This window comes from Panicum virgatum, chromosome 9N, assembly GCF_016808335.1.
Source record: "Panicum virgatum strain AP13 chromosome 9N, P.virgatum_v5, whole genome shotgun sequence".
NCBI lineage: Eukaryota > Viridiplantae > Streptophyta > Magnoliopsida > Poales > Poaceae > Panicum > Panicum virgatum.
In genome coordinates this window covers 4,609,522-4,888,317 of record NC_053153.1, presented here as the reverse complement: position 1 = coordinate 4,888,317, position 278,796 = coordinate 4,609,522, and the positions used below count along the sequence as shown (strand labels likewise).

Here is a 278,796-nt window from a genome sequence, read left to right as displayed (position 1 = left end):
GCAGTCCTCAGCGTGGGATTTTGTTCACAGCGCTTAAGATGGACGCAACCCACCGATAGCCGCCAGCTAGGTGCAGATGGCGTGTCATATGGATCGCTGGAAGAAAGCGAGAGCATCCAGCGCCTCTGCGCTGCAAGCTCGCCGTGTGGCTTCCACGCCGTCGTGGCCGCGTATCCGGCCGTTCTACAGGCACGTCGGTCGTACGCCGCTGGCGGCAGAAGGGAGGCCCACGCGTCAGACCTGCGCGTCGTTCTTGTGAGCGGATCAAATCGTGTCCACCTCATTCGTCGCATCTTAGCCTCGCCTCGCTGCCGTCGCCTCGCACGCCGTCGCCTCCTCCATCTGGCAGTCGCAGCGCCGTCGCCGGCCCTTCGGCTCGATCCCGTGTCCCTCCTCCCCTGTTGGCACAGAAAGCCGGAGGACGCCCCCAACGCCGCAGCCGAGGGCACCCAGCCTGCGCCCCCCGAGGGATCCGCCGACGCCGCCCCGCCGGCCTCAGGCGCGAAGGCCGCGGAGGCGTTGCTCCCATCGCTCACCATCTGGCCATCGTGCGCCGCCTCGTGCAAATGCTCGCGGCGCCCAGCGTCCTCTCCCAGCGCTACGGAGCCGTCCCGGAGGCCGAGGCCGAGCGCGCCACCGCCGCCGTCCAGGCCGAGGCCTTCGCCGTCGCCTCTGAGTCCGCCGCCGGCGCGTCCCCAGTCTCCGTCAAGGAGGGGATAGAGGTCCTCCAGGCGTAGTACTCCAAGGAGGTCAGCCGCCGCCTCCTTGAGCTCGCCAAGTCCCGGTCCGCCGCCGCCGTCGCGCCGACCGCGGAGGCCAGCGCGCAGGGGACGGAGGAATCATCGGCGACCGTCTCCGGCGCCTGACCGTCGCCTATAGGTGACGGCTGACGGCGCCGACTCGTGCATGGGCGGCGGCGGCTGCGATGGCCTCCAAGGCGGCGCATTCGTGCAGCCATGGGGAGGGCCCTCCTATGCGCGAGCCAGCTGGCGCGGCGGCGCCTCCTCCGTTTTGATCCCGCCATACTTACCACGCCCGAGGACATCTAGCGCTTCCTGCCTCGACGTGGCGATGCTGACGACGCCAAAATGACATCCGCGAGGGCCATCATCAAGGTCGCTGAGGCATCCTGCCAGCTGCTGGCAGGCAGGAGGAAGTTGCCGCTGCCCTGCTTCCTGCTCTGTGCTTGCCGCACGTCAATCTGGCCACGCTTGCGGCTGGCCACGCCAGAGGTAGCACTTTGCCTTCCACCAGTGCTGCCACTCAAGGTATTTGATGAAATGCCAGTTCAAGTTCAAGCTAATAAATTCATTGCACCTTCTTCCAGTATGTACCATATCGCTGAACCAAAAGTATAGTGTAGATTGCTTTACTGAATAATCCTTTCCAAGGATCAAATTGTATTTTGTTTCAGGTGAACACATACCAATAGCGAATTGTAGAATTTGCTTTGCTTTTATCAGCGTTCACCCAGTCACCCATACTGCTATCGTTGGATCAGGTAGCTTAGATAAAAAAAAACTTCTCATTATCTCATAGTTTGTATTCTCATGCCCAGAACATGGATACCTCTGCAGTTTGTATTCATAACTTAATTCACTTCATGTATTTATCAGTTGATAAGAATTTACCATTCTGTTTACTTGTGTTCAACGGCACTGCAAAAAAGATTGGAGGAGTTGTTTCAAACCCTTGCACTCTTACAGGTCTCTTAAAGATGAATTTCATTCTATTTCCGTGACCATAAAAAAAAATTCCGTGAGCATTCTCTTTTGTCATTGCTCGGAAATTGGGAGATTGGTAAGAGGAATGAGCTGCTAGCTACTACAAGGCAAAATCTGTTCTTTCACATGAAGGCACACGATGTACAGATGAGAGATATAGGGTCATTCAGAATATGTTTCAACGTATCAAAAATACATGTTCAGGTTCGAAATGTACTATTGTTACTGCATAGATTTATATATTAATTTGGCTCAAGATCTATGCTAGGTTCTATGAATTCAAACTTACATGCGGACATGCTTGGTAAAATATGCTAATATATTAATCTTAGACTATATATAATCGAACACAAATATAATTGATCACTCATGCCAGTTCCTTCAATTTACATGTATAGGAAAGTTGAGTCTATATGCATTTACACTACTGTTTTTATGGTATGCCAACCCTGAATTTCTTGAGGCTGCTGCCCTGTAGGATGGGCATGTTCCATTTGGTTGCTTTCCACGGCCAACGCCTACTTACGCTCCCTTATAAATCATTGGTCTGACCTCTTTGGGACTTCTTTTCTACATTATCAGTTGTGTTGCGAGAGTAGCTAATCCAGCATGGTATGGTCCAATGCCACCACAAAATGATGTGATTTCCAAGTTGCAGACCTATCTAAACTTGACAACCCACATAGGTATCTGACATCTCTATACCTGAAGACCAATGAACAGGTGGGAGGTGTTTGCGTTTGCATGGCTTGGTCTCAAACTGCCTGATGTGGTTAACTTTTTGTGATGAAGACTCATACTGATCTACTGTGCTACCCGGTCCTTTCTCTACCACACCAATATGCCAGCAATTGCCCGAGGACACTTCTAATATGTAAATTGTATATCACATATAAAATATGTTGTCAGTATGTCTTGATTGCTATGACAGTCAGATCCGGTTCATGCTTTCACTGACTGCGATTTGCGCTACGCTATTACCAATTTGCTTCCTTGTCCGAGGCTGCAAGCCAACGTTAGAAGCACAAAAGCAGCCACTTCGGCAGCATATTGTGGTCTGCTGCGTTCCCCAACTGCTCGCGCAGCGAAGCGCGCCAATCATCCTAGTATACTACGAGAGGAATAAGAACGGCGAGGCCCAGGCCCAGCCGCGGCCAGTCGGTCTCGTCTCCAGCAGTGCCGTGCTGCCGGGTCAGATGCGGCGTAGACCAGTGACGCCGCGACGGCGATCCGTTCGGCGCGAGCAAGAGGAAGCCGCCGGGTCGTTTCGTTACGGGTAGGAGTTGTGTTGATCTGCCACGGCCGGGCACGGGGTCGTGTCCGTCAGTCCGTCACCGCGCCGCGGGGCGACGGGGGAAGCGGCGGTGGCGGTGAGTTCGGGCTCCGCATCTGGGGGCCGGGGGGCTCGCCGATGGGGCCGGTGGTGGTACGAGGGCACGCGACGCCGATGGGGCCGGTGGTGGTACGAGGGCACGCGACGCCGACGCGGGCGGGCAGGCGAGACGGCGAGCGATGAAAGGACACGAAACGAACCGCGCACCTTCATCTTGTCTCCTTTTTGCTTCTTCTTTCTAAAAAAAACTGCCCAGACCGGCTGCTTTTGCTCACTCTTTTTTCCATCTTGACCGACCGGCTTGTTCTTTCAGAGATCATCACTTGGCACCTGTTGCTAAATCTTGGCTCCGTATGTGCTCAGGAGCCATCAGCCCATCACTTGTCGGGTCGGGCTTGCACGTGCGATAGTGTTAACTCTTGGTTAGAGGAATTGGGATGGGCTGGCCACGTGAAGGCCGCATTAATCTGATGCAGTTAAATCTTGATCCAGTGGGTTACAATTTTTAACTCCTCGTTGATGACAAGACTTCATTCCTCCAGTGTGTGTAGCATGTGCACTTCTATTTGTTTGACCAAAGTACCAAGCTGAAAAAAAAAATTCAGACAGCGAGTTTGCCATGAGAAACGATCCATTGGTACAGTATTTTTGTATGGATATGAACAGAAACTGCACCACCAACACTCGTATTGTTACAGTTACAGCCGTCTCATTAGATACATCCTTTGGATATGTTACACAGGGGAAAACGTATTGAAGACTCGAGCAGGAGCACATGTGTTGTTCCTTCCCGTGACCTGGACGCAAGAGCTTCAGCGAACTTCTGAAGCATGGACCTAACAGAGATCATGAAGCATCGCTGGATCCCAGGAGCTCTGAAACAGATGAGGTTTTTCCTTCGGGCCTGAAGCAAGACAAATCTCGAAGCAGTCAGTCTACATTGCTGTATAGTAGAAGTTTTGCTGCACAACAGGAACATGATGAGCACATACCTGTCTTAACAAATAACTATTGTGCCAGTTCTTCCAAGGACATTCCCTCACTGAGAACCGGATCCTGATGCAGAGGTAGCAGAAGGCCCTGTTCCATTTCCATCCCTTGTATCGAGCCGTTCCATCATGCGAGATACTACAGCAATCCCAGCGTTGACCTCCCTCCTTACTTCAGAACCGATATCTGATATGGTGTTGCTCCGAGAAAACCACCTTTCCCTCCAGCCACTTGCACTCTTGGTTATAGAATCCCTGTACCTGCCATTGTTAAGAATGCCCACAGGTAAGATGCACATGCCCATGTTCCATTTGTCATGAGTTTTGAGGGTTTGGAGAGTACTTCATTGAAGCAGACTGCAGACGAGTTCTCAGTGTGTCAGAGAATGACGGTAAATCGGATGGTCCTGCTCTATCTTGATCAACAGGCGTAGATTGCATCCCAGAAATTCTGATCAATCATAACAAACAATTAGCACGAGCAAAGGCTCAATGATAGTGAGGAAAAGCACAAAAGCATAGTATCAACGGATGTAGAAAGTACCTGTTGTTTGATCTACCACTACTATCAGCAGGAGTAGAATAATAGAGCGGTGGATTGATAGCACCCTCTAAACCTCGAGTAGTGCATTCTTGTTCAACAAGAGTAGCTAAGGGGCGACCAGAAACTACAGCAGGGGCTTGTTCATAATCCGCATCTTGGCCTGAGGCTGTGTTGTGCTCGTCTGTTGACAGCACAAGAAATTGTGGGTGACTATTTGCTCCTGATCTGCTGTGGTGCCCATCTCTCCTATGATGCCGGTGTGACCTACGCACTGCAGCTGCAGCAGCCAAGTGCTGAATGATGCGTTCTTCGAGTTCTGCATCATCTGCACCTACAGGAATCTAAAAGTTGAAATGGTGATATTAGTAGAAGTACATGTGACAAGTGTACATTCAGAGCAAAACATTGACAGTTTACCGAAAGCATCCTCAAATGTGAACAAAGAAGCATGCCACACCTCAAAATCTCCCAGCATTGGGTGCCGAAAAAGAGCAGTACTATGTGAACGATTAGCTCGCATGTTCCTCTCTTGTTCAACAGCCTCCAGTAGCTCTTGACTGCAGTACTTCAAAAGTGTGGGTGAGAAATAGACAAGATCTATAGCTCAACAAATAAACATGATAGATGACAAAATTTCACCTCATAGGATCTTTCATGCTGATAGGCTGCCAACACATTGGACATTGGGAGCTTCTCTGGCACCTAGATTGTCATATGAATCAGAACACATTGAAAAACACATGAAATGAAACTGTATGCACGGCAACAATAATAGTAATTTTGGTATATATTGATTGGAGATTGACTTAGTTCAATTCAATCAACCTTACTCAACCAGAACGAAGCATACATGTATTGTTATTGCTTGCATTCTAAATCGACCATATGATGTTATTTTCTGCATTACTTCAATGTCAGAAATCACACACTACATTCAGTTCCACCTCATTTTCAAGGAAACTGTAGCACAAATCCCAAGAATCAGTGACCATAACAAGCTAAGAACGAAACCTCATGCTAAGATCTTCTCCAACAAAACTATGATTCTAGGATGGATGGCACAAACTCAATAAAAACGCTATCGAGCTACAAAATGACTTCCAACTCAGTCAACTAATCATGCAATGAAGCTTAAGCTAGTACCGAAAATCGCTGCAACAATCAACCATCCAGAAGAAAGAAAATGGCTGCATGGGCGTGGATCATGTGTTCTGCAACGTGTTATCATAAGTTCATGCTAAAAGTGAGTCAGGCATATTCATCAGGATTATTCGGTGTTCCCAACTCGTGTGGGCAAGTTCAATTCCATCCCATTTGGTAGACTAGTTGGTTCTGGTTTGTGTTTTTTATTTTGTGGGTGTGCTGGGGGGGGGGGCATGTGGCAATTTGCAAAAGGCTGTTTCCTGCTGAATTGTTCGTGTGCTAACGTGTGGGGAACCTTGACTGCAAACTATGTAAGAGGGTCCTGTTGCAACACATAATGGGACAGGGCCTTGTACCTGGAACTTAAAAAAAAAGACTATTACAGTCAAATTGATGAATGAAAGCGCTATTATGTCACATCAAAGAGAATCTTGATATTTAGAAATATTATATGAAGTCTAATTACAAAAGTAATTACAAAACCTTGGGCTAAACTACGAGACGAATCTAATGAGGTACATTAATCCATGATTAGTGAATGGTTATTGTAGCATCATTGTAGCAAATCATGGATTAATTAGGCTCATTAGATTCGTCTCGCGAATTAGCATCCATCTGTGCAAAAAGTTTTATAAACAGATTTTATTTGATACTCCTAAAGTTTACGTCATAAACTCACATCCAAATAGAAGCTGTTTGGTGTGGTCTTTTCTACTAAATAAGGCCATAGGGATGAAGCGCATAACACAGGGACTGATGTCATAATTTATGCCACAGAAGGCAACATGTTGCAGTGCAAACTGATCGAGAGAATGCAAATTGAGCTAATATAAGCTAGACCAGTCTAACCATGGCCGCACATGGGTCAAAAAGCATAACTGCATAAGGCTCATAACTTGCAGGCAAAAGGGGACAAAGGCAAGGCGTCGCGGGAACTTTAACATTGGAGCTAAGGAGCAAAGGACCATAACTTGCAGCAGGAAGAAAAAGGTAACACATACACATTAGAAAACATTACCATTCAAGAATGCACTGGAGATGGTAGTCATGCTTGCAATTCGTTACCTGCAAAGAATACATCAGCACCAGCAAACCTGAAACAATAAGCGCATCGATCACAAACAACCAAAGCTCAATTTCAACAGACCGTGGAGGGGTTGCTGTCGCAGAAGGCGTCGAGGCAGATGCTGCAGGCGTCGTCGCAGGCGTCCTGCACGCCGCCCTCCACGAACGCCGCCGCCGAGGACAGCTTGCTCTCCATCTTCGCCTTCTCGTCCATCCCCGCCGCGAGGGACCAAACGGACTTCGATTACCTCTTCTCAGAGAGATTCCTGCTCCTGCACACGCGCATTTCTGGTGAAATTCCTGTGGCTAAGGTAAACCAAGAGCTATCAATTGAAAACAAAACACCATCGAGAATCCCCCCAAATTCCACGCGACAGATTTGGCCGAAACGGCAGTAAATGCAGAAGAATCAAGCCAATCTGACCAAAACTGCACCCAAAAACTCCAGAAAACGGGGGATGGGAAACGAATGAGTGTATTCTCTCGGGAGGGTACCTGGCCCCGCTCGCTCAACGGACCGGCACCAAACGCCACGAAAACGATAGAGTTCCTGGTCCTGGTGGAATCGTTCCACTCCGTCGCCGAAGACGAGCCGGCAACGTCGCCCTCGCGCCTGCGCCGGGGGTGTGGGGGTGGGGGTGGTGGGCGATGGCGAGAGGAGACGAGACGGAGACGGGGGGGATTAAACGATTTCTCCTCCGCCCCCGTTCCCTTCGCCTCCCCTCGCGCCAATGACGGGTGGGGCAGACAACCCGTGGGCCAGCCTTATCTAGTGATGTTATTGCTGGGGGTTTGCTAAAATTGAGAGGCGTGCGCACGGGTCTCCCACCGAGGTGCGGGCCCGCGTTTATAATGGCAAGTGGGCCACCACCCGTGACTGTATGTAAGTGTCTTCGGTGATTGGTTGAGCACTAGTTGGGGTAAATTATTTTTGTTGAACAGTTCGTAAACATACACACGCCACATACTACGCACACTTCATGTGTACAAGCAGACCTACAACTACACATAAATATAAAATAGATCAGACCTACAACTACACATAAATATAAAATAGATCATGACTAAATTTTTTGGGGACAAGCCCCGGTGAGACACGAGCGCAGAGACTGAGGCTCGAACGCTCGCTGGCAGTGAGCCATCAGCCGCTCCCTACATTGGGCTATCAGCCCGTTCTCTACTTGGGGCAAATTATTGTGAGACCGTATAAAGGACGTCCAGCATCCATCGTCCATGGTTGATGCTTCCTGGTTGTTAAAAAGTGATTAAATTTTGTTTTACTCCGTAAACAACAAAGGGTCCATAGCTCAGTGGTAGAGCAATTGACTGCAGATCAATAGGTCACCGGTTCGAACCCGGTTGGGCCCTCGTTTCTTTTTCCCCGTTTTTATCTTTTTTCTTCCATTTTTAAAGCAAATATTATCCCTGGCCGTTGCATGCCCACTAATGTTTCAGTGTGCTACTTGCTTTCTTTTCTTTTTCTTTTTCTTTTTTATCTTTTTCGCTTTTTCAAATAATAATGAAATTGTGCATAATCAGCGGAACGAGAGTGGATGACACAAAATGAAGCATAAAACATTGAACCCCACGTATAGGAAAGAAATGCGGCTTCAATAATCATTCATCAGGTTCCAATAACGGAGAATCAAACACAGTAGAACTTGTTTAATTTGTCAGACTCCTACAGGCTACAACACAATCTTATATTCTTACAGGCACTAAGAACTACACTGCTATCGAACACGGATGTCCAAAAAGTAAAACATTAGTCTGGAATGCAGATGCAGGAACGGTCGGCACTGTTCCTGCAGTTCATCAGAATGGAAAGATAAAGGGGCAGAAAAAAGGACCTCACCTACTCTCATCTCATGCTTACAACGCAGATACATGGTGGAGAAAGTTTGGTTGCCACTACATGTGAACTAGAAAAGGAGGGAAATCAAAAGATGCCATGTTGAGCATCACGACCCTGCTGTTAATTATGTGAGGTCGATGCTTTCTGGCAAAAATTTTCGCTCCTGGGTTGCTTCAGCTACCCTGGAATTTTGATTGTGGCGCCATGGAACCTTGGAGATCAGAAATGCCTGCATGCATGCGACAAGCCTTTGGAGATATTCTGTTGCCAGGTCATTTTTTCCAAATTACTGAATGATAACTTTGCTCGGATGAGAAACATCTGCGACTGTAAAAAAAAAAGATAATACAAACAGTAAGCAGAAGAAACTAACTTAAATGCAATGATCCATCAGATACCCTAATGAAGAACAGTAACCATAGAAAACAAATAACATTGTCCCCTTCAAGGAAACTGAATATTATACTCTTTCGACTTGAAGGGATGTCTAATATTGTCAATCATAGAAAGGGAAAACTATGAAAAACAAACATCTATTACCTCCATTACCGAAGCTTCAGTGCTTCCCCAAGACCAAAATTCGCATTACTTTGATGTCCCTTTCTCCCAAGTGGATTATCTCCCTTTTGCATCATCGCAACAAACTCGTTGTAGTCAATCCTTCCATCCTACGAAAAAGGATGTATAAAATGAGACAAACTGTAATTGCCCATTTGAACAGGAACAACAAATATCCTCTGCTTACATTGTCCTGATCAATGTCCCCAATAATATCCTCAAGTCGTGTATCCCCTATACCAAACTCCTCACATGCCTTTTGGAGCTCATCTTGAGTTATGTAACCACTGCCATCTTTGTCGAAGTATGAGAAAGCTGCGAAAAGCTTATCCTCCTTTTCGACTTTGTTTATATGCAAAGTTGCAGCAATAAACTCTCCATAATCAATTGTTCCACTGTTGTCGATGTCCGCCTGATATTTTCATGAAATGTGCTTCAACTGAGTGGTAGTCCATAAATTGGAATGATGGTTAGAAAACTATTTTTCAGTACTATTTTAGTAAACTTCCTAAAATAAATCTCATACTCGGTAACACGGTTAAGCGATCCTCATAATGTGTTTTCTTTCCTCACCAAAGCACGGCACACAATTGAAGCTTATTTGATGTTCAAAACCATGCAAGATCAGAGAAAAATTAATGAATTTATTGTTAGCATTCTTCCGTGGCTAACATTTCGCGAATGAGATATAGTGACATCAAAGTGGTCTGCAGACCAAATTCGATTCAAAAAGTTGTATAGACAGGCAGCAGATAGGTGGTGATCATTATGGAATACTTACTGCTTCCATTAGAGCATTGATTTCTGAGTCCATCAAAGTAGCGCCAACTCTCTGCAAGCCAGTTTTTAGTTCCTCTAATGTGATATGACCACTGTTGTCAGTGTCAAGCATTTTGAACATTTCTTTTAATCCTGCAATTTCTTCATCAGATAAACTTTCAGCAATAACCTACAAAAACACAGAAAAGAAAACAATACATGAATAGCTTGATGTAGTGCACAACTAAATCATTTGTATCAGTACTCACCCTAAGTGCCATTTTCTTTAGTTTGTTCATTGCAGAAAATTGTTTCAACCGACTTAGAACAGCAGAATCAAGAGGCCTGTCAGGAGCAACTCCATCAACACAAACCCAAGGGTGACCTAGGAAAACCCAGGTCAGTTATTTTAGCCGATTTGGTTGATATGAGGGTAAAGAAACTAGGAAGGAATTGCATATAAAATTTTAGTTATCCCTCCTTACTACTTACATAGGGCTTCATGGGCAGTTAATCTCTTCTTTGGATCGCGAATAAGCATTTTCCTGACCAAATCCTTAGCGCTCTCTGAGATGCTAGGCCAGGGCTCTGACGAGAAGTCCAGGTCACCTTTCAACACTTGTTCAAATATCCCTTGTTCACTTTCTGCCCCAGAGATCAATAGAAAAATCGAATTAATGGCAACTGTCAATGCCACACAAAACTACAATGTAATCTTTCACCATGAAGGCTACATATAACCTCACCATCCCAGAATGGAGGGACCCCACTTAGAAGGATATATATTATGACACCTGCACTCCATACGTCAACGTCACGGCCATAGTGTTTTAGCAGAACCTCTGGTGCAACATAGTATGGGCTTCCAACAACATCCGTAAACATTTCGCCTGCAGAAAAAGTTATATTAGTCCAAATGGCGTTAGAATAATGCTATTTTGTATCGCGTGGTAAAAGTATCACAATAACATTCCTGGTCAAATCATCTTTCCTTATAAAACAGAAACAATCTGCTGCATACTCTTTTATATATGTAGATTATGTATTACAGTAGAAACCTGGTGTAGATCAATGTGAAAACGGATCTATTCTAAGTCATGAATATGATTGATTGGTGTTGAAGATGAGAACTTATGCCCACCCAGGAACCTCGTAAGTTTGGTGGGATGCTCGTTTGCAAATCATAGTCATATGTTTACCGAGCCTGAGGTCTCTGAGCCAAAATACTAATAAGAAAGTACCGACAACTTGTTGAATACTTTAATATGGTTCAGCTTTAGCAGCATAAGTTATCTCAATTTGTTGATTGGTAGAAATGATGCAACCATGCATGGTCTTTTGTTAGTAAATATACACACCACGTCACCAACATGTAACAATCGATCTACATTTTGTTGTCACTCTATGTATGATATGGTGGCCTTCTTGTTGCACGCAGCATGAGACTTCAGAGACCAGTGCTAGCTATCGGCTATCCCCACAAACGAATTCCCCATTCTGCAACAACCGTACCGCACATTGGCACCTCAGTTGCTAACTCGATAGTAATTACAGTAATAGAGGGTCACATTACTATAGCAAGGTCACGATTAGATAAAACGGCATTGCTAGCTAGAGAGTCCAGGAATGCCGTATATGTACCTGGCTTGAAGAAGATGGAGAGGCCAAAATCGATGGTCTTGAGGGGCGAGTCCTCCTTCTGGTTGACAAACAAGAAATTCTCCGGCTTAAGATCCCTATGCATCACGCCGAGCGAGTGGCACGCCTCGACGACGCCGACGATCACCCTGGTCAGCTGCGCCGCGGCCTTCTCGGAGTAATGCCCCCTCTGGATGATCCTGTCGAAGAGTTCCCCACCGGCGCAGAGCTCCATGACGAGCTGCACGGCGACGGCGTCCTCGTAGGCGCCGACGATGGAGACGACATTGGCGTGGCCCGCGAGGTGGTGCATGATCTGGATCTCGCGGCGCACGTCCTCGACATCCTCCTCCGTGAGCAGCTTCCGCTTGGCAATGGACTTGCAGGCGAATTCCCGGCCCGTGGCCTTCTCGACGCAGAGGTAGGTGGTGCCGAACTGCCCCTGCCCTAGCTTCTTCCCGATGGTGTAGAGGTCCTTGAGCCGGGCCGTGTTGACGTCGCGCTTGAGGACGGAGTCAGCGAGGAGGCCCGCGCTCTGGACGCGCTTGACCTTGGGCACGGGTTTCTTCGCCGGAGGGTAATCCTGCTGCTGGCCCTGCGGCTGGGCGGCGGCGGGCGGCGGCTGGTCGGAGGATCGGGATGAGTGGTGGGAAGAATGCTCCGAATCCGGGATGGTGACAGGCTCGGGCGCCTTGTCGGAGGCGGGGGAGGAGGGCGGCGGTAGGGCTGGGGGAGGCGGGTCCTCGCCGCGGGGCCGCCAGATGGTGACGTTGGCCAGGAAGCCGTTGCGGCCGGCGGCGCTGGGGCCGACGCAGGTATTGCCCATCTCCGCGGGGACGCTACGCGGACGGCGGCGGCGGCGGCGGCGGCGGCATTGGACGCGGGCGGCGAGGAGGCGGTTGCCGGTTGGGTGGTTCAGGTTGGATCGATCGGGGAAGCGAGGCGGAAGGGGAGGAACGGAACCGAGGAATGAAACGGAGCCGATGCGGGTCCCATGCGACGGGTTTCGTGTGGATGACATGTGGGCCCGCTACGTGTGGGTCCTGTTGTCAGTGACGGATCCGTGTTCCGGCGTTCGGAGGCGAGGGACACCGCGGGATGCGGATCCGGGGTCTTCGCGCCAAATCGGATGGCTGACGGCCGTTTTCCCATCAATTCCAGGCCGGATTTGGAGATAGGACGGGCCAATTCATTTTGGCTAATAATCTTACCAGTTGTATGAATTCATTCGAAGCTCTTTTGGCTGCTGAGTTATGCCAGAACTGAATTCGGTTTAGTATGTTGTTACTATGTGATACTCCCTCCATTTTGACTTTAGTTTTGTCCAAGCATTATTGTCAAAAGTAGGCATAATATTGAGCAATGTACCAAACTGGCCCAAATTTAAAATTCAAATTTAAATTTGAAAAAAATGAAAAATTCCTAAAAATACTTCAAGGTGCGACGAATTTAATGGTGTCAAATTTTCTCAAAAATTTGTTCGTTTAATATACTTTTTGGGCATTTAAAGTTAAACCAAAAAAGAAAAGGAAAAAATGAGACAGCCCATTAAGGCCCACTTGGTAAACCGGTCAAACCGGCCGGTATACCGTTCCAAATCGGTTACACATGCGATTTTGAATTTGGATTTGAATTCAAACTGGTCAAACCGGCCGGTATACCGGTCCAAACCGATTACACATGTGATTTTGAATTTGGATTTGAATTCAACCGGTTTCTACCGGTTTTTGGTCAAACCGGTCCGGTAAACCGCTACCGGATCGGTCGGGATTATTAACCCTGATCACATCCCAGGTACTGTGCCCTGTGTTAGCCGGCGACGTCTTTGCTGCTTAATCAATGTTGCCGCGACTCTGAACAAGCAATGGGGTGATGCCAGAGAGACGCTGCTAGCTGACTTCTTCGTTCAAAACGTTTGGCACATGGTCTTCCATGTTTACAGTCCCACGCATTATTCTCTCTTATTACTTTTGTTTTTATTCAAGTTACTACTTGGAATTCATTCTGTCGTCCCGAATCCGTTATTTGACCAACACTACTCCCTAGCTGCTTCAAAGCCTTCAACAGTAGTACGACTTCTTTGAAAGGCTGGAACCAAAGCTCTTCTACTAGTCATAAAAGGTAAGCCTTGCCATTTGTCAAAAGGGAGTGGGACATCTCAACCATTCTCAACTTCTGTTTCAGAGGTCCAACGCTCAAGTTGAACTCCAGATATGAACTTCATAAAAGTCACCCAAAATGACCACTAAGCCGTTACCGGCCTTGCTTTCCTTCCCCAGAACATGCACGAGAACTGCATATCATGCTGGTACGAGAATCGTGAAGACAATTAAACACAAACATACCATCAGTCACAATTAGGACTTCAAACTTCAAATAAACGGCTGGGCAAGATCATCCAGAACGCACCCGCAAAAGTCCACGGCATGATGCAAGGGTACTAGTGCTAATTGTACATGTACTACCAGGGAGTCAGAAGACTTATCTAGAGTTAACACACTCTCCTCGTCTCCAAGGGTTTGAACACCTCGAGCCAACTGTGGACGCGCCACGTACGCACTACTCGATTGACATGAAAAAATTGTCCTCAGTCAGCGTCAGCCTGCCGAAGAGGAAAAAACAAGGCGATCGCTAACCACCTCTAACCTGCCGCTCCTTGATCAATGATCAGCCGGTTTCCAAACTGAAATTCTGACTTTTTCACGGGAGCTGAAGCAGAAAGATGTCAACGGTCACCCGCCGTACTTGACCGGCGACATTTTGGACATCGTACTCACACTGTCACACATCCTACCGCCACTTGCATGCAAGCCACTCGCTGGCTCGCTCCATCCCCTCTCCTCTTCCTCTATAAAGCTAGCTCCGTGCTCCGTAGGACACATCATCGCCGTTGAGCAGGCTACCGACAGCGTCAGGGAGTAGTAGTAAGGAGGAGCTCGGTGCAGCTGCGATGACTATGACCGTGGCCATGCCGTCGTCGGAGGCGTCGTCGTCTCCTTCTAACAAGAGGGGCCTCCGGGGGCCGCGGCCGCAGCCGCTGAAGGTGACGGCGTCGCCGACGGCTTCGTCGTCGTCGTCCAAGCCGGCGTCCGGCTCCAAGAAGCCGGTGATCGTGTACGAGCACACGCCCAAGGTCGTCCACGCCAGGCCGCAGGAGTTCATGACCGTCGTGCAGCGGCTCACCGGCAAGCCCGCGCCCGCCACGTTGTCGTCGTCCTTGCCGCCGTACGTGCAAGGCTTCTCGCCGGCGGCGGCGGTGGCCGAGGAGGGCGGCGACCCGCTGCTGCTCACGCTCGGGCAGGGCCAGGCCGCGCCGCCGCCAGCACCGACGACGCTGCCGTCCCCCATGGCGGCCGGGCTGCTGCTGTCCCCGGGCTTCATCTTCTCCCCCAACACCATGCAGGCCATCCAGGAGCTCAGTCCCTTGTTCTAATCACAAGTTATTCCATAGAGTATTAGAGTGTACAATAATTTTTACCTTTTTCCGCGCTGTTCGTGCAAAATTTTTCACACGGGGGCAAATTTCACACGCACAGCGGCTTGCTTGCTTGTATCTGCTTTACATGATTGTACGCAGAAATGGGCAAAATTACGTGTAAATTTCGTCTTTCATGGGAGTTTCAGCTTCCTGATATGAATATCCTGACTAGTTCAGACATGTCAGGCGAGTAGACAGCAAGATATACACTAGTACAGAAGTTGTTCTGATCCTGAATCCAGTTATGTTTGATTTTTCCCAAAGTTCAAATGATTCTGCCATGGCATGACAGGAGGGAAATGACTTGCTCTCTCGAAAAACCTTCAGCATAAGCATCAGCATCGCTGCATCAATATCAGATAGGCAAGTTGCAGTTTTTCAAACGCTTATCCATCCATCTTCATTGTCTATGTTTGACTTCTTGAAACGGGTTACACAAAGGGTTCGCGCCGGCAACATATTCAGAACCATTCAATCATGCATAACACTTAAAAATCCTGACGGTTGAAACGTATCCTTCAATACATACAAAAACCAAAACCGAATTGGCTATGACATTCAATTATAAAAGGACACCGCCCAGGCGCCCATTACGGTTTGCGGATTGCAGTGCAAATTTCACGCTTTAAGAAGTAAACGATTAAGCAATAATAAGGAAACGTAGAAGATGACATAATTTAGTAGCAGCTGGTTCAAATAGAAAGGTAGAATATGACCAAACCCAATCTAACCCAAGAATTCGAGAGAAAGAATAGCGCACTATACACTAGCATCAAACAGCAACAAATAAAACGTCAGGTTCCACGAATTACTATGATTTACACAGTTACACTCTATGCAGAGCATGTCAGTTAGCTCCAGATCACAAGTCAATCCTAGGAGTCTGAATAACACACTATACGGCAAGCTCAAAGCTTCGGAACCAGAACGTACAGCTCCAATACTGTACGTGGCAAAAGGAAAACGAAACATAAAAAACTCAAATACACATGCACAACAAAGCTCAATTGTTTGAAGCTCGGAATTTACAATCATTTGGCTGTTGGATGGAGATCACAATTCATCGTTGTGGCCTCGGGAGACGTCGCCAGGGACTCAACATTGTGGATCTGTCAAGAAGCAGAAGAAGGCCAAGGAATGTAGTCGACAAACCGAAGGTAAACCTATGAAATATCCACAGAAGCAGTTCAGTTGTGCTTCATAGTGGAAATGACCATCATAGGCACTGCACAATAAAACCATCATATATAACCTACTTGGCTGTAGAACTCCTGTTTCTCCAAAACAGTATTGAGAAAACCCACTGCAGAAAAAAGAGATTAACAAGAGTTAGTTTTCTAAAGGATGAACCAAGGATGTGGAAAATTCAACTAGAAGATCAAATACAGCTGCATGTTTTGCACACACCACATTTTTTATACTATATTTGTAGTGTTGTTGTGTCAATTGCAGTGCTTATGCAACATGCCCTGGCATGTTGAAGAAAAAATATCTAACTAAAACAAATGGTCGACTAAAAACTACTGAAATGGCTGGAGTACCTCAAATGGCTGGAAGTGTTTACTAACCATACATATTTCAGAAGATTGGTAAATGAGTTCCTCTCAATTCATAAATTTTCTACCAAAAGGTGCATTGGCCGGTGAAAACGTTTTGGAAGAATGATTTTTTGTCTAGTAATTTGATTGTAGTGTGCAACGGATTTTACTGAACTGCACATCAAGCATGAGGTAAAACAAGATAAGTATTTCTGTTTATGTCATTCACAGCCCACACAACTCGAAGGGGGTTTTGGAATCATCAATGTGGACGATATATGAATTTGACCAAAAAAAACGTAATGATGTGTAAATCATCAAATGTTACTCACATGCTATAAATGCATACGGATCATATAAGGTGCGTGATACATATATCATATGCAACATGGGGTCTAATACTTCTAATATCAACTGCAGCAATTGATCTTAATTCAATTGCACAACATGCATATTGAAGTGGGGTACAATAATACGATCACTCACTTATTCCACAAACAAACAAAGTTAAAGTTTGCAAATATTAATGCTGATGCTTTATGAAATCTGGCCGAAAAAAGTACAAATGGAGATGAGGAGTAAAATGTCAACTGTTTAAATATAGTAATAACAGTTACTCGCTAGTGTACATATATCAAGGAACTCAAAAGGAAAATATATTTCTACAATGAAAGCTACTACTATACTTATCTAATAACAAAAACCATGCAAATGTAAAATTTCCTCTCAATACTTTGAAGCACTTTGAATTTTTCAGAAACGCTTCTATGTGTATCCTCAGACTATAAGTTTAATCATGGATGAAAAATCACTCAAATGAAACCAAAAGATGGACCATGGAGTCCCTCACTAGCGCTCCTACGAAAAAACACTAGTAATACCCTGATTTTGTGTTGTCATGCTAGTACTATCTTGCTGCTTTATGATAATAGATTATTTCATCCAAGCCACCACAAAAAATCGCCGAATCCTATGCCTCATTCCCAATGTTGCAATGTCAAGAATCTAGTTATTTCTCCCATCCAGCAAAGACTTGTCAACATTCCATTTCATCAAAGAAAGCAGGAAAAATCTTACTACCAAATCACTCCCTGCAATGTGACTGAGTTAGTCTCCAAATGTGCCAAACTTAGCACCTTCAACTAAAATACTTGGTGTTACTTGGAAAACAGCTTGAGAACAATGAGCAAATATGCCTAGCACATGTATACCTTGCAAATCCTGAGCACTGAGAAACTGCTCGCTGGGGCTGCTGGTTTCTTCACAATGGCTCTCCGCTCAGCAACCATCTCCCAGCACAGCCGCCGCGCCATCTCCCTGGCCATCACCAGCTGCGCTCTCTCCGCTCGCAGAGCCGCGATTTCCCTCCGCAGTGCCACCCTGTCCGCCTCCAGCGCCTCGACCCTCGCATACAACCCGCCTGAGTTCCCTTCCCCCATGTACTCCGCCACCACCACCGACCCAGCCGCCTTCGTCGTGCTCGCGCAGGTAGCAACATCCACCGTGTACACGAATTCCTTCTCCACGGGGGACGACGGCTCCTCTTCCTGCCCCTCTTCGCCGCCGCCGTCAACGACCACCATGGCTTTCAGCTCCATGGCAATGCTCAGGTCGCCGCCGTTCCTCTCCACCACGACCGCGTCCATGTTGAACTGCTCGGCCTCCTCGCCCTCCTCCTCCTCGTCGTCGGTGAAGGAGTCCGGGTCGATGCCGTGGGACTGGAGGCGGGAGTGGTAGGAGGCGGCGAGGTCAGAGAGCGAGGCGAGCTCCTCCTGGACCTCGCGCTCCCGGTCGGCGCGGCCCTCGGCGTAGCGCTTGAACTGGCGCGCCTCCATCTGCGCGGCGGCCTTCTCCCGCTGCAGGCGCTCGATCATGAGCATGGCCTCGCTGGCCGCCGTCTCCGCGGAGGCCCGCTCCGCGTCCAGGTCCTGCCGCAGGCCGCGCGCCGCCTCCTCCGCGGCCTCCTTCTCCCCCCGCAGCCGCGCCGCCGCGGCCTCCAGCTCCTCCACCCGCCGGATCAGCTCCTCCGCCGCTGGCTCCCCTCCCCCCGCCTTCGGCGACAGCTCCGGCGACCGCGCGGGCGGCCGCCGCTTCAGCGACCGCCGCGACGGCGAGGGGTCCGCGGCCGGATCCATGGAGGCATGTAGCACGCCGCCGCCGGGGTCACGCCGCGGATCCCACCGCCGCCGTGGGGAGCTAACGGCTGGCGCGGCGGTCGCGCGCGCGCACGGCACGGCACGGCGGCGAGGCAAACGGCGCGCCTGGCTCTCCCGCTGCGACTGTGAGAGGGCCAGAGGGTGGCGTCTGGTGGAAGCGACGTGAGCTACAGGCTGGAGCAGCTGGATTGGGAGACCACAATGAATTGAATATGATCCCGATCGAAATGTGATTGGGAGGGGCCATCCATCACTTACATTAGAATTAGCATTTTGGTGGTGAGCTTTCCACGTCGCCGTACGCCGTGACGCCGAACAAACCGTCCGTCCGTCCCCGGCGAAGCGAAGGGGAGCTACGGGAGGGGAGGGACATCGACTCCAAAGGCTCGGGTGTCTTTAGTTAGGTGAAAATTTTTGGTGTCTAATTATATATTAATTAGATTTAAAAGATTTATCTTATCACTTCTAGCTAAATTATGCAATTAATTATTTTTTTAAATTACATTAAATGTTCGATGCATGTCTAAAAAAATAATGTGACGAAGAATTTTGAATTTTTTTGAAAACTAAACAGGGCGAAGTGATGAGCCAGGCGAAAAGACGCTGCGCGGGGGGCCCAACGCTGGTGGGGAGGTATGATTTCTGATTCGGCGTCACGCTCGCACGATGTGGACGGCCACAAAGTCGTGCGGGGCGAAGAATTGGGTGCGAATTCCACGTCGCCGGCGGCAGGAAACAGTTGGTCAGTTGTGGCGCGGTGCGCCTGGCCCCGGAGTTCCTTTCGATTTCCGCGGCCGCCGGCCCGTGGAATTCGTCGAGAATCTTGCGAGATTGTAGTAGTTGTACGTATGCCCCCCCAGTACTTGGACGCTTGGGGAGTATTTTCGTGGCTACAGGAGAAGAAGGCGAAACTGTTCGGCAATCAAAGGCTAACAGTTCCGACCCCGTAAACGTAAAAACACAAAAACGCAAAATTTTGCGAAGAAATCTTGCTAATTTGAAGTACTAAATGAAGTCTATTTATAAAACTTTTTGCATGGATGGGCTGTAAATCACGAGACGAATCTAATGAACCTACTTAATCCATGATTTGCAACAGTGATGATACAGTAACCATCCGCTAATTATTATTTAATCATGGATTAATTAGCATCATTAGATTCGTCTCGCGATTTACAACCCATCTGTGCAAAAAGGTTTGTAAATAGACTTCATTTAGTACTTTAAATTGGCAAAATTCCTTCGCAAAATTTTTTTTTGTGTTTACATATAAGGGAACTAAACAGGGCCAAGATGGCGCTGGCGGCTCCGGGAACTGTAGCGTTCGTGTGGTCGCCGCGCCGGCCGATTCTGCTCGTCCTTCTTCCTCGCCCGGTCAATGGTTCGTCAGGGACAGCGGTCTAGGGCCATGTGATGTGGAGGTGAGTGTACGTTCGGTATTTCCGTCGATGAAATGGAAATGGGGAGCCTCGGTTTTAAAAAAAATGTGGTGTAGAGATGGTATGAACGTTGTAGAGTTCTTAAAATAAAAGGAGACGAACGTTGTAGCCGTCGTCAACGCTACGGCCTACGGGAATTAAAGTCGCGTTGTCGCGTTGACGACGGCTGTAATAAGAACAGTGCCAACGAATCGAAGAATACAGTGCCGCCGTACCAAACTTGGCTGCGGCTTCTGTGTCCCTGTATGTGTCTTCGTTTTTGTCTCTCCACTATTAATCTTGTTATTGGCCCGTGAATGAAAACGTTGTGGGGCCCAGCTCTTAAAGATGAGCCAATCAGTCATCTCCACGTGTGCGGAGACAAAAATGGAAACACACACGGGAACAGAGAAGCTGCAGCCACCAAATATGGCTTCTCTAGCTTTTGTTTCCTTCAAGCTCGGCGGCTACATGGGCCTCGTTTGGTTCCTCTCTAGAAGTTCCTAGAACGAATTTTGACCGTTAATTATGGTGTCAAACAAAGTCAGTGTCGGTGTTCTGACCGAGGGGTCCGGATCCCAACTAGTAAATGTTGTGTGTTTCCTCGTCCCAGATGTTGATGCAAGAGGCAACACAGTAACACACGGGTTTATCCTGGTTCCGGCCGCGGGGCCGTACGTCCAGCAAAGGGGGTGTGCGAGGGCACTGTATTATCTTGCACCCTGAGTGCTTGTAGTAGGGGGTACAAGCGTGGCGAGAGAGGGAGGGAGGCTCCCAAGTCTCTGCTAGAAAGAGCGTTGTGCGTAGCGAGTAGCGATGTTGGAGCTAGAAGCAAGTGTGTGCTCCGTGAGCGGTGTAATGCCTAGAAAGCTCACCGACCCCCTTAAGGGAAGCCCGCCTCCTCCTTTTATAGACTCAAGGAGGGACGGGTACATGTACAGGGGATCGCGGAAGTCGTCGTGTTCTTCTCGAGCTGTGGGGATACAACAGTCGAGTACTGTGGGAAGTACACTATGGGGTATGGCGTTGGGCGTGGTGGTCGTCCTTGTCCTCGCGGAGATTGCGACGACGTCCTGCCAACTCCAGCAGGCAGCGTGGTCCTCGCTGTAGGATGTTCAGTCCTCCAGACGTGGCGTTCCGTGGATCCTGCAGGTCAGGATCCTGCGTGCTCCAGTGGTGGCGGGGCACGCGGCGGTCCCGGACCCCCCTGGATAAAGTGCCGGTGTGCGCACTAAGGAGGTCCGAGGGTTGCGTGGAGATCCCGGACCCCTATAGGGGGCAGGTCCGGGACTCCGGCTGCGTGCGTTGTGCGTCCCTCTTGGAGGGGCACGTGGCGTCGCCGGACCCCTTCCCAAGCAGGAGGCGGGTCTGGGGCCATGCGTGTGATGTGGTGGAGTCCGAACGGCCGAAGTTGGCAGAATAGTACGAGAGCAGTGCCGAGCACGCTGCGTCCTGCGTCGTAGGTTCCATAGTGCTGCCACAGCGCCCGGGACGGCGGAGCAGCGACCGGAGTTGGCGGATGGGACTCCGGTCACAGCCACTGTGGGGAATGGCGGCCTGACGCCGTCTGTCCTGAGCACTGTGGAGGAGTTATTGGCATTCAATGCCTCCGTACGACGGGCGGGTGAGCGGCAGGGCCGTTTTGTCCCTTACGCCGAGGGGTGGCCTCGAGCGAGGCGGAAATGAGTTACCTGCTCGAGGGAGGTTCGCTGCCCTCGAGCGAGGCGGAGATGATCGGCCCGCTCGAAGGTAGATTCGCTACTCTCGAGCGATGCGGAGATGCGGGGCGCAGTCGAGGGTCCCGATGGGAGCCCTCGAGCGAGGCGGATGGGGCCGCATGCTGGGCTTCTTTGAGTCCTTTCATTTCTTCCAGATTGGAAGGAGGCTGTGGGCCCAGTCACCTTAACACGTGTTTGCGTTTTTTAGAGTGGTCTTAGTACCCCGATTAGGATGTCCCTAATCGTGGTACCCGACAGCCAGTTTACAAAACCAACTTCAGAACCCCGCACTAGAAACTTTCAAGAATTTAATGAAATCTTTGCACGCGCGATGTGGAGGATGATTACTATAGCATCACTGTAGCTAATCGTAAAATTAATTATCGTCATTAGATTCATCGCGAAAAGTTGCACTCATCTCTAAAGAGATTTTGCAAATAGACTTTATTTAACCTGTCATGCGCGCACTAGAATACCCATTCTAGGATTCTTAGAACGGGAACCAAACGGGCCTGATCATATTATCTTTTCTAATTTTGTAACAAAGCACTACAGATACACACATGATAAAAGGAATTTGTCCCAAGGCTGTGTTTAGATCCGTAAAATGGTGGTAAAAAGAGTCACATCGGACACTGTAGCACACTGTAACACTTTTCGTTTGTTTGTAGTAATTGTTGTCCTGCTATGACCTAACTAGGCTCAAAAGGTTCGTCTCGTCGTGTACATCAAAACTACAAAATTAGTTTTTTTATTTACCTACATTTAATGCTACATGCATGAGGCAAGAGATTTGATGTGATAGGTGAATAGTGAAGTTTGGAGAGAGAAATTTTGGAACTAAACACAGCCAAGTCACTGATCTGATCGCAGCGTTCACTACCATGACTCCACGAGAGAGAGTGCATCAAATTCTCACAAGAAAAATGCAAACATGACGACTGACGGACAAAGCCTTGACGACCTAATCCCGCGATGCGCCGCCGTAGACAAACCGTCTCACGACACGGATCAGCTCGTCCCCTGCGTCGCCCCACGGCTCCACGGGGAAGAACCCGAACCCGTGGTGCTGCCCCTGGAACTCGACGAGCTCCACCGGCTTGCCCATGGCCTCCAGCCTCGCGACGTAGCCCGCGGCGCGGTCGCGCAGCAGGTCGTGCTCCCCGACCACCACGAGCACCGGCGGGAGCGCCACGGCGTCGAGCGCGGGGCTCTCCGGCCCGAACGGGTTCAGCGCCGGGTGGTCCCTCACGGCCCCTGCCGGTAGCGACAGGCGGCAGAACTGGTCGTACACCGGCAGCGACACGAACGGGCCGGGCGGGGACTCCGCCTCGGAGCGGGTCCTCTCGACGCCGGCGAAGAATGGCCAGAGCAGCACGTACCCGGCGACCCGCGCGGGGGTGACGCCGAGGAGGCCGGACCCCAGAGCGACGGCGACGTGGTGGGCGATGTTCCCGCCTGCCGAGTCGCTGGCGAAGAACACCCTGCCAAAGTCCGCGCGCTCGGCGAGCCAGGGGTCGGAGGAGGAACCCGCGGGAGCCCCGGAGGCCTTCACTACTACAGAATAGACCTTCGTTCCGGGCCATTTGTCCCGGCAGCCTTTGGGCCCGGGACAATAGGTGGCTTTTGTCCCGAGTCCAACGGCTAGCCGGGTCAGCGGGGGGGGCAAGGCCTTTTGTCCCGGTTGGAGACACCAACCGGGACAAAATGGGGGCCTTTTATCCCGGTTGGTGGTTCCAACCGGGACAAAAGGCCCGCGTACCCTTTTGTTCCGGTTGGAACCACCAACCGGGACAAAAGGCCCCCATTTTGTCCCGGTTGGTGTCTCCAACCGTGACAAAAGGCCTTGGCCCCTTATCCCCTTCCCTCTCCCCCCGCCCGAGCCATTCAGCTCACTTGTTTCATGCTGTTCTCGGCTCGGGAGGGAGGAGTTCTTGCTCATTTCTTCACCACATTTGTGAAGATTTTTGATTCCCCGTCCATCCATCGGCGCTAAAGGTTTGGGGCTTGTTTTTCTCTTCTTCCTTGGCTTGTATAGCTCATTTTATACTTTAGAAATAGAGAAAATGTGTATCTAGCTCATTTCTTGGACATTTAGCTAGATTGCATATGTAGGTGTGATTTTCTTTTAGATTTAGATGAGTATGTGGATAGTAGAAATTTTTAGAATGAGTGTAGACACTTCATGTGATGTACTTGTATACATGACCATATTGTGGATAGTTGATTTTTGTATTCATGAATGAATTAATGAAATGAGTATATTAGAATTTTTTGTAATATGAATGAATTATTTATGAATGTATTTATTCAGTACTCTAGTGTACTCCTGAAACTGAAGGGTGTCAAAGTAATTAGAAGTTATAGAGAATTCTTTCAATTAATTAGAGATTTCTTTAGGATTAATGATACATTTCGTCTTTTTTATATGATTTCATTATTATTTGCAAGAGTTATTAATCTGATCATTGTAATTGTAATAGTAAATAATTTTTGCACTGTAATGGTAAGAAGTTGGTCCAGATGGTCCAGACGAAGCGAGGCCCAACAAAAAAACCGGAAGGGCGGTTCATTATAACGGAAGTTGGTCCAGATGGCGAACCGATCGCACCAGAAGCTGCCGCCAAAAAATTCATAAGACAATCCGGATGTATTGTCAGGGACCACATCCCGATCAGCTTCAGGCTCTGGAAAGCTTCCAATCCAAGCGAGGAACGGGATGCGGTACCCGAAAGAGAAAAAGAATGGTGCTGGCGGGAGCTTAAGGAAAACTTCACGGTTCCAGCTGAATCCGAAGAGATATGCAAGCGCTGGACCCTGAGTAAGATGGCCGAACTGCTGCGATCATTTAAGAAAATTTTGACGAAGAAATATATCAAGACCGGGACCACACCCATATTTACCGGCGAGCTCGAAAAGCTCAGGGGTCACTGGGATGCATTTGTGGAATACAAGTCTTCAGAGCTTGGGCTTCAGAAGGTGCAGAAGGCCAAAGCTACAAGCTTGCAGTACCCAAATGGGAGAAGATGGAGCATGATCTGCTTGACAGAGGCATCCAACCTGCGACCATGAACTGGCCTGAAAGGTCAAGGACCTGGTTTTATAGTCACGGGGGAAGCTTGGACCCATTGACTGGTGACTGCATCTATGGGCCAAACATCCAGCAAGCAGCCCAGAGACTACAGGAGGCCATACAAGCAGCGGCCGAGGGAGCATTCCAGTCGGATAGAGAGAGGGACGAGCTAACTTACGCCCTTGGGAATCCAGAGCATCCGGGCAGCACAAGATTCAAAGGCGTGGTTCCGTGGAAGTATGGGTTCAGGGATTACATTGATTCATATAGAAGCCGGCAAAGAAGAAAGAATGATGAGCAGGAGCACTTGCGAAGGCTAGAGGAACGGCTCATGTCACACGATCAAAGACTGGAGGAAGAGGTTCAACGCCAAGTGGCCGTAGCAATGAGCCAGCAACAGCAAGCGCAAACGGTGCCTCCAGAGCCTAGTGTCGCAGCCGATCACCTGTCTCAGCGGAAAAGCAGCTGCGCTTCCACAGACGTCGCCATCGCCGAGCCCACGGGGATCCAGGCCGCAGTTGAAGCGTCGGCCCCGCAGCGATTTCCAGTGGATGAGATCACCCACCGGACACCTTGTGACCTGCAGACTGCCGTTAAGAACTTAATGTTCACTGTTGCGTACGGTACCGCCATGCCAACCGAACCAAACAACGTGTACCACGGGCAGCAAATTCCGCCTAGATACACAAGAGTTGGCGTGGAGCAGGTGTGCCAGGGTTGGGAGACGCTCGAGCTTGATATTCCTGGAGGCGATGGGGAGAGGACACTAGCAGAAGCCATTCATGGCTACATTCTATGGGATAAGCGCTACATTGTCCTAAAGTCGGATGATCAAACACCAAGACCGGCATCTCAGCATGCCTCTCCAAGACCGGCATCTCCGCAAAACTCCCCAAGGGCAGCACTGTCTCGGCAAGGTTCACCGGCACATTCTCCATCACCATCATCTCATGCGCCGATGAACACTCAAGCGTCACCGTCGCCTCCATGGTCACCCCCTCCGTCGCCGGCAAAGAAGCAGAAACGGCCGCCGGCAAAGAAGGTAGCTGCACCGGCTAAGGAGCCTCCAAAGAAGAAGAAGGAAAAGGAGAAGAAAACTAAGGAGGCTCCTATTAAACCCTGGGACATGAGCCTTGAAGAATGCGATTGGATAACTCAAGAAAGAGTTAAAGAGCACTTCAAGCCGAAGCCGAAGCCGGAGCCCGAGAAAGTGATAAATCCGATAGATTTGAAATTTTTTAAGGGAATGTGCGAAGCAAATAAGAGAAAATTCATTCCGAGAGACCCCCCTTCAGACTACGAACGCACAATTATCAAAACTACTGAGAAAAAGAAGAGACAATCAAAGTCGTCGTCGTCCGACGTTCCACAGCTCGGAGCCCAAATGAAACAATCAATAGAGCATCTCGTAGTGGGACAGACGACGCAAGAACAAGACTTTGTTACATTTTTGAAAGAATCAAACCTGACAGCCGCTCAGATTGCAGGGGGAGAAGATATTCCAAAGGCCGATGTGGTCGTTAAATGGACGTTTGAGATGGGCAAAACTCTTGTACCCCCCGAAGTAGTGTCTGTGCTTCCAACGCAAATGTATAAGCTGCACCAGCACTACATGCGTGCGATGGCCGATTGCATCTTCATGCAGGGCGCAAAGATTAAAGATGACGATTTCTTACGGGGGGAGGCCATTATATGGATAAACTGGGAAGAAATTTACCAACTATTCCATCAGGACGCCCTCGACATCTCTATGGTCGGCTTGTGGGTTCTGTAAGTATTTTACTCTCCTTACGTATTGTTTTGCATGATCTCAATATACTGATCTCTTGATTTATTCGGTATCATGTAGAATGGAGATACATACTTGCAGAAGAAAGGGATACTCTCACCTCGGCTTCATCGACCCAATTACTTGTAATTGGAGGCTTCTACCCGACAATACCGATGAGATATTCCAAAACTTGTTCAAGTACATAAGCGTTCATCACAACAAGCAAATGATATTGTTTCCTTACAACTTTGCGTGAGTGATTCCTTCCGTCTAACTCTTTCTATTCTGTAATCGAATTGTTTAAACCTTAATTACCAAGAACTGCCTCCGTATAATCTTGCAGTGGACACTGGGTTCTAATTATCATAATTCCCGAGAAGAGCCTACTCGTGGTTATGGACTCATTGAGGAGACCTCCAGAACAATACGAAAATCTTCTTAACATGATGAAAAAGTAATTCTACCACTACTCCGTCGGTGACTGATAATTTGAATCACTTTGTTACTTGACTATAATTGTTCTAATCATGCACAGGGTTTGGAAAGAATTCGCTAAAAATCATCCAGGCAAATTTGACAAGGAATTGAAGATCAAGACAGATTTTCCGGTACGCACTTGGATGATTCGTTGCACGATTCATTAGTTTTATTATATATTCATGTAAATACCTGATAATTTCTTCTCTCTTAAAGTGTATGAGGCAGAAACCAGGCACTGTATTGTGCGCATACTATGTATGCGAGAACATCCATGGTCTGGTAGGTCCTCCAAAGGGCTGGACAGATTGGGAGGAGGAAGTAAGTAAAAAACTTGTTAATATTTGAACTCGTATTTTAATTAGTCGAAATTAATTATCCCCTTTTTCCATAGGTCGGGGAGATGCGCGATAAACTCATACAGGAGGAAAAGATTATGGCGATTCAAGAACAATTCTCCGGATTTATTATTGAGCAAGTCCTCGATCCAAAAAGCAAATTCTACTATGATGGAATATCTAATATTGACAATCATAGCAAATATGACAATATACGCGTATATATATAATTAAGAACGAATATAACTATGTAAATATATATGTGTGTCTATGTATTAAATTTCTATTTATGAGTATGTATGTATGTATTAAATTTCCAAAAGACGAATTCTACTATGTAATTAAGAACGAATATACCTATGCAAATATGATGAAGTATGTATGTATTATATATATAAGCACTCCAATAATATATGTGTATATATATATATATTTATATAATATTGGTCCTAGACATTTTCATATGTAAAGGAATTCACATGTATAGATATGTGTATACATATATATATATATAAGTGAATTAATTTATATATGAAAACTATCTAGGACAAATATTATATAAGTAACTATATATATATATGTATATATTAGTGGAGATCATACACACTGAATTCCAATACATAAGTTTAATTGAAATGCAAAAGTATAATTGAAATAGAAAAAGAATTGAGAAAAGAAAAACATGAAAAAAAGAGACATTTTGTCCCGGTTGGTAACACTAACCGGGACAAAAGGGTGCGCCAGCCACGTGGGCGCTGGCTGCACCTTTTGTCCCGGTTGCCAGACCCGGGACAAAAAGGCACTCCCTTTTGTCCCGGACTGGCGTTCCCGGTTGGGAAACCAGGACAAAGATCTTTGTAGTAGTGCTTGGCGCGGAGCCACGAGACGAGTGTCCGCGCGTCGTCGTGCGCTGCCGGGAGGCGGTTCTCGGGCGCAAGGCGGTAGCCAGCGGAGACGACGAGGGCCGGGAGCTCGGCAGCGGAGACGACGAGGGCCGGGAGCTCGGCAGCCAGGCGGAGGCAGCACGCGTGGAGGTTGGGATGGTCGAAGCTGCCGACGCAGAACCCGCCGCCGTGGAAGTACACGAGCACCGGGAGCTTCGTGGGAGCATATCTCCTTCAACGTTCGGCGCCGCCGCGGCAGAGGAAGCAGCAGCTGGCTTGTAAATGCGGAGCTTGAGGCCGCGGTTCGGGCTGTACACGACGTCCTTCCACTCCGCGGACAGGGTCGGCGGGAAGGAAGGGACCGGGAGGCCGTTGGCGTCCGACCGCCGGGTGACCGTCCCGTCGCTGAGGAGCTGGACCATGCCGGCGAAGTCCTCGAGGACTCGCACCGGTGCGCCGGCGGCGTGAGCGGCAGAAGCTGACGACATGGGTGGTGGTTTGCTAGAGAGCGGCTGGCGGCTGCTCTGTTGCGGATGACGACTTGAAACACGCATGTAGCAGGCAACATCTTATATAGGTTCACTCGTTGCTTGGCGCCTACGGATTTGGCTTGCTGATCTTCACTATACTATCTTTTTGTTGCCACCAACTCCGTTCCAAGTTCCATCCTTTGACTAGCTTCTATGATTCTTCACAATCACCAAATATACAGAGATATTCAGATGTCTAGGCCCTGTTTGGCAGGGCTCCAAACGCGGCTCCAGTAGGAGCCCTGCCAAACGGTGTGTCATGCAGCAGCTCCACGCGAGGGGCCGCCCATGGAGCCCCTCGCGGCTTCCACACGCGTGGAGGAGCCAGGAATTGGTGGCTCCGCGCGGCTCCGGCAACCCTTTGCCATCCCTACCCCCAGGTGGGGTCCGCTGGAGCGTGGCCTGAGGGGATGAGATGGCCGGCGGCGAGGGCCTGCGGAGTCGGGGGACGAGGTGGCCGGTAGCGAGCCAATGGGCGAGGCCAGGACAAGGTGGCCGGCGGCGAGCCTAGGCGCGCGGCCTGCGGGGTCGGGGAGGATGTGCCCGGCCGCGGCCGCGCAGAGGAGGTGGCTGGCGGCGGACGCGTGGAGGAGGAGGTGCCGGCCGCCGCTGCTTTGGGAAGAGGAAGAGGCGCGGGGCGCCGTGATTGGTGGAGGAGGAGGCGGCATGGGCCGCCGCGATGGGTGGAGGAGGAGGCGCGGGCTGTCGTGTTGAGAGGAGAAGGGGGCGCGGGGCACCGCCGCCGAGTGGAGGAGGCGCGGGGGGCCACTGCCGGCGAGTGGAGGAGGCCAAGCGGAGGAGGAGGCGGCAGGGCTGGGCGACGAGAGTCGTGAGGAAGGAGATGGCTACTGGATAAGACGAGAGGAGGAAAAAAGAAAAGGAAAAGAAAAAGGTAAGAAGAGAAAAAAAAAGAAAAGGAAAGGAGAAGAAAAAAAAGAGCAATTTAGACTTTTTACAATCTTAATCCAACATGTGAAACTGTTTTGCCAAATGTTTTCTAAAACGGCTCCAACTCCACTAGAGTCAGAGTTATTTTTGGAGGAGCCGGAGCACTGTCAAACAGACTCCTACTGTATCAGTTAGGCGACCAGACCAGTGGTAAGTTGTACGGGGTACCAAAAGGGCCCCCTTTTCATTAAAAAAAAGCCCTTCTTTTGGCGCGTTAGGAAAGGCCCGCTGCAGCGCACCACTCCAAATCGATCTCCACATGGGCCAGAAGCCCAGAAACGACGAGAGCTCCGGGATATCCTGCACGAAAATCGCGCGTCCCCCCGGCTCGACGCGCTACTCCGTGCGCCACGTGCTGCTGCCGGCCCGACCCAGCCAATCCCAAGCGCGCACCTGAACGGCTCCCGGGCCGCAGTCTCTTCGATCGTCGGGAACGGAAAGCCGCCGTGAAAGCGGGCGCCGCGGACGAGCACGACCAGCATCCAAGCATCTCCGACCTAGTGCGGTGGCCAGTGGCAACGGAAAAGCCTCACTCACCACTCCACACGCTGCTCGCTCGCCGCTGCCGCCAAGCCGACCCCGGCTCGTGCGGGCGGTCCGCCGCGCCTGGCCTGCGGAATGCCGCACGCCGTCCTGGCCCGCCTGCCCCCGGGCTCCGTCCGGCTCGTCATCGCCTTCGGGCTGCTGCTCCTCTTCTCGCTGCTCGTCCTCCGCCAACGCCTCGCGGGACCGCCGGCGAGAGCCGCCGCCGGTCGGCTCCCCTCCGCCGCACTCTTCCTCTCGCTGTCCCCGGGGGCCAACGCGAGCATCGCGGCCGACCTCCGCGCGCTCACCGCGGGGCCGCACCTCGCGGGGACGCCCGCGGCGGCCCCCGCCGCCGCGCACGTGCTCGGGCGGCTCCGCGCCGCGGGGCTCCAAACCCTAACGCGCGAGTACGAGCCGCTGCTCTCGTACCCCGGCCGCGCCTCCTCCCTCGCGCTGCTCCGGCCCGACAGGTCCCCGCTCGCGCGCCTGTCGCTGGAGGAGCCCGCGGACGTGGGGCGCCGCCTCGTGCCGCCCTACCACGCGTATGCGCCGTCCGGCGGGGCCGTCGCGGAGGCGGTGTTCGTCAACCTCGGCCGCGAGGAGGACTACGCCGCGCTCGAGAGGCTCGGGGTGGGCGTGCGCGGCCGCATCGCCGTGGCGCGGCGCGGGGGCGGGTACCGGGGCGGGGTGGTGGCGCGCGCAGCCGAGAAGGGCGCCGTCGCCGTGCTCATTGCGGGACGCGCGGACGGGGGCATAGAGAGAGGCGTCGTTCTGCTCGGCGGCCCCGGAGACCCGCTCACGCCCGGGTGGGCAGCCACCGGCGGGGCTGAGCGTTTGGGGTTCGACGATGAGGCAGTCAAGCGGCGCTTCCCGAAGATCCCCTCAATGCCGGTGTCGGCCGAAACGGCGGTAGCAATCATTCGAAGCCTTGGCGGCCCTTCCATACCGGCGGAATGGCAGGCCGGGCTCGCGGTGGACGCCGGTGGCGTTGGACCGGGCCCCACATTGGTCAACTTCACGTATCAGGTATGCCTTGCTTGTTGCTGTATGATTGAAGACGACAAGAGGACATGTATACGGACAAACAGGATGGACAGCTAGATCCAAAAGGCATTATGTAGATCGCTTTTCTCATACGTACGACACACTCTTCCAATGCTGTTACGAAGAATAGTCATACTGCATGTTTGATGTCTCGATTGGAATCTTTTGCAGGCAGTGAATTTGACTACTACACACTCTGTTCGTTTGGTTTATCAGCCAACTAGTCAGCAATATTTTTCTCTCACACCAAATTAGCACCAGCCAGGCAGCCACCAGCCGCCAGCGAGCCAGCAGTACTTTTCTTTCATAACAAATCAGCACCAGCCACAGCCAAGCGAACAGAGTGTATAGATAGCTTGTTATAAGCCCGTACTGGATTGTCTGTCTATATTTGTGTGCTTTCCACTTATGGAATTATCGATAGGTAATTGCGTCAAACTGCCTCACTAGCTAAAGTTAGGGAGAAAATTATTAATTGATTGGGTAACTTCAGTATCCAATTTCTTATCACCTTAAGACAATTGGTACTTTTTCATGGATCTCTAGAGTCTAGGCTTACCCTTATGGCCTTATAGTGTACCAAACAGCAGCTGTATTCTGGTTTGGTTTATCTCCATAAAGAGTTGTACCCAACAGTCCCGTGTACTGTACACAGTGGGCTCTGACCCACTCTGAGTCTGGTTCAATTTTATTAATAAATTAGGAGGAGGCAGTGATAATCGGTCTATTTGTAGTCAAGGCAGTAATGGAGATCCATAAGCAATAAAATTTGATGCTGGCTCATTGTCATGGCTATGTGGCCTTTTTTTTTCTTTTTTGTTAGCCTCAATGAAGCTCCACATTGGTGTCATGATTTTATGGATTTATGGTTTTATCTGTTATTAGATACCAAACTAAGTGATTGATTTTAGAATCATCAGATCCTAACTCCTGAACTAATCTTCTTATTTAGTTTGTGTATTGCATAAATTAATTAATCAGCATGCCAATACACATGGCCACGATGCCAGAAGATGAGGAATAGTTTGTGCTGTATAAATTATCAGATTTCCTGATGGTGTACCAACCGCTTCCTAGGACGAAGCCCTTCCCTGAATCAAATTAGAGCTATGAACAACTATTTAAATGCCACAGGTTTTGCAAGCTGTATTTTGTTTTTGGCCTTTGTTCTGTTGTTGACATGTTGCCACTTTACTCAATACCATGCCCTCATCACCTTGTACTTGAACCGTGTGACTTTTTAGCGGCATGAAAGTCCATAAATCTATGTGCTGTAGGTTTTTGCTGTTGTGAAGTACAATTTGTTATCTGAACAGTATTTTAAAATACAAGTTTTCATCATTGTTACCTATGGTATGGCATCTGCATAATTATGTTCTGTAGACTTTCATATTGTTGAAAGTTCTGTACTCATACTTTCTAGATAGATCAAACCATGATTGCTCTTATCTCTTTGCTTAAGGAGGACAGGAAGTTTGAAAAAATACACGACATTTTGGGTGTCATAAAAGGGTCTCAGGAACCTGACCGTTACGTGATACTTGGTAACCACAGAGATGCATGGACTTATGGAGCAGTTGACCCTAACAGTGGGACAGCTTCACTTCTTGACATTGCTCGGCGTCTCGGAATAATGCTGCAGTCAGGATGGAAACCGCGGAGGTCCATCATCCTTTGTAGCTGGGACGCTGAAGAGTTTGGGATGGTAAGTAGACATGGAAGAAACACGATAAGATGTTGCTGGATAAACATGAGGTATAGAACCAAAAGCAGACCTACATATACTCTTAGCATTAGACAATTAAGCCATGTTTATTGTTTAAACCACATATGACATTAAACGACTTTTGACAATACATAGCAGATGCTGGATAGCAGTATTGTAGTTTAATACTTTAATATGTTTTGCAATTCAATATTATCAGAATAAGAATTTCTGGATATTTTTCTGCCTTTGGTTCATCTATGGAATGCTTTTTTTCTGCTGTTAGATCAGGTCAGGTTTGTGTGCTATCTAGTTGTTAGCTTTACTTCTTGTTGCTCTTATTTTATCTCTATTTTGAAGGTTCCTTTTTCCAGATTGGATCAACTGAATGGGTCGAAGAGAACCTATCAGATCTGCATTCCAAAGCTGTAGCTTACTTGAATGTTGATTGTGCTGTGCAAGGTGTGGGGTTTTTTGCTGGCTCTACTCCTCAATTGGACAAACTCTTGGTTGATATTACAAGACAGGTATACTTTTTTATTGCACTCTTGTATGTTTCTGTTTTCTGAACTGGAAAGTGTTTTGACATTTCACGTAACTAGCTAGGGTCTGAAATCAGGTTGTAGCAAAATTATTTATTATTGGCAGAATGGTTTTATAAACCTAGCATCAAGCATCATCTAACCTCTTGTATATGTTTGAAACAACTTAGCTTGGGTCATTGAGCAATAGTAGTACTCAAAATTATAATAATTCTAGTGCAATTTTCTGCAGTACAGTTAAGCTTGACTTCCAGAATGAATACAGAGACTATATTTGAAACTTCTATTTTTCCAGGTAAAGGATCCAGACGTCATGGGAAAGATGGTTCATGATACATGGAATGAAATGAATGGCGGCATCAGTGTAAGAATTAAAAGTTTAAAATTTGTTCCGCATATGTAGAGATGTCCAGTTACACCACAGTTGCCCAATGTACAATATAGTTCCTTGATGCACCTTCTGTACTTATTTGATCAACCTTGTGTATTGTAATGTTAAAAATTACTCTACCACCATCACCGCCTCCAAAAAAGGAGACTGGCCTACAGCTTACTTTTTTTTTCAGTTTGTCACTAATTCATGACCTGCTTACACTAAATGCATAGAGTACGGCAGAGCATATTTGGTTCTGCACGCTCTTTAAATCCAATTTTGCCTATAACTCCCTTTTGCTTTCTCCCAGTTTTCTCATCACTCCCATATCTGCTTGGCTTAATGTTTGTTCTTTACAGAAAACGCTAAATCATTTCGAATGACTCATCTGTACTTGCCTTCTATTTGCTAAAGAATATCATTTCTGCAGATAGAAAGACTTGCCAGAACTGATTCTGACTTCGCTCCATTTCTACATCATGCTGGAATTCCCTCTGTAGACTTGTACTATGGAAAAGGTATGTCAAAACAGAACAGATACTTTGCAGAAAAGGAATAACATCCTGGAGATTTAACATGTTTAAACCTGCAGTTGCTAATGTAGATCAGTTTTGCTGGAACTTCCCTTGAGGATCCTATAATTTAACCATTTTTTTGTCTGAACTGTACATCCGGATTTAAGGCTATGTTGTTGTAACTGTACATCCGGATTTGAGGCTATGGGTGCCTATCATTTATTTCTTAATATTTTTTCAACGGCCCACCTTAAAGTTGGACACACAATTTCTCCTTTTGCTTTATTTTGTCCTATCCTGTTCATGTTCCTATAAAATCGCTGGTAATCGTCATCACTAACCAATAATGCTAATGCAGAATTTCCTGGTTACCATACTTCTCTCGACTCTTATAATTGGATGGAAAAGCATGGTGATCCATTGTTTCTTCGTCATTTGGCTAGTAAGTAACAACATAGTTTGTGAAAATGCCCTTTTTCAGCGCAGAAGGTTGCAGCACTTGTGATATTGTTGCTTGATATCATGATTGAGTGTACTGATACGGGTCAACAAGAAGAATGAACTTTGCAAATTGCCTATAAAGCTAGTTACATACTCAACAATTTTCGAAATTTTGGTGCGTCAAAATAATGTATTGCTAGCATTTGTTTAAATAATCCTTGGAGTGCTCATGTAGTTTTCCTGTTTCACCAGTCACAGAAATTTGGGGACTGTTAGCCCTTCGCTTGGCAGACGATCCCGTCCTACCTTTTGATTATCAGGTTTACGCTTCACAATTACAGGTACATTGACTCTAAGCATTCATATAATTTAGCTATTCACTCCCTTTTGTTAGTGGGTTATTTATGCGCACTTGATTTCCACCATTGCAAAGATGTATGAATTCGAGAATACCACCAAATACATGTGCAGCATCGTGGATGGTATATCCAACTTGTTAGATTTTTCATTTCCATTTTAGGACAAGGAGATTTCCATTTAAGTGAATTTATCCATGAGAGCTCAAATGTTGCATAAAACCACCACCAAACCGATTTCCTCTCAGTTACCTGTACAGCATATGTTATGAACTTATGGTCGGGTTTCATCTCTAGCCTACCCAACTTGCTTGGGAAAAAAGGCTATGTTGTTGTTGTTTGTTGTTTATTGAAATGTACAATTTCACAGGAGCATACAAATGCACTTTCTGCCCTGCTGAATAATAGTCAAGCAGTCAATTTGCTGAATGGATTCATCAGTGATCTTTCTGATGCAGCTATGGAAGTTCTGAAGGAGGCGAAGGTACTATTTACTGTGCTCCTGTTTCATGTATTCAGTAGTCCAATGCTTAAACAAATTCGCATCTTGGCTTGATTTGGATGTCAAGGGCGTCAAGGGGAAGGGTAGCCGGACCTCGGCTATGCAGGTCGTAGCCTCGCTCCATGGTTGGGGCGAGGTTTTGCCCCTAGCGCCCGGTTGTTAGAGAAGAGGAAGGATAGGATAATTGATCTTGCTTAATTCCCAAATGTCGAATTACAATGACTCTTATAGGCCGTGGCCTTAACAGACTCTTAACAAATCACTCCTAAATCAAAGAACCCCTTGATTGACTTTCCCTAAATCTAGCCACTTCCTAAACCGAGCCCTGCGCTGGCACCCGCCATGGTGACCGCGGCGCCCTCGTTGCTCTGGCTCTCCGCTGCGCGCCGCACATCCCGGGCCCTTCTCCTCCTGGAGTATGTGCGGCCCCACATGACATTGGATAATAGACTTTTTAGGCTACCAGAGTATATCACCTGGATGCCCGACACATTGAACTTGTAACGACGACTTATCATTTGAGTAGTGCCGTTCAATATTTCACAATCTGGTGCTTGATGACACAGTTTCTATTCCAATTTGTAATTGATATACGAAACTCTTGTGCTAATCAATCACGTGCTCCTTTGTTGGTTTGGAACCCAAATCCAGAAACTGCAGCAGGTAGATTTATACGATGAGCATGCTAGGATAAGGCGGCGAGTGTTGAATGATCGCCTCCTGCTTGCCGAAAGAAGCTTCTTGCAGGCGGAAGGGCTTAAAGAAAGAGGATGGTTCAAGCACCTGGTGAGCAACGCTTCTTCAAAATTGAAAAAGACTTTACTCTCCCTCTGCACTGTTTTCCTTCGGTGAAAGTTCAGGTCGACACTTTTTCCCAGCTGTACTCACCTCCGGAGGACTACGAAAGCAAGCTATCATTCTTCCCTGGGATCGCCGACGCCATCTCTCGGTCAGGCAACCTGAGTGCCCAAGAACGGGAGGCGGCAATTCGACATGAAGTGTGGAAAGTCTCCCGTGCAATTCAAAGGGCGGCGAGGGTTCTTAGAGGTGAATTCAGTAGGCAAAACGAACAGTCAAATTTTACTTCCATGGTGACTCCATGAGGTGTGCTTGTAAATAAAATGGTTGGTCTTACCCGTGTGTTTAGTTGGTGAAAAGTTTGGGTTTTGGTACGGTAGCATATTTCGTTGTTACTTGACAAATAATGTCCAATTATAAACTAACTAAGCTTAAAAAATTCAGCTCATGCTAATCAGTTAGACTGTGTAATTAGTTATTTTTTTCAACAGCATTGAATGCTCCATGCATGTGTCCGAAGATTCGATGTAACGAGTACTATGTAAAATTTTTTGGGAACTAAACAGGGCAGAGTGATGAAAGACATATTTGGTTTCGGTGGAAGAGCAACATTTTTCCTTTGCCAGGAGAAAGAGACCCGTTGTCACATCATATATACAACCATCACTGCGAGCGAACCTCTAGCCGAATTAGTAGGTGGCTTTAGCAGCTTTCCTCAGATCCTGAGTGAATTTTAAGCTAGAGTTAAAAAATCCCATGTTAGCGTGGCTAGGGTTAAAAATTCCCATGCAGCTGATTGCTTTCTCTTAATGAAATACGGTGTCACTCATCTAATTAGAGGCGGTAATGGATCATACGACTGCCCCCTTCATAATCTAATTCAATCTTTAACCATTCTTAGCTCAAAAAATAATATATAAAATATGGACTAAAGCTTTTTTTGGACTGATCTTTTAAAATTTATAGACTCTTTCCATTTGGATCACCTAGGACTAAATTTAATCCGGACTAAATTTTAGGTGATTAAATACTATATGTAACTGAACTTTAGTCCCTGCTTGAATGCATGGGCTAAGCTTTTGGTGGAAAATAATTTAAATCATATAAATAGGTGAAACTAAACTTTAGTCTCAATTAGGTGGGTTCTTTGAACTGATGGACTAGTTTCTGTTTTTTTTTCGCGACCGTGACTGAGCACGTTTTTCATTAAGAGTGACTAGTTTCTGTTTGATTCACTAGATTAAACTTTAGTCCTAAAGTTTAATCCATAGATTGAAATACGATCTACATTTTTAGGTTCTTTGCCACCCCTCCGTCTAAGACATAAACACATAAATTTCTCCATCTTTACCATGCGGCGTCAGTAGTCGGTCAGTCCTCTACCTTTCCCTTTGAAAAAAAAATAAAAAAAATGAGAAGACAGAGACCCAAATCCCGTGTAGCTTCTACGAGGGCTGTTTTTGACCCCCACAACACTAAGCCTAGACCTAATGTGCGCAGCAGTGGAGCAGCAAAATTTCAAGCTTATTTGGTAGTGTTTCGGCTCTTTCAAAAACTGTTTCAGTCTAGTTTTCTTAGTGGAGTAGTTAGCTCCAATTTTATCTGATTGGAAAATATTTGGCAAAACGGCTCCTCTTAACTATCGAATGTCTATAATACTCTTTTTCTTTCTATTTTCCTCTTTTCCTTTTTTTTACTGGGGGGATCGCCCCTAATTTCATTGCTTTTCGAAAGCAAAGAAATTACAGTTCGGTGTACCAGCGCGTTCCAGGTTTCGCAAACACAAAAAGAAAAAAGAAAAAACAAGCTACCACTTACTGAGCACCCAAACCAGCTCGAGTAGCACGACCAAAACAAGCGGTTCGGCAGCGGCCGCACGCAGAAGCAGGAAAAAAAAACACTTGAAGAGAATCGTGATCGACAAAAAGGGTCTCGGGAGGGATCTTCCAGTCCCGGCAAGAAGCGTCGATTCAGATCACTGCAGCAGCACCATCCCAGTTCCCAGTGTCCTCCGCTGCAGCTTGAGAATTTTTTTTATATTTTAACCTATTTTTCAATTTTATTTTTAAAAAAATAACCCACCCGGACATATATTTGTAAATCTAACCCTTTTGGTCGCGCCGGTCTGCGTGGCATGACAAAAACATGCTGTCGCGCCACATGTATTGGCGTGACAAGATATGCCACGTTGGCACGCTTCTGTGGCAGTACCGCCCTAATTAATCCGGCTCAAGTGCGCTAACCATCATCTTTAAGACAATCCCGGCTAACACGCACTTCAAACGGAGTAATTCGGCAGTGCTGTCGGGTAAAGTCCCGAAGAATCCACCTGAGCGTCGATCGAACCCAAAGCTTACATGTAACCCACACGAAGGTGAGTCCAGAGAGTACAATATTTCACAAATATATTACATTACAGAGTCTTACTTAATTATTACAACCCAAGTTCGAAGTCTTTGAAAGGTACTTGAAATTCGAAATGATAATAGTTCAGAGTTCACTGCAGCGGAAATAAAACGAGTTCTAAACGACGATACATGATGTCATGATGAAGCCCGTACATGACATCACTCGGCATTGCCATCGTTGGCCGGAGTCGTATCCCACTCCACCGACCAACCAGGGGGTAAGGTACACGGCCAAGTCAAGCTAGCAATCATGTCCTCAAAAGTATTACCTGAAATAAAATTGAGCCACAAGCAAGGCTGAGTATACTAATACTCCGCAAGGCTTACCCGACTAGGATATAACTAACCTTCTAACTAGACATGCAAGGCTTTTGGCTTGAGGGGTTTGTCTTTGCCGAAAAGCAGTAAGTCCTTATTTTCCGATTTTAGCTTTCAAGTTCTATTATGCTTAACCATTCTACATTAGCATCTATCCTAAAGCATACATGGTGGAAAGCAATTATTTTTCGTCATTCAACCATATTTCTCATCATCATTGTTCCACTTCTTACTCTATGTGGCAAAAGGGTTAAGCAGTCTCAATATCCGTGAGAGACGGACGATTCGAATCGAATTTGTTAACCTGGCCAGGCAGACCTAAACACACGCATGGGGAATGCAATCACCCACGCGACTTTTCCCCTTTTTCCCCGGGCATGAAACAGGCCCACCGTCCTAGGGTGCCCTGCACCCGTGCGTGACCATAGACCAGACAGTGGGGAGTATGTTCCACGGCCGGTTCCATCAGGTACTTAAGCTTACCGATTACCATATTCTCGGCATGTGGTTAGTACGTTCAAACGCTTAACCACCACTACCACACACCGCGGCCTTATCCATTTTGACTAAACAGACGGGGTATCACAAGTACAACAACCCCGCCCGTAAACCTTATATTGCAGTGTGTAGTAAGCATTCAACTCCTATGAGCTCGCGAGTGACAGGAAATCACCCGACTTCTACCGAACCATTAGCATAGCCAACTAGCGACCTACACATGCTAGTGTTCAAGCATAGGTACCTAGGATCATGCAACTAAGGTTCCAAACAATTCCTGTAACTTAAATGCACAATAAACAGAAATACAAATAGTTGCATGAAATAAAATAGGTAGGACATGCTCCGGGGCTTGCCTTCCTGAGCGTAACTAGCTGTGGGCTCTTCCGAAACTGGGTTCGGGTCTTCGGTAGCTTCAGTCAGATTTACTTGAGCTTCACGCTGCTCACTCTCGGACTCCGGCACCAACTCGTACGTACCGTCAGGGAGAGTAGTCGAATCTATATGAAATGCATACGCGTGAGTTATTTTAGTGATACGATTTAATCAATTCTTCACTAAAGAATTGTACTCCAACACAAACTCAAGATGATTTACAAAAGATTATGTTACATCATTTTGGACAACCATTTATAGAGTAATAATCATTGTACTGACTTCACAAAGTAACTCGGATGGGTTTTCTCTTTTATCCCTATGCAGCAAAAGAAGATTTTTCTTATTTATTACTAGGTTAAGCATGTCCTTATCATAAATAATGTTAAACAGAGATTCTGGGTTTGAAATTTTTATGTATGATACATCTCTAAATAACTTGCCTACTGTGAAATTTTCAGCCCATTTTATGCAGCCTATTAACCACGAAAAATAAAACAAACAGCTACTGCTGGAAACAAAAATGAATTTTGCAGGTCAAATTATACAAGTACTGGTAATGAAATTTTAACTGAGTGTTGTTTATATAAAGATGAGCCTGCCATAAATTTTTCACAATTAAACAAGCATTGTACAGGGCATGAAAAATAATACAATGTATAGTTGCATGGATCAAAACTAAATTCTACAGACGGTTATAGCAAGTTACAGGGCCTCATCTTTTACCAGAACGGTTACATACTCAAGATTAACCCCTAGAAAAATTATTAGAATTTTTCATGTACAGAAACTATTTTTCTTGATTTAGTGTAAATATCTATACTATTAATTAGTTGGACTGGTTCCACCTATCTAAAATTTCTCAAAAATTTTGTACAGTAACTAAATATCAAGTTAAAGTCACTGTAAAAGTTTGAGCTCATTAAACCAAGTTAAACAGTATGTACAAACAAACTAATTTAAACAAGGCATAAAGCAAGATTTAAATAAAACCGATAGCTAGGCATGTCAAAAGTCTATGAAACTTTTACACAATGTTATACATCTAACATGTACCCTACTGGCCAAAAATGGCTAACAACTCATGCTTGTAACTTGAGATCTAATATAAAGTATATTTTCTTTGTATTTTTAATTGAAGTAAAAACTATTGAGCAAATGAAAAAGTACATGTAACAAAAGTTGTAGATCTATTTTCAAGGAGTCCAGAACAGTTGAGTTTGCATTTTTCTGATTTTTCTACGATTTTTAAACGAATTTACAAGTTCACTGGAAAATCTAGAAAATACAAAAACACAGATTGCAAAGGGGTCCCTGGAATTCTCACAGAACCCCCTGGAAACCTAAAACTATTCGCGCAGGGATCCCTGGCCGGAGTTGGGGACAGAGGCGGCGGCGGTGGGGGTTTTCCCGGCGAGGAGGGGCTCGCCGGCGGCTGGGATGGGGCCCAGGGGAGAGAGCTCACCGAGCTCTACCTAAGGATGGGTGATGCGGTCGACGGGGGCGGCCGGAGCAGGGTCGGCGGCGGCGCCCAGGGAGCGGCGGCGGCGGCTGCAGCGGACGACGGCGCTCCGGTGTGGGAGGAGGGGCAAGAGCCGGCCGGGGAGCTTCACGGCGCCATGAGGAAGCTAGTTCGGGGGTTGATTGGAGGCGGGGAGGGGCGGAGCAAGGAGTTCCGCGGCGGGCGGCGGCCGGCGGCGGCTCTGCTCGCGACGGCGGCGCTCGGCGGCGATGGGGGTGGACGATGCTTGGCCGTGGAGCTTCACGGAGTCAAGGAGGTCCCGTTCCGGGGTTCAATTTGGGCCGAGGGGCACCGGGGGTAGGGGCTCCACGGTGAGCTCGAGCGGTGGCGGCAATGGCGTGGGCGGCGGCGTGTTCTGGCACTGGGGCGGCTTGGCTCGGCTTGGGAAGGGGAGGGGAGCTGAGTGCGAGGGTGGAACGCCCTTGGGCGAAGCAAAGGGGGAGGGAGAGCTCAGCAAGGAGGGGAGGGCGTAGAAGAAGGGCAGCGGCGGCGTGCGCGCGGCCTGGCGGTGGCGTGCTCGCCAGGCGGCCTTGAAGGCGGGTCAGGGCGCAGCGAGCGGGTTGGTGGCGTCGGCAGCGCACGGTAATGAAGTCCGGCCGCGGTCCGCGGCTTGGCAGGGCACGGCCGGCCCGTTTGGGCGCCACGGCGGCGAGGCGGCGCGTCGCCGTGCGCGTCAACGGGCTGGGCGCCAGCGGCGCGCGGCCAGGCAGCGGGCAGCGAGCGGGGGCAGGCAGCGGCTCAGCGCGGCAGCGAGGCCGCGGCAGCGGCACAGCGAGGCAGCGGGCGCACGCGCGCTCAAGTGCCTGCGCGCGCGCGCAGAGCAGAGAGGGAAGGTCAGCGGGGGGGGGGGGGGGGAGAGAGAGAGAGAGGAGAGAGGAAGAGAGTGGAGAGAGAAAGAAATTGTCAACGCCTTGACTTGATCCAAACTCAAGATTTTCAGTTGAAACTTGAAAAATTTTGAACACGAAAGTTGTCTATCTTGTCGAGCTCTACAACTTTCGTGTTGGGCAAAAGTTCGTTTGATCAAAGATGTGAGAGTTGACTTTTTGGTGTATTTAGATGGAACCCGGCTCTTAAGTAATTAACCGACTAGGGTTAACTGTGTCATTACATGTTAATTGCTTGTTTAATAGTGCTAAACACCTGAGGTGTTACAGCTTCGGAGCGCTCGGAAGGGGTCTGCCAGCTCATATTCCACGTATCAACCTTGTCACGCCACTTCCACCGGCGTGACAGTACAGCCTTGTCACGCCACCCCCGCTGGCGTGACAAGGTCTGACTTTAGAAAAATTATATCTTTTTCATACGAACTCGGATGGAGATAATTTTTATACGAAAATTATAGCTCTCAACGAGATCTACAACTTTGTAGTTTTGATTTTTTTTCATTTGAAGTCATTAAGACGGTTAAAAAATTGATTTAAATTTTTGACAGCATATTAAGCACTTTACCTTTATCGGATCATCTCTAACTTGACATGTTTATCATGGTTCTACAAATTAAGTTCTATATAATGTTTGATATATGAAATAATATGGACTAAATAATAATAGTTTGATAAGAGATACAATGAGAAATCAAACTATATCATCCTTGTGTATGAAATATAATGCAACACCCTAGATATTAATTATAGCTATAAGCTAGATCAAGTATTTTTTTTGAAAGATTAAGATCTTAAAATATGATAACAGTTTGAAAAATATACAAATGTGTAAGTTTTATACTAGTAATTAAGTGGTTTAAATGAAATGAGTACTTTGTTGTTCTCCATCTTATGGCCTTCTTTTCACTGTATCTCCTTTAGTCAGCGCAACGCTTATCGATTGTACTGCTTGGTTTGGCTAGCCAAGATCATCGCTCAAGGTGCCTCTATGATCCCACCACTCTAGATATATATATTATATTAATAAGCAAGTGTTGTTATAGAAAAAAAGAGCCACCATATTCGTCGAGAAGGTCTAGAAATTTATACATTAATCTAAAAAGGAGAATGATTTACACCATTAGATTTTACGAAGAACTAATGATCTAAACTGACTCAAGAAGCCATATCATATACAATTGAAAAATATCTAATTTCATAATTAAAGAATTAAAAAATTAAAATATAATTATAGAGTCCATGCCGAATACAAAAATTCGTCCGACTTTCCCACCCAATCAAGACTACGCCGTATGGCACGTCTAATGGGGATCAAAACAGGTTGATCCTGATAGATGGAAGTAAAATGATGGGGCACGATGATGGGGTCAAAACAACATAATATATGGATGCAAAAGAATGACACAATTATTGATTGTTTTATATGCTTATCTGTATATGGGCTTCTAACAACGTCAGGGACCGTAAGAAATTCGGCACAACGGTAGTAGAGAAGTCTCCATACAGCTGGTGGTGGCAAAACGGTAGTACATATGCACATGTAACTTCGGAGTTGATTTGTACAAAATAGATATAATGTATATGCATGTAATTTTGATAGGCAATGTGAAAATATGTATAATAAGACTTAGTGATATATAGTGGTTGAAGAACAAACTCTATGGGAACAAACAAAATAACCTGCTACAACAAAGTATTTATAATAAAAAAATAAAACGTAACAAAACTAGCCACGCTATTAGCATGGACCAACTCACAAGTTAAAGATATAATTAATAATACCTAGAGTGTTGCATTATATTCCGTACTCAATGATGATATAGTTTGATTTCTCATTGTATCTGTTATCGAACTATTATTATTTAGTCCATATTATTTCATATATCAAACATTATATAGAACTTAATTTGTAGAACAATGATAAACATGTCAAGTTAGAGATGATCCGATAGAGGTAAAGTGCTTAATATGCTGTCAAAAGTTTAAATCAATTATTTAAATATCTTAATGACTTCAAATGAAAAAACTCAAAACTACAAAGTTATAGATCTCGTTGAGAGCTACAATTTTTGTATAAAAATCATCTCCATCCGAGTTCGTATGAAAAAGATATGATTTTTCTAAAATCAGACCTTGTCACGCCAGCGGGGGTGGCGTGACAAGGCTGTACTGTCGCGCCGGTGAGAGTGGCGTGACAAGGTTGACACATGGAATATGAGATGGCAGACCCCTTCCGAGCGCTCCGAAGCGTGCCAACGTGGCACATCTTGTCACGCCAATGCATGTGGCGCGACAGCGTGTTTTTGTCACGCCACGCAGACCAGCGCGACAAAAGGGTTAGATCTGCAAATATATATCCGGGTGAGTTATTTTTAAAATAAAATTGAAAAATAGGTTAAAAATAAAAAAATATATTCGCAGCTTGATGAGGATGCAGACTCATCGCGAAGTCCTGAGGGCGCCCGCGCCAGGCCGCCAGCTTCCAGCTCCTCCATGTCCTCCGGCTTCTGAAGTTCTGCCCAAAACGAGATGAACGATGAAGCTAGACGGATGATGTCAGTGGAAGATCTAACCAATTTTTTTTCTCAAAATACGAATTATTTCTTGCTGTCCCCGCCTCCCGCTTCCCGCCGCTGGCTGTCCCCGCGTCCCGCTCCCGCCTCCGGCCGCCTCCGTCCCCCGCTCCCGACGCTTGGCCGCCTCCATCCCCCGCTCCCGATGCCTGCCGCCTCTCGCCTCCCTTCCCTGCCGGCGGCTGCCCCACGCAGCTCGCTGCCGGCCACCTCGCGGCACCATTTGCCCAGGGCGCGAAGGGCATGGATGGTAACGATCGAGAGGAGCCGCGGGGAGCTGGTTTTTTCAGCTCCTCCTCCACCAAGTAGCTCCAGTCAGCGAGATTTCCGCAGCTTCCCCGCCGGAGACGTTTTACGGATTGGCGTTTGGTAGGAGACCCTTCATCTTTCCCGGCATGGGTACCTAGCCGTTGAACACTTTCCATCTACGCTCGCCCGGCCTATACATAAACACAACATCTCTCCCCCCAACCAGCATCTTCGCTAGATCCTCGAAATCTCTCACCAAATCTTCTCCTCCTCTGCAAAGAAATCTCCCGCTAGATCATGTCGACGAGCTCGAACATGGAAGCTGCTGCTGCTGCTGCTGCCACCACCCCGGGCATCAAGCGGTGCGCCGCGTGCAAGAACCAGCGCAGGAGGTGCTCCCAGGACTGCATCCTGGCCCCCTACTTCCCGGCATCGGATCCCCAGAGGTACGCCTGCGTGCAGAGGGTCTTTGGCGCCAGCAACGTCGCAAGAATGCTCCAGGTACATTGATCGCTAAGAGCCTGAGACCAAGAATGCATGAGCATTTTCCTTAGCAACATTTCTTGTCTCGTGCAGAACCTCCCAATCCACGAGCGCGGCAAGGCAGCGGACACGATGGCGGTGGAGGCGCACCGGCGGGTGCAGGACCCGGTGTACGGCTGCGCGGGGATCGTCGGACGCCTCCAGGGGGAGATCACAGCCGTGCAGTGCGAGCTGGCCAGGACCCAGGCCCAGATCGCCGTGCATGCCGCGGCGGCGGGTCGCGCGCGGCCGGCGGTGGACGCCCCCCAGCTGAACGCGCCGGCGCAGGCCGCTCTGTCTCAGCAGCAGCAAGAGCAGGGCGATGCCATGGCGATGCAGCAGGACCCGTTCCAAGGGTTGGATGCCCTGCTCGTCGATGATTACCGCGCGGATGTTAATCTGGTTGATGATGAGATGAACACTGACTAGGCTGCAACTGAAATGATGCAGTGCTCCAGCTCAGAGGAACTGAAATACTATAGTCTTCATCAAGTCTAATAATATAATAATGTAATCTAAAAAAAGTCTAATAATATAAAGTACTCCCTGCTAATTTTGTACTCAGCTCTGCATGAATTACGTACCAGTGGGAGAATTCAAATACTCCCAACTTCCACTTGCGTTTAAATGGTTTTAAGATTTTTACAGCAAAGTTTAAGCACAATATCAAAACCTGTTCAGAAATCACTTAAAATATAATAAACCACTCCAGAAACCATGCGCAATAAACAAGAGAGACCAAAGCATAGGAAGCGAAGCTGGCTGCTTGGCACTTGGCAGCGGCGGCGGCTGCTGTCACCGGCGTCCCGACGCAATGCCTTCTGCGCCCGCCCGCCATCGAATCCACGCGCCTAGACTTCGCTTCTTCAGGGTTATCCCATGCGCCGCCGCTCGGTGGCTGCGCACAACGCCAAGCTTCCTCGCCAGAGTACACTGCTCGCTCGGCTCCATCGGCTCCGGCCACCATCCCGACGGCCCCTGGAAATTCTCGTGCATGACAATTGCAAGGTGCCCGTCCCTCCCCTTACTCAATCCATGTCCATGAATGCCATCATCTCTCTCGCCGGTCTGTACATGCGCTTGACTAATGACTGGTGTGCCGGCAGGAGGTGGCGCACGAGGTGCTCGACGCTTTGCCTGCAAGGAGCACCGAGTGTTCCCTGCCTATCTCGCTGCCCTACTGGCTTTCTCATGTGCAGTATTCTCTGTTCTTTCTCATACATCAGCGCAAAGACATGATCGCTACAGTTATTTCTTCTCCACATCAGGCATCACTGATGTATTTCTGACCCTTTAAAGCAATTTGTTTGAGGCAGGCTCAACAAACTTAATTTCGATTCCTTAGGTAAGGATTTCTGTTGCATTTAGCGAGACATGCCACTATTTTTTATTTTACACTAATTATCAACCACCCGCAGGGGCATGGAGCTTGCATTCTGCTGGATCTATGCTTTCGTGGTGGTTGGGCCGGCGTTCAAGCTCTCGAGGTACCGTTCGATGATGTCGAGGCCACAGAGCTCCTTGACGACAGGCATCGTCGCTGGCACATCCATCCGGAATGTGACGGTGGAGTTCGTGGGGCCGGTGCATACCGAGAACTCTTTCCTGGCAGCCCTGATGGCCTCCCTCATCGCGCAGTGCACCGAGGACGCGAGAAGGAGCGGTGGCTCGCCCGATGCTGGTAAGATCCAGTCCACAGTTTGTCAGTCGGCCATTTTTTGGTGAGCTCAAGTTGTAGTATTGTCGGTTCTAAATAGGCTGACAAGGTCTGCAAGAATGTTCATGGGGATGAAAAATTATGAGAAGAGGTTCACCTTTCGAAGAGAGGACACGCTTCTTGTCGCGGGCGCTGTTGATGAGCTCGACATTGAACTGCTTCGGGATGGTGTCAACTGTGGGGATCTTGTACGTCCATGTGCTGTCGTGAATGACCATGCCGTCGGAGTTCGTCATGTACTCCTCGTTTGTGAAGAAGCCCACTCCTTGGATGAATGCGCCTTCTACCTGAGTGAATCAAGGGCAGTGTTCAGAGCAGCACATTTCCATTGGCGACGTTTCTGCATGAGCAGCTTTTATTTGGCGCTAACCTGGCCAAGATCTACTGCTGGGTTCAGGCTCTGCCCACAGTCATACATGATGTCGCTCCGTAGGATTGTGGTTGCTCCTGTCAGGACATCAATCTCAACCTGTGACGAAATTTCCAATCATGTGTCAGCATTGAGCAAGAATGTAGCTGCAGCCTCCAATGGCTTTGGCTTCTTGATTGCATTTGCAGTGCTTTATTGCAATTGGGAGCAGGAATACCTCACTGATGCCAACTCCGTAGTTCAAGTAACTTTTGAACGTTGGATCAGGGGTCCAGTATGCATGCGCTGATAAGTTCACACTCGCCATACTTGCCTGCAAATGACGAACAAATGCCATGAACAATTGACACAGTCAAATAGTGAGTTGCTCACACTTAATAATTGCTACTGCTACCAATTGCAGTATATCGATGATGGAAAGGAGGGAAGCAGAAGATTCAAATTACTGTAATTCCTTGGCATCTTTTGCAATCAGGTTAACAGGAATTCTACCGTTGTTTTCATAAGGTTTATACTCACCTGAGCAACCAAGGCACTCCATTCCACTGTACCAGTCTTAGCCTCCAGACTCTCCTTTATGGGATTCAGTCTTTCAACAAGTTCAATGCACGATTGTCGAACAGCTTCACAGCTATTTTCAGAAGTGGTGCTCCCACCAGTGAATCCTCCCTGGATCATGCTCAGCGAGTCGGCCTGGATAACCCGCACCTTGTCAAGGAGGCATTCACCGCCATCAGGACACAGCTTTCCCAACCCAAATGCCGTCATCTGCTTCACTTTCGTCCACAAGCCTTGGCCTATCTCAATTCCTCCAACCTCGACAGCGATGGAACCATCATTCATGATGGACACCTTGCCTGGAGATGGACGGAGATTTACCTCGTACGTGATTGGCACACAAGAGATGCCGCGTTTCTTCCACTTGTTGTTGCTATTGAAGTATTCTACTATTGTAGCTCTAGATTGATAGTCTGGAGATGATGCTAGCTTATCGAACATGGAGACCAGGCTGTAGGTAGAAGCGTCACCTGCACTTTCTCCATAGAACACTGCAAGGCTGTCGAAGTCATGAAGGTTCCTCCTCCTGATGGTGTTTGTATCGACCGAGAGCGTCGAGGCAACATGCTCAATGATGGCTTCTGCAATGAAAGAGCCCTGGACATCTCCAGGAGCCCGCATTGTTGATTTGGATGTGACATTTGTCTTGCAGACCTTGATGTCAAAAGCAAGAGCACCCCAGTTGTACTTTTTGAAGCCACCTATGATAGTAGACAGCAGAAATGGACTCAAATCCAGTGTTATTCCAGCATTGAGAGCAAGATTGAGGTGTATGGCCGTGATTTTGCCATCTGACTTGAATCCAACTGAGTACTTAGCCTTAATAGGATGTCTCCCACCTGCTATTATCATGTCTGTCTTGCGATCAAGGTACATCTTAACAGGACGTTGCAGCTTGAATGCGGCAACAGCACATGCACATGCAACCTGACAAAGAGGAAATTCTTGGTCATCTCTAACACATTTGCATTTCAAATAGTCTTATGTTTAGACCATGAATATCAGCTGACTGTACATTTGTATTTGAAGATCTAAGATATTTAGCAAAGCAAAGCTCTAGTTACTAGTCAGGACTTACATGCATTGCTTTCATTGCCTTTCCACCAAAGCCTCCTCCGACTCTTCTGGTAATCACACGCACATTGTGAAATGGAATGCCAAGGCACCTTGCAACCACATTTTGTGTGATCTCAAGAAATTGCGTTGATGAATAGATGGTTATGCAGTTGTCTTCATCTGGAATAGCTAGTGCCACTTGTGTCTCCATGTAGAAGTAGTACTGGGATTCAAGATTTACCTGTGGCACGAAAAACAGTTGGTGTGCGTTTGTGGCCTCGCTGGAAACTAAGAGTATTTAGCTCTTGAACATAACAAAGTATGTACCTCTGCTGATAAAATTTTGTGATCAGCTCCAGACATCCCTTGGTTGTAATCACCAACTGGCTTTGGAGTTAAAAATGGGTGAGTTGAGAAGTAGCTACTGTGTTGGATGGCATCTTCTATGGTCAGAATTGGTGGCTGCAAATTTTCTGTGCTATACTCAACAACAGCTTGTTTTGCAGCTATATAAGCATAACTCTGTGTTTCAGCAATCTGAGTGATTGAAAAGCAATATGAAAAGGTAAGCTTGCCAGATCTTTAACATTCTGGGCACACACACATATTACTGTTTTGTGTATTTTAAAAACCTTACCACGACTCCAATGTTTTGTCCAGCAAATTCAGCAAGTTGGTCTGCAAAAAGTGCTTCATCTCCCATCCTTGGAAAGCTGGATCCTATGTTTTCTCCTCCGCTTGGAATATCCTTTGCAGTGATGACTGTGATAACCTTCTGTGAGGCCAAAGACGGTTTGAAGTTGATGCCCTTCACATAAGCACGGGGGTGTGTACTATATATAAATGCTCCATAGAGGCAATCCTTAGGAGCAGGGATATCATCAACATACAGAGCCTCTCCTGTATAAGAAAAAAAATGCTGAAATAAGAGGTTGCAAACTGAAATTCAAGCTATGGAAATCAAATTTATGGTAAATCAGTTTCTACATTGAAAAAATATTATGTACCCGAAGCTTGGAGTTCAGCCCCTGTTTTCCTGATCGGCTTGCCAACTGGCTTGTATTCATTACTGAAAACCATTTCTTGTCTTGAGTGTATTGGCAAATCATAACTGTCAGTATTACGATGTTCCTCCGGTGAGTACTCAGTGCTACCATTTGTAGTTCCATTAGTATATGACCCATTGGTAACATTAACCTTTACTGGTTCATTGAAGCTGCTGGTGAAGGATGATAAAAAAGTGAACAAGAAACTGACAGCCAAGCTGATTCTATACTCAGGATGTGTTACGTCTTTTGATGGTGTAACAGTCTCTTTAAGCATCTGAACTGCTTCTAGTATAACAGACGAGCTCACCAATTTTCCCTTCAAGAAATCCTCTACCCTCCTAGCTCTGATGGCATGATCAACTCCATAAGCCCCGAATGCCAAGCATATATCCTTAATGAGATGCTCACCTGAGGCTGCATCCACTGAAGTTCTTGCCAAGAAACCAGAATTGACATATGAGACAGCATTGCCAAATGGACGAGGCGCTGCTCGGAAAGTCTCAAAGGTGATGCCATCTGAACCCCAATCGGGGATAAATATGCTCAGCAACAGGGTCATAGAATCACATGGAGGCTGCTGCAAGAACTCCTCCAGAGTGAGGCACAGCCTTTTGGTAGCCACCTGGATAGTGACTGTAGTACCTGCAGCTAGTAGTATGGTTGCAATGTCCGATTCGAATGGCAACCTCTGTGCCATGATTATGTTTCCACCTATGGTTGCAGTGTTCCTAACAAACGGTGAAGCCACTTTGTTCAGGTGATTGGCAATCTTTCTGAAGACCAGATTTCCATCTGACAACACCTCAATGGCTTTAGAGATGGACACGACTGATCCAAGCTCAACTCCCTTGCTGTTTCTGTTGATGACTGAAAGCTCTGGGATTCCCTTAATGTCGATGTACTTTTCATACAGGTCCCGATCCTTGTACACTCCAGACCCAGTGTTTGAAGCCACAATCTTCACAGAATTTTCATCAAACCAATTGGAGTTGAACACCCTTTGAAGCTCTTCAATGCTCTTAGGGTGATACCAGCCACCATTGGAGACTGCCACTGGAGGACTACACGTGTTCTCCATCAAGCTCTTGATCTCGGATTTGAGGAACTCTGGGAAGGTGCAGATGGCGCCATTGTTGTAGCCTGGTAATTTGCTGACATCTGCAGGTTCGTCGCCCTTCTTCCAGAAGCAGTTGAGACCCAGGTCCTCAAGGTCGACGTCGGCCGCGAAGCTCTTGCAGGCGTCGACTATGGGCCTGTAGCCTGTGCATCGGCACAGGTTGCCAGACACGGCCTTCTCAGCCTCTGAGGTGGTGAGCTTGGAGAAGCCCGGGGGTGGGTCAGGACGGCTGGCCTCCTTGTCGACCTTGACCAGAGCGGAGAAGATGGACATGCACATGCCCGGGGTGCAGAAGCCGCACTGGGAGCCATGGAAGCCGGCGAGGCGCTGCTGCACGGGGTGGTAGCCATAGCTGGTGTTGCCGATGCCCTCGCTGGTGGTCACCGAGCAACGGTCCACGCTGCGGAGCAACGTGAGGCAGGAGCTCGCCGAGAACTCGGTCACCTCGTCGGTGGCTGGGTTGTACCTGGAGATGAGGACCACGCATGCTCCGCAGCCACCTGCCGTATTGGGAAATCGAAGAAGTGAAGCAGGTTAGCTCATTCTTTTTTTACTGAATGCACGAGAGAGGGCAAGAAAGCTTTGTTTGTATATCATTATTTACATCTAGGGGGAAAAAAAGAAGTGCAAAGAATGATACTTCACTTTTTCTAGGAAACAAGTGCAAGAGGTTAGCAAGACCAAGTGCAAAGAATGTTGCAGTTTCGTCAGGGCGTGGATGAACCTGGTGGGCATCGAAGCTTAGCTACACTGTCACTGAACTCTCAGAAAGGTTGCAGGTAGAGAATTTTTCCATTGTAAGGTGCCAGGTTCTGAAGTTAACATGGCCCAAGTGCGCCAAAAGGAGCACAGGAAACGGCGTGTAGGAGGAAACGACCGGAGAGGAACCAATTCGGAGTTTTTCAACGGGAAAGTCTTGAGTATTGACAATCATGTTCAGTGGAAGGAGTAGTTGTCAAACCTTTGTACTATGCACAAGAGGCTTTGGACAAGTGCTTTAATTTGTTCGTTAAACAAACCGGCCAAATAAAGCTTTTTTGCCTTCGAAAACAACTTGATGCATGGCCCGGCAAAGTATTGCATCTGTGTGCTGAACTCTAGTTCTTGACGAAAAGACAACGCTTCCGCCAATTTTTGTAATTATTTTTTATAGAAAAAACAATAATCTCCGTCGCCTCCCTACGGCTTTGGTTTAGTACGCAAATTTTTTTGGGGTTTGGCTATTGTAGCACTTTCGTTTTTATTTGGTAATTAGTGTCCAATTATGAACTAATTAGGCTCAAAATATTTCTCATCATTTTCAGCTAAACTGCACAATTAGTTATTTTTTAAAACTATATCTAATATTTTTTTTCTCGAACTATATTTAATGTTTTATGCATGTGTCCAAAAATCGTTGTGCCTAAAATTTTTGGGCATGTCCGTGGGATCGTGGCATGCTTGAAAACAACGAGGGGAACAAGAAATCCGTGGCTAAAACCTTTGTGAATGCACAGGGCGGCGTCGATCGGGCCGCTCGGTGTACGTGCGTACCTTCGCCGCAGCCGAGCTTGGGGCCCCTGACGGGCGTCCGGGTGCGCAGGAACTCGAGCAGCGTCGCCGACGGGTCCACGCCGGCGGCCTCGTACCGCTCGCCGTTCACCGCCACCACCACCGCCTTCCCCATCTGGTCTCCTCCTCCGCAGCCTCGATCGGCGACCACCGCCTCCTGTCCTTGCTCCTGCACTGCCACTGCACGCTACCTACATACAGGGTGCGCGAGCACAGACGACGCGGAGCACGCTCTGCTCTGCTCTGCCCTGCTCTCGCGGCTCCCGGTGGCGGCGTTTCTTTATAGAGGGGTTCGACGGGTGGTGACGCACGCGCTGACGCCGCCGTCCCTGCTGATGCACGCCGCACGCCCGCGTCCAATGCCATCTCGTTGCTTGCGCTCCCAGAGTCTTGGCATCTGGTCAGCAGATCAAGTACAGTAGTGGTCAAGCTGGGCATGCACCACGCATATGCCAAGGACGGCATCTCATTTTTTGGACCAGGCCACAACAAAGCAGGCATCTCATTTTTTGTAGCAGCATCTCATTTTTTGGACCAGGCGCCAACAAAGCAGCGAACGAGCGCCGAAGCTAGCAAGCAGCGCACGTGCAATGCCAGTGGTAGTAGCGAACGAGCATTTGACTTGCTCTAGTGTTACAGTCTGTCACTGCTAGTTCCGTGCTCTACTTTACCTTCTAATATGTTCTCTCTTTTTTTTAACGGGACAGCGGGTGTGTGGGTGAGTGAATGGACGGGGTGTTTCACATCCGTATGAATGTAGAACAGCTCAGATTTATAAGTAAATCTCAAATAAAACTCTAAATTTAGGTTTAAAGTAGAAATAAATAAAAGAAGACTGATTGACTGTCATTCTAAAACATATAATAATCTAAAAACTAATAGCTCTGTTCATATTCTTCATCGAATATAGCTATTATTTTAAACCATAAACAACATCTTCACTGATAGAATCCAATGGTGACACCCTGAAAAGATTGAAAAAATGAGAAAATTTGTAACTCTTGTGCTCAACTTATATAAAGTGGTTTTAAGAATGAACAAAAAAATATCAACAGGAAAACTTACATGCATGGTTAGTATTTTTTTTATGTCTACAAGGGTATTGTACTTTTTATTGCATGCGTGTGTCAGTAGGTAGTAGAATGTGCATTCACGTAGTGGTTTTGCATCTTCCTGTAGAAAAAAAAGACAAATCTATTTAAAATAAAATTTGAAATTATAAACTTTGTACACGCCACAGATAAGTTTGTTGTTTCCACAACTTGAAAATTAGAAACCGTGAACTTTGTAATGGAATTAGCCGCTAAAAAAAACGTTGAAAACTGCAAACTATGATCTTTGTACTAGCACACTAACCTTTGTACTACTACAGTAGTAAACTTTACAGTCGCATACCCAAAACTTTGAAATCCAATACTATGAACTTTGTTCTAGCTGAGTAATGAACTGTAATAGAATCGGCAGCTTCAAAAAAGTTGAAAATCAGAAAACTATGAATTTTGTACTAGCACACCAACAAACTTTGTACTACCATAGTAGTAGACTGCAGTGCCCCCCCCCCCAACTTTTAATTCCAAAACTATGAACTTTGTACTAGCTCAGTAATGAACTTCGTAACCTCCCCCATCCTCCTAAAAAACTTTCAATTCTGAAACTATGAACTTCATACTAGCACACTGATAAACTTCGTGATGTAGAACTTAAAAATATCGAAGTATGGTCTTTGTATATAAAAGCATATTATGACTGCTCATGAACTGTGAATGAAAAAAAAATCATGAAATAATTACATTCACTACTTTACGGCATGATTTACAAAAAAAAAGATATGGGTACCAAAAAGTGTACTCACTGGTTTGAACAGGTGCTGCTTCTCGCCATCGTGGCTTTGCATGAGCTTCATAAACAAATATACCACTATCACGAGGTGGAATAAAAAGGGCACAAAAAATTCAAAACTTTACTACTAGATAGGAAACTTTATACATGGATATTGAAACTTTTATTCAAAGCTTGCACACTAAATTCAAAACTTTTCTATTAACATATTTTCAAACTTTCTCTATTATAACATATACGGGTGACTCTAGTATAAGGGCATGCATATATCGTTATGAACTTATAAACTTAGAAAATCATGTGTAGAATTTTTTTTTCACAGCAATCAATATGCGTTGGTCTCACCTGGATGCTTGAGAAGTGTTGTGCTCCAAAGTCTTGTTTCAAAGCTTTAAATGAGCTTTGGTGTCACCTATACAAAATGATAGTTTGGTAAGCTTCTTGTTAATGTTGACACACCATGGTCATGTCTCACAAAAATGAATTTCATCATGGTTTAGTGAAAAACAAAAAAGTAACCCTACTGTGCAAATGCCTTAACAAATTGCCAAAAATACTAGCAACTCAAAGCATGAGTTTATTTTCTGATGGAGAGTGCTAGGCACAGCAAGGTAGGATCTTCAAAAATCTAAAAATACTATTCATAGACTGTTGGCAGAATCAAAAACAGCGAGGCACAACAAGGTAGTATCTTAAAAAATAAAAAAAAATTACATTCTGAATTCATAAACTTGCTAGCAGTCCATTTTGAACTTTATACTCACAAATCCAAAAATTTAGTTCGAACATTCTCAAATTTGTATTCTCGAGTCCAATACTTTGCACACTGAATTCAATAACTTTGTACAAAAAAAGCACATTTTAAAATTTATGATCCAACTATATAAAAAATTTATAGTCACTGATACAAAAGTTCGTACTAAAAAACTTGCTTTGTACCTCTAAAGACACATGCTAAAACTTTGAACCCACTACTTGAAAACTTTGAATGCGGATACTAAGTAACTTTCAAATCACGAATAGAAAACTTTTGGACAAAAAAAGAATTTCACAATATTCAGTCTGCAAGTAATGAGCAAAAACTTGGTTTGTCTCAACATTTGAAGGCACATGCTAAAACTTTGAACCCAGTACTTGAAAACTTTGAATGCGGATACTAAGTAACTATGAAATCGTCTATAGAAAACTTTCAAATCATGTATACTATCATATTATAAACTTTATACATCTGGATCAAAAACTTTGTAGTTCAAAATTTTGCAGTCATAGCTGCAGGAAATTTGTACTAGCACATTTCAAACTTTGCGCTCCTTAGGTCAAAAAATTTTATAAACAAATGTTAGAAACTTTTAACTACATTTCATATGAGGGGCAGTCAGGAACTTCAAACATATTGGTTTAGACTGTTATAAAAAGTTTGCACACTCAATTCAAGAACTTTCTACAAGCGCATTTTAAAATTTGTAGTCCTATATACAAAATTTATAGTCCTAGTAGATAAAAAATTTATAGTCATTGATACATAAGTTCATCTTCATAAACTTGCTTTGTCTCAACCTGTAAAGAATGATGTTTAAAACATTGAATCTACTATTTAAAAACTTTTTGAATGCAGATACTAAGAAACTTGCAAATCATGTATAGAAAACTTTGGACCAAAGAAAAAAGAATTTCAGAATCTTCAGACTGGAAGTAATGATCAAAACTTCCTTTGTCTGTACCTTTAAAAGACAAATGCTAAAACTTTCAACCCGTGAATATATCAAGCTCGTGAGATAGAACTTTGACCCTATCAATTCATAACTCTAACCTGGTACGACTAAAACCAGATTCATGTATTTTTTTTAGGGAGATGCTTTGGGCATATAATATTTAAAACAGTCAACTTTATGTTGATAATGGAATTTACAATGAAAAATGAAATTTCATTATCATGAGTCATAGTGGAGAAAAAGACCTTAAATGGTTCATGCATTGTCTATTTCAATCCTTAGAAAAAGTAACTTTGATCTATGTATGATTTTCAACGAGTTGGGCCTCTTATGTGGCATTAGTTTCAGTAGATCATAAGAACAGGATTTAGGGCTAATTTTTAGTGTAGATTGTAAAATATTGATAAACTAAAAATAAAGTTGTAATTGTGAAAGGTTAGTTTCGTACACTAATGCAAAAACTTTGCTGTGCCTGAACCCAAATCAACTCGACAGAATTTACTCAGCTACAATAAAAAGATCACAGTGAGAATGAGGAGAATACATTTGTGTAATTTCCTTAAGTTCCTAGTTTTTTCATCTCTGAATTTAGAAACTAGGGAGATCTATTGTATTGTAAGAGCAAGTTAGCTTGGTCTTCCATGCAGTTCCATATGATGAATTTATCTCAATATCCTACAACACCTAGTATTTGGACAAACGTAAATTGGAAAATGATGCAAATTCAGTAGGAGTATCTTCAAAAATCATTAACTAGCATGTGTTCTCAGTAGACATCAATGAAACTTTCATTAGTACTGGGTTACAAAGATTGTGGCCGATAACTACACTAGTGCTCTGGTTTTATGCGGGCAGATGCTGCAAAAAAACAGTGCGTTGTGGCCATATTGGGCATCAAAACTAGTAAGCAATATCTATGGTGGTGTGAAGTGCTGAATGAAAAGCAGAGCACAGGTAAAATTGCGATAGCTAACCTCAATAGGGGATTTAGTAATGGTCCCTAAAACACTGCACAGGTTCAACACAGACTGCCTGCGTCTCGATAACTGAATCACCATAGCTCCCAAAATATGGAACCTGGAAAAAAATTCTGCTGTCAGCAACGAACATAGAGGCACACGAACCCAAATAAAAAATGACGGCAGACGCTGAGCGCAATGAGTTCTCGAGCCTCGTCCTAGTTGTCAACTGATGTGAGCGCTGCGGAAGACAAACGCCATGGACAGGGGCGAGGCTAGATCAGAGAAGACCCTGGTGCCCGACTTCATCGTTTATACATTGGACTCAAAATTTCCAAGCAAAGCTTTAATAAACAACACTGTAATCTGATTTGAACCCTGGTGCCTGTGCAAAATGAACGTGGCTTCGCCCCTCGCCATGGATGTCGCTTCCATCTCTTCCCAAAAACGTGAGCGCACGAGGGAAGGAGCTCACCTTGACGAGGATGCAGCACCTTCGGTGCACCACTGGAGTGCAGGGCCCCGCGTGGAGTCGTGCCTCCCTTCGCAGCGCCTCCAGTCGCCGAGGATGAATCGCAGTCGAGCCCGCTCCGGAGCGCTCCCCTCGTTGAGGACGAATCGTCGGGCAGCGTGATCCCCTCCTGGATCCCCGGCGCGGCTCCCCCTCGTCGACGAAGAATCGCGGGCGGCGTGGATCCCCGCCTGGCTCCCGGCGCGGCTCCCCCAAGGCGAGGATGCAGGACGACGAGGATGACGGTGCGGCAATATTTGGGGGTAGGAGGAAATATCGGGAAGATGAAAGGGCGGTGGATAGAGAAGGTAGACTAATACGAGGCGTTCGCTCCAATGGGTCCCAACGCACGAGCGTCAACTAAGGAATTCGCTAAGAGTTTTTTTATCTATAGATAGCTAAAATCCTAATATATCTATTATGTAAAATAAAATAGCTAGTGAAAAATAGATGAAATCTAACAGTTTCTCCAAAATAAAAAAAATGACTAATGCTCAGTGCTACGAAAGATGTCCAGCTGCATTCTCTGAATAGAAAATGAAGATAAAAGACGATGTAGATAGAGTTTCGGTTGGATATGAGTTTTTTGTTTTTTTAACTAACTCACCAAAAATACAAAAGCTCTTGGAGATACTCTTAAAATCGGCAGAGGTCGGAAAAATTTTAAATGATGTATCATCTTGATATATCACTTTAAAATTAATAAAAATTCCAAAAAAAAGGTCCGCCACGCACACGATCGGAGCGTCAGGCGGAAATGAGGTGTGCCCGGGCGCACAGGGGCTCGCGTACGCCCCTGCCTCAGATGTGTGTGTGAGACAAAGATTTGACGGTGATCTCTGCCTCAAAAGCCGAGCTGAGCCGAGCCGGAAGCCATCCGTCTGATTCTCTCTTTTTTTTTTTCAACAAGGTATCCGTCTGATCCTCACTGGATAGACACGTGATGGACATCTGGGCCAGGAGCGCACGCTGAGACTCCGTGTGCCCGGGGCGCACACAATTTTCTTCCCGTCAGCAGGGCCGGTCCTGAGTTTTGAGGGGCCCAGGGCGAGACTAAAATAGGAGGCCCCTTTAAACATTAGCATACTAAACTATTTTATATTGGTTACAAATATAATTTTAGTTCATTATAAAATATTGTTATTGCTAATAGTTTGGAAAGAAATTTGAGCCTGAAATTAAAGAAAAAAATATAAAGGTTTGTCGTGGGGCTTCTAGGGGTACCCACAGCCGGGTGGCGGAGCGCACCCGCCTATTTCCAGTGAGGGAGTACTCGGGGAAGTACTAGGCGATGGGGCTGAATCTACGCTGAGACAAGGACTCAAAAACACACGATTTAGAGTGGTTCGGGCCGCCGGAGCGTAATACCCTACGTCCACTGGGAGATGTATTGTTTTTGGTGTGTATGAACATATCCTCTGCTGGCCTTGGCTCTTACCCAGCCTGAGGTTTTCTAGCGGCGCCCCCTCCTTTTATAGACCAAAGGGGGGAGCGGATACATTGGACGTTGGGGCCCCGACAGGTGGGCCCAATGCGACTGTGCAGCATACTGCGCAGAGTACTCAAACGACTACAGTAGTTGCGAATCTTTCCTCCGATATGCGTACTGCTGCTCCTCTGACTCAGGGGGGTCTTCTCTTGTCCCGTCAGCTAGGTGCCCGTTGGAGTAGCGTAGCTTGCGGCGTGACCTGCTGAGGCTATTATGTAGCGTCATAATGGGCGAAGCCGAGCCGTCGTATCCGACTGTTACGGCAGACTGGCAGACGCGGCATGGGCGGCGCCAGCGGCTCCACTGCCTTGGTAATATGCGATCAATAGTGTCCCCTGGTCAATCAAACGCCTCAGCTTCTGATATATTAATGCAAACATCCACCTACCGCAATGAATACAATGGTGGGTGAACGTCTGTATGGAAACCCAGACAGCCATATCTTGCAGATACGTGGCGTCTCCAGACCACCCGGATGTGGGGTGTCGATTCCTTCCCTTAGTGAGGGGTCCGGGCCCCCATGAGGGGTCCGGGACCCTGCGGGGGTCCGGTCTCCTTGGGAGGTCCGGAGCCCCGGCTGCATGCGCACGAATTCCTGCCTCCTCCGGGACACGTGGTGTCTCCGGACCTTTCCCAATCGTGGGAACGGGTCCGGACCGTTGCTGGGAGAACAGGACTTCGGACCACAGGGGTCCGGCTGCTTGGATGTAGTTAAAGATAACTACAAGACCCTTGCCTAGGCACAGCAAGAAGGGGTACCCCAGCCCTGGGGTACCGACAGTGGCCCCCGGGCCCACCTTGGGAGAGGTACGAACCCGCAAGTGGGGCCACTACCGTGACGTGTTTCTACGCAGCTTGATTGCGTTGGTGTGCTCATGGATAGAGCGGGTGTCCCGGACCCCTGAGGCCGGTACACCTGTTGCCAGGTTTAGGTACTAGAGTGCTCTCCATAGGGCGACGAAGGTGTAGGCTTAGGGTACGGAACCAAGCTAAGCGGCTACACAGACTTCGGATCGCTCAGGGAGCAAACACTGCTTCCCGGACCCAGCTTTTGTCGACCGTGGCGAGCGGTCTCCGCCGGAGCGAGCCACCGGAGTGGACTTGGAGCGACCGTGGCGAGCGGTCTCCGCCGAAGCGGGGCACCGGAGTGGACTTGGAACGACCGTGGCGAGCGGTCTCCGCCGGAGCGGGCCACCGGAGTGGACTTGGAGCGACCGTGGCGAGCGGTCTCCGCCGGAGCGGGCCACCGGAGTGGACTTGGAGCGACCGTGGCGAGCGGTCTCCGCCGGAGCGCGCCACCGGAGTGGACTTGGAGCGACCGTGGCGAGCGGTCTCCGCCGGAGCGGGCCACCGGAGTGGACTTGGAGCGTTGCTGACGATCCGATGAAGCATGTTACCGGACCTCACAGTAAGGTGCAAAGAAACCAAGCCTTATACTAGAAGGGAACCCGGGACCTCTAAAGACAGCAGACTCGGATACTAGAGCGCTTGTAACAGGGAAGTGAAGTACGTAAACTTAAGGTACATTACCAGGCTAAGCTACGCGGAGCTTCTCTTCCCCGGGATACGAGTGCCACTTTTCCAGAGCAGATCCTTAGGGGTCCGGACTGCCTTCCAGATAGAAGGGGTGTTCCCACCTGACCATAAGCTAGCAACTCAACTAGGTTTGTTAGTAACAAGGAAAACTCCGTTCAAGAGGAAAGAATAGTTAAACCAAGGCGAATAAATGTAATCAGGGTGGAGCCTAGGTAAAACTGAGAAAGAAAAACTCCTTTATTATTGTGGTTGTCACGGTATACATCAGAGGTCGGGATTACGAGGTCGGACCTCCACCGCTCCGGACCGCTTCCTGCCTGTTTGCGCGATAGGGCCAGAGGTCGGGTTTACAAGGTCGGACCTTGACCGCTCTGGACACGCACGTAGGCGCCACGTTATTACAAAGGAGGAACTCTCTTAGTCTTTTCTTAGGAGTAACCTACGGCTGCATGCTATACAGCGTGTTCTTCTTCGGAGGTGATGGTTCCCTGGATGTGCCTGAACTGCATCATCTAGCATCACCTCGGGAGCTCGGGGGACCCCTCCTTGCCTAAGAGCTGTCACATGCCTAGGTAGCATGAGACACATTCTTTGGCTTTGAATGGGAGAGGCCCCCTCCCCCTGCCGTCGCCGTTGCCGATGGAAACCAGACACCCTTGCGCAGCAGATGGACCGGTGCGACGCGTGGAGAAGTACGGTCGTTCGCCGGCTTGTCCTTGGTGCTAGCGCCAGGGGCCCCCGCGCGAGGTGGCGGGGGTCCTGTCTGCAGCAGCACCGAGCAACGCTGAGGTGGATCTCCGGTGCTGGAGACGGCAGGACGACACGGTCAACTTCCTCCGGGATGGCCGTCGGCTCCAGGCTCCATGTTGAGAGAAAGCCTTGAGCCGACGCCATGCCACCGGAGAGGAGGTGTGGCCGTTGCTTGAGAGAAAACCTTGAGTCGACGTAGGGGTAGCAGCGCCCAACGGCGCCCCCGCTGTGCGCTACCACACCGGCTCTGAGGTGTTGCCGTGGCGACGCACAACAGACGCCGCTGTCGTGCGCCGCCATACCGTGGGCGTTGGCGCCCCAGTGCCATGGCACGTGGAGTGAGTGCGGCCCTGGCTTCCTTCATCTTCTCGCTCGTCGTTGCAGAGGATGAACACGGCCCAGAAGCCCGAAGATCCAACCTGCGCCTGACCTCCCCACGGACGGCGCCAAAATGTCGTGGGGCATCTAGGGGTACCCACAGCCGGGTGGCGGAGCACCCGCCTATTTCCAGTGAGGGAGTACTCGGGGAAGTACTAGGCGATGGGGCTGAATCTACGCTGAGACAAGGACTCAAGAACACACGATTTAGAGTGGTTCGGGCCGCCGGAGCGTAATACCCTACGTCCACTGGGAGATGTATTGTTCTTGGTGCGTATGAATCTATCCTCTGCTGGCCTTGGCTCTTACCCAGCCTGAGGTTTTCTAGCGGCGCCCCCTCCTTTTATAGACCAAAGGGGGGGAGCGGATACATTGGACGTTGGGGCCCCGACAGGTGGGCCCAACGCGACTGTGCAGCATACTGCGCAGAGTACTCAAACGACTACAGTAGTTGCGAATCTTTCCTCCGATATGCGTACTGCTGCTCCTCTGACTCAGGGGGGTCTTCTCTTGTCCCGTCAGCTAGGTGCCCGTTGGAGTAGCGTAGCTTGCGGCGTGACCTGCTGAGGCTATTATGTAGCGTCATAATGGGCGAAGCCGAGCCGTCGTATCCGACTGTTACGGCAGACTGGCAGACGCGGCATGGGCGGCGCCAGCGGCTCCACTGCCTTGGTAATATGCGATCAATAGTGTCCCCTGGTCAATCAAACGCCTCAGCTTCTGATATATTAATGCAAACATCCACCTACCGCAATGAATGCAATGGTGGGTGAACGTCTGTATGGAAACCCAGACAGCCATATCTTGCAGATACGTGGCGTCTCCAGACCACCCGGATGTGGGGTGTCGATTCCTTCCCTTAGTGAGGGGTCCGGTTTCTATACAGGGGTCCGGGCCCCCATGAGGGGTCCGGGACCCTGCGGGGGTCCGGTCTCCTTGGGAGGTCCGGAGCCCCGGCTGCATGCGCACGAATTCCTGCCTCCTCCGGGACACGTGGTGTCTCCGGACCTTTCCCAATCGTGGGAACGGGTCCGGACCGTTGCTGGGAGAACAGGACTTCGGACCACAGGGGTCCGGCTGCTTGGATGTAGTTAAAGATAACTACAAGACCCTTGCCTAGGCACAGCAAGAAGGGGTACCCCAGCCCTGGGGTACCGACAAGGTTGAAAATCAGAGCACATCTACACATGACCATAAGTGGCATATAAGCTTTGAAAGCCATCGATCTTGCATTACGCTGTCGGCTTGCTAATATTGGGCTGGTGTTATTTGTTATGTTAGCAATGCACTTGAATTTCATCCGTTGAAGCACTGGAAGCCTGACTGCTGAGCTTTTACTAGAATCATTACTAGTTGCATAACCATCACGGGGCCCCTTGGGACTTGGGGGCCCTGGGCGGTTGCCCCGGATGGCAACACTACAGGGCCGGCACTGCACGTCAGGCAGGACGCAGCGAAAGAAAAGCCCCGTTTGGTTTCTAGAAGTACCTAGAAATAGTACTGTTTATCGCGCACACAATTTTCTGCCGTCAGGCAGGACGCAGTGAAAGAAAGGACCCGTTTGGGGGCTGTTCGGCTGGTTTGATGAACAGTGCTCGGCTAGCATATTACGGTTTATTTTCTTTCACAGAATACTATTCATTCTACCAGCCGAACACTATTCATTCTACCAGCCGAACATACTTTTGGTTTTCTAGAAGTACGTACTGTTAAACACTTTGACCGTTAGTTAGAATTATTAAATAAATGCAGTTTACAAAATTAATTTAAAAAGTCCTGCGCTAGGACTCTAACAAATCTAACAAAGTCATTGATCACATAATTAGAGAATGATTACTGTAGCATCTCTGTAGCAAATTATGAATTAATTACTGTTATTATATTTGTCGCAAAAAATTATAATCATCCATGAAGAGATTTTTGCAAATGAATTTTATTTAGCCCGCCATATACGAAAGATTACCGTTCTAAATCTCTTCTAGAAGGGAACCAAACATGACCAAAGATGCGCCACGTACCCGTACCCATTTAGTTACCAAAAATTTTCACCCAAAAATTTTTACCTCCCCTTTGAACACAAGTATTAAATATAGTTAAAAAATAAAACTAATTGCACAGTTTGAATGTACATGACGAGATGGATCTTTTGAACCAAATTAGTGCATAATTAGCTATAAGTGCTACAGTAACCCACATGTGCTAATGATGCGGTTAAAGGCCTCAAAAGATTCGTCTCACGGTTTCCAGGTGAGTTCTGAAATTAATTTTTTAATTAGTGTCCGAAAAACCCTCCCGACATCTGGTCAAACAGTCGATTTGACATCCAAAAATTTTCATTTTGGAAACTAAACAAAAGAGCCAATGCAAGTGGCTGGCTTGACTTGTGACGAGGTTGGCACATCTGTGCCATGTGATGCAGTTGATCGACAACTCTTCAGAACAAGTACTACGGTTACAATTGGTGATGCTCGAAAAGCTTCTTTCTGGCATTCTTCCTGGCTTGGCGGCAGAGCTCCAATTGATATTGTACCTAATCTCTACAAGCTGGCATGGAGGAAAAATAGAAAGGTGAGAGATGAACTGCAGGATCAGAGCTGGACGAGAGGGCTGTGGCGCATGAGCACAGTTCAACAAATGGCAGAATTCGTGTTCCTTTGGGACCTAGTGCAGCAAGCTGTGTTGACTGATAACACTGATGAAATTAGCTGGAGCTGGAGTGCAGATGGAGCTTACTCGTCCAAGTCAGCTTACTTGGCACAGTTCACCGGTTCTTTTGCAGCTTTTCAGGGCAATGATATTTGGAAGGCACAGGCCGAAGGAAAACACAAGTTTTTTGCATGGCTTTTGGTGCAAAGTAAAATACTAACGGCAGACAAGTTAATCAAGAGGAGTTGGCCGTGTGACCCAGTCTGCAAGCTGTGCGACCAGGAGCAAGAAACGGCGATACATCTCTGTTTAGAGTGCGTCTTTGCGCGGGAGGTCTGGTCTCTCATGAGAATTTGGTCAGCTGGGTTGGTGCAGGTGCCGGAACCAGGTTTGGAGATCGACGATTGGTGGAAATCATCCGTGAATAATCTGTCCAAGGCTGATCGAAGGATCGCTGCTGGTCTTCTAATGTACACGGCATGGAACATCTGGAAGGAAAGGAATCGCAGAGTTTTTCAAGGCGTTTCGACGTCAGCTCCACAGGTTTTTGCTCTCATCAAGGAGGAGCTTGGTCTGCGGCAAGCAGCCTTGAGAGTGCCGGGTGTATCTTAGCTCATGTTAGTTTGCTGTATGTTTCGCTTGTGCGTGAGTTTTTCTTTCCTATGTAATATTTAACACTTTATTTGAACTTTTGCTTTCCCTCCTTAAATGATTTGGCAGCGCTCCTGCCGGTTTTTCAAAAGAAAAAAAAACAGACGCAAAAGAGCCAATGCAAGTGGCTGGCTTGGCTTGTGACGAGGTCAGCAGGCCCTGACAGGGCACAGATCTCTCTCGCCACTGGGGGTCCTGCAGCCGGTCACACACCACCACCATGGCACTGGGCACCATGCCAGGCATGGTTGTCAGATTGGATCTGAAGAACAGCTCGGAGAGGCAAAGGATGGACATCATGATGTGCGCTGCCACTGGCCCACAACGTTCTGTTCGGTGCTCGTCGCATCATCTTATCGATCTCAACATGCAAAACCCGCAGGTGCTGTCCGCGTTCGCCGAGCAGCGGCATCGACCTCATCGTCACGGTTTACGACGACCTGCACCCGGTCATGGCCACCATCCTGTCCCAGTCGCTGCCGTAGCTCATCGGCTCATCGCCGGCGTGCGGCTGACCGGCATCGCCATGGGAAACGAGGTGCTCGCCACCTCGTACCCGCCGCGTCAAGGATGGCGTCGGTTGGCCATGCCTCCAGGCCATGGACGGTCGTCCAGAGCGCGCCAGATGTTCTGGAAGACGGAAGCGAGCGGCGACGAAGTTCCCCGCGTGCTCGACCAGAGGGATCGCCGGCGACCGCTGCTCCATGACCCCAGACCCCGTGATCAATCTGACCCGAGCCTCCGGTCTCCGCCATGGCGCCATGCCACCGTGCAGCTCCCGCGCCTGCTTGCCGAGGACGGTAAGCCCCGAGCTCGATCCGCGCTCGATCTACGCCGCACGTGTTCTATCGGACGTCTGTCAGGGGCCCGGGTGGACGGTATTCAAAATACCGTCCGCCCCCCGGTCGTCGCCAGGACGCCGCCCCTGCTGCACACCGTGGCTCGCCGGAGAGCCCCCGCGCCGCGGGCATTGGTTAGCTCCTTCTCCTTCCTCCTAGAAGAGGTCAGCCTACATGGCGTCCTGGTGCGCGAACATAGTTGCGCCGCATGTTCTCCGTCTGCATCCTGGGCACTCCCGCATGATCCGCGCGGGCAACTACCGCTGGCCGGTGGCCCGGTGCTGTTCCTGCGGGAGAACCTGCTCACCGCGTACTCCCGCTTGCGGCGACATGCCGCACGCCTCGCGGGGCTGGGACGCCGTCTCCCGGAACAAGCGCTTGAGCCCGGCGTGGGCTGCTCAGCGCCTTGCGCACTGGGATGGATTGTCAGGCGCTCCCTGAATCTAGCTGCAAAGTAGAACGCTGATGCTGCGGTCGCGCTCTCTGTCGCACCGTCCACTCCGATGCTGCGCCGCCTGCGTTGCGATGGAACTCGGTGCGGTACTGCGGTAGGAAGCTCGCGCCGGCGGCGATGACGAGGTACGAGCCGGCGACCCCACGGTTACTTGCCCAGACCGGAGCGTGCGAGGGCTGTCCTCGAAGGAAGCGGTGACGACGTCGCGTCCTCGGCCGATGAGCCGTCAGGCGTCCTCCACCGCACTCCAGGGGTGCGCCGGACCTGGGCATCCGGCCTTCGCCTCCGCCATGGCGCTGATGGCATCCAGCTCTCGGCACGGGCACGCCTGCCTGACAAGGGACAAGGACGACCGAGTCCACGCTCGATCTGGGCCGCACGAGTCCAATCCAACGGCTTAAAGGGTACCAGGGGTGGACGGTATTTGAGATACCGTCCATCCCCCGTCTGTTGTTTCGAGCACCGTCCTCCCCGGACGTCGCCTTGGCTGCATGCCTCGGCTCGCCGGAGAGCCGCCGAGCGCCCGGGACTTTGCTGCCTCCCTCTCCCCCTTGTTGGAAGGGGTCAACACCCATGGCGTTCACCGATTGCACCACAGCGACATGACTAAGGTCCAAGGACCAGGAAGAGCTGACTGAGCGCCGGTGCGCGAACACCGAACACCCCTTGTGCAGCTGTGCTGCAACAACTCCGTCTCTTCCGCACGCAGTGGCTCGCCGGAGGCCCGGAGCGCCGCCTCATTCAGGCCGTTCTGGGTCGCTATACCGAGTCTCGTCGTCAACTCGTGCACATGCGACATGGATGCCGATATCGCACTCGGCGTCGTCTGGAACGCCGACAACCACGGCGGACGCCCACGCCATGAACGCCGCCTCGCACTGTGCGTCGGCTCGCCGGAGCACCGCCGGCGAACGGCCGTCCAAACTATCAGGCGTTGCGTCGCTCGACTTCCGCCAATCACACGGCCAACAGTACGCGCATCGATCAGTATTGCATTTGGGGAATCGTCTAAAAGGACTAGCAGGCATGCTCCACAGCAACAGTAGTAGCAGGTCGAGCGAGCAGAGACAATGCGGCATTTTACTATCAGATTGTCCACGGGTTCATATTCAGAATTCTCCTAGTATGCATATGAGGGGCCAAGGTACAAATCTCACTCACCATTATCACACACCGCAACAGCAGGCATCGATAGACTCAGACGTCAAAGCCTGCAAGTGCCTCCACAAAGCCACAGAAGCTCACTCTGAATAATCTGAAGAAAGATAACACCGCCACAAGCCCTCAACGTTCGGTGTGTTACACAATGTCTTTATTTGATCCCATCAATACAGCAATCATGCTTGGCAATGAAAGCCATGCATGGTTAAGACTATTGTAACAGCCATGGTTAAGGTTATTGTAACAGCCATAGTTAAGGGCATGAATGAGCCTTATTGCTGAGAGAGAGAATTCAAGGACTGCACTAATGTTAGCCATAACATACCCTGTAATCCCCTATATATACATCTACCCTTGAGATCAGTAAGAGATTGCCCATTCACTATTCTATTGTGTCCACAATTTCTACAATAACATGTTATCAGCAGCTCTAAGAACTAAGCAAGAACAATAGGAAGAGATCACCTGAATTTTGCAACGGTAAGATGCCTCGTCGACCGATTCCCCTTGATATTGGCTCCTCCCTTCCTCGAAATCTTCGTGCCCGCCACCTTTTGTCGCCTCTGGTACCAGCAGCTCCCTGCACTCCTCCGAGCTCCAGTGCGTCGCCTACAACACGACAGGGGTCGTGCCGCTGGTTTTACCGGCCATGGCCTCCGGTCTCCTCCCTCGGGCTTCTTTTGTCGGTGCCCCTGCCGCGGGAGGGTGGCGCACTGGAGCCCGGAGGAGTACAACGAGCTGCTAGTACAAGAGGCGACGAAGGTGCCAGGCATGAAGATTTCGAGGAAGGGATGAACCGGCATCAAGGGGAATCGATCAACGAGCCATTCTTACCCTTGCAAAATTCCAGTGATCTCTTCCTCTTGTTCTTGCTCAGTTCTTAGGGCTGCGATCTAAACATGCAAACCCTGCAGGTGCTGTCCACGCTCGCCGAGCAGGGGCATCGACCTCATCGTCGCGGTTTACGACGACCTGGACCCGGCCATGGCCACTATCCTGTCCCAGGCGCTGCAGTAGCTCATCGGCTCATAGCCACCGAGCGACTGTACTTCCAGACCACACACGTGACCGGCATCTCCATAGGAAACAAGGTGCTCTCCACCTCGTACCCGCCGGCGGCAAGGACGGCGAGGTCGACCCGACGGCCTCGCGGTCGGTCGGCCATACCCCTGTTCGAGCCTCCGGGCCCATGGACGGTCGTCCAGAGCGCACGACGGCACGAGATGTTCCGGAAGACGGAAGCGAGAGGCAACGAAGTTCCCCGCGTGCTCAACCGGCGGGATCGCCGGCGGCCGCTGCTTGACGACCCCGTGATCAATCTGACATGAGCCCCCTGCCTCTGCCATGGCGCCATGCCACCGTGCAGCTCCAGCGCCTGCCTAACGAGGACGGTCAGCCCCGAGCCCGATCCGCGCTCGATCTGCGCCGCACATGTTCCATCGGACGTCTGTCAGGGGCCCAGGGTGGACGGTATTTGAAATACCGTCCACCCCGGGTCAACAGCGTCCACCCCCTGGTCGTCGCGAGGATGCCGCCCCTGCTGCACACAGTTGCTCGCCGTCGTCGGAGAGCCCCCGCGCCGCAGGCATTGGTGTCTTGATGAGCTCCCTCTCCTTCGTCCCGGAAGAGCTCAGCCTCCATGGCGTCGCGGTGTGCAAGCACAGTTGCGCCTGCACTCAGTCTCCACGGCACGCGGTGGCTCAGCGGGGTGCCTGCTGGTCTGAGTCGTCTGACCCCGGCGAGTCGCGACGCCTTGGCATGCAACACGGATGCTGACGTACTGCTCGTCCTTTCGAACGATGGCCACAATACGGTCGCCGCCGCCGCCGCCGCCGCCGCCGCGACGCCTCTTTTCCCCTTAGCCATCAGACTATGGGCTTCGGCTGCATCCTCTGATGCGTGTTGCGGAGCCGGTCGCCGGCGCTGGGCACTCCCCCGTGATCCGCGCTGGCAGCTACCGCCAGCAGGGGCTATTCCGCGCAAGAACCTGCTCGCCGCATGCTCGGCTACCGCTGCGGCGACATGCGGCACGCCGCGCCGCGCCGGGACGCCGTCTCCTGGAACATGCTTGGTTTCCTGGGACCCTGAGTGGCCCTCAAGTCTGAGCTCTGAACCTCGCTGCAAAGTTAGAACGCTGGTGCTGCGGCCCACTTTGATCATGCGTTGCAATCGAAGCGGTAGGAAGCTCACGCCGGCAGCGACGACGAGGTACGAGCCGGCGGCCCCACGGACGACTGCAAAGACCAGAGCACGCGAGGGCAGTCCTCGATGGAAGCGGAGGCGACGTCCCCCGCGTCCTCGGCTGACGAGCCCGCCGACGGCCTCCGGACCTCCGCCATGGCGATGGCGGCATCCAACTCCCGGGCGCGGGCGCGGGCGCGCCTGCCTGACAATTGTGAGGACGACCGAGTCCTCACCCGATCCGGACCGCACGAGTCCGATCCAACGGCCAAAAGGGTAGCAGGGTGGACGTTATTTGAAATACCGTCCTCCCCTGGTCGGTATTTCGGACACCGTCCACCCCAGTCGTCGCAGGGACGCCGCCATGGCTCACCGGAGAGCTGCCGGACCCCGGGACTTGGTTGCCTACCTCTCCGCACATGTTCCGCATGCAAGCTGGGTGCTGATACCGATATCATACTCGGCGTTGCGTTTCGAACGACTACAACAACGGCAGACGCCCCATGAACGCCGCCGCCGCCTCGCCGGAGCACCGCCGGCGTTCGCCGTTCAGACCGTTAGGCGTTGTGTTGCTCGCCTTCGACCAGTGTCACGCCGAACAGTACACACACATCGATCATTCGATCTGTAAATCGTCCAAAAAGACTAGCAGGCATAATGCTACACAGCAGGTGTTCCGCAGATGTGCAGACAATGTGGCATTTTGTCAAGCAAGCATAGACAATATGGCATTTTGTCTTCAGAATGTCCACGGGTTCAGACTTACCATTCTCTAGTCTGAAGATTAATCTAGTAAATGACTGTACAGAGGAAAAGAAAAACTTTTAGCACATTTCTCAAGCTTTGCATTTGAGGAGCCAAGCTACAAATATCTCTCACCGCTACAGTGCTCAGAGGTCGCTGCTAGTATCACACACCGCTACACCAGTCACCACTCACCAGGCATGGTCGTCAGAACAACCGAGAGGTCCAGGAGAGGCCAAGGAGGACATCCTGACCCCCACTAGTAGGATTGTTGCTTGTCAAGACAGAGCCCATGATGTTGTGCAGCCTCACCCCTGTTCAAATGCAGATCACAAACAGACAGCGAGTCAGTGATTCAAAAACAAGTGCAGTGGTACATGTTTTTTTAGAATATGGAAAATTCAGGATTTCCGTAGCATAGCTAGTAACCCAATCTAAAGAACTTAGCTGGTCTGAACCAGAAAACAGCAGAAAAGAGACTACAAGGACGACGCAAAGGGCACTACCAGTATACTCCAACATCATGAAGGAACTGGTGAACGTCACCTAAGATCTGCATGACATTTCTGTTGCTACATTACATTGCCCAAATCAGACCAAGAACATGCTTATACAAGAAATGGTAGGTACATCACGTTCAAAAAAGAAATGGTAGGTACTAAGTTACTAACCTGAGCCCTGATGATCGCACTTCGCTTGTCTTGCTCGGCCAATGAAGATTGGCATGGTCAGCTTCTTGTGTAGCAACCTGTTTTGGCTCCAATGGCATGAGTGGGCATGCAAGGAAAGCAAGCTTGGCAGTTCACAAGACATACTTTCATGTAACTGAGACAGAAGCAAAATTGCTGTCTAGTGTTTTACTTATACTTACCATGCGAGTATGCGATTAATATTTGCTCAAGCAACTTTAACCTTATCAATCCCACGCTAGTGCACTCTAAGCAGATTCCTTCTGAATGTAGAACCCAACCACAGAGGGCAATGTCGAAATATATTTGGAAGCCTCAGCAAACCATCAGCATGTAAACATTTCAGAGCAAGGGATCACAGCAAAGAAAAGCTTAGCAAAATCAGAGAGGTAACCAGGCAATGATGCACTCAGTCTGATACCAAACCAGCAGGCCCCATCTATTATCTTATTATTTGGCCAACAAATAGAGCCTTCACGTTCACTTTCAAAGTCTAAAAATTCTCATGTTAATCGGAGAAAAATACAAAAATAAAAATTACCTACCACTGCCATTATAATAAAAATTAGCCTTAAATACTCATGTGCCCAATTAAAAATCACCCACCAATATCATTATGAAAAATTAAACATAAAATATTATTTAGCTATGTATCAGTTACAAACATATACTGTTAATAAAAATTAAAGCTAACAACAATCAATCAAAATAAAATGAAATAAGAATAATTATATGCATAGTATTATTAAAACTCAACAAATCAAATCGTTATTATAGGTAGATCATATTTGAATTGTTTTAACCAATAATAAGACATAATTTACGATAATGAACAGAATGATGTATGGTATATATAATCTTTAAGTAAGGATGCAATGACATGCAAATTTTTGAATTTTCAATATTAGCCGCGCAAATGCGCGAGCTATACGCCTAGTTATGAACCACACGCCAAGAGCCTCAAGTAGTTGCACACAATAAATTGTCTAAGTGTCTTTTCTGAACAAAAAAAATTATCCAAGTGCCAAGATTCTCTCTCTCTTTTTTTTTCAACATGGTGTCCGTCTGATTCTCACTGGATAGACACGTGATGGACATCTGGGCCAGGAGCGCACGCGAGACTCCGTGTGCCCGGGGCGCACACAATTTTCTTCCCGTCAGGCAGGACGCAGTGAAAGGAAGGCCCGTTTGGTTTCCTAGAAGTACCTAGAAATAGTAATGTTTATCGCGCACACAATTTTCTTCCCGTCAGGCAGGACGCAGCGAAAGAAAGGCCCCGTTTAGTTTCCTAGAAGTACCTAGAAGTAGTACTGTTTATCACTTTGATCACTAATTAGAGTTATTAAATAAATACAATTTATAAAATCAACTTCAGAACCTCTGCGCTAGGAACCCTAAAGAATCTAACAAGATCTTTGAGCACATAATTAGAGAATGGTTGCTGTAGCATCTCTGTAGCAAGTCATGGATTGATTATTGTTATTAGATTCGTCGCAAAAAAGTTATATTTATCTGTAAAGAGATTTTTTACAAATAGATTTTATTTAGCCCGCCATATACAAAAGATTTCCCGTTCTAAATTTCTTCTAGAAGGGAACCAAACATGGCCAAAGATGCGCCACGTACAGACGCAAAAGAAATTTGGGGGACTCGGAATTCTCGATTTGGAGCTGTTTAGTAGGGCTTTGCATATAAGATGGTTATGGTTAGAGTGGACCGATGAGGAACGACCTTGGGTTGGCACATCTGTGCCATGTGATGCAGTTGATCGACAACTCTTCAGAACAAGTACTACGGTTACAATTGGTGATGGTCGAAAAGCTTCTTTCTGGCATTCTTCCTGGCTTGGCGGCAGAGCTCCAATTGATATTGTACCAAATCTCTACAAGCTGGCATGAAGGAAAAATAGAAAGGCGAGAGATGAACTGCAGGATCAGAGCTGGACGAGAGGGCTGTGGCGCATGAGCACAGTTCAACAAATGGCAGAATTCGTGTTCCTTTGGGACCTAGTGCAGCAAGCTGTGTTGACTGATAACACTGATGAAATTTGCTGGAGATGGAGTGCAGATGGAGCTTGTTGGAAATAAATATTTCAGTTAAGATATTGTGATCTTCACTATTAAGTAAGCGTTTAAACCATCTAAACGCGATTAAGGAAACCTAATGATAAAACCCTAATGGGCTGTGATCAGCAGGCCCATTAGGCCCGTTTCCAGAGGCTGGCCCCCAGCCCCACAGTGCCTATAAATATAAGGTCGTGGTTAGCACCTTAATGACCATTCACGTCATTCTAAAACCCTAGCCACCGCTAGTCTGATCGCTAAGGGCACTGGAGGGGTTTGGAAGGCCAAGCACTCCCGTTTGGCGCCCGGAGGACGCCGATTCGCTGCTGCATCTCCTACACCGACAAGAACGCCTACTTCCTCTACGGATCAGGCGTAAATGGATGCTGCTACTGCTAACGCTGGTATAATGTTAACCATTTATTCCGCATTAGATTGATCTGTCATGAACTAGGTTATGTTAAGATCTTGGGTTATTAGCCTATAATGTTTAAGCCTGGCTAATTCTAACAATCGGTATCATGAGCCATCTTAACCTAGTCATGCACGATCAATTTTGAGCCATGTTTATGCCTCTGTTTTCGTCGGTTTAAGATGCAAAACGTGCTGTGCAGATTAGATCTTATTGCACAGTTAAGTTTGATTCACGGTTTAGATGCAATTAGATCCTGCATAATGGCTTTTATGTGTTTATCATGCGTGATTAGATCTAAATCATGGTTAATTATGTTTCTGATCACGAGATTAGATCTAATCTAATTCGGTTTAGGTCTAGTTTAAGATTAATCTTGATCTGTTATGAGTTAAGTACCGGATTAGATGCAATCATGCCTAAGTAATGCATCAGATTAAGTTAATTTTCATGATTAAGTTGAGTAATTAAGGTTTTAGGGTTTCGGTTCTTAATCTGTTCCCCAAATTTATGCCACTGGTAAGTTAATTTCCGCAAATTAGATCCAAATTCATGAGATTGGATGCATCAGTAAGCATGTAGAAGAAGAGGATTGCAAATTTCAGATCGAATTAAGAAAACCCCCAAATCTCATGATGAACCCTAACCCTAAGATTGAAGGAGCACTTACCTGTGTGTGGCCATGAGTATGCCCACTGAGCACCACGACAGGGCCTCCCCGACGGAGCCGCGCGCGGCTTGAGCGCACGCGGCGCCGGCGGGAGGGCCCGCGGTGGCGCATGAGGAGCAGCGGCGCCACACCGCTCACCGCGCTGGAGGCCACGGGCCGCGCATGAGGAGTACCAGCGCTCGGGCCCGCACATGAGATCTGGCGGCGGGACCAGAGCAGCCGGCGCGTGTGGCACGCGCAGACCCGCGCGTGGCCATCGCCCATCAGGCGGCACGCGTGGCCCAAGGCGGCGCGCTGAGGGCTGCAGCGCCCGCGTCAAGCTGCAACGGCGGCCGGAGCTCACACCGCGGGGCCCGCTGGTGCGCGCCACACGCGCATAAGCTGGCGGCGGCCCCAAGGCGGACGCGCGGTGGCCGGACCAGAGCAGCTGCGCGTCCGGGTTCCTGCGCGGCCGGGCATGAGGGCTGGGCTCGCGCGCGTAAGCGGCAGCGCGTAAGCGACGGCCGGACCAGAGCAACTGCGTGTGCACGCGCATGAGGAGCGACGCGCTCGCGCCGATGGACGGGCCTGCGAGCAGTGGCGGCTCGGGCTGAGATAGGAGAGGGAGTGAAGGGAGTTAGGGCATCCCTCCGACAGCTCTTCTCTTTTTTTTTATACGAGGCGACGATAGTTTGTGGTCGTTGGATTTAATGAACGATCCAGATTTCACCGCATTAGGGTTTCGCGGGATGGGCCGGACTGGGCCGCGCAGCAGCTTAACGGGCCGCGCAAAGAGGGGAATTTTTGGGCCGTTTTTGTTTTTGGTTCAGATTTATGTCTTTTAGCCCAATTTTAAATGTTTAAAGCCTTTTCTATTACTGTTTCTTATGATTTAAGCTCAATTTAATTGCTGTTATGTTTAAAGGCTTTAATTATTTCTGTTGCACTTATTATTACCAGCATTATGTTAATTAATTTCCATGAGTTATGTAAATGCCTTTAATTATGTTTTAATTGCATTTATTCACTAAAAATTATGTTCATCCACCATAAGCAATTAAGATGCACTCTATTTAAATGGAACCATCGGGAAGTTTATTTAGAGCACTTGTAATTAATTCTGACCATCGTTGATTTAATTATGAGTTTTAATGATAAATTTCGTTTGTTTTCCCCATCGGTGATGCAAATTGAAATTTATGTATGATTTTAATCAGACCATCGTAGGGTTAATTTCATACTTCTTATGCGCATCTTAATTGTGAGTTTAATTAAGTTATTGTTCTCATGATTTTCAGTGAACACTGTGACGGGCTACCTGAAGTCCATTGAGCCCCTAAATGGCACCAACTACCCCAGCTGGTATAAAGATGTTCAGGTGGCCATTGCTGTGTGCGAGTATGATCTCGCCTTACGCCAAAACAAGCCAGCAGAGCCCACTGATCCCAATGGTGATCGTACTGCCATTGAGAAGTGGGAGAGATCAGACAGGATGGCCAACATGATCATTAAGAAAACGATCACTCCGGCCATCTGTGGTGCTATTCCTGATAAGGACCAGGATGGTAATGATCTGAGCGCCAAGGCATACCTTGCCAAGCTGGAGGAGAACTTTAAGAGTTCTTCCAAGACTTATGCTAGCACCCTGATCATGAAGATGCTGACTTCACAGTATGATGGGCAAAGTGGAATCAGGGAGCACATTATGAGCATATGTGACATGGCAAATAAGCTGAAGACACTGGATATGGCTATCTCTGATGGTTTTCTGGTGCACTTCATCATGACTTCTCTGCCAGTACAGTACAGTCCCTTCAAAATAAGCTACAACACTCAGAAGGCGACTTGGAGCATGGCTGAGCTCATTAGCTACTGTGTTGAGGAAGAAGAAAGGCAGAAAGCTGAGAGGATGAAGGATGCTGTCAACATAGTCAGCGAGCGCTTTGGGCGTGTTAGCATGAGCAACACTCCTAAGCATCAGGCTGAGTCTGGCAGCAGCAGGCAGCATAAGAGAAAGTTTAAGGGCCATAAGAGCAAGGCCGTGTCACATAAGAAGACCTCTAATGAGAGGCTGTGCAAGTTCTGCAAGTCACCTAAACATGAGCAGAAGGATTGCCATGGATTTAAGGAGTGGCTTAAGAACAAAGGTACAATTACTGATTCTGTATCTTTTATTGATGAATCATTCTTAGTGAATTTTTCTCCCAATATTTGGTGGATTGACTCAAGTGCCACTGTGCACATTTCCAATTCACTGCAGGTATTCAGTTCGATCCGAACTATAAGAGAGGGGGAGCGAAGTCTAAGAGTGGCTGATGGCAATGAAGTGAAGGTTGAAGGCATTGGGAGCTTCAATTTGGAGTTACCAGACGGCTTTAACTTTAGTTTGCATGATGTTCTTTATGTTCCCAGTTTGAAGAGAAACCTTATTTCAGTTTCGCGTTTAGATAAGTCGGGACATATTTGTGAGTTTGGCAACTCTGTGTGCAACATTAAATTTTATAATTTAAGTGTGGGCCTTGGTCATTTGCAAGGCGATCTTTATTTGCTCTCTCTTGATAAAGTTTATTCTGCAATAAATGTGGATGATGTATCGCATAAGCGTAAGCGTGATGATGAGACTTCTTCGAAATTGTGGCATTGTCGTTTGGGCCACATTTCGAGGGGGAGAATTGAGCGTCTCATAAGAGAAGAGATACTCCATTCATTAGATCTCTCAGACTTAGATCAACAATGTGTTGATTGTATTAAGGGGAAATTCGCTAAGACAATTAAGAAAGGAGCTACTCGGAGTACGGGCCTATTAGAAATAATTCATACTGATATTTGTGGCCCGTTCCCAGTAAAGTCTGTTGATGGTTTTGACTCGTTCATTACTTTCACAGATGACTTCTCTCGTTATGGTTATATTTACCCCATTCGTGATCGATCCGAGTCATTAGATAAATTCAAAATATTCAAGGCTGAAGTGGAAAATCAGCATAATGTCACTATTAAATTAGTGAGATCGGATCGAGGTGGTGAATATTATGGGAGACATGCTCCATTCGGCCAAGTAGCTGGACCATTCGCTAAGTATCTTGAAGAGAATGGTATAAAGGCCCAGTACAGTATGCCGGGCGAACCACAGCAAAACGGAGTTGCTGAGCGTCGTAATCGTACACTAATGGACATGGTATGTAGCATGCTTAGTTATTCTACTTTGTCTGTGGAGCTGTGGATGGAAGCATTAAAAACAGTTGCACACATACTTAATCGTGTTCCTTCCAAATCCGTGCCAAAAACACCTTATGAGTTGTGGTTTGGGAAGAAACCATCGCTTAATTATTTGCGTGTGTGGGGCTGTCCAGCCGAAGCTAAGTTATTTAATCCACAGCAAAAGAAATTAGATGATAAGACGGTGAGCTGCTATTTCATCGGATACCCTTAATAGTCTAAGGGATACCGATTCTACTGTCCTGATCGTTTCACTAAGTTCGTTGAGACCAGGCAGGCTGTATTCCTAGAGGATGCAGGAATCAGTGGGAGCTTTCCGAGGAGGGAAATTAATCTTGAAGAAATACGGGTTGAGCTTCCCATCCCGGCGATTCAAGAAACAGTAACACCTCAGTTAGTGCCGCTGTTTGTTCCTTCCGTTCAGAGTACACCATCTGTTCAGATTACGCCTTCTGTTCAGAGTACTGGCGCTGCTCCGTCTGTTGAAGTAGCTCCTGAGCCTGCGAGAGAACAACAAGCTGAGCAAATGGCACCTAATGCTGAAGTTGAGAACCCTGTCGAGGTGCCTCAGACTGCACCTCAACCAGCACCTCAGCCTGTTGAACCATTAAGAAGATCACAGCGGGCTAGGAAACAGACAGTTTTCCCTGATTGTGAGACATACTTAAGTGAAGACATGTATGATATTGGGAAAGCTGATGATCCTAACTCGTTTAGAGAGGCAGTATCATGTGAGAACTCTGCCAAATGGGTTGAGGCCATGGAAGAAGAGCTTAAGTCCATGAGTTCCAATGATGTTTGGGATCTGGTAGATATTCCTAATGGAGTCAAACCAGTAGGCTGTAAATGGGTCTACAAGACTAAACGTGATTCTAAAGTGAATGTCGAACGATTCAAAGCAAGGCTTGTAGCCAAAGGTTTTACACAAAAGGAAGGGGTTGATTATAATGAAACCTTCTCCCCTGTGTCTAAGAAAGATTCATTCAGAATCGTTATGGCGCTAGTGGCTCATTATGACTTAGAGCTACATCAGATGGATATCAAAACTGCGTTCCTTAATGGTGACATGGATGAGACCATCTTCATGGCACAACCGGAAGGTTTTGTTGTGAAGGGCAAGGAACATTTGAGATGCAGACTTAAGAAATCCATTTACGGGCTTAAGCAAGCGTCAAGACAGTGGAACCTTAAATTCGACCAAGTGATTAAGAAATTCGGATTTAAGAAGAATGATGTGGATAATTGTATCTACACTAAAATAAAGGGTGGTAAATTTATAATTCTAGTGCTTTATGTGGATGATATCCTATTAGCGAGCAGTGATAAGCGTATGCTGCATGAAACAAAGGGATTTCTTTCATCCAATTTTGATATGAAAGATCTTGGTGAAGCCTCTTATGTTCTGGGCATTGAGATACACCGAGATAGGACCAAAGGAGTACTAGGATTGTCTCAAAAGGCATATATTGAGAAAATGCTTAAGAGATTTAATATGGATAAGAGTAAGGCCACACCTGTTCCATTAGCGAAGGGCGATAAGTTTAGTGAAGCCCAATGTCCTAAGAACCAATTGGAATCAGATGAGATGAAGGACATACCTTATGCTTCAGCTGTCGGAAGCCTGATGTATGCACAAGTCTGTACGCGTCCTGACTTGGCATTTGCTACCGGAATGTTTGGAAGATATCAGAAAAATCCCGGAAAGGTCCACTGGGTTGGTGTCAAGAAGGCATTACGTTACTGCCAAGGCACTAAAGACTTCATGCTCACATACAGAAGATCAGATAACCTTGAAGTTGTGGGTTATACTGATGCTGACTTTGCTGGATGTGTGGATAGTAGGAAATCTACATCAGGATATATCTACATGTTAGCTGGTGGAGCTATATCATGGAAAAGCTCTAAGCAAAGTTTAGTTGCAGCGTCGACGATGCAAGCTGAATTTGTGGCATGCTATGAAGCAACTGGACAGGCTGTTTGGCTTAAGAATTTTATTCCGGGCCTCAAGGTAATTGACAGCATTACGGAACCTATAACGTTATACTGCGATAATCAGTCTGCAGTATTCTTTTCGTGTAACAACAAGTCAAGTGGTGCTTCCAAACACATTGACTTTAAATATCGTGTTGTGAAAGAAAGATGCCAGGATCGAACCATTAAGATTGAGCACATAAGAACTAATTCTATGTTAGCGGATCCGCTCACTAAAGGCTTACCACCGAACGTGTTTAAGCAGCACGTTACTAATATGGGTTTGGTGGATAGTCTTTAGGTCCTGGTTTAGGGCCATTATGACTCCTAACTAACAAATAAGCATTCTACCGAGGTGTTTAAGTGAGACTGTGGGTAATGGGTCCCAGTAGTGCATCAACCTACTGACGACGCATTGGTCCGGTACTTTCTGTTACTACTAAGGGTGAACATTAGTATGATACGAACATTAGCTTTAACCGTTCGATCAAGTGGGAGAATATTGGAGATAAATATTTCAGTTAAGATATTGTGATCTTCACTATTAAGTAAGCGTTTAAACCATCTAAACGTGATTAAGGAAACCTAATGATAAAACCCTAATGGGCTGTGATCAGCAGGCCCATTAGGCCCGTTTCCAGAGGCTGGCCCCCAGCCCCACAGTGCCTATAAATATAAGGTCGTGGTTAGCACCTTAATGACCATTCACGCCATTCTAAAACCCTAGCCACCGCTAGTCTGATCGCTAAGGGCACTGGAGGGGTTTGGAAGGCCAAGCACTCCCGTTTGGCGCCCGGAGGACGCCGATTCGCTGCTGCATCTCCTACACCGACAAGAACGCCTACTTCCTCTACGGATCAGGCGTAAATGGCTGCTGCTACTGCTAACGCTGGTATAATGTTAACAATTTATTCCGCATTAGATTGATCTGTCATGAACTAGGTTATGTTAAGATCTTGGGTTATTAGCCTCTAATGTTTAAGCCTGGCTAATTCTAACAGAGCTTACTCGTCCAAGTCAGCTTACTTGGCACAGTTCACCGGTTCTTTTGCAGCTTTTCAGGGCAATGATATTTGGAAGGCACAGGCCGAAGGAAAACACAAGTTTTTTGCATGGCTTTTGGTGCAAAGTAAAATACTAACGGCAGACAAGTTAATCAAGAGGAGTTGGCCGTGTGACCCAGTCTGCAAGCTGTGCGACCAGGAGCAAGAAACGGCGATACATCTCTGTTTAGAGTGCGTCTTTGCGCGGGAGGTCTGGTCTCTCATGAGAATTTGGTCAGCTGGGTTGGTGCAGGTGCCGGAACCAGGTTTGGAGATCGACGATTGGTGGAAATCATCCGTGAATAATCTGTCCAAGGCTGATCGAAGGATCGCTGCTGGTCTTGTAATGTACACGGCATGGAACATCTGGAAGGAAAGGAATCGCAGAGTTTTTCAAGGCGTTTCGACGTCAGCTCCACAGGTTTTTGCTCTCATCAAGGAGGAGCTTGGTCTGCGGCAAGCAGCCTTGAGAGTGCCGGGTGTATCTTAGCTCATGTTAGTTTGCTGTATGTTTCGCTTGTGCGTGAGTTTTTCTTTCCTATGTAATATTTAACACTTTATTTGAACTTTTGCTTTCCCTCCTTAAATGATTTGGCAGCGCTCCTGCCGGTTTTTCAAAAGAAAAAAAAACAGACGCAAAAGAGCCAATGCAAGTGGCTGGCTTGGCTTGTGACGAGGTCAGCAGGCCCTGACAGGGCACAGATCTCTCTCGCCACTGGGGGTCCTGCAGCCGGTCACACACCACCACCATGGCACTGGGCACCATGCCAGGCATGGTTGTCAGATTGGATCTGAAGAACAGCTCGGAGAGGCAAAGGATGGACATCATGATGTGCGCTGCCACTGGCCCACAACGTTCTGTTCGGTGCTCGTCGCATCATCTTATCGATCTCAACATGCAAAACCCGCAGGTGCTGTCCGCGTTCGCCGAGCAGCGGCATCGACCTCATCGTCACGGTTTACGACGACCTGCACCCGGTCATGGCCACCATCCTGTCCCAGTCGCTGCCGTAGCTCATCGGCTCATCGCCGGCGTGCGGCTGACCGGCATCGCCATGGGAAACGAGGTGCTCGCCACCTCGTACCCGCCGCGTCAAGGATGGCGTCGGTTGGCCATGCCTCCAGGCCATGGACGGTCGTCCAGAGCGCGCCAGATGTTCTGGAAGACGGAAGCGAGCGGCGACGAAGTTCCCCGCGTGCTCGACCAGAGGGATCGCCGGCGACCGCTGCTCCATGACCCCAGACCCCGTGATCAATCTGACCCGAGCCTCCGGTCTCCGCCATGGCGCCATGCCACCGTGCAGCTCCCGCGCCTGCTTGCCGAGGACGGTAAGCCCCGAGCTCGATCCGCGCTCGATCTACGCCGCACGTGTTCTATCGGACGTCTGTCAGGGGCCCGGGTGGACGGTATTCAAAATACCGTCCGCCCCCCGGTCGTCGCCAGGACGCCGCCCCTGCTGCACACCGTGGCTCGCCGGAGAGCCCCCGCGCCGCGGGCATTGGTTAGCTCCTTCTCCTTCCTCCTAGAAGAGGTCAGCCTACATGGCGTCCTGGTGCGCGAACATAGTTGCGCCGCATGTTCTCCGTCTGCATCCTGGGCACTCCCGCATGATCCGCGCGGGCAACTACCGCTGGCCGGTGGCCCGGTGCTGTTCCTGCGGGAGAACCTGCTCACCGCGTACTCCCGCTTGCGGCGACATGCCGCACGCCTCGCGGGGCTGGGACGCCGTCTCCCGGAACAAGCGCTTGAGCCCGGCGTGGGCTGCTCAGCGCCTTGCGCACTGGGATGGATTGTCAGGCGCTCCCTGAATCTAGCTGCAAAGTAGAACGCTGATGCTGCGGTCGCGCTCTCTGTCGCACCGTCCACTCCGATGCTGCGCCGCCTGCGTTGCGATGGAACTCGGTGCGGTACTGCGGTAGGAAGCTCGCGCCGGCAGCGATGACGAGGTACGAGCCGGCGACCCCACGGTTACTTGCCCAGACCGGAGCGTGCGAGGGCTGTCCTCGAAGGAAGCGGTGACGACGTCGCGTCCTCGGCCGATGAGCCGTCAGGCGTGCTCCACCGCACTCCAGGGGTGCGCCGGACCTGGGCATCCGGCCTTCGCCTCCGCCATGGCGCTGATGGCATCCAGCTCTCGGCACGGGCACGCCTGCCTGACAAGGGACAAGGACGACCGAGTCCACGCTCGATCTGGGCCGCACGAGTCCAATCCAACGGCTTAAAGGGTACCAGGGGTGGACGGTATTTGAGATACCGTCCATCCCCCGTCTGTTGTTTCGAGCACCGTCCTCCCCGGACGTCGCCTTGGCTGCATGCCTCGGCTCGCCGGAGAGCCGCCGAGCGCCCGGGACTTTGCTGCCTCCCTCTCCCCCTTGTTGGAAGGGGTCAACACCCATGGCGTTCACCGATTGCACCACAGCGACATGACTAAGGTCCAAGGACCAGGAAGAGCTGACTGAGCGCCGGTGCGCGAACACCGAACACCCCTTGTGCAGCTGTGCTGCAACAACTCCGTCTCTTCCGCACGCAGTGGCTCGCCGGAGGCCCGGAGCGCCGCCTCATTCAGGCCGTTCTGGGTCGCTATACCGAGTCTCGTCGTCAACTCGTGCACATGCGACATGGATGCCGATATCGCACTCGGCGTCGTCTGGAACGCCGACAACCACGGCGGACGCCCACGCCATGAACGCCGCCTCGCACTGTGCGTCGGCTCGCCGGAGCACCGCCGGCGAACGGCCGTCCAAACTATCAGGCGTTGCGTCGCTCGACTTCCGCCAATCACACGGCCAACAGTACGCGCATCGATCAGTATTGCATTTGGGGAATCGTCTAAAAGGACTAGCAGGCATGCTCCACAGCAACAGTAGTAGCAGGTCGAGCGAGCAGAGACAATGCGGCATTTTACTATCAGATTGTCCACGGGTTCATATTCAGAATTCTCCTAGTATGCATATGAGGGGCCAAGGTACAAATCTCACTCACCATTATCACACACCGCAACAGCAGGCATCGATAGACTCAGACGTCAAAGCCTGCAAGTGCCTCCACAAAGCCACAGAAGCTCACTCTGAATAATCTGAAGAAAGATAACACCGCCACAAGCCCTCAACGTTCGGTGTGTTACACAATGTCTTTATTTGATCCCATCAATACAGCAATCATGCTTGGCAATGAAAGCCATGCATGGTTAAGACTATTGTAACAGCCATGGTTAAGGTTATTGTAACAGCCATAGTTAAGGGCATGAATGAGCCTTATTGCTGAGAGAGAGAATTCAAGGACTGCACTAATGTTAGCCATAACATACCCTGTAATCCCCTATATATACATCTACCCTTGAGATCAGTAAGAGATTGCCCATTCACTATTCTATTGTGTCCACAATTTCTACAATAACATGTTATCAGCAGCTCTAAGAACTAAGCAAGAACAATAGGAAGAGATCACCTGAATTTTGCAACGGTAAGATGCCTCGTCGACCGATTCCCCTTGATATTGGCTCCTCCCTTCCTCGAAATCTTCGTGCCCGCCACCTTTTGTCGCCTCTGGTACCAGCAGCTCCCTGCACTCCTCCGAGCTCCAGTGCGTCGCCTACAACACGACAGGGGTCGTGCCGCTGGTTTTACCGGCCATGGCCTCCGGTCTCCTCCCTCGGGCTTCTTTTGTCGGTGCCCCTGCCGCGGGAGGGTGGCGCACTGGAGCCCGGAGGAGTACAACGAGCTGCTAGTACAAGAGGCGACGAAGGTGCCAGGCATGAAGATTTCGAGGAAGGGATGAACCGGCATCAAGGGGAATCGATCAACGAGCCATTCTTACCCTTGCAAAATTCCAGTGATCTCTTCCTCTTGTTCTTGCTCAGTTCTTAGGGCTGCGATCTAAACATGCAAACCCTGCAGGTGCTGTCCACGCTCGCCGAGCAGGGGCATCGACCTCATCGTCGCGGTTTACGACGACCTGGACCCGGCCATGGCCACTATCCTGTCCCAGGCGCTGCAGTAGCTCATCGGCTCATAGCCACCGAGCGACTGTACTTCCAGACCACACACGTGACCGGCATCTCCATAGGAAACAAGGTGCTCTCCACCTCGTACCCGCCGGCGGCAAGGACGGCGAGGTCGACCCGACGGCCTCGCGGTCGGTCGGCCATACCCCTGTTCGAGCCTCCGGGCCCATGGACGGTCGTCCAGAGCGCACGACGGCACGAGATGTTCCGGAAGACGGAAGCGAGAGGCAACGAAGTTCCCCGCGTGCTCAACCGGCGGGATCGCCGGCGGCCGCTGCTTGACGACCCCGTGATCAATCTGACATGAGCCCCCTGCCTCTGCCATGGCGCCATGCCACCGTGCAGCTCCAGCGCCTGCCTAACGAGGACGGTCAGCCCCGAGCCCGATCCGCGCTCGATCTGCGCCGCACATGTTCCATCGGACGTCTGTCAGGGGCCCAGGGTGGACGGTATTTGAAATACCGTCCACCCCGGGTCAACAGCGTCCACCCCCTGGTCGTCGCGAGGATGCCGCCCCTGCTGCACACAGTTGCTCGCCGTCGTCGGAGAGCCCCCGCGCCGCAGGCATTGGTGTCTTGATGAGCTCCCTCTCCTTCGTCCCGGAAGAGCTCAGCCTCCATGGCGTCGCGGTGTGCAAGCACAGTTGCGCCTGCACTCAGTCTCCACGGCACGCGGTGGCTCAGCGGGGTGCCTGCTGGTCTGAGTCGTCTGACCCCGGCGAGTCGCGACGCCTTGGCATGCAACACGGATGCTGACGTACTGCTCGTCCTTTCGAACGATGGCCACAATACGGTCGCCGCCGCCGCCGCCGCCGCCGCCGCGACGCCTCTTTTCCCCTTAGCCATCAGACTATGGGCTTCGGCTGCATCCTCTGATGCGTGTTGCGGAGCCGGTCGCCGGCGCTGGGCACTCCCCCGTGATCCGCGCTGGCAGCTACCGCCAGCAGGGGCTATTCCGCGCAAGAACCTGCTCGCCGCATGCTCGGCTACCGCTGCGGCGACATGCGGCACGCCGCGCCGCGCCGGGACGCCGTCTCCTGGAACATGCTTGGTTTCCTGGGACCCTGAGTGGCCCTCAAGTCTGAGCTCTGAACCTCGCTGCAAAGTTAGAACGCTGGTGCTGCGGCCCACTTTGATCATGCGTTGCAATCGAAGCGGTAGGAAGCTCACGCCGGCAGCGACGACGAGGTACGAGCCGGCGGCCCCACGGACGACTGCAAAGACCAGAGCACGCGAGGGCAGTCCTCGATGGAAGCGGAGGCGACGTCCCCCGCGTCCTCGGCTGACGAGCCCGCCGACGGCCTCCGGACCTCCGCCATGGCGATGGCGGCATCCAACTCCCGGGCGCGGGCGCGGGCGCGCCTGCCTGACAATTGTGAGGACGACCGAGTCCTCACCCGATCCGGACCGCACGAGTCCGATCCAACGGCCAAAAGGGTAGCAGGGTGGACGTTATTTGAAATACCGTCCTCCCCTGGTCGGTATTTCGGACACCGTCCACCCCAGTCGTCGCAGGGACGCCGCCATGGCTCACCGGAGAGCTGCCGGACCCCGGGACTTGGTTGCCTACCTCTCCGCACATGTTCCGCATGCAAGCTGGGTGCTGATACCGATATCATACTCGGCGTTGCGTTTCGAACGACTACAACAACGGCAGACGCCCCATGAACGCCGCCGCCGCCTCGCCGGAGCACCGCCGGCGTTCGCCGTTCAGACCGTTAGGCGTTGTGTTGCTCGCCTTCGACCAGTGTCACGCCGAACAGTACACACACATCGATCATTCGATCTGTAAATCGTCCAAAAAGACTAGCAGGCATAATGCTACACAGCAGGTGTTCCGCAGATGTGCAGACAATGTGGCATTTTGTCAAGCAAGCATAGACAATATGGCATTTTGTCTTCAGAATGTCCACGGGTTCAGACTTACCATTCTCTAGTCTGAAGATTAATCTAGTAAATGACTGTACAGAGGAAAAGAAAAACTTTTAGCACATTTCTCAAGCTTTGCATTTGAGGAGCCAAGCTACAAATATCTCTCACCGCTACAGTGCTCAGAGGTCGCTGCTAGTATCACACACCGCTACACCAGTCACCACTCACCAGGCATGGTCGTCAGAACAACCGAGAGGTCCAGGAGAGGCCAAGGAGGACATCCTGACCCCCACTAGTAGGATTGTTGCTTGTCAAGACAGAGCCCATGATGTTGTGCAGCCTCACCCCTGTTCAAATGCAGATCACAAACAGACAGCGAGTCAGTGATTCAAAAACAAGTGCAGTGGTACATGTTTTTTTAGAATATGGAAAATTCAGGATTTCCGTAGCATAGCTAGTAACCCAATCTAAAGAACTTAGCTGGTCTGAACCAGAAAACAGCAGAAAAGAGACTACAAGGACGACGCAAAGGGCACTACCAGTATACTCCAACATCATGAAGGAACTGGTGAACGTCACCTAAGATCTGCATGACATTTCTGTTGCTACATTACATTGCCCAAATCAGACCAAGAACATGCTTATACAAGAAATGGTAGGTACATCACGTTCAAAAAAGAAATGGTAGGTACTAAGTTACTAACCTGAGCCCTGATGATCGCACTTCGCTTGTCTTGCTCGGCCAATGAAGATTGGCATGGTCAGCTTCTTGTGTAGCAACCTGTTTTGGCTCCAATGGCATGAGTGGGCATGCAAGGAAAGCAAGCTTGGCAGTTCACAAGACATACTTTCATGTAACTGAGACAGAAGCAAAATTGCTGTCTAGTGTTTTACTTATACTTACCATGCGAGTATGCGATTAATATTTGCTCAAGCAACTTTAACCTTATCAATCCCACGCTAGTGCACTCTAAGCAGATTCCTTCTGAATGTAGAACCCAACCACAGAGGGCAATGTCGAAATATATTTGGAAGCCTCAGCAAACCATCAGCATGTAAACATTTCAGAGCAAGGGATCACAGCAAAGAAAAGCTTAGCAAAATCAGAGAGGTAACCAGGCAATGATGCACTCAGTCTGATACCAAACCAGCAGGCCCCATCTATTATCTTATTATTTGGCCAACAAATAGAGCCTTCACGTTCACTTTCAAAGTCTAAAAATTCTCATGTTAATCGGAGAAAAATACAAAAATAAAAATTACCTACCACTGCCATTATAATAAAAATTAGCCTTAAATACTCATGTGCCCAATTAAAAATCACCCACCAATATCATTATGAAAAATTAAACATAAAATATTATTTAGCTATGTATCAGTTACAAACATATACTGTTAATAAAAATTAAAGCTAACAACAATCAATCAAAATAAAATGAAATAAGAATAATTATATGCATAGTATTATTAAAACTCAACAAATCAAATCGTTATTATAGGTAGATCATATTTGAATTGTTTTAACCAATAATAAGACATAATTTACGATAATGAACAGAATGATGTATGGTATATATAATCTTTAAGTAAGGATGCAATGACATGCAAATTTTTGAATTTTCAATATTAGCCGCGCAAATGCGCGAGCTATACGCCTAGTTATGAACCACACGCCAAGAGCCTCAAGTAGTTGCACACAATAAATTGTCTAAGTGTCTTTTCTGAACAAAAAAAATTATCCAAGTGCCAAGATTCTCTCTCTCTTTTTTTTTCAACATGGTGTCCGTCTGATTCTCACTGGATAGACACGTGATGGACATCTGGGCCAGGAGCGCACGCGAGACTCCGTGTGCCCGGGGCGCACACAATTTTCTTCCCGTCAGGCAGGACGCAGTGAAAGGAAGGCCCGTTTGGTTTCCTAGAAGTACCTAGAAATAGTAATGTTTATCGCGCACACAATTTTCTTCCCGTCAGGCAGGACGCAGCGAAAGAAAGGCCCCGTTTAGTTTCCTAGAAGTACCTAGAAGTAGTACTGTTTATCACTTTGATCACTAATTAGAGTTATTAAATAAATACAATTTATAAAATTAACTTCAGAACCTCTGCGCTAGGAACCCTAAAGAATCTAACAAGATCTTTGAGCACATAATTAGAGAATGGTTGCTGTAGCATCTCTGTAGCAAGTCATGGATTGATTATTGTTATTAGATTCGTCGCAAAAAAGTTATATTTATCTGTAAAGAGATTTTTTACAAATAGATTTTATTTAGCCCGCCATATACAAAAGATTTCCCGTTCTAAATTTCTTCTAGAAGGGAACCAAACATGGCCAAAGATGCGCCACGTACAGACGCAAAAGAAATTTGGGGGACTCGGAATTCTCGATTTGGAGCTGTTTAGTAGGGCTTTGCATCTAAGATGGTTATGGTTAGAGTGGACCGATGAGGAACGACCTTGGGTTGGCACATCTGTGCCATGTGATGCAGTTGATCGACAACTCTTCAGAACAAGTACTACGGTTACAATTGGTGATGGTCGAAAAGCTTCTTTCTGGCATTCTTCCTGGCTTGGCGGCAGAGCTCCAATTGATATTGTACCAAATCTCTACAAGCTGGCATGAAGGAAAAATAGAAAGGCGAGAGATGAACTGCAGGATCAGAGCTGGACGAGAGGGCTGTGGCGCATGAGCACAGTTCAACAAATGGCAGAATTCGTGTTCCTTTGGGACCTAGTGCAGCAAGCTGTGTTGACTGATAACACTGATGAAATTTGCTGGAGATGGAGTGCAGATGGAGCTTGTTGGAAATAAATATTTCAGTTAAGATATTGTGATCTTCACTATTAAGTAAGCATTTAAACCATTTAAACGCGATTAAGGAAACCTAATGATAAAACCCTAATGGGCTGTGATCAGCAGGCCCATTAGGCCCGTTTCCAGAGGCTGGCCCCCAGCCCCACAGTGCCTATAAATATAAGGTCGTGGTTAGCACCTTAATGACCATTCACGTCATTCTAAAACCCTAGCCACCGCTAGTCTGATCGCTAAGGGCACTGGAGGGGTTTGGAAGGCCAAGCACTCCCGTTTGGCGCCCGGAGGACGCCGATTCGCTGCTGCATCTCCTACACCGACAAGAACGCCTACTTCCTCTACGGATCAGGCGTAAATGGCTGCTGCTACTGCTAACGCTGGTATAATGTTAACCATTTATTCCGCATTAGATTGATCTGTCATGAACTAGGTTATGTTAAGATCTTGGGTTATTAGCCTATAATGTTTAAGCCTGGCTAATTCTAACAATCGGTATCATGAGCCATCTTAACCTAGTCATGCACGATCAATTTTGAGCCATGTTTATGCCTCTGTTTTCGTCGGTTTAAGATGCAAAACGTGCTGTGCAGATTAGATCTTATTGCACAGTTAAGTTTGATTCACGGTTTAGATGCAATTAGATCCTGCATAATGGCTTTTATGTGTTTATCATGCGTGATTAGATCTAAATCATGGTTAATTATGTTTCTGATCACGAGATTAGATCTAATCTAATTCGGTTTAGGTCTAGTTTAAGATTAATCTTGATCTGTTATGAGTTAAGTACCGGATTAGATGCAATCATGCCTAAGTAATGCATCAGATTAAGTTAATTTTCATGATTAAGTTGAGTAATTAAGGTTTTAGGGTTTCGGTTCTTAATCTGTTCCCCAAATTTATGCCACTGGTAAGTTAATTTCCGCAAATTAGATCCAAATTCATGAGATTGGATGCATCAGTAAGCATGTAGAAGAAGAGGATTGCAAATTTCAGATCGAATTAAGAAAACCCCCAAATCTCATGATGAACCCTAACCCTAAGATTGAAGGAGCACTTACCTGTGTGTGGCCATGAGTATGCCCACTGAGCACCACGACAGGGCCTCCCCGACGGAGCCGCGCGCGGCTTGAGCGCACGCGGCGCCGGCGGGAGGGCCCGCGGTGGCGCATGAGGAGCAGCGGCGCCACACCGCTCACCGCGCTGGAGGCCACGGGCCGCGCATGAGGAGTACCAGCGCTCGGGCCCGCACATGAGATCTGGCGGCGGGACCAGAGCAGCCGGCGCGTGTGGCACGCGCAGACCCGCGCGTGGCCATCGCCCATCAGGCGGCACGCGTAGCCCAAGGCGGCGCCCTGAGGGCTGCAGCGCCCGCGTCAAGCTGCAACGGCGGCCGGAGCTCACACCGCGGGGCCCGCTGGTGCGCGCCACACGCGCATAAGCTGGCGGCGGCCCCAAGGCGGACGCGCGGTGGCCGGACCAGAGCAGCTGCGCGTCCGGGTTCCTGCGCGGCCGGGCATGAGGGCTGGGCTCGCGCGCGTAAGCGGCAGCGCGTAAGCGACGGCCGGACCAGAGCAACTGCGTGTGCACGCGCATGAGGAGCGACGCGCTCGCGCCGACGGACGGGCCTGCGAGCAGTGGCGGCTCGGGCTGAGATAGGAGAGGGAGTGAAGGGAGTTAGGGCATCCCTCCGACAGCTCTTCTCTTTTTTTTTATACGAGGCGACGATAGTTTGTGGTCGTTGGATTTAATGAACGATCCAGATTTCACCGCATTAGGGTTTCACGGGATGGGCCGGACTGGGCCGCGCAGCAGCTTAACGGGCCGCGCAAAGAGGGGAATTTTTGGGCCGTTTTTGTTTTTGGTTCAGATTTATGTCTTTTAGCCCAATTTTAAATGTTTAAAGCCTTTTCTATTACTGTTTCTTATGATTTAAGCTCAATTTAATTGCTGTTATGTTTAAAGGCTTTAATTATTTCTGTTGCACTTATTATTACCAGCATTATGTTAATTAATTTCCATGAGTTATGTAAATGCCTTTAATTATGTTTTAATTGCATTTATTCACTAAAAATTATGTTCATCCACCATAAGCAATTAAGATGCACTCTATTTAAATGGAACCATCGGGAAGTTTATTTAGAGCACTTGTAATTAATTCTGACCATCGTTGATTTAATTATGAGTTTTAATGATAAATTTCGTTTGTTTTCCCCATCGGTGATGCAAATTGAAATTTATGTATGATTTTAATCAGACCATCGTAGGGTTAATTTCATACTTCTTATGCGCATCTTAATTGTGAGTTTAATTAAGTTATTGTTCTCATGATTTTCAGTGAACACTGTGACGGGCTACCTGAAGTCCATTGAGCCCCTAAATGGCACCAACTACCCCAGCTGGTATAAAGATGTTCAGGTGGCCATTGCTGTGTGCGAGTATGATCTCGCCTTACGCCAAAACAAGCCAGCAGAGCCCACTGATCCCAATGGTGATCGTACTGCCATTGAGAAGTGGGAGAGATCAGACAGGATGGCCAACATGATCATTAAGAAAACGATCACTCCGGCCATCTGTGGTGCTATTCCTGATAAGGACCAGGATGGTAATGATCTGAGCGCCAAGGCATACCTTGCCAAGCTGGAGGAGAACTTTAAGAGTTCTTCCAAGACTTATGCTAGCACCCTGATCATGAAGATGCTGACTTCACAGTATGATGGGCAAAGTGGAATCAGGGAGCACATTATGAGCATATGTGACATGGCAAATAAGCTGAAGACACTGGATATGGCTATCTCTGATGGTTTTCTGGTGCACTTCATCATGACTTCTCTGCCAGTACAGTACAGTCCCTTCAAAATAAGCTACAACACTCAGAAGGCGACTTGGAGCATGGCTGAGCTCATTAGCTACTGTGTTGAGGAAGAAGAAAGGCAGAAAGCTGAGAGGATGAAGGATGCTGTCAACATAGTCAGCGAGCGCTTTGGGCGTGTTAGCATGAGCAACACTCCTAAGCATCAGGCTGAGTCTGGCAGCAGCAGGCAGCATAAGAGAAAGTTTAAGGGCCATAAGAGCAAGGCCGTGTCACATAAGAAGACCTCTAATGAGAGGCTGTGCAAGTTCTGCAAGTCACCTAAACATGAGCAGAAGGATTGCCATGGATTTAAGGAGTGGCTTAAGAACAAAGGTACAATTACTGATTCTGTATCTTTTATTGATGAATCATTCTTAGTGAATTTTTCTCCCAATATTTGGTGGATTGACTCAAGTGCCACTGTGCACATTTCCAATTCACTGCAGGTATTCAGTTCGATCCGAACTATAAGAGAGGGGGAGCGAAGTCTAAGAGTGGCTGATGGCAATGAAGTGAAGGTTGAAGGCATTGGGAGCTTCAATTTGGAGTTACCAGACGGCTTTAACTTTAGTTTGCATGATGTTCTTTATGTTCCCAGTTTGAAGAGAAACCTTATTTCAGTTTCGCGTTTAGATAAGTCGGGACATATTTGTGAGTTTGGCAACTCTGTGTGCAACATTAAATTTTATAATTTAAGTGTGGGCCTTGGTCATTTGCAAGGCGATCTTTATTTGCTCTCTCTTGATAAAGTTTATTCTGCAATAAATGTGGATGATGTATCGCATAAGCGTAAGCGTGATGATGAGACTTCTTCGAAATTGTGGCATTGTCGTTTGGGCCACATTTCGAGGGGGAGAATTGAGCGTCTCATAAGAGAAGAGATACTCCATTCATTAGATCTCTCAGACTTAGATCAACAATGTGTTGATTGTATTAAGGGGAAATTCGCTAAGACAATTAAGAAAGGAGATACTCGGAGTACGGGCCTATTAGAAATAATTCATACTGATATTTGTGGCCCGTTCCCAGTAAAGTCTGTTGATGGTTTTGACTCGTTCATTACTTTCACAGATGACTTCTCTCGTTATGGTTATATTTACCCCATTCGTGATCGATCCGAGTCATTAGATAAATTCAAAATATTCAAGGCTGAAGTGGAAAATCAGCATAATGTCACTATTAAATTAGTGAGATCGGATCGAGGTGGTGAATATTATGGGAGACATGCTCCATTCGGCCAAGTAGCTGGACCATTCGCTAAGTATCTTGAAGAGAATGGTATAAAGGCCCAGTACAGTATGCCGGGCGAACCACAGCAAAACGGAGTTGCTGAGCGTCGTAATCGTACACTAATGGACATGGTACGTAGCATGCTTAGTTATTCTACTTTGTCTGTGGAGCTGTGGATGGAAGCATTAAAAACAGTTGCACACATACTTAATCGTGTTCCTTCCAAATCCGTGCCAAAAACACCTTATGAGTTGTGGTTTGGGAAGAAACCATCACTTAATTATTTGCGTGTGTGGGGCTGTCCAGCCGAAGCTAAGTTATTTAATCCACAGCAAAAGAAATTAGATGATAAGACGGTGAGCTGCTATTTCATCGGATACCCTTAATAGTCTAAGGGATACCGATTCTACTGTCCTGATCGTTTCACTAAGTTCGTTGAGACCAGGCAGGCTGTATTCCTAGAGGATGCAGGAATCAGTGGGAGCTTTCCGAGGAGGGAAATTAATCTTGAAGAAATACGGGTTGAGCTTCCCATCCCGGCGATTCAAGAAACAGTAACACCTCAGTTAGTGCCGCTGTTTGTTCCTTCCGTTCAGAGTACACCATCTGTTCAGATTACGCCTTCTGTTCAGAGTACTGGCGCTGCTCCGTCTGTTGAAGTAGCTCCTGAGCCTGCGAGAGAACAACAAGCTGAGCAAATGGCACCTAATGCTGAAGTTGAGAACCCTGTCGAGGTGCCTCAGACTGCACCTCAACCAGCACCTCAGCCTGTTGAACCATTAAGAAGATCACAGCGGGCTAGGAAACAGACAGTTTTCCCTGATTGTGAGACATACTTAAGTGAAGACATGTATGATATTGGGAAAGCTGATGATCCTAACTCGTTTAGAGAGGCAGTATCATGTGAGAACTCTGCCAAATGGGTTGAGGCCATGGAAGAAGAGCTTAAGTCCATGAGTTCCAATGATGTTTGGGATCTGGTAGATATTCCTAATGGAGTCAAACCAGTAGGCTGTAAATGGGTCTACAAGACTAAACGTGATTCTAAAGTGAATGTCGAACGATTCAAAGCAAGGCTTGTAGCCAAAGGTTTTACACAAAAGGAAGGGGTTGATTATAATGAAACCTTCTCCCCTGTGTCTAAGAAAGATTCATTCAGAATCGTTATGGCGCTAGTGGCTCATTATGACTTAGAGCTACATCAGATGGATATCAAAACTGCGTTCCTTAATGGTGACTTGGATGAGACCATCTTCATGGCACAACCGGAAGGTTTTGTTGTGAAGGGCAAGGAACATTTGAGATGCAGACTTAAGAAATCCATTTACGGGCTTAAGCAAGCGTCAAGACAGTGGAACCTTAAATTCGATCAAGTGATTAAGAAATTCGGATTTAAGAAGAATGATGTGGATAATTGTATCTACACTAAAATAAAGGGTGGTAAATTTATAATTCTAGTGCTTTATGTGGATGATATCCTATTAGCGAGCAGTGATAAGCGTATGCTGCATGAAACAAAGGGATTTCTTTCATCCAATTTTGATATGAAAGATCTTGGTGAAGCCTCTTATGTTCTGGGCATTGAGATACACCGAGATAGGACCAAAGGAGTACTAGGATTGTCTCAAAAGGCATATATTGAGAAAATGCTTAAGAGATTTAATATGGATAAGAGTAAGGCCACACCTGTTCCATTAGCGAAGGGCGATAAGTTTAGTGAAGCCCAATGTCCTAAGAACCAATTGGAATCAGATGAGATGAAGGACATACCTTATGCTTCAGCTGTCGGAAGCCTGATGTATGCACAAGTCTGTACGCGTCCTGACTTGGCATTTGCTACCGGAATGTTTGGAAGATATCAGAAAAATCCCGGAAAGGTCCACTGGGTTGGTGTCAAGAAGGCATTACGTTACTGCCAAGGCACTAAAGACTTCATGCTCACATACAGAAGATCAGATAACCTTGAAGTTGTGGGTTATACTGATGCTGACTTTGCTGGATGTGTGGATAGTAGGAAATCTACATCAGGATATATCTACATGTTAGCTGGTGGAGCTATATCATGGAAAAGCTCTAAGCAAAGTTTAGTTGCAGCGTCGACGATGCAAGCTGAATTTGTGGCATGCTATGAAGCAACTGGACAGGCTGTTTGGCTTAAGAATTTTATTCCGGGCCTCAAGGTAATTGACAGCATTACGGAACCTATAACGTTATACTGCGATAATCAGTCTGCAGTATTCTTTTCGTGTAACAACAAGTCAAGTGGTGCTTCCAAACACATTGACTTTAAATATCGTGTTGTGAAAGAAAGATGCCAGGATCGAACCATTAAGATTGAGCACATAAGAACTAATTCTATGTTAGCGGATCCGCTCACTAAAGGCTTACCACCGAACGTGTTTAAGCAGCACGTTACTAATATGGGTTTGGTGGATAGTCTTTAGGTCCTGGTTTAGGGCCATTATGACTCCTAACTAACAAATAAGCGTTCTACCGAGGTGTTTCAGTGAGACTGTGGGTAATGGGTCCCAGTAGTGCATCAACCTACTGACGACGCATTGGTCCGGTACTTTCTGTTACTACTAAGGGTGAACATTAGTATGATACGAACATTAGCTTTAACCGTTCGATCAAGTGGGAGAATATTGGAGATAAATATTTCAGTTAAGATATTGTGATCTTCACTATTAAGTAAGCGTTTAAACCATCTAAACGTGATTAAGGAAACTTAATGATAAAACCCTAATGGGCTGTGATCAGCAGGCCCATTAGGCCCGTTTCCAGAGGCTGGCCCCCAGCCCCACAGTGCCTATAAATATAAGGTCGTGGTTAGCACCTTAATGACCATTCACGTCATTCTAAAACCCTAGCCACCGCTAGTCTGATCGCTAAGGGCACTGGAGGGGTTTGGAAGGCCAAGCACTCCCGTTTGGCGCCCGGAGGACGCCGATTCGCTGCTGCATCTCCTACACCGACAAGAACGCCTACTTCCTCTACGGATCAGGCGTAAATGGCTGCTGCTACTGCTAACGCTGGTATAATGTTAACCATTTATTCCGCATTAGATTGATCTGTCATGAACTAGGTTATGTTAAGATCTTGGGTTATTAGCCTCTAATGTTTAAGCCTGGCTAATTCTAACAGAGCTTACTCGTCCAAGTCAGCTTACTTGGCACAGTTCACCGGTTCTTTTGCAGCTTTTCAGGGCAATGATATTTGGAAGGCACAGGCCGAAGGAAAACATAAGTTTTTTGCATGGCTTTTGGTGCAAAGTAAAATACTAACGGCAGACAAGTTAATCAAGAGGAGTTGGCCGTGTGACCCAGTCTGCAAGCTGTGCGACCAGGAGCAAGAAACGGCGATACATCTCTGTTTAGAGTGCGTCTTTGCGCGGGAGGTCTGGTCTCTCATGAGAATTTGGTCAGCTGGGTTGGTGCAGGTGCCGGAACCAGGTTTGGAGATCGACGATTGGTGGAAATCATCCGTGAATAATCTGTCCAAGGCTGATCGAAGGATCGCTGCTGGTCTTCTAATGTACACGGCATGGAACATCTGGAAGGAAAGGAATCGCAGAGTTTTTCAAGGCGTTTCGACGTCAGCTCCACAGGTTTTTGCTCTCATCAAGGAGGAGCTTGGTCTGCGGCAAGCAGCCTTGAGAGTGCCGGGTGTATCTTAGCTCATGTTAGTTTGCTGTATGTATCGCTTGTGCGTGAGTTTTTCTTTCCTATGTAATATTTAACACTTTATTTGAACTTTTGCTTTCCCTCCTTAAATGATTTGGCAGCGCTCCTGCCGGTTTTTCAAAAGAAAAAAAAACAGACGCAAAAGAGCCAATGCAAGTGGCTGGCTTGGCTTGTGACGAGGTCAGCAGGCCCTGACAGGGCACAGATCTCTCTCGCCACTGGGGGTCCTGCAGCCGGTCACACACCACCACCATGGCACTGGGCACCATGCCAGGCATGGTTGTCAGATTGGATCTGAAGAACAGCTCGGAGAGGCAAAGGATGGACATCATGATGTGCGCTGCCACTGGCCCACAACGTTCTGTTCGGTGCTCGTCGCATCATCTTATCGATCTCAACATGCAAAACCCGCAGGTGCTGTCCGCGTTCGCCGAGCAGCGGCATCGACCTCATCGTCACGGTTTACGACGACCTGCACCCGGTCATGGCCACCATCCTGTCCCAGTCGCTGCCGTAGCTCATCGGCTCATCGCCGGCGTGCGGCTGACCGGCATCGCCATGGGAAACGAGGTGCTCGCCACCTCGTACCCGCCGCGTCAAGGATGGCGTCGGTTGGCCATGCCTCCAGGCCATGGACGGTCGTCCAGAGCGCGCCAGATGTTCTGGAAGACGGAAGCGAGCGGCGACGAAGTTCCCCGCGTGCTCGACCAGAGGGATCGCCGGCGACCGCTGCTCCATGACCCCAGACCCCGTGATCAATCTGACCCGAGCCTCCGGTCTCCGCCATGGCGCCATGCCACCGTGCAGCTCCCGCGCCTGCTTGCCGAGGACGGTAAGCCCCGAGCTCGATCCGCGCTCGATCTACGCCGCACGTGTTCTATCGGACGTCTGTCAGGGGCCCGGGTGGACGGTATTCAAAATACCGTCCGCCCCCCGGTCGTCGCCAGGACGCCGCCCCTGCTGCACACCGTGGCTCGCCGGAGAGCCCCCGCGCCGCGGGCATTGGTTAGCTCCTTCTCCTTCCTCCTAGAAGAGGTCAGCCTACATGGCGTCCTGGTGCGCGAACATAGTTGCGCCGCATGTTCTCCGTCTGCATCCTGGGCACTCCCGCATGATCCGCGCGGGCAACTACCGTTGGCCGGTGGCCCGGTGCTGTTCCTGCGGGAGAACCTGCTCACCGCGTACTCCCGCTGCGGCGACATGCCGCACGCCTCGCCGGGCTGGGACGCCGTCTCCCGGAACAAGCGCTTGAGCCCGGCGTGGGCTGCTCAGCGCCTTGCGCACTGGGATGGATTGTTAGGCGCTCCCTGAATCTAGCTGCAAAGTAGAACGCTGTTGCTGCGGTCGCGCTCTCTGTCGCACCGTCCACTCCGATTCTGCGCCGCCTGCGTTGCGATGGAACTCGGTGCGGTACTGCGGTAGGAAGCTCGCGCCGGCGGCGATGACGAGGTACGAGCCGGCGACCCCACGGTTACTTGCCCAGACCGGAGCGTGCGAGGGCTGTCCTCGAAGGAAGCGGTGACGACGTCGCGTCCTCGGCCGATGAGCCGGCAGGCGTGCTCCACCGCACTCCAGGGGTGCGCCGGACCTGGGCATCCGGCCTTCGCCTCCGCCATGGCGCTGATGGCATCCAGCTCTCGGCACGGGCACGCCTGGATCTCTTCCTCTTGTTCTTGCTCAGTTCTTAGGGCTGCGATCTCAACATGCAAACCCTGCAGGTGCTGTCCACGCTCGCCGAGCAGGGGCATCGACCTCATCGTCGCGGTTTACGACGACGTGGACCCGGCCATGGCCACTATCCTGTCCCAGGCGCTGCAGTAGCTCATCGGCTCATAGCCACCGAGCGACTGTACTTCCAGACCACACACGTGACCGGCATCTCCATAGGAAACAAGGTGCTCTCCACCTCGTACCCGCCGGCGGCAAGGACGGCGAGGTCGACCCGACGGCCTCGCGGTCGGTCGGCCATACCCCTGTTCGAGCCTCCGCGCCCATGGACGGTCGTCCAGAGCGCACAACAGGCACGAGATGTTCCGGAAGACGGAAGCGAGAGGCAACGAAGTTCCCCGCGTGCTCGACCGGCGGGATCGCCGGCGGCCGCTGCTTGACGACCCGTGATCAATCTGACATGAGCCCCCTGCCTCCGCCATGGCGCCATGCCACCGTGCAACTCCAGCGCCTGCCTAACGACGATGGTCAGCCCCGAGCCCGATCCGCGCTCGATCTGCGCCGCACATGTTCCATCGGACGTCTGTCAGGGGCCCAGGGTGGACGGTATTTGAAATACCGTCCACCCCCGGTCAACAGCGTCCACCCCCTGGTCGTCGCGAGGATGCCGCCCCTGCTGCACACAGTTGCTCGCCGTCGTCGGAGAGCCCCCGCGCCGCAGGCATTGATGTCTTGATGAGCTCCCTCTCCTTCGTCCCGGAAGAGCTCAGCCTCCATGGCGTCGCGGTGTGCAAGCACAGTTGCGCCTGCACTCAGTCTCCACGGCACGCGGTGGCTCAGCGGGGTGCCTGCTGGTCTGAGTCGTCTGACCCCGGCGAGTCGCGACGCCTTGGCATGCAACACGGATGCTGACGTACTGCTCGTCCTTTCGAACGACGGCCACAACACGGTCGCCGCCGCCGCCGCCGCCGCCGCGACGCCTCTTTTCCCCTTAGCCATCAGACTATGAGCTTCGGCTGCATCCTCTGATGCGTGTTGCGGAGCCGGTCGCCGGCGCTGGGCACTCCCACATGATCCGCTCTGGCAGCTACCGCCAGCCGGGGCTATTCCGCGCAAGAACCTGCTCGCCGCATGCTCGGCTACCGTTGCGGCGACATGCGGCCCGCCGCGCCGCGCCGCGCCGGGACGCCGTCTCCTGGAACATGCTTGGTTTCCTGGGACCCTGAGTGGCCCTCAAGTCTGAACTCTGAACCTCGCTGCAAAGTTAGAACGCTGGTGCTGCGGCCGATCTCTCTGTCCCACCGCCCACTTTGATCATGCGTTGCAATCGAAGCGGTAGGAAGCTCACGCCGGCAGCGACGACGAGGTACGAGCCGGCGGCCCCACGGACGACTGCAAAGACCAGAGCACGCGAGGGCAGTCCTCGATGGAAGCGGAGGCGACGTCCCCCGCGTCCTCGGCTGACGAGCCCGCCGACGGCCTCCGGACCTCCGCCATGGCGTGGCGATGGCGGCATCCAACTCCCGGGCGCGGGCGCGGGCGCGGGCGCGCCTGCCTGACAATTGTGAGGACGACCGAGTCCTCGCCCGATCCGGACCGCACGAGTCCGATCCAACGGCCAAAAGGGTAGCAGGGGTGGACGTTATTTGAAATACCGTCCACCCCTGGTCGGTATTTCGGACACCGTTCTCCCCAGTCGTCGCAGGGACGCCGCCATGGCTCGCCGGAGAGCTGCCGGACCCCGGGACTTGGTTGCCTACGTCTCCGCACATGTTCCGCATGCAAGCTGGGTGCCGATACCGATATCATGCTCGGCGTTGCGTTTCGAACGACTACAACAACGGCAGACGCCCCATGAACGCCGCCGCCTCGCCGGAGCACCGCCGGCGTTCGCCGTTCAGACCGTTAGGCGTTGTGTTGCTCGCCTTCGACCAGTGTCACGCCGAACAGTACACACACATCGATCATTCGATCTGTAAATCGTCCAAAAAGACTAGCAGGCATAATGCTACACAGCAGGTGTTCCGCAGATGTGCAGACAATGTGGCATTTTGTCAAGCAAGCATAGACAATATGGCATTTTGTCTTCAGAATGACCACGGGTTCAGACTTACCATTCTCTAGTCTGAAGATTAATCTAGTAAATGACTGTACAGAGGAAAAGAAAAACTTTTAGCACATTTCTCAAGCTTTGCATTTGAGGAGCCAAGCTACAAATATCTCTCACCGCTACAGTGCTCAGTGGTCGCTGCTAGTATCACACACCGCTACACCAGTCACCACTCACCAGGCATGGTCGTCAGAACAATCGAGAGGTCCAAGAGAGGCCAAGGAGGACATCCTGATCCCCACTAGTAGGATTGTTGCTTGTCAAGACAGAGCCCCATGATGTTGTGCAGCCTCACCCCTGTTCAAATGCAGATCACAAACAGACAGTGAGTCAGTGATTCAAAAACAAGTGCAGTTGTACATGTTTTTTTCAGAATATGGAAAATTCAGGCTATCCTTAGCATAGCTAGTAACCCAGTCTAAAGAACTTAGCTGGTCTGAACCAGAAAACAGCAGAAAAGATACTACAAGGACGACGCAAAGGGCACTGCCAGTATACTCCAACATCATGAAGGAAATTGGTGAACGTCATCTAAGATCTGCATGACATTTCTGTTGCTACATTACATTGCACAAGTCAGACCAAGAACATGCTTATACAAGAATGGCCTTGGCCTGGCTGTCCCCTGTTTTGTGTGATCTCAAGCAATTGCGTTGAGGAATAGATGGTTATGCAGTTGTCTTCATCTGGAATAGCTAGTGCCACTTGTGTCTCCATGTAGAAGTAGTACTGGGATTCAAGTTTTACCTGTGGCACGAAAAACAGTTGGTGTGCGTTTGTGGCCTCGCAGGAAACTAAGAGTATTTAGCTCTTGAACATAACAAAGTATGTACCTGTAACACCCCTGGTGTTAATCTTGTACATTAGCCGCTAAGCATCGCTTAATCATGATCATTAGTTTAAGCTTTGTCATTAGTGGTAATTGTGCATGCATAATTATATTTTGAATTCATGTCATCACATGCATTCAAGTTTAATTATGTTTGCGCAATTTCTGCTAATTACAAACCAGCAGTCAAAATCCAATCCAATCTCTGTCTGAACCCCTCTTTGCGCTGAGTCTAAAATCAGCTTTGATCTTCTTTTGACCCAATTTTATCTCTCAAATCGTTGATCAAAACAATTTTTATCCAATACCAATATTGTAGATCTTTTCTTCCTCTACAACTTTTATTTTGGCCAAAGTTCAAGTTGTTGTGCGAAAATTGTAGTTTTGGGCGCTCCAAAATTGAATTTGTTTTGTCCCAAAACCCGGTGGTTCCGGGTTTGGAAACCGGAAGTTCCAGTTTTGCTCTGTTTCACCTACTCCGGCGCCCATACCGGCGGCACACGCCCATACCGGCGACTGTGCCGCCGGTGACGCCACGCGTCGGCCGTCGCGGCGAACCTCGCCCTCTGTGCGTGTCACCCTTATCCTTCGCGTGCTCTAGAGGCTTCTCGTCCCCGTCCCATTCTTCCTTTCCGAGCTCGAGCTGAGCCAGGTCGACACGAGCAGAGTTCGTCGCCGGCGTCGCTCCGGCCACCTCTCGCCGCCGTGTCTCAATTCCGCGCGCCTAAACCCCCCTCACCTCGCCCTGCACCCATGCCGCACCTCCCCGAGCTCGTTCGAGCCGTTTCCCGGCTGAATCGGCTATCCAATCACCGGCCGCCATTGTTGCCCTCACCGGAGCTCCGCCCCTCACACCGAGCCCCCACCTCCGGTCCTCCTCCGTTCGATTCAAGTGTGCGGTGAGCTTCGCTGCGTCCCTTTCTTACTCCCCGGCTTATTCCCCCTTTCCTCCCGGCACCGCCGTTGCCGAAACGCGGCCTCGCCGCCGCGGTTAGCCCGCCACCGCTACCCTCCCTTCACGGGTCGCCTTGGCGCGGCCCTGCGCGATGCCTCCACGCGCTGCGGCCCGGCCTGCCTGTGCTGGCCGTTCAGCTGCCCCGCCCCACCATCGGCCGGCCTCGCCGCCGGCGAGGGCGGCGCGCCACGCGCCGACCATGGCCTTGGCCTGGCAGTCCCCTGTTTTTGCCCCCAAAACCAGAACTGCTTGTTTTGGAACCCGGAGGTTCCGGTTTCCAGTTAAATTCCAGCTTCAGTTTTGTGTACTGATCTTGTAAAATGCATAGTAAATAGCAGAATAATGCAAAAAATGCAAACTAAATTTTGTTGAGTTGTTTAGATCAAAATCTTCAGAGGAAAAATACTCATGCTTGTGAAATGTCACTTTTCCCCTGCTAAATTTTGGTTTGTGTTTAAGCTTATTTATTTAATACTGGTTGTTCTATTGCTATAAAAATTATGAAATTTATGCAGTAGCTTACTCTTTAGGTGTGTAGTTCACTGAAAAATGTTCAGGTACATAGCATATATGCATGTTTGTGGATCTGTTGTTGTCCAGTTTATTTTGCTAGGGCAAAAATAAATACTTTATTTTTGCAATAAAAGTTAATAAATTTTTCTTGCATGTGATATCAATGTACCTTCATGCTAGTAAATTTTGTGGCTTTATTCATGTCTGCAACTTAAGTTCTTGCGCGTGTTTCGCTCCTAGCCGCAGTTTTCCTTTTTGTGTTGCCAAATAATCTTCTTTCGGTAATATCATTGCATCATGAGCACTTATATCATTTCATTGCACCTGTCGGTACCCCAGGGCTGGGGTACCCCTTCTTGCTGTGCCTAGGCAAGGGTCTTGTAGTTATCTTTAACTACATCCAAGCAGCCGGACCCCTGTGGTCCGAAGTCCTGTTCTCCCAGCAACGGTCCGGACCCGTTCCCACGATTGGGAAAGGTCCGGAGACACCACGTGTCCCGGAGGAGGCAGGAATTCGTGTGCATGCAGCCGGGGCTCCGGACCTCCCAAGGAGACCGGACCCCCGCAGGGTCCCGGACCCCTCATGGGGGCCCGGACCCCTGTATAGAAACCGGACCCCTCACTAAGGGAAGGAATCGACACCCCACATCCGGGTGGTCTGGAGACGCCACGTATCTGCAAGATATGGCTGTCTGGGTTTCCATACAGACGTTCACCCACCATTACATTCATTGCGGTAGGTGGATGTTTGCATTAATATATCAGAAGCTGAGGCGTTTGATTGACCAGGGGACACTATTGATCGCATATTACCAAGGCAGTGGAGCCGCTGGCGCCGCCCATGCCGCGTCTGCCAGTCTGCCGTAACAGTCGGATACGACGGCTCGGCTTCGCCCATTATGACGCTACATAATAGCCTCAGCAGGTCACGCCGCAAGCTACGCTACTCCAACGGGCACCTAGCTGACGGGACAAGAGAAGACCCCCCCTGAGTCAGAGGAGCAGCAGTACGCATATCGGAGGAAAGATTCACAACTACTGTAGTCGTTTGAGTACTCTGCGCAGTATGCTGCACAGTCGCGTTGGGCCCACCTGTCGGGGCCCCAACGTCCAATGTATCCGCTCCCCCCTTTGGTCTATAAAAGGAGGGGGCGCCGCTAGAAAACCTCAGGCTGGGTAAGAGCCAAGGCCAGCAGAGGATAGGTTCATACACACCAAGAACAATACATCTCCCAGTGGACGTAGGGTATTACGCTCCGGCGGCCCGAACCACTCTAAATCGTGTGTTCTTGAGTCCTTGTCTCAGCGTAGATTCAGCCCCATCGCCTAGTACTTCCCCGAGTACTCCCTCACTAGAAATAGGCGGGTGCGCTCCGCCACCCGGCTGTGGGTACCCCTAGAAGCCCCACGACATTTTGGCGCCGTCCGTGGGGAGGTCAGGCGCAGGTTGGATCTTCGGGCTTCTGGGCCGTGTTCATCCTCTGCAACGACGAGCGAGAAGATGAAGGAAGCTAGGGCCGCACTCACTCCACGTGCCATGGCACTGGGGCGCCAACGCCCACGGTATGGCGGCGCACGACAGCGGCGTCTGTTGTGCGTCGCCACGGCAACACCTCAGAGCCGGCGTGGCAGCGCACAGCGGGGGCGTCGCTGGGCGCTGCTACCCCTACGTCGACTCAAGGTTTTCTCTCAAGCAACGGCCACACCTCCTCTCCGGTGGCATGGCGTCGGCTCAAGGCTTTCTCTCAACATGGAGCCTGGAGCCGACGGCCATCCCGGAGGAAGTTGACCGTGTCGTCCTGCCGTCTCCAGCACCAGAGATCCACCTCAGCGTTGCTCGGTGCTGCTGCAGACAGGACCCCCGCCACCTCGCGCGGGGGCCCCTGGCGCTAGCACCAAGGACAAGCCGGCGAACGACCGTACTTCTCCACGCGTCGCACCGGTCCATCTGCTGCGCAAGGGTGTCTGGTTTCCATCGGCAACGGCGACGGCAGGGGGAGGGGGCCTCTCCATTCAAAGCCAAAGAATGTGTCTCATGCTACCTAGGCATGTGACAGCTCTTAGGCAAGGAGGGGTCCCCCGAGCTCCCGAGGTGATGCTAGATGATGCGGTTCAGGCACATCCAGGGAACCATCACCTCCGAAGAAGAACACGCTGTATAGCATGCAGCCGTAGGTTACTCCTAAGAAAAGACTAAGAGAGTTCCTCCTTTGTAATAACGTGGCGCCTACGTGCGTGTCCAGAGCGGTCAAGGTCCGACCTTGTAAACCCGACCTCTGGCCCTATCGCGCAAACAGGCAGGAAGCGGTCCGGAGCGGTGGAGGTCCGACCTCGTAATCCCGACCTCTGATGTATACCGTGACAACCACAATAATAAAGGAGTTTTTCTTTCTCAGTTTTACCTAGGCTCCACCCTGATTACATTTATTCGCCTTGGTTTAACTATTCTTTCCTCTTGAACGGAGTTTTCCTTGTTACTAACAAACCTAGTTGAGTTGCTAGCTTATGGTCAGGTGGGAACACCCCTTCTATCTGGAAGGCAGTCCGGACCCCTAAGGATCTGCTCTGGAAAAGTGGCACTCGTATCCCGGGGAAGAGAAGCTCCGCGTAGCTTAGCCTGGTAATGTACCCTAAGTTTACGTACTTCACTTCCCTGTTACAAGCGCTCTAGTATCCGAGTCTGCTGTCTTTAGAGGTCCCGGGTTCCCTTCTAGTATAAGGCTTGGTTTCTTTGCACCTTACTGTGAGGTCCGGTAACATGCTTCATCGGATCGTCAGCAACGCTCCAAGTCCACTCCGGTGGCCCGCTCCGGCGGAGACCGCTCGCCACGGTCGCTCCAAGTCCACTCCGGTGGCCCGCTCCGGCGGAGACCGCTCGCCACGGTCGTTCCAAGTCCACTCCGGTGGCCCGCTCCGGCGGAGACCGCTCGCCACGGTCGTTCCAAGTCCACTCCGGTGGCCCGCTCCGGCGGAGACCGCTCGCCACGGTCGCTCCAAGTCCACTCCGGTGGCCCGCTCCGGCGGAGACCGCTCGCCACGGTCGTTCCAAGTCCACTCCGGTGGCCCGCTCCGGCGGAGACCGCTCGCCACGGTCGCTCCAAGTCCACTCCGGTGGCTCGCTCCGGCGGAGACCGCTCGCCACGGTCGCTCCAAGTCCACTCCGGTGGCCCGCTCCGGCGGAGACCGCTCGCCACGGTCGCTCCAAGTCCACTCCGGTGGCCCGCTCTGGCGGAGACAGCTCGCCACGGTCGTTCCAAGTCCACTCCGGTGGCCCGCTCCGGCGGAGACCGCTCGCCACGGTCGCTCCAAGTCCACTCCGGTGGCTCGCTCCGGCGGAGACCGCTCGCCACGGTCGCTCCAAGTCCACTCCGGTGGCCCGCTCCGGCGGAGACCGCTCGCCACGGTCGCTCCAAGTCCACTCCGGTGGCCCGCTCTGGCGGAGACAGCTCGCCACGGTCGTTCCAAGTCCACTCCGGTGGCCCGCTCCGGCGGAGACCGCTCGCCACGGTCGCTCCAAGTCCACTCCGGTGGCTCGCTCCGGCGGAGACCGCTCGCCACGGTCGACAAAAGCTGGGTCCGGGAAGCAGTGTTTGCTCCCTGAGCGATCTGAAGTCTGTGTAGCCGCTTAGCTTGGTTCCGTACCCTAAGCCTACACCTTCGTCGCCCTATGGAGAGCACTCTAGTACCTAAACCTGGCAACAGGTGTACCGGCCTCAGGGGTCCGGGACACCCGCTCTCTCCATGAGCACACCAACGCAATCAAGCTGCGTAGAAACACGTCACGGTAGTGGCCCCACCTACGGGTTCGTACCTCTCCCAAGGTGGGCCCGGGGGCCACTGTCGGTACCCCAGGGCTGGGGTACCCCTTCTTGCTGTGCCTAGGCAAGGGTCTTGTAGTTATCTTTAACTACATCCAAGCAGCCGGACCCCTGTGGTCCGAAGTCCTATTCTCCCAGCAACGGTCCGAACCCGTTCCCACGATTTTGAAAGGTCCGGAGACACCACGTGTCCCGGAGGAGGCAGGAATTCGTGCGCATGCAGCCGGGGCTCCGGACCTCCCAAGGAGACCGGACCCCCGCAGGGTCCCGGACCCCTCATGGGGGCCCGGACCCCTGTATAGAAACCGGACCCCTCACTAAGGGAAGGAATCGACACCCCACATCCGGGTGGTCTGGAGACGCCACGTATCTGCAAGATATGGCTGTCTGGGTTTCCATACAGACGTTCACCCACCATTGCATTCATTGCGGTAGGTGGATGTTTGCATTAATATATCAGAAGCTGAGGCGTTTGATTGACCAGGGGACACTATTGATCGCATATTACCAAGGCAGTGGAGCCGCTGGCGCCGCCCATGCCGCGTCTGCCAGTCTGCCGTAACAGTCGGATACGACGGCTCGGCTTCGCCCATTATGACGCTACATAATAGCCTCAGCAGGTCACGCCGCAAGCTACGCTACTCCAACGGGCACCTAGCTGACGGGACAAGAGAAGACCCCCCTGAGTCAGAGGAGCAGCAGTACGCATATCGGAGGAAAGATTCGCAACTACTGTAGTCGTTTGAGTACTCTGCGCAGTATGCTGCACAGTCGCGTTGGGCCCACCTGTCGGGGCCCCAACGTCCAATGTATCCGCTCCCCCCCTTTGGTCTATAAAAGGAGGGGGCGCCGCTAGAAAACCTCAGGCTGGGTAAGAGCCAAGGCCAGCAGAGGATAGGTTCATACACACCAAGAACAATACATCTCCCAGTGGACGTAGGGTATTACGGTCCGGCGGCCCGAACCACTCTAAATCGTGTGTTCTTGAGTCCTTGTCTCAGCGTAGATTCAGCCCCATCGCCTAGTACTTCCCCGAGTACTCCCTCATTGGAAATAGGCGGGTGCGCTCCGCCACCCGGCTGTGGGTACCCCTAGAAGCCCCACGATAGCACCATTTTAATTATTGCATGGCATCCTTTTTCATATGTGTAGACGCCGCGAATGAAGCTGTCTACGAGCTAGTTGCTAAGCCGGTCCAGGAGCCACCAGCAGGAGAGCAGCAGATCGAGGAAGCCGTTGAGCAAGCTCCGGAAGACGTTGCTAACCCCGCTGACTTGCAAGGCAAGCCCCGGAGCATGACCCTTACTTTAAATTTACAAAGTGTTATTAAAGTATGTACTTGTGCATTAAGTTTCTAGGAGTTGTATGGAACCCTAGATGCATAATCCCTAGATTACTCTAGTGTCTCTACTAGTATGTGCAGGACGATAGCACTGCTACGCGTAAAGAAGATTCGGTAGAAGACGGGTGATTTCCAATCACCCACGAGATATAGGGTTGTTATTTCAGAAGGTTATGGGAAAAGAGTACTGTATGATTGAAAGTGGAGACCGGGTGGAGGAAAGTTGGACATGACTATGGAATAAAGGAAAAACCGAGACTCCACCTGTGTCGATTGAGGACCGTACCGTTGTTGGCACTATTGATCGAGGATTGAACAGTACTAACCACATGCCAGGAGTAGGAGGTAGTTGAAACCGGTAAGCTAATTACCTAAATTGTGTCGAACTCTGATTCTCGACCTGCGGTGCTGGGTAGGGATGACGGATGGTGAAGTCGTCCATGGGTTCACCGGGTGTTCGCACATGTGGGGCTCATCATCCGGGTGCTGGCGGGCTTGATTCAGGCTTCGGGGTAATCGTGGGAACGGTTGCTCGGTGTGACTCGGCGGGGTCGCACTTGGCGTGTGAGTTAGGTCCACCTTGCAAGGTTAAATCGGATCGATTCGCCTTGACTCGCGGATATGAAAACCTTGATCTCTCTGTCACATCGTAGTAAAGAAGTGGAATGAGACTGGAATGGAAATGTTGAGTTGTATGTTACTAAAAGATAATATGATCAACCATGTATGTTCTAGAGAAATATACGAACCTAGTTTGTAGCTGTCAAATCAATTGGAGCTAAAATATTGAAAGTAAGGATTCAATATTAGTAGCTTTTCCGCAAAACAACTCCAGAGCCAAAGAGTTTTGCATGTCCAGATAATGGGCTAAGTATACCCATAGACGGATAAGTCTTGCTGAGTATTAGAGTACTCAGGGTTTGGTTGTACCCCCTTCTGAGCAGGCTGTGTTCCGGAAGACTTCGAGGAGATCTGCGCGTCTTGGATTGGTCAGCCTCTTCCTCCGGGTTGGACTGTCGAGTGAGTTCCGTCTTCTCCATGAAATACGGGCAGATTGGCCTCACATCAGTGGGCATGATGTGAAGCTCGTCTTTTGTCATCGATGGCAGTTATCGTATTGTATTTTGGGTCTCTGTTTTAAACTCTGTTTTACTTCCGCTGTGTTGAACTCTTAGATTTGGATTGTAAACCCTGGATTGTAAAACTTTCTTGCAAATTATTTCTAAAGCTTGTGTTAAACTCTGTTTGTAAATTAATTTGAACTCTGCTTTTGCTTGTAATCACCTGTGCTCGTCTTTTGTCGAGAGTTCCCATGTAATCAATCCTGGTTACAGCAGGCAGTCTGGGTGTACTGGTTGAGTGCAAAAGCTGTGGTTTAAGCTTAAGTTGTTAATTATTGCACTTGATCAGTATTATTTGGACTGTTCTGTGACAGCATATGGGTTCTTGAGCATCTCTCTCGAATCCTTCCTCAACGGAGATGTAGCACCTTCGGGTGTGAACTTCGGGAAACAAATTCTTGTCTCTTTTGTGTTAATTTACTTAATTTCATTGCTATTTGCTTGTGAGACTTCTTTTCTAGGGTTTGAGCTCGATCTACTCACTCACGAGTTTCTAGTGAGTTTTGTTTGTTGGATATCAACCTTAAGGAAACCATGGTACTCGTACTTTAGCTCGATCTACTTTTCATACATAGATTCCTGCAGTTTATTTTCAGTTTGTTCATACCCGGAGACTCTGGTTATAGCTCCGGATACTCCGGACCACAAAACCCGGATTATCCGGGTTTATACCCGGAGTATCCGGGCTGAGTCTGTGTCTGACAGGTTTTTAAGTGTTTTTGAGTTGCAGATTGCCTATTCACCCCCCCTTCTAGGCATCTTAAGGTCCTTTCAATTGGTATCAGAGCTTGGCTCTCCATTCAAAGGACTTAACCGTCCGGAGAGGTCAAGATGTCGGATGATGAAAAGAATCTAGAGAATCCGGTTGATGAAGGTGAAAAAGACGATTCCGGTGATAAAAGAAATAAAGACAAGAATGCAGAGTCATCCAACAACAACAAGAAAGAAAAGAATAAGAATGGTGGAGAAAAAAGTGAAGAAGAGACATCCGATGATGAGATGTCTTATGAGAAGTGGAAGGCATGGAGGAAAAAGAAGAAGGAGCAAAGGAAGAAAAAGTCTAGTTCCCGAGTTATTATTGATTCTAGTGATGACTCTGACACTGATTCCAAGAGAAGAGCCTCACGCTCTTCAAACAAGGGCAGCTCATCGAGGTCAAAAGGCAAAGGTGATTATCGAAGAGTTGCTCATGACTACACTTTTTCACTACCTAGTGAGCACAATGCATCAATCCACATGAGCAAGCCACCTTTCTTTGATGGGACCGGATACAATCAATGGAAGATAAAGATGTACAGCTACATGAATGCAATCCACAAGGATGTGTGGAAGGTTGTAGAGGTTGGGTGTGAACTACCGGAAGAAGATGAAACTCCAACACCCATTCAATCATATGTGCTCCAACGAAATTTTCAAGCATTGAACATGCTTCACACATCCGTGAGCCCTGAAGAATTTAATAAGATAGAAGATGCACAAACCGCCAAGGAGGCTTGGGAAACTCTCCTAGTGAACCATCAAGGGTCAAGAAAAGTACGTGAATCAAGAATCAAAACTTTGGAAGATGAATTGAGCTTGTTCTCCATGAAGAAGGATGAAGGTGTGAAAGAGATGTATAACCGCATGAAGAAGATCACAAATCAAATCAAATCTCTTGGTGGTGACAAGTGGGGTGACCGTGAGATCGTGGACAAGCTCTTGATCGTGTATATGGTTAGGGATGTTACTCTACCTAGCTTGATTAGAGCCGAAAGAGGATTCAAGCACTTCACTGCCGAGAATGTCCATGGAAGAATTGAGGCTCACCATGATCAATTGAAGAGAGTCAAGATTAACCAAGATCTAGCCGAGCTTCAAGAACAAGCAGCCAAGAATAGTGGGTTGGCACTTCAAGCTAAGTCAAAAGGCAAAGAAAAGGCAAACCAATCATCAAAAAATGAAGGCACTAGTAGTGATGATGATAATGAGCTTGATGATGAGCAAATGGCCTTCTTTATCAAGAACTTCACAAGAGTATTGAAGAAAAGCAACTTTAGAAACTTTGGGAAGAACAAGAAGTATGAGCCAAGAAGAAGATCTAATAGGCCATGCTTTGGGTGTAACAAAGTTGGGCATTTCATTGCCGATTGCCCGGAAGAGAAGAAGAACAAAGACACAAAAGAAAGCACAATCAAGAGAGATAGATCAAGATACAAGAAGCAAGCCGGAGAAGCTCATCTTGGTCAAGAATGGGATTCACAACAAGAAAGTGAGTCCGAGAAAGAAGATGTTGCAACCATGGCTTTCAAGGCATCATCTCCACATCCTACAAGCTTGTTTGAAGATCTCACCGACGATGAGGATGAAGATCCTATCATGTGCTTCATGGCTAAAAACTCCAAGGTAACATCTCCAAACTCATCGGACGATGAAATAGATAATGAAGTAGAAGTTGCTAAACTAGTCAAGAAATATGGTAAAGGGGCCGCAACTAAAATGATGAAATTAGTTATGAAACTAGATGAAGCGGATGAGACTCTTGAAACACAAGAAGAATTGCTTAGACTTGAGAGAGAAAAATTCAAGGCTCTTGAAAAGGACCTCGCCAATGAAAGAGAGGAAAACAAGATGCTTGTGAACTCAATCAAAGTCAAGGATGGCACTCTTCTTGAGTTGAAAGAGTCACTCTCTAGAGAAAAAGAAAAAGTGGATGATTTGACTAGAAAATTTTCTTTTGTCAATGACACTAACACTTTCCTTAGGAAGGATAATGAGAAACTTCAAGAGAGCATGGCAAGCTTACAGGCTAATCACACGGCACTTGAAGTTCAATTTAATACTCTTTGGGAAAGTACTTCTAAGACTAGAGAGACATCTAATTCATCTAGTTCTTCAACAAGTAATGGTTGTGTACGGTGCTATAACATCGATATTCAAACTTGTGCTACTAACCATGTTGAGATAAATGCAATGAAGAAAGAAATCTCTAGACTCACTCATTTGTTGCAAGAAGAGGCTCCATCACATACTCAAGTCCCAAAAAAAATCCCTCAATAATGGTAGGTGAGTTTGAGAAACACACCAAAGGATTTGGGTCAAGATACATGAGCAAGTTTGGGTTTGAAAAAGGAAAGGGACTTGGTAGGAATGGGCAAGGTACTCCACATGCCATTCCATTTATCAAGAACAAGAACAAGACCACCTTGGGTGCTCAAGGAGGTCTAGTGAACATGACTACTATCGTTCACAAGACAAATGATGTGATTCAAGAAAGTGGTCATGTCAAATTCATCAAGAGAGGCACATGTGATGAGGGTGCTAAGATTGTTGCATCCTCATTCAAAGAAGATAAGTTCAAGGCCTCTAACCCAACCAAGATCAAGGCACAAGAATCATCCCATATATCCTTTTATGCCGATTATGTATTGACAAGAAACCACCATGGTAAAGTGGTTGCCAAGTTTGTAGGACACCGTACATGGAACACAAAAGTGAAAAGCCATGTATGGGTGCCCAAAGTTCTTGTGACTAACATTAAAGGACCCAGGTATTGTTGGGTACCTAAAAGAAAAGAGTAACTTTGTTTTGTAGGGATACTCCTCTGGTGGATCAACTTGGATGATTGATAGTGGATGCACAAATCATATGACCGAAGAAAGGAGTATGTTCGAAACAATAACCGCATCAAGTGGAGATCATTTCATTACCTTTGTGGGAAATCAAAAGGGAAGAGTGCTTAGTACCAGTAACATTAATCTAAACTCAAAGTTCATTCTTTCAAAAGTTTTTTTGGTAGAGTCACTTGGTTACAATTTGTTGTCCATCTCACAACTTTGTGACTCGGGCTTCAATTGTTTGTTCACTAACAAGGGTGTAACTGTCATTAGAAGAAGCGATGACTCTGTTGCTTTCAAGGGGGTGCTCAAGGGAAAGCTCTATCTTGTGGATTTCTCTCAAGAGAGGGCTCAACTTGACACTTGATTGATAGCAAAGTCTAGCTTGGGTTGGTTATGGCATCGCCGACTAGCTCACGTTGGGATGAGAAATCTCAACAAGCTTCTAAAGGGGGATCACATCCTAGGACTAACAAATGTTTCTTTTGAGAAAGATCGTGTTTGTAGTGCATACCAAGCCGGGAAGCAAGTTGGTGTTCCACATCCATCAAAGAGCATCGTCACCACCATCAAGCCATTTGAACTTCTACATATGGATCTCTTTGGCCCGGTGGCGTACATTAGCATTGGTGGTAACAAATATGATCTTATCATTGTTGATGATTATTCTCGTTTCACTTGGGTATTCTTTTTGCATGACAAAAGTGTAGTGCAAGAGAACTTCAAGAAGTTTGCAAAAAGAGCTCAAAATGAATTTGAGACTAAGATCAAGAAAGTGAGAAGTGACAACGGTACCGAATTCAAGAACACTAACGTAGAAGAGTTTCTAGATGAAGAGGGCATTGGTCATGAGTTCTCAGTTCCATACACTCCTCAATAAAATGGAATTGTTGAGAGGAAAAATAGAACTCTAATTGAGGCCGCAAGAACAATGCTTGATGAGTACAAGATCTCGGATCAATTTTGGGCGGAAGCAATCAACACGGCATGTCATGCAATCAACCGCCTATATCTTCACAAGATTTTGAACAAGACGGCATACGAGCTTCTACTTGGTAAAAAGCCTAACGTGTCTTACTTTAGAGTCTTTGGAAGTAAGTGCTTCATTATAAACAAGAAGCCCAAGAACTCTAAGTTTGCACCTAAAGTTGATGAAGGATTTCTTCTTGGTTATGCCTCAAATGCTCATGGCTATCGTGTTTTCAACAAAACCTCCGGTTGTGTTGAAATAGCGTGTGACGTGACATTTGATGAATCTAATGGCTCTCAAGGGGAGCAAGTTGACAATATTGTAGGAATGGAAGAATCATCAAGTCAAGCCATCAAGAAGTTGGCGATTGGTGAGATAAAGCCTCAAGAACAAGTGGACAATGATAATGATGATGAGTTGATGTTTCAAGGACCATCTACCTCTACATCCGCTGCAAAACCCGGAAACTCCGGATATGAAGCCGGAGACTCCGGACACAATTACCGGAGTATCCGGACTCCAGACCGGAGTATCCGGTTCACTCAAGCTGAAACAACAACTCAACAACAAGATAAATCTCAAGATGATAGAGAAGCTGAACCAATCCAACATCAATCCTCCGTTCCACATCCAAGAGTTCATCACATAATCCAAAAGGATCATCCTGTGGATAATATCCTTGGAAGCATAAGTAAAGGGGTAACCACTCGATCTCGTTTGGCTATGTTTTGTGAACATTACTCGTTTGTTTTTTCTTTGGAACCTCTTAAGGTAGATGAAGCATTGGATGATCCGGATTGGGTGATGGCTATGCAAGAAGAATTGAACAACTTCACTCGGAATGAAGTCTGGTCCTTAGTAGAAAGGCCCAAGCAAAATATCTTTGGAACCAAGTGGGTCTTTCGAAACAAACAAGATGAACATGGCGTGGTAACAAGAAACAAAGCTAGGTTGGTTGCTCAAGGCTACACACAAATCGAAGGTTTGGATTTTGGTGAGACTTATACTCCCGTAGCTAGGCTTGAGTCAATTCATATCTTGCTTACCTTTGCTACTCACCATGATTTCAAGCTATATCAAATGGATGTGAAGAGTGCTTTCCTTAATGGACCAATCTCCGAATTAGTATATGTTAAGCAACCACCGGGTTTTGAAGATCCCAAATTCCCAAACCACATCTATTTGCTCCATAAGGCGCTCTATGGGCTCAAGCAAGCCCCTAGAGCATGGTATGAATGGCTTAAGGACTTTCTCTTAAGGAAAGGCTTTGAAATAGGCAAAGCTGATCCTACTCTTTTCACTCGCAAAGTTGATAGAGATATCTTTGTGTGCCAAATATATGTCGATGACATTATATTTGGCTCTACTAGCAAAACTTGGTGCGATGATTTTAGTAGGATTATGACAAAGAAATTTGAGATGTCTATGATGGGTGAGTTGACCTTCTTCCTCGGATTTCAAACCAAGCAACTCAAGGATGCCACTTTCATTAGTCAAACCAAGTACATCAAGGATATGCTCAAGAAGTTTGACATAGAAAATGCCAAGCCCATCAAAACTCCCATGCCAACCAATGGGCATCTCGATCTCAATGAAGATGGCAAGGCCGTTGATCAAAAGGTATATCGCTCCATGATTGGATCCCTTCTTTACCTTTGTGCATCTAGGCCCGATATTATGCTTAGTGTGATCATGTGTGCAAGATTTCAAGCTAATCCGAAAGAATGTCATTTGATGGCAGTTAAGAGAATCCTAAGATATTTGGTCTTCACTTCTAACCTTGGTTTATGGTATCCCAAGGGCTCATCTTTCGACTTACTTGTCTATTCCGATTCGGATTATACCGGTTGCAAAGTGGATCGAAAGAGCACTACGGGGACTTGTCAATTCCTTGGCCGGTCCTTAGTAGCTTGGAGATCTAAGAAGCAAAATTCGGTTGCCTTGTCCACGGCGGAGGCCGAGTATGTCACCGCCGGTGCGTGTTGTGCACAACTCTTGTGGATGAGACAAACATTGAGTGACTTTGGTTGTCATTTTGATGCAATTCCTCTATTTTGTGACAATGAGAGTGCAATCAAGTTAGCAAACAACCCAATACAACACTCCCGAACAAAGCACATAGATATTCGTCATCACTTCTTAAGAGATCATGAGGCTAAGGGAGATATTACTTTACAACATATAAGCACCGACGGGCAATTTGCCGATATCTTTACTAAGCCTCTAGATGAGTCAAGGTTTTGTGCTTTGAGAAGTGAACTAAACATCTTGGATTCTCGTAACCTAGCTTGAATTACTGCATACACTTGAGTGATCATAGATTAAGTGGTTATCAAAATGAAAAGATCTTGAAAACTTTCAAAAATGTGTGACTTTTGTTTTATGAAAAGTTTGGTTCTTCACTTTACTCACTTGAGATCATTGTTCTCCTTGATTGATTGTTGGCTGGTCTTGAGTCGAGTAATTTCTCTCACACCTTTAGATCTTCAAAATCTATCTATACCAAATCCATCTAGATCAAGTTCTTTTGAGCCATTTTCTGCTCAGTTTGAGGGGGAGCCGGAGTCTCCGGACTGATACCCAGAGTCTTCGGACTGTCCGGAGTCTCCGGCCCAGAGGCCGGATACTCCGGATAATTAAATTTTCCTATATATACCGCTGGGGGTCAGGGGTAAACCGTTCTTCAGGTCTTTTTCTCTACCGCTGCCGCCCTCTCCCTTCTCCTCTCCCCGTCTCTCGCCCTAGGGGCGATTCCACCCTTCCTACCATCCCAAGTTCGTCAATCATAGAAGGAAGTTTCTCCTCCCCTCCGGAAACTCCGGAGAGGCTTTGGATTTGAAGTTCCCGCTCTCTCAATGGTCTCAAAGGTATTTTGAACTTCGGATCGCCCGATCTCCCAATGTCGTAGGTTTCTTTGAAAGATCTTTAGGGCATCTCTTCCTAGCATGTGTAGGAACCTTTGGGTCAAGTTTCACTCAAATCCCATGGCCAAATCCTTAGAGTTTTGTAACCTAGGGTTTCAAGTGCTCGAGTCCGGATACTCCGGATATACTCCCGGATACTCTGGACCCTCTGGGCCGGAGATTCCGGGGATATACCCGGAGTCTTTGGACTGGATCGCCACAGGCACATCTTCTTCCTCCCAATCCTATCCAGCTTGGTCTTGATCTTACTTATCTATTCTTTAGGCATGGTGAGGCCACGTGTTGGTGAGTCCTTGGAGGATGCGGAACAAAGAAGGCAAAAGAGGCATCGTGATCCTCGTGCTCAAAGGGAGGATGCCCCTCCAAACCTTACAAGGGAGCTGCGTCAATGACATCGCGCGGGCAAGGAACCCGCAGGCAGCAGTTCAAGAAAAGAGCCAAGGAAAGCTCCTTACATTATGCAAAGCCGACCCGCGGCTCCTCCATCCCGTCCGACTCCAACAACCAAGGGTATTGCTTATGACATTTGTCCACGAACCCCTCCTCGCTTGCAAGTTGAATACTCTTCTGAGCAGCACAACTATCCAAGCATTCCAAGGCTTCATCGACCTGGAATTGTTCCTGGCTTTGCGATTGAGATGGAAAGAAATTACTACAAGAAAGATGTGGCACTTAGGGAGGCACACAAGGAGAAAGTCTACAAATATGACAAGAGTGAAGGTCTTGAGAGGCGTTTTTGGTGTAAACTCCATGAAGACTTCTATTCCTCAGTGGTGATGCGCAAGTCTCATGCTCCCATTGTCCCATGCAAGTACGTGGATTGGAAATATTATGAAGATATGAAGGATCCATTCTTTAATGAGGCTATGGATAAGTGCAAGGAGATGGGTCTTTATGATATCATGGGCTTTCGCTATGATTGGAATGAGGAGATCCTAGGTCAATTTCACTCTTCCTTGTACTATGATGAAAGGGAGATTGCTTTCTATTGGACCACCGAGGGAGTCAAATATGGAGTAGATTACATGACCTTCTCTAGGATACTTGGACTTGGCACTGAGGATGAGAAAAGAGATCCCATTCATGTTGAGGAACGACTCATGCCATATCAAGTACCTACCTTGTTCTTCAATCCAATTTGCGCTCAGGAAGGAAAGGCAAACTATCTCCTACCGGTATACTATGCAATGAATCAATTCTTTAGAGCCACCATTGATGCAAAGGATGGTGATTCCGCGGCGCTTAGATACTATACAGTAAACCTTCTAGCCCGTGCTTTGCCCAGTGGAAAACCTTTTTGCATCATGGACTTCATTTGGAATGAGCTAAGAAGGACTATGATTGAAGCCAAGAAGTCACTTGTTGTTGCACCATACATCATGTACATGATTGAGAGGGTGAAAAAGGTCACATTTCCAAAGATAATCAAGCATGAACCTCTTCACCTGCGTGCCCGCTCTGGTGATGCACCACCTCTTCCTCCATCTCATGCCGGTGCAACAAGAAACCCAAGATTTGATCCTGTTCCAACCTCCTTGGGTGCCTCTTCATCGTCCCGTCACCGTCATCATGACTCGTTTGTGAAGAGGGCCCTCCGCAGCTTGTTTGGGATGTGCAGGAACATTGCACAAGATGTTCATGAGAATGCAAGGTCGATCAATGAGATTCGGGGTCACATGGGGCTTCCTTTGGATTCGCACTGCGAGCTCCCGGCCTTCGATGATCCATTTGCTGAGTGGGATGCCGCCGATGAGGCTGTTGTTGTTGCTGCTCATGCTCCACTTCCTCGTGCTCGTCGCCAAGCCCGTTCTCCTCGTCGCCATGCTTCTACTTCCTCTCGCCGTGCTCCTCCAAGTGGCCAAGATATCTTTGATGAGGAAGAGGAGACCGAGGAAGACGCACCCCTCGACTACCGCGAGCACCCCGACTCAGCTGAAGATGAGGACACCTCCGAGGACGTCGCCCAAGATGAAGATGATGAGTAGATGGACTTCATGCTCCTTTTCATTCCCTTTTTGGCACTTGATGACAAAGGGGGAGTGAAGGTGCCATTTATGTACTCATTTGGGCATGTATCGACTTGTATCGAACTTATCGAACTTATGTTTCCATTTCGTTTCGAACTCCTTTAATCTTTGTAAGGACTATGTGGAGTGAGAACATTTGTAATGTGTGCTACTTTATGCTTAGCTGTCGTATTTGTCTCTGTTCTAAGGAATTTGTGCTAGTTTGAGAATTCTTTCTCTGACTTGGTGACTATTTTTCTGTGTTTTGGTTCAGAAGGGCCGGATACTCCGGGCTACAGGCCGAATTCTCCGGATTCCCTGACCGGAGTCTCCGGGCTCCTACCCGGAGTCTTCGGGTGTCGCTGGCAGACACACTTTTTATTGAGTGGATAACATGTCATATGCATCACTCATGTTTTTGCATGCACCTGTTCACCCCACTGTTAAACATATAAGAGTTTTTGTGGTTCTCTTGATATATGCCAATTGTTGACATGTCAAGTCAAAATTGAAATTCAAAGTTCATGGCATACATTAAGGGGGAGCTCTTATATGCTAGATGTTTATTGTTTTATGGTAATCAAATGAGCTACATGTGGGTTGTCATCAATCACCAAAAAGGGGGAGATTGAAAGTGATCTAGGCCCCTAAGTGGGTTTTGGTGAATAATGACAAAACACATGTATATTTAATTGTGTAATTGAGCATGTGTGCAGGTGATGAATATGTATAGGTGAATCAAGTGATGACGTATGGCCCCCCAAAAAGGAAATGAAAAGGCGGTGTTTAGGTGTACTCATGATATTAGATTTTATATTTGAAATTTGAGTATAGGGACGCCATACTATCAAGAGGGACTTGATTCAAGGGTTTCGATTTAAATCTTGTGCTCAAGAGAACTTAGACAAACACTTGTGAGCCACAAAATACACTCAAAAGAGCAAAACATGAGCTTTCATCTTGCCTAACCCGGATACTCCGGGTATAGGGCCGGATACTCCGGACCCCTTTGCCCGGAGTGTCCGGGTGCTGTTCACGGGCTGAAAAATTAGGGTTGCCCGGAGTCTCCGGGCATATACCCGGAGTCTCCGGGTAACTGTTCGCCCAACGGCTATTTTTTGGGTCAAGAGGTATAAATACTCCCTCCCCTCCTTCAGTTATGTATCTCTTGCCATTCTTTCGAGCTAAACTCCTCCTAAAGCCAAAAGAGAGCTCTCTCACTCCCCTCTCTTCATTCTTGAGTGATTCCTTTGAGGGATTTGAGTGAGAAGCAAGCAAGAGCAAGGATTCGTGCTAGTGAGCCTCATTCCCACCTCTTGAGCACTTGGTTTTGGTCTAGCCCGTGGATTCAAGTTTGTTACTCTTGGAGTCTTGTGCTCCTAGACGGCTAGGCGTGCTTGTGACTATTCAATCAAAGTTGTGAGCTGCACAAGAAGTTTGTAAGCTCCATTCCTCGCCGAGGAATCCATAGTAAGTTACCTTGGGCTTGAGAGGTGATCTCACCTTGGGAGAGGAGCATAGGGGTTCTTGAGCACCGTCTCTCGAATCCTTCCTCAACGGAGATGTAGCACCTTCGGGTGTGAACTTCGGGAAACAAATCCTTATCTCTTTCATGTTAATTTACTTGATTTCATTGCTATTTGCTTGCAAGACTTCTTTTCTAGGGTTTGAGCTCGATCTACTCACTCACGAGTTTCTAGTGAGTTTTGTTTGTTGGATATCAACCTTAAGGAACCCCTGGTACTCATACTTTAGCTCGATCTACTTTTCATGCATAGATTCCTACAGTTTCTTTTCAGTTTGTTCATACCCGGAGACTCTAGTTATAGCTCCGGATACTCCGGACCACAAAACCCGGAGTATCCGGGCTTATACCCGGAGTATCCGGGCTGAGTCTGCGTCTGACAGGTTTTTAAGTGTTTTTGAGTTGCAGATTGCCTATTCACCCCCTCTAGGCATCTTAAGATCCTTTCAATCTATTTCATTCCAGCACTTACAGCATTTACTTCTCGTTAAACCTTACTTTTGTGCACAACTCTTATTCGGTAACGACGCACCTACACTGAGGTAAGCAAGGTGAGTATTCTGATAGTCCTTAGAATAGCCCACGTGTTTCATACGTGCGCGGGTCCCGTATGTTGAGCATACGAGGAGGTGATAAGGCTCAATTCAAATGAGCCTGTCGCTATCTGCCGCCTGATATGGAGTGCGGATTTCTTACCGTGTGATTGTGATTACGGCCATCTCGTAAGGCAATGTTACGAGGTGAAGACTTGTTATGCAGTTGGTTATAACTGTGTACCTTGGGGCACATGTACCCTTGGGTGTCCCGTAAGGCGATTTGTACGGGAAGTGAATACGTTGCTTCGGTAACGTATGTAGCGCTGCCCATTCAGCGTCGAACGTTTGGGAGCCGTCTCTATATTGGACGGTAATGTATGGGTGAATATGTGGGAAATTGCATATGCGTTACCCGTGTGGTGTAGGACACATGGCGCCGTTCGTGTGTGCTGGCACGAAGGGTCCAGAAATGGATATTTATATCTCTTGTTGTCCTGGTTGGTCTGCAGGAACACTAACTACGTTAAGCGCGTTATGAATCCTTGACCGTAGGAACGACTAATATATATATAGGGAGAGTACGTAATTGTGCCACTAGCCGTTTTTGTATACCATATATGGTACTTTCTTGTGTGAGAAACGATAGGACGTGCATGCATCTGGCATATTTGAGTCGGTTGATCGCCTTGTTGTTAATTGTTGCGCTTCATAAAAATTTATTTGATTTGTGTTACTAAAAATTTATTCTTTTTCTAGTCAAAACTGGAGACTTACGTCAACGCTATGTTTTATTACAGATGGCTAATTTCACGCACGTGATCGTGGACACTGAGGGTTGGGCGCACTCCAGTGCCCTTCACACCGGCCATTTTCCTCGTCTGTTGTGGCAGATGCTCAGGGCTTTTGACTACACCGAGCCCCCACAGTATTCGGGACACGAGTCTAGCATGCTGGGCACTGAGCGTTGTCAGATTATAGTGAAGATTTCTGCTTGCCCCGCTCGCTTGGAATGGGACTCGTGGCAAATCACTATCTACGGTAGGAAGCTGGCAGACTCCTAGGAGATCGCTGCTAGGACGGCCATTGAGGAGTTCTCTAAGAAGAATAGTGCTGAGATCATGGATACTCCTTATAGTGTGATTCCTCTGAAGGATGAGACCACTCAGGTCTATGCAGATCAGGTGAACCGCAACTTGAACTACATGATGCCCGACTACAACGTCAGGACGGCCCTCTCGTTCAGCTACTCCTCTGGGTTGATCAGCATGTACGAGCAGCTTCGCGAGGAGAATGCGATATGGAGAAGCAAGGCTCGAGAGGCTCATATCCATGAGCAAAACATGATTGGTGCCCAGAACAAGATCAAGACCCTGAAGGCCAAGTCCAGAGCTAGAAAGATAAGGATTCAGGAGTTGCATGAGGAGTTGGAGAACAGGAGTCAGATGGTGCAGCACCTGGAGGGGCAGCTTCAGCAAGTCCATGAGTTGATTGAGGATGTCCAAGCTCAGGTGCAGGCAGTGGCAGATATGGAGGCGATGGAGGCCGAGGAAGACGAGGAGGAGGATGCAGAAGAAGAAGAAGAAGAAGAAGAAGACCCGGAGGAGATTGAGGGAGTGTCCGGAGTTGAGTCTGGACCTGGGACACTGTGAGGACTTAGCCAGAAGACGAAATTTCTCCCCTTGTGATAGCCTAACTTTTGCGCAGTTTGGTAGGATGGCTAGTGTGACGCATTAGGCTAACCCTGGGTAGAGGAATTCTTTTGTGACTCAGTGACTTTGAGTCATGTAGGATAACCCCTTCTCTAATGATAGTGTATTGTTCGGGCTGTGTACGAACCCTTTTCTAATGCTAGTATGGAGTTGTAGTAGGGTGTGGTAATGTAACGAACTACATCAGCTTAAGTAGCGTGGCTGCTTAATGTAAAATTTCTCCTGTAATGATCCTCATGTTAATGTGTGAAAATTTTGGTTATGAGCAAGGCTTTGGATGTCTGTGAATCTGCATTTTGTTGAGCAATGTTCAGTACAACCTACTTTAGGGCTACTTCGGACCGGATATGTAACGTGTATAACTGCAAGATTGTAGCCAGCCGAGTACTCAATCTGCTATTTAAATTTGGATATATGCGGTTGTAATGGAAACAAGTATTTTTACTCTCTTGGTAAACCATATCGTGAGGGGAATAGATCATGCTGTGTGTTCATATTAATTATGCACATTCTTTATTGCATGGATTATTCCTAATAGCGAAATGGCTAACCAAGGGATGGTGCTTTTACAGATGGGCGATAACAACGCTGCTAACCATGGAAATGGAGATCACAGAGCACCACCACCGCCACCTCTCTCCTTGGCTCAGGCTATTGCGGCCCTTATCGCTGACCGCAATGAGCAGACCGAATTGATGAGGCAATTGGTGCAAAACAATGCCGGCAGAGGTCGACAAGCACCACCAGCAGAAACTGACTATGTCGGTTTTATGGCCACCCAACCACCTCTGTTTCACAAGGCAGATGATCCCCTTGAGGTAGATGCTTTGATTCGCACCATCGAGGACAAGTTCAGCATCCTCAATTGCACAGAAGTGAACAAGACTGCCTTTGCATCGCAGCAACTGAGAGGCCCAGCAAAGATATGGTGGGTTAATCATAAAGCATTGCTCCCTCCCAATACACAACTCACTTCGAATGAGTTTGTGGCAGCATCCAAGGCCCATCATATTCCTACTAGTCTGATGAGAAGGAAGATGGCAGAGTTCCTAGCATTGAAGCAAGGAAACAATACTGTTCTGCAGTATGCTCAAACCTTTAATCAGTTGTCTCAGTATGGTGGTTTCCATGTGGATAGTGATGAAAAGAGGCAGGATTGCTTCCGGAGGGGACTGAACACCAAACTGCAAGACAAATTGGCCCTAACTACTTGTGCCAACTTTACAGAACTGGTTAATAAGGCCATTACTCAAGAAGATGCTAGCTTAGCTCACAAGGCCGACAAAAAGAGGAAGGCACATGTTGGATCTTCCAATAGTGCACCCCAGAGGTACAAGGTAGTACAGACAGGAAATCGGCAAGCTCCACGACGCCTTATGCAGCCAGGTCGTTGGGTCGCAAGGCCACCACAGCAGCAACCATGGGTACCACGTCTCCCAGCGCCACAGCAAGGTCAGAGACCTCCAATGCAGCAAGTGACCCGCACTAATAACTATCCCTGTTTCAACTGTGGACTTCCTAGGCATTTGGCTCATGATTGTCGTCTACCACGCAAGCAGTTTAACTATAAGCCTCTCGCACCAGTTCCAACTGCCAGTACACAGGATCACAAGAAGAAAGCTGCACCTATCAAAACTGGTCGTGTGAACTACACTACATTGGAGGATGTTACTGACGGTACTCAAGTGATGATGGGTATGTTTTCCGTTAACCAGCGCCCTGTTGTTGTGTTATTTGATTCCGGAGCATCTCATATATTTATCAGTGAAGCCTGCGTAGCACGGCTCAACTTACGAGTAACACACCTGAAAAGACCCTATATTATTCATGCACCGAGTGCACAGTTGCACGCCGGTCAATGTGTTCAGGGTGTATCCCTTGACCTAGGTGGGAAAGTTTTCCAGACCGATCTCATTATTCTTCCAAATCAAGGAATCGATGTTATTCTCGGAATGAATTGGATGGAAGAACATCGTGTTACCCTTAATACCTCATCTCGCATCGTCCGAATCAACTCTTCCACACATGGTCTTTTGGATATTCATCTCTCTAAGCATGAACTACCCATCAATGCAATCTATCACCTTAAAGGAAAAAGCTTAGCGGAAATTCCGGTGGTCAGTGAGTATCCTGATGTGTTTCCAGAAGAATTACCAAGTATGCCTCCCGATCGAGATGTGGAGTTCGTGATTGAACTATAGCCTGGTACAGCACCTCTATCTCGACAACCATATAGAATGACTCCTAGTGAGTTTGCTAGATTGAAAATCCAGTTGCAAGAATTACTAGATAAGGGTTTCATTCGACCAAGCACTTCACCATGGGGTTGTCCAGCCTTGTTCGTGAAAAAGAAAGATCATGGGTTAAGATTGTGTGTAGACTATCGACCCTTGAATGCGGTCACCATTAAAAACAAGTATCCTCTCCCTCGCATTGATCTTCTTTTTGATCAATTAGCCAGTGTCAAGTTCTTCTCGAAACTAGATCTTCGATCTGGTTATCATCAAATCAAAATCCGGCCATCAGATATACCAAAAACAGCATTTTTCACTCGTTATGGTCTTTATGAGTACTTGGTTATGTCCTTTGGATTAACCAATGCTCCGGCTTACTTCATGTATCTCATGAATTCAGTATTCATGCCAGAGTTGGATAAATTCGTCATGGTATTCATTGATGATATCCTAATCTGTTCCAAGACGGAGGAAGAACATGCTCAACACCTCCATATAGTGCTCCAACGTCTCAGGGAACATCAGTTGTATGCTAAATTCAGCAAGTGCGAATTTTGGCTAAAGGAAGTTCCATTTCTAGGCCATGTTATCACGACTGAGGGTATCTCTGTTGATCCCAGTAAAGTACAGGATGTACTGAACTGGAAGGCTCCAACCTCAGTGGCTGAAATCCGACGTTTCTTAGGTTTAGCGGGTTATTACCGTCGATTCATACCAGAATTCTCTCGGATTGCTAGACCTATGACTGAACTTCTCAAGAAAGGTACCAAATTTCATTGGAGTGACCAATGTGAGCAAGCTTTCCGGAAGTTAAGAACTCTACTTACTTCAGCACCAATCCTAGCCCAACTAGATACAACAAAACCATTCGATGTCTATTGTGATGCTTCAGGCACCGGAATTGGTTGTGTTCTGATGCAAGAGAATCGAGTGATAGCTTATGCTTCTCGATCACTCAAGCGTCACGAAGAGAACTATCCTACACATGATCTTGAACTAGCAGCCGTAGTCCATGCCTTAAAGATCGGGCGACATTATCTTATGGGTACAAGGTGTAACATCTATACAGATCATAAGAGTCTCAAGTATCTCTTCACTCAAGCTGATCTGAATATGCGTCAAAGACGATGGCTCGAGTTGATTAAGGATTATGACCTCGAAGTACACTACCACCCAGGAAAAGCAAATGTGGTTGCAGATGCGTTAAGTCGCAAGGCTCACTGTTATTGCCTCTCTGCTATACCCTTATGTGAGTCTCTTTGCTTTGAAATGGAAAATTTGAACTTGAGCATTGTACCACATGGCACATTGGCCCATCTAGAACTTACTCCTACTCTTCGTGATCTAATCATTGAAGCAAAAAAGAAAGACAAAGGAGTAAAAGAAATTCAGAGAAGATTATCAGAAGGAGATTCGCAAGTAAGTTGTTTCCCCCAAGATAATCAGAATGTGTTATGATTTAATAACCAATTAGTGGTGCCTAAGAATTTTGAGCTCTGAAAGAAAATTCTTGATGAAGCTCATACTTCCCGACTATCCATCCATCCTGGTAGCAACAAGATGTACCAAGACCTGAAACAACGATTTTGGTGGACTCGGATGAAAAGAGAAATTGCCAAGTATGTGTCAGAATGTGACATCTGTCGAAGGGTTAAAGCTAGTCATCTCAGGCCGGCTAGGACTCTTCGACCTTTGAGTATTCCTGAATGAAAATGAGAAGACATCAGCATGGATTTCATTGTCGGTTTACCTCAAACTCAAAAGGGTTATGATTCTATCTGGGTTATTGTAGACCGCCTTACCAAATTAGCACATTTCCTTCCAGTTAAAACTATCTATCGGGCAAAGAAGTATGCCGAGTTGTACATGGATCGCATAATGTGTTTGCATGGGGTGCCAAAGACCATCATATCCGATCGTGGGACCCAATTAGTTGCTCGCTTTTGGGAACAATTACATGCTTGTTTGGGGACCCATCTTATTCGCAGCTCTGCATATCATCCTCAAACAGATGGCCAAACGGAGAGAGTAAATCAGATTGTAGAAGATATGCTCCATGCCTGTGTCTTAGCTTACCCATAGAAATGGGATGAATGTTTGCCATTAGCGGAATTTTCTTATAACAATAGCTATCAAGAAAGCATTAGAATGGCACCATTCGAAGCATTATACGGCCGTCGATGTCGAACACTCTGAATTGGTCAGAGGCAGGGGAAAGAACTATATTTGGACCCGATATGGTTCAAGAAGCTGAAAAACAAGTCCGTCTTATCCAAGCGAACTTGAAAGTCGCGCAATCTCGGCAGAAGAGTTACGCTGATAAAAGAAGTAGTCCACTTGCCTTTGATGTCGGCGATCACGTCTATCTAAACGTATCCCCTTAGAAAGGCGTGCAAAGATTTGGGGTAAAAGGAAAGTTAGCTCCCCGCTACATTGGTCCATACCCAATCATGGAGAGATGTGGTCCTGTAGCTTACCGGTTGAATCTTCCAGCAAAATTTTCGGCAATTCATAATATTTTCCATGTAGCACAACTGAAGAAATGTCTGAGAATTCCAACCGAAGCTATTGATAGTGATACAATTCAGTTAGAATTTGATCTCACTTATGTTGAGCGCCCAATCAAGATACTTGATCGCAAGGACCGTATTACTCGTCGTACTGCCATCAAATTTTACAAGGTTCAGTGGAGTCATCATTCCGAAGAGGAAGCTACTTGGGAAAAAGAAGAATTTCTAAAGTCCAAGTATCCAAAGTTTCTATGCACGCATCAAGGTATTTGCCCTTGAACTTTCCACCGTAATTCTATCGTCCTGAATCTCGGGACGAGATTCTTTTTAGGGGGGAAGGCTGTAACACCCCTGGTGTTAATCTTGTACATTAGCCGCTAAGCATCGCTTAATCATGATCATTAGTTTAAGCTTTGTCATTAGTGGTAATTGTGCATGCATAATTATATTTTGAATTCATGTCATCACATGCATTCAAGTTTAATTATGTTTGCGCAAACCCTCCTCAAGTGTCTCGATTCCGCACGCCTAAACCCTCCTCGCTTCGCCCTGCACCCACGCCGCACATCCCCGAGCTCGTTCGAGCCGTTTCCCGGCCGAATCGGCTATCCAACCGCCGGCCGCCATTGTTACCCTCACCGGAGCTCCGCCCCTCACGCCGAGCCCCCACCTCTGGTCCTCCTCCGTTCGATTCAAGTGTGCGGTGAGCTTCGCTGCATCCCTTTCTTACTCCCCGGCTTATTCCCCCTTTCCTCCCGGCACCGCCGTTGCCGAAACGCGGCCTTGCCGCCGCGGTTAGCCCGCCACCGCTACCCTCCCTTCACGGGTCGCCTTGGCGCGGCCCTACGCGATGCCTCCACGCGCTGCGGCCCGGCCTACTTGTGCTGGCCGTTCAGCTGCCCCGCCCCACCACCGACCGGCCTCGCCGCTGGCGAGGGCGGCGCGCCACGCGTCGACCATGGCCTTGGCCTGGCTGTCCCCTATTTTTGCCCCCAAAACCGGAACTGCTTGTTTTGGAACCCGGAGGTTCCGGTTTCCAGTTAAATTCCAACTTCAGTTTTGTGTACTGATCTTGTAAAATGCATAGTAAATAGCAGAATAATGCAAAAAATGCAAACTAAATTTTGTTGAGTTGTTTAGATCAAGATCTTCAGAGGAAAAATACTCATGCTTGTGAAATGTCACTTTTGCACCTGCTAAATTTTGGTTTGTGTTTAAGCTTATTTATTTAATACTGGTTGTTCTATTGCTCTAAAAATTATGAAATTTATGCAGTAGCTTACTCTTTAGGTGTGTAGTTCCCTGAAAAATGTTCAGGTACATATCCTATATGCATGTTTGTGGATCTGTTGTTGTCCAGTTTATTTTGCTAGGGCAAAAATAAATATTTTCTTTTTGCAATAAAAGTTAATAAATTTTTCTTGCATGTGATATCAATGTACCTTCACGCTAGTAAATTTTGTGGCTTTATTCATGTCTACAAGTTAAGTTCTTGCGCGTGTTTCGCTCCTAGCCGCAGTTTTCCTTTTTGTGTTGCCAAATAATCTTCTTTCGGTAATATCATTGCATCATGAGCACTTATATCATTTCATTGCACCATTTTAATTATTGCATGGCATCCTTTTTCATATGTGTAGACACCGCGAACGAAGCTGTCTACGAGTTAGTTGCTGAGCCGGTCCAGGAGCCACCAGCAGGAGAGCAGCAGATCGAGGAAGCCGTTGAGTAAGCTCCGGAAGACGTTGCTAACCCCGCTAACTTGCAAGCCAAGCCCCGGAGCATAACCCTTACTTTAAATTTACAAAGTGTTATTAAAGTATGTACTTGTGCATTAAGTTTCTAGGAGTTGTATGGAACCCTAGATGCATAATCCCTAGATTACTCTAGTGTCTCTACTAGTATGTGCAGGACGATAGCACTGCTACGCGTAAAGAAGATTTGGTAGAAGACGGGTAATTTCCTGTCCCCCGCGAGATATAGGGTTGTTATTTCAGAAGGTTATGGGAAAATAGTACTGTATGATTGAAAGTGGAGACCGGGTGGAGGAAAGTTGGACATGACTATGGAATAAAGGAAAAACCGAGACTCCACCTGTGTCGATTGAGGACCGTACCGTTGTTGGCACTATTGATCGAGGATTAAACAGTACTAACCATATGCCGGGAGTAGGAGGTAGGTAGTCGAAACCGGTAAGCTAATTACCTAAATTGCGTCGAACTCTGATTCTCGACCTGCGGTGCTGGGTAGGGATGACGGATGGTGAAGTCGTCCACGGGTTCACCGGGTATTCGCACGTGCGGGGCTCATCATCCGGGTGCTGGCGGGCTTGATTCAGGCTTCGGGTTAATCGTCGGAACGGTTGCTCGGTGTGACTCGGCGGGGTCGCACTTGGCGTGTGAGTTAGGTCCACCTTACAAGGTTAAATCGGATCGATTCGCCGTGACTCGTGGATATGAGAACCTTGATCTCTCTGTCACATCGTAGTAAAGAAATGGAATGAGACTGGAATGGAAATGTTGAGTTGTATGTTACTAAAAGATAATATGATCAACTATATATGCTTTAGAGAAATAGACGAACCTAGTTTGTAGCTATCAAATCAATTGGAGTTTAAATATTGAAAGTAAGGATTCAGTATTAGTAGCTTTTCCGCAAAACAACTCCAGAGCCAAAGAGCTTTGCATATCTAGATAATGGGCTAAGCATACCCATAGACGGGTAAGTCTTGCTGAGTATTAGAGTACTCAGGGTTTGGTTGTACCCCCTTCTGAGCAGGCTGTGTTCCGGAAGACTTCGAGGAGATCTGCGCGTCTTGGATTGGTCAGCCACTTCCTCCGGGTTGGACTGTCGAGTGGGTTCCGTCTTCTCCATGAAGTACGGGCAAATTAGCCTCACATCAGTGGGCAAGATGTGAAGCTCGTGTTTTGTTATCGATGGCAGTTATCGTATTATATTTTGGGTCTCTGTTTTAAACTCTGTTTTACTTCCGCTATGTTGAACTCTGAGATTTGGATTGTAAACCCTGAATTGTAAAATTTTGTTATAAATTATTTCTGAAGCTTGTGTTAAATTAATTTGAACTCTGCTTTTGCTTGTAATCACATGTGCTCGTCTTTTGTCGAGAGTTCCCGTGTAATCGATACTGGTTATAGCACGCAGTCTGGGTGTACTGCTTGAGTGCAGAAGCTGTGGTTTAAGCTTAAGTTGTTAATTATTGCACTTGATTAGTATTATTTGGACTGTTCTGTGACAGTACCTCTGCTGATAAAATTTTGTGATCAGCTTCAGACATCCCTTGGTTGTAATCACCAACTGGCTTTGGAGTTAAAAATGGGGGAGTTGAGAAGTAGCTACTGTGTTGGATGGCATCTTCTATGGTCAGAATTGGTGGCTGCAGATTTTCAGTGCTATACTCAACAACAGCTTGTTTTGCAGCCATATAAGCATAACTCTGTGTTTCAGCAATCTGAGTGATTGAAAAGCAACATGACAAGGTAAACTTGCCAGATCTTTAACATTCCGAGCACACAATTAATTTTGCATAGGGTCGTGTCTGGGCCTGGACTCCAACCCATAGTGCCGACCCTGACCCGACACAACTAATGGGCCTGATCTGATTAGACACAATTAATTTTATTTGTAGCACAATTTAGTCCATTAATGGTCATACTTCTCCACCCAAGCCTAAATTCCTACCCATCTAGCCATCTTTCCCTCATTCTCCCAATCTTATCCCTTTACTCCCTGCGCTCTCATTCTCCCAATATCCCCTCTCCGTCTCCCGATGCCCCTTCTCTTCCCTGTGGCGGCCGAGATGCCGACGAGCGCGGCGGCCGGTGGCGCGGCGAGTGCGGCGGAGACCCGGCTGGCGAGCGCGGCGACCGTTGGCGCGGCGAGCGCGGCGGCCAGTGGCGCAGCGAGCGCGGCGGAGGCCCGGCAGGCGTCCGCGGCGGCGGGTGGCGTCGCGAGCGCGGTGGAGGCCCGTGGCCGGCGAGCACGCCGGAGGCCCGCGAGCGTGGCGGAGGCTCCGCCGGCGAGCGCGGCGGCGAATGGCGCCGCGAGCGTGGCGGAGGCACGGGGCCGGCGAGCGCGCCGGAGGCTTGCGAGCGTGCGGCGAAGTCCGGCAGCTGGCGACCGCAATGGAGGCCTGTGAGCGCGCTGCGGAGGTCGGTGACAAGCACACGGAAGGCGGAGGCCGGCGGCCGGGATGGGTCTGGGTCGGCACTAAATCTATGGGTTAGCCGTGCCAATGGGCTGGCACGGCACGAATAATCCTTGGTCGTGTCGTGTCTGGGTCCGTGGCCAAGCACGCAGTGCCGGCACGGCACAACACAACTAACTGATCGTGTTGAATAGTGTCGTGCCTGATTCGTGCCGTGTCTGATAGGGTTAGAGTCGGGTCGGGCGTGTTGGCCATCTAGACGTGCAGGAGGAAACGCCTGGAGAGGAACCAATTCGGAGTTTTTCAACGGGAAAGTCTTGAGTATTGACCGTACGCAAACAATCATGTTCAGTAAAAGGAGTAGTTGTCAAACCTTTGTACTATGCACAAGGGGCTTTGAACAAGTGCTTTAATTTGTTCGTTAAACAAACCGGCCAGTTAAAACTTTTTTGCCTTAGAAAACAAGCATGGCCAGGCAAGGTCTTGCATCTGTGTGCTGAACTCTACTCCCTCCGTCTCAAAACAAATGCAATTCTATGGTTTAAAATTTATCTCACAAAGAATACAATTTTGACCTAGCAACCATAAAAGATAAGAGTACCCGAAAACTTCTCGTACAAAAGACAAGCCAATGTCTAGATTTTTCTTACAAAAGACAAAGGGCAATTTGGTAATTTGCACCTAGTATTGATTTACGTGTTCAGTCCTAGCTTTTGGCCCTTGTTTAGATGCATAAAGTTTTAGCTATAAAATACTATAGCACTTTCGTTTGTATTTGATAATAAGGCTCAAAAAATTCGTCTCGCAAATTATAAACAAACTGTGTAATTAGTTATTTTATTTAGCTATATTTAATATTTTATGGATGTGTTTAAAGATTGGATGTGATAGAAAATCTTATAAAGTTTTGGAATTTTGAAGACATTTAAACAAGGGCTTGACATGTCCGTGGGATCGTGACATGTTCCAAAACAGCGAGGGTAACAAGAAATCCGTGGCTAAAACCGATGTGAATGCACAGGGCGGCGGCCGCTAAAACCGGTGTGAATGCACAGGGCGGCGTCGATTGGGCCGCTCGGTGTACGTGCGTAGCGTACCTTCGCCGCAGCCGAGCTTGGGGCCCCTGACGGGCGTCCAGGTGCGCAGGAACTCGAGCGAGTCAATTCCCTGTATGCCTTTGAGAAATTGAGGTGATCCATTATGTGCCATTGGAAATTAACACATCTTTTGTATGCCATCGTTTATAATTTTTCATACCCTACATGCCATTGCCGTTAAGTTTCCTAACAGAGCCGTCGGATCTCGCGAGACGCTCGCCCCCTGCTCCCGTCCCTGCCCCGGCGATGCCCCGGCGGCCGCGCACGCGCGGGCGGCGGAGCCTCCCTGGTGGAGCTCGCGGCGGAGGAGTCGAGGCTACGGCGGGCCTCCCTCCCCGGCCGGCCACCCTCCGCTCGCACCGGCCGCGGCGAGCAGGGCCGAGCACGCGTGGCGGCCGCGGCCCTTGCTCCCCGTCCCTGCCCCGGCGGCCACTCCGTGCGCGCGGGCAGACGGCCGTCCCTGCCCCGGCGGCCGCGCACGCGCGGGCCGGCGCCTGCCCCTGCCCCCCGGCGGCGGAGCCTCCCTGGTGGAGCTCGCGGCGGAGCTCCGTGTGCCTGTCCTTGCCCCGGCCATGGCGCGGCGGTGGAGGCTCATCCCGTCCCCATCGCCTTCCTCCCTCCTCTCTCTCTCTCTCTCCCTCTCTCACGGAGGCCATGGCGCGACGGTGGAGGCCCGCCCGCGCGGCGGAGGCCATAGCTCGGCAGTGCCCCGTCGGCAGGATTCGCGCGCGGCGGCCATGGCGGAGGAGTCGAGGCGGCGGCGGGCCTCCCTCCCCGGCCGGCCACCCTCCGCTCGCGCCGGCCGCGGCGAGCAGGGCCGGGCGTGCGTGGCGGCCGCAGCCCTTGCTCCCTCCGCTTGCGCCGGCCGCGGCGAGCAGGGCCGGGCGCGCGTAGCTCGGCAACGGCGGGGCGGAGTAGCTCGGCAACAGCGGCGCGGAGCGGCAACGGCAACGGCAACGGCGGGCCGGAGCGGCTCGGCAGCGGCACGCGCGCGGTAGGGCTCGAGCGGCTGCGCAGCGCTGCGGTGGTAGAGCACTGCGCTGCGGCGCGCGGCATCGGTCTGTTAGGAAACTTAACGGCAATGGCATGTAGGGGTTGAAAAATTATAAACGATGGCATACAAGGGATGAGTTAATTTCCAATGGCATATAAGAGATCATCTCAATTTTTCAATGACATACTGGACTCAACTCGAGCAGGGTCACCGACGGGTCCACGCCGGCGGCCTCGTACCGCTCGCCGTTCACCGCCACCACCACCGCCTTCCCGGTCTCCTCCTCCGCAGCCTCGATCGGCGACCACAGCCTCCTGTCCTTGCTCCTGCACTGGCACTGCACGCTACCTACAGGGTGCAGAGCACAGACGACGCGGAGCTGAGGAGAGCACGGTCTGCTCTCGCGGCTCCCGGTGGCGGCGCTTGTTTGGCGGCGTTTAGTTTCCAAAATTTTCTCTACGCTACTCGTCACATCAATATACTACTCGTCACATTAAATTTTCAAATATATACATGGAGTATTAAATATAGTTGAAAAAAATAATTAATTATACAATTTAACTAATTCCTACGATATAAATCTAACTATATTAATTAATCTATAATTATTCAAATTCAAATCTTTTTACCAACTAAACACCCCTTTATATAGAGGGTCTCGACGGGTGGTGATGCACGCGCTGACGCTGCCGGCCCTGGTGCGCAGGCGATGATGCCTGCCTGGGTCGGATGATGCACGCCGCACGCCCGCGTCCAATGGTCTTGTTTGGATCCGCAACAAAATTAGCATGTACATTTTTCGAAAAAAAATCTCGCATGCATGAAGTATTAAATGAAGTCTATTTGTAAAAAAAATTTAGGAATGAGTGTAACTTTTCGCGACGAATCTAATGACGGTAATTAATCGATGATTTGCTACAGTGATGCTACAGCAATCATTCTCTAATCGCGCAGTCAAAGACCTAATTATATTCTTCAGGGTCACTAGCACAGAGGTTCTAAAGTTGGTTTTGTAAACTGGCTTTATTTGACACCATAATTAGCGATTAAAGTGTCACTATTCACTAACCAGAACCAAACCAAACAGGACCAATGCCATCTCGTTGCTTGCGCTCCCAGAGTCTTGGCATCTAATCAGCACTCAGCAGATCAACGCAGTGGTCGAGCTGAGCAGCAGGTCCGCCACGCACACGATGGCAGCGTCAGGCGGAAATGAGGTGCGCCCGGGCGCACAGAGGCTCGCGTACGCCCCTGCCTCAGATAGTCAGATGTGTGAGACAAAGATTTGACGGTGATCTCTGCCTCAGAAGCCGAGCTGAGCCGAGCCGGAAGCCATCCGTCTGATTCTCTCTCTCTCTTTTTTCAACATGGTGTCCGTCTGATTCTCACTGGATAGACACGTGATGGACATCTGGGCCAGGAGCGCACGCGAGACTCCGTGTGCCCGGGGCGCACACAATTTTCTTTCCGTCAGGCAGGACGCAGCGAAAGGAAGGCCCGTTTGGTTTCCTAGAAGTACCTAGAAGTAGTACTGTTTATCGCGCACACAATTTTCTTCCCGTCAGGCAGGACGCAGCGAAAGAAAGGTCCCGTTTAGTTTCCTAGAAGTACCTAGAAGTAGTACTATTTATCACTTTGACCACTAATTAGAGTTATTAAATAAATGCAATTTATAAAATCAACTTCAGAATCTCTGCGCTAGGAACCCTAAAGAATCTAACAAGATCTTTGAGCACATGATTAGAGAATGGTTACTGTAGCATCTCTGTAGCAAGTCATAGATTAATTATTGTTATTAGATTCGTCGCAAAAAATTATATTTATTTGTGAAGAGATTTTTTGCAAATAGATTTTATTTAGCCCGCCATATACAGAAGATTTCCCGTTCTAAATTTCTTCTTGAAGGGAACCAAACATGGCCAAAGATGCGCCACGTACAGACGCAAAAGAAATTTGGGGGACTCGGAATTCTCGATTTGGAGCTGTTTAGTAGGGCTTTGCGTCTAAGATGGTTATGGTTAGAGTGAACCGATGAGGAACGACCTTGGGTTGGCACATCTGTGCCATGTGATGCAGTTGATCGACAACTCTTCAGAACAAGTACTACGGTTACAATTGGTGATGGTCGAAAAGCTTCTTTCTGGCATTCTTCCTGGCTTGGCGGCAGAGCTCCAATTGATATTGTACCTAATCTCTACAAGCTGGCATGGAGGAAAAATAGAAAGGTGAGAGATGAACTGCAGGATCAGAGCTGGACGAGAGGGCTGTGGCGCATGAGCACAGTTCAACAAATGGCAGAGTTCGTGTTCCTTTGGGACCTAGTGCAGCAAGCTGTGTTGACTGATAACACTGATGAAATTAGCTGGAGATGGAGTGCAGATGGAGCTTACTCGTCCAAGTCAGCTTACTTGGCACAGTTCCCCGGTTCTTTTGCAGCTTTTCAGGGCAATGATATTTGGAAGGCACAGGCCGAAGGAAAACACAAGTTTTTTGCATGGCTTTTGGTGCAAAGTAAAATACTAACGGCAGACAAGTTAATCAAGAGGAGTTGGCCGTGTGACCCAGTCTGCAAGCTGTGCGACCAGGAGCAAGAAACGGCGATACATCTCTGTTTAGAGTGCGTCTTTGCGCGGGAGGTCTGGTCTCTCATGAGAATTTGGTCAGCTGGGTTGGTGCAGGTGCCGGAACCAGGTTTGGAGATCGACGATTGGTGGAAATCATCCCTGAATAATCTGTCCAAGGCTGATCGAAGGATCGCTGCTGGTCTTCTAATGTACACGACATGGAACATCTGGAAGGAAAGGAATCGCAGAGTTTTTCAAGGCGTTTCGACATCAGCTCCACAGGTTTTTGCTCTCATCAAGGAGGAGCTTGGTCTGCGGCAAGCAGCCTTGAGAGTGCCGGGTGTATCTTAGCTCATGTTAGTTTGCTGTATGTTTCGCTTGTGCGTGAGTTTTTCTTTCCTATGTAATATTTAACACTTTATTTGAACTTTTGCTTTCCCTCCTTAAATGATTTGGCAGCCCTCCTGCCGGTTTTTCAAAAAAAAAAAACAGACGCAAAAGAGCCAATGCAAGTGGCTGGCTTGGCTTGTGACGAGGTCAGCAGGCCCTGACAGGGCACAGATCTCTCTCGCCACTGGGGGTGCTGCAGCCGGTCCCACACCACCACCATGGCACTGGGCACCATGCCAGGCATGGTTGTCAGATTGGATCTGAAGAACAGCTCGGAGAGGCAAAGGATGGACATCATGATGTGCGCTGCCACTGGCCCACAACGTTTTGTTCGGTGCTCGTCGCATCATCTTATCGATCTCAACATGCAAAACCCGCAGGTGCTGTCCGCGTTCGCCGAGCAGCGGCATCGACCTCATCGTCACGGTTTACGACGACCTGCACCCGGTCATGGCCACCATCCTGTCCCAGGCGCTGCCGTAGCTCATCGGCTCATCGCCGGCGTGCGGCTGACCGGCATCGCCACGGGAAACGAGGTGCTCGCCACCTCGTACCCGCCGCGTCAAGGATGGCGTCGGTTGGCCATGCCTCCAGGCCATGGACGGTCGTCCAGAGCGCGCCAGATGTTCTGGAAGACGGAAGCGAGGGGCAACGAAGATCCCCGCGTGCTCGACCAGAGGGATCGCCGGCGACCGCTGCTCCGTGACCCCAGACCCCGTGATCAATCTGACCCGAGCCTCCGGTCTCCGCCATGGCGCCATGCCACCGTGCAGCTCCCGCGCCTGCTTGACGAGGACGGTAAGCCCCGAGCTCGATCCGCGCTCGATCTACGCCGCACGGGTTCTATCGGACGTCTGTCAGGGGCCCGGGGTGGACGGTATTCAAAATACCGTCCACCCCCGGTCAACAGCGTCCGCCCCCGGTCGTCGCCAGGACGCCGCCCCTGCTGCACACCGTGGCTCGCCGGAGAGCGCCCGCGCCGCGGGCATTGGTTAGCTCCTTCTCCTTCCTCCTAGAAGAGGTCAGCCTACATGGCGTCCTGGTGCGCGAACATAGTTGCGCCGCATGTTCTCCGTCTGCATCCTGGGCACTCCCGCATGATCCGCGCGGGCAACTACCGCTGGCCGGTGGCCCGGTGCTGTTCCTGCGGGAGAACCTGCTCACCGCGTACTGCCGCTGCGGCGACATACCGCACGCATCGCCGGGCTGGGACGCCGTCTCCCGGAACAAGCGCTTGAGCCCGGCGTGGGCTGCTCAGCGCCTTGCGCACTGGGATGGATTGTCAGGCGCTCCCTGAATCTAGCTGCAAAGTAGAATGCTATTGCTGCGGTCGCGCTCTCTGTCGCACCGTCCACTCCGATGCTGCGCCGCCTGCGTTGCGATGGAACTCGGTGCGGTACTGCGGTAGGAAACTCGCGCCGGCGGCGATGACGAGGTACGAGCCGGCGACCCCACGGTTACTTGCCCAGACCGGAGCGTGCGAGGGCTGTCCTCGAAGGAAGCGGTGACGACGTCGCGTCCTCGGCCGATGAGCCGGCAGGCGTGCTACACCGCACTCCAGGGGTGCGCCGGACCTGGGCATCCGGCCTTCGCCTCCGCCATGGCGCTGATGGCATCCAGCTCTCGGCACGGGCACGCCTGCCTGACAAGGGACAAGGACGACCAAGTCCACGCTCGATCTGGGCCGCACGAGTCCAATCCAACGGCTTAAATGGTACCAGGGGTGGACGGTATTTGAGATACCGTCCATCCCCCGTCTGTTGTTTCGAGCACCGTCCTCCCCGGACGTCGCCTTGGCTGCATGCCTCGGCTCGCCGGAGAGCCGCCGAGCGCCCGAGACTTTGCTGCCTCCCTCTCCCCCTTGTTGGAAGAGGTCAACACCCATGGCGTTCACCGATTGCACCACAGCGACATGACTAAGGTCCAAGGACCAGGAAGAGCTGACTGAGCGCCGGTGCGCGAACACCGAACACCCCGTGCAGCTGTGCTGCAACAACTCCGTCTCTTCCGCACGCAGTGGCTCGCCGGAGGCCCGGAACGCCGCCTCATTCAGGCCGTTCTGGGTCGCTATACCGAGTCTCGTCAACTCGTGCACATGCGACATGGATGCCGATATCGCACTCGGCGTCGTCTGGAACGCCGACAACCACGGCGGACGCCCACGCCATGAACGCCGTCTCGCACTGTGCCTCGGCTCGCCGGAGCACCGCCGGCGTTCGCCGTCCAGACCATCCGGCGTTGCGTCGCTCGACTTCCACCAATCACACGCCCAACAGTACGCGCATCGATCAGTATTACATTTCTAAAAGGACTAGCAGGCATGCTCCACAGCAGCAGTAGTAGCAGGTGTTCCGCGGGTCGAGCGAGCAGAGACAATGTGGCATTTTACCATCAGATTGTCCACGGGTTCACATTCAGAATTCTCCTAGTATGCATACGAGGGGCCAAGGTACAAATCTCACTCACCATTATCACACACCGCTACAGCAGGCATCGATAGATTCAGGCGTCAAAGCCTGTAAGTGCCTCCACAAAGCCACAGAAGCTCATTCTGAATAATCTGAAGAAAGATAACACCGCCACAAGCCTCAACGTTCGGTGTGTTACCCAATGTCTTTATTTGATCTCATCAATACAGAAGTCATGGTTGGCCATGAAAGCCATGGTTAAGGTTATTGTAACAGCCATAGTTAAGGCCATGAATGAGCCTTATTGCTGAGAGAGAGAATTCAATGACTGCACTAATGTTAGCCATAACATACCCTGTAATCCCCTATATATACATCTACCCTTGAGATCAGTAAGAGATTGCCCATTCACTATTCTATTGTCTCCACAATTTCTACTCTAACATGTTATTAGCAGCTCTAAGAACTAAGCAAGAACAAGAGGAAGAGATCACCTGAATTTTGCAACGGTAAGATGGCTCGTCGACCGATTCCCCTTGATATTGGCTCCTCCCTTCCTCGAAATCTTCGTGCCCACCACCTTTTGTCGCCTTTGGTACCAGCAGCTCCCTGCACTCCTCCGAGCTCCAGTGCGTCGCCTACAATACGACAAGGGTCGTGCCGCTGGTTTTACCGGCCATGGCCTCCGGTCTCCTCCCTCGGGCTTCTTTAGCCGGTGCCCCTGCCGCGGGAGGGTGACGCCCTGGAGCCCAGAGGAGTACAACGAGCTGCTGGTACAAGAGGCGACGAAGGTGCCAGGCATGAAGATTTCGAGGAAGGGATGAACCGGCATCAAGGGGAATTGATCAACGAGCCATTCTTACCCTTGCAAAATTCCAGTGATCTCTTCCTCTTGTTCTTGCTCAGTTCTTAGGGCTGCTATCTAAACATGCAAACCCTGCAGGTGCTGTCCACGCTCGCCGAGCAGGGGCATCGACCTCATCGTCGCGGTTTACGACGACCTGGACCCGGCCATGGCCACTATCCTGTCCCAGGCGCTGCAGTAGCTCATCGGCTCATAGCCACCGAGCGACTGTACTTCCAGACCACACACGTGACCGGCATCTCCATAGGAAACAAGGTGCTCTCCACCTCGTACCCGCCGGCGGCAAGGACGGCGAGGTCGACCCGACGGCCTCGCGGTCGGTCGGCCATACCCCTGTTCGAGCCTCCGGGCCCATGGACGGTCGTCCAGAGCGCACGACGGCACGAGATGTTCCGGAAGACGGAAGCGAGAGGCAACGAAGTTCCCCGCGTGCTCAACCGGCGGGATCGCCGGCGGCCGCTGCTTGACGACCCCGTGATCAATCTGACATGAGCCCCCTGCCTCCGCCATGGCGCCATGCCACCGTGCAGCTCCAGCGCCTGCCTAACGAGGACGGTCAGCCCCGAGCCCGATCTGCGCCGCACATGTTCCATCGGACGTCTGTCAGGGGCCCAGGGTGGACGGTATTTGAAATACCGTCCACCCCCGGTCAACAGCGTCCACCCCCTGGTCGTCGCGAGGATGCCGCCCCTGCTGCACACAGTTGCTCGCCGTCGTCGGAGAGCCCCCGCGCCGCAGGCATTGGTGTCTTGATGAGCTCCCTCTCCTTCGTCCCGGAAGAGCTCAGCCTCCATGGCGTCGCGGTGTGCAAGCACAGTTGCGCCTGCACTCCGTCTCCACGGCACGCGGTGGCTCAGCGGGGTGCCTGCTGGTCTGAGTCGTCTGACCCCGGCGAGTCGCGACGCCTTGGCATGCAACACGGATGCTGACGTACTGCTCGTCCTTTCGAACGACGGCCACAATACGGTCGCCGCCGCCGCCGCCGCCGCGACGCCTCTTTTCCCCTTAGCCATCAGACTATGGGCTTCGGCTGCATCCTTTGATGCGTGTTGCGGAGCCGGTCGCCGGCGCTGGGCACTCCCCCGTGATCCGCGCTGGCAGCTACCGCCAGCAGGGGCTATTCCGCGCAAGAACCTACTCGCCGCATGCTCGGCTACCGCTGCGGCGACATGCGGCACGCCGCGCCGCGCCGGGACGCCGTCTCCTGGAACATGCTTGGTTTCCTGGGACCCTGAGTGGCCCTCAAGTCTGAACTCTGAACCTCGCTGCAAAGTTAGAACGCTGGTGCTGCGGCCGATCTCTCTGTCCCACCGCCCACTTTGATCATGCGTTGCAAATCGAAGCGGTAGGAAGCTCACGCCGGCAGTGACGACGAGGTACGAGCCGGCGGCCCCACGGACGACTGCAAAGACCAGAGCACTCGAGGGCAGTCCTCGAAGGAAGCGGAGGCGACGTCCCCTGCGTCCTCTGCTGACGAGCCCGCCGACGGCCTCCAGACCTCCGCCATGGCGACGGCGGCATCCAACTCCCGGGCACGGGCGCGGGCGCAGGCGCGCCTGCCTGACAATTGTGAGGACGACCGAGTCCTCGCCCGATCCGGACCGCACGAGTCCGATCCAACGGCCAAAAGGGTAGCAGGGGTGGACGTTATTTGAAATACCGTCCACCCCTAGTCGGTATTTCGGACACCGTCCTCCCCAGTCGTCGCAGGGACGCCGCCATGGCTCACCGGAGAGCTGCCGGACCCCGGGACTTGGTTGCCTACCTCTCCGCACATGTTCCGCATGCAAGCTGGGTGCTGATACCGATATCATGCTCGGCGTTGCGTTTCGAACGACTACAACAACGGCAGACGCCCCATGAACGCCGCCGCCGCCTCGCCGGAGCACCGCCGGCGTTCGCCGTTCAGACCGTTAGGCGTTGTGTTGCTCGCCTTCGACCAGTGTCACGCCGAACAGTACACACACATCGATCATTCGATCTGTAAATCGTCCAAAAAGACTAGCAGGCATAATGCTACACAGCAGGTGTTCCGCAGATGTGCAGACAATGTGGCATTTTGTCATGCAAGCATAGACAATATGGCATTTTGTCTTCAGAATGTCCACGGGTTCAGACTTACCATTCTCTAGTCTGAAGATTAATCTAGTAAATGACTGTACAGAGGAAAAGAAAAACTTTTAGCACATTTCTCAAGCTTTGCATTTGAGGAGCCAAGCTACAAATATCTCTCACCGCTACAGTGCTCAGAGGTCGCTGCTAGTATCACACACCGCTACACCAGTCACCACTCACCAGGCATGGTCGTCAGAACAACCGAGAGGTCCAAGAGAGGCCAAGGAGGACATCCTGATCCCCACTAGTAGGATTGTTGCTTGTCAAGACAGAGCCCCATGATGTTGTGCAGCCTCACCCCTGTTCAAATGCAGATCACAAACAGACAGTGAGTCAGTGATTCAAAAACAAGTGCAGTTGTACATGTTTTTTTCAGAATATGGAAAATTCAGGCTATCCTTAGCATAGCTAGTAACCCAGTCTAAAGAACTTAGCTGGTCTGAACCAGAAAACAGCAGAAAAGAGACTACAAGGACGACGCAAAGGGCACTGCCAGTATACTCCAACATCATGAAGGAAATTGGTGAACGTCATCTAAGATCTGCATGACATTTCTGTTGCTACATTACATTGCACAAGTCAGACCAAGAACATGCTTATACAAGAAATGGTAGGTACATCACGTTCAAAAAAGAAATGGTAGGTACTAAGTTACTAACCTGAGCCCTGATGATCGCACTTCGCTTGTCTTGCTCGGCCAATGAAGATTGGCACGGTCAGCTTCTTGTGTAGCAACCTGTTTTGGCTCCAATGGCATGAGTGGGCATGCAAGGAAAGCAAGCTTGGCAGTTCACAAGACATACTTTCATGTAACTGAGACAGAAGCAAAATTGCTGTCTAGTGTTCTACTTATACTTACCATGCGAGTATGCGATTAATATTTGCTCAAGCAACTTTAACCTTATCAATCCCACGCTAGTGCACTCTAAGCAGATTCCTTCTGAATGTAGAACCCAACCACAGAGGGCAAAGTCGAAATATATTTGGAAGCCTCAGCAAATCATCAACACGTAAACATTTCAGAGCTAGGGATCACAGCAAAGAAAAGCTTAGCAAAATCAGAGAGGTAACCAGGCAATGATGCGCACAGTCTGATACCAAACCAGCAGGGCACCATTATGAACCACACGCCAAGAGCCCCAAGTAGTTGTCACTGTGTTCACCTGGCTGTGGCTGATGGCTGGTGCTGATTTGTTATGAGAGAACAACACTGCTGACTGGTTGTTAGCTGGTGGCTTGTGCTGATTTAGGCCTCCTCCAGCGGGAAGGACGATGTCGCCAGCAACGTGGAGGAGAGAGGGTGTGAATACTGTAACTCAAGGTGCTTGGGGCGCGTGCCTGTGAGGGGGGAATTGCTTCTCGCTAGGCGATGCATGCGGCGCTAGCGAGAGCAGTTGTACACTATTTACTTATTAAAATATTAAATAAGTCGACGACGTCGCCCGCCGTTGGAGCAGATCTTAGTATGAGAGAACAGTACTGCTAGCTGGTTGGCTGATAAGCCAAGCGAACACAGCCAAGTGTCTATTCTATAAAAAAAAATCCAAGTGGCAAGTCATAACTGAAAGGGTAGATCTTTCAAGTAATAATAACAACAACTAAAAGACAACCGCAAAGTGATTGGACTCTAACACCTCAAGTATCCTCCAAAACAAACAAACACATACCACAGTCAGTGGCGGAGGACAGATTGGAATTTAGGTATGGCGCGATTAGACTAATGAAGTCAATTACTACAGTATAGCATTTATGTTAATGCTAAAATAATTGACACCAACATTGAACACGTATTGTCAGCAAAATTTGAGGTATGGCGGCTGCCATACCCTGCCCTACCGAGCGCTCCGCCACTGACCACAGTATCTGAATCAATTGTTCAAGATCATTTCGTCATAATCTGCCAACCATAATTTCTAGTGATCACGTCAATGGTCACATTCAATTACAAATCTGCAGTAGATCACACTGTTTAACTAGCCGAAAAAGGTACACCTGGCAGGAACACCGAGCAACACAACACCAGTACCAGATCCCAAAGTAAAACAGTTGCACACCACGTTTGCAGCTATGGTTTCATCTGCTGGAGGCCATTTCGTCCTAACCACGTTTAGTCGAATAGAAGAATAGAAGGAAACTATGTGATAGAAATTGGAAAATTACTTAAGTAGTATTCGGCTAGTATTTTCATGTAACCCTGTCCCCAAGACTATATAAGGGCAGACAGGGACCTCCCCGAATCATAAACATCATCTAAGGCAATACAAATAACACAGAGGACGTAGAGTATTACGCATCTCGCGGTCTGAATCTGTCTAAAGCTTTGTGTTTCTTGCACCATCAATTCCAGATCTCGGCGATTCCCTACCTACAACCCTACTGTTTAGGATATCTCTAAGCAGGCTTGGCGGCTAAACACCGACAGCTGGTAACTCCAGCCGGTACTAAATAAATTTTTTTAAGTAGTAGAGATAAAGAATATCATATCTCATAGAGTCGCAGACTGTGTAATGTGATGGAGATAAAGGTATACGTGAGGCTACAGATAAGCGATTAAAACCCGGTTTATGCAAGTGTGAATATTTCGTAAAGAAAATTGTACATCGATACTATAGGTGCTTGTTGTGGTGGTGGCTGGATAGCTAGGATATTTTTTTCCTTTTTACTTTGTTGTTTACTAGTTTTTTTTTCTAATTTTATTATTTTTTAAAAAATTGATTTTTAGGGACGGGTTATGACCTAAAATGGATAGTAGTAGGGGCAAGAACGGTACCATTCCTACAGATCGATTTTAGTCGTAAGAAATCGAGACGGGTACCTAAAAGCATGTTTTTCCCCGCCTCTAAATATAGTGTGAAATAGAAGAAATGGTTATCCACATCTCCCGTTGGTGCAAAGACTGGATGTTATCTCTATCATTTAAAAACAATAGCAAGTCAAGAGATTAGCTGCTGTGCTGCTGCTTGCTTTTTTTATGGTCGCATGGATTTCTTCTTCTCTCTGCTTCAAACGGGAGAGTTTTCATCCACACTCATATCCACTAACGAGGCGGCGCCTATGCTAGCATTGTCATCCTCGCCAGATATCTCCTCAAGCGACTGGCCCATGGTCTCTGGGATGAGGAACGTCAAGAAGAAGCCGAGAAAGTTGGTGACGGCGAGCATGACTAGCCCCTTCTTGATGGTAACAATGTACCCCAGTGTGTTCAGGTTCTGAACTCCATAGGCCGTAGTGATGGCGCCGGCCGTGCCTGCAGCGGCGCTGATGGCGTGGCAGGTGGATCGCAGGCGTGCCGGGAACAGCTCGGCCGCCAGAACAAAGGTGGTGCAGTTTGGCCCCAAGCTGGCGAAGAAGAGGGTAAGCGCGTACAGAAGAGCGAACAGCACGTTACTGTCGTCGTTCCTGGGCGGCATCAAGCCCATCGCCAGCAGGAACACGGACATCATGAGGAATCCGAGCAGCTGGATGAGGCGCCTGCCGATCTTGTCGATGATGGCGACGGCGACCCAGTAGCCGGGGAAGGTGCCAAGGAGCGCGACGAGAAACATGGCCCGTGATATCTGGAACATCTCTTCAAGGGCGTTCGTGTTCGCGGGGCTTCTCGTTAGGCGGATCGCCTGGAAGACGTCCTTTTGTGTCAGGTTCTGGCTGTAGAATGTGATCTGCAGCACGAACCACGTGGTGGTCGTGCCGGCGAGGTGCCGGGCGAACTCCCGGGACAGCAGCGGGTACTCGTTGGCCGCCTTGTACCTGGAGACCTTCTCCTGCTCGCCCTCGATCGGGACGTCCAGCACCGCCTGCATGTCCATCGCCGCCTGCTTCCCGTCGCCCGCGACGAGCGCTGTGTACCTCGCCGTCTCCGGCAGCTTCATCCGCCAGTACAGCGTCGCGAGCGCCGGGAACGCGGCGAACATCAGCACGACGCGCCAGACGTAGTCAGCCGCAGGCAGCTGCGCCGACCGCTGGGGGTCCTCGCCCCATGACGGAGCCGGGTTGTAGCGGAGGAACACGGCCGAGACGATCATGGACACGAGGCACGCGAAGACGATGCCGACGCCCTGCATCGCGAACACGGCGGCCATGAACGCGCCGCGTGCCTTCCTGTTGGCGTACTCGCACATGATGGTCGCCGACAGCGGGTGCTCCCCGCCCACGCCGACGCCGAGCCAGAAGCGGAAGAAGCAGAGCGTGCTCACGACGGCTCTCCGGGACGACCCGAACGAAAGCCCCGAGCCGAGGGCGCAGGCGGCCATGAGGACGAGCGTGATGCCGTAGACGCGCTTGCGGCCGAGCCTGTCGCCGAGGTAGCCGAAGGCGAGCTGGCCCATGAACGTACCGACCAGCGCGACGCCGACGACCGTGTCGTCGACACCCATGGGCTGCCTGCTTGGCCTGTCTGGGAGCTCATACTTCTCGCCTTGGAAGTACAGGCGGCCGAGCAGTCTGGACACAGTGGAGATGCAGAACAGGTCGTAGGCGCCCGTGAAGAAGCCCATGCCGGCGACGGCGATCGCCTTGAGGTGGTACATCTGCGTGCGCGCTGAGTCCAGCGCCGCCAGCACGGTCAGGCTCGGCCGGCCCGCCGCAGGCTCCATCTCGCGGCGTGCACGCGATCGAGTGGCAGGTCGCCTCGTTGCTGGTCGACTCAGGAGCTGAAGTGTGCGTGACTGCGTGTTACTCGAAGCCTATGATGCCGACGTCAAGGCTGATCGATGAACACAAGGCCTTCGCGCATGTGCAACCAAGAGAATATTCCACTTGCATGCTAGTGTGGCCGATGTGGACATTGGAAGGGGTGGATTTCAGTAGTGTTCCTAAAGCTGATAAGCTCGTTGCCTATTGGAAATGAGCACATTACCATCAGAGCGCATTTTTCAATCCTGCGCTGATAATGGGCCATCAGTTTTGGCCCACGAGTTTGCTCGTGTGCGCGGCCCGCTCGGAAATTGCTTCAGCGATATGAGCGCGCCCCAAATCGCACCTGTCCTCCAGCACATAATTTAGTTTCTCTACACCGTTCATCACTCCTGACTCCCAATACTGCAGCTCGATCAACCTCATTCATATCTACCAAGGCGCCTGTTGGAGGCGAATGCTTCCGCAGTGCTTAGGTCGGCAGCACAGATGCCCTCCAGGTACCTCTCGACAACGTCCAGGCCGTAGAGCTCCTTGACGACGGGCATCGTCGCCGGGACGTTCATCTGGAACGTGGTGGTGGAGTTTGCGGGGCCGGTGCAGACAGCAAACTCCTTCCTGGCGGCCCTGATGGCCTCCCTCATCGCACAGTGCACTGAGGCCGCGAGAACCAGCGGCGGCTCGCCCGACGCTGCAAAGATGTCCACGGTATGTCAGAGTTGTAGGCAGCCATTATTGTTGGTGAGCTCGGGTTACGGTATTTTCAGTTGGTCTGCTCAAGAACATTGGGAGGTGATGAAACATTGTGGGAAGGCAAAAGAGGATGACCTTTGGAAGACAGGACGCGCTTCTGGTTGCAGGCGCTATTAAACAACGTTGAATTGCTTTGGAATGGTGTCCACCGTGGGGATCTTGTATGTCCATGTGCTGTCGTGGATGACCAGGCCATCCGAGTTTGTCGCGTAGTCTTCGTTCGTGAAGAAGCCCACTCCTTGGACAAATGAGCCTTCGATCTGAGTGAATTAAGAACAGTGTTCAGAGGAGCACATTTTCATTGATGAAATGGTCTGCATCAGTTTTTCTTCAGAGCTAACCTGTCCCAGGTCCACAGCAGGGTTCAAGCTCTGACCACAGTCATAAACGATGTCACTCCGTAGGATTGTGGTTGCTCCTGTCAGGACATCAACTTCCACCTGCCGTTTTCATTTGCAAATTCACAATCACATGTCAGCGTTGAGCAGAATTGGATCTGCAGCCTCAAATAATTTGGCTTGGTGATTGAATTTGAAATGTTGTTACTGCAATTTGGATCAGGATCAGGAAATCAGGGATACCTCACTGATGGCCGCTCCATAGTTCAAGTAGCTTGTGAAAGATGGATCAGGAGTCCAGTATGCCTGTGCCGATAAGTTTACACTAGCCATGCTTGCCTGCAGATGAGCAGCAAATGCCATGAACAATTGAACATGCAAGATACTGACTTCCTTAAATTTGTTTGCTGCTGCTACTTCTACTGACTGCAGTACATTGCTGGCGGAATGGAGGGAGGCAAAAGATTAGAGTAACCGCAATTCTTGGTATCTTCTTCACTCAAGTTAAGTGGCATGTAACCAACAAAGTGAGAATTGGTAAGTGTTACTCACCTGAGCAATCAAGGCACTCCATTCCATTGGCTTGGCCTTAGCTTCAAGACTCTCCTAGATAGGCTTCAGCCTCTCCACAAGTACAGCACATGATTGCCGAACCGCTTCACAGCTAGTTTCAGAAGTGGTGCTTCCAGCAGTGAAACCTCCCTGGATCATGCTTAATGTGTCTGCCTGGATAACCCGCACCTTGTCCAGAAGGCCTTCGCCACCATCAGGACACAGCTGCCCCAATCCGAATGCCGTCATCTGCTTCACTTTAGTCCACAACCCTTGACCTATCTCAACTCCTCCAACCTCGACTGCGATGGAACCATCGTTCATGATGGACACCTTGCCTGGAGTCGGTCGAAGATTCACCTCATGCGTGATTGGAACACAAGAAATACCACGTTTCTTCCACATGTTGCCGCTGTTGAACTGCTCAATCATTTCTGCTCTGCGCTGGTAGTCTGGAGACAAGGCCAGCTTATCGAACATGGAAACCAGGCTGTATGTAAACGCTTCACCTGCACTTTCACCATAGAACACCGCAAGGCTTTCAAAATCATGAAGGTTCTTCCTCCTGATTGTGTTAGTGTCTAGTGAGAGTACCGAGGCAACATGCTCAATGATGGCTTCAGCGATGAAAGAGCCCTGCACATCTCCAGGAGCTCGCATTGCTGACTTTGATGAGACGTTTGTCTTGCAAAGCTTGGTGTCAAATTCAAGAGCGCCCCAGTTGTACTTTTTGAGAGCCCCTATTATAGCACGTGGCATCAATGGAGTCATATCTGCTGAGATTCCAGCATTGATCCCAAGATCAAGGTGCAATGCTGTGATCTTGCCATCTGACTTGAATCCAACAGAGTACTTCACCTTCATAGGATGTCGTCCACCTGCCATTATCATGTCTGTCTTGCGATCAAGGTACATCCTAACAGGACACCGCAGCTTGAATGCAGCAACAGCACATGCACATGCGATCTGACAAAGAGGAAATTATTGGTCATCTCCAACACTTTTACATCTCAATTAGTTCTTTGGTCAGATCACTAACTAAAATTGACAAAATATTAGTGAATGGAAATTTCTTTTAAAAAAATTTAGTGAATCAAAGCACTAGTTAGTCAGGGATTACATGTGTTGCTTTCATTGCCTTTCCACCAAAGTCCCCTCCAACTCTTCTGCTGATGACACGAACATTATTAAATGGAATGCCAAGGCACCTTGCTACTACATTTTGTGTGAGCTCAGGCATTTGTGCTGAGGAATAGATGGTTATGCAGTTATCATCATCAGGAATAGCTAGCGACACTTGAGTCTCCAGGTAGAAATAATATTGGGATTCAAGTTTTACCTGCGAATACAAAAATCTCAGGTGTGAGTGTTAGGTCTCGCTGGAAACTCAAAGTATAGATCCTGATGACCAAGATGGAGAACTATGTACCTCTGCTGATAAAATCTTGTGATCAGCTTCAGACATCCCTTGGCTGTAATCACCAACTGGCTTGGGAGCTAAAAATGGGGGCATTTGGATGTAGCTGTTTTGTTGGATGGCATCTTCTATTGTCAGAATTGGTGGCAGCAGATTTTCTGTGCTATACTCAACAACAGCTTGCTTGCAGCCATATAAGCGTACCTCTGTGTTTCAGCAATCTAAGTAAATTGAAATGCAACAAGACACAGTAAGCTTGCCTGATTTTTTAATGCATAAGCATGTTAGAGCTTTTGTGTATTCTGAGAGATGACGTAAGAAACATTACCACGACGCCAATGTTTTGACCAGCAAATTCAGCAACTGGATCAGCAAAAAGTGCTTCATCTCCTAGCATCATCAAGCTGGTCCCAACATTTTCTCCACCGCTCGGAATATCCTTTGCAGTGATAACTGTGATGACCTTCTCTGAAGCCAAAGATGGTTTGAACCTTTCACATGGGCATGAGGGTGTGTGCTGTAGATGAATGCTCCATAGAGGCAATCCTTGGGAGAGGGGATATCATCAACGTACACAGCCTCCCCTGTTGTCAGAAAATTGAATACAGTTTAGTGCATGTTTGAAGAGAGGAAACACAGTCATTAAAGCATGCAGCGACGAGGGCTTGTTACATGATTCTGCACTGACAAAACTATTTTACTGGAATTGAGAAAAAAAAGGCCACTAGATAATTATTCCGTGTAGTATACAAAAGAAAGGGTTGCATTTAACATTTTTAGAAGTTCCAAGCTATTGAAGGCTATGGAAGTTCAGCACCATAGGACATGTTTGGAAGTTCAAGCTAAATCAGTTTATGCATCGGAATAAAAGTATATACCAGAGGCTTGAAGCTCTGCCCCAGCTTTCTTGATCGGCTTTCCAACAGGCTTGTATTCATCACTGAAGACCATTTCTTGTCTTGAGTGAATTGGCAAATCATTGCTGTCAACATTAAGACGCTGGACCAGTGAGTACCCAGTGCTACCATTTGTGGTTCCACTAATATATGATCCATTGAGAGTGTTAGCTTTTGATGGTGCACTATAGCTGTTGGCAAGGGAAGACAGGAAGCTGAACAGAAAACTGACAGCCAAGCTAATACGGTATTCAGGATGTGTCGTGTCTTCAGATGGTGAAATATTCTCTTTAAGCAACTGAACCGCTTCAAGTATAACAGATGGGCTCACCGATTTGCCCTTCAGAAAATCCTCAACCTTCCTAGCTCTGATGGCATGATCGACTCCATAAGCACCAAATGCCAAACATATATCCTCAATGAGGTGGTCACTTAATGTCCTTGCTAAGAAAGCAGAGTTGACATATGAGACAGCATTGCCAAAAGGACGAGGGGCTGCTCGAAAAGTCTCAAAAGTGATATCATCTGAACCCCAATCTGGGACAAATATGCTGAGCAGTAGGGTCCTAGGATCACAAGGCGGCTGCTGCAAGAACTCCTCCAGAGTAAGGCACAGTCTTTTGGAAGACACCTGTATGGTGACAGTCGAACCTGCAGCTAGTAATACAGTTGCAATGTCCGATGCGAATGGCAACGTCTGTGCCATGATTATGTTTCCACCTATGGTTGCAGTGTTCCGGACAAATGGCGAAGCCACTTTTTTTAGATGATCTGCAATCTTTCTGAAGACTAGATTTCCATCTGACAACACTTCAATAGTTTTAGAGATTGACGGAACTGATCCAAGCTCAATTCCTTCGTTGCTTCTGTTGACGACTGAAAGCTTTGGGATCCCCTTGATGTCGATGTATGTGTCATAGAGATCCTGATCCTTGTACACTCCAGACCCAGTGTTTGAAGCCACAATCTTCACAGACTTTTCATCGAACCAGTTGGAATCAAAAAGCATGTGAAGCTCTTCAATGCTCTTAGGATGGTACCATCCGTTACTGGAGACAGTCACAAGAGCATCATTTGCGTTATCCACTGAAGACTTGATCTCCGATTTGAGGAACTCCGGGAAGGTGCACACACTGTCATTGTTGTAGCTTGGCAGCTTGCTGACATCTGCAGGCTCGTTGCCCTTCTTCCAGAAGCAGTTGAGGCCCAGGTCCTCGAGGTCAACATCAGCGGAGAAGCTCTTGCAGGCGTCTACAATGGGCCTGTATCCCGTACAGCGGCAAAGGTTGCCCGACACAGCCCTCTCAGCCTCCGAGACAGTGATTTTGGAAAAGCCAACAGGAGGGGCTGGGCGACCTGACTTCTTGTCAGCCATGGAGAGGGCGGAGAAGATGGACATACACATGCCGGGTGTGCAGAAGCCGCACTGCGAGGCATGGAAACCTGCCAGGCGCTGCTGCACGGGGTGGTAGCCATCCTTGGTGTTGCCGATTCCCTCGCTGGTAGTCACCGAGCAACCGTCCAAGCTGTGCAGGAGCGTCAGGCAGGAGCTCGTGGAAAACTCAGTCACCTCGTCGGTGGCTGGGTTGTACTTGGAGACGAGGACCACGCATGCACCACAGCCACCTTCAGCATTGGGAAATTGTAAGAACAGAGAATATTAGTTCTTTTTCCCTTCAGTGTACTTGCGGAAGAGCTGTGTTTTACATTCAGATAAAAGAAGAATAAGCATGGTGCTGTTTTTTTATAAGACATAAAGTGCAAGAGGTTAGCATACTTTTGTTGCGTCATCAAAATGCACAATAAAGAATAGAACAGTCAATAAAAACTAGTCATGCTTCTTATAGGGCAGTTAACTTTAACTAAAACGAACACGTTGCTTTTGTTTGGCTCATGTATTTAACGGCATCTGTACTCAAATTAAAACAACTCAACACGGTTGGAATGAAATCCAAAGCAGAAGTTTCCAAGCACAGATTCAAAGATTTCTTCCAATAGATTGAAATAAGGTAATAGGCAACAAATCTGCGCAAAGAAACTTAAACTTCTTCTCATCCTAATCAGGGTGGTACCAATTTGCATTGACCGTTTAGTTACAAAAAAATTTTGGGCAAAAATTTTTGCCACCTTTTCCAACACTAATTACGAGTATTAAACATATATTAATTATAAAACTAATTACACGGATCGACGGGAAATCGCGAGGCGAATCTATTAAGTCTAATTAATCCATCATTAGAGGTTGTTTACTGTAGCATGACATTGTCTAATCATTGCATAATTAGGTTTATTAGATTCATCTCGCGATTTCTCCCGGGGTTATGAAATGTGTTTTGTCAGTTATTCACATTTAATACTCCTAATTAGTAGTCAAATGTTTCGAAGTTACTGTAGTGAAAAAATTTGGAAACTAAACGGGACACGAGAAGCACAACTGCAAATAGAACCTGAGATCTGGATATGATGACACAGGAATCAAGGTCGGAACCTCATGCGGATAGCGTCGACGAGGCGGGGTTCGCCGTGGAGATGGTAGGGAGCCAAAGGTGATCTTCCTGCCTTTGCTTGCCAGAGGACATGTATGTCAGATATCTTCCCCCTCCGAGGAGGCGGCGGTGGCGGTGGAGGCGGCCGTGAGTGGAAAACGACGGCGGCGGCGGCGGAGCGGTGCTGGGGAGCAGACGAGGGGAAGAAGCGTGGAAAGGCGGATTCATGTTCGGATGTTCGGAGGCAGTGGGATGAGCGGCGCCTACGCTGGAGGTGACTGACGAACTGGGGACTGGACGGAGGAAGACGAACGAAGCAGATTGATGACGTCAGACGGACTCCCACCGTAAAAAGAAAATTCATTCTAGTTTCACCTGGATTATTTAACCAAATTTATTTGTAGATTTAATCATAACATAAATATTGGTTCTTTTTATAGATTTAATCAAACTAGAAAAATAACTTATGATAAAACGAAAATGACTTGTTCTTAAGAAGGATGGAGTATCGTTTGGGGTGGCCCCTGGCCCTAACACTGTGGAGTGAAGAGAGAAAATAGTGATCTAATAATCGCAAAAAAAAAGTGATCTAATGATATCACAATAATATAGGATGTAATTTAAAAAACAAGTTTTTTTAAAAAAAAAGTAAACTGTTTCTTCGTTCTTTCCCCTTAGGAAATAAAGCAAATACCGGAGGACACTCGTTTCGTAAGAACAAACATGGAGTCTTTTAGTTTTTGTTTCCAAATAGTCAATAACAGTTATGCAGCTAGCTAGAATTTCAAGAAGCTTTCATACCATAGACTACATTGACTTTGCACCAGTAACTAATAAATATATCTTGCAAGAAACAACGGCTGAAGCCTGATTTTGGGGACCAGGCGAAAACAAAACATGGTCTCGTTTTTTAGTCGGTGTACTTCTCATATTTTATCACTTTTCTTCGTGTTTTTTTCCTGTAATCCTGTATGGGCTCTCCTGCCTCCCCGTAGCATCGAGGCACAGGTCGATAAAACAGTAGCGGCCAAAAGGAAAGGTTGTACATGTCTTTCTCTATGGCTTCGCCCTTAGTTTCTTAGGCTTGTCCGTGATTAGAATGTGAGATGGTGACATCAGAAAAAATGAGGAGGAACGACAGCGCCGGACCCCATGCAAGAGGAAACGGAAAAACGAGAGCAGACAACCAGCTGATGAAACCCCTCGCCACTTGTATCTTTGATTCTTCTCTGCATACACGGATACACCGTTGGCGAAACTGGAGAATTACCCACGCGCGAATTGCACAATGATCAGGTAGGAAACCCTGAAGGAAACTACCGACCGTCATGTGCTTGGTTTTCAGTTTCGCTCAAATAGATGTTGCCAATCATCAAGAACGGAGATGAAGCCAATGCCTCGCAGGCTTGCAGCAGGCAGATGAGCCTGTTTGCTAGCTTGCTTTGCTGATTGGGTTGTCCGATTGTGAAAAAAAAAGAAAGGGAAAAGAGGGAAAAGCCCAAACTTTTGCGCACCGGAAACACACCGAAATGAACAAACCAAGTTTCCCATAAAAAAAAAGAAATGAACAAACCAAGTACGTACAAGCCTAGTCACTCCAAGTCACGCGGTACGCACCTTCGCCGCAGCCGAGCTTGGGGCCTCTGACGGGCGTCCGCGTGCGCAGGAACTCGAGCAGCGTCGTCGACGGGTCCACGCCGGCGGCCTCGTACCGCTCGCCGTTCACGGCCAGCACCGCCGCCGCATTCCTCCCCATCTCCTCCTCCGTCGTCCGCAGCCTCGATGACCGGCGGCAGTAGTCCGGCACCCTCGCCTCCTGCGCTGCGCTGCACGGCACAACCGCACGGCGTCGCGGCTCTCGCGGCTGCGCCCTCTCCTCTACACACGAGTTCCCGGGCGCTTCTACAGGCCTGCAGCCGGCGGTGAGGTTGAGGTAGACGCTGGCGTCACCGGCGGCCTGGATGCGAAAGGGACCTACCTCCCGGCGCCGGCGGCAGGCCGGTCAGCGGCGGTGGTGCAAACGTGCGCCGCCACCGATATGCCGTCACGCCCCTCCGAGACCGAGAGTCCTTGCCAGATAGGCAGATACCAATGCTAATCCAGCTCGCCGGCGCTCGTGTGGCTGCCTTGTGCCCCCTTCATCGCCACTCCGCGCGTCGCGACGCCACGGAGGTCGCGCGCCTGGCACGTGCTGACGTGCGCTGGCGCTGGCCGGGCCTCCGGTAGTCGGTAGATGGAAATGCAAGGCCCGGAGTATGTTTGAACAAATTTCGATCAAGTCTGTAATCCATGCATGTATGGTGCGAACGGACGAAAAACACCGGAGATTCGGCTTATCCAAATCCTAAACCCTCAAGCAAAATCAGTTGTCCACCAAAGTAGCAGACGACACCATATATAAACCAAGTAACCAAGTGTGATGGAGTTAGTCCTCATGAAATTTGTACTCATATAATCTCTAGAAAGTATTTGAGAAGCTCTGGGAAAGGGCTAGCGTATCATGATTCAAATTCTGGTTCTTCACATTTGCTCAGGTGGGATATTTAATATCTTCTTGTAGTCCACATCGATACGATTTTCTTAGAAAGTATCAAAGTATGGGTGTAGCTATCTATTTTCCTTAAAAGAATTTCTCGTGAAGAATCATTGTGGGTCCTCCAATAAAATAGAATACTTTGGTGTTTTAACCCAAACGAAGGGTATCCAGTGAGTGCGTTTGAGCACCACTGTTTTCTACTAGAATTTTTTTATAAATTTAAGAGTTTAGGAGATCAAGAAAATATTTCGTATGTTTTGAAACCATTTTTAAAAGAAAATCTGACAGGCATAGTTCTCTAGGCCTGTTGATCAAATCTTACATCAACCTCACTCGTACAAGGCTACAAACTGCTAGTGTCATTATCATTGTGACGGCTCAAGAAAAATCAAGGATAATGCTAGGATTAGGACATCCAACGCATAGAAAAAATCGGACGCTCCGACCCATATTGCAAGAGTCAAGTATCGATGTTGCAATTATTATTTCTTTATATTATGTAGTGGATGTTGCATGAAACATTATGTTAGTGTTGCGGAAGGAATTTTTTTCATCATCGAATTAGATATCATGGTAATTGTATACATACTTTTTGCATGTTGCAAGCGTTGAATTTTAATGTTATTATTTATTAATATTTCTAAAGAAAATCTGATGGGCATAGTTCTCTAGGCCTGTTGACCGATTCTTTCATCAACCTCACTCGTACAAGGCTACAAAACTGCTAGTGCCATTACCATTGCGACGGCTCAAGCAAAAATCAACGATAATGCTAGGATTAGGACGTCTGACGCATAAAAATCGGACGCTCCGACCCATATTGCAAGAATCAAGTACCGATGTTGCAAATATTATTTCTTTATATTATGTAGTGGATGTTGCATGAAACATTATATTAGTGTTGCGGTGGGTATTTTTTCATCATTGAATCAGATATTAGAGTAATTTTATACATATTTTTTGCATGTTGCAAGCATTGAATTTTAATATTGTTGATTATTAATATTTTTTAAAAAAATTGACAGGCATAGTTCTCTAAGCCTGTTGACCGAATCTTATATCAACCTCACTCCTACAAGGCTACAAACTGCTAGTGCCATTATCATTGCGATGGCTCAAGCAAAAATCAACGATAATGCTAGAATTAGGATGTCCGACGCATAGAAAAAATCGGACCCTCCGACCCATATTGCAAGAGTAAAGTATCGATGTTGCAATTATTATTTCTTTATATTATGTAGTGGATGTTGCATGAAACATTATGTTAGTGTTGTGGTGGGAATTTTTTTCATCATCGAATCAGATATCAGAGTAATTGTATACATATTTTTTTGTATGTAGCAAGCGTTGAATTTTAATATTATTGTTTATTAATATTTGTTAAAAAAATCTGACAAGCATAGTTCTTTAGGCCTGTTGACCGAATCTTTCATCTACCTCACTCGTACAAGGCTACAAACTGCTAATGTCGTTATCATTGCAACGGCTCAAGCAAAAATCAAACGGTAATGCTAGGATTAGGATGTTCGATGCGTAGAAAAAATTGGACGCTCCGATCCATGTTGCAAGAGTCAAGTATTGATGTTATAATTATTATTTCTTGATGTTATACAGTGGAGGTTGCATGAAACTATTAGTATTGCGGTGGGAATGTTTTTCATCATCAAATCGAATATCAGAGTAATTGTATACATATATTTTGCATGTCACAAGCGTTAGAATTTTAATACTATTATTTATCAATATTGCGACGGATCATCCGATCATAAAATTTTAATCGGACGCTCGGGAGGTAGTAGTGCCGAAAAATCAATCAAGCGATCGGTATCGCGATCACTACCAGCCAATGTAGCAAACCTGTTCTGACCGTAATGCCGCGGAAGACGAACTGCGCGCGCTTCACATCCGTTAGATTTTGGCTATGTTCATATCTTTACATGTAAACGCAAAAAAGCCGTAAACGCATTAAAGTGAAACAGAATCTTGCTAATTTGAAGTACTAAATGAAGTCTATTTATAAAACTTTTTGCATGGATGAGCTGTAAATCGCGAGACGATTCTAATGAGTCTACTTAATCCATAATTTGTAACAGTGATGCTACAGTAACCATCTGCTAATTATTAATTAAATATGGATTAATTAGCATCATTAGATTCGTCTCGCGATTTACAACCCATCTATGCAAAAAGTTTTGCAAATAGACTTCATTTAGTACTTCAAATGCTCTATTTACATCTTTACAAGTTTTTGCAAAATGATCTAAACACACCCTCATCGATTGGTCGAGAAGCACCGAGACCAAATCGAAAGCAACGACCGACCGCTCCGGCAACCCGAGGCTGCCTGGCTGGTTGGCGGCGGCGGGCGGAATGTGCCATCAGCCACCGGGCCCGACGGCGGCGGCAAAGTCCACGCAGAATCAGCCATCAGGCCCCGTGCGTTAGGGTCACGCGGCTCCCGGGAAATCAAGCAGAGGTGATCTCGCTCCCCCGCCGCGGCGCCTGTTCGCGGCCGCTGCAGCCCCCATGGCCAGCCGGCGCGGGACCAACCAACGGCGCGTGGAGGAGGAATGGCCGCCGTTGCGGCCGGCGCCGAGGGCGCGAGGCCGAAAGCATGGCGTCCCATGCCGCGGCGGCGGCGAGGCCTAACCTAGCTGGTCCAATCCGATCCCCATCTACGCACAAGGCAGGTACGCACCCCTGAATAGGCTGAACTTGATATTGCTTCAGAACCCAGTCGAAATCACATGATTCCACCCACGAATTCGCACTGCCTGGCACTTTTTTTGGTTTAGTTTCCCTCTATACTCTTGATTCACAAGACCACAGCTCGCAGTCGCTATCTTTTTTGTACATGATCAGAGATTCAGAGGATCACACCTTACAAGCTAGGGAGTGTCATGCCATTTACAGTACTATTTTACACTGACTGATTAACCTCGTTCGTCATGGGCAGTGTGCCTGCTGGATCTATGCTTTCGCGGTGGTTGGGCCGGCGGCGGACACGCTCTCGAGGTACCTCTCGACGACGTCCAGGCCGCAGAGCTCCTTCACGACGGGCATCGTCGCCGGGACGTCCATCTGGAACGTGACGGCGGAGTTTGCTGGCCCGGTGCAGACCGAGAACTCCTTCCTGGCGGCCCTGATGGCCTCCCTCATCGCGCAGTGCACCGAGCACGCGAGAAGCAGAGGTGGCTCACCCGATGCTGCAAACAGAGAGCCACGGGATGTCAGTCAGGTGTGCAGCCGTTCAGGCAACCAACATTCGTGAGCGCAAATTAAGAGTGTTTTCAGTTCTCAGGAGATTGACATGGTCTGCAAGAATGTAGGGAGAGGATGAAAATTGCTGGAGAAGGCTCACCCTTCGAAGAGAGGACACGCTTCTGGTCACGGGCGCTGTTGATCAGCTCGACGTTGAACTGCTTTGGGATGGTGTCAACCGTGGGGATCTTGTATGTCCATGTGCCATCGTTGATGACCATGCCATCGGCATTTGTTGCATACTCCTCATTTGTGAAGAAGCCCACTCCTTGGACAAATGCACCTTCCACCTGAGTTAATCAAGATTCAAAACCAGTGTTCGGAGGAGGAGCACATTTCCATTCATGCAGTGATGTGCACAAGCAGTTAGTAGTTCAGGACTAACCTGGCCCAAGTCTACTGCTGGGTTCAGGCTTTGCCCGCAATCGTACACGAGGTCACTTCTTAGAATTGTTGTTGCTCCTGTTAGGACATCAACTTCCACCTGTGGTCAAGTTTTGAATCATTTTTCAGCAATGAGCATGACCGAAGCTGCAGCCTTCGACAATTTAGCTTGGTAACTGCATCTGCAGTGTTGTTATTGCAATTTGGATCAGGGATACCTCACTAATGGCAGCTCCATAGTTCAAATAGCTTCCAAATGATGGATCAGGGCTCCAGTATGCATGTGCGGATAAGTTCACACTTGCCCTACTTGCCTGCATGCGAGGGGGGAAAATGCCATGAACAATTGGAAGTGTCAGATACTGTGCACAATTGAGCTCACCACTGAAGTAGCAGTAGCACTTTAAAGTTTATTGAGGAACAAATGTCATGCACAATTGATATCACCGCTAAAGTGCTACTGCTAGTGCTTGTAGTTTATTGATGACATAAAGGAGGAAGAGAAGATTAAAGCTACTTTGAATCTTCTTGGTATTGTTTTGAACAAGTACTGAATTTACAAGGTTTACCCTTACCTGAGCAATCATGGCGCTCCATTCCACTGTGCCAGTCTTAGCCTCCAGGCTCTCCTTTATAGGCTTAAGCCTCTCAACAAGTGCAGCGCAGGATAGTCGAACCGCTTCACAGCTAGTTTCGGAAGTGGTGCTCCCACCAGTGAACCCTCCCTGGATCATGCTCAATGTGTCGGCTTGGATAACCCGCACCTTGTCAAGGAGGCAATCGCCGCCGTCAGTACACAACTGTCCCAACCCGAATGCCGTCATCTGCTTCACTTTTGTCCACAGCCCTTGCCCTATCTCAACACCTCCAACCTCAACCGCAATGGAACCATCATTCATGATAGACACCTTGCCTGGAGTTGGCCGAAGCCGCACCTCGTATGTGATTGGCACACAAGAAATGCCACGTTTCTTCCACATGTTGCTTCTGTTGAAGTGCTCAACCATTTCTGCTCTGTGCTGGTAGTCTGAAGACAAGGCCAGCTTATCAAACATGGCGGCCAGGCTGTATGTAGAAGCTTCACCCGCACTTTCTCCATAGAACACTGCAAGGCTCTTATAGTCATGCAGATTCTTCCTCCTGATGGTGTTAGTGTCAACTGAGAGTGCTGAGGCAACATGCTCAACGATGGCTTCAGCAATGAAAGAGCCCTGCACATCCCCAGGACCCCTCATTGCTGATTTTGATGAGACATTTGTCTTGCAGACCTTGGCGTCAAATGCAAGATTGCCCCAGTTGTACTTTTTGAGAGCGCCTATGATAGCAGGTGGCATGAATGGACTCACATCCGGTGATATTCCAGCATTGATACCAAGGTCAAGGTGCAAGGCCGTGATCTTGCCATCTGACTTGAACCCTACAGAGTACTTCACCTTCACAGGATGCCGCCCACCTGCCATTATCATGTCTGTCTTACGATCGAGATACATACGAACAGGACGCCGTAGCTTGAATGCAGCAACAGCACATGCACATGCAACCTGACAAAGAGGAAATTCGTGGTCATCTCTAGAACACAATATCTCAAACTGTCATCTGGTCAGACTATGAATATCCGTTGGCAGTACTGGTAACTAAAAACACAAATATCTGGTAAAACGAAGTTCTAGTTACTCAGGACTTACATGTATTGCTTTCATTGCCTTTCCACCAAAGCCGCCTCCAACTCTTCTGGTGATGAGACGGACATTATGAAATGGAATGCCAAGGCACCTTGCAACCACATTTTGTGTGAACTCCGGTATTTGTGTTGATGAATAGATGGTTATGCAGTTATCTTCATCAGGAATAGCAAGCGCCACTTGTGTCTCCATGTAAAAATAATACTGGGACCCAAGTTTGACCTTCAGAAACAAAAAAAAAAGGAGTGTGTTTAGTGTCTTGTTGGAAACTCAAGCATACATCATGTTGGAACATATCAAGGTCTGTACCTCAGCTGAAATAATCTTGTGATCGGCTTCAGACATCCCTTGGTTGTAGTCACCAATAGGCTTGGGAGCTGAACTTGAGGGGACTTGGAAGTAGCTGTTTCGTTGGATGGCATCTTCTATGGTAAGAATTGGTGGCTGCAGGTTTTCTGTGCTGTACTCAATAACGGCTTGCTTTGCTGCCATATAGGCGTACCTCTGTGTTTCAGCAATCTGAGTGATAGAACAGCAACACAGCACAGTAAGGTTGGGTAGACAAAACATATAGCTGCTTTTGTGTTATCTGAAAGAACACTAAAGAAACATTACCACGACACCAATATTCTGACCAGCAAATTCAGCAACTGGATCAGCAAAAAGTGGTTCATCTCCCAGCATTGGGAAGCCGGATCCAACATTTTCTCCACCACGGGGAATATCCTTTGCAGTGATAACTGTGATGACCTTTTTTGAAGCCAAAGATGTTTTAAAGTTGATACCCTTAACATGAGCATAAGGGTGTGTGCTATAAATAAATGCTCCATAGAGGCAATCCTTGGGAGCAGGGATATCATCAACATAAACAGCCTCCCCTGTGTAAGTAAAAGGAATATGGTTAAGTGCATTTTTCTAGGAGAAACTATAGACACTAAACAACAACAACAACAACATAGCCTTTTTTCCCAAGCAAGTTGGGGTAGGCTAGAGATGAAACCCGAAAGAAATAAGTTCAAGGTTCAGGCACATTGATAGCTAGTCTCCAAGCGCTCCTATCCAAAGCTATCTCTTTAGAGATGTTCGAATCCTTAAGGTCTCTCTTAACCGACTCATCCCACGTCAGTTTAGGTCTACCTCTACCCCTCTTTACATTATCGACTAGCTCGAGGATCCCATTACGCACCGGCGCCTCAGGAGGCCTTCGTTGGACATGTCCAAACCATCTCAGCCGATGCTGAGTAAGTTTCTCCTCAATTGGTGCCACTCCGACCCTATCCCGAATAACTTCGTTCCGGACTCTATCCCTCCTTGTGTGCCCGCAAAACCACCGCAACATCCGCATCTCTGCTACACTCAGTTGCTGCACATGTCGTCTTTTTGTAGGCCAACATTCAGCACCGTATAATATCGCCGGACGAATTGCTGTCCTATAGAATTTGCCTTTTAGCTTTTGTGGCACCCTCTTGTCACAAAGGATGCCAGAAGCTTGCCGCCATTTCAACCAGCCAGCTGAAATTCTATGCCTAACATCTTCATCAATGTCGCCATCCTTTTGTAACACCGATCCTAAATACCGAAACGTATCCTTCTGGACCACCACTTGCCCATCTAGACTAACGTCTCCCCCCTCATGCCTAGTCGCGCTGAAATCGCACATCATGTACTCGGTCTTGGTCCTACTAAGTCTGAACCCTTTCGACTCTAACGTGCGTCTCCACAGCTCTAACTTCCTATTAACCCCTGCCCTACTCTCGTCAACTAGCACCACATCATCAGCAAAGAGCATACACCAAGGGATCTCACCTTGTATATCCCTTGTGCCATCACTAAAGCAAATAAATAAGGGCTCAAAGCTGACCCCTGGTGTAGGCCTATGTTAATAGGAAAGTCAGTGGTGTTGCCATCACATGTCCGGACAAACGTCGTCGCATCTTTGTACATATCCTTAATGAGGGTAATGTATTTGGTTGGGACTTTGTGCTTCTCCAAAGCCCACCACATGACATTTCTCGGTACTTTGTCATATGCCTTCTCAAGGTCAATGAAGACCATATGCAAGTCCTTCTTCTGCTCCCTATATCTCTCCATCAATTGTCGTATTAGGAAAATCGCCTCCATGGTTGACCTTCCAGGCATGAACCCAAATTGGTTTTGGGTCACACTTGTCCTTCTTCTTAGGCGATGCTCGATGACCCTCTCCCAAAGCTTCATCGTATGGCTCATCAGCTTAATCCCACGGTAGTTAGTACAACTTTGAACATCGCCCTTGTTTTTGAAGATAGGTACTAATATACATCTCCTCCATTCTTCCGGCATCTTGTTTGACCGAAAAATGAGATTAAAAAGCTTAGTTAACCAAACTATAGACACTAAACATGGAAGGAAAAAATTTGGTATGGTTATTTTGTCCTGACTAAACTGGCTTAGTAAAAATCTACAAAAGAACATAAGATGGCTATTTTGTGAATTATGCAAAAGAAAAAGTTCACAATAAATATCTTCAGAAGCTCTAGATATGTAGATGGATCTAAGCTAAATCAGCATATATGTTGGAATAAGAGTAATACCAGATGCTTGGAGCTCTGCCCCAGTTTTCTTCATTGGCTTGCCAACTGGCTTGTATTCATCATTGAAAATCATTTCTTGTCTTGAGCGTATTGGCAAAACATTGATGTCAACCTTAAGATGATCCACTGGTGAGTGATCGACACTTCCATTTGTGACTCCATTCATATATGCCCCATTGGGAACATTAATCTTTGTTGCTTCATTCAAGCTGTTGTCAAGGGAAGATAGGAAGGTGAACAAGAAACTGACAGCCAAGCTGATTCTATACTCAGGATGTGTTGTGCCTTCTGATGGTGAAATTGTCTCTTTAAGCAGCTGAACTGCTTCAAATATAACAAAAGAGGTCACCGATTTGCCCTTCAGGAAATCCTCAACCTTCCTAGCTCTGATGGCATGCTCGGCTCCGTAAGCACCAAACGCCAAGCATATATCCTCAATGTGATCGCCTCCTGATGACCTTGCCAAGAAAGCGGAATTAACATATGAGACGGCATTGCCACATGGACGAGGGGAGGCTCGGAAAGTCTCAAAAGTGATGCCATCTGCCCCCCTATCTGGGATGAATATGCTCAGCAACAGAGTCCTAGAATCACATTGAGGCTGCTGCAAGAACTCTTCCAAAGTTAGGCACAGCCTTTTGGAAGCCACCTGGATAGTGACGGTTGAACCTGCAGCTAGTAGTACTGTTGCAATGTCTGACGGGAACTGCAACCTCTGTGCCATGATTATGTTTCCACCGATGGTTGCAGTGTTCCGAACAAATGGTGAAGCCACTTTGTTCAGGTGATCAGCAATCTTTCTGAAGACCAAGTTTCCATCTGACAACACGTCAATTGCTTTAGAGATGGACACAACTGATCCAAGCTCAATTCCCTTGTTGCTTCTGTTGATAACTGAAAGCTCTGGGATCCCTTTGATGTCAATGTACTTGTCATGGAGGTCTTGATCCTTGTACACTCCAGACCCAGTGTTTGAAGCCACAATCTTTACAGAATTCTCATCAAAGGAAATAGACTCGAACAGCCTCTCAAGCTCGTCAATGCTCTTAGGACGGTACCAGCCATCATCAGAAACCGGAACCCGAGCATTGTTCGTCTGCTCTACTGAGGCCTTGATCTCAGATTTGAGAAACTCCGGGAAAGTGCAGATGGCACCACTGTTGTAGCCGGGCAACTTGCTGACTTGTGCAGGTTCGCTACCCTTCTTCCAGAAGCAGTTGAGACCCAGGTCCTCAAGATCAACGTCGGCAGCGAAGCTCTTGCAGGCGTCAACGATGGGCCTGTACCCTGTGCACCGGCACAGGTTGCCTGAGACAGCCTTCTCAGCCTCCGATGTGGTGAGCTTGGAGAAACCGGCGGGTGGGGCCGGGCGGTTGGCCGCCTTATCAGCCTTGACAAGCGCGGAGAAGATGGACATGCACATGCCAGGTGTGCAGAAGCCGCACTGCGAGGCGTGGAAGCCTGAGAGGCGCTGCTGCACGGGGTGGTAGCCATCCTTGATGTTGCCAATGCCTTCGCTGGTGGTCACCGAGCAGCGGTCCACGCTATGGAGCAGCGTCAGGCAGGAGCTCACCGAGGACTCGGTCACCTCGTCGGAGGCCGGGTCGTACTTGGAGACAAGGACGACGCATGCACCACAGCCGCCTGCACAGCAGGGTGAAATTGAAAAGGAGCAACAGGTTAGCTTCATTTTTTTCACTGAACCCGCAAAAGTTCTGTGAATCATTACATGACTTTAAAAAATGGAAGTTGCTTACTTTTTAAACAAAAAGGTGCACTCGGTTAGCATAATTGTGCTGTGCAAACTGTCACCGTATGTAGCTGCAGTTCTTAATGTGTTATTAGTAACATATATCAGAATTCAGACCTGAGTACCTGACCACCTCGTGGCCTAACATGTAGTGCACAAAGTTGCAAATTTGAGATGGGGCCTCCCCATAATTTAGCCTGACAATTCGAGATCTTTCGTACTTTATCTACAGTGAAGGTTTGGCATGTTGCCTGGATAGCGTTTGGTCGGCAACTTTTCCTGCTTAGTCGCTGATGTTCTGATGATAGATGAAGAAGACCTGAGGAGCAGAAACGGGAAATCTGTCGGCTGCTGGAAACAGAGTGGTCTTCAACCTTGGTGCTGGACTGGAATCACTGGATGTTCAGTATGCTTGGGTAGGGTAGCTATCTCTTCCTGGCCTCCTTTCGTGTTTGGGTATGAGAGCAGGCTAGATGCCCGGGGGCACTTCAGCTCCTGAAATAACCCGGGACGTATCCCCCTACAGCGCTTTCTGCTGAACACTCTACTGGATATTGTGTTTTCTTAAAAAAAAAGAAGGATATTGTTTCAGGATTTTGTTCGGACAGTATACTTGTGAGAATTTTCACTGGATATATAGGTGGATCTCCTGTGCCTTTCCACGGCTTCAGGTTTGTTGGAGCTTCCGTGAGATGGCGACATTCCAGAACAGGAAAATCGAAGCTAGCTATGGCCGCCGAAACCGGTGTGGCGGTGTACGTACGGACGGTGAGGCCTGCGTGCATGGTGCACGTGTGCGCGGGTTCCCTCGCCACTATTCCTTTGTCTGTACAGTTCACTGCGAAGCTAGAGAATGGGAGCTCGTGTGTGTATGGATAGCAATTATCAGCAGCCTCAGCTTCACTAGCTGAAGCTCGGCCACGAGTCATGGTCATGGGCGTATGCAAGGGTATGCCGGTTGGGTGAAGATCTGATCAGGCTCATATATATAGTATAGGGAGTCAAAATGATTTTCTTTTCTCAGTGAGCACTTACGTGGGTATATTTTTTTTAACCTCTGAGCATTTTCTCCCCTTCGGCAACCAGTACTCTTGGAGCCTTTCTCTCAACTTCTGTTTTACAGTCTCAACTTCTGTGTTACAAGTTCCCCCTGTCCACCACATCGAGGTAATTCACATTTACACTTTCGTGCAATCTCTACTAGTTCTTCTCTGTCTCTCGCACGCACATAGGAGAGTTAGATCTAGACAATTACTAGTAGACATCTAATCATCTTTTTTTTCTTTGGGAAAGACATTTGGTCATATTATATCATGTAAATTGGAATTATTAGGTTACAATTGATATGATTGTGCTACTTAAATATGATGATATTCCATGTGAGATCGAGACCTGCAAATGTATACCTTGTCATGAATTATGTTTCTTGCTCGTGTGAGTTTTTTTTAATAATTGAAAATTAGTTTGTTTCTGCTCAATGAAGGTATGTCCCAATTCATTTTAGTGCACGAGTTGGTAGAATTGATCCATTGGTAGAATTTATGAATTATGAAAAGAAGTAGAGAAATTGCATATATATTTTTTAAAAAAAACGTGCACCAACTATTTAAGATATTATGAGAGATCTTATAAGTATATTATCACACTTTTAATTATCTTATATTTGTATATATCGTATTGTTAGATGAATTTATAATTGCTTATGGAATCGTTGTGTGAATTATGGAGAATTGTATTTGTTAGTATCTGTTCGGCATACCCTACATTAGAATCCTATAGGTCCGCCACTACCCGACACAGGGATGGCACCGATGGCCAGGCTGCTACTCGCCGTACTCGACAGCAACTTTGAGGAAATCCAGTGCGCGCGACGTGCTGGCAGGTGGTTAATTTCCTCTTGTGCTAAGATGATCATCGACGAGAGGCCAGAAATGAAGGCAGGAGCAAGGGCGAGCGGATGCACGAGAGAGAGATGGCACGTACCTTCGCCGCAGCCGAGCTTGGGGCCCCTGACGGGCGTCCGCGTGCGGAGGAACTCGAGCAGCGTCGTCGACGGGTCCGCGCCGGCCGCCTCGTACCGCTCGCCGTTCACGGCCAGCACCACCGCCGGCGGCGGCGCCGCCTCCCCCATTTATCTCCTCCGAAACCTCAGCCACCACCTTGCTCCGCTCCCTTCCTCCCGGCCACTGCTGCAGCAGGAGCGCGCGGAACGGCCGGGGAGCGCGAGCGGCACTCGCGCGCGGCCTGTTGTTTATACCGCGAGCCGGCGAGCGCGAGTGCGAGTGGAGTCTTCCAGGCTTCCAGCGCAGGCCGGGTGGTGATGCACGCGCTGACGCCGGTGCCGGCGGAAAGCGACGGGAAAAAGTGAGGCGCCACCGCGCGCTAGGCTCCAGGCCCGGCTGGATCGCTAGCTGCATGGTCGCCAGCGCGGGGCCACCGTGCCTGTCCTACCGGCCGGCCTCAGCCTCACGCATGAACAGGCGCACGCGCTGCCACTCAAAGCACCTGACAAGACGGGCCCGGGATTGGGTAGGTGGGGAGGAGAGACGGGACGAGGAGGACGGGCGGGTCATGTGGAGTACAGTACAGATTACAGAAGATCGATCACGCGAGGCGGCCAGCAAACCGGCCCTGCGGCGGACGGCTCGCCCACCACCGTTTCGGCAAAGCCGGCGGTTGCGCCGAGCGCGGGCGGATGGGTGACGGCAGCGCGATTGGAATATATGGATGGAATCGCTGGATTCGGTGGGCCCGTGAACCCGCGCGCCGTGATGTGGGGAGCACTTGCATTGCATGCGTGGCGAGGATGCTTTGGGGTCAGGCTCCAATCGTTGGAGAGTTCGGGAGACTCGACTGGGAGGGGTCATCGTAGAGTAGAGCTAGCGATCGTGGTAACCGGCCGGCCGCGAGGGTCTCGCTAATTTACGGTTGACCGTAGGGAGGCACTCCCTACGGTCGATCTCCCGACCGTTTTTTTTAATAAGTTTTTGTCGTTTTGTAATAAAAAAATCTAGGAAAAAAATTCAGAAAACATTTCGGATAGATAGAAAAAATTTCAAGGGGAATTTTAGAGAGAGAAAAAAATTCACGAAAAAAATTTAGACAGATAAAAAAAATTCAAGAAAAAAAATTGGAAAAAAAATCAAGAAAAAAATTAACGAGAAAAATTTGTGCAAAAATCAATTGAAAAAAATTTACATAAAAAAATTGAGGTAGAAATTTTTTTTATTCAGATTAAAAAAAACCGACGGCGGCGGCGGCGGCGCCTCCGCGGATCCGCTCGGGGGCGCCGCTCCGCCGCAGATCTGGCAACCCCGCCGCGCCTCCCGCCTCCCGCCGCCGGTCCCGCCGCGCCTCCGGCTGTCGGCCCCGCCGTGCCTCCAGCCTCCCGCCGCCCCGCCGCAGATCCGGCACCGCCTCCCCGCCGGCTTGCGGAGCCGCCGCACCACTCCGCCGCCGCAGCCCCGCCCGGGCGCGCCACACCGCCGCGGATCCAGCGCGGATCTGCCGGCCGTCGGCCGCGGGAGGAGGCAGGAGATGCAGCGCGCGAGAGGCGGAGGGAGGCCGCGCGCGGGGGCGCGCGGAGGGGGGAGGGAGCCCGCGGCCGGGGAAGAAATGAAGAGGAGGAGCATGGAGTCGACCGAGGAAGGGGGAAGGAGCCGGGGGAAAAAAGAAAGGGGAAGAAGGAGCCCGTGCGATTCGACCGTGAGTTTGGAAACTCACGTTCAACCTCATATTCAGCATCGCGCGGCCGCGAGCCCCTTTGCATAGAAACAAATCAGATACGTAGACGGTAGATCAAGTAGCCACGAGGCGACAAGATGATCGGCGTACGGCGGCCCGGCCGGCCGGGAACGGAAGCTTGGCCCCGGAACCCCGATCCGGCCCGGCTGGCCTGGTGCCGCGACCCAGCATCCCGCCACCGGACGACGATGCCGCCAGCGAGATCGACCAAGAATCTTTGTCTGGACCTAATCTACCGTTTTAGTGGATCTTCCTCTGTTTTTATTTACAAATCGTATTAGGTTTCTCCTAAGCCAAATTTGTCCAACTTTAACCAAACTTACAAAAAGAAATAATAATATTTATAATACCAAATTTATTTTATCGAGTCCATCATGAAGTATATATTGATAGTGCATACGCCTGATATTATAGTTGTTGCTATATTTTTATATAGATTTAGCAAGAATTAGTTAAGTTTGACTTAGAACAAATCTAATAACATGTAAATAAAAGCAGAAAGGAGTAGCATATTAGAAGCAACTATATATATTAGTATATATTCCATAATGGGCTGTGACACGGCCGGCAATCGGCATGGAGGAATTCGATCTTCAGGGCAGAGGCGGCTATGGGCGTGTTTGTATCCAAGGGCTATAGCTATTTTTAGTCTAAAATAATCTTAAATAGCTTAAAATTTCCAAACATGATGGCTAGTTCTTGGCTATTTGCAAATAGTCTATCTCAAAAAAACTATTCCACCTAAGGGGTGATTATTTGAGCTATTTCAAGTGCGTCCCACTGTAGTAAGAGAGGTAATAGGGCTTCAATGATTGGGAAAAAGTCCTTTAAAGGCTAAATAGCTCTTGGATCCAAATATGTCGAGGGCTATTTTATTGGAGGGCTATTTGCTTGAGCTAATTAGTTCTAGCCCAAATAGCTCTAGCCTTTGGATCCAAACACGGCCTATGATCGAGCTCGATAGCTCTGTCCGGTGATGGTGATGATGATGAAACGGGTGTATATTTAGTGCAAGGCAGTGGGTCCTAGCTCCCATCTCTCCACTACAAACATTTTTGGGCAATTAGTGGCAGGTGGTGATGATCTGCCTACTCTATTCATTTCATTGAGAGTAGAAGAGAGCATTGTTACATTTACACGCATCAGCGTTTAGCTTTTTTTTTTTGATAACAAATCAGCGTTTAGCTTGATGTGGAAACGAGAGAAACTGCTCAAGCGCCTGATTGCTACCCTCAACTACAAACTGATTGCTGCGTCCTGAAGTGAACCGTGGACGGTGGATCATATTTATTCTGAAACCCAGCATTCCCCGATGCTAGCCCACCCAGGAAAATACACGTACGTCTGATCCACGATAGTAAGTTGTAAAAGCGGCTGGATTAATTCAGAACTACTCCCACCGTTCCGAATTATTAGTTGTGTTAAATTAGGTTTTCTAGATGCATAGTTTTTATTACGTATCTATGTTATATCTAGTGGCATAGAAAAAATTATGCACTTCGAAAAGCGTAGTCGGTAATCACTGGCGGAGCCATGTACCGGCCAACATGGGTCATGGCTCCCTTTAGTCCATACAAATTTCTAGACATATGTATAGAATTACGGAACCTAGGTGTGACGGAACCGCCAAATTAAAACTTCGAATTAAGTGTAATGACCGTCATTTGAACACATCAGGCACGGTCGCTTAATAGTTGAAGCGCCCCGACCCAAAGATCAAGGCTAAACCATGTATTAATTACCGAATAAAGTCTCCGGCATAATACATATTACATCAAGTGGAGTCCAGAGTCATACAGAGCTTTATTCAACATGTACACGAGGGGTAAAGCGACAACACAAAGCTACACAGAACAACCATAGGATAACGACTAGCATGACGACATGGAGGACTAGCTCTTCATCCATCACGGCTCCACTCGATCTGCTTCGGTGCGGACACGATCTACTCGTAGTCTTCTGGCATAAAGTCAGGATCCTCTGGAGAAAATCAACAAGGGTTGAGTACAAAAGTACTCAGCAAGTTCCACCTCGCCAACCCTTCCCGACACAACCCACAATAGGTAACTCACTAGTTGTCAGGACCACACCGTAGCCTGTCCATACAGTGGACACGGACCATTCAAATGGATTATACACTCTGCAGAGGTCGTACAATGTACCCACACGCTCGACTGCCCGAACGGACAACCGACATAGCCGACACCCAGCCGTGGTCACGCCCCAGCCCGGCCGCACAAACCCTCGGGCCCTGACCCCAATGGTCTATACCCATAACCCATCCCTGCGACCGTCAGGCTAACCAGTGGGATTAGGCTAAGTTCGGCCCATACCGGAACCTGTGGTCGTACTAAAGTAAGCAGGTGAGATGTCAAAACAACTCGGTCATTATGGTTCACCAGGGCAGCAACCATCCCTCAACATGTCAACTCGAGCCTACCACCACGGTAGCACTCACCTGCCAGTCTACCACCACGGTAGCGCCGGCTCCAGCATACTGAAAGGACCTTAATCGCGTGATGTCGCCTAGAGGGGGGTGAATAGGCGTTTAAAAATAATCCTGCAGATTAAAGCACTTAACACAATTGTCAGCAACCAACCGGTCAAACCGGTCTGGCAGACCGGTCAAACCGGTACTAGGCTTAGAAACAGGAATCAAACACTCAGACCGGTCAGACCGGTTGAGCAGACCGATCAGACCGGTACTACGCAGAACCTGCACAAAAGTGTTAATCCTCCCCTTTACGAGCTCTAGCACAAATGCAGCTTGGTGTGGTGCTTCTTTAGGTGCTTACAAATGTATTTCTTAACCCTGCACACACAGAAACAACAAAACCAAGTAGATCGAAGCGGAAGCACAAATAAAGCTAGAGTACAAAGTGTGAGGCAAACTAAATGAAGATAATGCAAGGAGACACAGAGATTTGTTTCACCGAAGTTCGGATTCACCACGTGTGAATCCTAGTCTCCGTTGAGGAAGCTTATCGCGACCACAAGGTCAAGCTATCTCCTCCTTTCCACTATATGACCATGTGTCCTCGTGACACACGATCGCTGCTGCAACAAACTTGCCGCTGCTCACCACAAGCTTGGGAGCTAGCCGGCGACGCCTAGCCATCTAGGAGGCTTCACCTCCAAGAGTAACAAATGCTTCAATCAAGTTGGCAACGCAACCGCAAGTGCTCAAGCTAGGACTTATGCTCTCACTGCTCAAATGCTCTCTCAGCAAATGTTTCACTCAACCCAACTCAAAGGATTCAACTCTAATCACTCAAATCTCACAAAGAGTGGTTGGGGAGAACTTCTCAAGTGCTCTCACGGCTCAGAGATGGCTCTGGAATGTAATGGCATCAGCACCCACGAATGGGTGAGGGTGTGGGGTATAAATACCCCTCTCTCAAAAACTAGCCGTTGCTCTGTCAGACTCAAACCGGTCCCCCAGACTGGTCAGACCGGTCAGTTCAAAATAACTAGCCGTTGGACCCCGACCGGTCAGACCGGTCGGCTGGACCGGTCAGACCGGTCCAAGTAGGTTTTCTGCTTCCAAGTGTTTCTCTCTGATTTTTCTCACATGGGATAGCTATGAGCACTTTTGGTAATGTCAAACCACTGATGTTGCATCCCTCTTGATAGTACGGCATCCTTTACTCAAGTTCACATAAAATGACATACAAAACACTTGAGCTTTCATGTCTTGATCAAACCGAACTTCTTCAATCAATATCTTGAGGTTGTCAACATCCTTAATTTCAGTGAGCATGCCTGCTTGAGCTAGTGACTTTGAATCTTCCTTCATATAAGAATGGAATCCGTCTTTGATTTACAAGTCACTCCCATTTTCCAAATAATGACACTCTTCAACATAGAGCTCTCCATGACTCTAGGATCTCCAGTATTTTGACCCGTATCGGTTTCCTTGCTCCCCCCAAGCCAACGCTTGCGTAGCCTCTTGAAACACGCCTCTCGGTCCTCTACCTTTATCCTGGCCGTCCATCTTGAACTCATATTGATTTGTGTCATGCATGAAATCTTCGTTGTCAATTTTGAATTCTCAATTCAATCTTTTATACAAGCCTTCTAATTTGAGATAACATATACACATCAACTCATGTCTCATTCACTTTTTTCTCTTGCTTGCTTCCCTTGTACGATAATATTCATCTCATACGACAAGTCTTTCCAATTTGAGACTATGCAACAACATATTGTGTCTCATTCTCATAACCTTTACTTGTCATACGAATTCTATCATAAGTCGAATAAGCCTTTAATAGATATTTGAGCCTTCATGTCAATCATGAACACTTGCTCACATTTTCCTTTTTCTTGTTTTGCTTGTCATATACATCCGAAACAAGACTTCGCATATTAGAGTCTTTATATCAATCATGAATACCTTGCTCTATTTTCTTTTACAACTTTTACTTGCCACTTTGAGTCCCACATAAACTAACAAGCTTCAGCACAATATTAGAGCCTTCATACTTACACATGAATACCTTGCTCTTCCATTTTTCTTTCTCATTCTAGCTTGTCACATATAATGATTGTCAATGGGACATACACATTTGCTTGTAATATATGAGCTATATCATTCCACAAATTAAATACCTGCTCATAATCTCATGCAAACAAGTTAGTCCTTTAATCGTATTGTCAATCAATACACCAAAACCCACTAGGGACCTAGATGCTCTTTCACATACCCAGCTGCCCTAGCCTCAGCCAAATCTCTTCATATCCTAGTCTCAACTCTGGAAATGCATAACTACTCATATACATGTATGATCACACTAAATCACTCAAGTACCGGTATATGTAATCGATCCTAAACCAAGGCTACAACTAGACGTCCTCACATGGATGCAACCGCTCACGTAGGGGTCGATGAAACTTGCCTTCGCTTACGTACGCATCAGTGGCGGCGGCTTCCTGCTCGCGTTACGGGTCTTCTGGCTCCGGCTCGCGGTATTGGTCTTCGTACTCTTTGGCAGGCTCCTCCTCGGTCACTCCGTGATCTATGGGCGAAAACGGCACAACCGGCAAACAAACACAAGCAAGCAATAAAATAAACTCAAATGGAGATGAAAATAGGAGGAATAGATAGTATATGAATTTAGGAGAGTTTAGAAAAAAGAGTTACGTGAAAAGAAGTTGATATGAAGGAGATATTGAGTTTACAGTATTGGTTGGTATTTAATTCCGAAAATAGAATGATTTGGATTAAGTACTCACGGCCTGGTGGGTGTTTTGGACCTTTATTAGTGTTGTGGAGTTAATGGTCGGGGAGCTGCATGCTATCTCACCTTGGCGCGGAACAGCTCGAGGAAGAGGGTCAACTGTTGGAGCTTCGTCTCGTGAGTGAGCTGGGGTCGTGAGGAGTGGTTCAGCTAGCGGAGCGAAGCGGCTCGGTGTGCTTGGGCTGGTGACGGGGCTCGTCACGGCCTCGCTCCTTTTATAGGCGAGGGGAGCAGCAGCGGCGTCGCGCAGGGACGGGCGACGGCGTGGGCTGTGGCAGCTCGTCATCAACGCGAACAGTGGCAGCGCTGAAGGCGCGAGCGTCGAGGCGGCAAAGCCGGCGAGGACGCTGCAGCGGTGTGGGCGAGGTGGGGACGCGGGGGTGGGCGGCACGGCGTGGGGCTGGCGTGTCGCGCGTGCGCGAGCGAGAGCGAGCGCGGGCGAGGACGGCAGGGGGCCGGGCTGCTGCGTGCGTGAGCGAGAGCGGGCGCGGGTGAGGACGGCAGGGAGGGGGCGTCAGGCTTCTTTTATAGGCGAGGTGAGGCGGTTCGCGCGGCGGAAAAAATCTCGGCCGGCACTGTGCGCGACGACCCCGATTTATGGCGATGTGGGTGCTGCCATATTTGCATGACAGGTTATTTAATATTGTGAGCACTCTTTGCCGGCTTCCAGGAAATGGAGTGAGTGCTGCCATGACGGGTCATTTCAAGGTCAATGGTGTGGGTATTCTGTGGCTTCCAGGGGATGATGAACTTATGGCGAAGGAGGTAGCCGCTACCATGATTGTCTGGGAATTATGGCGTGGTACGTTGCCGTCGAGGCGTGAGTAATAGCGAGTAGGTGCTGCTATCGATTGACTGTGAGTTATGGTTTGGTACGGTGACTCGAGAGGCTTCTATGGGAAGAGACGAGATGATTTTTGTCGCATGTGCAAGCATGCGTATGCTGGTTACTGGAGGGAACGAATGTACAAGACAAGAGTATAAAATAGTTTGCCTACTAATTATGTAATACCTCATATAACGTTAGTATTATTTTACGTTACTAGTTTAATTGCAACATAAGTTTTATTTTAGTGATGAAAACCGGGATGTTACAATAGTTTAATTTGACGGTCCTTTCTCAACACACGGCCCGATCGAAACAAGACTGCTAGTCCCACGTGAAGGTGGGCGCAGATGGTACAAACTCGACAAATACTTAAAAATACAGGAGCCACACGATAGGAAAAGTTAAGCTTACAAACTGAGCTCAAATATATATATACATATATCTTACATACATTAAATAATTTACAAACTTTACAATGGGGTAGCCAAAGTTCAAACGGAAAAAAAACTACGACCACACGACTTCATCTAGTTCTGCCTTTACACAACCGGTCAGACCGGTTGACCTAACTGGTCAGACCGGTCCAGCCTGGACCAAACCCTGACTATCAGACCGGTCCACTGACCGATCAGACCGGTCTATGCAAAAACTGAGGAGCTGCACACTCAGCCCTCAAGTGTGCACTCCACCGACTCACTAACCTAAAGGTCTCGCTCCACCACCTCCCACCCCTCTACATCCCGGCGGATGAACTTGATACAGCAGGGGCAGAAGTCAACGTCCGAGTGTCCTGAAATATTTGTGGCAACAAACCCTGAGCAACTAATACTCAGCAAGACTTACCCGACTATTAGGTATACTTAGCCCACATATCTAGACATACAAGATTTTGGCTAGTAGTTAGTTTTGCTGAAAAGCACTAAAAGTAGATCCTTATTTGCAATATTTTACCTCTATATTCTATATAGATAGTCCAGCAACTACTATTTGCATCTCTAAAGTAATCATAGTAATTATTGAGTATTAATCCAAAATAACATTGCCACATATCATTCCTGATCCATAAAGTCTTACTACGATGCGGTGGTGCGATCAAGGTGCTCATATCCGAGAGCGACTGGCGGCGAATCGATCCGTTTTAACCTTGCAAGGTGAACCTAACCGACACGGCACGCATAAACCTTGTCGGACCACACGCACCAACCATTACCCTCCCCGCCTCGAACTACAGGAACCAGCCCAACGACATATTGTCAGCTGAGCCCTACGAGAGACCACCAAAAGTAAATACGTGCAACCCATTTCTCCGCGGCCACTCAGACTACCCTAGGAGTTGGGTGCGGGTTCCTGTACTTCCAAAGCGCAGCAGTACTAGGTTTACCAGTTTCGACTACCTCCTACACCCGGCATGTGGTTAGTACAATATCAAACTCAATCAGCAGGGCCAAACAACGAACGGTCCTTAACCGACACAGACGGGGCTACACTTTCCCCGCCCGGTCTCACATTCTATTTACTTTCATTCAAAGATTCAGTAACCAAAATATAGAAAAATATCCTATATCTCACGAGTAACTGGAAATTACTCGTCTTCTAAAATATCCTATAGCTCGCGAGTGATAAGACATCACTCGGCTTCTATCGAGACCTATTAAGCATGGCAGTACTATCGACCTATACGCACTAGTAATATTTATCTCCAGGAAATCTAGGGATCATGTAACTAAGGTTCCAATCAACTCCTGAAACGTAATGCATAAGAAATAAACATATAGTGATTCATAATTTAAAATAGTAGGACATGCACCGGGGCTTACCTTCGGGCTACTGCTCGGTACTATGGTGAACTGGGCCTTGGACCGGGTTCTCATGCCTCTCCTCCTGCTGGGCTTGCCCTAGCGGCTCCTGTGGCTCCGCAACCACCTCGTAAACATCCTTCTCCGCTGCGGCTGCTATACGTATGCATATGATATGAGAAATGCATGCATGAATCTAACTCTCTATTTATGCATACAACAAGCTATAAAGGCCTTTATTTAGCATAAACAAAATTGCATAAAATAAGTTGTAAAACCATACCATTCATGGCTCTATCCCATAGAGCATAAAAATACGAAGTTAACAAATCTGATTTTGCATTTTTCTGCAATTTTTTACGTATTTTACAAGCACTGAAGGTCTGTGCTGATCGGATGATCCGACCCAACGCCGGATGATCCGACCACCACAAGAAAGTTTTGGTTTCCGATTGCCGTTAAGTCCCCTTGGTCGGATGATCCGCCTCTAGGTCGGATGATCCGGCCAAACAGTACTTTTTGCCACTGGTTGTTGCCGGATGATCCGGACCTGGGCATTTCTGGAGTGATTTTCGTGCACAAAAAGAGAATTGGGTCGGATGATCCGGTACTAGGCCGGATAATCCGAACCTGAGGGGAACGGCGGCGTGCGCGCGGCGAAAATTGCCCACCAATTCCACAACTCTTCTAGGCTCTAATTCAGAGATGCAAGTGGATGTGTTTGACCAGATGAAATCGCCTAACATCATCTAGAACAAGAGATCGAGCCATCACAAATTTGTTTACCTTGAATGGGCTTCTCCCCCACGAGGAACTCGCGAAATCGCAACACCCCCGGAGAAATCAAATAGGAGAGACGTCCCTCCACTGACTGTAAGTCATCCTTGGCCTTGGATCAATTGGAAATGGAGGATTTTTGGATTCTAGGATTTGGGTGAGGGAGGGGAGCTCGGGGAGAGAGTGAGAGCTGGTGAACGTGAGGGAGAGGGAGAGGGCCAGTGGGAGAGAGAGTGTGGTTTAAATATTGTGAGGCCTAAAACAACCAACTCAGGTTAGACCGGTCAGACCGGTGGGCTGAACTGACCTAGGAATTGTTGAAAAGTTTTGCTTTAGTGGTTTGTGGTGCTAATGACTGTAATTATCCTTAATGATAGGTAATTAACACCTGAGGTGTTACACTGAGTCACAAGAATACAAAGTTGTAACACCAAGTTAGTCAAGCTCAAGCCATGCACGTATGCATGATCACGTAAGTCTTGTTGCATGGGCACAGCAAGCGGCAACAATCTACTCAATCTACATTTCTACTGCTGCGAGAGGCTGGAATATTTTCCATTATCTAAAAAAAACCTTTCTACTACTGTACTCCTTGTTTTTCTGCGTCAACATTCGAGATCACAGATGCAGTCTGCTATATCTCTCTTTTTATTTGTCAATGCGGTTCTATACATGTTGACTGAATGACTGCCACTTCCTACGTATAATGTGTGCGTGTTGTTGACCTCTACTCGTTCTCCGCTTAACAGCTGCCATATGTGCAAGTGTTGTAGAAACCGGCACCTGGATTGATTTCTGGCTCCGCCACTATCGGTAATTGCCTACCACTTGCAACAAAGCATTGGTTTTGACACGTACAGAAAATATAATGGCCGTGTCGTGAGGGATTAGATTACTGATCTGATGTGGACGACCGACCGACAGGGTCATCACCATATGTTGTTTTCTCGATCCACTCATGGTTGGATTTTTTTTTTTAAAAAAGTTGCTTATGTACTTTTTGGGCTGGACTGTGCTGCCTCCTTGGTTGTTTGATTCTTGACTTCTGTTTGCTTGGCGTCTTCGCGAGAGTGAAAGAATCGGCTCCTTTTCCTTCCTTTGGTCAGTTAATCAATTAATTAATTGATTAATTAATTAAATAATTAATTAATACGGAAGCAGTATGTAGAAACGTACTCAGGACGTAGACTGCTGCTTCAAGAAGCCAAGAATAGAATAGGCAGTCTCGAAACCAACTATTGCAGATTTGCTATTTGCTAACAATGGGAAAACATTACAAGGCGGATGAGCTGGGCCGAAATCTGGAGATACTCAGGCTTGAGAAAATGAGAAACAACCGGAAGGAGAGCCATGTAGCCCATGCTACGAATTGGGCTTAACGTTTGCAGATTTGCAGCCTACGCCTGCACGTGTGACTTGAAAAGTAAGGCTGGGCCGACGGGCTTGCTTGAGCGGTCTGATTCTAACTACCAAGCCGTTTCCTTTTCCTTCCTTATTTTGGCGTAATTTTTCTTTTATAGCCTTCGCTTGGGGAGCGGCCCTGCTAGCTGGGGTAAATTAGTGAAAACAACATAGCTTGATGTCACTCTGCATGCAAGATATTCAAAACAATGTTCCAAACAATGTAATGTTAATATAAAATGGAATACTTAATTCTTGACCATAGAAACAACACGAAACAATAAAATTTAACTTATACAACAATCCTAATCATAAGTCCTAGATCCATCCTAGATGTCTAGTGGAACCTAGATTTTCAATATTGATAAACAAGCAACTTGAAACAATGGATTTAACTTGCTGAAACAACAACAAAAATACAATAAAGTATGGAATCATGGATTTTCACAACCGGAATAATTAAGTATACCATGGAATATTATAAGCTTCATAGTTGGTATGATAAAAAAATATCAGTGACTAATGAACTCTCACTACTAGAACGATATGAGTATACAATAGAACAATAATGTTCCATTGCTAAAACAGTCTAGTATAGATTTATTATCCTTTGAAGAAAAATAAAAATAACAATACATATATTACATACTAAAAATATCTAAAAGATGTTTGAAGGGAAAAGAAAGAGCAATAAAAAAAGAAAAGAATAGAGAAAGAAATTGAATCGCTCTTGTATATTCTAGATTAAATGGGAAGGTAAAATGAAAGAAAATTCAAAGGAAAAGGGGAAAAAAGAGGTATAGGTCATTGGTATGCTAGCTAGACATTAGCCTCCTCCTCACTCGTTCTCCTACATAGGCAAAATTTTACCGTGCTCGTGACATATGAGAACGGCGGAACACCATAGCCGTTTGAGATGAAACACTGCTGATATTTATTTAAATAGATCTTAGAGGAATCTATCAATAAATAAATCTGGGAGAAATCTATTTACAATTTGGACGCGATATCTCCAACCTCCAAGTGGGTCCCACGGTAGCAATCTCCATTTTTACTATATTTAGTCCTAATTAAGTTGGTTTCGTACCGGTGGAAGACACGGTGGTTGCAAAACCCTCGGTTTACATCGTGCTAAACCACCCTTCATTCCCTCATCTCTTCCTTTATTATTAGAGAACCCTGGCGACGAGCCGGTGGTGCCCAGCTTGAAGAGCACCGGTACGCGGCATGGGTGATTTCCGAGTTCCGAGGAGCGAAGATGACTGACACGCTTGACCTAGAGCTGCATCTCGGGTTGGGGCCTCGTGACGCCTCGCCGAGGAGCAATGGCGCGGCGGCGGAGGGGACCCGGGTGGATCTGTTGCTTTCCACCTATGCGAGAAAGGACGCGTGGTACAGAGAAGCGGTGAGCGATCATGGTGAGACGGTACAGCCAACGAGCGCCGCCAATGTTGCTGTTGGGAATCGAGATGACCCAAATACCCACTAAGCTGAGTACCTACATCTAAGACACACACCAACTCACTCTAGAATTGGTTAGCCTTTTCAATTTCTAGCTACTTAGTGTATAAGGTTCCTTCGACGGCAGAGCTTCCGGGTGGCAGAGCCTACCAACAGATGAGGCTACCAACAGAAAGCTGGCTTACGGGATGCAGAGACTTCCTTCGATGAAGCCCAGATCTTATGTGATCCCAGATTGCAGAGCCAACCTACGATACTACGATAGATCACAACTTGTACACTAATTACTTAAAAATTAGGAGACTAACACTTATAAAATACTTTCTCTCACCTAGCTATCTAGGTTGCTCTCACCTACCATGGTCTTAGATGGATGGCATGGCAAGGGAGGGGATCTCTATTTATAGGATTACAACGCCATTGGATTATTGACATGTGGCAAAATCATAGCCCTTGATCTAAATTCTACACTCTTTCATGAAAATAACTATCCCTATAAATATCCTCTTTGATTTATTTTATTTAGATATTCTAAAAAACTTCATGGAATTTTATCCGTGAAGAAGAGTGTAGAAGCTTCAGTTAGGACGACCAAGAGGAAGCAGCAGCCGCGGAGCCGGGGAGCAAGCGCTCGAAAACGCCGAGCTCCTGACGCGCCACGCCCTCCCGACCGACCTGCCGCTGCACTTTGTCCAGGAGAAGGTCTCGACAGAATCTGATGTGAAGCCGGACCAGAGCCGCCGCCTCATCTGGTCCGGCGCCTTCGAACGCCTCCGCCCTCTCCTCTCCGCCGGTGAGCTGACGCATTGCGGCCTCGACGGCACCCACCGTCGCCGCTCGAAGAGCCCCGCTCAAGGGCAGGACGGTGCGAAGAAGAAGAGGGACGACAAGACGAGGTACCCAGGGGTGCCGGTGCTCGTCTACGAGCGCGGCGCGGAGCGGGCGCCGGCGGCGCTGAGGCTGAACTCGTTCCACAGCACCATGGCCATGGTGATCAACGGCCACGGGTACGGGAGCTTCGTCGCGGGCAGCAGCTTCAAGAAGAGCGACCGCGTCGAGGTTTGGGCATTCCGTCGGCCGCAAGACCAGCACCTCTGCTTCGTCGTCGCCAAGCGGGAGGACGACCGGCTGGCGGCGGCGATCAACCCGCAAGAATGAATCGGCTTTGCCACCCCTCTAGCTCGAATGCATCCAGCAAGGGTTCTCGTTAGAATTCTGTGTGCCATTTTTGCTTTCTCTAAACCCAATTCGGGCATCGCTAGGCGACCCAGGCCAGTGGCCAGATCATCAATCAAAACTCCAGACAGAGCGAGCTCTTGTGATGAGGTCGCCGGAGGAAGGACGCGAGGGAGGGACGACGAGAGATCGAGCCCGTGCCCGTCACGACCCGCGCGCCGTTACACCGACGCGGTTTCGTGCGGAGAGGTTATGTTTGTTAAAGTCGGCGAGGCAGATCAGAGCCAGAGATTTGGGTTCGGAGTCGAGAATGCATCTGATCCGAACATGAGAGAGAGAGGTCGCGTACGGCGCGCACTCCGAACCAGCACCGCCTCCGTCGTGTCGCCATGCGTGTCCATATAAGACCACCCTCGACGCCTGAGCCAAAAAAACTCCGAACAAGCTCGTCCCGCTCAGCAACGAACGGCGTGTGTTTGGCGGCCACAGCACGCTCTCGACGACGCTCCGCACGGTAGCGACCATGGCGGAGAAGCGGAAGAGCGTCGACGTCGAGGAGATCGGCGCCACCACCGCCGCGGCGGCCCCGTGTACCACCGGGTGCGGATTCTTCGGCAACCCGACCACCGGCGGCATGTGCTCCAAGTGCTACCGCGAGCACGCCGCCACGGTGCCGCCCTCCGACGAGACGAAGAAGATGCAGGACGTTTACAATTACAAGACGAGCGCCGTCACGCCCGGAGCACCCCGCGGCGCGCCGCCTGAGAAGAAGGCCAGGATCGACACGTGCGCCGCAACCCCCATCGCGCCGTCCCCGACAAGATCGCCAAGCTTTGAACGAAACAGACAACCGCTGTCGAACTTGTAGTGTGCTGTGCTACCTCGTAGTAGTTTGCAGCCAGCACTAGCTCCCTCCGGTGCCTGAATAATAATGCTGCAAACCTTATCTCAATAATAAGGCACATGCTAGAGGCATCGTTCCCGGGTCCAGGCAACAACGACAAGGATTCTTGAACTGATTGATCACAGTAGGCGTGCAGGGTGCGTGGTACGTACAGGAACACGCAGACACACAACCATAAGCTCTCAGGCCGGACACTGGAGAGACGCCGGCACCGGCTGCCATGCAAGCACTGTACTCCTTCAGGCCAGTGCTCGGCCGGCGCCATGCGGCCCAACTTCTCACGCTTGTTGAATCGATCAACTCTAACAACGACGAGGGAACGAGGAGACGAATAATCCAGCCCACGGAGCGGAAAGGGTGGCTGGCGCCCTGGCGTTGGCAGTACTACTAGTTGCCTCGGGTACTCCGCTAGAGCACACGTCCTGTCGCCAAGCACCAACCATGAACGGTGGCCGGGTAAGGTCGTGTCTGCGTATAAATACGGGCGGCCAACTCTGATGCCAAGCAAGCGCAGCAGCATCCCCGGGCAAACAAGCATCAAGCAGTGCACCGTACGCGCCCCCGCCACCCGCTCCCGACGCAGCAAATGGCGTCGCCTAGGACCCTGCTGGTCGCCGCGGCCATGGCGGCAGTCGTCGGCGCGGCCGCTCTGCTCCCGGCGGCGGCGTCCGCCAAGACGTACGTGGTCGGGGACGACGCCGGCTGGGACACCGGCGTCGACTACGACGCCTGGGCCAGGGGCAAGAAGTTCAAGGTCGGCGACACGCTCGGTACGTACGCAGGCCTCCTGTAGGCGCACGCGTATGGCGTGCCCATGGCGCGGCGTGCGTGGCTACTAATAACTGACCTGGTTGTCGCGGCTCCCTCTCGCTCGCAGTGTTCCGGTACTCGACGCCCGAGCACGACGTCGTGCAGGTGGACGCGCGGGGCTACGACGAGTGCGTGGCGCCGGACAACGCGGTGCTGCTGACTTCCGGCAACGACCACGTGGTGCTCGGGCAGGCCGGGCGGTTCTTCTTCATCTGCGACACCGAGGGGGAATGCAGCTCCGGCCTGAAGCTCACCGTCAACGTCCACTGATCGGATCGATCGGCTGGAGCTAAGCTGATTGGCACTACGCTAATGGCACTGAATTTGTTGAATATACTGCAAGCTCTTCGGTCTCTTATATGAATTACTAGGTAGCAATGTTTTGTCTATTGTCTGAATGTGTTGAACATGTACACGGGGAACATGTATGCAAAGCAAGATAGTTTCATGTCTATCGAAAAATTAACATCTTGGGTCTTGTTGGTATTGAACAATGGAAGATTATTGGAACAACTGTTATATAAAGGTTGGAGTAAGAAATTAGGACTCAGTATCAGATTTTTTTTTTTTGATGAAACAGCAGGTATCAAATTTGATCACGAAAAGTAGAAAACTCACAAACCAGTCCATGAGGCCATATTTATATTGGAAGCAACTGAACATTGTGGCATTTAATTTATTGAGTATTGTGGACTATACAAAAATATATATAAGTTTGATCTGGTCTGGTGCTAAAGCCAGTAGAAATCACCAATCTCTTCAAGGCTTGCATGTCCATAAAAAATTCAGAATCATAAACCCTCAATTGTGGTGACGACCTGGTTTCAAGGAGCACGTATTCTTAAACATCATCCGGTTATTTTGTTTGCTTGAGTTATTTTGGAGAGGATATTTACAAATCAACTAAAACTAGTGCAACAGGATACTTTTGACAGGAAACAATTTTAATTTTCAACATAATTAATATCATCATATAACACAGCTCATTGTTGCGATTGATCATCCCAAAACCATTATGAACATGGTCAGCTAAACAAATAAACATATTTCTAAGAAAGAATATGTATAAAAAGAGTTTCGTAAAACACAATATTCAAGTCTGAAAACAGAAGAGTTCGAGAAAGTAATGTAATCATCTTTAGGGAATTCTAAGCTCAACTGGAAAACCTGTCGAATTGACATGTGTATATCCGGGGCTTAGAGCAACTCTAAGAGGTTGCTAAAAACTTGTTCCCTAAAATGATGTATTGGGGGCTATGGTAAATTCTTTTTCCCTAAAAACATATCAACTCACAGTAGAATGCCAATAACTATCCCCAATATTTCAAATCAGGCACATGAACTACCTATTTTGCCCCTGATCCTAATCGATTGGACGCAAATCGATCTGTCCGTGCATCCCCTCCTCTCCCGTGTTCTTCTCCCTTCTCTCTCCGTCTCTCCTCTCTCGTGCTCGTGCACATGCTGCTGGAGAGCATAAGTTCCAATGGGAGGCTGCCACTCAGAGAGACCTCGATGACCTCCCTGATTGCGTTGCAGGCGACGCCGTCCCATGTGCAGCAGTCCGTGCTGCTCCTCCTAGATGCAGCAAGGCCGCCATCCTGAGAGAGCCTGGCCAAGAACAGACGCGAGTGGAGAGGAGCGCCGCGAGCTGCAAGACGAGCTTCCTCCCCGCGGCTGCCGCCGGCGACGAAGGCATCAGGCGCACAGAGGATGGCGAGGAACCGGTACGACAGGCGCCATTCCAGCAGCTAGCGGCGCCCGTTTCGGCCTGGAGCCGCGGCGGCCGGTGGCGCTCCCGTTCCGACCTGGAGCCACGGCGGCCGGCGACCTGTTCCGCGGCAGGGGCGATTGGGGGCAGCAGAGCCTGCGAAAATATGCGCGGCGAGGCATTGGATATTCGCGTCGCGAAAGTATTGGGGAAGGTTTGCGCTGTCGGTTGGACTCCGTTTTTTTTCACTTTTCTTCCAAAAAAAGATTTTAGGGGTGAGATACATGTTCTTTTGGAGTTGCTCTTAAGGAAACTAATAGATCTGATGAATAGATGCTATAGCAACAAACCAATGGTTAATAAAAATATTTACAAAATCCTGCTGGATCAGTCTGCTGCAGTGCTGCTACTGACAAAGATTGATGAGGGGCTTGACGTCGTTAAAGCAAGTCCTGATCGATTTCTGGCAAATTCAGCTGCTACTAACAAATGCTATTCTAAATTTCTAATTATGTAACACTGAATTTGGAGAGGAGTTGTGCAATCAGGAAAAAAGATTACTACATGTAAATTGAATCAGATACAGCGCCCGCGAGGGTGTGGGTGACACTCACTCAGCATCGCTGTTCTTCGGCACCGTCCATCTTGGGCACTGAGAGACGCGCGGATCCAGCAGGGGGGCTGAGGGGGCTCCACCCCCTACTGGTTGCAGTGTCCATTAGAAAAAGGGGGAGCTAGGGAAAAAAAAGATGGGAGAAGAAAAAATAGATGTTATATTGTGATCCAAATTCTGATGAGAGATTGTTGGAATTTGGGCTTGGCCCATTAAGGCCCATGTGGTGCAAACTTTTAATCCCACATTGCTAGTAGAAGTTGAGGAGACCACGTGACTCTCCTATATATCTAACCCATAGGCTTCACCGGAGAATATCAATCATATTATTCCTCTTGTAAGCCGCCGCTAGACGTTGTACACAAACACCCGATATAGTGAAGTTCTTGCTGGCTGGCGCCCGTGGTTTTTACCCTTCGCATTGGAGGGGGTTTCCACGTTAAATCCTCGTGTCTTTCTACGATTTGATCTTTCTATTTTTCATCGTTTTGTTCGCCGTCGCTTCTAACAAGTGGTATCAGAGCCGTGGTTTCAAGTTAGGGTTTCGTGATGGCGTCGATGAAGTATGATCTACCGATGTTGGACTACAAGACAAGGTTCTCGCTGTGGCAAATCAAGATGAGAGCTATTCTAGCACAAACCAATGATCTTGATGAGGCGCTGGAAAAATTCGGGAAGAAAAAGAAGGATGAGTGGACCGATGAGGAGAAGCGCAAGGACCGTAAGGCTCTTTCTCTTATTCAGCTTCATCTATCTAATGATATTCTATAAGAAGTGCTACAGGAAAAGACTGCTGCAGAATTGTGGCTAAAACTGGAATCGATCTGCATGTCGAAGGATCTTACCAGTAAATTGCATATGAAGTTGAAGCTGTACACGCTTAAGATGCAGGAGAGTGATTCGGTGATGGGTCACCTATCTGTCTTCAAGGAGATCGTTGCTGACCTAGGGTCGATGGAGGTTAAGTATGAAGATGAGGACTTAGGTCTTCTTTTATTATGCTCTTTGCCAAGTTCTTATGCAAGTTTCCGTGACACCATACTATTAAGCCGTGATGAACTAACCCTTCCGGAAGTTTGTGAGGCACTCCAGTTTAAGGAGAAGATGAAAGGCATGGTGCAGACAGATGGCTCGTCCTCTAGGGGCGACGCTTTGTATGTCAGAGGCATATTAGAGCAAAGATCCTCAAGTGATAACAACGATCGTGGCAAGAGCAATGACGGTAGAGGCCGCTCCCAGTCCAAAGGTCCCAAGAAGAAATTCTGTAAGTATTGCAAGAAGAAATCTCATATGATTGAGAATTGCTGGAAATTGCAGAATAAGGAGAAGAAGAAAAATAAATCTGATGGTAAGGCTAGTGTTGCTTCTGCTGGTGAAAACTCTGAGTCAAATTGTTTGGTTGTCTTTGCTGGTTGTGTTGCTGATCATGATGAGTGGATTCTTGATTCTGCATGTTCTTTTCATATCTGCACTAATAGAGATTGGTTCAGTTCCTATGAGTCTTTGCAGAATGGTGATTTTGTGCGCATGGGAGATGATAACCCGTGTGAGATTATTGGCATTGGCTCTGTTCAGATCAAGACCCATGATGGCATGATTCGCATACTGAAGAATGTAAGGCACATACCAGGGATGAAAAGAAATCTGATCTCGTTGGGCACATTTGATAAAGAATGACTCAAATACATCGGTTCAGGTGGAGTTGTGAAGGTATCTAAAGGTTCTCTTGTATGTTTGCTGGGTGATCTCAATCCTTCAAATTTATATGTTCTCAGAGGTTGTACTTTGCATGGTTCTGTTTTTGCTGCTAATGTTGCTAATGCTGAACCTAGTAAGACTGACCTTTGACATATGCGTCTTGGACACATGAGTGAATTCGGTATGGCAGAATTGATGAAGAGAAACCTGCTGGATGGCTGCATTCTGAGTGGCAAGAAGTTCTGTGAGCATTGTGTATTTGGTAAGCATAAGAGGGTCAAATTTAATACCTCTGTTCATACCACAAAAGATACACTTGATTATGTTCATGCTGATTTGTGGGGTCCTTCACGTAAGCCTTCATATGGTGGTGCTCGTTATATGCTTACCATTATTGATGATTACTCTAGAAGAGTCTGGCCTTATTTTTTGAAAAGCAAAGATGATACTTTTGCTGCTTTTATAGAATGGAAAGTTATGATAGAAAGGCAAACTGAGAAGAAGGTCAAGGTGCTTCGAACTGATAATGGTGGAGAATTATGTTCGGATGCTTTTGATGATTATTGCAGAAAAGAAGGCATTGTTAGGCATCACACCATACCATACACTCCTCAGCAGAATGGTGTGGCCGAGCGTATGAACAGGACTATCATCTCGAAGGCTCGTTGCATGTTGTCCAATGCCCATATGAACAAGCGTTTTTGGGATGAGATTGCTAATACAGCATGTTATTTGATCAACAGATCGCCTTCTATTCCACTCAACAAGAAGACTTCTATTAGGTATGGTCTGGTACACCTGCAGATTATTCACACTTGAGAGTTTTTGGCTGCACTGCTTATGCTCATGTTGATAATGGAAAATTAGAGCCTAGAGCTATTAAATGTCTGTTTTTTGGTTATGGTTCGGGAGTCAAAGGATATAAATTGTGGAATCCTGAAACTAGAAAGACTTTCATGAGCAGAAGTGTTGTTTTCAATGAATCTGTGATATTTACTGATAGTTTGTCCACAGATGATGCTTTAGTTGAGAAATTGTAGTCACAAGTTAGTGTGCAGGTGGAGCTTATGGATGACCAGGAAAATGAAGTTGTTGGTAATGATGTTTCAGATAGTATTCCTAATACTGTTCAGCACTCACCTCCAGTTTCACAGTCTGATTTGCAGCATGAGGAGGATGTAGATTTACCTATTTCTCTTCGCAGATCAAAGAGGAGTTGTGGACCTCCAAACCGTTTAATTGAGGAGTGTAATCTGACTTATTATGCTCTGAGTTGTGCTGAACAGGTGGATGATGCTAGTGAGCCAGCAACATATTCTGAAGCCATTGATTCTGTTGATAAGGAGAAGTGGATCTCAGCTATGCAGGAGGAGATGCAGTCTCTTGAGAAGAATGACACATGGGAGATTGTAAGCTTGCCTGAGGAAAAAAAGACTGTTCGCTGCAAATGGGTCTTCAAGAGAAAAGGAGGATTTGTCTTCTAGTGAGCCTCCAAGATTTAAGGCAAGGTTAGTTGCAAAGGGTTTCAGTCAGATTCCTGGTGTTGACTATAATGATGTGTTCTCTCCAGTTGTGAAGCATAGCTCAATTCGGACTTTCTTTAGTATTGTTACTATGCATGATCTTGAGCTTGAGAAGTTAGATGTGAAGACTGCATTTTTGCATGGAGAGCTTGAAGAGGAAATTTACATGGATCAGCCAGAAGGATTCATAGTGCCAAGCAAAGAGAATTATGTTTGCAAATTAAAGAAGTCATTGTATGGTTTGAAACAGTCTCCTCGTCAGTGGTATAAGAGGTTTGATTCATTTATGTTGTTACATGGTTTTAAAAGATCTGAATATGATATCTGTGTTTACATTAAGATTGTTGAGGAATCATCTATATACTTGCTGTTATATGTTGATGACATGCTTATTGCTGCCAAGAGCAGAAAAGAAATCACTACAGTAAAGAAATTATTGAGAAGTGAATTTGATATGAAGGATCTTGGTGTTCCTAAGAAAATTCTAGGTATGGAGATTACTAGAGACAGAAAATCTGGTTTATTATTTCTTAGTCAGCATAATTACATTAACAAGGTTCTTCAGCGTTTCAATATGCATGATTCAAAGCCAGTTAGTACTCCTATTGCACCTCACTTTAAATTGTCAGCTGCTTAGTGCCCTAGTTCTGAGGAGGATGTTGAATACATGTCAAAAGTCCCATATTCTAGTGCTGTTGGTTCTTTGATGTATGACATGGTTTGCTCTCGCCCAGATTTATCATATGCTATGAGTTTGGTTAGCAGATACATGTCTAATCCTGGTAAAGAACACTGGAAGACAGTTCAGTGGATTTTCAGGTACCTCAGAGGAACAGCAGATTCTTGTTTGAAGTTTGGGAGAACTGATCAGGGACTCATTGGTTATGTAGATTCAGATTATGCTGCTGATTTGGATAGGCGCAGGTCACTCACAGGTTATGTGTTCACTGTTAGCAGTTGTGCTGTAAGTTAGAAGGCGACTTTGCAGTCTGTTGTTGCTATGTCTACCACAGAAGCATAATATATGGCTATTGCTGAAGCGTGCAAGGAGTCAGTTTGGCTGAAAGGTTTGTTTGCTGAGCTGTGTGGAGTTGATTCTTGCATTGATATATTCTGTGACAGTCAAAGTGCTATTTGCCTCACTAAAGATCAAATGTTTCATGAAAGGACAAAGCATATTGATGTCAAGTACCATTATGTTTGTGATGTTATTTCACAAGGTAAATTGAAGGTATGCAAGATCAGTACTCATGATAATCCAGCTGATATGATGACTAAATCAGTTCATGTAGCTAAGTGTGAGCTTTGCTCAAGCTTAGTTGGTTTGACAGTTTAGCCCAAGAGGCTATTTGGCGCCAGAAGTTCTGTTCTTTGTTGTGTTCAGGTGATGATTTTGATATGCTACAAGAAGGAATTTGTCTCAAGGTGGAGTATGTTATATTGTGATCCAAATTCTGATGGGAGATTGTTGGAATTTGGGCTTGGCCCATTAAGGCCCATGTGGTACAAACTTTTAATCCCACATTGCTAGTAGAAGTTGAGGAGACCACATGACTCTCCTATGTATCTAACCCATAGGCTTCACCGGAGAATATCAATCCTATTATTCCTCTTGTAAGTCGCAGCTAGGCGTTGTACACAAACACCCGATATAGTGAAGTTCTTGCTGGCTGGCGCCCGTGGTTTTTACCCTTCGCATTGGAGGGGTTTTTCACGTTAAATCCTCGTGTCTTTCTACGATTTGATCTTTTTATTTTTCATCGTTTTGTTCGCCGTCGCTTCTAACAATAGAGAGAGGAGAGTGGGAAAGAGGTGGAAGAAGACATCAGCCCCCCCCACGTCTCTTGGCTATATCCGCCACTAAAAGAACCAAGTGCCTGAGCGAGAAACGGCGCCAGCGGCGAGAGTGCGGCAGCGATCCGTCAGAGCCGGCGAGGACGGGAACGGGCGGCCTGCACGGAGGAGCAGCGCGTTGGCCTGACATTTTCTTCTACGAGCTGACATGGCCGAAAGCCCGAAACGTTGGCAAGTGCAGCGGTGACAAGTGACAAGAAGCACATGTGCTTCGTCGTCGCCAAGCTGGACGGCGACCGGCGGGCGGCGATCAACTCGCAAGAGTGAATCGGCTTCCCCACCCCTCCGCTCGCATGAAACCAGTGATTTTTTCCGGTTCGGAGTCACGAATGCATCTGATCCGAACAGGATAAAGGTCGCGTACGGCGTACGCTCCGAACCTGCAACGCCTCCGTCCCCACGCCGTGTCGCCCTCGCATGTGTCCTTATATATAAATCCGCACCTATTGCAATACTCAATCGACGCGAGCAAGCTCGTCACGCTCGCTTCTCGTTCTCGACGAACGACGTGTTTGACGAGCTCCGCACGGTAGGGATGGCGGAGAAGCGGAAGAGCCTCGACGTCAGCGAAATCGCCGCCGCCGCCGCCGCGGCCCCGTGCGCGACCGGGTGCGGATTCTTCGGCAACCCGGCCACCGGCGGCATGTGCTCCAAGTGCTACTGCGAGCACGCCGCCGCCACCGCCACTGCGGCGCCCTCCGACGAGAGGAAGAAGATGCAGGACGTCTTCAAGACGAGCGCCTTCCCGGCCGCAGCATCTTGCGGCGCTCCGCCAGAGAAGAAGGCAAGGATCGTCACGTGCGCCGCCACCGCCGTCGCGCCGTCCCCAGACGGTGGCACCGATGGTGCAGCCGCTGTCGAGGCAGCGACGGCCGCGGGGAGTCCCGCGAAGCCCGTGGCGAGCAGGTGCGCGGCGTGCCGCAAGAAGGTTGGCCTGCTGGGGTTCCGGTGCTGCTGCGGCGAGACCTTCTGCGGCGCGCACCGCTACGCGGAGAAGCACGCCTGCGGCTTCGATTACAAGCGCGCCGGCCGCGAGCGCATCGCCAAGAGCAACCCGGCCGTGGTCGCCGACAAGATCGCCAGGATTTGAACGGAAGCAGACAGCCACAATCCATCAGCGATGAACGTGTTTAGTTTGCAGGCGGCATACCAACCTCGATCTAGTGTTTTGTTTTGTGGATGATGACGTGTAAATTCATCCGCCGTCGGTTACCCTTACTCTTTCGTTGTACTGCATGTTGGTCGACCGCACAAGCACAACCGTGAGGGTGTGGCCAAGATCCCGCTGCCGGTGAACTCAAACTAGTCTTGTTGAGGGTGTGGCCAAGATCCCGCCGCCGGTGAACTCAAATTAGTCTTGTTGAGGGTGTGACCAAGATCCCGCCGCCGGTGAACTCAAACTAGTCTTGTTTTCTCGAAATTTTCATTTCCGAGTAAAATTGCTGCAAACATACGCTAGCCTAGGAACATAGAGGGTCTATCTCTCTCGCGCGTCCAGGCAACAACAGGGCGTCCTGAACTGAACGTAAGCTTGGTCACAGTAAGCGTTAAAGCGTACAAGTTGCATTTTGTTCACGATCACGCGGACACATAATCATAAGCACTCGCCGGAGTGACTCCGTAGCTCCGATCCTACTGCTCCGCCGCCGGCGCGCGCGCCATGCGGCCTAACTTGTCACGCTCGCCGTTGATCGAATCGGTCAACTCGCCATGCATATCCAGCCCACCGGCCCGAGCAGCGTCGTCGTGTTCCTGGCCATGGAGTCGCATCGGATGCTCCGGTAGAAGTAGAACTCACGTGCTGTCGCCAAGCAGCCAACGCCAGCTAGCGGTGGTCGCACCAACTCTAAACGGTGGACGCGCACGGTGGTGTCTGCCTATACATACGCGGGGCCCGGGCAACTCCTGATGCCAACCAAGCGCGCGCAGCAGCATCCCCGGTCCGGGCAAACAAACATCAAGCACTGTACGCTCGCGCCCCCGTTACTCTCTCGCCACGCAGCAAACTAATGGCGTCGCCTAGGACGCTTCTTCTAGCCGCAGCCATGGCGGCCGCGCTGCTCCCGGCGCCAGCGTCCGCGGCGACGTACATGGTCGGGGACGCCGCCGGCTGGGACAACGGCGTTGTCGACTACGACGCCTGGGCCAGGGGCAAGAAGTTCAAGGTCGGCGACATGCTCGGTACGTACGGATAGCGCGCGTGCCCACGACGCGGCGGCCGACGCCCCGTGGCTAACCAATGCAACTAACCTGGCTGCTCGCTCGCGCAGTGTTCCGGTACTCGACGCCCGAGCACGACGTCGTGCAGGTGGACGCGCGGGGCTACGCCGAGTGCGTGGCGCCGGACAACGCGGTGGCGCTCACCTCCGGCAACGACCACGTGGTGCTGGGGGAGGCCGGGCGGTTCTACTTCATCTGCCAAGCCGAGGGGGAGTGCAGCTCCGGCATGAGGCTCGCCGTCAACGTCCACTGATCGGCTATAGTTAGCTAATTAAGCTTGGCCGTCACGTACGCCTTAGCCAGCCTCAAAATCGCCGTCTGCCGTGCTTGCGTCGTCCGTCGGCGTTCATAACAGTTTCTTGTTTAACTGGAGTTCATCATAGCATTTCAGATACCAGAACGAGCTTACGAATAAACAGACAGAGCGATGTAGTATGACCTATCAGTCTTGTCTCTTGTCCGATCATTCATTCAGTCAAGTTTGCTCCAATCGACTTATTCCAATTCCAATTTTCTTGGTTACTATTCTGTGTACTGCAGCATGCGTTAGTTATATATCCAATGTTTCTCTGTGCTCTAATATTAATAATAGCAAGAGGTCAGCATGGATGCCCAACATACAAAATCTTACTATTACTAATTGGAGACTCCTTTTGAAACCAACATGTAAAGCCACGTAAAGTTTCTGATGGACACTCTGAAAAATAGAGAAATTCTCACAAAAATTAGAAACATTTGACCATCAATCCGACAACTTTAATCATAACAGTCATTGGATCTGTTATCTTTCATAATAAATTACTCACTTCTGCCATTATAAAAAAATCTAAAGTATTCTTTTAATCTTCATGTAAATTATCCACATATGTCATTATAAAATAATGCAAATAACTCCCTAAGTTTTCATATAAAATATCCAATTATATCATTATCAAAAGTTAAAGTATAGATAAGAATACCAATTCATAAACAAATTGTTCAATTATATATATATATCAAACAGACATGGAGGTGTGACACAAAATAAAATCTATTGCAACTTGATAATGATAAATATGTATTTTAGAGTATGTGCTAGAATATTAAATAGCTGAAAGAGGGTGTGAGATTATAAGCTTTATTTTTATATTTATTCTGAGTAGTCCATGCAGGAGCACTGATTAATAGGTTAGTTCTACTAATTACTGGTGTAATCATACGAATATGGCACCTGAAATTACAAATACAGAAGTAAATTTTATATGGAATGGGATAAAAATAGTCACTTCAGTTGTGATAAATTTTGAACGAACTCCAGTTGTGACAAATGAATACGGGCGAAATGCACAAGCGCCTAGTAGTAGTAGTCACCTTCTGGAATGCTTGTTCAATGGTACAGCTGAGCGGGGAGACGAAGGGTACGTCCATAAACGCATCGCTAAGATGAAAACCACCTCCCAGTCCCAGATTTTTTAAACAACCTTTTGGTCAGTGACTACGCGACCACTTTAATAAAGTAGCGTGCGTTGCATTAAAAAAAAAAGATGAAAACCACCAGACCACTTCGCCTCTATTGGATTCTTTTTTTTTTTTTTTTGAAACTTACTTGTGCTCACTTTATTGCACTATCGCCTCAGCTAAATCGCGAGACACAAGACGAAGTACAAACTCTGGGAGGGGGTCGTTCCACACCATGGATCGACCCGGGTCCCAACTTAGACTAAAGCGAGCAAGTTCATGTGCCACCATATTACAAGAACGAGGACGAAAATTAATATAAACATCAGCGAAAGACGCTCTCATCTCAGCTCGTGTGTCCCTAAAGAGAGGCCCTCCTGGGCTTTGAACATACTTATTCGTCTGCAGGGCATCCACCAACACCAGGGAGTCTGACTCAAAAACGACATTGGACATGCCATGGTTCATAGTGGCAGACAGTGCCGCTAAGCATGCCTCAGCCTCCGCACATAGAGCATCATGCACTGCACTTAGATTTCCTGCTCCAGCTAGAACTACTTGGCCATTCTCGTCTCGCACCACAAACCCCCAGGATCCCCTCTTTTCTTGTGCAACAAAACCTCCATCAAAATTAACCTTCAGAGTCTCGGCTTGTGGTTTGCTCCAGCACTCTTTGGTTTTGTGACCATGTTTTACCTCTTTAACTTGCATCATTTCTGTTTCTGCAGCATATCTGATAGTTCTGAACACTACCTCATCAGTGCTCTGCATTTTCTCCCCTGCATTGGCCTTGTTTCTGGCATCCCACCAACACCATAAAAACATGATTACTGTCCTTTGCACCGCCTCATCCATAGCCAATATATCTCTGACCATATCCTTTGCTGAAACAGCCAAAATCAATTTCAGCCATACCTGTTCAAGATTCAGAGCTACCCAGCATTGCTTCACCATCTTGCACTTCAGAAATAAATGCCCTCCATCTTCATCTAATCTCCCACACATAGGACATCGAGTATCAATATCTTTGATCCCTCTTCTCTTGATATTCATTCGCCATGGTAAGCTGTTGTGAGCCAGTCTCCATAGAAATTGCCTCACTTTTGGTAAGCACTTCAGTTTCCAGATAGCATTCCATTCACACCCATGTCACCCTGTTCCTGATGAGCTCTCTCCTTGTTGGCTTCTATTTTCACGAGTATCGATGTCATCCAAGACATGATAGGCCGACTTCACAGAAAAGACCCCCTTCTTATCATAATGCCAGGCTAAAAAATCATCCATGTCACTTCTGATTGGAATAGCAAGGATGTGCTTTGCATCTTCTTCCCAAAAAATATGCTTCACTAGCTGATGGTCCCATCCTCCATTAATTGAATCAATCAGTTCAGAAACCTTTGTCACAATATTTCTTCCCCGAGGAGTACATGGTCTTCTAGTCACACCATTTGGAATCCATGGGTCAAGCCATATATTAATGTTTTCACCCGTGCCAACCCTCCATATAAGCCCCTCCTTCAGAGCTTTGATACCTCTCAGGATACTTCTCCAGGAATACGATATATTTGGTGTCTCCACTGCCTCTAAAATTTTTCCATCAGCAAAATATTTAGCTCTTAACACTTGAGCGCATAGAGAGTCAGGGACCACCAAGAGCCTCCACCCCTGTCTAGCTAACATGGCAAGATTAAACAGATGAAGATCACGAAAACCCAGACCACCCAACTCCTTTCTATGTTTCAGAGTGTCCCTCAATAGCCAATGCATCTTCTTATCATTTTCTTGTTGCGACCACCAGAACCAACAGATTATAGAGCTGATATCATCACACAAAGTTTTAGTCAGGTCAAAACATGACATGGCATATGTGGGTATTGCTTGTGCTACTGCTTTTATAAGAATTTCTTTTCCTGCTTTGGACAACAATTTCTCCTTCCAACCCTGGATACGCTTCCACACCCGGTCCTTGATGTACGCAAAGTGTCTATCACTTTCCCTTGTATTTCTGCTGAACATTATGGAGGATTTCTCCTTATTTATAATCTGCCCCGAGCAAACCTCGTACAAAGATAGAATATTTTGAAGATGACTTGCACTCATTTCATCAACTTTTAAGAGTAACAATGAATCATCAGCAAACAATAAATGGTTAATGCTCGGTGCATTTGGACAGACCCTCACCCCAGCTAGATCTCCTCTCTCCTCCGCTGCATGCAGCAGAGATGAAAAGCCTTCAGCACATAGGAGAAACAAATATGGCGATAAAGGGTCCCCCTGCCGCAACCCCCTTTGTGGGATAATTTCCTCCGATAACTCACCATTAATCTTTATTCTGTAGTGTACTGTGGTGATACACTTCATGATAATCTGGATCCACCTCTGTGCAAAACCCATTCTTTCCATCATTGCTTCCAAGAAGCCCCATTCTACTCTGTCATATGCTTTACTCATGTCAAGTTTTAGAGCTGTGTACCCCTCCCTACCAGATCTTTTATTCTGCATATAATGTGTGAACTCATAAGCTAACAACACATTGTCGGTAATCAACCGCCCCGGTATGAAAGCACTTTGGTTTAGGGATATGATATCAGGCAAGACATGTTTAGTCGATTAGCGAGTACCTTCGAGGCAATTTTGTACACCACATTACATAAGCTGATTGGACGTAGATCATTCAGCCTTTCTGGATTCTGAACTTTTGGGATTAGAACCACCACAGTTTCATTCCAGCCTGCAGGCATATCTCCCCATTCAGAAAGCCTTTAACCTCCTTCAGCACATCCTCCCCAACCACATCCCAGTATCTCTTATAAAAAAGTGACGGCATACCATCACTTCCAGGGGCTTTCAAGTCGCCGATGCTCTGCAAAGCTTGTTTAATCTCCTCATCCTCAAACGGCTTCAGTAGATCATGATTCATCAATTGTGTCACACGACGTGGGACCTGCTGTGTGATCTCACCATAATTTGTTCCTGCATTAGATTGAAACAAACTTTTGTAATAGTTAGTGATTAAATCATGTATGTCCCCCGCCTCCATCACCACCTCCCCATCCTCCCTCACAAGTCTAGAGATCCTGCTCCTCCTTCTCCTCTCCGACGCATATCGGTGGAAGAAATAAGTGTTTCTATCTCCTTTCTCCAACCAATGCACTTTGGCTCTTTGTTTCCAGTATAACTCCATTTGGTCTTCCAACTTTTCCAACTTATACTTCAAAAGTTGTTCCCGAGCAACATGTTGAGCACTAAGCTCCCCCCTCCTGCATTTTTCCAACTCCTTCTTTACATGTTTTATTCTTTTCTCCAGATCGCCCAAAATATTTTTACTCCAGTCCCACAGCTCCACTGCAACTCCCTTCACCGCATCTACTACTTTCCCACCTCGAGCTTCCGTTATTAGCTTCCACGCATTCTCCACTATCACTCCACACTGCTCCTCCTGTACCCAGCCCGCCTCAAATCTGAACGGGCTCCCCCCACCTCTATACGTACACCTAACCTCCTCCTTCAGATGGACGATCACCGGTCTATGATCCGAGTGATAGTGATTTCCATTTACCACTCGGGCAGTAGGAAACCTGGTTCTCCACTCCAAGTTTGCCACCGCCCTGTCCAGTCTCTCTCGAATATAATTTTCAGATGTGTGACTATTATTCCTCCACGTGAACGGATCGCCTGAGAAACCCAAGTCTGTCAAGTCGCACTCCTCCAACGCCTCCCTAAACCTGTCCAGACAAACTTGTGATTTTGGTTGGCCTCCCTCCTTCTCGCTACTCAAAAGAACTTCATTAAAATCACCCACGCACAACCACGGCTTCCTGCCATGAGCGTTCAAAGTTCTCAGAGCTCTCCATGTCTTTTCCTTCTGATCCGACTGGGGCTCACCACAGATCCCCGTGAACCGCCAACTGAAACCATCTTTCTCCACCACATCTGCATCGATGAAATACCGGGACATCGTTCTCAGGTGCAAAATGATGTCCTTCTTCCAGAAAACCGCCAGTCCGCCACTCAAACCTTAGCATGGCTTGACAATCATGTTCGTCATACCAAGCTTCCACCGAAAAATTTCAATTTTGCTCCTGTCCATTTTTGTTTCGGACAAGAACAACACGTCGGGGTCCTCATCCTTCTGAAGATTCAGAAGGCCACGAACTGCCGGGCCATTCCCCAAACCCCGGCAGTTCCACGCTATGACCTTCACTGATCCTTGCAGGGCTGTTCCGACAGCCCCGCTCCTGAATTTTGTGCAACAACCCTTTGCTTCTTTCCTTCCACCTCCATCTCCTCGCTAGGACCCTCATCTGCCGCCGTCTTCCTCACCAAGACAGTGGATCCTGTCCCTGTTGGTGTGGCATTAGTTCGCTGCATCTTCTTATACTTTCCGCCCCGCCCATTCTTCTCCTTTTTCTTTTCCACATCCTCCTTCCCATCATCTCCATTTTCCACATGGAAGTCGTCCACGTTCATGGCCTGCATGGCACTGTTTCCCGCCCTAGTCTCCTCCTTCTCCCCCACCTCAACCTTATCACCTCCAATTGGCTTAGTCACCGGCGTCTCGTCCCTCTCCGTAAGACCAGTAGTTGCCCTATCGAGCTCCAGGGTAAGGGACTTCTTGGCTTGCCCATCACCCAACAGCTGTTGTTGCTTTTGTTTCAGCGGGCTTGTAACCTCGTCCTCCTCTCCCCCTCCTTTTCCTGAACCAAGACTCTTCCCCTTTCAACCCCCATCCTTCCTCCACGATGGTGTGTCGCTACCACCACTTCCCGAGCCACTCCTGTTTCCAAAGCCACCATAGCTACCCCGGCTTCCTCCTCCACCCGACTTCCACTGAGAAAAGATTTGCTCCCTCCAAAGTGATCTCCCCTTCCCTCGTCGCCTCTTCTCCTATCCGGCACGCAGCGAATTTTCTTGCTGTACTGCTGCAACTCCCCCTTAGGAAGTTGAGTGTCACACACTCTGTCGGTGTGGCCAATTATGCCACACGTGTAGCAAAAATCAGGAAGGAACTCATATTCCAAAGGACACCAAGCCTTCTTTTCCTCCTATGCCCCCACCAGCACCGTCACTCCCCTCATTAGCGGTTTCCTGATGTCAAGACGAACCTTGATGCGAAGGTAGCGCCCAACAGCTGTATCATCCTCATCAACATCCATCTCGATGAAAGATCCCACCTCCTCCCCAATCGCCTCCCCAGTGGCCCTTTTCATCATCCCAAAAGGAACTTTGAACACACGAACCCAGATCGGTATGAAATTGAACTCCATCTCCTCTATGGTTTTTGTTTCATCGGGTTCCAACATCACGACCAGATCCTTCCCAAACATCCAGGGTCCCTGAAACGAACATGGCACCATTTAAGCCATTTCGAGTAATTTTGGTGATCGATTAACAACGCAATCAATGGGACTAATGGTATTATTAAGTGAACATTTCTAGATCCCAGGGATGAAGTAAAAAGGCCATACAAAGCAAAACACGAAGAAAGAACTCAAAGAAACGCATAATTGAACGAGTTCTACTGAAATCAGTAGCACCGGAAGAACCGATGCATAGGCATCAGTGCATCCGATGGTTGTCGGTTGAACCGACGGCCTGGCTATTGGCACAAGTCTGTGCGCCTCTGGAGATCATGTGAAGATCAAGTGAAGCACCGGTTGAACCGACGGCTTCAAGATAGGCATCGGTGCATTCAACGTACCATGTTCCAGAGACGATGTCAAGCGCGCAGGAGCCAAGTCTTCAGCACCGGTTGAACCGGTGAGGCATCGGAGCAAAGCACCGGTGTAATGATGTCAGCTATGGCTGGGCATTCGGGTTACCCGAAATTTTCGGGTCGGGTAGTTCGGGTTTTAGGAATTTCGGGTTTCCAAAAATGATACCCGAAATCAGTTGGAAAAAAGAAGAACCCGAAGGTTCGGGTTCGGGTTTTACCCGAATTACCCGAAATTCTGGAACTCCACATATGCAGTATAAAATCAAATCAAACACACCCAACCATACATCCAGTTCACACGTCCAAACTGACAGTTCAAACGAAATTAACTAACACTTCACACGTCCAAACCGTGACAGTTCACACTTCACATATCACAATTGATAAACATAGTTTTGAAGCACACAAATCAAATCATAGATGAAAACACAAATGACTAAGACAAATTCACTTCCAAAGTCCAAACCACCCAGCAGGCCAGCACTCCATCTGTCCAGCAGACCAGCAGCACTACTGCACCAGCACCACCCACCCTAAATGCAAAGCAATAAGACAGGGATTTTCATTAACATAACAGAGACTGAAAAACAGTAAAAACCATTAGAACATTACCTTTTTTAGATGTAGATGACACAGGTTTGGAGATCGACTTGGAGTTGCTTCCTGTTGGTGTTGCTTGTGCTTGTGTTTTCGCAGTGGAAGCCTCTTTTTCTTTCCGTTTTCCTTTGCCAATATTCTGGGCTTTATGGTTACCAAATTCTTCTATTAACTCTACAATGACAGGAATCGAAGCAATGAGTAAAATTTTACAATGATGCAACAAATGCATAAAGGAGTTAAGAAAAATTTTATACCTTTTTCCATCATTTCTAATTCCTCCATATTCTCTTTGATGTCAATAGGAGTTGCTCTCCTAAGCCAATCCTGTGCACAAACTAGAGCCTCTACCATGAATGGAGTAAGAGAAGTACGGAAATCATCTAAAATACGTCCACTTGTGCTGAAAGCGGACTCTGATGCTACTGTGGAGACAGGTATAGCAAGCACATCACAAGCCAAGTGTGCTAAAACTGGAAGCCTAGGTGCGTTGTCTTTCCACCAAACAAGGATGTCAATCTTCTTATTCCTATCCTCTGTATCTTCACTAAGATACTTGTCAAGTTCTGACTTGGTTGTGTTGCTAGAACCACTTTCCATCCTCATCCTTTTTGCAATTTTTTCAGCAAGCATGCCTTGTCTAGTTCCACTTGATTGATTGGGATCATTTACTTCAGTTTGTACTTCACTTGGAGCATGAATTTGCCTATATTCATCAAACAGCTCACGGAGACAAGATTTAATAGCTGCCCAAACTAGCTGTCCTCTTTCCTCACCAAATATTTCTTCAACAGTCAATTTGGTGTACAAAGACAACTTGTATCTTGGATCAAGAACTGCAGCAATAAAAATCAGTAAATTAATGTTCTCATTTTCCTTCTCCTTTGCTTTTCCCTTCCCCCTACCCCTCCTCTCACTATCCCTCTCACTCTCAGTCTCTTGCTCCTGCTCTTTGTTGGTGTGCCAAACTCCCCAATACTTGTCAAATTTATCTTTCATTCTCTTGCCCATTGATACTTGCATATCATTTGTACTATTCATCCAAGATTGAATCAGCAAATGCACTTCCCCAATTTCTTGAAAGAATGTATTAGAGGTGACATGGAGACTCGAGGAGACACGGACAGTAAGATCATGAAAATGCTCTAGAAAGTCTGCCATTTTCTTGGCCCTATCCTAGTCAGTTTCATCAGGGTGACCAGGGCCTTCTCTCTCTTCAGATAGGTCAATATCATAAGTGTAGTCATCTTCAGCAAGCCTTGTAAACACCTTCTCATAAGCAACTGTAGATTTCAGCATAAGGTATGTGTAGTTCCATCTAGTTGGGACATCAAGCTTGAGAAATGCCTTGCTCTCCACCTTCTCTTCCTCAGCAATTTCCTTAAACTTTACCAATCTTGAAGTCCCATTCTTAACCCATCTAATAGCAGCCCTGACACGCTTCACAGAGAGGTCAACTTCTTTCAATCCATCTTGCACAATGAGGTTAATGATGTGTGCAGCACACCTCATGTGCAAATACTTGCCACCAGCTATGTTGGTTCCCTGCAGCTGTCTCCTCAATACAGCCACACCATTGTCATTAGCACTAGCATTATCAACAGTGACAGTCATTACTTTGTCCAAACCCCATTCAGTCAAGCATCTAAGCAAGTTTTTCCCAATATCCTCTCCCTTATGTCCTTTTACCTTGAAAAAACTGATCACTTTCTTATGCAGCTGCCAATTATCATCAATAAAGCTTGCAGTGACAGTCATATAGCTATCTTGCTGCTGAGAAGTCCAACCATCCGTTGTTAAGCAAATTTGCTGACAAGAATCTTTAAAAAATTTCTTCAGCTTGGCTCTTTCTTGAAAGTAAACACGTACAGTATCTCTAGTGCAGGTTCTTCTAGATGGTAATTGGAAACGTGGGCAGGCTTTGCTCATAAATTTCCTAAAGCCTGACCTCTCACCCATAGAAAAAGGCTGCTCATCTTCTACAACCATCTCAGCAAAAGCCGCTCTAAGTGCATCTTGATCGAACCTCCATGTGGTAACACCTTCCCCTTGCAATGTGCCTTGTTTTCGGTCATTCTCGAACTTGTTAGGATTTCTTGGGCAACTTTGCAAGTGTCGAGACAACGAAGATGTACTGTGTCCCTTTGATTCAGCCTTCATTGGGCGAGAGCAATATTTGCATTGTGCAGACTTGAGAAAACCCTTGTCATCCTTGATATTGTTGAAATGATTCCAAACATTTGACCTTGGTGCCATTTGCTTCCTTTCCTTCTCTTTCCCTGTGTCATTCTCTAGATCAATAACCTCCTGATTAGCAGCTTGTCCATTCAACTCTGATGGTTGTGAATCTTGAATCTCCATTGGCACAATTGAATTGTCATGCAGAGTCTCGGTGTTCATTGATTGTGTCTCAATCTCAATGTTACCTTCAGTTTCAGGCATCTGAAAGACAAAGAGCACTAATTTCAGTGAGTTCATCAAGACACTGCAGTTCAAAAGTCGTGACTGAAAATTGTACACCTATCCATCTAACCATACCTATCCTTAAGATATGTACTACTAGATCAAATAGACCATACTAGATCTGTACTAACATGAACAAATAGAAGAGGAATGAGAAGCTGAGTTCTTGGACATACGTTGCAAGATTCCTCCGTCTGTGCTGCCGTTCTTTACTTGTCTTCCCGGCCAAAGAAGCCCCTCACCCGTGATTGCAGCGCCGCCGGGCACTGGATGTCGATTGCCGATGTGGCGACCGCCGACGGAGAAGATGAGGTGCTCGGCTGCAGCTCGAGGACGCCGTCGGCCTGTCGCAGACACACACTCATGGTCTCGCACTACTGGAGGGCTGTGTCACGGTGGCCGGTGGCGGTCTGGTCGAGACGAGATGCGCCGCGCCGCTGCCTCTCGAAGGTCCTGCGCGGCTGCGCTGCGTGGGGGGTGCGGGCGTGCGGCCGGGGCTGGTAGCGCGGGGCGAGGCAGCGCTGGCGGGCTGGGGGCTTCCTGGTTCCTGCGCCGCGCGGCTGGCCGGCTGCGCTGCGCCGCTGCGTGGGGGGGCTGGCCGGCTGGGGGCGGCGGGCGGCTAGGGTTGGGAGTTGGGAGTCGGGGTCGGGGGTCTCGGGGTCGGGGGCTCGGGGCAGTGGTGGGATGGGATGGATGCGTTAAACAGGCTTGGTCGCTTGGTGGGCTAAACAGGCTTCGTGGATGGTGGGCTGGGCTGACTCAAATTACTTGGGCTGGGTTGAATTTCGGGTTATTCGGGTATTTTGGGTACCGTGGCCCAATACCCGAACTACCCGTATTAATTTCGGGTACCGTGGGTTGGAACCTGGATTAGGGTTCGGGTTTTTCGGGTTCGGACTTTTCGGGTTCGGGCTCGGGTTTTTCGGGTTCGGGTTCGGGTATCGGGTATCGGGTTTTCTGCCTAGCCATAACGTCAGCAGAAGAGAAGGTCAGTTGAATGCTGTGAGTGATCGGTTTAACCGACGGGCAAGCATCGGTTCAACCGGTGATCACTGTGTCAGCTGTCAGGAGTTCAACGGCTACTTCGGGTCTGAGAGTGACCAGATGAACCGACGCTACCCCAGGCAGAGGCATCGGTTCATCCGGTGATAGGCAGATTTCTGCTGACCGTTGGAGCAACGGCTACAAGACTTTGTGTCCTATATATATGGCATCCCCCGGCCATTTGAAGTTTGCTGGAGTCCAAGGAAGTCACATACACACTCAAGAACCACTCCAAGCCATCCAAGAGCTTAGTGTTCATATCTTTAGCCCTTAGCACACTTTGAGAGTGTTGTGTAAAGGATTAGCTCTTAGTGAGTGAGATTGCAAAGCTTCGAGCCTTTGTGCTGTGGTTCATTAGCGAACCAAAATAAGAGCTTGGTGCGCCGGCACCTTGGAGCGTGAAGCTCGCCAACAACGTCATCGACCCTCCGACTTGGTGTGGAGCGGCGATGACACTTTGTGCGGGGGATGTGGAGACCCCCATCCTTTGTGGAGAAGCTCCTTAGTGGAACCCGGGGCCAAAGTGACCGTGATTGTGTTCACGGAAGAGACTTGGTGGCCGAGTAGCAATACTCTTAGTGAGTGCTACAACAACGTGGATGTAGGTGTGCCTTTGTGGCTAACCGAACCACGGAATAAACACCCGCGTCAAGAGTTTGCTATCTCATATCCCGCTCATTAAGCTTCCGCATTTCATACTAGTAATTTGTGTGCATTTACTTTCATAGAATAGTTTCTTGATAAGAAAGGCTATAGGTTGCTAAACTCTTTTGGGATAGGGGTTTCACACTAGAACTACCTAGATGCACATCTAGATAGTATGTTTTAGTTTAAGTTTTGTGCAAACTAGTTGGAGTCATAAGTCTAAATTTTTATTAGTGCCTAATTCACCCCCTCCCCCTCTTAGGCTAGAGCACCCGATCACTTTCAGTCCCTCGTCAAGAGCCCTTCTCTTGCCAGATGGTTGCAGGAAAGTGAACAAGAAATGATTCTCACCAAGATCCCTGTAGATGACTCTTTAAGGGGGCACCAGATCCTCCCTAGGGTTTGAGCCAATGCATCAGCACTCACCGGCTTCTCCGCAAACACCTTGCCGATGGCTTGTGGATCGGTTACCCTAATCTTGTCGGCAGCACTTGCCTCCACTCTGATCCCCTTCCGTTCCGCTGCTGAGAGCCTCATACGCTCCATCATCCCCTCCACTACCTCCATCTCCTAGCACAGACTTCCATCGACAAGAACTCCAGAGGAAAACCCGGCGGCGACTAGGGTGGTTAGCAGGTTTGGGCTAGGGCTCCGAAGGAGATTTGACTTGGACACAGACGTGGATTAGGACGTGGACTCGATGATCAGATTCCCAAGAGAAATCCGATCAGGAAAACACAATGGAAGAGAAGAGGAACGAAACGTGGACGAAACCCTAGTCGCCAAACCAAAACCTCGAGTCGCCCAGGAGGCCCTAGGCGCCGAGGACTCTGCGTATGCGGCGGCGCTTTCAAGGGGGCCTCTATTGGATTCTCATAGAGCGCGTACTGGCTAAGGTCTTCCTCGCGGCCTCCGGAGAAACAGAAAAGCCGTATCTCGCGCACGCCGGCAGGCCACATCGCAGTAGGAGAACCTCGCCGCCGGCATTCCTGTCCGGCATCTTTCACAGGCCCGGCCCGCGCAGTCGCCGTGAGCGTATCATGCCGCTTAGGCCCAATATAGAACAGGCCTCGGCATTCCTGTCCGGCGTCTTTCACAGGCCCGGCCCTGCGTAGTCGCCGTGAGCGAATCATGCCACTTAGGCCCAATATAGAACAGGCTTCCACGACGAAGTGGCGGGCTCATATGCAGTTGGGCCTTCCCTTCCTGGTAGCCCAGCGCCGCCACGCGCACGAGCACGACAATCAGCAGCGCCGCGCTCTCCTGATCTGATGGTGAGACGCGATCAGACCAGTGCTGTTACGAGTAGGACGTGCCTCGCCTTGCCTTGCAGGCTTGCAGCACGGTGCTCACTTCGTGTTACCATGCCGTGAGGGTCCCTTACTCTTGAACCGGTCAACCACTAGTGCAAGACCAAAAAAAAAAAACCTTGGAGTTCGTCAAAGGAACCAGCGGTAACCTGGCGATGAATCAATCCAGGCCCTGCAGGCCCGGTGCCATCGCTCGCCCTCCATCGGTTACACCGCTTCTCCCCACGCAGCCAACGCAACCGGTGGTCGTACCAAAGTTGCAAGCTCACAGGCACAGGCGTCCAACCACCGTTCGTCTTCCACGGTTCCGGGATTGCTGACGTGTACATATACATCAGCTCTCAGCTGTATAAGCTCTGATCTGATACCCACTAGGTAGCAGTACCATATATATAGCCCCAGCCTGCAGCGTCCGGCGTACCCCGGCCATCACAGCCAGAGACCTGCAGTGCACGCTCGGCACCCGTTGCTCTACGCAATGGCCTCGCTCGCCACACTGCTCATCATCACCGCCGTGGCCCTGACCGCTCTTCTGCCGGCGACGGCGTCCGCGGCGGCGTCGTACAGGGTCGGCGACGACTCCGGCTGGGAAATCGGGGTGGACTACGACGCCTGGGCCGCCGGCAAGAAGTTCAAAGTCGGCGACACGCTCGGTCCGTGACTGGCCGCACGGCGCGGCATGGTGTACGTTGCCTGCGTGTGTTCGCGGGCGCCTGTCGAATGTTGTTGATGGGCTATAGCCTATATATAGCTAGCTAACCGCCGACTGGCTGCGCAGAGTTCCTGTACTCGGAGGCGTACCACAACGTGGTGGTGGTGGACGCGCAGAGCTACGCGTCGTGCGCCGTGCCGAGCAACGCGCCGACGCGGGCCTCCGGGGACGACCGCGTGGCGCTGCGTCGGGCCGGCCGGTGGTTCTTCATCTGCGGCGTCGGGGGCCACTGCGACGCGGGGATGAAGCTCGCCGTCGACGTCGTCTAGCCGTGGCCCGTGGTCACGTCGAACCCGCAGCTTGTTTGCTCTTGAGTCGATCGATCGCCCACCCTGTGCCGTGAGTCAGAGGGCACCATCAATTCATCGTATGCTGAATTGCTGATAAGCGTACGCACACAACTGGAAGCTTGAAGATTTCGCACAAGTTTTAGTATTAATAAAACTACAAATAAAAAGAGTGATTTCATTTCGTACTTGTTCGACTGGCAGAAGCAATGGCAACGCCGGCCCGGCCGACGGTCCGCGCCGCGCCGGCCTGGCCTACCGTCTACTGCGACGGCGCTGCTTCCGACCTGGGAGGTGTCTGTCGATGGCGCCATTATTGCAAGTAGGGGTGGGGAGGCCCTCCGAACCTCTCCATGGCTTCCCTTGCCGCCTTGCAGCTCACCGGCGGCCGGCGCTGCCGCGCTGGCCTCTCCTCGCCGCAACCGGGGGTGGACGGTGTTTCATTTACCGTCCACCCCAGGTACCTGTGAGCCGTTTAATCCTAAACCGATGGCCGATGAGATTAAGCGTGGGAGACCCACGGCCATCGGGACGCTGAATGGGCCGACCGCTTAGACGCCCGCTCGTTGTCCCGCCGCGCCGCTTCGCCGGCCTCGTCGCCGCCGCTGCCCTCCGGCGAACTCCCGCGTGTATGCGCGCACTATATTTTTTATTTCAGTGCTAGCTCCCGTCATCCTGCCGCAGTGCCGCTCTTGCCGGCTCTGCCGCCGCCCTGCCGCCCGACGAGCTCCCGATTTCCAATTAAGTAGCTCCCGCCTGTCATCACAGTACGCCGCCGCCGTCCGGCTCAACAGATCAGTTGGCTTACGACGAGTTCAAGGAAATTGAACTTGAGAAATACATCGAACCCAACCATGTCGGCGTGTGTACATGAACATCTCCAAGGACGAAATTCAATGTTTTCCTTTAAGTGTCTATGTCCTTTGATGCACAAATTTGTCTCACAGCCGGTGGTCAGGTGTTTTTGAGTTTGATGCACATTTACTACGATGTTTACACTGCCTAAATTTCTTGGTCATGAGACAAGTTAGTGTGGCAGTGTAACCTTCAGCATATATGGGGACAATTTGAAATGCCATTGGCAAGTGGCAGCGACAGCAATGCTTTTTGTTTCTGACTGAAGTAAATTAAGTAGTTCCAATGTTACTTCTGAGGTCCAGACATAGTAATACTTATATTATTAATTATTATATACATAGTAATACTTATATTTGAATCAGATTCTAATCCTGGTTTCAGTTACATCTTCAGAGTACCCTTCCTTTCGCGGTACCAGAAAGCACAGGCAGATACAGAGCTGCAGAGGCAGGAATCCAGAGCTCATGTGCACAAGAGTTCATCAGAATTTCATCAAGGATTCAGTGCTAAAGCATGCCAAAAGTCCAAAATAATACAAAAGCATATCTTCCTGATGATGGCTTCTTCGCTTCCAGCATATCTTTGTGTCAATCAGCGACCATTTGATACACCCCCAACACAGAGTTGGACGCCTACCACTCCGAACGAAAACAACAACTCGACAAAAAAAAACGGGACTAGGGGAGGATGAGTCCAACACCATGCCCAAATGGCTTTGAGTTTAGGCCACTTTCCTAAACAAGCATCCGGTGGCCGCGCATGCCTCACAAGTTCCCTGTGCCCGCCGCCGCCCACGTCTCGTTCCACGTGTCACACCCCAGTGTTTAACTGGGCCGAATCTTCCGAGTGAGAACCAGATGATCCGGACGTGTCCTATTTCACCTAATCCCTCGGCGCCCTTATCCTCCCGGCACTGTGTTCCTCTTTTTCTTCTTCTTCTTTTTCCTCCTGCTCGTGCCCTAGCTCGAGCGGAGCCGCTGTTGTCGTCGATTCCGGCAATCCCCAGCCGCCGTTCGCCGATTCCTTTCACGAGCACCTCCCCAACCTCGCCCCGCACCACCACCCCACCTTCCTGAGCCTCACTCGAGCTTCCACCGACGGGAATCGGCTCCTCCACCTCGGCAGCCATTGTTGCCCGCCCAGAGCTCCGCCCCCAACGGCGTGCCTCCCCTTCCGGCCCTCCCCCGCCCGATTCGCGCCCACGGTAAGCTCTCCCGTGGCCCTCTTATCTTCCCCGGTCCCTTTTTCCCTCCCTTTCCATCCGTCCCGCCACGGGACGTCGTTACACGCCGCGCGCGCGCCGCCCCCCACCCCCCCAGGTTCGGATTATCCGGCCTAGTACCGGATCATCCGAATCCGACCCAACCCTCTTTTTGTGCACGAAACTCACTCCAGAAATACTCAGGTCCGGATCATCCGCCCTAGGGTCAGATCATCCGTCACCTTCCAGTGGCAAAAAATACGGTTTGGCCGGATCATCCGACCATGGGGACTTAACGTCAATCCAAAGTCAAACCTTTCTGGTGGTAGTCGGATCATCCGGCGTTGGGTCGGATCATCCTATCAGTATAGACCTTCAGTGCTTATAAAATACGTAGAAAATTGTAGAAAAATGGGGGAAATGCAAAATCAGTTTTGTTAACTTCGTATTTTTATGCTATATAGGATAGAGCCATGGATGATATGGTTTAACAAATTCTTCTATACAATTTTTTATAGTAAATAAAGGCCTTTATAGCTTGTTATATGCAGAAATAGAGAGTTAGATTCATGCATGCATTTCTCATATCATATGCATACGTATAGCAGCCGCAGCGGAGGAGGTTATCTACGAGGTAGTTGCGGAGCCACAGTAGCCGCTAGAGCAAGGCCAGCAGGAGGAGAGGCGTGAGGCCCCGGCCCAAGGCCCAGTTCACCCCAGTGCAGAGCAGCAGCCCGGAAGCAAGCCCCGGTGCATGTCCTATTATTTTAAATTATGATTCACTATATATATATATTTATTTATTACTTGTGTGCATTAAGTTTTAGGAATTATTTGGAACCCTAGTTGTATGATCCTTAGGTTCCCTTGAGTTATACTAGTATGTATAGGACGATAGCGATGCCATGCTTAATAGGTCTCGGTAGAAGTCGGGTGATTTCTTGTCACTCGCGAGATATAGGATTTTATAGAAGTCGAGTAATTGCCGGTTACTCACGAGAGGTATAATTATCAATATATACTTCAGTAATTGAGATATGGAATACAAATGTGGAAATGATGGAAACTTGAGACTGGACGGAGAATGATGGTGATATATAGGTATGGCAGCAGGACATGATTTCTGGGTGTCTTAGCCCCGTCTGTGTCGATTAAGGACCGGTCGTTGTCGGCAGTGCTGATCGGGGATTGAAATGTACTAACCACATGCCGGGAGTAGGAGGTAGTCGAAACCGGTAAGCCTAATACTGCCTTGCATTGAAAGTACAGGAACCCGCACCCAACTCCTAGGGTAGTCGAGTGGCCACGGAGAAATGTGTTGCACGTTTTACTTTTGGCGGTCTCTCGTAGGGCTCGGCTGACTATATGTCGTTGGGCTGGTTCCTGTAGTTCGAGACGGGGAGGGGAATGGTTGGTGCGTGTGGTCCGACGGGGCTTATGCGTGCCGTGTTGGTTAGGTCCACATTGCAAAATTAAATCGGATCGATTCGTCGTGTCTCGCGGATATGAGGGCCTTGATCTCTTTATCGCCTCGTAGAAATGAGTTAGAATATTAGTGATACATGATGGATACTACTTTAAATTAATATTGAATTCTCCACCATGATTGTTTTAGATATGCCAACATTAGTTGATAGTCTATCTATATAAAATATGCGGCTAAAATATTGAAAGTAAAGATCCACCTATAGATGTCTTTATGCAAAACAAACCATTAGCCAGAAAGCCGTGCATGTCTAGATAATGGGCTATGTATACCCATAGTCGGGTAAGTCTTGCTGAGTATTAGTTGCTCAGAATTTGTTGTTTACGCTGTTTCAGACATGGGAGATAACCAAGATTAACATCGGTGAGCTCGATGTGACGTCCTCACGTTTTCGTAGTTGTCGTTTTGTTTTATTGGTTCTCAATCAAATTTCTTCTCTCAGTTTATATTTTCTTCCACTGCTGTCATTTATTTTATTGTATGTAAATTCTAAATTGAAGCTGTTTTGTGAATATTTATGTTGATATCTATGTTGTAAAGTTGGATCATGCTGGTACCGTCTGAACTCACCGTTAAGCGAGACTACTGGTGATGTTTCGATCGGCCTGTGGGTTGGAAACAGACTGTCGGGTTATACTCAATTAAGTTAATGCGTCTGATAAATTCAAATAATAGTCATTATGCTTAATTAAACCATTTAACTTACGATTTTGTCGCACCACCCACCGTGCTCGGATCACGGCGCGGCGCCGGAGCGGAGTCGGTCAGGGCGCGCCCGCAAGGCGCATGGGCTTGCCCCTTTGCTCGTTCCCGTTCCCGTTCCCTGATGGTGCCGCTTCCTTCTCCAGCCCTGCTTGCGAGCTGCGCGCCCGCGACTATCTGAATTTTGTTCATCGTTCTGCTCAGTTTTTTGCTTGGGCTAATCGCCAACCAAACCAACTCAGGAGTCTCAGGCTGTCAGGCATGGGCAATGACGAACAAAATTCACTCACTGGTCCGGCCCATTGGCCTGGGACGGGCTGCAGTGGCTGGCTACTTGGTTATCCTGTCGATTTTTCTGGTGTGCCTTGCGTGAGATTCAGATGAACTCATACACCTTCTGCAACTTGACCTTGTGCAAAAAAGAGAGCTTGGCGTATGAGGAGGTCAGGTGGATCCATCGAGAAAACTCGGGCTCGCTCAGCTGTTACTGATTAAAGATCGAAACGAAACCGGCAGAAAATTGGAGTCTCCACGTGCACGGCTGATCCGGAAAGCTGCTTCTGCTGGTTTATTGGTCACTTCACCTGCGTATGGAAGCCAAGGAACGAGTTCCAATCCAACTTTCGACGAGGGAAAAGTTGCGGATCACCATGACACCATGTGTCCATGTTATGCTGGATCTGGGGACCATGTCAAGTGCATCTCCTACTACGCATCACGGATTTCGATTCAAATCATGTGGATGGCACTAGTATAGTGCAAGAGGCCAAACAATCTCCAAGTTCCAACCCTGCATCCTAAAATGTGCCCATGATGCGACCACATGGTGCCGCACTGACGAAACTGAAGGAACTAACTGTTCACTCGTCAGCTCCATTGACCTGTCTAGCTCCATTGATTTGCATCAGCGGTTCAGCTCACTGTTGTTCGACTAGCTGACTAGCACAAGCTTACATGGCATGAATACAGTCCAGCATCTCACATCAGTATATAATATCCCGAACCTGAAGTATACATGTATATCTCCAGCACAACACTTTCTACTAGTTCCTAGTACCAATTATTTCACCAAGAATAACCCCGACGAACGAACAAACTATAATCTCCAAGAGTGCCCTGCGAAAAATGCCCCAAACCAACCAAAGATGAACAATAACCTGCATATCTAAGTAGTACGCACTAAGTGCACACACAGTCTCTAATGCAGCAGGATCATCAGCTGCGCCAAGAACAGCACGGCGGCGGCGGCGGCCACGCGGCGCGGCCGCCGGTGGCCCGCCGCCGAGGTGGTGGCGATCTGTATGGTGAAGTTGCAGGCGGGCGTGGACGGGTCCGTCTGCGTGGGCCTGGCGAGGCCCTGGAAGTCGCAGGACTGGTCGTCCTGGTCCTTCATCTGGAAGAAGGCGTTGAAGGCGTAGGACGCGTTGCCGTTGCTGTCCATGCCGCCGCACGTCGAGCCGTAGCCCAGCGCCGTGCAGTCGGCGAAGGTGCAGGCGAAGTTGATGTTGTCGGCGAGCTTGTCCATGTTGGGCGACTCGGTGTTGACGACGCACCACGTCCGGGACAGGTACTCCACGCCGCGCGCCGGCACCAGCATCGTGTTCTGGCCCTGCCCCGTCAGGTCCATCGGGAATTTGGGCTGCCCGTCGTACCGGAGGACGCCCCAGTGGCGCTCGAAGTTGCCGGGCGCCACGCTCTTGACGTCCTCGTCGAGGAGGCCGAAGAGGTAGACCTCGATGTACTGGTTGGGCCGGACGGGGGTGCCGGTGTTGGCGGCGAGCCGCTTGAGGAGGCCGCTGTAGAAGCGCTGCGCGTACGCGTTGGTGGCGTGCTTGTCGCCGTCGGTGGGCCAGCCGACCTCGCCGACGACGATGGGCATGTCGCCGTGCCCGGACGCCTTGAGCGCCGCCACCAGGGTGTCGAAGTTGGCGTCGAACACGTTGGTGTAGGACACGCCGTTGTCCACCACGGGCGTCGCGCCGCCGTCGAAGAAGGCGAAGTCCACGGGGAAGTTGTCGTTGAGGAACAGGCTGATGAACGGGTAGATGTTCACGGTGAAGGGCGCGCTGTGGTTGCTCAGGAACTGCACCATCTGCGTCATCAGGTCCGCGATGTCGGGCCGCCACCGCCCCGCCGACGGCACCGGGTTGTCCGCCGGGGACATGTACACGTCGGCGTTGAGAGGGACGGTGGCCTTGATGGTGTCGCCCAGCCCGGCCTCGTCCAGCGCGTTCTGGATGTTCTGCAGCGCCGGGAAGGTCACCTTGTCGAACGTGCCGTTGTACGCCGCCAGGAACGGCTCGTTGCCCACGGCCACGTACCTGCAATGATGCAATGCAAGAAGCTAGCTTTAGCCCACATCATGCCGCCGCGGCGCCATGGATGAGCAGCAGAAGAAAGAAAAGATGTTGCTCACTTGATGGTGACGCCGCCGTCGAAGTTGTAGCGCGAGACGTTGTGCCGTACCCACTCCTTGGCGGTGTCGTAGTCGGTGATCCTGTCAAGCAGGACATTGGGAATGGCGACCATGACCTCGATGCCGCTGCCGGCGAGCGCGCTGAGCGTGCCCTGGTCGGCGTCGAACAGCTTCACCTTCTTGATGCCGTTGTCCTTGAGCATCTGCACCACGACCTTGGGCGACAGGGGGTGCGTCGCCTGCGTGCCCCAGTTCATCCCCAGCGCGTCCACCGTCGCGACGCCGGACCACGACGCCGCCGCCATTGCCGCCAGCAAGCAGAGCCACGGGCGCACCGCGGCTAGATTCGCCATCCCGGCGCGCTGATCGGAGCCTGCGAAGATCTCAACAGCTCTGAACTCCCAGCAACCAATCGACTGGAGCAGGAGAGACCAATGCAATCAGGCTAAGGAAGCTTCAAGATTTATTGCTTCCACAAGTCCAAACAAAGAAAGCTTTAAATTTGCGGCGAAGAGAGATGCAAGATCGATGAGAATCGATCGGGAAGGGAGCTTGTATAGACAGACAGGACGGCGAGACGCCGCTCCAAGGAAACGGAGATGGAGGAGCCAAGGCAGGACACGAAACACGGTTTCCTCCAGCTCGAGGTCTCCGACCTCCACCCACCCGATCCGTGTGACGGAAACACGGGAAAGGAAGAAGAGAGATGTTCACATGCGAGTGAGTGCTGGAAAATCCCACGGACCAAATAAGGAAGATGGGGCCGGGGAGTTGGACGGCGACCGCAATCAAGACGCGGCGGATGAGGAGAACCGTGAAAGGGACGGATCCGAAAAGCGAAGAGAACTTTTGAATCGAGGGGGAGAGAGAGGACAGCAGAGGCAGCAGAGGAGGAGGATACTACTAGTACACGGGACCCAGATGATCCAGAGCAGGGATCAGAATCCCGGGTCCGCCACCGCCGAGCGGTGGGGGACGTGGGACGGTGGGAGGGAGCTCTCCTCCTCGCCGGGACGCGGTGGAGCGACGTGACGCCAGCGGCGACGGGCGGGTGGATCGCGATGCAGAGGAGGCGGAGGAGGTGGGGGGAGTGGTGGTAGTGGGCGGCGAGGCGAAGGCGACAGGCGAGGGCGGTTTGGTCATCTCGGCGCGCGAGCGTTTCGGCGCGGGGGGACGGGGGAGGAGGACGACGTGGCACGCGGTTCCCGGGTTGACTCGTGGAGCCCACGTGGGGGGGCGGGGCGGCGCCTGCGCTGCTGCTGTGCCTGCCGCCTGCGCCGGGCCTCCCGGACAGACACGCTGTCCGGTGTACGGAGCAAAAGATAGCGTGCAAATCGCATAGGGGAAAAAAGGAAGTAGCGTGGATGCTAAAAAGTTTCTGAACCTTTTTTAGATCCATTCTAAATACCTTTTGTATGTAATCCTAGTGATTCGTCAAATCGGATTCAATTTCAAGCAAGAAACGAATTGAACTGAAAAAAAAAACAGAGAGAGAAGAAAATAGGGGACAGGCGTATCATGGGACAGCCCGAGGCCCCAAACGGCCGGTGATGTGCCGGATTCCACCACCGTCCTTCCAGCCCAGTCCACAGTCCAGTCCAGGCTCCGGGCGATTCGCCCGTTGCATTAGCCCAATTACCAAAACGCCCACCCCCGATTCAAATCGCCCGCCGGACACGCCGCCTCCGGTGGATGCGTGCCGCACATGCCCTCCACGCTGCCGCGTCGTGTCATGCCCCCACTGGAGGAGAGCAGACGCCGCAGACAAACCAAGGCGCTGTTTGGTTAAGTAGCACAAGTACCTCAAAAAATTTGATCAATAATTAAGAATATTAAATAAAGACAATTTATAAAACTAACTCCACAACTCTGCGCTATTTCGCGAGACGAATGTAATGAGACCTTTGACCGCGCGATTAGAGGATGGTTACTGTAGCATCACTATGGCCAATCATCGATTAATTACTGTCATTAGATTCGCCGTGAAAAATTACACCCATCCGTGAAAAAGTTTTGCAAATAAATTTCATTTAGTATTCCATGTATGTGAGATTTTTTTCTAGAGTATCGTGTGGGATAGCTTTGATAAGGAAACCAAACAGGGTCAAATCACCAGCGATCTGGCGCACCGCCGGGTTGCCGCCGTCGATGCGTGGCGCCTTCCGCCTTCCGGTCACCCGGCGCGTAGCCTATCTAGCTACTAAGCTACCTCTAGTCGAGCTCGTAGTCGTAGCTGCGGCCTGCGGCCTGTGACGTTTTTGTTTTTTTTTTGATCAGGCGGCCTGTGACGTTTTTTTTTTGTGATCAGGCGGCCTGTGACGGTTGCTCCGGTGGAGTTGTTGGGGGTGGCGGATTATGATTATGGGTTTGCACTTCACTGCGTTGCGGATCAGTACCAGGTGGCAGGGTCATGCGAGTGCTCAAGTGATCAACCACTCATCATCACGCGCTTTTGGGTTCGAAAAATGACGCGTCTCTCCGGGAAACGATCATTGGCTGTGTTTGGTTGCCGCGATGAATTTTTTTTCAAAAAAAAAGACGAATGCATGCATGATATATTAAATGAAGTTTATTTGTGAAACTTTTTTACGGATGTATATAACTTTTCGAGACGAATCTAATGAGCCAAGTTCACCATGATTGGCTACAGTGTTGCTACAGTAACGGCGCCTAATCATCTTCTAATCGTACGGTCAAATGTCTCATTAGCTACAGTACTGCTACGGTATCATAGTTGTGGAGGTGGTTTTATAATTAGACTTCATTTAATATTTCTAATTAGTGGTCATAGGGCCGAAAAATTTTCATAAAAACTTTTTCAGGCCTGTCGGATATCACAATTAGAGACACCCTAATCGGGGTACTAAGACCGCTTTTAAAAACACAAACACCTGTTAAGCCAACTAGTCCCACGGCCTCCTTCCAATCTGGAAGGAAGGAAAGGACTCAATGAAGCCTAGCACGCGGTCCATTCACATCCCCCTCGAACCCGCGGAACGATCTCCGCCTCGCTCGAGGGTCCCTCCCGGGCCCGCTGGACAATCTCCGCCTCGCTCGAGGGTAGCGGATCTACCCTCGAGCGGGTGACTCATTTTCCGCCTCGCTCGAGGGCTCCCTTCGGTACCCTCGATCACGCAACGCACCTCCGCCTCGCTCGAGGGTAGCGGATCTACCTTCGAGCGGTGACTCATCTCCGCCTCGCCGTCTCTCAGCACAAGGGACAAACGGCCCCGCCGCCCAACCACTCGCCGTACGAAGGCATTGAAAGCCAGCCACTCTGCCACGGCTCAAAGGACAAGCGGCGTCAGGCCACCACTGCCACAGTGGATGTGACCGGGGTCCCATCCGCTGACTTCGGTCACCGCTCCGCCATCCAGAAGGCTGTAGCGGCACTGTGGGACATGCAACGCGAGACAAGACGGGCCCGGCACGGCCCCCGTTCCTGTTCTGCCGACACCGACCATCCGGACTCACCTCCCACTGGGGAAGGGGTCCGGTAACGTAACGTGTCCTCCCAAACGGAGCGCTCAGCATACACGGACGGGCCCCGGACCTCCACGTGTCCCCCGGACCTTCTAGTGCGCACGACCGCACTCCGACCAGGGGGTCCGGGGCCGTCCCGCGCCATTTCTACCGCCGGGACACTACTGGACGACCGGCGTCATCTTCGCTGTACCAAGGACGAAATCCGGGACGACAGCGACGCACGCCGCCTTCGCACAGTGTACTTCCTACAGTGTCCGACCACTGTACCCCACGATTCAGGGGAGGACGGCGACTTCCATGCCCCACTCATGTACGCCGCCCCTCCTTGTGACTATAAAAGAAGGAGGCGGGCTCCTCTTAGCTCTCTCTGGACTCTAGTCTGCTTGGTCTCTCTGGTTTCTCTCTTCAAGAGGACGTTCAGGGACTACTGAGCACCCATCTCAACCGACTCCACTCCTAGCTGAGACTTGGGAGCTTCTCTCCCTCTCTCGCCTTGCTTGTACCCCCTACTACAAGCACTCCGGGTGCAAGATAATACAGTGCCCTCGCACACCCCTTTGCTGGACGTACGGTTCCGCGGCCGGAACCAGAATAAACCGTGTGTTACTGTGTTGCCTCTTGCATCATCATCTGGGACGAGAAAACACGCAGTATTTACTAGTTGGGATCCGGACCCTGGGTCGGGACACCGACAAGGCCTAGCCAAACACGGCCATTTTCAGATTGATTGTTGTGGTCGGCGGCCACGCTCCTCGCCTCCTTTTTGTTGCTTCGTTACGTGTCTTTCAGAGAGGAATGGAAGCGGCAAAGTCTTGTCCTTGTGCACCTGGTCCCATGCTCCTGTCATGTGATTGGAACTTTTTTATTAAAAAACAGAGAAGCAAAGCTCCATCATGATTTCGAAATTATCATGAGCTGGAGCTTTCAGCTTGTGCCGTTGTGCATTGTGGCTTCAGCATCACGTCACGTATAAATAAAACGTCAGAGGGGAAAATCAACCATCAGGACTCAGGAGCTCTTCGTTTGTGCGGTGTGGTTATACAGCATTACGTAAAAAAAGAAAAGTTATTCACAAAGTCACGAAGCTAAAAAATACTTGCACCAGCCGGGAATCGAACCCGGGTCTGTACCGTGGCAGGGTACTATTCTACCACTAGACCACTGGTGCTTTGATGAGCGCTCTGTTCATTCACTCTTACTTGACATGAACAACACTGCGGCAGCTTCGCCTACCACTGTTTCTGTCAGGATAACTGATCATATCTTCCTGGATCTGCCTTTAATGCTGCTGCTAAGTTTGCTAAAGGCAACGGCATGAATGCTTCAGTGCCTAAAAATGGGGACTGTTGTTTCAGTACTAATGCACTCACAAAAGTAGAGGCGGCTTTTAGTTCTCAAATTTGTTTGTACAGTACCTGTCAATTCAAGTTTTCAAACATATACATGGAACATTAAATGTAGTTAAAAAATAACTAATTACACAGTTTAACTGATTCACACGAGATGAATCTAATGATGTTAATTAATTTATAATTAGATATTATTTGTCAAGTAACAATAAAATATGCTACAGTACCCAAATCCAATTTTTTTCACCAGCTAAACACCCCCTAAACAAGCCACTACTACGTGGAACCATAAAATTACCACATCGTTCATGCGTGCTTTTGTTTGACGAAGTCCTTGTTATGCACAGACGCTTGCTAACTGCCAATGACTACCCCCAACCCCAACTTGAATAACGCTGCTTGTTCCAGGTCCAACAGACTGACTATTTTACTAATACTTACAAAAGCTCTTGTAACCTGAAATAAATTAACCTTTAGCCATGAAGCCAAGTTTGTGGTAAGCAAATTACAAATCAAGAGCATCTCAAAAAAAAAAAACAAGTCCTTGCAAAAATGGGCTCCCTTGTGTGGTTTACCCCATCGACAACATCCCATCAAACCAAGCCCACGGCCCACATCTTGTCGCGCGCCCAGGCCCGGCACCAGCTCCACGGACATGTGGACCACACCCGTCAGAAAAGATAGGCGAGGAGCCCGGCAAAAACCCTCGTCTCCCAGCGGCGGAGTCCCGCCCCCACCCCACCAGTCCCGAGTTCCCGCCACTCCCCTCCATTCCCCTCCCAATCCAATCCCCAAATCTCTCTACCTCTCCACCCTCTCTAGCAGCGAGGCGAGGCGGGGAAGAAGAGGGAGCAGCGAGGATGCTGTGGGTGGACAAGTACCGGCCCAAGACCCTAGACAAGGTCACCGTCCACGACCAGGTCGCGCAGAACCTCAGGAAGCTCGTAAGCCCCCGTGATCTGCGCTTCTTCGGGTTAATCTAGGGTTTCGCCCGATGTTTTGCTGTTCTAATCATGTGTCGTTTGGTTTTGGTCAGGTTTCGGAGCAGGATTGTCCGCACTTGCTGTTCTATGGGCCGTCGGGGTCCGGGAAGAAAACCCTAATCCTGGCGCTTATCAAGCAGATGTTCGGCGCCGGCGCGGAGAAGGTGCATTTTCTTAATATAAATTTATTTGGGGGTCTCCACTTTGTTGTTTAGATTTTTCTATGTTGAGGCCGTCGTTTGGTGTTGACGTTTCCGTGTTCTGGTTGCTCGGTTGCAGGTTAGGATGGAGAACAAAACATGGAAGATCGATGTGAGCCCTACCTTTTAATTGCCTAAGCTTTGTTCTTATTTATTATTTACACTTCAACAAATTCTGATGATGCGCTGAGGACTTCACGATATGCTAGTGTACAAATAATAGTAATATCTCTTAGTCGAAGGTATTAGTGTCATGTAAGATGTAGATGAATCCCCTTCTATATGATTGTGATGGTCACAGCACCATGATATGAAAGTACTGCAATTCATATGTTCTTTTGGGGTTAGGCCGTAGTCTGATGTGTAAAATGGTTGGTACGTCATGGTTTCAATGTATTAGGCTTTATTGACAAGTTGGATTAGCTATGAATTTGTTTGGAGTCTGAGTTGCTATTTCCTCTTCAGACCGGAACAAGAACACTTGAGATAGAGTTGGCGATGTTGTCGAGTGCTCATCATGTGGAAATGAACCCCAGTGATGCAGGCTTTCAGGACAGGTATGTTGTCCAGGAGGTCATCAAAGAGATGGCGAAGAATAGGCCAATCGATGCCAAAGGCAAGAGAGCATTTAAAGGTTGGTGTTCTATCATGCCGTACCGTGTCTATGTTCCTCCTAGTTCTTTGTTGGCTATTAAAGTAGGTGCTGCTACGTTTTTTTCTTGATATTCAGTGTTATTATGCATGATTTGACAAGCATGCAGTTGCCTCACATGATGCTAATAGGTTTGCTTATTAGCCTTGAACTAATGATATTTTCATCATGATTGTAAACCTTAAGTAGCATAAGTTGGATATACCTCAGACATGAGCATGCATCTTTTTTAGGTTTAACGTATAGGTCCTATTAACAGGAACTTAACAAGGTTCATCTGAACTTGCAGTCCTTGTGTTAAATGAAGTTGACAAACTCTCACGAGAAGCCCAGCATTCCCTCCGTAGGACTATGGAGAAGTATAGCGCATCATGCAGACTGATCCTGTGCTGTAACAGCTCATCAAAAGTCACAGAGGCTGTAAGATCCCGTTGCTTAAATGTGCGAGTGAATGCTCCTAGTGAAGATCAGGTTGGTGATAGATGCTTCAAACTTTCAATTTTCATGTGATCTTACTTGTATTGCCTCAGCATCTTGGCTGTTCATTGACACTACATGCCATATGGGTGTTCAAAAGCAATTTTGACATTCCTTAATGTGCTCATCCCTCGAGCTCAAAATGTACTATGAAAATTGAAAATACTAAAGTATGAACACCTTTCTTCATTTCACAGATTATCCAAGTTCTAGAGTTTATTGGGAAGAAAGAAAACCTGCAGCTTCCAGCTGGATTTGCTGCTCGTATTGCTGCACAATCAAACCGCAATCTGAGACGGGCAATACTGTTTTTTGAGACTTGCAAAGTGCAACAGTAAGCACTTGAGCTTATTTGGCGTTCAGTTCCATTACTTGTCTGCTTTTGTACTTATTTCAATCTCTACCCCTTGCCAGCACTTACTATTATCATGTTCTTTTCTGCTTTCAGATACCCATTTACATCAAATCAAGTCGCACCTCCTCTTGACTGGGAGCAATATGTGTCTGAAATATCAACTGATATTCTGACAGAACAAAGCCCTAAAAGGTTCCAACTTCTGTTGAAAGTACTTCAGGCTTAACAATTCTTGTTGCATGTTTTTATTCCTTGTCTTAAACTGAGGATTTCCGCTGCAGTATTGCTTTAGTTTACATTTGTTCTACGATGCCATGCCTAATTTTTGCTGAAAATACAAGGCATATCAATGATAGGAATGCAAGTGAGTGCATGGCTAGACTTGGTGCATGCTTCTCGGACATAGAAAAGCTCAAGTTTTTATTATCTTAGGTAATTTTTGTTTGGAGTTTGTGATAGACTCGTGTCATTAGTATCAGTGTTGAAAGTAGTGATGGGTGCCATATTGTTTTTTTTTTTGAAAAGAAGGCAGGAGCGCTGCCATATCATATAAGGAGAGAAATTTCAGATCTTACAAATAGATGATTACATAAAAGGATTGAACTCAGAACACAAAGCGAGAAAGAAATCATGGAAAAAAACTAAGAAACAACCGGGGCGCCACACGCTTGAAAGCGTAAGTTGGCCTCCTCCTTAACCAGCTGCAACACGGTCAGTGGCTGGACCTCCCTGGCTTCAAAAATTCTCCTGTTCCTCTCCTTCCAAAGGTTCCAAACAGTGTACATGATCACCGCTGCCTTAGTTCGTCGTTGATCCTTTGGCATATTTTGCAGTGACTGAAACCACCAGTCCTCAATGTTTGCCATATTGGTGGATGCTCTTATAGCTTTGATACTAGTTTGCTTTTGGATACTGATATAGTGATACTATATCCTGGACAACTCTTTTGACGCATCATACAAGCGGTTATAACTATAATTTTCTGGTATATAGTTTCCTTTCAAGTTCCTTAACTAACTTTTCATGCTTCCTGTCAGTGCATATTTGTCTTGCAGCCTCCAACAACTACATGGGAAGATTTTTAAATCTAATAATAATATCATAAATACTGATTGCAAGCAGCTAAATATGATGTGATTACTTGTCTCTTAAATTTTATTTTTTTTTACAATATCGAGGGAAATATAGATTTGAGAAAGTTCCCCTTTCGAATGAGTGCAATTTTATTGTGGACAGCCATTTGTTGAAATTTTGTATCACACTGAATAGTGATGGGCACAAGTGCCTTATTCTTTGATTTGACTCTGAACATTTCAGGCTATATGCTGTACGCCAGAAATTCTATGAATTACTTGTCAATTGTATCCCACCTGAAAGTATTTTGAAGGTGATTTGATGCTTCTATCACAGCTTTATTCGTTCTCCCATGCTATTCCATATCATGCAGGCTGAACTTCCTTGACTACTGCAGAAGTTACTGGCGGAATTACTTAAGAAGTTAGACGCTGATCTGAAGCACGAAATCTGTCACTGGGCTGCACACTATGTGAGTAAACAATTTGGAAACAATTTCTCCCAATTGATTTAGTTCCATGACACCCCTAGTTTGGCAAATAAACAGAAATTAGAGGGCATAACCTATTGAAGCTGTTTTTGATGTGGTGCTTTTGCTATCTCATAAATCTAACTTGTAGGGCCTTATGTTTGCAGGAGCACAAGATGCGCCTTGGGTCAAAAGCCATTTTTCACCTAGAAGGTAATTCTCTTGCCCCTTCTATTAAGTGCTTATTATTATGCTTATTGGTTGCTTGTATATGGCCACTCCTGATCAGTCTTGTTGGTATCATTGTTTTTAGCCCCATCATTTATTACCTTAATGTGAATATGCCATGACTGAAACACAGCGAAAGCATGCTTTTTCGTGTATAAATTGGTTTAGACATGTATAGCTTTCACTTAGATTGTTCTTTATATTATTTTTGTTTTAGGAGTGATGATAGCAGTCATACTTATTTGGTCCGTCTCCTTGTACAACCCATTTGCAGCGTTCGTGGCAAAGTTCATGAGCATTTACAAGGAGTTCCTGGTGGCTTCATTTGGTTGAGCAAAATCCGAAGCGTTAGGTTGTTTCCGACGAAGCCCCATCGTCTGGGGCCTTGTCGGTGTAGTTTGTTCGTACCAAACTCTGGACGATTAGCTACATCCAGTCTGTTTAAACCACCACGAATGTCATTCAGGTTCCGTGGTTACATCTCTTCAGTATTTACTTGCACGTTGAGGGATGGCATCGAAGTCTCAATTCACTTAGCTGCCACATGTTACTCAACGCCTGTACACCATTATTTGTGCATGTGCGATACTCAGAAGCAAAAGCCTGTCAACCGAACCAAAGATTGATTATATAAAAAGGCACAGACGTACGAGGGTGGCAACAAGCAAGATGCTAATTATATTATTTCAAGCGTTGTCACAAATCACATGGCTGTTCGGTACCCTGTCCACATTTACACTACAGCAGCTTTGATTACACAGGTCAGTTGATCACGGTTTCACGGCGGCGAGCCGGTGATGCCTCAGCTCAGACCCTCGGCCTCACCCTGCGGCCGCTGGTGTCGCCACCGTCCGAGAGCTGCGCCCATACACTGTGGCTTTTCCCACCGCTGATGCATTGCTCCTCGCATCCGGCAACCGTTCGCAGTATCTCTGACTGCAGCGATGGGCAATTGTCTTTGAGGCAATCGAACCCCTCAGTCCGGATCACAGCTGCAGATACATAAGTGCATCTGGAGTGTTATACAGCTCAAATTTATGTGGGCACCACCGAACAGCAAACAATGAAACATGAAAATAAGGTACACAAATTACTAAATAGTAATGCTCTACCCAAAAAAGATACTAATGCCACTAAAGTTTGAGATGGAAGAATTATATGATGCTCAGTATGACAATGGTCAAGCAAGAAATGACTGAAATCCAGATACTGTCATGACTGGTAAAGTGGCAATCCAGCAACCACAACCACAATCAGTGGCTCAATGCCATCTATCGCACTTTGCAGCTATGCGGATAATAAGGCATCTTATCAATACCATATGTGCCGATTTTATAGGCATGGGAACACACTGCGGGCATTTGACCTCCATGCCATGCCATGCCTTAGACCAACTGGGAATTGTCTGACATCTAAACAAGAAAACACCTAACACATACTCATTTTATTTATATATTTATAGAATAAAAAACCAAGTATTGCAGAGCCCGTTTGTGATTATGTCAAGCTACAAATCACAGATCAAACTTTTATTGCAATTGTCAATCAGGAATATATCTATGTATGATGCATGAATCCACGAAGGTTGAAAAAGATTTTTATGTTAAGTCTTATTACCTGAAAGATTTTCAGCAGCAAATTTGAGGCAAACAGATTTAAGCTCCATAGCATGGTGCTGGTCAGCCAATGCTAGAGTAGTTGCCACAGAGTTTACAGAAATCTGCTTGCACAAGTAAGACTCACACAACAATCTTAGCCTTGGCAACTCATATTTGTCTGCTGCAGCCATTAACTTTCCAGCTAAAGTATCAAATATAGAGCAGTCAGAGCTTGATGCAGATAACTCGTCATCATTAACAAGATTGTCCCTGTAGATAAAATGAAGCACAGCCTGCAACAGAGAATATTTGCACAGATGAATACAAAATCCCAAAGTTTGTTCAACAATGAAATGGGGTATGAGGCCACAGAAATAGAAACATACCTTGAACACTTTAGGATCCATGTCATCAATGACAATCTCTTTGATTTCATTACTCCCATCAGCTTCATTCTTTTCTTCATCTGATTCATGATCGAAAAACTCTGACCTAAAAAAGGAAGATCGGGCAGCCAATACCAACTTGTGGGCATGAAACTCCTCTCCTGCTACTCTAAAAATAACATCTACACCTTCCTGAGTGTCCAAAAGCGTTCCAAAATGATAACCTATGTCAGACTCTGGAACCTCTATCGCGTGTGGTCTAGAATAATCCATAGTTGATACTACAACACCCACAGTACAGTTTATCTTCAAGCAATCATCTTTAAGAAAATCTGATGTCTCAAGAGCAGTGCGCCGAAAGAACCTTTTATAGCCCCTGAAAATTGAAATCAGGATTAAAAAAAATAAGGGTCTTTTTTGATAGCAAACTTGTCAAATACAGAAAGTAAGTCAAACAACCAGACACATTTCATCAACAACTAAACAATCTGGAAGTGATATATGTATGCATGCTATTCACGAATTAGTTGAGTACAAATAAGCAGCCAAAATGGATGGTTTAATTAAGGATGGAAACGGATTCAGATATCTCGGATATCCGTTTTCTTGTTTCCTTCCTGTTTCCACCTCCTAGGATGGAAACAGATCTGATACGCATGGAAGCGGATTCGGATATCTCAGATATCCATTTTCCTGTTTTCTTACTATTTCCGTCCCTAGGTTTAATATACTGCATTTCCGTCCCTAGGTTTAATATACTGGCAAGGTTGCACGTCATCTGTGAGGGTCAATTGGTCATCGTAGTCACCCTTAAGGTTCAATAACTGTGCTAGATCACAAGATGAAACCCCAGAAAACCAACACAAGTTATTCTAGCAGACAGAGGGTGCAGGGAAGTTTCCCCTTAATTGATTGTTGAGCTCACATGTATGCATATCAGTTAATAGAAACTCCACTTTAACCAAAAGTATCAGACAAGATAAACCTTCCCACAATCCTTAACCAGAAGTATCAGAGAAGACAAACCTCCCCACAATTCATTATCAGATACAGATGCTATAGTCACCTTAACCAAAAGTATCAGAGAAGACAAACCTTCCTATCAATTCATTCGCTCCAAGATATTATTGTACGTTAACTAGTACAAACTGAAGCTGATCAACTTTAGACATTCTAACTAATGTGGAAACTGAAACTAATTGACACATTTGGAACATTAATCAACAATGCAAAGCATAGAGAAACAAGCTAGATATCTCCAAAATTTTGCTAAGTACCATAACTAGAAAGCTGGACCAACATTAAGTAGTAAGTACTCCATAGAAAATAGAAAGTTAAATTAAATATCCACACTGGACAGCATGTTCCATAACAGACTTCTCTACAGTTAGATAACCAAGCAGCATAAATACCATTAACATGGAGTAGAAATAATGATATGTCTATAGGAAGCACAGTCCAGATTCTTCATGGGAAAATTTGGCACATTTTTTCTATTATTAAGACAAGAATTCAAACAAATGGCACTCCAAATGGAATTTGTTTGATACCACATCACTAATTTTGGAATAAGCAGATTAAGCACTAAACATTTCAATGGATTGAGCACTAGTGAATACTCCCTCCTTCCACATTTGTAGGGCGGGTGAGCAAAATCAGCTTTTCTACAAATAAAAGGCGCAGCCTCGGAATAGCCTCGGTCACCCAGCAGCCCTCGCCTCGGTAACCCATAAAATTAAGCGTAGAACCTTGAATGCCCAATAGGGATAGGATTCAAGGGGGCGCTGCATGCCTTCATGCAAATCTCGTGCAGCGTGGCATAGCTGCATAGGATGGGAGTAAATGCTAGCTCATGACCTAGCTACTGCCTTGGTCTCTGGAGTAGGAGCTCATCCGCCCTACAAACGGGGAAGGAGGGAGTAGTTCTTAACGCAAATAGGGAAACAACAGAATCAGACTGTAATCAACAGTTTAACACATTGCATGTCTCTGTAGGATCACAGTCGTACCACAACGGACGAATAGGCCCACATCTCAACTGAATCACATCTAGGTACTATATAATCACCAATTCGTCTCGTAGTGTTGATTGGCAAACTCATGTGCAGTATAAAAGGCTGGGGGCAATACAACACGTAATGGAGACTAATTAGTAATTACAGAAAGTAGCTTCCCACAACCACCAGCTGCTTTCAAATCAAACTAATTAAGAAAGTAATGGGAGTAAGGGCCCCTGTGACCAATCTAGCCACTCAGTGTAAACCTAAGAGCTCATAACTCAACACAAGGAGGCGGCGAGAGATAGGGAGACATTATCCTAGATCATTACCACATGGATCCGCGGTACTTGAGGGTGTATGGCCCAGACTCGAGGGAGCGGTCGAAGTGGGAGTGCACCTTGTGCTTGCCCTTGCCGCTCTGGTCGAGGAGCGTGAGCTCGAAGAGCGCGCGCACGTCGGTGCCCTCGGACGCGAGGGCGATGAAGACGGAGACGTAGGCGGAGTTGTCCTCGGGGTTCTTCCCGTCGGGGTAGAAGTAGATCGCCCACTGGTACCCGCCCACCGTGAAGGTTTCGCTGGCGATGTGCTTCCCCACGCCCATGCCCTTGGCGAGCGAGTACCCCTGGATCACGAACCGGTGCGACCCGTTCACCGTCTGCGTCACGGACCGCGAGCTCGTCGGGGACGCCGCCATGTCCCGCGCCCGGTCGCCCGACGCCGCGGCGTGGTGCGGAGGGGAGGCCTCGCCCCCGCCGCCGGGGCCGGCGTCTTCGTCCTCCATGCTGGGGGGTGGGGGAGCGAGAAGCTAGGGTTTGGGGTGGGGAGGCTCCTCGGCGAGGTCGGGAAGGGGACGGAACGGGTGGTGAGTTCGGGATTGGGGATTTGGTTGGGAGTTGGGTACGCGATGCTGTATTGTACAGTACGGGAGAGATGAGGGGGGGGGGGGGGGGGGGGGGGGGGGGGTGGAAGAGGGTTGCCCGAGTGGAGGCGTTGCGCTTGCAGGACAGCAGGAGAGGGATGGAGGGGGAAGGTGAAAGGTGATCAAGAGCAGTTTGGAATGGTCTAGCTGTCGTGTGGCCCCACTTGTGTTTCAAATTTGACCATCAAACGCCAGAACTACTGTTCAAATTCATGTTGGTCTCTTCTAATTTCGGATTAGTTTACAACGATTCAACGTAATGGAGTAGAGTACACGTGAACAGAACTTGCGAGGCGTGTGGATCAGGGTCGCAGATCTTGACAATTGACTGTCACAAAATTTGTTCACATTGTATTCAAAATCGCATATTGTAGTTGTAGCATATCCACAGGATGTTTCAGATTTATGACTTACAGTTCGTGCAAAACCAACTTGCACGAGACGCGTCACATTCACGGCCGGGAATGTCATATGCCTTTGCAACACTTCTAGACGCTACATTTTGATACAAAATTGAGCTACATCATCATGGCCTAATTCTATCAGTGAGCACTCTGTATCTCAGAACGATGTAACAAGCCCTACACCTAGTTCCTCCGCAAGTTCATCCCACAATGGAATGAGAGTCAATACAACAAGAAACACCGAAGCTATCAAGGCTGCCCTCCTCCATGTTCCGACATCGCTTACGTCGTTCAAGCATGGTTTCTCAGGTGTTCTATGAGACAAATCAGAAGGCTCAGATAAGTTAGTGTGTTTCTCTATACATCAATTTTGTCTTTGTGTAAACATGTATCTGAAACATCAATATGCCCCCCTTCTTACCTGACATATTAGCACGTACAGGCCCCAAGGAAGAGATAATGGTCCTCCAAGCTTAAAGAAACAAAAAATGGTCAAGGAACATCAGAGTTGGATGTAATCAAGTAATACCACTAAGGCACACATAAATGTAAAGAGGTCAGAAAACAATCTGGCTATGACTGCAATAGAAATTGTGAAGTGCAAGATGGACCGACTTACCACTCCTAGTCCAAGTAATGAGTATGTTGTGAGGCCAAATCCAAACAAAGCCTCCTTGCCGAAAGCCCCCTGTTGAATATATGAGTGGACTTAAAACACAACATTTGATAAAGCAGCTCAATATTTTAATGCTTAATATTCATGGAGTTCTGGACAAACCACAGCTAGGGACAAAGAGTTCAATGAAGGCTGCTGCCTAGTGCCTACAGAGCTTGAAAAACACGTACTGCAAAAACTTCATGCTCACATCAAATATATTTTTGGAAAGAATAATTTGATGAGATTTTTGGCTGCACAGTTGTTCTCGTGACACTGCAATCCAAACAACTACTAGAGACTATCATGACAGATAGCACGTCATGGCGGAGTTGAACATGAAAAGCGTCTGCAATACCCTAACATTGCTGCACTAACGAGCTTTTGAGTACACAAGCAACTAAGTGCTAAATGTAATTGTGACAGCATACACCTATAGTTAGACATTAGTCTACAGTTGTTCGCTTTTGTTATGAAATTGCAAGCCACATTATTTACTATTTAGAAACTTATCATCACAGGTTGAAGAAAAGCATATTCAGAAAACAGTGTTAGGCATAGGAAACATAACTGACAAGCTGAGTGAGGACCATCTCAACAGCTGGTACAGTGTGGTCATCGGACTTAATTTAATCAAATTTACTGGAATGTTTACCTGTAATGCTCTTCCACCATCAAGACATCCAACAGGAAGCATATTGAAGGCAGTAGTAGTTAAACCACACCTAAAGTTGCAATAACAATAAGAAAAGTAACACTTCTTTGGTTGAAGGAGTTCAGTTGTTTAGTGAACTCACCAGCCTGCGATCACAAGAGGATGGATCGAAACCGTGGCAGCGTGCATAGCTCTGTGAGTAAATATAAGTTCATTAGAAACAAAATTCCTGTCCAACCTTTGTTAAAACAGAATCAACCAGGTAGATTATTTCAAATCACACCACAGACCATGTCAGACTAATGTGCTCAGAAATTGTACTAAAGTAATTGTGCTAGAACAAGTGCCATTTTTATGTAAGTTGGTGGAGCGTATACATATAGTCCACAATGATGGTCTATTAGGACCCCATCACACAATTCAAAAGATATGTATAAGTTGGTGGCTGATTGATTTCCTCTTGGACTGATCTAGTGTGACAGCGAGGTAAAGGAAGTGGTGAGACTTTCCATGTGTTCTGAAATGGCACCTATAGGTCCCCAATAACAAGTGATTCATGGAAAATCTGCAGCAATGACAGACAGAACTGGGAAAAACCAAAACCTAATGACTAGCTTAGATTGAAAATGAATGAATTCAAAATATCAAGTACTAGATACCTGTATCCAAGTGTGGCTCTGCTAATAAGCCCAAGCAACAAGGAACCCTGGAATAAGTGGCTAGGTACTTCAACTAAATCATTTGCCCCAACAGGATTTGAAGAGAGTAGCAAGCCTACAAAGAACATTGAAAAGGAAAGTGCAGCTCCAGCCACAGGACCAGCCATTGATATGTCAAACATTGTCTTCTTATCTGGCAGAATGGATTTGAACTACAGAAGTAATAATAAAAATAAGAAAATATTCACGAAAATGGTATGAATTACGTATCAGTCATCTGTTCAATGCACACTCAGAAATGTAGATAAACTGGAATAGATTGTGCCAAAAATAAAGATTGATCACTCTCTTAGCAATGAAATTATAATGTGTTTCAATAAATTTAATTTTAATCAGTTAGATATAAATCAACCAGAGATATTTCGACAAAGCAGGTATACTACGATACACATTTGTAGGCTGTAGGTTCTCCGCTGTTAAATCAGTTAACACAGAAGAAAGCATTAAAATACACTGCCTTATCAAAGATATTGACTATCACGGCAATACGGCATGCAACTGATCAATATCTACATGTAAGAACGCAACAGCAGGCACATACAACTCCTAGAAACTCGAGTTGATATTATATCCTTTTAGAAATACTAACCTGAGTAATTGCACCAAAAGTTCCAAGCGTGAAGTTTGGAATGAAGAAAGGAATGCCCAGTTTCACATTTTTTGGAAATGCTGCTAAAAAGTGTCCAATTTCCTGCGTACATAATGGTGAAATATTAGGTAGAGTTAATTCAATCACCAAAAGAAGAGGTTACATGAAAAAGCAGTTCTAACACCATGTGCATTTTCATAAGATTAAAGGATCCCCAGGCCAAAGTTCAATTATTCACACATATGTTATTGATTTGATAGTTTGCTTCACATTATCATCAGTAAGACCAAGCAATATAACATCGAATCAGTTTGAGCTTTATATAAATAATTATATGCAAGAATGCTTTCAACTTTGGAACTAGTTGGACAATAATTCTAAATAAAGGCAATTCCTTAATCCAAGATAACTATAAAAGACTTTTAATTGGCAAATTGGAGAACATAAGGTTAATGAACATCGAACTGACCTAAAAGGTAAAATGTAATATATTGTTCAGATAACTTCTTTACACATTATAGAAAGAACTAATAAACAAATAGAAACTAATGGACAAACAGATGCTCAAAATATTAAGTGCATAATTACATGGAATATTTGGATAGCCAAGACGCCATAAGCCACCGGCAAAGCTGATTCCACAAATGGGAGTAAAAGTTGCAAATCAGGAGGGGGCCCGGTAGCATTTGGATCAGTAAAATATGAAACAATTTCTGGTGGAAGACTGCTAATCTGCATAAAGATTAAAGTGCATAAGCAACTTGAGATTGACCGGGATTATCATATAACAAAATATAACAGATGAAGAGTAAGATAAGCATGCCTTTGATGCGATTCCGAGCTCAACACAGGAGAACATAGTGAGAAGGAAGAGTAATAATGAAATGACGTATTGCCATAGGGTAGTCGGTCCAGGCTCAGAAACTTCCTTCCTAAGCAAACCAAAACTAACACGCGGTCCCCCACGTGGGTCATCCCCTTCTGAATTGGGTTCCTCCACCATAAAAAGATTGTATTTGTCACCAGTAAGTTCACGTAGTTGTCGTTGAAGTTTTGCAAAGATTTCCTCTCTTTTCCCACGGAGATTCCCAATGAAAAGAACTCCTTCACCAAGATCACCAAAAGGTTCTTCTTTGGTCAACCAGAATGTTGTGTAGCCAAACAGCTTTTCCTTAATTGCCTTGACATCAGCTGGATCAACCTTTTCCGGGCCTAGAAGTTCCAACAGTTTAACTGTATCGATATTATCAACACTAAAACTCAACAGTGGTGGCTCGCTTGATACACCAGGAGTCTGATCAAAGTAAAATGAAGCAGAACATGTTTGAGAAAAAAGAAGTATCCATGTGCATAATATTACTACCTATGAATATAAGGAAAGTGTCATATAAGACAAGACCAAAGAGACAAATTAACCCAATTATGGTTGTCAAAAGGCAATTCATGTCAAGGAAACAAGTTGAAGGTTGGTGACAACTGAGCTCAACACAATCACACTGATGCTCATTGGACCATACAGAAAACAACGAATAAAACATAGGTACACTCTTATGGTATAATCATTGTCAGATAGCGGAGCCACACAGCAAGATTCAATGTTTGGGTACAGTTTCATCCACCAACTCAACATGAAGGGCCAGAATAGTTTTCACTAGATACATAGCACTGTACTGTAACCATCAACCACCAGAGTCAGCATATTATGCTTCCCTCCCACTCAGTTAACTGTTGTCACACCTAAACTCCAAACATTCCATGCACACCCAAGGATCCATTAAAACTCCTGCAGCATAGCAGAGTGGAAGGGCACAAAACTTCTCTCAAAACCAACCCCTCTGCAGGATGGTCCTATGCACACCTAGCGACTGGTTTGGGTTAACCCAGAGTTACTATTTCCGGAATGCCAAGCATTATATGCTAGTACTATCATTCTCTAAGTTTCAGTCTCAGTTTCTACAGACTACAAATAGACAACTAATCAGCCACCAGGTCTCACAGTGTATGATACAATTCCATTTGAAGATCAACTATGAGCAGATGACAAATGATAATTAGCCCCTATCTCTAATCGTGTAACATCATTCCATTCCACAAAACTACAAAAGCTCTGGTCAGTAAATTGGCAAAGACATACCACTGAGGTCAATACAATGCCAAACCCACACGAAACTCTGGACCAATTAGAAGGCGTCCTACGGCCAGCTAACGCACCGCCCACAGCTAGCCCTCATTCCATTACCCCATCGAAATGCTTAACACCCCGCCTATAAGACCGATCGATCGAAATACTACCTCCGACTTAGAAAAGAAAAACAAATCATAAAGCATCCCTCGAGTGCTCCATTGCATTTCAAAAGGTTGATCGCGTGTGCATTTGAGAATAGTATGCCGAAATACACCGTAGCACCTTACCCCGGCCGATGAGGACGACGAAGAGAAGCTCCCCGACCGGCTCCGCTCGGACCCCAGCTCCTCCCCTGGGGCCGCGGCTGCCGAGGCCTCTTCTTCGCCCCGCTTCTCCCCCTCCTCCCCGCCGCCCCCGTCGGAGGAGAAGCACCGGAGCCGTTCGCACCGCCTCCCGGCTCTCCACCCCGCCGCCAGCCTCCATCCCAGGCACACGCCTCTCGAGCAGCCTGGGGCGGAGCTGGAGACGGAGGCCCGGAGCCTGGGGAGGCGGAGGCGGGAGGCGGTTAGGTGAACGAGCGGCGAGCTCGCGAGCGCGGCGGCCATCCCCAGCCTGGCGTGTGGCGCCGAGCAGCCCGCCGGTGCGGTGGTCGGAAGCGGGAGCGGTAGAGGGAGAGGGTGGTGGGGACTCTGGAGGGGAGGATAGGGTGCGCGACGCGGAGGATAGGTGCTTCCGCTGGATTTGGTTTGGAGTTTGGACCGACGTGGCCGCTAGTTTGGCGGCGACCAGGGATTGCATTATCGTTCGATAATCAACGATTATCGACTCATAATCGAAGCCGATTTTAGCGATAATCGCGATTATCATGATAATCGAAGCCAATATCAACGATAATCTGTATTGATTATCGCTACCGGGCTCCATTGATTATCGCTAAATATTTGGAGATGGATGTAAAAAATCTCAGGAGTTTCCTATCTATCTTGTGGAAGATACATAAGTTATCCATCTTTAAAAGCCCAATTTAACCCAATTAATATTTGTAAACTTTTGCAAATATATTCAATATTTTAATATAATTAATTCAACATTTTTCTTTTTATTAACCAGGTCCAACATCTAACAATCAAAATGTTGAAATTGTACATACGAAATGTTAAAATTGGAAGCCCGAAATGTTAAAATGTCGAACATCAACCGGACATTTTCTTCTCTGGCGAGGCGGTGAGGAGCAGGCATCGGCGCGCCCGACAGTGGTGTAGTGGCGGGGCGGGGCGGGGGTGACTCGCGGTTGTGGGACGGCGTGTGCAGCCGGCGGCTTTTTGGGAGAGTGAAAGTTAGTAAGAGAGAGGGGGACTAGAATTTGGGGTGAATCCAAGGGTTATGATTATTTGTACGAATATTAAATATTGGAAAGTGTGGAAGCTAATCGTTCTTTTCGTCTGGTTATGGTTGATGACTGATGTTGATTTATTGTGGGAGAAAAATACTGCTGATTGGTTAGTGGTTGGTAGTTTGTGGTGATTTGCTGTGAGAGAAAAGTACTCTGGCGAAGAGAGCGACCGGAAGATGGATAAAAATTTCATAAATCCCATAAGTCGGACGGCCGTGGCCCAGCTGCGGGCTCCACGAGCGGTCCAAAACGCGGAATTGGAGCCCACAGCCCGGCCCACACCGACGCGTGGGCCCATGCAACCTACTTTTCCTGAGTGGCCCACGGACATCGTCAGACGTCAGCACGCCTCGCGTCCGAATAAAGCGCATTTGCGCGGAGCATACGGTTCTTCCTTCACTGACATCTAGTCCCATATAGGGCGGGGCCTGCGGTCAGAGACGAGTGGGGACGCTCGGGCAGGCACGAGGGCACGAGGCCCGTGAGCGTCGTACGCTCACGTCGGCCAGCGGATACACCTCTTCCCGACGGGAGGACCCACATCGTCAGTGACTCGGGAGGCGATCCGCGCGTGAGGGTAACGCGAGCTCTCTCTGGGGAAGGGGGACGTCACGTCACGGCGCTCGCGCCCCGCGTCGGCTCCTTTTCGCACCCGTTCCCTCCCCACCCGCCCACCTGCCTCTCGCTCCGAAGCGGCGAAGCTTCTCCTCTCGCATCTGGCACCAGGAGGAGGGCCGCGGCGTGCGCAGCTCGCGCGCGCTGGGGGGCCACGGGGGGCGAGGGATCGGGGCCTGACCGCCTGAGACAAGGGTTTGGGAGGCGGAGATGTCGACGCCGGCGAGGAAGCGGCTGATGCGGGACTTCAAGCGGCTGCAGCAGGACCCGCCCGCCGGCATCAGCGGCGCGCCGCAAGACAACAACATCATGCTCTGGAACGCCGTCATATTCGGGTAAACAAGCCGTCTTTTTTTTCTGTGATTTTCGGTTAACTGGCTTAGGATCTAGTGAGGCTGCGCGTCGTTTGGTGGGCGTTTGTGCTAATTGTGCGTGCTCTTGATGTTTGTCTTGCAGGCCGGATGACACGCCGTGGGATGGAGGTGAGCCCATCTGATTTATTTTGCTTTTTTTTAGAGGAACAGGCATCTGATTTAGTTTGCTTCGATCTGTAGTTGCTCAAAAGCTAGAGTTTGCACTTTTGGTACTGCCCAATTTCGTTACTTGGTGATTGATTGACTGAAATTCTAATCCGGTAATTGTGCGCTATAGGTTCCATCTTTCTCGTTTGATTGGCGATTAGAGATGCCAATCAAACGAGAAAGATGGCAAATGCAACGAAATGCGAATATTCACCCCTGCAAGCTTAAGAGCAAGTTGCTTACTTTGGCGCCTCGTATCATTTGCATGCTTTCCTGATGTAGGAAACTTACAGCTGTGTCATCTCTTATTACCAAAAATTAAAGAGCTAGTTCTGTCATGCGTCTGTATTGTTCTTTAATGCTAAGAGCTGTCACAAGCTGGCGAAAGGGAAAGGTGTGTCTGATTGGCTTGAAGATTATTTAGTCAACTCTGTATATGTGCATTTTGGCCAATCATATTAGTACATCTCTATCCTTCATTATACAGCAATTAAAAGAACAAGATACATATAATTTGGGATTATAACTTGAGGAACTGAACTATTGACTCGCACAAGAGCTAATGAGAGCGACTTTAGCCTGCACCCTGCATCACCTGCTATTGCAAAGCATTGATAGCCTGGTTGAATGCTGAGTGTTGAGGTTGGTCTAGAAAATGGTTGGTTCAGCTCAAGAGAGTTATTTGCTAGCATTTCAGAACCTTCAGTACAGAAGTAAGAGAAACACTTTGTCATTTGTGCTTGATACATACATGAGAATCTTTGTCAGGAGTACTTTTGTGTTGCAACATAACACCATGTGATACATCAGAGCAGGGGACCCCTCCCTAGTGGAAGCCTCTATGTTGCTAAAAATGCCATTGGCCACATAATTACTTAATATTTCTACAACTGTTTTCATGTTAAATAATTAATTTGGGACAACTCATTGGTAACTGCAAACTGTTTCTGTCTGGAACCATTTAAGAGAACATCGGGCAAACATTAAGCTTCGGGCGTGCACTCTGTTGCCTGAACGTATTATGTGATTATGAATTTAGGATTATCGATTACAGCATCTTTCAATGTGTACCTTGATTTTGCTTTGTTAAGTAGCAATTGACTAAGATCAGTCCTTGGGACTTTTCCATGAGAACATGTTCCGTGTTGCCTCTTATTTACGAAGCGGAACAATCTGGCTGTGTTATGATTTTAATTGTAAATTCACTAAACATCTGATTATTTTACACTTGTAGGAACGTTTAAGCTGACACTGCAATTTACAGAAGATTACCCCAACAAGCCACCAACTGTTCGGTTTGTTTCGAGGATGTTTCACCCAAACAGTATGACTTTATATATTTTGTTCATCCATATTGTTGTCTTCAGAAATAACAAAATTATCCGCAGGTATTAAAGCCTTAATACATACACAACAAGTGGTTTAATGCCATCATTTGTTTTCCAGTCTATGCAGATGGAAGCATCTGCTTGGACATCCTACAAAACCAGTGGAGCCCTATATATGATGTTGCAGCAATATTGACCTCTATTCAGGTATCATTTATTTTCTCTCTCAACCTATCAGAGTTGAATTCTTTCATTTTGTCCTACCACTGCGATGCCTGTTGTGTTCCAGTGATTGATTATACTACTTGTGATTGCCAGTAGAATGCTCACACGATAGGTACTTGATTCATAGTTTCATACTGTTATCATCTGAATACATCCCTATGATTTTGGAGCATATCCTACTCTGTTTCCATCCATAATTTGTTGGAAGTTGATATTGTTGACCAAACCAGCTGTCTAGTTCCACATGAGCAACATGCCACCAATAGGTAGTTAGCAATGGAAATGTTTTCTAATGTTCTTGTATCATCGAAGTAGAGTCTTCTATGCATTCTGTGTCTGTTATCTTCATTTATATTGGTCCCACTTCTTCTAAAAAGTGGCCTTGGGCCATGGGTGATGCCTTACTGAACGTATCAAAATGCCATACTTATTTCCGTATGCTGTGCTTCCCTTTGCAGTCCCTTGCTGTGTGACCCAAACCCAAATTCTCCTGCTAACTCTGAAGCAGCCAGGATGTTCAGTGAGAACAAGCGAGAGTACAACCGCAAAGTTCGTGAGGTTGTGGAACAGAGCTGGACAGCCGACTAAGTTTCTATCCGCTTCATCAGATGGTGCAATAAGCATCTGCATTTCATACTTCGCTGGTCTGTATTATCCGCTTAACCGTTAAAAATCCTCGGTGGCTGTTGTGTCCTTGTGGTTCAGTCCCGCTGGTCTGTATTATCCGCTTAACCGTTAAAAATCCTCGGTGGCTGTTGTGTCCTTGTGGTTCAGTCCCTTGTTGTACTGCTGCCTGCTGCTTTCCCTGATGTAGTGGTGAACGGTCTCATGAACTCGGGTATTGATGGATATGCAAAAGCTATAGCTAAGCCAAGTTATTGCTAGGTTTGCAGAAGCCTCACACGTCTGTGACGCTGCAGGAAACGTCCGCTCACAAGTTTGTCCTGAGAAAGCTGTTCATCCTGTTCTTATGATAAATCATAGATGGTAGCTCTAGCAGCAGTTACATAAATGATCAGCGAGATTGAGAACGCTCAAGGCAATGCCTGCTTCATCATTAATAAGAGAACTCTCTACCCAGCGTCAAGTATAATCATTATTGTACTCCCATATAGAGAACTCTCAACGAAAGGCACATCATTATTTCTATTCTAAATAGCAAAACAATAAAGAAAAGGAAGCAAAAAAGAAAACGTTTATACACTGGCAAAACAAAAACAATGCACACTTGGTTGTTTGTGCACCATGGGTAGTTTTGAGGTGAGCACATCCTGGTGTGGTGGGCGTTTCAGCATTTCATCAGCTTCAGTTGCTGTAAGCTGGCTCAACGGATCCATCATCAGATCCAGTCTGCAGCATTCTCGTGTGGCTTCACAACTAGAACCAGGATGATCCTGACTCATAAGAGCTTTGCTGGAGAAGCACCCAGATCATCTGCTCAAGTTCAGCCGAGATGACCTGGTGACCCTGGACGACGACGACACCGGGCTCCCGGCGCCGCTGCTCCAGGCTTCCACCTCCCAGTCGTCCTGCACCTGGGCAGAGAACTGCAGGTTCCAGAGCACGTCCTCCACTGATGGCCGCTGCGCGGGCTCCTTGGCCAGGCACCTCTGGCAGATCTCCATGACAGTCCTCAATGACTCGTCTGAGCACCCCTTGCTCACCGCCGGGTCCGCGAAGCTCCTCCTTCTGACCCGGTCCTCGTCGGCGATTGCCCAGGCAAGCTGCATCACATTGATGTTCATTTAAGTGATCACAAGTTAGCATTGTCAGAAAAGAGACAAGTCATGAGACACACCAGTTCTTTCAGTATATCCACCTCATACATGGATGTGATGGTCTTCCCGGACACAACCTCAAGTAGGATCACCCCAAAATCGAAGATGTCGGCCTTATCGCTGTACATCGGACTGCAAAAAGAAAATAGTATGATTTGCCACATTGTTTGAAACTGCTGGGTATTGTAAGTGGCCATTCTGCTTGAGTACCTATCAGTTTGGAACTTGTTTCCCTTCTTGGATTGACAAAAAAACAAAGCAATGATCACTTGTTAGTCAGTATCAGATACCCAAAAAGTTGCTAGAAGTAGCTTGATGTCAAAGTGTTTTGCTTGTCTACCTCAGATTTCATGGCCTCTGCTAGGATTGGTATATTGTAGCTGCCGATTTTGGCAACATGATTCTGATCTAGAAGAATATTGGTGATCCTCAGATCATTTCCAACTATACCAGGTATGATCCCTCCGTGCAAGAACTGGATACCCTTGGCAATACCGATGGCAGCTGATATCCTTTGTGACCATGTGAGCTTGCATCCTTCAGTTCCTTCTGTTGAAATTCAGTTCAGAAAGCGATACAACATTCAGTGGCTGCATTCTCAGAGTAAGTGAAATCAATGCAAAGAGGAAAAGAACTTACGCGAGATCCTGCTCCTAAGGTTCCCGTTTTGCACGTACTCGAACACAATGTACAGCTGGGTCACAGTGGAATCGTCAAGATCATACTCAAAACAGTGTCCTAGAGCGCTGACCAAGTTTTGATGCCTGAGCCTAGAGATGGTATCAATGTGACGGTTTAAGCTTTGGGTAGTCTGGCTCCTCTTGATCTTCAGGGTCCTGATCGTCACTGGGGTGCCATTCCCTAACCTTCCTCGGTACATCTGACAGTAAAGCAAGATGCATTTACACAAATGTGCTTCCATGGTATTCCAAATGAAAACATGATGGTCACGTATTCAGGTAAGCTGATAAACATAATTGCAACAGGACACAGAGTAAACTGCATACATCAGATGTTCCGGTTCTTAGCTGACAGTGAATTGGGCAACACATCATACCTCGCCAAGAGAGTCTTGTCCCACTAGGTAAGAGTTTTCAAAGTTGTTAGTTGCGGCTTCAAGCTCCACCAAAGAAAATGATCTGTATGATGGGATCCCCAGAGCTCCCAGCTTCACCGTCTGCGATATGTATCCTTTTTATTTCAAATCCCCAGAGAAAAACTAAAGTTAGTGATTTCAACAGAATGAAATGTTAAAGAAGCAATTCTATGCCAGCACAGCTTGAGATCATACGTGCTTCAGCGAGCAGCTTGGAAGGGTACCCAGTCGAAGAACTGTCTTCCTCTGAAGTTGCCAGAGTCCTTGCCTTTGAACCACCTTTCATGGCCGCCTTCCTCACGCCGAGGAAGACAATGAAACCGACAACTGAAACGACGACAAGGACCGCCATCACAATGCCGGCGACGAAGCCTGCGTGCCTGGCAATGTTCTTCTTCTCCTTGCCGGGCACTATGCCCACGGCCAAGGCTTGGTTCTGACAGAACGGTGAGGGGCGTTGTGAGCCATCACTGTCGTCCAAGCAGTTGGTCGAGTCGAGCACCACCATGCCTGGCTTCCTGTCCGGTGATCTCAAGCAGAATGGTATGCTTCCCATGAGGAGATTCAACGACAGGTCGACGAACTGGAGGTTGTCGCCGCACGGCGTCTTGTCGGACAGCGTGCCGGTGAACCTGTTCCCGGCGATGCTGAGGTACCGGATGGACGGCAGGGACAGCAGCGCCGGCGTGAACGGGCCAACGAACCGGTTCCAGGACACGTCCAGCCGCTCCAGCAGGTAGAACGAGCCCAGCGCTTCCGGGAGGCCGCCGCCGAACCTGTTCCGGCTCAGCACCGCGGTGACCACCTTCCTCCCGAGCTTAGGGAATGCTGGTCCGAGCGAGTTGCCGCCGACGTCGATCACCTGGAGGTTGGTCAGGCGGCTCATGTCCGGCAGGTTCCCGGACAGGTTGTTCGACGCGAGCACGAGCGACCTCAGCGACGGCATGCTCCCGACGGACTCCGGCACGGCGCCTTGGAGCGTGTTGTTCCGCAGGCTCAGCACGGCCATCGACGGCAGCGCGCCGATCCACGCCGGCAGCTCGCCGCCCAGTAAGTTGTCATCGAGGACCAGCGTCTGGAGGCCGGCGAGCCGCGACATGCCCCTCGGGATGTCGCCGTAGAGGAAGTTTCCGCTGACATTGACGATCTCCAGCGCCGCCAGCCGGCCGAGCTTCCCTGGCAGGGGCCCCCAGAGGCCGATGCTGGACAGCGTGAGCACCTTGAGGTCGGGGAGCCTGGACAGCGTCGTGACCAATGCGCCGACGGAGAAGTTCCTGGGCAGCGGCGGGGAGCCCGCGGCGGCGGCGATGTGGAGCTGCGTCACGGTGTCCCCGTAGCACAAGACGGCGGCCGAGCCCGTAGGGCCCATGAAGCCGCCGGCGCCGCCGCAGAAGTCGGTGCTGTGGCGCCAGTGGCTGAGCATTGGAGGGTCGTTCAGGAGCTGTTGGATCTTGATCAGAGTCCATACCTGCGAAGGCTGGAGCTGTGTGGTCTCCGGGAGCAACGCAAGAAACACCGAGAAGAAGATAAGCAGGAGATGTCCCGGCCTCGCCATTGGAGACGATTCCACGACACTGTGTGGTTACTGCTTCACTCTGCTCTTTGCCTAATCGTGGATCGGTTTCTCCTTCTGACCAAGAACAGTAACAGCATCAGTAGAATGAATAACCAAACGTGGATAAATAGGTGGAGAAAACATCATCAGGAAGCAAAACTAATGAGCTCATCTCCCCTTGATCAGCTGCCACCAGAGATGCCGCACTAAAGTCCAGACTTCAGAGGTTTAAAGGTAAGGATCGATGCAATGAAAAAGAAAGGTTGAGCAAAGCTGCTTGGAAGTCGAGACAGCTATCGGACACCAGAAAACAGTGAGCAGAGTGGAGTCCAAATTTCTAAGGAGAACCTGGGCACCTGGCTAGCAAGTAAACTAGCACTAGCAGCTCCTCCCATGCCTGGCCAACAAAGCACTGAAACAGAAACCAATGAACCCTGCCGCTACCCGTTGCAAGAATCCCACATAATACTCGCTACCACATGGCGCCGAGATTACTACTAGCGCTTCACAAGAAACCCGTGAGCGAACTGAGTATCACCTTGCACTTGCAGTCGCCGAAGCAGCAATGAAGGGGGCAGGAAAACCTTCTTCAGAGCTCAGATCAATGGTGAAGGCATCAGAACAGCGGGTGGATAAACAGCAGGTGGAGCTTCGTGTTTCTTGCGCCGCTTGCCGGTGTTCCGTGGCATTGCACCGCTCGGAGCTCACTCAAGTACTAGTAGTGCGGCAGCGTTGTGCATCACGGGGGTGGCAGAGGAAAGAGGCGACTGGAGCAACGGACAGGTGGTGTCTCCAAAGGCTGAGCTGGACATGGGGGAGCAGCAGCAGGCAACGGACAAGGATCCAGTAGTGCGTGCTAGTGCTTTCTCTCTCAGACACACAAGAAAGATACACTATCACTCTCTTTATATTAGCAAATAAAATAAATAATAAAGTCCAATCAGATGGTGTGATGCTTCACTGCTTTCTTGGGATTAGATTCGACTTCTTTCTTAATTCGTGCTTGTTCAATTATAGGCAGTGTACCGCAGTAGGATACTGTGCTGCTTTGGTATGGTCGTTGCAAGTATATATGCTATTTTTTCTAGTAAACTTTTGTGAAGGCTGAACATTGTAGAGTTAGCCTGGCAGCCTTTTCACTTTGACAGGTGATGTTTGCCTGTCTGGCTTTGCCAAGGTTAGGATCACAATGATCTCTTCTTCAAAAAGGATTACAATGATCAATCCGTTAAAACCAAAAAAAGATCTATAGATTCCGTGCAATGATCAATCTCGCAAACGTCTTTCTTTTCACTGATAAGCCAGGGAGTCCTGAAGAACAGTGGTACTACCAGCACCAGATGTTACGACCGACATGGTGCCATTATTGCACGGTAAGCCACCATGCTTTCCTCAGCTATATCATGAGCACGCCCTTTATTTTCTTTTCCTCGTGCTTTTTCCATCTTTTCTTCGATTTCCTCGGCACTTTTACCCCAGGAGCTGCCGACCTGATGCTGCTTTGGCTAAAGCGACGGGCGAGGGCCAAGACCAAAAGCGTCGCCCGCATTCATGTTCTGCGAGGATGAGGATGCAGGGGAGAAGGGTTCCCCTGAAAACACACACACACACAGACTGCACAGGTAATGTGCAGCTGCACTGAAAACATTTTCATCCGTGCAAAAGTGCAGATCGCCCTGAAATCATGAATCCTTGATGTTTGTGAGATTTTTGTGAAGGTGAATTGAATCCCATACGAAATCAATGCTTGCCATGGCATCGTCCAACTAACTTGGGCCCTAGAGGTAGAACCGTAGAAGAAGTCCCTGCTTGGACAGCACAAGAAACTTTTTCCTCGTCACTTCGTCAGAGAGGATGCCAGATCATGGTGGGCTGAACAAACTGGTTATGTGCGTGGAAATTCCGTCAGCTTCATAGCGGAACTATGGTCCTTGCCGTGGAGCAACGTGGTGATGTGCATGTGCCCGTGTTTAATCTATACGCGACAGATCCGAGTGAAAAATAGTAGGATTTACATTTTTCGACATGAAAACACACGGTATATCCTACAAGAACCAAGCTGTACCATTTAATTTCGTTTAGAACAAAAGTTGTAATATTTAGTGTATACTCCATTCGTCCCAAATTATTAGTTATTTGGAAAAATTAGATTTGTATCATTAAAAGATATCAAAATTAGATATATACCATCATGACTCACATGTCATTAACTCCTGTGAACCCCACATGTCAGTGAGATAACGATGATATATAGTTGTTTTGGTTTTCTAGAAGTACAAATTTTACTATGCATCGAGACATTATATATATCTGGGTGTATAGCAAAATCATGCATCTAGAAAAACTAAAACGACTAATGATTTGGAACGAAAGTAGCATATGCTAACAGTTCTCCAAGAACAAAGAAAAGAAAAGGAGATGCCAGCCAAATTGACTAACATTTGCATAGAAACCAGAACTGCCTTTTACCAATTTTAGGCATTAAAAGCACACCGCATGGCCTACAAACTGCAGGGGAAAATAAAAGAGAGAGCATCAGTGCATCACCGTGTACCTTCTCATAAACCAAACAAGTGTTTCCCTGTTGAAACAGTAATTTACACCCAATCAAGGAAAAAAAAATCTTTGCGATGCACGCAAGCAAGAGAACCGAGCCTGTTCACCCACGTGTGGTTGAGTGAGTGAGGAGACTGACGATTCGAAGAGTGCGTGCTGGCTTGTCGAGACGTACGTGACCGACCGGGCGAGTCCATCGCCATGGATCGGGCGCACGTACTACTAGCGCCATTACTGACGCCGGTGTCAGGTCCGGTTGGTGGCGACCCGCCTGGCGCTATTACTCCGCCGGTGATGGAGCCCGGAGGAGGCCGCCCAGCCGGCCGCCGTGAGCTTTCGTAGCATCCAAGGATCAGAAGTGGATCACCCCCTCGACGCCGGGGCGCCCGCGGCCGTGAACGCCATGGCCATCCTGGCACGGCGTTCCCGGGAGCACGGAGTAAATCCCGCCGCAACCGCCCTCGTACGCCCGCCCCGACATGGCCATCAAGGGCGGCACGGCCTCCAGATCCGACTCCGGCGAGATGGCCAGCACGGCGTCGCCCGATGGCCGCGTGTTGCCCTCCAGATCGCAGCCCTTGAACGATCACATGGCGTGATGGGGTAGGCTAAGGACCAGGGCCTGGGCGGCTGATTGCCTGGCTTGGGTTTTACTGCCGTCGTACGAAGGCGTTGGCGAATTCAGAGCTCCAGGACACGGTACAGTACTCCAGGTACGGGCCAGTTTTGCATTGTGCATCTGGTTTCTGGTTTCAGTAGCAGGCTAGCAGCACTACACATCAAACATAGAGTGTAGAAGAAGGTACTGCACTGACGAAAACAATGGCAAGGTTTTAAGCTCTAAGGCTGTGTTTAGATGGTGAAAATTTTTGGATTTTAGCACATTTCGTTGTTATTTGACAATTAATGTTCAATTATATATTAATTAGCGTCATTAGATTAATCTCGTATGAATCAGTTAGATTGTGTAATTAGTTATTTTTTCAACTATATTTAATATTCTATGCATGTGATCGAATATTTAATAGGGTAAAGTCCATTTTTGGACCCTATACTTGTCATGGTTGTCTAATTTACGACCTACAACTACAAAACCGGACAAATAACACCTCCAATTGTGCAAAACCGGACATAACACAACCCTGAGTGGTTTTGGGATGGTTTTCGCTGACGTGGCACTGTGGGACCCACATGTCAGCACTGACAGGTGGTCCCACCCCTCCTCTTCTCCCGGCCCCCTCTCTCTCAACTCTCCCTCGCCACCGCCGTCGCTCTCTTCCAATCGAGCGCCGCCTCCGCCTCCTCTGCACCTCCTACGCCGCCGCCGCACCAATGCCGGCCACGGAGGCCACCTCCTCCTCCTCCGCCGATGTGGCACCAATGCCGGGCACGGAGGCCGCCTCCTCTTCCACCTCCTCCTCCGCTACCCCGACGCCGGCCACGGAGGCCACCTCCTCCTCCGCCGCTGTGGCACCGATGCCGGGCACGGAGGCCGCCTCGTCTTCCTCCTCCTCCGCCGCTACCCCGACGCCATCCCTGGAGGCCGCCTCCTCCATCGCCGTCGATGTGATGCCAGCCACGGAGGTCGCATCACTGCCAACTCCGCCACCCCGACACCAGCCATGGTGGCCGCGTCGCTGCCAACTCCACCGCCCCGCCGTCGGCCATGGAGGCCTCCTTACCTCCTCCGCCGCGACGCCATCCACGGAGGCTGCACCGCCAGCCATGGAGGCCCCCCTGCCTCCTTCACCGCCTCCGCCACGATGCCATCCACGGAGGCCGCGCCGCCGCCTCCTCTTCCTCTGCGCGCGCCGCGGGCCGTGGAGGCCGCGCCGCCGCCTCCTCTTCCTCCGCGGGCTGTGGAGGCCGCGCCGCCACCTGCTCTTCTTCCGCGCCGCCGCCTCGTCTTCCTCCGCGCGTGCCACCGCCTCGTCTATCTCCGCGGGCCATGGAGGCCGTGCTGCCTCCTGCTCTTCCTCCGCGCCACCGCAGGCGTGCGTCACTGCGGGCCATGGAGGCCACGCTGCTGCCTCCTCTTCCTCCGCGTATGCCGCCGCCTCGTCTTCCTCTGCGCCGCCGTGGGCAATGGAGGCCGCGCCGCCGCCTCGTCTTTCTCCGCGTGTGCCGCCGCCTCGTCTATCTTCGCGCGCGCCGTGGGCCATGGAGGTCGCGCCACCTCCTGCTCTTCCTCCGCGCCGCCGCAGGCCATGGAGGCCACGCCGCCACGGGCCATGGAGGCCACGCCGCTACCTCCTCATCCTCCGCGCGTGCCGCTGCCTCGTCTTCCTCCGCTCGCGCCGCGGGCCATGGAGGCCGCTCCACACCTGCTCTTCCTCTGCGTCGCCGCAGGCCATGGAGGCCGCGCCGCCGCCTCCTCTTCCTCCGCGCGCGCCGTGAGCCATGGAGGCCACGCCGCCGCCTTCTCTTCCTCCGTGCCACCGCGGGTCATGAAGGCCGCGCCGCCACCTCATCTTCCTCCGCATCGCCGCGGGGTATGGAGGCCACGCCGCCTCCTCCTCGTCCTTCGTGCCGCCGTGGGCCATGGAGATCGTGTAGTGCCGCGCCGTCGTCTCCTCTTCCTCCGTGCTACCGCCGACGATGAGAGAGACATAGGAAAGAAAGAGTAGAGTGAACGGCCGAGAGAGAGAGGGGAGAAGGCTGACGTGGCCAAAACCAGGGTCCACGTGGCCAGAAACCGGGTCCACGTGGCCAGAAATCGGTATCAAATGGGCGTAGGGTTGAATTTTAAACGGTTTCAATAGTTCACGTATGTGTTTTGTCTGATTTTGGTGTTTTAGGTTGCAAATTAGACACCCATGACAAGTATAGGGTCCAAATATGGACTTTACCCTATTTAATATGATGGATACTGTGCAAAGTTACAGGGCCTGAGAACAAAGGGAACGCCAGAGATAACACTTGGACGTCATGACAGATCTGGTGCTTGTGGCGTCAGCGTAGGGTCTTCTGGTACGATGCAAACAGTTGAGCCACATTGAGCAGCTTGTGGTCCATGTGGAAACTCCATATGATGATAACGATGAGTGCCCAGATGAAAGGAGGAATAGATCGCTGAAACTTCAAGCACTAAAGGTTGTAGTTTTGCCTTTATCATGATGGCCTCGTCAACTTTGGATCACAAGTTCGAAAAACGAAGGGCTACTTCAACCTTTGGGTCTGGCATACCAAACCTTTGTACAGTTACCTACATATATTATGGAGACGAATGTAGTTAGTAATAAGTAGTAGTACGAAAGTGACCTTAAAAGGAGGAAAACATGATTTCTTCGTACATATTAACAGAAGCCCGGGAACAAGTTCAAAGAAAGCACATCGTAAGCAGTTAAGCATTACATCCTTTAAGCACGTGATGGTGGAAGAACCAATTCGATTCAGACGTACCCTGATACACAACATCCCAATTGAACAAGATGTACCCTGATACAACAACATCCCAATTGAACAAAGGGTCAAGCGGGAAAAAAAGGGGCATCTAGTTGATAAGTTCACTAGGGATGCTGCTGCATAGGCACAAATGCAGGCACTGCATTAAGCATATATGCAGATCAGTTCAACAAAATGATCTAGATAGCATTAACAGAATGTAAGATAAAAATGATTATTTTCAAACAAAATGTGTGAAGCCACATATCATTTAAAAGGCACTTTAAATACTTCAATATTCATGAAGTAAGTCATCAGAACATGTTTCGTTTATTTCATCTATCATGATTATTTTCAAGATTGCCTGTCCTTGTCAAACAAAGACTAAGAGGAAAATAAATGATAAGAAATCTAAACTGTAAAAAATAAATGTTCATGATAACTTACAAGTCATAAGCTAACACTAAGCTCAGACAAATAAGTTACTCACAATTATTTTTGGTTGCGTGCTGGAAAATGTGCAATTTTCTACACAATTTCGAAAGGGCAACCGATGAAGAGCAGCCCTGAACCCAACAAGTGTATGGGGCCAATAACGCTCAAATTTATGGCAAAGAACCAGAACAGGCAAAAGATGGGCATGACAGAATGGCAAAGAACTTTTATCAAAAGGTATGCTACTGTTGCTTAGGCTTCTACATAAGCAAGCACAAACAGAGAAAATAAGACATAATATTGTGAGAGCAATTGTGATTGCATGGGAAATAATAGATTGAATAGGGTATGCAATACATGTACATATATATAGGCAGCCCTAAGATAGGTTTATAGAATCACAACCAAGCAAGGGCCTATCCTAATCATCTAAGCACGGCAAGAAGCCGGCCATGGGCCTGGACGCCAGGCCCAGCACGCACATACAGCACATGAACACATATATTCTAACACGCCCCCGCAGTTTGATCGTCGGCGGCCTGAACGTTCAGACTGGACCTGAACTCCGTGAAAACAGAAGAAGGCAGGCCTTTGGTGAAGATGTCGGCGTACTGAGAACTTGTAGGAACATGTAGAACGCGGACGTCTCCTGTAGCAACACGCTCCCGGACAAAGTGTAGATCAATCTCCACATGTTTGGTGCGCTGTTGGAAGACATATAAACTGTGCTGATGTTGTCACAATAGATCAGAGCCGTGCGACGCTAAGGAACATGCAGCTCAACAAGGAGTTGGCGCAACCAGGAAGCCTCAGCGACGGCATTGGCCACAGCTCGGTACTCAGCCTCGGCGCTCAAGCGAGAAACAGCGTTCTGACGCTTGGAGGACCACGAGATGAGATTGTCGCCTAGAAATACTGCATAGCCAGAGGTTGACTTGCGAGTGTCTGGACAACCAGCCCAATCAGCATCTGAATAAACCAGGAGATCGGACTGAGCAGATGGCCGTAGAAGAAGACCCAGGTGTAAGGTGCCTCTGATGTAGCGGAGAATCCTCTTAAGAGCAGCAAGATGCGGTTCACGCGGGTCATGCATGTGAAGACAGACCTGCTGAACAGCATAGGCAATATCTAGCCTGGTGAAAGTGAGATACTGCAAGGCTCTGGCAAGGCTGCGAAAATCCGTCGGATCGGCCACAGGAGCACCATCAACTGAGGATAGCTTGGGATTGGTGTCAACCGGAGTAGAACAAGGCTTGCAATCAGACATACCAGCTCGATCAAGAATCTCCAACATGTACTGCTTCTGCGATAAGAGAAATCCACCACCAGAACGCTGCACATGCATGCCCAGAAAATGATGAAGCTCACCAATATCCTTCATGGAGAATTCCCGCTGAAGAGCATCAATGGTACGACGAAGCAGACCATCTGAAGGCGCCGTGAGAACAATATCATCCACATATAGCAACAGGTACACTGTGTCACTGCTACGATGATAGACAAACAATGACGTGTCGGTCTTGGCCTCCACAAAACTAAGCTGCAACAAGTATGTGGCGAAGCGACTGTACCAAGCATAAGGGGCCTGCTTGAGTCCATAAAGAGAGCGATTAAGCCGGCACACATAATCAGGATGGGCAGAGTCCTCAAAACCTGAAGGCTGGGCGCAGTAGACGGTCTCAGACAGTGTACCATGGAGAAAGGCGTTCTTGACATCAAGCTGATGAACAGGCCAGCGACGGGAGAACGCCAAAGAAAGCACGGTGCGAACTGTGGCTGGCTTGACAACGGGACTGAAAGTCTCAGAGAAGTCGATGCCGGGGCGCTGTGTGAATCTGCGCAACACCCAACGCGCCTTATAGCGCTCAAGAGATCCATCGGCCTTGAACTTGTGCTTGAAAATCCACTTGCCAGTCACAATATTGGCCCGAGGGGGTCGAGGAACGAGATCCCACGTACTGTTGGCCAAGAGAGCGTCAAACTCCTCCTGCATGGCACCTCGCCAATTGGGATCAGCAAGGCCGCCGCAGTAAGTCCGAGGGACAGGAGACAGGGGCGCCGTATGGTATAGCAACGGTAGTCGAAATCCGCTCTTCCCGCGCGTGACCATACCGTGTTGGTTGGACACGGGAGGTACAGGAAGGGCGCCAGGCGGAAGCAGACGGGGCGCAGCTTGGGCAGCAGCTTGCCGAGGAGAGGTCCTGGTCGGGCCGTTGACCGCTCGGCGGGTGTAGACGAGGACGTAGTCGCGAAGAGGTCGATGACGAGCCGGAAGCACCTGCTGCCCGCCAACGCCGAGGGGGGCAGCAGGAGTGCTGGGAGAGCCGGCAGCACCTCCAGGGGGCGAACATCGCTACCAGCCGGACCAGCAGCACCTCCAGGTGAACCGCCAGCGCTGACAGCCGGACCAGCAGCGCCTCCAGGAGAGGCGTGAGCGCCACCAGCGCTGCCAGTAGGGCTGGGCGAGCCAGCAGGGGGTAAGGATGGATCCGGATGGCTGAACATCCGAATTATCCATATTCGTATCCGCTTAAAATGTAAATATGGATATCCGTATTCGTATTCGATTTTAATATGGATGTCATATAGATGCATCCGAATCCGACTTTGAGAACTTTTCTCTATCCGATTCCATATTCGTATTCGAGGAATATCCGATCACATCCGTATTCGTCCGTATCCGCAAAGAAAAAGTGACTAGTGAGACAATCTTATACTTATCTTTATACCTAATTACTTAATGATGTACACTATTTAAATTATTTAGAAAGCTAAATAACTAATAATATATTTATTAAAATTAGTAATGATATAAAAATTAACTTTAACTATTTAATATATTTATTTCATGATTAAAATTATTTTATACGAGTCAAATTAATTATTTATTTAATGATAAAATCTTTTTTATATATCTTAATTATTAAGTATTTAAATATTTATTTATTTTACCTTTAAAATTAGTATTATATATTTAATATAAAAGCTATACATAGATAATTATATTTTTTTATTAGCTATCTTCTAATCCTTTACTCCCTACTTGTATAATGATTTTGATCTACTATAAAATTATTGACAAAATAAATTGATACTCGTGATAGTCTATGTTTCAAATATCCGGATTCGAACTATCCATTTTGTATTCGTATCCGAGATCCGCATTCGCATTCGTATCTGGATTAAAATGTGGTAAAAGGTGACATTCGGATCCGATTTCATCCGTATCCGATCCGAATCCATCCTTAGCAGGGGGCCCGGTCAAGTGCTGCACAGAGCGCTCAGACCGAACAGGAGCCGGCGGTGGCTGCTGGACAACGTCAGGTGCCGAGGAGGAAGCGCCGGAGACAGCCGCACGTGGCTGTGCGGAATCACCAGGGGGAGGTCCTGCAGGTAGAATAGAGTGTACTGGACCGATGGGGACCGGTACAGGGTTAGTTTCATCAACAAGAAACTCAAAGTCAGTGGAACCGGGTGGCGAAGACTACCGGGAAAACAGAAACGAGGTTTCATCGAAAACACGTGCCGTGAAATGATGACCCGGTTGGACTGAAGTTTATGATGTGCTGAATAGTCAAGGAAGACACACAAAGTGGATCGTGGAGCGAGTTTGTGTGCGGCGGTGGATGAGAGGTTGGGGCAACATGCACAACCAAAAACGCGAAGGTGATCATAGGATGGTGGAACGCCAAACAAAGCTAGGTGAGGCGTAGAGGAAGCAAGGGTTTTGGTTGGCAAGATATTCAACAAATGGGTAGCAGTGTGCATACCTTCTACCCAATAAGAGGGGGGCATACTTGCCTGAAACAGGAGGGAGCGCACAACATTGTTGATGGTACGAATGATGCGCTCAGCTCGACCGTTTTGAGGCGAAGTATAGGGGCAGGACATGCGCAGGTGTGTACCATGGGTGAGGAAGAACGTGCGGGTGCTGGAGTTATCGAACTCCCGACCATTGTCGCACTGGACGGCCTTCACTGTGGTGCCAAACTGGGTGCGAACATACGAGAAAAAGTTAGCCAAAGTAGCAAAGGTGTCAAATTTGAAGCGCAAAGCAAACATCCATAAATAATGAGAACAGTCGTCAAGAATTAGCAAGTAGTACTTGAAACCCGAAACACTGACAATAGGAGATGTCCACAAATCACAGTGTATAAGATCAAAACTACTGGAAGCACGAGATACTAACGACTGAAAAGAGAGACGAGTATGGCGCCCTAACTGACAGGCATGACAAATGGAGCTAAGTTCTATATTACAAAAAGGAACAGCTGATGCTACTTTGGACAAAACTTCGTGACCCGGATGACCAAGACGCTGATGCCATAACGAGGAGGTGGCAGTGGCAGCAAGGGCGTGAGCGGGAGGCAGGTGCAGAGGATATAGCGGCCCAGAGCTATTGCACCTGACGATCACTCTCCGAGACTCCAGATCCTTCACAGAACAGCCAGCAGGGTCAAATTCAACAGAACAGTTGTTGTCAGTAGTAAACTGGCGAACAGAAATAAGATTCTTAATAAGTTTCGGAGAAACGAGAACATTATTAAGAGCTAAAGAATTAGAAAGATGTGCTGCGCCAGTAGCAGTGACAGGGAGTAAAGATCCATCACCGACAACAATAGACGAAGGAAAAGGGTACCGCGGGCTGGAAAAATAAGAAAGTGAACTGGAATCAGAAGTCATGTGAGAGGTAGCACCTGAGTCGAAATACCAGTCATTGGATTGCGGTTGGTTGAGCGACATGGTGCTGAAGGTGGAGGCAAGAGACTGCTGATCCCAGGAGGTAGGCAGGCCTGTCATGGGGTTGTAAAACCCCAGTGGAATCAGAGGCGCCTGTTGCCCAAGGTAGGGCGCCTGCTGACCCATGAGAGGAGCCTGGAGAGCCTGCTGTTGCGCCTGGGCCTGCTGGTGGGCGAGAAGCGCCTGCTGTTGCTGCTGGAGAGCTGGCTGCTACGCCATAAGGGCCTGCCGAAGAGCAGCAGGTCGTGGCTGAGCGACAGGCGGGCGCGGGCTGGGGTACATGTTGATGGTCCCGGTCCATGGGTTGAAGGAGGGCCAGGGGCCTCCTGCGCCCTGGTCAGTGCCGCTGTTGCTCCCGTCGCCTGTGGGAGCCTTGCTGGAACTGGCCTGATCGCCGCTGCGGCCTTTCCCTTGGCCGGCACGCTTGCTGCGGCGTTGTCTGGAGGCGCCGGTGGAGGATCCAGCACCCCCTCCCTTGCCACTGCCACGGCCGCCCCCGCCATTGTTGGAGCGGGCAGGGGGCTGCTGGGCTGGAGCAGGGGAGCGCGAGGACTGCTGCAGCTGGGGCGCGGTGGAGCTGGTGCCGGTTAGGAGCGTCGTAGACAGCGTCGTGACCTAATGTGACGCCGTAAGCTCCTCAAGAAGGAGGTCATCCCGAACCTCGAGGAAGGTGGGGAACGGGCGTGCCCGCCGAAGCTGACGACCAAGGGCGGCGTACTGGTCGTTTAGACCGCGGAGAACGTTGAGGACGAGCGTGCGGTCGGAGATGTCCTCACCAAGGTCGCCGAGTTGGTCAGCCATCTGCTTGAACCGCTTGCAGTAGTCCGTGATGGAGAGGTCCCCTTGGACGAAGTTGCGGAACTCAGCGTCGAGGAAGAGCGCGCGAGTCTCCCGGTTGCCGAGAAACTGTGACTCGATGGCGAGCCAGGTGGCGCGAGCGGTGGCGCCCTGCTCGCGGCGCTCGAGGACAACGTCGACAAGATCATTGGCGATGGTGCCGTAGAGCCAAGATCGAACGACACAGTCCATGCGGCACCAATCTGGGGAACCAGGAGAGGAGAGATCGTGCAGGACATGATCCTGCAGCGAGTACTTGCCGAGGACGAGGAGGAACTGCTCCTGCCAACGCGTGTAGTTGCCGGAAGCCATGTCGAGGACGATGGGGACGAGGCTCCGGATGTTCTGCACGGCGACGGCCTGCGCATGCAGGTTGAGGACGGCAGCGGCCTCGTGAATCAGCAAGGCGGCGTTGACGTCAGCAGGGTGCTCGGAGAGGGCAGAGTTGTCGTCGTCGTCCCGTTCTTCATCGGAGGCAGGGGGCGCCCTTGCGCTCCATAGTGGCGCGCGCCAGAGCGGCACGGGCACGCTCTGCAGCGTCGTCCCGTTTGCGACTAGCGACGGCGGCCTCCTCCTCTGCTTTGGCTGCGCGCGCAAGGGCGGCTTCGCGCGCGAGGCGGCGGCAGATCCGGGCATCGCGCTGGGAAGGAGAGGAACGGCGGCAGGAGATGCGCAGCGAGGAATCCGCGCGCAGAGGTTGCGCAGCGATGAATCCGCGCGCAGGGGGCGAGCGACGTGCGTCAGGGGAGGCGCAGCGATGGAGCGCGCGCAGGAAGGAAGACGCAGACGGCGCGCCCAGGGTGCGGAAGGACTAGGGTGAAACCTAGACTCGTGATACCATGAAAGCAGTTGTGATTGCGTGGGAAATAATAGATTGAATAGGGTATGCAATACATGTACATATATATAGGCAGCCCTGAGATAGGTTTATAGAATCACAACCAAGCAGGGGCCTATCCTAATCATCTAAGCACGGCAAGAAGCCGGCCATGGGCCTGGACGCCAGGCCCAGCACGCACATACAGCACATGAACACATATATTCTAACATATTGCATCAACAGCAATTTCTTTACAAACTGAATGGGAAAGAACTTTTAAGGAAGCATTAACAAATTTCTTTGAATGCATCTGGGTTGGGTGTTTTTTTTTGGGGGGGGGGGGGGGGTGATTTCAGATCTAGAACTTGGTTAGCATTATCATAGTGAAGAAGCAATATCAAGGGAGTTACTTAGAATAGTTGCAGAGTAAAGCAGATAGATGCCCATCCCACAGCTCAGGACTACACTAATATTGACAGCTCAGAATGAGCATAGTGATTGCAAGTATCCGGTGATGCAATCACAAGGCACAGTAAACCGTGTGAGTGATTGAATGAGGCTTAGGGTGACTAGTCTAATTTTATGAACAGTGTGCAGTGCCATAAGAGCAAATCACAAAGATTTAAAGGACACGCAAGAGGACAGAATAACTTCCAGCAGAAGGCCTCAGTACGTGGTCTAAAACATTTGACTCGCCAAGACTATTTGCTTGTATCTGAGGCATATTAACTGCCGTGTGAGCTAGTTAGCGAATGAGAAATTGGCACTCATATTTCAGTCATTCTGTGAAAAATAGGAATGTTGTATTGATGCATTCCAATATTAATGAAAGGCAATCCAGTTCCCAGAAAATTCGTACTAAACCATGCATTAACAAGGCAAACCATTTCAGATCGGATGATAGTTGGTCAGATATGCATTAAGTGCAGAATTTTAGAAATACTTCAAGTGCAAGCAGCGCACATCAACATCACAAGGACAACAATGATTCAACTTAAATTTATGATCGAATTTCAATAGAATTTCTTGCCGAACTCTACTAAATGAGACTAGATGGTCTATAAGACTATAGATATTACTGCTTGGTTTCCGCTAATAAAATGCATTGTACGGATGCCATCTGTTGACAGTTATATACAATATAGACCATCCAATACCTCCAGCAGAAACAGAGCTCCTGATATCTCACCTGATTACCGAAGCGGGTGCTGCAGGTTGCTGTAGGCCGGGCTGCGGTGGGCGGTGGCATCGTGGCGGCATCCCAGACCACGGCCAAGCTGCCAAGGTGATGGCGGCGCTATACTAGCTTCGGAGAGTGCATCAGCATCGGCGTCATACTTGTACGGTGAAGCCATCGAGCCATCCGGGTCGACATCACCGCCGAGTCGCCGACAAGCTCGCGCCGGCGGAGAGGGAACGGCGGGGGGTGAGTTCCACAGTCGTGTCGGAGTAGGGTTTCCGAGAGGATCGAGTTCGGAGAGGAGAGGAGAGCCCAGTGGAGCTTATTCTTAGCGTGGTGGGCCGGCACACCTGGGAGATGGGCCGAATATTGTGGCCTTATGCCGATCATCGTCTTTGGATGGATTTATCAAGTTGACTGGTTGCAGTCTATAGGCGTGGTGTCTGTTCAGTTTTTCACCAACATTCTCATTCCTGTTTTTAACGTTTCATTTCTTTGACGTGTAGAGTAATGTTTCAAAAACCAGATCTGTAGAGTAATGTTTCAAAAACCAGATCTCGATTCGGAAGTACCAAGTATCGCCCTGTCGCGATTCGTTGTGTTCGCTTGACTTGTCAGCCAATCAGCCAATAGTATTGTTCTCTCATACTGAATCAATACCAGCCACGAGCTACCAGCTAGTCAGTAGTATTTGTCGTGGCTCTGAAAGAGGGCCACAGTCGGGTGGCGGAATGCACCCGCCTAATCCCAGAGGGTGGTTTCTCGGGGAGGTGCAAGCGATACCTCAGATCTGCTCATGAAGCAAGAACACAAGAACACAAGAGGAATTAGAGTGGTTCGGGCCGCCGGAACGTAATACCCTACGTCCACTGTGAGATGTATTGCTCTTTGTGTCTGTGGATGAGTCTATCCTCTCCTCTCAGTCCTCTATTTAGACCTGAGTCCTTCTCTAATGGACGTCTCCCTTTTATAGCGCAAGGAAAACGCGTACACAGGCGTTGGACCCCGACAGGTGGGCCCAATAAGGATGTATAGTATACTACGAAAAAGACATAAATGGTGCTACAGTGGTTGAGAATCTCTTCCGGATACGCATCATCGCACTGTAGACTCTTTGTCCGAAGGGGGGTCTTCACTTGTCCCATCAACGAGGCGCCCGTTGAGGCAGTGTAGGTTGCGACTTAGACTGTTGGGTCTACCGCGTAGGCGCTATGATACTCCGTCGCCGAGCTGTCGTGTCTAACTGGTGTAGCAGACTGAAGCGCGTGGCATGGGTGGCACTAGCGGCTGTACTGTGCACCTTGGTAGCGTGCGACTAACAGTACAGCCTGGCAAAAGTTTCTTCGGGCTCTGCTGTGGCAGAGCGCACCTTACGTCTCCCGCATTGAATGCGGTAGGTGGGTAAGTCTTCCCGAGAAAGCTTGGTAGCCGCGCGCGTACCTGCGTCTGCGGACACGTAGCGACCCAGCAAAAATCAATATTGTAGAGTGTCCAGAGCAAAATTACGCTTTCAGTGATTGCCTGATTGGTGGAGCATCCCCCGTTGTTACTGCGCACAATTTTATTGGCTGTTTGTTTTCTATACCACTGGCAGCTGGGCCCTCGGACGCAAGGTCACTGACATGTGGGCGCGCCCCGCGCCGCAGCGACTTCCGAAATCCCTGCTGCCAAATATAAATGCCAACGATTGGGAGTATTTTTGTGACGGGTCTCTGACTCTGTGGCACGCAAGTCCGGCGACGAGGGGGTGGTCTCGCGGCGCGCCACGTGGATGGCCGTGGTACTGCTCACGCCGACGACCGGCCAACCCAAGCTGTGTTTAGTTTGCAAATTTTTTTGAATTTTGATACTACTAGCATAGACGCAACACGTGTCGCACGTGATTTGAAAAAACTAATTAGTTTTTAATTCAAAAAGAACACTGAATTATATATTAATTACATTAATATTTAAATTAAATCTTAAATATTAGCTTTTAATCGCGTGCGACGGAGGCGTCACCGGCAGGTGCTACCTCTGTGAGCCGCAGCTGTTTCCACGGGGATGAGGTAGGGGTGGTAACAGATCATTGCTCTAGTGGTCTTCTCAATTTAGCTTCAGCCATATATATTTTTAGCTCGAAATTATATAAAATTAAAGCCCAACGAGTATCTAAGTTAAATTTTAAAACTTTAAGATCCTTTAGCACCCCTAGGTGGGGGCGGTGGTGACGTGGACGCGCTCAGGGCGTACAAAGCAGGGTGACAAGGACGATTGGAGCTCGCCCTTTACTGCACGTTCCACCATGTAATTCTTCTTGATTGACGATAGATCATCGTATATTAAAGAGAGATGCCAATTGCCCTGTCCGCTCTCTCCCTCTCTTCGTCATGTATTCACGCACCAGAAATTGACCGGCCTCACATCACATGCCATGGTGATCAAATTGGTGTTGGATTCCGTTTCCGCTTCAAAGGACAAGCAGCTTGCTGGCTGGCAATGGTCTCGTCGTGTGCGACTACATGACTACAATGCTGTGAAAAGTATAAGGTAGAAATTTCTCTAAGAAAAGGGAGGTGATGACATGGAAATTAAGCACATATTTGGTATCCAGGTAAGGTACGGTGGATGAGATTGTTTAGATTTAATTTTATGGTAGGGGACGGTCTCATCTGGTATTTGGTTGGGGTGGGTCAATCTGTTCTCGATGGGTGCGCACGGGTGGGCAAGGAAACATGCCGTGAGAAAAAAATTACTTTTTGACAGAAACATCTCCTAACATGCGATTTTTATGGGTCTCCGCCTCTTCCCACCTCCCTCGGCCCTAATAGGTGGGTCCGGCGTGAGGGGTAAGGCAGACCCAATTTGGGTGAGAAAGGTTTTCAATTATTTTCGATCTTTATAGTATAGATAGATAACATTTTCGTTGTTATTTGACAACTAATATTCAATTATGAATTAATTAAGTTTAAAATTTTGTCTCATCATTTACAGTTAATGTTCGATGCATGTGTCGAAGATTCGATTTGATAAATACTGTAGAAATTTTTTTGATAACTAAACATGACCTGAGCGCCGGACAACCAAGTGTTAAATCAAGACCAGGTCCTAGTGTCAAGCATCAAAACAGGGGAGATTGAGGTGATACGTAAGTACAACGATCCGGCGATGAAACTAAGGCAATGGTTCATTGTTCACGTCCGGCCTCTCTATTCCACACATGCTCAAGAAGAGATGGCGCCGTTTCGTTGCATTTGGCGCGACGCCGGGCAGCTCCATGGCTGCCGCCACTGGCCTGCTGCAGCTGCCACTGCGACGCAGAACAAGTCCGCCTCCGCTCCGCTGGCAGACAAGCCTGCCTGAGCAAGTGACCAAGCAGTGGCTGGCCTCTTAGTGCCAATCCTCTTTGCTGTCCATCTATATAAACACATGCGGATGCACCTTTTCTTGGCAGGCCAGAACCGAGAAGCAGCACGAGCAAAGAGCTAGCGTAGCTGCACTCTGAAACTGAAGCCTGAAGAGGTCGAGGCATTCGCAGCGCTGAAACTAGAAGACTGCGCTAGCTGCTAGCTAGCTCCGAGTCTCTGACGACAATCCCAATGGCCTCCAAGCAGATGCTCGTGCTCGTCGCGGCCGCCCTCGCCGTCGCCTTCCTCCCGGCGCCGCTCGCCGCCGCCACGGAACACTGGGTGGGCGACGACAAGGGCTGGACCCTCGGCTTCAACTACTCCGCCTGGGCCCAGACCAAGCAGTTCAAGGTCGGCGACACGCTAGGTACGCATGCGACGACGCTAGCTTCCTGCTCTTCACGGCGCACGCCGGCGAAGATCTCCTCCAGAACGAGGTGACAAGGCCTGTGTATTGATTGCTCTATCTGCGCGTTTGCAGTGTTCAAGTACAGCGAACCCAGCCACACGGTGGTGGAGGTCAGCGGCGCCGACTTCAAGACGTGCAGCAAGCCAGAGAACGCCATGGTGCTCACCACCGGACAGGACCAGGTCACGCTCAGCGAGGCCGGCCGGCGGTGGTTCGTCTGCAGCGTCGGCGCGCACTGCCAGAACGGCATGAAGGTCAGGATAGACGTCCTTGCCGCCGAGGAGGCCGCCGCGGGTCCGTCCGCGGTGCCGCCGCCGCCGACCAGCCCCGCGGCCAGGGTCCACGCGCGCCTCGCGCAGGCCGTGCTCGCGGTGACCGCCGTGATCGCCGCCGTGGTCGTGTTCTAGGCTTCTAGCCTTCTGCGCCTACGTAAACGTATACTAGATTTAATGATTTCATTCTGTGTGGTGCCGTGGTGGTTTAATTATTTCTGTAAGAGGGTCCTGATGCGATTTCATTCGGTGTGTCAAAGAGAGAAAATTTCATTGTGTATTCGTATCCAATATTTTGAAATCTACGTGTTCAATATATTTTTGAATGTCGATGATTAAATTAATCTAATCTAAGGTTCTGTTTGTTTTCGCTCTAAACGTGTCCGAGAGAAGCGAAGATTTTCTCGCTTCTTATTTCTCATAGTTCAAATCTCTAAAGTGGATTACCACAGAAGCGAAAATAAGCGACATGTTTGGTGGGATTATCGCTTATTTCTAATGATAAGCTGGTTATAATCGGAAACCTAATTTGGTCACTGCTAAAGCTACAGTTGTTGCTAATAAAGAACTGGTGATCATCTGATGCTTGGGGGTGCTAAATTATGGAGATTTTAAGATGCTATAGATTATTGTATCTTCAGGTTATTGTCCATCGTGTGCTATGTTCCATTGCGCTCTTCCAATTGTTTGAAGTTGAAAGGATCGTGGCCCAAGAAGGGGGGGGTTGAATTGGGACTTTTTCGAATTTCTAATCAGTCCTTAACCTAAATTAGTATTGCCCAATCTATAAATTCGAAACCTAATTACTAGAGCACGCTAGCAAAGGGTCCTTAGGTAGGTAAACACACTATCATGATCATATTGCCTAGATGGATGCACACTAGCAAGATCAAATCCTAAGATAAAGCTCACTCTACCAAGCAAGTTGTCCTAGTCAAACTACAAGCAAGAAAAGTAACAAAAGGATTTAAATGCTTGAAGTAAAAGTAAAGGACACGAGACAACCGGATTTTTTCCCGTGGTATCGAGGAGTTGACGCTCCCCCCTAATCCACGTTGGAGCACCCACACAAGGGTGTAGCTCCCTTGCTCCACCAAGAAGCAAGTGATCACTAAGAATGCTCTTTCTCCATCTCCGGAACGGCGAGCTTCACACCGTATACAATCTTCTTGTCTTGGGGCTCCCACAAACACCAAGAGCTCACCAAGAACCTCCCGATCACCAAGACCGGCTAGGTGCCGTCAAACACCAAGAGTAACAAGCTCCTAAGCCTTCACTTGACCTACACTCAGTTGGCCCTAGCTCAAGCACACTTGCTACACTTGCAAAGGATGGATTCTTCAAGGTTGAAGCACAAACTAAATGCTAGATCTTCTCTTGTTTGCTCAAAGCACTTTCTTTTCTTCTCAAGGGTGGCCTCAAGTATTCAGGGTGTCAAAGGCGACTGAAATGAGCCATGGGGTGCCCTTTTATAGAGTGGAAGTGGTTACATAGCCGTTGGAAGTCCACTGCAGAAAAACCGTGAGCACCGGAAGAACCGATGGGTGTCAGTTTTGGGGCGTCGGTTCAACCGGTCTCTCTGTGTCCAAATTGTAGCCGTTGGGGTCCTGACACAGTGTCCAGGCTTGCTTCAATGCACCGGTGTATGCTCCGTAGGTGCGTCGGTTCAACCGGTGCTGAAGAGTTTTACTGATCAATCCAAACAAGCTCTCTGGAACATAGGACGCTCAATGCACCGGTGCTTTGATTCCGAAGCGTCGGTTCAACCGGTGCTGAAGAGAAATTGAAATCCACCAAAACATGCTCTCTGGAACAAAGAACTTTCATTGCACCGGTGCTTACTTTTCTGACCATCGGTTCAACCGGTGCTATACTTGATTTCAGCCTTTATCCATAGAAGATAGACCGACAGGGCATCGGTCCTTCCGGCAATCATCGGATGCTCCGACGCTAGGGCACCGGTTCAACCGGTGCTGCTGTTTTTCCTGGTTTTTAGCTGAATTGGCTTGGATTTCAATGTTACTTCGATTGTTTCTTCTTCCAAGTGTTGTGTTAACTTCTATTGACTATCTTGAGCTGTTTTTGAGCGAGTGTGCAAGATTTCTAAGGCCAACTCAAGTTTGATCAAGCTACTAACTCATGAACCCCTCTTAATAGTACGGTCAAGAACTAAAAACTATAAACCCTATCTAAATCAAGTGTCCTTCATCTCCTTGTGACACTTGAGACTAGAAAGGTCCTTAATCTTTGAAATTGAGTCCTTGGCTCGCATGATTGTTCCGAATTGAGGGGTCTCTTTTCACATTTCATATGGGACTAACTCAATCACTAATTTTTCCTTCAAAACATACGTTAGTCGCATACGGTTGTCATTAATCACCGAAACTTACCATTACATCTATCGGCCTAGATGCACTTCAATCTCCCCCTTTTTGGTGATTGATGACAACACAAAAGTAGAGATACACAAGATAAGAAATTGAAAGCGATAAACAAGCATGCATTACTTTAAAAAAAGCACATGTAGGGACATGTCAACACAGAGCATACACAATATCCAAATAACATGTCCATACACAAAATCCATGAAGATCCAAACACGCCACAAACCACCAAGCTCCCCCTATCTCTACTCCCCCTATCTATCTCCCCCTTTGGCAACAAAGCACCAAAAAGAAAGGCGATCTAATCCTGAGCTGGAGAAGGCGGAGTCTTCTTGCTGGGTCCGGTGGAATACTGAGCGGCGGAGTCGTCGGCGTCGTCGTCTGTCCAGTCGTCGTCGACCGAAGAGGACTTCTGCGCGACCGGAGACGTCGGAGCAGCAGAAGTAGCTGGAGCAGCGGTAGAAGCTGGCGCGGCGACGATCGTGGAGTCCGTCGGAGGAGCAGACGTGACGGGAGTCAGGTCTGGCTGAGTGACGCGCACGACAGACGGACGGAGCACCTCAGGCTGTGTAGGTGACTCGAACGTGAGTGACTGAGCCGAAGGGTGCTGGAGCTGGTGTAAGATCTGCTGCTGTCTATGAAATTCTGCACGCTGCTCGGCAGTCCAAACACTAGGCTGTGGAGCAGGGGCCGGAGCAGCAGTAGGTACAGGACTGGCAAACAACCCGGTCTGAAGAAATGGTGACAACGGGAAAGATGATAAGGGTGTCTGCACAAATCCGCCAACAGGAGGAGCGGGAGCAGTAGGGTCAAACTGGAGCTGCTGGGGTGTAGGGAGCTGAGGCTCAGGTAGTCCAGTGTGACGATACAGCTGACCGAAGCATCCCGAGAAGAATGTGAACATCTGCTGCTGTATCTGGGACTGCTGCTGTAGCTGTAGCCTCATGGCCTCCTGCTGCTGCCGAATGCCCTCAAGTACAAGTGTCTGGGCCTCCTGCTGACGAGCCTGCTCGGCCTGCATGCTCAGCTGAGCTGCAGCAAATCTGTCCTGCTGGTCTGAAAGCCGAGTAAGAATGGCAGCAAGTGCATCGGGCTGAGTGACCTGAGCAGTGGTGACTGGAGGAGCAGGGGCTCGTGCTGCACCAGAGGATCCTGCCTCATCATCATGAGCTCCTCGAGGGACGGTAACAGTAGGAATGAAATCCTCGTCATCCTCCGAGTCCTCCGAGTCTGTGATTAGGTAGTGTGGGAGCTGGGCCTCTGCTGCTGCTAGTGAAGCGTCCTCGGCTGCTGTCGGATCGTCTGCAATTCGGCCCTCAGCCAAGACACGCTCATCAAGAACCCGCTGAGCTCGGCGCTGTCCTCTCGAGCCACGACGACCGTCTCGAGGAGTAGCAGGTGAGTAAAAACTGAAGTGTGTCCTCGAGTGCTCCAGCTCATCCATGTGCTCATTCTGACTTAGCTGAGCCAGAATCCAGCAGATCCAATGAGCAAATGGATGGCGACGGTGATCTGTCATCCCATCCAGAATCACATCCTCAAGCTCGCAGATAAAGAAGTCTACGAGGTCAAAATCTCGTCCTGTCATGATATACAATAAGAGCCACTGCTGCAGAGCTGTAATCCCCTCGTTGTATCCGATCCGGAACAACAGACTCTTCCTCAAAGCTAGGTGAACAGAGTGTGCCACGTGAGTCAGCCTGTCCGGAGTCCTCGGTGTGCCAGGCAGGAAGGGCTGCTGGAAGAGAACACTGATCTCCTCGTCAGATGGAACGTGAGACTCATGAGGACGTCGAGGAGGTACCGTGCTGCCATAGGCCTGATAGTGAATGAAGTGTGGCTCCTCGGCAATCTGAACTCCTAGAAAGGTAGCCAGTCGTGCTCGGGTCAAACGATAGTGCCTCTCCTGGAACATGAAGTCTATAAACTGCCGGTCCTCCTCAATAAACAGAGTGGCGTAGAAGACTCGAACCCACTCTCGAATATACCTGGACCTCTCACTGAGTAGAGCAGGCAATCCAACATATCTCTCAAAGAGAGGAAGCACTGGAGTCCCACCTGCTGCTACACGCATAGCTACCCAGTGGAGCATCTTGTGCTCACTAATCTTGATGTCCAACTGGCAGTAGGTGTGGTAAAAAGACTCCTGAAGCAGAGTGTAAAAACGACGATCAACTCCGACATCCCTCTGCTCGGGAAACCACTGCTCTGGGGTCACATAACGCAATCTCTTGACCCTAGGTCCTGGAATACCCCTGAGATCGAACAACTCAACCTCGGGCAGCTCCTCACCACTGTCCTGACCTCCTGACTGAGTCTGACTGATGGTGTGCTGCTGCGGTGCATGACCTGCTCCCCTCTGTGTGCCACCACCTCGAGTCCGTGGACGTGAGCGGGACTCAGGTGTGGCCTGAGCCGTCTGAGTACGTCCTGAGCGACGTAACTGCTGCTGTGGCTCCCCCTGAGCCTGAGGCTCTCTGATCCTGAGTGAGCCCTGCCTGTCAGCTGCATCTGCCACTGCCTCGGCCTGCTCTCGCTCGCGGTCCTCACGGGTGCGCTTCTTCTTTTTCTGCACAACCATCTTGCTCTTGCCCTTCTTATCACCAGCCATCTGACATAGAGAGTCAAAACAAAGTTTTGATTTGAGCCTATGACATGAAATATAGTGGATAGCAGCCTTGATATCGATGACATGCTAAAGGATTTAACTATGTGAGCATGTGCAAAGATAGGTGACAAGATTCTTATGTGTGTGATCAAGGGAATGATAAATGTAAACACATGAGCAAAGGATGATATACAAAGGAAATTTCACTTTGCTACAGGATGTAAAGGTCATACCCTTGCAAATCAGGGAAGAAATCGAAGAAAAAACCTAAGAGGCAATTCCTCGAGCACCTTGAGTGCGCCTGATCAAGGGGTGTAGGGAGTGGGACAGAGCCCTTGCTGCGGCTCGAGTAGGGCAAAAGAGCAGAGGAACGCGTGTGAGGAGGTGCTGCGAAGTGGCGGCGCTGCACGTGGGAGGCGGCGGCGCGCGGTGCGGGCGGCGCAGGTGCACAGGCGCGGCGAGGGCGTGAAGCAGGCAGCGTAGGCGCGGAGCGGGCGAGGCGCGGGCGAGGCGCGGGCGAGGAGGAGCTAGGCGCGTGCGGTGGCGCAGGGGCGGAGCGTGTGGAGCAGCGGCGGCGAGTGGGCGCGTGGCGGCGGAGCGAGGGCACGGGCGGCGGTTCGCGAGGAAGAAGAGAGGTGCGCGTGAGACTGACTCGCGGGGCCCGCGGAACGGTTAAGAGAAACAGGACGTGCGGGCCCGCCAACCCTAAAGCACCGGAAGGTCCGATGGTTCGGTAAAAAGGCATCGGTGTATCCACCGGTGTAAAATTGACCGGATCTGGACGAGATTGAAACGTGGTCAAAAGGGGCACCGGAAGATCCGCCACTGAGGCACCGGAACATCCGACGGGCGTCGGTGCATCTGCAGGAGTAAGGTCCAGAGGCTATGCAAGGGCCATTTACTCCACGCAGTAGCACCGGTTGAACCGATGCTTAGGCGTCGGTTCATCCGCCAACCATCGGAAGCACCGGTGGCCATCGGTGTAATGGTCGGAGGTTGTTCCAGAGGCGATGCAGAAACCGAGCCACGAAGACTTTAAGCACCGGTTGAACCGATGCAGAGAAAAACCAGGCGTCGGTTGAACCGGTGGTTAAAGAAGATTTCTGCTGAACTACAAACTCTACTTTTGATCCAAATTTTCAAAACCAAGGCCTTAAACACTCAATTTGGACCATTTTCGAGAGACAACCTCACCCCTCAAACACTCATACTAAGTGCTCGCAAGCTTTTATATAAACTTAGGCAAATTAAGATCCAAGCGAGGTTTAAACTCAAAAACCAAATGTATGAGCCACTTTGCCAATGAACTTAGAGATTGAAATTTTAAGTTCGATAGGACGTGACTCAATAGGCATGAAAGCACAATATTGATCTTATCACTCTTGTGGAGATGATATATCATATTTCGCATGAATATCTTTCTCGAAGTGTGATTTGCTCCCTTGTGATGCTACTAACGTGATGCAAAGCCAATGCAAAGCGAGAAATTAAACATGGATGCATTCTATATGACAAGCACATGCATTGCAAAATTTGAAACTATCTTGTCAAGTTTGAACCCTCGTCAAGCTTCTTCATGATGAACCATTCTTCATGCCATGAGCGAAACCAAGACCACCGGCTCATGCAAGACCCATGTTCATCACTATCTTGACAAGGTTAGACAAGTCCCTAGCACATGTACATATGAAATGCATCTATATGACAAGGCAATTATATGACGTTAGAAGCATCTAAAACGTTAAGCTCACTTCGCAACCTACAAAAGGTGCTCTCATCTAGAGGTTTGGTGAAGATATCCGCCAATTGATCTTCGGAACGAACACCACAAAGTAGTATATCATTCCTTGCCACATGATCTCTTAGAAAGTGATGGCGAATATCTATGTGCTTGGTGCGAGAGTGTTGAACCGGGTTATTAGCAATTTTAACGGCACTCTCGTTATCACAAAGGAGCGGGATCCTATCTAATACTACACCATAGTCCAAGAGGCTTTGCTTCAAGTAGAGGATTTGAGCACAACAAGCCCCGGCGGCAATATATTCCGCCTCCGCGGTTGACAAGGCCACGGAATTTTGTTTCTTTGACGACCATGAGACTAAAGAACGCCCTAGCAAGTGGCACCCACCGGATGTACTCTTGCGATCCACACGGCATCCGGCAAAGTCCGAATCCGAGTATCCCAAAAGTGTAAAACTAGCACCTTTGGGGTACCACAAGCCTATGCTCGGCGTATGCTTGAGATATCTAAGGATCCTCTTAACGGCACTAATGTGTGATTCCTTAGGATTAGCTTGAAAGCGGGCACACATGCATACGCTAAACATGATATCGGGCCTAGATGCGGTTAGGTAAAGAAGTGACCCAATCATAGAACGATAGAGAGTTTGGTCAACCGATTTACCTCCCTCATCCAAGTCAAGATGTCCATTAGTTGGCATTGGAGTCTTGATCGGCTTGCAATCATCCATCTTGAATTTCTTGAGAATATCCTTTGTATACTTTTCTTGATGGATGAATGTCCCTTCCTTCAATTGCTTGATTTGAAACCCAAGGAAGAAATTGAGCTCACCGATCATGGACATCTCAAATTCCCTAGCCATTATTTCTCCAAAATCTTTGCAAAGAGTGGGGTTAGTTGAACCAAAAATGATATCATCAACATAAATTTGACATACAAATAGCTCTTCATTGATGATTTTTGTGAATAGAGTTGTATCCACCCTCCCGATCTTGAAGCCCTTGTTGATGAGGAAGTCACGAAGGCGTTCATACCAAGCCCTTGGCGCTTGCTTGAGCCCGTAGAGCGCCTTGTGCAACCTATAAACATGATTAGGATATCTAGGGTCCTCAAACCCGGGAGGTTGTTCAACAAACACCAACTCATTAATCAAGCCATTTAAGAACGCACTCTTCACATCCATTTGAAAGAGTTTCATGTTATGATGTGAAGCGTACGCTAAAAGGATACGAATGGCTTCAAGTCTTGCAACGGGGGCAAAAGTTTCACCAAAGTCCAACCCTTCAACTTGTGCAAAACCCTTTGCCACAAGTCTTGCCTTGTTGCGAATCACTACACCATGCTCATCTTGTTTGTTGCGGAAGACCCACTTAGTACCAATGATATTCTTGTCTTGAGGACGTTCTTCAAGAACCCAAACTTCATTGCGGATGAAGTTGTTGAGCTCTTCTTGCATGGCCATCACCCAATCCGGGTCCTCAAGAGCTTCATCTATATTTGTGGGTTCTAGGCAAGAAACAAACGAGTAATGTTCACAAAAAGAGGCATATTGACGTCTACGAGTTCTTACTCCACTAGAGGGGTTACCCATGACCAAGTCAATGGGATGATTCCTTGAAGTTCTTGTATGCCTCTCTTGTGCTTGAGACGTTGATTCTTCTAGTGATTCATCATCTTGATCTTGAGCTTGGACTTGTTCACTTGTGATGTGCATGTCATCAAATGGAAGTTGTTCTTCAACCACTTGTTCATCTTGGGCATCTTGGAAAGGAGGTGAGGCATCATCTTCTTCATCGGATGACTCATCATGGTGATGTGATGATGTAGACTTGTCTTCATCCTTTGAGTCATCCTTGGAAGTGACTTCCACTTGAGTGGATGAGGCTTGTAGCTCTTCTACTTCCTCCTTTGGCTTGACTTGCCCAATAGCGATGTTCTTCATGACTTTTCGAAGTGGTTCATCACCTATATCATCACAAGAGAAAACTTCCCCTTGGGAGCCATTAGTCTCATCAAACTCCACATCACAAGTTTCTTCAATTTTGCTTGTAGCACTATTGAATACTCGATATGCTTTGGAGTTTGATGAATAACCAATAAGAAAGCCAACATCACATCTACTTTCAAACTTGCCTAGGTGCTTCCTTTTCTTGAAGATGTAGCACTTGCAACCAAACACCCGGAAGTAGGAGATGTTGGGCTTCCTCCCAATGAGAAGCTCATAGGGTGTCTTTCCCAAGAAGCGGTGAAGATAAACTCGGTTGGACGCATGGCATGCGGTGTTGATGGCTTCCGCCCAAAATCTTTGTGAGATGCCATAGTCATCCAACATTGCTCTTGCAAGAGTGATCAAAGTCTTGTTCTTCCTCTCCACCACTCCATTTTGTTGGGGTGTGTATGTTGATGAAAACTCATGTTTGATCCCCAAGTCGTTGCAAAGCTCTTCTACTTGAGTGTTTCTAAACTCCGTGCCATTGTCACTCCGGACCTTCACAACACTTGACTCAAATTCATTTTGAGCTTGCTTGACAAAAATCTTGAAGATCCCCATAGTCTTGCTTTTGTCCTCTAAAAAGAAAGTCCAAGTATATCTAGAATAATCATCAACAATTACAAGACAATAGAGATTACCGCCAAGACTTTTGTAGGTGGTTGGCCCAAAGAGATCCATGTGTAGTAGCTCCAAGCTTCTTGATGTTGACAAATAAGCTTTCATGGGATGTGATGATGCAAATTGCTTCCCGGCTTGACAAGCACTACACAATTTGTTTTTGTCAAATGTAACATCTTTAATACCAACCACCATACCTCGTTTGAAGGCCTTCTTGAGTTGACTCATGCCAATATGAGCAATGCGGCGATGCCAAAGCCAACCCATGGAGTTTTTGGAGAAGAGACATGTTGCCAAGCTTGCATCATTAGATGAGAAGTCAACAAGGTAGATGTTACCATGTCGAAATCCTTTGAATATTAAGCTCTTGTCCTCCTTGCTTGTCACTACAACCTCACTATCACTAAAGGTGCATATTAGTCCTAAATCACAAAGTTGGGCAATAGATAACAAATTGAAACTAACCGACTCAACAAGCAACACATTAGAGATAGAGAGATCCTTGGTTATGGCTACCTTACCCAAACCTACCACTTTTCCTTTTGAGTTGTCACCAAAGGTGACATGTTCATAATCGCCCACATCTTCATCTAGTGAGGTGAACATCTTTACATAGCCGGTCATGTGTTGTGTACATCCGCTATCAAGCACCCAATGCTTGCCACCGGCTTTGTAGTTCACCTACACACAAGTGAATTACTTTTGAGGTTTGGGAACCCATGCAAGTTTGGGTCCTTTGACATGAGTTACTAAAGCTTTAGGAACCCATAGTTGGCGTGGTAGCTTTCCCTTAATTTGAGTGCCAATAAACTTTGCCTTAACCTTGCCACTTTTAAGTTTGCTTAACAAGAAATGATTTTCATTGAATTGAGACTTGTAATTAGGAGGCAAGGTAGGAGGTGGACGTGTAGGAATTGGACACTCCCTTGTGTGATGCCCGGTGACTTGACAATGTTGACAATAAGAGCCAACTTCCTTGTTGAAACATGCCATGAGCTCCGGCGACTTGGGACAATTTTCCGGAGGGTTGGGAAATGATCCAAGTCCATTTGTCCCATAGTGCCTTGCATTGTGGAAGAGAATTTCTTTATGCAAGTATTCTCCTCTTGTCACATTGAACATGCATTTGCTCATGCTTTCAAGTTCTTCCTCAAGTTGTTTCTCCCTATCATGGTTAGTCTTTGAACAAGAAGGAGAAGCATGATGACAAGTAGTAGGGTGAGGCAACTTCACAAGATCATCACAAGAAGTAGCTATATTGACTTTGATGACTTTTGTTTGAGTTTCTTTTAGTTCTTCATCCAAAGCATCAAAGGCAAGGTCAAGTTCTTGATACTTCATATTTAAATTAGCATAATCAAGCTTAAGCTTTTTGTTGCATGAAGTAAGTGACTTGTTAAGCACAACTACTTCCTCATATTTAACATTTAATTCATCATGCTTAACAAGTAGCTTGTCATGCTCCTCTCTAAGTTGTTTGCTAGGAACAATGCTTGTATCATGAGTTTCTATTATCTCATTGTGCCTAACAATTAACTCATTATTTGAGGCCTTAAGCTTGGCATATTCATTTTCAAGAACTTTACATTTTGATTTGTACTTCTTGATCACTTGTTGGTACTCTTCTAGGATGTTTTGCACTTCAATAGGAGATAAGCAATGTTCACTTTCATCACTAGAGGAGTCATCATTATCACTTACCTTGGAGTTACCTCTTGCCATGAAACACATGGGTGGTGGAGGTAGAGGTGCCTCATCACCATCATCTTCATCATTATGCATGGCAATCCCCACAATCTTTTTATTTGATTCTTCATCACTAGAGTCATCATTTGAGGATTCACCATCCGTGATCCATTCTCCAAGGAAAGCCTTGACCTTTTCTTTTCTTGTGAAAGACCCTTTCTTCTTGTGGTCCTTCTTCTCATGATTTTTCTTTGAAGTCTTGTATTGATTGTCACCATCTTCTTGTTTCTTGTTGAGCTTTGAAGGCTCCGGACAATCATATGAGAGATGACCATATTTGCCACAATTGTAACAAACTTTCTTGACATTGTCTTTGCTCTTCCGGGTACGAAACTTGTTTTTCTTAGGGTCATAGTTGTACCCTCTCTTGTTCAACCTTGACATCATCTTGGAGGTCTTTCTCATGAGAAGTGCTAGCTCAACATCACCATCTTCATCACTTGAATCTTCATTAGCTTCATCTTCGCTTGAGCTTGGTGATGGAACTTTGCACTTGTTCTTTTTCTTGGACTTGTGATCACCCTTAGCTTTGAGTGCAAGATCTCTCTTGTCTTGCGGTGGATCAACTTCTCCCAAGAGGAACATCTCATGAGACCGAATCTTCCCAACAACATCACTCACTTCAAGCGTTTCAAGATCCTTCTCATAGAGCAATGAGGTGACGATGTTGTACTTGGGCTTGTGTAGACAATGTAGGATCTTCCGTATGATGTCACTGTTAGACAAAGGAGAAATTTCAAGAGCATTAATGTCTTCAATAAGCACATTTAACCGAGCAAACATTTGTTCAACCAACTCATTTGGAAGCATTTTGAATTCATTAAGTTTTTCCTTAAGCACTTGATATTTTTCTTCACGAAGCTTTTTAGAACCAACATAGATAGCTTCAAGTGCTTCCCAAATTTCATGAGAGGTCTTCTTGCTATGAACACGAGCAAAGATCTCCTCACTAAGAGCATCAAATAAAGCATTCTTCGCTCTAGCACCATATTTGACTTGATCCTCATTCCACGGACCAACAATAGGTTTTTCCGTGACCGCCCAAGCGATGGGATTTATAGCCTCAAGGTAACCCGCCATGCGAGCTTTCCAATAAGCATAGTTTCTCCCATCGAGCTTGGGTGGACCACCACTTCCCCCGGCCATTCTCTAGGATTTGAAGCCTACAAATAGAGCCCTAGCTCTGATACCAATTGAAAGGATCGTGGCCCAAGAAGGGGGGGTTGAATTGGGACTTTTTCGAATTTCTAATCAGTCCTTAACCTAAATTAGTATTGCCCAATCTATAAATTCGAAACCTAATTACTAGAGCACGCTAGCAAAGGGTCCTTAGGTAGGTAAACACACTATCATGATCATATTGCCTAGATGGATGCACACTAGCAAGATCAAATCCTAAGATAAAGCTCACTCTACCAAGCAAGTTGTCCTAGTCAAACTACAAGCAAGAAAAGTAACAAAAGGATTTAAATGCTTGAAGTAAAAGTAAAGGACACGAGACAACCGGATTTTTTCCCGTGGTATCGAGGAGTTGACGCTCCCCCCTAATCCACGTTGGAGCACCCACACAAGGGTGTAGCTCCCTTGCTCCACCAAGAAGCAAGTGATCACTAAGAATGCTCTTTCTCCATCTCCGGAACGGCGAGCTTCACACCGTATACAATCTTCTTGTCTTGGGGCTCCCACAAACACCAAGAGCTCACCAAGAACCTCCCGATCACCAAGACCGGCTAGGTGCCGTCAAACACCAAGAGTAACAAGCTCCTAAGCCTTCACTTGACCTACACTCAGTTGGCCCTAGCTCAAGCACACTTGCTACACTTGCAAAGGATGGATTCTTCAAGGTTGAAGCACAAACTAAATGCTAGATCTTCTCTTGTTTGCTCAAAGCACTTTCTTTTCTTCTCAAGGGTGGCCTCAAGTATTCAGGGTGTCAAAGGCGACTGAAATGAGCCATGGGGTGCCCTTTTATAGAGTGGAAGTGGTTACATAGCCGTTGGAAGTCCACTGCAGAAAAACCGTGAGCACCGGAAGAACCGATGGGTGTCAGTTTTGGGGCGTCGGTTCAACCGGTCTCTCTGTGTCCAAATTGTAGCCGTTGGGGTCCTGACACAGTGTCCAGGCTTGCTTCAATGCACCGGTGTATGCTCCGTAGGTGCGTCGGTTCAACCGGTGCTGAAGAGTTTTACTGATCAATCCAAACAAGCTCTCTGGAACATAGGACGCTCAATGCACCGGTGCTTTGATTCCGAAGCGTCGGTTCAACCGGTGCTGAAGAGAAATTGAAATCCACCAAAACATGCTCTCTGGAACAAAGAACTTTCATTGCACCGGTGCTTACTTTTCTGACCATCGGTTCAACCGGTGCTATACTTGATTTCAGCCTTTATCCATAGAAGATAGACCGACAGGGCATCGGTCCTTCCGGCAATCATCGGATGCTCCGACGCTAGGGCACCGGTTCAACCGGTGCTGCTGTTTTTCCTGGTTTTTAGCTGAATTGGCTTGGATTTCAATGTTACTTCGATTGTTTCTTCTTCCAAGTGTTGTGTTAACTTCTATTGACTATCTTGAGCTGTTTTTGAGCGAGTGTGCAAGATTTCTAAGGCCAACTCAAGTTTGATCAAGCTACTAACTCATGAACCCCTCTTAATAGTACGGTCAAGAACTAAAAACTATAAACCCTATCTAAATCAAGTGTCCTTCATCTCCTTGTGACACTTGAGACTAGAAAGGTCCTTAATCTTTGAAATTGAGTCCTTGGCTCGCATGATTGTTCCGAATTGAGGGGTCTCTTTTCACATTTCATATGGGACTAACTCAATCACTAATTTTTCCTTCAAAACATACGTTAGTCGCATACGGTTGTCATTAATCACCGAAACTTACCATTACATCTATCGGCCTAGATGCACTTCAGAAGTGCCGACGAACTTCAATTCAGCTGAACAAGATACATCGCGACGCCATCGATTGGCATTCAGGAATGCACCTAGCAGATTAACTTGGCGTTGTGTGTGTTTTTTTTGGGCCGTCAAAAGATGGAAGCTGACAGTGTCCATGTACGATGCGCAGTTTTCTTCAGTCTCGAATTATTTTTGCGTGGAGTGTTGAATCTCTGTATCGCGCATCGCCTGTGTGCAAAAGAACTAAGTAGCGCAACGTCTGAACTGAACTAATATGATGGTACATTGATAGCAACTTGAAGCTTGTTAATATGTGATTCGCAGTTGTGCTGTGGTTAGCGTGGCATTTTTTGTTGTAAAGGTTTAAACTTGATACTCTGGAAGCCTGGAGCGCTTATATTCGTGGAAACTTGTATGTACGGTGGCGAGGGAAACGGCAGGCGCCATGTATTGTTAGCCATTCACTTTGTTCGTTTGGCTGGTTAGTCAATCAGTTAGTAGTGTTTTTCTCTTACACCAAATCAACACCATCCACCGGCCACTAGCCACATGCCAGCCAGCAGTACTTTTCTCTCGTAACAAATCAACACCAGCTACCAGCCACAACTAAGCAAAAGTTTGCCATTGTCTGCGCTGGCGAGGGAAATCGGGTCAAACTGAAGTTGCAGGAACAACTGACCACAAAGTACGTACAATGATGGCTCATGGCTGTTTCTCATCTGAGATAGTTAATCAAGAATCTGCGACATCATCTGCCCGTTTATGATATGCCATTTTGTGGTCTTGAATTCCTTAATTCGATTTTATTTATTTATTTTGGTGAAGGATGTAATCTTCCGGTATCTTTGTGTTGGAAATACACTCTGAACTAGTACATGCTATAGGTTTTATTTTGAAGTCTCACTACAAGCTAGTACGTCACACGGGCCGAAGTTCAGGGTTCGCTCGTTGTTCGCCCAAAATTTGCCAACGATTTTGGCTTGCTGCTGGCCGCTGCAAGTAGCTCAATTAAAATTTTAGCATCAAACAAATGCAAGCAATTTCAAAGTTCAGTTCCAGCCCTAGCTAGCCTGCCCCCTCTCTTGTACTCTCACCAGAAAAAGTTTGCCGTAGGCCCCTACCTCCAAGTGAGCAGGTAGCGAGACCATGTCAAACAACTCAGATTTGTGGCGATGCGCCTGTGCATTGTATGTTCATTGGTTACTCAGAAGCAGAGCTTTCACGCCTGTTATGTGCTGCCTCCATTTCGTTTCCTTTCTATTCTTTTTTGTCCTTTCTCTTCTTTTTTGAAAGAAAGCCTCCATTACGTGTGGTATGCAGTGTACACTTGCAGGCCATTACTGGTGAAGCCAAAAATATTGATTTGGCGCGTGTGATCACCCTGCCGCCCTGAGCCTGCTTGGAGCCCGTCGCAACTGACCCGTTCTCCAACCTTCCCGGAACAAACAAGAACTTGTTACCTATATAAGCATGCACCTGAATCTGTCCTTCTGAACTCACAGCATACACGCAGAACCAAGAGAAAAGCAGAAAGCAGAAAGGAATCGAAGCCCTCGCCTCCATGGCTTCCAAGCAAATACTTGCGGCGGCGGCGGTGTCCGTGATCGCCGTCGTCTTCCTCCCCGCGCTCGCCTCGGCCACGGATCACGTCGTGGGCGATGGCCGTGGCTGGACGCTCGGGTTCGACTACGCCGCCTGGGCCGAGAGCAAGGAGTTCACAGTCGGCGACACGCTAGGTAACTAACACCAGTCCAAGAAACTAGATAGAATCCGTGCCGTGCACCATGTTTTTTCTTTCCGTTTCATTCAGAGTAGTGCGCCACGCCATGCATCTGAAGGTATCTGATTTTGCGAGCCCTTGCAGCGTTCAAGTACAGCAGGATCTCCCACAACGTGGCGGAGCTGAGCGGGCCGGACTTCAAGGCGTGCAACAAGGCCGCGGCCACCTCCGTATGGAGTTCCGGCGAGGACCGCGTCACCCTGGACAAGCCCGGCCGGAGGTGGTTCATCTGCGCGGTCGGCGAGCACTGCCGGCTTGGCATGAAGCTCAACGTCACCGTCCTTCCGGGAACGCCAGCGCCGCTGCCGCCGGCCCCGGCTCCGGCGCCGGCGCCGTCCGATCCTCGCTCTCGGCGCTCCCTGTCCAGGTGGTGGTGATGGATATGCAATGTCTGCACGGCTGCAGCCTGCAGATCGTTCAGGAGCTTCTGCTACGCCATCCTGATCGAGCGACATGGTGTGTGATGAGTGTTGGACGTGTGTGCTCGTGTTCAACACATGATTTTTTTGTTTCTACTTTTTTTACTTCAAAAATAAAATCTACTTTCCTCCGTTTGGAAATACTTGTCACTTTTGACCAAGGCTCAAAAACCAATGCACTCATTTGGTTCTTTCTAAAATGACTAAAATGCCCCTTGTCACCTTATATGTACACGTAAGCAAGTTCTAGATTAGTCTAAAAGGCTTGCACTTGGCGCTTTCAGATGGCTATTGGACCCCCACACACAAGGGCAAAATTGGAAATTTTATACTGCAGGCCGTTGGGTGACAAGTATTTCCAAACAAAAAAAAGTGATCATTGGTGACAAGTATTTCAAAATGGAGGGAAGTACTTTTCTACTGGGCTGATGCATTCGCCATTCACTTCACTTCAGACTTCAGAGTCACGCGAACGAAATCAAGCTCCATAGTGTAGTAGTGAGACTGTCTCCGACAGCTCATGCAAACCGTGACAAACCCAAAATGCATCATGCAATGTTTTGCCTACCAAAAATCCACTCTAACAGAAGATGCAAACACGATACCCATTTTGCCTACCGTGTGAGACAGGAGGCATATTTGCATCCCCTCTCTCTTCACGAGGCATTCCGCGGCGGGCTGCTGCAGATGGGACTGTTGGAGATGCCAAATTTTTGGGTGAGTGACCTTTCCACTGCACGTGACTCAAATCCTAAAATGGGTCTCGATTTTAGGTTCGTGCTGTTGGAGATAGCCTCCGAGAGAATGAGGCGTAGATGTTTCGATGCTTTTTGTACAACTATGGAAACAAGAATGGTATCCTTAAATAAGGACGGAAATAATAAAATAATTAAAACAAAAATGATTTAAACCTTTCTTCTTATTATTCTCATATTTTCCGTATTTTCCAGTATAACTGCCAGGTTACGGTGCAACACGCCAACACATCAGACCTATCATCACCGCGAACCCTCCCAGAGCACCACCAGGCCTCGCAGAGTACTGGCATGGCAATTGGCAGAGTACTCCAACTCCAACTGCCTCGCGTTTGGCATTTCTTCCGCCAGCAAATGTCAGGGCTCAGGACCGGTGGCAGCAGGAAAAAGTCTGGCACGGGGTTTTGCGTTCGCCTGAGGGGCTGCGGGCGCTGGGTGGGAGGGATTTCTGATTTCTCCCCTCGAATCGGATCCGGTTCCTTAACATCATCTCCTCTCTAGGTTAAAAAAAAATCTCCTCTCTAAATTAGATAGAATAAGTAAAAAATGGCTAAACTTCCTTAAAATCAGCAAAGTGTCTCTACACTGCATCCCTCGCTATCCCGCCAGCCCTGCGCTCTACATTTATCCCGAGCGGCACTGCTCGCCATCCCTGCTCGTTCCACCCTCCCGCCGTCGTCTCTCCCTCACGTGCTCCCTCACCAGCGAAGCCTGCGCCCCTGCCGACATGCAGCCTTGCTCCGCCGCCGACATCGTAGGCCGGCGAAGCCTCCGCCTCGTCCACGTAGCTGGGGAGTCCGAGTGGGCATAATTAACCGAGAACCGTAACCGAAATCGAAATCAAAACCGAAATAACCGAAATAAAAAAAATGGTTCCTTGTTCGGTCCCATAAATCATGGGACCAAAAAAATCGATTCCTACTCTCAGTTAACGGAAAGAATCGAATTACTAAAACCTTGCATTTTGTGAGAATATGTTTAATTTATATGTGGTGTGTCATATATTAATTGTTATGTATTTCTCTTATTATATCATTATTGTTCATTTCTCAATTATTATTCTCTAAAATATAGAAAGTTGTCGGTGTCCAGACCCGGCGGCCTAGCACCAACTAGTAACGATGCTGCGTTTCCCTAATCCTAGATGGTTGATGCAAGAGGTAACACAGTAACGCAAGGATTTATCCTGGTTCCGGCCACGGGGCCGTATGTCCAGCAGGGGTGTGTGAGGGCATTGTATTATCTTGCACCAGAGTGCCTGTAGTAGGGGAGTACAAGCGTGGCGAGAGAGAGGGGG

General features: G+C 48.5%; 23 protein-coding genes, 6 long non-coding RNA genes, 2 other non-coding genes and 3 pseudogenes across 41 annotated transcripts in view; 19 read left to right on the top strand and 15 right to left on the bottom strand.

The window, feature by feature from the left end:
- The window catches only part of LOC120692424, a 2,464-nt gene extending 2,435 nt beyond the window's left edge, over positions 1 to 29 (bottom strand). The window contains exon 1 of one of the 2 annotated variants that reach the window (XR_005682620.1): positions 1 to 29. This exon is cut by the window's left edge and continues 1,558 nt beyond it. This is a non-coding gene — a long non-coding RNA (uncharacterized LOC120692424). The other variant, XR_005682621.1, reaches the window with a different exon arrangement.
- Position 30: 1 nt separating this feature from the next.
- Positions 31 to 2,649, top strand: LOC120687734 (annotated as a pseudogene).
- A 1,001-nt stretch (positions 2,650 to 3,650) lies between these two features.
- LOC120690195 (E3 ubiquitin-protein ligase RHF2A-like) lies at positions 3,651 to 7,505 on the bottom strand. The gene is made up of 9 exons (XM_039972767.1): positions 7,294 to 7,505; positions 6,881 to 7,070; positions 6,752 to 6,798; positions 5,230 to 5,292; positions 5,048 to 5,147; positions 4,591 to 4,931; positions 4,390 to 4,497; positions 4,050 to 4,307; positions 3,651 to 3,961 (listed from the first exon to the last, which is right to left on the bottom strand). Exons 2-8 carry the CDS (start codon positions 7,010 to 7,012, stop codon positions 4,097 to 4,099), a joined length of 1,002 nt encoding a protein of 333 aa, XP_039828701.1. The 5' UTR covers positions 7,013 to 7,070; positions 7,294 to 7,505; the 3' UTR covers positions 3,651 to 3,961; positions 4,050 to 4,096.
- Positions 7,506 to 8,094: 589 nt separating this feature from the next.
- Positions 8,095 to 8,166, top strand: TRNAC-GCA. Its single transcript has one exon. It is a non-coding gene; the product is annotated as a tRNA-Cys (tRNA).
- A 224-nt stretch (positions 8,167 to 8,390) lies between these two features.
- Positions 8,391 to 12,535, bottom strand: LOC120690194 (calcium-dependent protein kinase 11). The gene is made up of 8 exons (XM_039972766.1): positions 11,612 to 12,535; positions 10,717 to 10,860; positions 10,463 to 10,615; positions 10,240 to 10,355; positions 9,993 to 10,160; positions 9,399 to 9,623; positions 9,194 to 9,321; positions 8,391 to 8,980 (listed from the first exon to the last, which is right to left on the bottom strand). Exons 1-7 carry the CDS (start codon positions 12,432 to 12,434, stop codon positions 9,199 to 9,201), a joined length of 1,752 nt encoding a protein of 583 aa, XP_039828700.1. The 5' UTR covers positions 12,435 to 12,535; the 3' UTR covers positions 8,391 to 8,980; positions 9,194 to 9,198.
- A 2,023-nt stretch (positions 12,536 to 14,558) lies between these two features.
- Positions 14,559 to 15,041, top strand: LOC120687730 (protein MKS1-like). The gene has a single exon (XM_039969767.1). The coding sequence runs from the start codon at positions 14,559 to 14,561 to the stop codon at positions 15,039 to 15,041; it is 483 nt and encodes a 160-aa protein (XP_039825701.1).
- A 783-nt stretch (positions 15,042 to 15,824) lies between these two features.
- On the bottom strand, positions 15,825 to 18,993 carry LOC120691298 (myosin-binding protein 7-like). The gene is made up of 3 exons (XM_039974343.1): positions 17,836 to 18,993; positions 16,343 to 16,389; positions 15,825 to 16,249 (listed from the first exon to the last, which is right to left on the bottom strand). The coding sequence occupies exons 1-3, from the start codon at positions 18,757 to 18,759 to the stop codon at positions 16,147 to 16,149; spliced, it is 1,074 nt and encodes a 357-aa protein (XP_039830277.1). The 5' UTR covers positions 18,760 to 18,993; the 3' UTR covers positions 15,825 to 16,146.
- A 3,801-nt stretch (positions 18,994 to 22,794) lies between these two features.
- On the bottom strand, positions 22,795 to 28,986 carry LOC120692656 (annotated as a pseudogene).
- Positions 28,987 to 30,432: 1,446 nt separating this feature from the next.
- LOC120691907 (probable glutamate carboxypeptidase VP8) lies at positions 30,433 to 37,333 on the top strand. 2 transcript variants are annotated; one of them, XM_039975110.1, is made up of 10 exons: positions 30,433 to 31,488; positions 32,969 to 33,211; positions 33,586 to 33,738; positions 34,049 to 34,117; positions 34,557 to 34,644; positions 35,000 to 35,083; positions 35,335 to 35,423; positions 35,809 to 35,922; positions 36,601 to 36,726; positions 36,819 to 37,333. In XM_039975110.1, exons 1-10 carry the CDS (start codon positions 30,556 to 30,558, stop codon positions 37,041 to 37,043), a joined length of 2,124 nt encoding a protein of 707 aa, XP_039831044.1. In that variant the 5' UTR covers positions 30,433 to 30,555; the 3' UTR covers positions 37,044 to 37,333. The 2 variants fall into 2 exon arrangements, with proteins under 2 accessions (XP_039831044.1, XP_039831043.1); XM_039975109.1 differs by having other exon boundaries at positions 36,592 to 36,726.
- A 9,321-nt stretch (positions 37,334 to 46,654) lies between these two features.
- On the top strand, positions 46,655 to 48,800 carry LOC120693302. The gene is made up of 4 exons (XR_005682956.1): positions 46,655 to 47,098; positions 47,197 to 47,435; positions 47,509 to 47,771; positions 47,848 to 48,800. It is a non-coding gene; the product is annotated as an uncharacterized LOC120693302 (long non-coding RNA).
- On the bottom strand, positions 47,342 to 58,810 carry LOC120693301 (indole-3-acetaldehyde oxidase-like). Of its 2 annotated transcripts, XM_039976726.1 has the most exons (16): positions 58,494 to 58,810; positions 58,034 to 58,136; positions 55,693 to 55,759; positions 55,361 to 55,405; positions 54,574 to 54,681; positions 53,491 to 54,473; positions 50,799 to 52,457; positions 50,429 to 50,691; positions 50,119 to 50,328; positions 49,814 to 50,032; positions 49,575 to 49,662; positions 48,697 to 49,436; positions 48,395 to 48,490; positions 48,178 to 48,276; positions 47,905 to 48,094; positions 47,342 to 47,768 (listed from the first exon to the last, which is right to left on the bottom strand). In XM_039976726.1, the coding sequence occupies exons 6-16, from the start codon at positions 53,621 to 53,623 to the stop codon at positions 47,536 to 47,538; spliced, it is 3,930 nt and encodes a 1,309-aa protein (XP_039832660.1). In that variant the 5' UTR covers positions 53,624 to 54,473; positions 54,574 to 54,681; positions 55,361 to 55,405; positions 55,693 to 55,759; positions 58,034 to 58,136; positions 58,494 to 58,810; the 3' UTR covers positions 47,342 to 47,535. The 2 variants fall into 2 exon arrangements, with proteins under 2 accessions (XP_039832660.1, XP_039832659.1); XM_039976725.1 differs by having other exon boundaries at positions 48,697 to 49,662.
- On the top strand, positions 52,350 to 53,010 carry LOC120693303. Its single transcript, XR_005682957.1, has 2 exons — positions 52,350 to 52,490; positions 52,612 to 53,010. It is a non-coding gene; the product is annotated as an uncharacterized LOC120693303 (long non-coding RNA).
- Positions 58,811 to 76,349: 17,539 nt separating the features above from the next.
- On the top strand, positions 76,350 to 77,540 carry LOC120693258. Its single transcript, XM_039976666.1, has 2 exons — positions 76,350 to 77,318; positions 77,432 to 77,540. The coding sequence occupies exons 1-2, from the start codon at positions 76,664 to 76,666 to the stop codon at positions 77,485 to 77,487; spliced, it is 711 nt and encodes a 236-aa protein (XP_039832600.1). The 5' UTR covers positions 76,350 to 76,663; the 3' UTR covers positions 77,488 to 77,540.
- A 12,867-nt stretch (positions 77,541 to 90,407) lies between these two features.
- Positions 90,408 to 93,491, top strand: LOC120693196. The gene is made up of 3 exons (XM_039976616.1): positions 90,408 to 90,465; positions 92,421 to 93,269; positions 93,383 to 93,491. Exons 1-3 carry the CDS (start codon positions 90,441 to 90,443, stop codon positions 93,436 to 93,438), a joined length of 930 nt encoding a protein of 309 aa, XP_039832550.1. The 5' UTR covers positions 90,408 to 90,440; the 3' UTR covers positions 93,439 to 93,491.
- Positions 93,492 to 145,809: 52,318 nt separating this feature from the next.
- Positions 145,810 to 147,399, bottom strand: LOC120687716 (inorganic phosphate transporter 1-11-like). The gene has a single exon (XM_039969743.1). The coding sequence runs from the start codon at positions 147,397 to 147,399 to the stop codon at positions 145,810 to 145,812; it is 1,590 nt and encodes a 529-aa protein (XP_039825677.1).
- A 242-nt stretch (positions 147,400 to 147,641) lies between these two features.
- Positions 147,642 to 155,870, bottom strand: LOC120690671 (annotated as a pseudogene).
- A 3,290-nt stretch (positions 155,871 to 159,160) lies between these two features.
- On the bottom strand, positions 159,161 to 168,388 carry LOC120691959 (indole-3-acetaldehyde oxidase-like). The gene is made up of 10 exons (XM_039975163.1): positions 168,048 to 168,388; positions 164,315 to 165,958; positions 162,360 to 162,622; positions 162,054 to 162,263; positions 161,748 to 161,966; positions 160,638 to 161,603; positions 160,281 to 160,376; positions 160,064 to 160,162; positions 159,779 to 159,968; positions 159,161 to 159,623 (listed from the first exon to the last, which is right to left on the bottom strand). The coding sequence occupies exons 1-10, from the start codon at positions 168,193 to 168,195 to the stop codon at positions 159,388 to 159,390; spliced, it is 4,071 nt and encodes a 1,356-aa protein (XP_039831097.1). The 5' UTR covers positions 168,196 to 168,388; the 3' UTR covers positions 159,161 to 159,387.
- Positions 159,510 to 160,578, top strand: LOC120691961. The gene is made up of 2 exons (XR_005682427.1): positions 159,510 to 159,655; positions 159,747 to 160,578. It is a non-coding gene; the product is annotated as an uncharacterized LOC120691961 (long non-coding RNA).
- LOC120691960 lies at positions 164,315 to 167,429 on the top strand. The gene is made up of 2 exons (XR_005682426.1): positions 164,315 to 165,993; positions 166,297 to 167,429. It is a non-coding gene; the product is annotated as an uncharacterized LOC120691960 (long non-coding RNA).
- A 14,623-nt stretch (positions 168,389 to 183,011) lies between the features above and the next one.
- On the top strand, positions 183,012 to 183,356 carry LOC120687702 (zinc finger A20 and AN1 domain-containing stress-associated protein 12-like). Its single transcript, XM_039969727.1, has one exon. It carries the CDS (start codon positions 183,012 to 183,014, stop codon positions 183,354 to 183,356), a length of 345 nt encoding a protein of 114 aa, XP_039825661.1.
- A 622-nt stretch (positions 183,357 to 183,978) lies between these two features.
- Positions 183,979 to 184,472, top strand: LOC120687697 (blue copper protein-like). Its single transcript, XM_039969722.1, has 2 exons — positions 183,979 to 184,162; positions 184,270 to 184,472. Exons 1-2 carry the CDS (start codon positions 183,979 to 183,981, stop codon positions 184,470 to 184,472), a joined length of 387 nt encoding a protein of 128 aa, XP_039825656.1.
- Positions 184,473 to 192,089: 7,617 nt separating this feature from the next.
- LOC120693126 (zinc finger A20 and AN1 domain-containing stress-associated protein 7-like) lies at positions 192,090 to 192,996 on the top strand. Its single transcript, XM_039976528.1, has one exon. The coding sequence runs from the start codon at positions 192,137 to 192,139 to the stop codon at positions 192,689 to 192,691; it is 555 nt and encodes a 184-aa protein (XP_039832462.1). The 5' UTR covers positions 192,090 to 192,136; the 3' UTR covers positions 192,692 to 192,996.
- A 570-nt stretch (positions 192,997 to 193,566) lies between these two features.
- LOC120693417 (basic blue protein-like) lies at positions 193,567 to 194,074 on the top strand. Its single transcript, XM_039976841.1, has 2 exons — positions 193,567 to 193,782; positions 193,872 to 194,074. The coding sequence occupies exons 1-2, from the start codon at positions 193,611 to 193,613 to the stop codon at positions 194,072 to 194,074; spliced, it is 375 nt and encodes a 124-aa protein (XP_039832775.1). The 5' UTR covers positions 193,567 to 193,610.
- A 13,437-nt stretch (positions 194,075 to 207,511) lies between these two features.
- LOC120692379 (mavicyanin-like) lies at positions 207,512 to 208,014 on the top strand. The gene is made up of 2 exons (XM_039975646.1): positions 207,512 to 207,686; positions 207,812 to 208,014. Exons 1-2 carry the CDS (start codon positions 207,512 to 207,514, stop codon positions 208,012 to 208,014), a joined length of 378 nt encoding a protein of 125 aa, XP_039831580.1.
- A 5,176-nt stretch (positions 208,015 to 213,190) lies between these two features.
- On the bottom strand, positions 213,191 to 215,813 carry LOC120692378 (glucan endo-1,3-beta-glucosidase 8-like). The gene is made up of 2 exons (XM_039975645.1): positions 214,696 to 215,813; positions 213,191 to 214,600 (listed from the first exon to the last, which is right to left on the bottom strand). The coding sequence occupies exons 1-2, from the start codon at positions 215,046 to 215,048 to the stop codon at positions 213,478 to 213,480; spliced, it is 1,476 nt and encodes a 491-aa protein (XP_039831579.1). The 5' UTR covers positions 215,049 to 215,813; the 3' UTR covers positions 213,191 to 213,477.
- A 3,465-nt stretch (positions 215,814 to 219,278) lies between these two features.
- TRNAG-GCC lies at positions 219,279 to 219,349 on the bottom strand. The gene has a single exon. It is a non-coding gene; the product is annotated as a tRNA-Gly (tRNA).
- An 887-nt stretch (positions 219,350 to 220,236) lies between these two features.
- Positions 220,237 to 224,652, top strand: LOC120691112 (replication factor C subunit 5). 2 transcript variants are annotated; one of them, XM_039974083.1, is made up of 11 exons: positions 220,238 to 220,474; positions 220,567 to 220,677; positions 220,793 to 220,825; positions 221,179 to 221,347; positions 221,655 to 221,836; positions 222,040 to 222,176; positions 222,291 to 222,389; positions 223,515 to 223,584; positions 223,669 to 223,743; positions 223,908 to 223,953; positions 224,243 to 224,652. In XM_039974083.1, the coding sequence occupies exons 1-11, from the start codon at positions 220,391 to 220,393 to the stop codon at positions 224,299 to 224,301; spliced, it is 1,065 nt and encodes a 354-aa protein (XP_039830017.1). In that variant the 5' UTR covers positions 220,238 to 220,390; the 3' UTR covers positions 224,302 to 224,652. The 2 variants fall into 2 exon arrangements, 1 of the variants encoding a protein (XP_039830017.1); XR_005682103.1 differs by lacking the exon at positions 223,515 to 223,584 and having other exon boundaries at positions 220,237 to 220,474; positions 223,645 to 223,743; positions 224,243 to 224,504.
- Positions 224,616 to 228,881, bottom strand: LOC120691110 (BTB/POZ and MATH domain-containing protein 5-like). 3 transcript variants are annotated; one of them, XM_039974082.1, is made up of 4 exons: positions 228,282 to 228,876; positions 225,953 to 226,328; positions 225,586 to 225,859; positions 224,616 to 224,980 (listed from the first exon to the last, which is right to left on the bottom strand). In XM_039974082.1, the coding sequence occupies exons 1-4, from the start codon at positions 228,731 to 228,733 to the stop codon at positions 224,955 to 224,957; spliced, it is 1,128 nt and encodes a 375-aa protein (XP_039830016.1). In that variant the 5' UTR covers positions 228,734 to 228,876; the 3' UTR covers positions 224,616 to 224,954. The 3 variants fall into 3 exon arrangements, with proteins under 3 accessions (XP_039830016.1, XP_039830015.1, XP_039830014.1); XM_039974081.1 differs by having other exon boundaries at positions 224,624 to 224,960; positions 228,282 to 228,879; XM_039974080.1 differs by having other exon boundaries at positions 224,624 to 224,960; positions 225,586 to 226,328; positions 228,282 to 228,881.
- A 314-nt stretch (positions 228,882 to 229,195) lies between these two features.
- LOC120691109 (probable zinc metalloprotease EGY1, chloroplastic) lies at positions 229,196 to 234,774 on the bottom strand. Its single transcript, XM_039974079.1, has 10 exons — positions 234,306 to 234,774; positions 232,717 to 233,187; positions 232,482 to 232,625; positions 231,894 to 231,995; positions 231,245 to 231,456; positions 230,728 to 230,778; positions 230,586 to 230,655; positions 229,895 to 229,963; positions 229,697 to 229,747; positions 229,196 to 229,589 (listed from the first exon to the last, which is right to left on the bottom strand). Exons 1-10 carry the CDS (start codon positions 234,621 to 234,623, stop codon positions 229,581 to 229,583), a joined length of 1,497 nt encoding a protein of 498 aa, XP_039830013.1. The 5' UTR covers positions 234,624 to 234,774; the 3' UTR covers positions 229,196 to 229,580.
- Positions 234,775 to 235,934: 1,160 nt separating this feature from the next.
- On the top strand, positions 235,935 to 238,984 carry LOC120687723 (ubiquitin-conjugating enzyme E2 2). Of its 2 annotated transcripts, XM_039969755.1 has the most exons (6): positions 235,936 to 236,361; positions 236,483 to 236,508; positions 237,782 to 237,871; positions 237,994 to 238,082; positions 238,559 to 238,744; positions 238,814 to 238,984. In XM_039969755.1, exons 1-5 carry the CDS (start codon positions 236,237 to 236,239, stop codon positions 238,571 to 238,573), a joined length of 345 nt encoding a protein of 114 aa, XP_039825689.1. In that variant the 5' UTR covers positions 235,936 to 236,236; the 3' UTR covers positions 238,574 to 238,744; positions 238,814 to 238,984. The 2 variants fall into 2 exon arrangements, with proteins under 2 accessions (XP_039825690.1, XP_039825689.1); XM_039969756.1 differs by lacking the exon at positions 238,814 to 238,984 and having other exon boundaries at positions 235,935 to 236,361; positions 237,994 to 238,083; positions 238,561 to 238,804.
- Positions 238,985 to 239,157: 173 nt separating this feature from the next.
- Positions 239,158 to 243,413, bottom strand: LOC120687722 (probable inactive leucine-rich repeat receptor-like protein kinase At3g03770). Of its 4 annotated transcripts, none has more exons than XM_039969751.1 (8): positions 243,068 to 243,412; positions 241,170 to 242,604; positions 240,936 to 241,069; positions 240,518 to 240,758; positions 240,219 to 240,427; positions 240,089 to 240,114; positions 239,899 to 240,010; positions 239,158 to 239,824 (listed from the first exon to the last, which is right to left on the bottom strand). In XM_039969751.1, exons 2-8 carry the CDS (start codon positions 242,527 to 242,529, stop codon positions 239,531 to 239,533), a joined length of 2,376 nt encoding a protein of 791 aa, XP_039825685.1. In that variant the 5' UTR covers positions 242,530 to 242,604; positions 243,068 to 243,412; the 3' UTR covers positions 239,158 to 239,530. The 4 variants fall into 4 exon arrangements, with proteins under 4 accessions (XP_039825685.1, XP_039825686.1, XP_039825687.1 ...); XM_039969752.1 differs by having other exon boundaries at positions 240,089 to 240,111; XM_039969753.1 differs by having other exon boundaries at positions 239,162 to 239,824; positions 239,920 to 240,010; positions 243,068 to 243,413.
- A 4,498-nt stretch (positions 243,414 to 247,911) lies between these two features.
- LOC120691840 lies at positions 247,912 to 256,808 on the bottom strand. Its single transcript, XR_005682388.1, has 2 exons — positions 256,491 to 256,808; positions 247,912 to 248,290 (listed from the first exon to the last, which is right to left on the bottom strand). It is a non-coding gene; the product is annotated as an uncharacterized LOC120691840 (long non-coding RNA).
- A 3,167-nt stretch (positions 256,809 to 259,975) lies between these two features.
- LOC120688328 (basic blue protein-like) lies at positions 259,976 to 260,848 on the top strand. The gene is made up of 2 exons (XM_039970605.1): positions 259,976 to 260,234; positions 260,349 to 260,848. The coding sequence occupies exons 1-2, from the start codon at positions 260,060 to 260,062 to the stop codon at positions 260,681 to 260,683; spliced, it is 510 nt and encodes a 169-aa protein (XP_039826539.1). The 5' UTR covers positions 259,976 to 260,059; the 3' UTR covers positions 260,684 to 260,848.
- Positions 260,849 to 276,106: 15,258 nt separating this feature from the next.
- On the top strand, positions 276,107 to 276,761 carry LOC120688393 (mavicyanin-like). The gene is made up of 2 exons (XM_039970705.1): positions 276,107 to 276,281; positions 276,410 to 276,761. Exons 1-2 carry the CDS (start codon positions 276,107 to 276,109, stop codon positions 276,700 to 276,702), a joined length of 468 nt encoding a protein of 155 aa, XP_039826639.1. The 3' UTR covers positions 276,703 to 276,761.
- Positions 276,762 to 278,796: the final 2,035 nt, after the last annotated feature.

Coding starts and splice junctions, on each gene's coding strand:
- LOC120690195 (XM_039972767.1), bottom strand. CDS start 7,012: ATGGACGAGAAGGCGAAGATGGAGAGCAAGCTGTCCTCGGCGGCGGCG. Junction 6,799..6,880: donor GCGACAGCAACCCCTCCACG/GTCTGTTGAAAT, acceptor TATTCTTTGCAG/GTAACGAATTGCAAGCATGA. Junction 4,308..4,389: donor CTGCAGTCTGCTTCAATGAA/GTACTCTCCAAA, acceptor TAACAATGGCAG/GTACAGGGATTCTATAACCA.
- LOC120690194 (XM_039972766.1), bottom strand. CDS start 12,434: ATGGGCAATACCTGCGTCGGCCCCAGCGCCGCCGGCCGCAACGGCTTC. Junction 10,861..11,611: donor CTCCATCTTCTTCAAGCCAG/GTACATATACGG, acceptor CTTTTTCTGCAG/GCGAAATGTTTACGGATGTT. Junction 10,356..10,462: donor AACTGCCCATGAAGCCCTAT/GTAAGTAGTAAG, acceptor GGGTTTTCCTAG/GTCACCCTTGGGTTTGTGTT.
- LOC120687730 (XM_039969767.1), top strand. CDS start 14,559: ATGACTATGACCGTGGCCATGCCGTCGTCGGAGGCGTCGTCGTCTCCT.
- LOC120691298 (XM_039974343.1), bottom strand. CDS start 18,759: ATGGATCCGGCCGCGGACCCCTCGCCGTCGCGGCGGTCGCTGAAGCGG. Junction 16,390..17,835: donor CAGTGCTCAGGATTTGCAAG/GTATACATGTGC, acceptor TTTTTTCTGCAG/TGGGTTTTCTCAATACTGTT. Junction 16,250..16,342: donor AACAGGAGTTCTACAGCCAA/GTAGGTTATATA, acceptor GATATTTCATAG/GTTTACCTTCGGTTTGTCGA.
- LOC120691907 (XM_039975109.1), top strand. CDS start 30,556: ATGCCGCACGCCGTCCTGGCCCGCCTGCCCCCGGGCTCCGTCCGGCTC. Junction 34,645..34,999: donor AGACTTGTACTATGGAAAAG/GTATGTCAAAAC, acceptor ATGCTAATGCAG/AATTTCCTGGTTACCATACT. Junction 35,923..36,591: donor AAGTTCTGAAGGAGGCGAAG/GTACTATTTACT, acceptor ACCCAAATCCAG/AAACTGCAGCAGGTAGATTT.
- LOC120693301 (XM_039976725.1), bottom strand. CDS start 53,623: ATGGGGAAGGCGGTGGTGGTGGCGGTGAACGGCGAGCGGTACGAGGCC. Junction 48,277..48,394: donor ACGGAGTTGGCATCAGTGAG/GTATTCCTGCTC, acceptor ATTTCGTCACAG/GTTGAGATTGATGTCCTGAC. Junction 48,095..48,177: donor CAGCAGTAGATCTTGGCCAG/GTTAGCGCCAAA, acceptor TGATTCACTCAG/GTAGAAGGCGCATTCATCCA.
- LOC120693258 (XM_039976666.1), top strand. CDS start 76,664: ATGGCCAACATGATCATTAAGAAAACGATCACTCCGGCCATCTGTGGT. Junction 77,319..77,431: donor GGAGTGGCTTAAGAACAAAG/GTACAATTACTG, acceptor AATTCACTGCAG/GTATTCAGTTCGATCCGAAC.
- LOC120693196 (XM_039976616.1), top strand. CDS start 90,441: ATGGCTGCTGCTACTGCTAACGCTG. Junction 90,466..92,420: donor TGCTGCTACTGCTAACGCTG/GTATAATGTTAA, acceptor CATGATTTTCAG/TGAACACTGTGACGGGCTAC. Junction 93,270..93,382: donor GGAGTGGCTTAAGAACAAAG/GTACAATTACTG, acceptor AATTCACTGCAG/GTATTCAGTTCGATCCGAAC.
- LOC120687716 (XM_039969743.1), bottom strand. CDS start 147,399: ATGGAGCCTGCGGCGGGCCGGCCGAGCCTGACCGTGCTGGCGGCGCTG.
- LOC120691959 (XM_039975163.1), bottom strand. CDS start 168,195: ATGGGGGAGGCGGCGCCGCCGCCGGCGGTGGTGCTGGCCGTGAACGGC. Junction 161,604..161,747: donor AGGCAATGAAAGCAATACAT/GTAAGTCCTGAG, acceptor CCTCTTTGTCAG/GTTGCATGTGCATGTGCTGT. Junction 159,624..159,778: donor GCGTGTCCTCTCTTCGAAGG/GTGAGCCTTCTC, acceptor CTCTGTTTGCAG/CATCGGGTGAGCCACCTCTG.
- LOC120687702 (XM_039969727.1), top strand. CDS start 183,012: ATGGCGGAGAAGCGGAAGAGCGTCGACGTCGAGGAGATCGGCGCCACC.
- LOC120687697 (XM_039969722.1), top strand. CDS start 183,979: ATGGCGTCGCCTAGGACCCTGCTGGTCGCCGCGGCCATGGCGGCAGTC. Junction 184,163..184,269: donor CAAGGTCGGCGACACGCTCG/GTACGTACGCAG, acceptor TCTCGCTCGCAG/TGTTCCGGTACTCGACGCCC.
- LOC120693126 (XM_039976528.1), top strand. CDS start 192,137: ATGGCGGAGAAGCGGAAGAGCCTCGACGTCAGCGAAATCGCCGCCGCC.
- LOC120693417 (XM_039976841.1), top strand. CDS start 193,611: ATGGCGTCGCCTAGGACGCTTCTTCTAGCCGCAGCCATGGCGGCCGCG. Junction 193,783..193,871: donor CAAGGTCGGCGACATGCTCG/GTACGTACGGAT, acceptor TCGCTCGCGCAG/TGTTCCGGTACTCGACGCCC.
- LOC120692379 (XM_039975646.1), top strand. CDS start 207,512: ATGGCCTCGCTCGCCACACTGCTCATCATCACCGCCGTGGCCCTGACC. Junction 207,687..207,811: donor CAAAGTCGGCGACACGCTCG/GTCCGTGACTGG, acceptor CTGGCTGCGCAG/AGTTCCTGTACTCGGAGGCG.
- LOC120692378 (XM_039975645.1), bottom strand. CDS start 215,048: ATGGCGAATCTAGCCGCGGTGCGCCCGTGGCTCTGCTTGCTGGCGGCA. Junction 214,601..214,695: donor GACGGCGGCGTCACCATCAA/GTGAGCAACATC, acceptor GCATCATTGCAG/GTACGTGGCCGTGGGCAACG.
- LOC120691112 (XM_039974083.1), top strand. CDS start 220,391: ATGCTGTGGGTGGACAAGTACCGGCCCAAGACCCTAGACAAGGTCACC. Junction 220,678..220,792: donor TCGGCGCCGGCGCGGAGAAG/GTGCATTTTCTT, acceptor GCTCGGTTGCAG/GTTAGGATGGAGAACAAAAC. Junction 223,585..223,668: donor CACCTGAAAGTATTTTGAAG/GTGATTTGATGC, acceptor TGACTACTGCAG/AAGTTACTGGCGGAATTACT.
- LOC120691110 (XM_039974080.1), bottom strand. CDS start 228,733: ATGGAGGACGAAGACGCCGGCCCCGGCGGCGGGGGCGAGGCCTCCCCT. Junction 226,329..228,281: donor AAGTACCGCGGATCCATGTG/GTAATGATCTAG, acceptor TTCAATTTTCAG/GGGCTATAAAAGGTTCTTTC. Junction 224,961..225,585: donor TGCTGCTGAAAATCTTTCAG/GTAATAAGACTT, acceptor ATGTATCTGCAG/CTGTGATCCGGACTGAGGGG.
- LOC120691109 (XM_039974079.1), bottom strand. CDS start 234,623: ATGGCCGCCGCGCTCGCGAGCTCGCCGCTCGTTCACCTAACCGCCTCC. Junction 230,779..231,244: donor AGAGCCACACTTGGATACAG/GTATCTAGTACT, acceptor ATTTACTCACAG/AGCTATGCACGCTGCCACGG. Junction 229,964..230,585: donor ATGGTGGAAGAGCATTACAG/GTAAACATTCCA, acceptor TATATTCAACAG/GGGGCTTTCGGCAAGGAGGC.
- LOC120687723 (XM_039969756.1), top strand. CDS start 236,237: ATGTCGACGCCGGCGAGGAAGCGGCTGATGCGGGACTTCAAGCGGCTG. Junction 236,362..236,482: donor TGGAACGCCGTCATATTCGG/GTAAACAAGCCG, acceptor TTTGTCTTGCAG/GCCGGATGACACGCCGTGGG. Junction 236,509..237,781: donor TGACACGCCGTGGGATGGAG/GTGAGCCCATCT, acceptor TTACACTTGTAG/GAACGTTTAAGCTGACACTG.
- LOC120687722 (XM_039969751.1), bottom strand. CDS start 242,529: ATGGCGAGGCCGGGACATCTCCTGCTTATCTTCTTCTCGGTGTTTCTT. Junction 240,759..240,935: donor GACAAGACTCTCTTGGCGAG/GTATGATGTGTT, acceptor CTTTACTGTCAG/ATGTACCGAGGAAGGTTAGG. Junction 240,115..240,218: donor CAGAGGCCATGAAATCTGAG/GTAGACAAGCAA, acceptor TGTCAATCCAAG/AAGGGAAACAAGTTCCAAAC.
- LOC120688328 (XM_039970605.1), top strand. CDS start 260,060: ATGGCCTCCAAGCAGATGCTCGTGCTCGTCGCGGCCGCCCTCGCCGTC. Junction 260,235..260,348: donor CAAGGTCGGCGACACGCTAG/GTACGCATGCGA, acceptor GCGCGTTTGCAG/TGTTCAAGTACAGCGAACCC.
- LOC120688393 (XM_039970705.1), top strand. CDS start 276,107: ATGGCTTCCAAGCAAATACTTGCGGCGGCGGCGGTGTCCGTGATCGCC. Junction 276,282..276,409: donor CACAGTCGGCGACACGCTAG/GTAACTAACACC, acceptor GAGCCCTTGCAG/CGTTCAAGTACAGCAGGATC.